Source organism: Pelobates fuscus, chromosome 5 (genome assembly GCF_036172605.1).
Source record: "Pelobates fuscus isolate aPelFus1 chromosome 5, aPelFus1.pri, whole genome shotgun sequence".
In the NCBI taxonomy this organism is placed as follows: domain Eukaryota; kingdom Metazoa; phylum Chordata; class Amphibia; order Anura; family Pelobatidae; genus Pelobates; species Pelobates fuscus.
This window is the reverse complement of record NC_086321.1, coordinates 316,010,223-316,298,580: the sequence shown is the minus strand read 5'-3', so window position 1 is coordinate 316,298,580 and position 288,358 is coordinate 316,010,223. Positions and strand designations below refer to the sequence as shown.

Sequence of the window (288,358 nt, the reverse complement as noted above, 5' to 3'; positions counted from 1 at the left end):
GCCCTGAGCTCAAACTCCTACTAATCTTGGGCAGCAGCAATGGCTTCAGTATGCATCAGCCCTAATACATATAATAGAACTAAAGTTTTTTTTAATCAAGTATTACACACTTATTAAATTAAATACAAGATTTTGCCTTTTAGTAAAAAGCAGCAAGGTGACTTAGGACTCACCTAAGATGTCTGCCTTGACAGGGCTTGACAGTGCTTGCACTTTAATGGCCACTAGAGTAGTACTGCAAACCTCCTGTTTTTTATATGTGCATAAGAATTTGGGATAGTGAACACTTATCATTTTTAATTTTTGCGTTTGTTTATTTGTATGTGTTTCGATTAATTTACACAGAGGCGATAATCACTTAACAGTTGTAACTTGATATCATGTTCTCATATTTTTATCTTTATCCAATTTTTGATGTTTCCACTATTCTTTTTGCATTGAGGGTTATAAACCATAAAATATGTTGGTTATATAAGTGAAATCAGGCTTATTCTGGTCAATTACAGTGCTACATTGTAATGGAAGCCTCCAAAATATAATCCTCAACCTTTTAACAAGACTGATTGGTTGAGCATTATGCTACGGATCAACTTGCGGCAGGCAACAATTTTGTGTGGCAGATTGATACAGCTAGCATGGCTGATTCCCTTGGGTAAATGTCAGAGCTCAGATTGCTACCTCCACTTTGGTGGTGGGGGTGGGATTCCATATGTGGTCAGTGAAAGTTAATGTCACTCAAACCTTATCACCTCAATTCGCCTTTGGGACCTTTTTAGTTCTTAGCCTGCAAAAAAAAAAAACAGCTCTTCAATAATCAATGTGTGCTTTCAGAGATCCTTTTAACAAACATTTAGATTGCTAACCGTAAGTGGCCTTGGGGTGCTAATAATTAGCAGATAACTCACAAACCCTTGAAACAAGTGACCATCAAGCATGGCAGCCAAGCCCAGTTTTCTTTTGTTTTATTTTGCAGTTATAGGTATATTCTTGCTTTCACCCTGAACTTTTCAATTATCTTTTCAACTCCTCCCATCTTCCTTTATGTCCCTCTTTTTTAATTTATTGAGTTATTCTCAAGGCTAGACCAAGATGCTACCTGGTCAAATGGCAAAATGTTGCCCCAGCACAGCTAAAACTAAAGCACTTAAACTGTTGGGTTGGGTTGGGTGGTGTGAGACTGAAGAGGGATATGGGGAGCTGAATGGACAATATGGCTATTGAATTTTCATATGGCTTGGTGATTTCCAGACAGATGTAGCGGAGCCCTAGTCTTAACAGTAAATAGCCCACCTCCTCCCCAGCAACTAGACGACACACAGTTCTGGGAGTACAACTGACTTTATTCTGCTACACACGGCTTTTATGCATTGCCCCTAGCATGGGGTTCCAGATCAAGAATACAAGGGTTTCTTTTCTAAAAGCCTTTGGGTTTGACAGATAATTGAGCTCAATTTAATATAATTCAATTATCTCTCAAATACAGAAACTTCCATAAATTTTAAAAATACCTAAAAAAATACATAAAATGAATTCAGGAACCCTACAAAAAATCACATTCCCGAATAGCCTTGATCTGAGTGCACAACATAGGTTCGGTAGAACCAAAGTTATGTTTGAATAAAGTTTTGACCGACCGGCCACGAGGATATAGCCCAAAAGAGTTCCAGAGGATTGGGCAGGATAGCTGGTCAGCTTTCAGGGGTTCCTGTGCAAACACCGACGAAAGCTCCCTCTGGCTGCTGTGGAGTGAATGCTCCCCCTGTTCGATAGATCATATCTCCCAAACGTCGTTCGTCGGTGGTCGGAAAGATGAACAGGCAGCGGTACGAACTCCGCTGGGGTTCACATAGACGTGTGGGCGAAAATAGTTCCAGGCGTTCGATGACCAGGTGCCGCTGCCTGCGTTTAGGAGACAAAATGTCCGCCATGCACTGGACCACGTGCGCTCGGTTATATGAATATCCACCGAGGGAAAGCACTCAAGCAGAGGTGTCAAGCTGTTAATTTGTGGTTCGGTCGGTGTTCGCTGGGGCCTAACAAAGGGACCACACACCTGTCATTTGGGAGACGAACAAGGGGGTACGGACAACCGAACATAAGGGAATGAAGTCTGCTACAATAGACTCTTAGGTTTTATAAATCTGTTCATATTAATCTTCGATTTTATTAATCTGTTCCTTTAAAATGTGCATATTTTACTTTGCATTTAAACCTCAAGATACATTTAAAGTTAATTAAATGGTTACTCAAATTATCTTGTCAGGAGTAACCTGACCAAGTTCCCCAGTAATGGGGCAAATCTTTTAGTAACTGTTTGCTCCAATGCTCCCTGGTGGTCCGGTGACTTTCTTCTGGCTTCTGCAGAGCCATAGTCATCGCCATTGATTAGAGAGTCAGCTAACCACTCTGATTCAATGGCTGCCAGAGTGTGCAATGGAAGTTGCGCAGAATTGACATTAGCCATCCAGGAACTCTAGTTCCAGGCTGGCTGATGACATCACAATTATGCTGCTGGAGGTGGAGTATAGGTATATGCAATGTTTCACAGTGATACATTGCACATACAGACTCCATGCTTAATAACCACTTTAAATCACTGAAGTGATCATAGTGCTTGAAATTTGCCTTTAAGTTTTATTTCCTTTTTTACGTGTTATTTCTGTGTAATATAACAATATGTCCTGAGCTCAATTTTTTACGTGTTATTTCTGTGTAATATAACAATATGTCCTGAGCTAAATTTTCCCCCCTTGTGTGTTGAAATAATTTCAATTGTATTTACTACATTCTTCATCGTTGCAAAACAAGCACTGTATTATCATTTGACATTGCTGTAAATGTATTCATCTGAATAATACAGAACTGGTGAATCATCATTTTTTATTGAAATATGTAACAACGATATGCAAGTATGTCACAGGTTAATCTTCTTCTTCAGGCAAGGTGGAACAGGTAATTGTCTAAAACAGGAAGTGATTGCACACATGATTTTCATGGAAACTTGGCACAGTACAAGGAGTGCATGCCCACAGGCAGGGCCGCCACCAGAAATTTACCTGACAAAGCACAAGGTCTGGGCCCCCCGACCCCATCCGCCCGGCCCGCCCACGAGTCCGCCCACAGGACTCTTACCTAGTCCGCAGACAATGATGCAGGACTGAATGTGGTGTGTATAGTGGAAGTGAATTAGAATGTGTGTAATGGATGTAGTGTTTGTGTGTATTAGATACTGTTTGTGCAGTGAATGCAGAGTGTGTGTTTGTGTAGCGGATGCAGTGTGTGTAGTGGATGTAGTGTTTTTGTGTGTACTAGATGCAATGTGTTTAGTGGATGTAGTGTGTGTTTTAGATGCAGTGTCTCTGTATAGTGAATGCAGAATGTTTAAATGTGTGGTGGATGTAGTGTGTGTACTTTGAATACAGGATGTTTGTGTAGTGGATGCTGTGTGTATAGTTAATGCAGAGTGTGTGTCAGTGTAGTGAATGCAGAGTGTGTGTCAGTGTAGTGAATGCAGAGTGTGTGTCAGTGTAGTGAATGCAGAGTGTGTGTCAGTGTAGCGAATGCAGAGTGTGTGTCAGTGTAGTGAATGCAGAGTGTGTGTCGGTGTAGTGAATGCAGAGTGTGTGTCGGTGTAGTGAATGCAGAGTGTGTGTCGGTGTAGTAAATGCAGAGTGTGTGTCGGTGTAGTGAATGCAGAGTGTGTGTCAGTGTAGTGAATGCAAAGTGTGTGTCAGTGTAGTGTGTGGCGAAACCAACCTCGCCACTGGGCCCTGGAGAAGCCTGTTTGCTAGCCTCTTACCTGCTGACTATGGCCCCTGGAAAATTGGTACAGTTAAAGATTTATATTTGGGCATATTGTACTGTATATTGCTGCTACTGGCCCTTTTAACAGCATCTATGGACACATTGGGACTTTTGGGACTACTGTCCCTTTAAGACTGTGAAGCATGTTCTAGTGTGCTGCCTGTAATATTGTATATGTATTCATGTGTTAAGTTTAACCTGGGTGATATGTATGCAGCATTCAACTGATTGTTCGGTAGAATCACTCCATTCATTATATTGAGTGAAACTACCGAACAACCAGACCACCCAGGAATAAGTGTGCCTCCAATTACAGTTTGCAACAATGTTGCAAACGGGTAATTGGCAATCAGTGTAATGTATTCTTTGTCCTCTCGGTGGCCGCCATTCCGGAAACAAACACGTGGCGGCCGTCATCTTAAACTACCGAACAGCGGTGTTTTGCCGTCGAGTGTCTGGAACTAAAATCGGACACTTGACTAGGCAAACACCGCTGAGACATCCATACTTCCAGGAATTCGTATGGAAACTACCGAATGACCTGCCGTTCGGTAGAAAGAACCCCACAAACAAGGGAATTAATTCAAACCCTCTCTAGGCTCTATAACACAGGCAATTCGTCTGTTTTCATTCCCTTGTTTGTGACCGACCGCAGGGCCAAAATGCATGGAACTGTTTTCGGATACTTTACCCATGCGGTCGGTCAAATCTTTGGAAACCCATATCTGCCGAACTGTTCATCCGAATGACTTGAATTTTGGATATGTTTCCCCCCTGAATAAGGGCTATCCAGCGATGCTGGATTTAAAGGTGTACCCCCTGTTTTTGGGGTACATCCAGAACTTGGCTGGAAAAGTGTACCGGATAATTGGGTTTAATGTTATCTGAGGGGAGGGGATGCGTGGGCTGAACCATGTATGTGATTGGTTATTTTATGCCTCCCCCTGGGTGTGGCCTGTATGTGGATTATTGTAATAAAAGCCAGGCTGGATGAGCCAGTCCAGAGTTCCTGTTTTACCCTCAAAGTGATGTGTCGTCTCATTATTGGGGGGAAGGATTTATTGCATGCTGTTCCAGTTGACTGCTAGGAGTACAAGCCTATTCGTATGGTTCCTATTCAATGGTCTACAGCATTCATATGCTTGGGAGAATTTTTAAAGGTTTCTCAGATTCGGTGATTGTGGTGTCTGCCAGAGTGCTTGGAGTCCTCAGGAAGCACTAGGAGCATCCATTAACGGAGGTACCAAGTCGGGGTGCCAGGTGATCTGTTACATAGTGAATGCAGAGTGTGTGTCAGTGTAGTGAATGCAGAGTGTGTGTGTTAGTGTAGTGAATACAGTGTGTTAGTGTAGTGAATACAGTGTGTTTAGTGGATACAGTGTGTGTGTTAGTGTAGTGAATGCAGTGCGTGTGTTAGTGTAGTGAATGCAGTGTGTGTGTTAGTGTAGTGAATGCAGTGTGTGTGTGTTAGTGTAGTGGATGCAGAGTGTGTGTCAGTGTAGTGAATACAGTGTGCGTGTCAGTGTAGTGAATACAGTGTGTGTCAGTGTAGTGAATGCAGAGTGTGTGTCAGTGTAGTGAATGCAGAGTGTGTGTGTTAGTGTAGTGGATGCAGTGTGTGTGTTAGTGTAGTGAATGCAGTGTGTGTGTTAGTGTAATGAATGCAGTGTGTGTGTGTCAGTGTAGTGAATGCAGTGTGTGTGTCAGTGTAGTGAATGCAGTGTGTGTGTCAGTGTAGTGAATACAGTGTGTTTAGTGGATGCAGTGTGTGTGTTAGTGTAATGAATGCAGTGTGTGTGTCAGTGTAGTGAATGCAGTGTGTGTGTTAGTGTAATGAATGCAGTGTGTGTGTTAGTGTAGTGAATGCAGTGCGTGTGTTAGTGTAATGAATGCAGTGTGTGTTAGTGTAATGAATGCAGAGTGTGTGTTAGTGTAATGAATGCAGAGTGTGTGTTAGTGTAATGAATGCACTGTGTGTGCTAGTGTAGTGGATGCAGAATGTGTGTCAGTGTAGTGAATACGGTGTGTTTAGTGGATGCAGTGTGTGTGTCAGTGTAGTGAATACAGTGTGTGTGTTAGTTTAATGAATGCAGTGTGTGTGTGTGTTAGTGTAATGAATGCAGTGTGTGTGTGTGTTAGTGTAATGAATGCAGTGTGTGTGTTAGTGTGTTTACTAGTGTAGGGATGTAATGTAATGAAAGTTATTCCCCCCTCCCTGTTTCTTACCTGGTTCAGGGAGTGGGGAAGATTCCCCAGATTTGATCCCTGGTGGTCCGGTCCGGTGCCATTGCGGGCCCCCCCGGCTCCCTGTATTTGCAGAGGGGGCCCAGCGGACTGCAGGAGCACTTTCCAGCATTTCCCTGTCTCTAACTCCCGCGAGATGGGGTGCGGGTGCGCGCGGAGCGTTGCCATGGTAACCCATGGCAACGCTCTACCGACCGCACATCTCGCGGGAGTTAGAGACAGGGAAATGCTGGAAAGTGCTCCTGCAGTCCGCTGGGCCCCCTCTGCAAATACAGGGAGCCGGGGGGGGTTCCGTGGCTGCACATATATATATAGCGATGATTGCTATATATATGTGCAGAGTGTAATTGTGGGGCCCTGGACTGCCAAAGCAATACAATAATTTGTATTGTCATTTTTTATCATCAATAAATATTATATTTGCCCTTACCCTATGTTCTGATGCCTGTAGACTTTTATTTTGAAGTTGTTCATGGTGGTCCCCTTGCACAAAGCTCCCACATCCAATCTACTTGTATGCAACCCTCCCTTGACTTTATGAACCTGTGTATAGTTTGGTGTAGTTACTTACAGTGGGGCTAAAGTTGGAGCTGTGACCTGTATGTATAAAAAATGTCATGTAAGATTTGGCCTAATGCACTAGTTTCACCTAGTTTAACCCCATAAGCAGGGCCGTCTTTAAGGAGGGGCAAACGGGGCAGCTGCCCTGGGCCCAGTTACTCATGGGGGGCCCAAAGCAGCTGCCCCGTGGGAACGCTGCCTGCAATAAAAAATTTTTTACAAAAAATATTTCCCTACCTAATGGGCCCGCGGTGCTAGTATTGCGGCTGCACCGGGACCGGCACACTAAGGGGGCCCACCGGTGCAGCCGCAATACTAGCAGTGCAGCAACACTAGTTAGAGTCACCCAGTTAGCATGTTCCAGCAGGGGTCCGGTCGGCGCTGTGGCCCTTTAACAGCGCGACTGAACCCTTGCTTAACGGCTGCATGGGAGGAAGTAATGTCCGCAAATCACTTCCTCCCACCTCACAGACATCGGGCCGCGCGGGAGGCTGCTGAGCCAGGATCCAGTGAGGAGGGGGAGCAAGCAGAGCCAGACTCCCAACTACCCCAGCCAGCACACTGGACCCCAGGGAAGGAAGCCTATTTCAAAGGTAGGAAACTGAAGAGTGTCTGTCTGTGTGTGTGTCTCAGTATGTTCATCTGTGTGTCAGTATGTCTGTCTGTGTGTGTCAGTATGTCTGTCTGTGTGTGCCAGTATGTCTGTGTGTGTGTGTGTGTGTGTGAGAGTATGTTTGTCTGTGTGTCAGTATGTATGTCTGTGTGTCAGTATGTATTGTTGGAGTTGCATGACAGATGGGGATCTACCTTTTGCCCCCTCTTGCCCAAAATAATTCATGCACCTGAGCCCTCTCTACTTTACGTCCGCCTCTGCGTTGGGGTGGGGGGCATGATTGCATGCCAGGGAGGGGACGACAGGGTTCAGGGGGCCCAAGCAAATGTTTGCCCAGGGTCCAATCCATATTAAAGACGGCCCGGCCCTGCCCAAGGACACAGCTTTAGTTTGCCTGATTTATACTTAAAAGGACTCTACAGGCACCCAGACTACTGCATCTCAATTAAGTGGTCTGTGTGCAATTCCCATGGCGTATTCAGTTTGAGCAACCTGATCTGTGCCCCACCGCCTCAGAATGAGGACTAGACTCTTGACTGAAATGACAGGTTAACAAACATCCATACTGTTGCACACTATAGCATCTACTACACATGCTGTTACCCACAGGGCCGGCCTTAGGGGTGTGCGAGCTGTGCGGCCGCACAGGGCGCCATGGAGCAGGGGGCGCCGTGGATTTAAAAAAAAAAAAAATTTTTTTTTTTTTTTTTTTTTTTTTTTTAATTTGCAGCGGGGGCGGAGCTTACCGTGCGGCGGGGGCGGAGCTAAAAGCGCCGGAAAACTGCTGCAGGGGAAGCAGGAAGGAGTCCCTGCTTCCCCACCAAACAGTCTCCAGGAGCTGCACTGCCTCCACAATGAACTACACAGGTAACTGTGTGATTGTCATGTGAGTGTGACTCTCTGCCTGTGTGTATGACTGTCTGCCTCTGTGTGTGTGTGTGTGTTACTGTCTGTGTGTGTGTGTGTATGACTGTCTGCCTCTGTGTGTCTGTGTGTATGACTGTCTGCCTCTGTGTGTATGACTATCTGCCTGTGTGTGTGTGTGTGTGTATGACTGTCTGCGTGTGTGTGTGTGTGTGTATATGACTGTCTGCCACTGTGTGTCTGTGTGTATTACTGTCTGCCTCTGTGTGTTTGTCTGTGTGTATTACTGTCTGCCTCTGTGTGTGTGACTATCTGCCTGTGTGTTTGTGTGTGTGTGTGTGTATGACTGTCTGCGTGTGTGTGTGTATGACTGTCTGCGTGTGTGTGTGTGTGTGTATATGACTGTCTGCCACTGTGTGTCTGTGTGTATTACTGTCTGCCTCTGTGTGTTTGTCTGTGTGTATTACTGTCTGCCTCTGTGTGTGTGACTGTGTATGACTGCCTCTGTGTGTATGACTGTCTGCCTCTGTGTGTATGACTGTCTGCCTCTGTGTGTATGACTGTCTGCCTCTGTGTGTATGACTGTCTGCCTCTGTGTGTCTGTGTGTATGACTGTCTGCCTGTGTGTGTCTGCGTGTGTGTGTGTGTATGACTGTGTGTGTGTGTCTGTGTGTATTACTGTCTGCCTCTGTGTGTGTCTGTGTGTATTACTGTCTGTGTGTGTCTGTGTGTATGACTGACTGTCTGCCTGTGTGTGTCTGTGTGTATGACTGTCTGCCTTTGTGTGTCTGTGTGTATGTGTGTATGACTGTCTGCCTGTGTGTGTGTGTATGACTGTCTGCTTGTGTGTGTGTGGATGTCTTCCTGTGTGTGTATGGCCGTCTGACTCTGTGTGTGTGTGTGTGTCACATACAACCAATACACGCATATCACACACTGTTAATATACCCATTACAAATATCACACATAGCATACATATCACACACAGTCATCACACGTACTATTACATACACAGACAACACAAACATAACAGCATGGATGACGGGGGGGGGGGGGCGCTGTTAAGATTTTTCGCACAGGGCGTCTAAATGCCTAAGGCCGGCCCTGGTTACCCACACAGACAAATATATGCTACCCACACCGTTAGAAACACACATTATTGCACACACTCTACACAAACACACATACACAGAAATACATGCACTTAGACATTTCCACACAGTGCTACTTATGTGTACATGCTACACACATATATACAAACACACATTCCCTCTAAATGTGTGCATAAACAACAGTTACCATATTTAAAATGGTAAAAATGTTTTATTAGTTTGGAAGTGATTGGGGAAGATGGAGGCACTTAAGAATTCAACATCTGAAGGCGCTCGTGATGTAAATCAGGCCCTGGCCCTGTGAAGGACAACATTTACACACATTCTTAAAAACCCCATTTGAGAATCTTTTACCACATAATTAACACTTACGCTTACTTTAAAAAAAAGTTTATAATGTTATGTAAAGGTGTTTAAAAAGTTAAAATGCTTAGGAAGTTCAGTGCCAAGAAGACTTACACAATTTTCACAGGTGATTCAGAGGCAACAGACAGTACCTCAGAAGTGATACAGGTGAATGTGGTTATTCACCTGATACTGCAGGGCAGAGGCGTACCTAGAGCATTTAGCACTTAGGGTGGATCCAGTATTTGGCACCCCCCAACTTTAAAATGTAAAAAAAAACCTGTATGTTAGTAACTATATGTTAGAAAGAGTCATCTCAATGCCTCATTAAAGACTACAATAGAGTCTAATGGGCCCTGGAGGGGTTCTCTTACACTCTGGCCCCCATTCACAATATAGTAATATAACATAACTCTCTGATACCCAGCCCGAGTTGGCTCTTCTCACCTTAATTACTGTTGTGGCAGGCTGGTTGGCTGAGGCCTCTTTCTTTTCCCAGCCCCTTTGTGCATCTGTTTCTCCCTCAACCACTTTGTGTGTCACTTTTTCCCCTTTATCTTTGTGTTTCTTTCTTCCCCCAGCCCCTTTGTGTATCTGTTTTTCCCCCAACCCCTTTGTGGATCTATTTTTCCCTTCTCTAGCCCCTCTGGGTGCCTCTTTGTCGCCCCCCCCCCCCCCCCCAGCACTTCTGTGTGGCTCCTTGTCCCCCTCCAGTCCCTCTGTGTGTATCTTTGTCTCCCCAAGCCTTCTGTGTGTCTCCTTGTGGCCCACATACCCTCTGTGTGTCTCTCTGTGCCCCCTGTGTATCTCTTTATGCACCTCTGTGTGTCTCTTTGTGCCCACAGCCTTTCTCTGTGTCTGTTTGTCCCACAAGCACCTCTGTGCATCTTTGTCCCACGTCTGCACCTCTGTGTGTCTCTTTGTTCCCCAGCCCTTTCTGTGTGTCTCTTTGTCCCATGTCAGCCCTCTGTGTTTCTTTTCGTCCCATGTCAGCCCCTCTGTGTGTCTATTTGTGCCCCCTTGCATCTTGTGTGTTTTTGTCCCCCCCCAGCCTGTCCTTGTGTCTCTTTGTGCCCTAAGCCCCGCTGTGTGTCTTTTTGTACTGCTCTCTGTGTTTTTTTCACCCTTCGTCCCCTCTGTGTGCCTCTTTGTCCCCCCAGCCCTACTATGTGCCTCGTAAACCCCTCAGCTGCGTGTTACTTTATGCCCCCCAGCTCCTGTTTCTTTGTCCATCATACCCTCTTGTGCTCTTCTTTTGCTCCCCTCCCTCCTATGCCCTACTTTTGTCAAGCCTCTTCGTGCCTTCTCAGCCTTACCTCTCTCCATGTAGCAGGGCTGAGGGGTCTCTGTTTCCTGAACTTGGTCTGACAGGAAACAGTTTTTTGCTCTCAGTGAGCACTTTCCGTCAGACAGCTACAGAAGCTATTCTATTACAGTCCGCCTGCTCGGCCAGGCTACATGCAGTGACCAGCAGGAGGGTAGCCCTGTGCAGTGCACACCTCTCCTGCCAGTCACATGGAGATTGTGCCCCAATCCGGGCCGTAGTGCCACTAGGCACTCCCCTGAATGGCACCTCCCTAATGAGTAGCACCTGGTGCAGACTGCCTCCCCACGCCCATACACACGTATCCACGAATTATGCACCTGTAGGCACAACATTTTAAAGTGCCCCCTGCTACCCAACCCAAGAAATGGCAAACAAATAGTGATGTAACGAACGGTTCGCTGGTGAATAGTTCCTGGCGAACATAGCGTGTTCGCGTTCGCCACGGCGGGCGAACATATGCGCGGTTCGATCCGCCCCCTATTCATCATCATTGAGTAAACTTTGACCCTGTGCCTCACAGTCAGCAGACACATTCCAGCCAATCAGCAGCAGACCCTCCCTTCCAGACCCTCCCACCTCATCCATTTTAGATTCATTCTGAAGCTGCATTCTTAGATAGAGGAGGGAAAGTGTAGCTGCTGCTCATTTGATAGGAAAATTGATAGCTAGGCTAGTGTATTCAGTGTCCACTACAGTCCTGAAGGACTCATCTGATCTCTGCTGTAGTGATGTACCGAACTGTTCGCTGGCGAATAGTTCCCGGCGAACATAGCGTGTTAGCGTTCGCCACCGCGGGCGAACACATGGGCGGTTCGATCCGCGCCCTATTCGTCATCATTGAGCAAACTTTGACCCTGTGCCTCACGGTCAGCAGACACATTCCAGCAAATCAGCAGCAGAACCTCCCTTCCACACCCTTCCACCTCCCTCCCAGCATCCATTTTAGATTCATTCTGAAGCTGCATGCTTACTGAGAGGAGGGAAAGTGTAGCTGCTGTTCATTAGATAGGGAAATTGATAGCTAGGCTAGGGTATTCAGTGTCCACTACAATCCTGAAGGACTCATCTGATCTCTGCTGTAAGAACAGCACCCCAAAAAGCCCTTTTTAGGGCTAGAACATCAGTCTGCTTTTTTTTTTCTGTGTAATGTAATTGCAGTTGCCTGCCTGCCAGCTTCTGTGTCAGGCTTTGTGGATACTGTGCCCATTTGCCCAGTGCCACCACTCATATCTGGTGTCACAATAGCTTAAGCATGCATTTAAAACCAAAAAAGTGTTTCACTGTAATAGATTGAAGAAGAGCAGTTAGTTGTCTACCAGCTTCTGTGTCAGGCTCAGTGGATACTGTGCCCATTTGCCCAGTGCCACCACTCATATCTGTTTTCACAATAGCTTATGCTTGACATTTAAAAAGAAAACATTTTTTTTTCACTGTAATAGATTGAATAGCAGTTAGTTGCCTGCCAGCTTCTGTGTCAGGCTCAGTGGATACTGTGCCCATTTGCCCAGTGCCACCACTCATATCTGGTGTGACTAGAGCGTGCCTTTAAAAACAAAAAAAGTGTTTCACTGTAAGCTAATAGCAGTTAGTTGTCTGCAAGCGTCTGGGTGTCAGGCCTTCAGCGTGTGCTCTGCCAACCTCAGCAAGTGTAATTTGCCACTCATATCTGGTGTCTCTGTAGCGTGCATTTAAAACCAAAAAAACTTTTTTCACTGTGATAGATTGAAGAGCAGTTAGTTGTCTGCCAGCTTCTGTGTCAGGCTCAGTGGATACTGTGCCCATTTGCCCAGTGCCACCACTCATATCTGGTGTGACTATAGCGTGCCTTTAAAAACAAAAAAAGGGTTTCACTGTAAGCTAATAGCAGTTAGTTGTCTGCAAGCGTCTGGGTGTCAGGCCTTCAGCGTGTGCTCTGCCAACCTCAGCAAGTGTAATTTGCCACTCATATCTGGTGTCTCTATAGCGTGCTTTTACAAAGAAAAAAAGATTTTCAGTGTAAGCTAATAGCAGTCAGTGTCCTTAAAGCGGGTGTCAGGCCTTCAGCGTGTGCTCTGCCAACCTCAGCAAGTGTAATTTGCCACTCATATCTGGTGTCTGTATAGCGTGCTTTTACAAAGAAAAAACGTTTTTCAGTGTAAGCTAATAGCAGTCAGTGTCCTTAAAGCGGGTGTCAGGCCTTCAGCGTGTGCCCTGCCAACTTCAGCAAGTGTAATTTGCCACTCATATCTGGTGTCTGTATAGCGTGCTTTTACAAAGAAAAAAGTTTTTGCAGTTTAAGCTAATAGCAGTCAGTGTCCTTAAAGCGGGTGTCAGGGCTTCAGCATGTGTTCTGCAGTCCTCTGCCAGTGTACTTTGCCACTCATATCTGGTGTCACAATAGCGTGCATTTAAAACCAAAAAACTTTTTTCACTGTTATAGATTGAATAGCAGTTAGTTGTCTTCAAGCGAGTGTGTCAGGTCTTCAGCGTGTGCTCTGCAGACCTCTGTTATGGTACTTTTATGGTACTTTTTCAGTAAACCAAAATGTTTAAGTGTCTATCTGTTCCTGTCCAAATTAAAGAGAATTGAATTGCGTATATACGCTGAAGTAATTCAGTCTGACACACGGAGTTCAGGTTAAAATAACTTCGAGGAAATTTATTGGCAAGTGCAGAATCAGAGGGCGCGCAGGCCCTTTTAAGAGACATTTTCGTCATCATTGATTATCAAGATATCAGTGAATAAACATCATTAATTGGATTAATTGTTAAGTGTCTGGGTTAGTGTCCACCTATCAATATAATTAATTGGATCAAAAGCTAAGTGGTTAGTTCCGTGTCCACCCACCAAGAGGTGGTACTTTTTCGGACACGGGTGGGGGACAAGGGGTCTTGAGCGTCATTTTACTCGGTCGGTGATGTCAAATCTCGTGGTTAGGTGCAAGGTCTCTTATGAATAGAACATTTCATTACTACTGTGTTCTCATGGCCTTTAAATTATACTATGTTGCGAGTTAGGGGAAATTCAACAGTTCCTGGGTTAGTCATATCCTTATGGAGAATACTGTCCTTGTCTATTGTATTAGATGTGCTGAGAAATACTGTCATGTAATGTAGTTTTCATATGAAGAAGTCAGGTTATGAGGACAAAATGGAGGATTTGTCACAGTATCAGGTTAATACAGAGTTAGAGCAGCAATTCAATATAAATACAATAAGATTTTTTGATAATTCTACATCAGTCCCCCCTATGAAATGTTAGATTCTAAGAGATAAAAAACTTTATTTGTTAATACCAGAAGACGTGTTAGCCCAAAGGCACAGAAACCCCGTGGCCGCTAGCTAGGTGTTAATGCAAAGTGCAAGTCTGTCCCTATTTTCTGACCCTACTAGGCTAGCTCATCTGTCAGTATGGCTCTCGAACACTTCACACCCAAGGGTATCCCATGGCAGCTAACCCACCACTTCTCCACATGGGGCCTTTACCATTCACTGACAGATGCTGTCCCTAAGGTGGTCCCTTCCTAGAACTCTCGCACTTTATCATCAAAAGGGATGGATTGCAGCGGCAAACAGGGTGAGTTGAGATCCTGGAAATCTTGGTCATCAACATCAAGTAGTGTGAAAGTGGGTGCCGCTTGGTCAATAGTCTTCGTGAGAGCTTTCCTCAGGCAGGGGAAGACACAACAAAAGAGAAGAGCAAAGATAAAAACAGAAATTAGTATTGCCATACCAATATGCATTAAAGCCTTTTTCCAACCCGTCATCCAACCAAACCATCTGTCCCAGGGATCTTTTATCCCGGAATTCCTTTTTAATTCTTCTGAGAGGTCATTTAACTTTGCTATGGCTAATGTAACTTTACCATTAGGACCTGTGTTTTCTGGGATGTAGGTACAACATGTCATGGTGTCGGGCAAAATTTTACATACCCCTCCTTTTTCGGCTAGGATCATATCCAGGGCTATTCTATTTTGGAAGGCCATTTGGGATGTTGCCTGCAATTGTTCGGCTAATCCCTGGAGGGCATCTCTGGTGTAATTAACGAAACGCTGTTGATTGTAATAAATGTAGTTTATCCAATTTAAGTTCTTATTTGCAGTAACTATGGTAAAAATTGATTCAAATCCTGCAGCAACTTCATCTCTTGCTTTAAATTCATTGGGTACCCCCCTAGGCACCCCAATGGCATCAATGTAAATGTGAGGGTCAAAACTTCCTTTTACTGGGGCTTCACGCTTAGCCTTAGTGTGGCTGGACTCATGGGTGTTGGTGTGTGTGTCAGAAATAATGTGTATAGGCATAATGGCCTTGGCCAATGTACACTCCCCCCACCACTCTGTGTCCATTCTGGATCTTAACTGTAAATCCCCACACAACCAGTAAATATCTCCCAGTGACCTAGTGTGCTGCTGCAGCAAACGTACAGGAACAGTTCTATATGTAGTACAATAACCTGCGGGAAAGTTACCCACAAATTTACCAATCCCATCATGTTTGACATAGCAAGTGTAATTACCTTTATATACGGTAACACCATGAGGAGGTCTTACATTTTTGGCTATAAGAGGATACTCCGCTGTCCATGCTTGACATTGAGACCTGTTGAAATTATATTGGTAGGCAAAAAGACTTAAAATGCATTTTTCTTCATCTACTGGCAGGGTTAAAGGTACAGTGCCCAGATGAGGCCGGGCACCACCACACACATAGCATGCGGTTCGGTTATGTTTGTTGGCATTATATTTCATCCATTCTAACCATAGGTTAACATCATTAAAACCTGTTTCAGCGGCCATAGTATCTTCAAAGGTGGGGTTAGCAATGGCCATCATGTCCTTAAAGGACTGGATGTGTGGTTTTAATGGGTTTGTGACCATATGAGTAGCTCCTTGCCACTCAGGGGAATTACACATATCTTTAAGGTAGAAATGCCCTAGCTTAGTATAGGAACCCTTTTTCCAGTACATTCCCAATACATACTGGTCTGCATCTGTTGGGCTTGGATGCTCAACATTAAGAATTAATTTCATTGGTGTGCCTCCTCCAGGCTTTCTCAGAGTCATTCTTTGAAGGAGGGACCTACCATGATCATCTACTTTAGATAAGGCACTTTTTGGCTTGTAGCCCCAGGAAGGTCCGGCATTCCATCCCGCCGCCCCCCAATGGCCACAATCATGCCCCCATTGTTTGTCAACTACACAAACATATGGATCTTTTACATGAGGGATATCTCTATAGATATTCTGGATTTGTGTTGTAGTGAATGGGCATTCTACGATGTCACAATAATCAAAGGTATAGGTAGCCACACGGGTACATGATGAATTATACCAGAAGGTGTACCCACTAGCATCTTTAGTGATGGCTACTTGCTGGGCCTTAATTAAACTAATTAAGGAGACAATGTACCAGAGGTACATGGTTGTGCGGTATCTGCTTCCTCTGGGGCAGGAGACTTCTTGCAGTGGGAAGCGTGGATCCAATGTGGCCTGCCGGCCAATTTGACGGAAGTTGCGGTGATCAGGAGAACTTGGAATGGCCCGTCAAATCTTGGTTCCAGGGTGCTTTTCCGCACGAACTTCTTAACCAGAACCCAATCTCCGGGAAGCAGGTTATGGGTACCTGTGTTCAGATCAGGATCTGGAATTGAAGAGAAAACTTGGGCATGTATTTTGTTCAAGGCACTTGCAAGTTCAGTTACATAGTCTACTAAAACATCTGATTGAAGCTGTAACTGCTGTGGATAATAACAACCTAGCCTGGGTGCTGTCCCAAATAGAATTTCATATGGGGATAACGAGTGTTTCCCTCTAGGTGTGTGCCTAACGCTGAACAAAGCTATTGACAGACTTTCTGGCCAGGGCATTTTTGTTTCTTGTGACATTTTTAACATTCTGGCTTTTAGAGTGCCATTCATGCGCTCTACTTTACCACTACTTTGTGGGTGGTAAGGGGTGTGGAAGGCTAGTGTCACTCCCAGAGCAGTCCAAATTTCTTTAGTCACTGTTGCTGTAAAGGCTGGGCCTTGATCACTTTCAATGACTTCTGGAAGTCCAAATCTACATACAATGTCTGTAAGTAGGCGTCTTGCGGTTGTTTTTGCAGTGATATTGGCTACAGGGTAGGCTTCTGGCCAGCCTGAGAACATATCCACCATTACTAGTGCATATTCATGAGACCCACTCTTGGGCATTTGGATATGATCAATTTGAATTCTCTGGAATGGGTACATGGGTTTTGCTAGGTGCTTTGCAGGCACCTTGATTGGTCTTCCTGGATTACATTTTGCACAAATGACACAGGCCCTGCAGAAGCTGTTGATCAGGGTTGTGATTCCAGGTGCTTCATAATATTTTTGAATGAGGGCGGCCATTAGGTCTTTTGACAGATGTGCAGGCCCATGGGCCCATTGGACAACTGCTGGGTATAAGTTTCTTGGAAGGCAAAATTTAGAATTGTTGTAGTAAATTCCGTCCTTTTGGACAGCTCCTTTATTTTTCCATTTTTGGGTTTCTTCAGGAGTGACTGCAGCTTGCTGTTCTCGCAGAATTCTTAGGTCAGTAGGAAGAGTTTGTAAGGCAAAGATAGGAACTTCTTCTTCTTGACCGGACACTTCTTCATCCACTTCCTGCAAATCTCTGGCTGCTTGCTTAGCAGCCTGGTCGGCCAAATGGTTGCCCTTTGCTTCATCTGAATCCAATTTCCCATGTGCCTTTACTTTCAAAACGGCCACTTCTTCAGGGAGTAGGAGGGCATCCATTAGTTCCTTGATTGCAGAGCTGTGTTTGACTGGTGTACCGGCAGTGGTAAGAAATCCTCTTGTCTTCCAAATGAGACCGAAGTCATGTGCCACACCCAGAGCATATCTTGAATCTGTATAGATGTTGGCACGCTTTCCCTTGGAAATTTTGCATGCTGAAGTCAGGGCTTGCAATTCAGCTTCTTGCGCAGACATTGCTGGCGGTAGAGGTGATGACTTGAGAACTTCCCCTGTTGTGGTTACGGCATATCCTGTATGGTATTTTCCTTCTTCATCAGCATACCTTGAACCGTCCACAAACAGAGTAAAATCCGGATCCGGTAATGGATTCTCATGCACAGTTGGTAAGTGTACTGTTTCCATTTTCATCTGTTCGAAACAGTCATGAGGAGTTTCTGGGTCATAGTCATTTGTTATAACTAGGTCTTTAAATTCTTTTTCTAGGAAGTGGCGTGGCCATGCTTCCAGAAGGTCAGTTGTTGGGTATTTGACAATACCATTTTCCTGTAGCTGTTCTTCATCCATGGTGGCCCATAACTTTGCCATGGGCCCAAGATCATTCCATGACTTTGTCTTCAATTTGGTAACAGGAATATGTGGGATAGCAGTATCCCAATGGCGGTAGAGGTAGTTAAGTTGTTGGGGTAGTTGGACCAAGACCATGCTATTGCCTTCAGAGTCACAATAGAAATCTTGAGCAGTGAGCTTAACATCAGTCCAATGGTAGAGCTCATCTTCATAGCAAGGCTCGGGAGTAATGTCTGGTTTGTACCACATGGTACAGAAGGCGTAATCTGGGCCTTCACAGAGAGGCTTTTCATCTTCATAAAATGTCAAATGTGGATGCATGACTTTCTTGATACATCCACAAAGCAGGTAAATGTAGGTTTCATCTGTGATAAATCCATAATAGATACCCCCCTCAGGGAGTGGAAGAAGAGTGGATGGGTTAAGAACTTGACATCTTTGGATGGAAATGTTGTCAGGTAGAAGAAGATGGCACTGGAGGCGTAGGTGTCTGGCTGGAGACACGTGCTTGAGCTGGACTTGGTTGATGATGGCAGAAATGTCATGAGGGGCCAAAACAACCAGGGGGTGGCCAAGGACCAGGTCTGAGGTTCTTTCTATGAGCTCTCTTGCAGCAAAAACAGCCCTGAGACAGGAAGGAGTCCCTCTGGCCACAATGTCCAATTGACATGAGAAATATCCAATAGGCCTCTGGCGGCCTCTTAAGTCATTAGTTTGGGTGAGAACTCCTGTTGCGTGGCCTTGTCTTTCAGAGACAAATAATTTGAAAGGTTTGGAGTAATCAGGTAGGCCCAAGGCAGGAGCAGAAGCAATGGCACGCTTAAGAGATTTGAAATTGTCCAGAGCTTCGTTGGTCAGGCCGAATGGATCTGACTTGAGTGCATCGTAGAGAGGTTGCATAAGCAGAGAGGCCTCTGGGATCCATGCTCTGCAGTAGGAAATGAGGCCTAAGAAGGCATGAAGAGATTTTGAAGTCCTTGGGGGTTGAATGTCCAGAATTGTTCTGACTCGGTCCCGAGTGAGATGTCTGGTACCTTGAGATAGGCAATGTCCAAGGAAAATCACAGAGGGTTGACAGAATTGCAGCTTGAGAAGCGAAGCTTTACATCCTTGTTCTGCCAAATAGCAAAGCAGACTAATTGAACATTTTTCAGTAGTGGGTATATCATCTCCACAGAGCAACAAATCATCCACATACTGGAGTAAAACAACTTCTGGGTGTTCAGCTTGCCATGGGTCAAGAATAGTACACATGGCTTTGGCAAATTGACTTGGAGAATTTTGTGCCCCTTGGGGCATGACAGTCCATGTATATTGTTGCATTTCATGGGTGAAAGCGAACAGGTATTGACAGGATGGATCTAGTGGAACACTGAAAAAGGCATTAGCTAGATCAATGACTGTGAAATACTTTGCAGAAGGTGGGACGCCAGAGAGCAGGGTATGGGGGTTTGGTACAAGAGGGGTGTCCAGGACAGTGGCTTCATTGACCGCACGGAGATCCTGAACCATCCTGTACTTTACTGGCTCACCTTTTAGAGTCTTCTTCTTCACAGGAAATAATGGAGTATTACATTCTGATTTACACTCCACTAAAGCACCCTTTTCCAGGAGCGCTTTGATGTGAATAGAAATGGCTGCAGCCTGTGCTGGTTTTAGAGGATATTGTGGTTTCCTTGGTAACTTAGCTCCTGGGATAAGCTTAACCACCACAGGTGGGACATTTAGATGACCTATATCCTCTGGGCCTGAGGACCATAACTTAGCAGGCACCTGAGTTTTTAACTCATCTGGGAAATTGGACCTAGGTTCTGCTGCTTGCTCATTGGGTATATCTAATTGCAGCATCAAAGGTAAGGAGCACAGGGCTGAAGTGTCAGAAACAGATAGAGGTGTAGACATTTCTACCTGTCCATCTGGAGTGAAGGTTATAGACGCCTGCAGGCGTGAAAGGACATCAGCGCCTAACAGGTTAATTGGGCATGTGGAGGAAACTACAAAACGAGCAAGTAAGCTTGTGCCAACCCGCAGAGGGGTTGTTAGAGGACTGTGTCTCGGTTGGCCATCCACTCCAACACAGGAGACATCAATACTTGACAAGAAAGATGGGTCTGGCAGGTCTTGTTCTCTGAGAACACTTCGGGCTGCGCCTGTGTCAATAAGAAATGTGGTAGGTTGGCCTTCAATGGGTAAAGTCACTGTGGCAAGTGGCCCCCCCCCCTTATCCCCTGTAAACACTGCCATGACAGGGGTTAATGACACAGGTTTGCCAATTTCCTAATCATCATCTGGTTCCTCAACAATTGGAACCGTTTTCATGGTCTTAGGGGCCGGGGCAGGCTTGGGAAACTTTTTGGGCTCCCCTGTAGGAAACTTTTTGGGCTCCCCCGGTTCCCTTTTGGGTTCTGGACAGTCACTTCTGTAGTGTCCCTTAGCCCCACAATTAAAACATGTTACGTCCTCTAACTTGACACCCTTGGTGCCAGGGGTGATGGGGGTGGCACGGGCCACCATGAGAGGAGCTGAATTGGGTCTTCTGGGGGTTTGGGCAGATTCCAAACCTCTAGCAACTAGGAGTAACGTATCTAGGGGAACAACCTTGTATTCAGGGCGTGCAGCAATGATTCCCTTGCGTATGGAATCTTTAACACCTTGGACAAACGCACCTGATAGCATTTGTGAATGAATTTTGTCAGTGAGATCAAATCCCAAATCTGTAAACATTTGATATAATCTTGCATGAAACCTTTCCACTGATTCTCCTTTGTCTTGCATAACATCAGTAAGGCCAGCAGCTTGATCTGCAAGTTTATCCTTAGCCCAATCTCTCAATTGATTGCAAAAGGTTACTCCGGAGGGATAATCAACATCACTTGTAAGCAGATCTGTACTGAGGTGGCGGGCCATGCTGGGCCAATATGCATCCCCTGCTTTAATAGCACAAATGCTCAGTAGGTCACGCCAGGCGGCGGAATAAGTCTTTTGTATCTGAACTATCCCTCGGTAAAAAGGCATAGGCTGTTTCTCTGGGTCAGGGAGAGATTTCATTAAAGCACTAGCTTGTGTGGGGTTAAAAGCGACATATTTAGGAGGGGCCTGTTCTCCCCGACCCTGATGGCCGAAGGGATCTTCAATAGAACGGTGGGCTCTCGTAGCCTCCATTGAACCCTGGGACAGTCTGTCATCCTCTTCCTCATCTAGCTCTATTATCTGGGACCTTCTGCGTGAGGGGAGCACCTGAGGAGACAGGGCCGGGGGATAGGAGGGAGCTCCGGAGGCGGGAGTTGCCATTGGGTCATAACCTTGGGACCGGTAATCACCGGGAAGCACCGGCATCAGGGGTGCTGAATGGCTGGGGGCCGCCATATTGGAGGTGGGGAAGGAAGTTGCATTGGGGTTAAGGGAAGACGTGGCGGCCATGTTGGATGTGGGCACATCCGGGGCAGACTGAACCGGACTGGGCATGACCGGAACCTGGGGAGTGACTTGGGGAAAGGGGTATGGCCAGTGAGGATAGGGGTATGGGAAGGGGTATGGCCAGGCCATTTGGGTGGGAGTTGGGGCGGAACCTGGAGTGGGCAGTGAGGTTGGGGAGGGATTAGCAGAGGGGGTGGGAAACTGGGCTGTGGTCGGGGCGGGCGAGGGAGAGGGTGGGGAAGAGTCAGTAAAGGTGCCTGAAGGAGGAGGAGCCGGAGTGGGATCAGCAAGATTGACAGTGGCAGGAGAGGAGGGGTTAGTGAACTGGGCAGATGCAGATGGGAGGGTAGGATTATCTACGGAGACAAAGTGTGAGGAAGGAATGGCAGATGAGATGTTAGCATTAGACTCAGAAGGTGGCTTGGGGATGGATGAGGATGATGGGAATGTTAGGGAGGGAGAAGGGGAAAAGTAGGATCCATCAGAATTTAGGACCGGGCAAACGGGAGAGGTGACGGGATGGGGATTGGGAGGATTAATCAGCTGGCAATCTCCCATTACTGACTGGATCTTTGGGATAGACATCCCCCGGGCGCCATTTTGGGGCGCTGGCTGAGGAAGAGCCCCAGCAACACAATTATTATGATACACAAACATTTTCACACCCTTGTGAATTATTTCTTCTTCAACCCAACCTTCTTGCTGAATAGCCTTTGCTACTCTGTACCATGCTTCAGCTGTTTTTAATAAATCATAATTTGCAAGCTTGCCTTTCTTTTCCATCAACAATCTACGCCAACTTTCTGGTTGTAATCTACCACATGTCGGCACAGCTATTTTACAAACTTTTGCAATCTTTTCAACACCTTTAACCATCTCCTCACCCTCTCTGTCATCAACTAAATCACACGCTAACCAGCCCTTACTGGGCTTATTTAAATCCTGCCCCATGATCCCTTCTCCCCTACACCAGCGTCCCAGATATAGGGAAAGATAAGGAAAATTGAACTGGAACGTCTACAATGCTCGACTGCCACCTGAGAATCGTGGGTCTTTCTCAAGTGCGTCTTCCCAAAACGTAGACTAGTCACTGAATCCGCCTACCCGGGGTGGTAGACACGGATTGGAGCGAGGTGAGAAGTGTGTGACCAATCACTTCTCTATTAAGAGGAATGGGAGTGGATAGTACAATAGTACAGGAAGTGTAGAAAAGGTAAAGAGTAAGGGAAGAAAAATCCTTAGAGACAGATACAGGAGTTTAAATGACTCCACATTAAACAAACAAGACAACAGTACAGTTGAAATACAGTGCATGCATCACAGTTCAAATGAAATCAACAGTAATCCCTTTCCTTCTACATGTGCTTACTCCAAAGTCACCTTTCTCAACCTCGTAGTGTCCCCGCTCGGAGAATGACTTCCTCAAGTCTCACTACCAGCGGCCAAGGATAACAGCTAACACCGGTCCGAAATCCTTTCTAGCCTCCCTCGTTACAGCAGTCCACTTAAAGTGGCCACGCCACCCTCACTCCCGTAGTGCCCTTATAAAACCCACTCTATAAGTCTCACTACCACGTGATGCGGAAAACAAGCAATGCCTGCCTGAATCCCCCCAGGAAACTGAGTCCCCTGCCACAAGGCTAAGTCTCCTACCACAGTTAAAAAAAATAATCAGTGGACCTTCAACTCAACTAGAGCCGAAAGGTCCGGGTCAGGACGTCCCCAACTCAACTAGAGCTGGATGGTCCGGGTCAGGACGTCCCCAACTCAACTAGAGCTGGATGGTCCGGGTCAGGACGTCCCCAACTCAACTAGAGCTGGATGGTCCGAAAGCGCACAGTGAAGCTAGCTAGGCTATCAAAGTGACACAAAATTGGATCACAGGAAACTATGATTCTACACAGATCCCACAATTCCACAAACTTCTTTTTCCTTACAGCCACAGCCACGAGGCTCCTAAAAGAAGTAAACAGGCAAAGAAGACCCCCAGGAACACATCCACAGGTCAACCCCCCTTTTTCCCTACAGCCACGAACACGTGGCTCCTAAAAGGAGTAAAACAGGCAACAGGACTCCAGGCAAATCCCCCGGGTCCACCCCCCCCTTTATCCCAAAAAGGGGAAAACAGACAAACACAGGACCCTCAAGCAAACTACCACGGGTCCACCCCCCCCCTTTATCCCAAAAAGGGGAAACAAATAAACATTCAGCCCGGGCAACCAAACTAGACACACCCAGGCAACAGATAGACTAAATGCAGGTAACAAATGGGTAATAAGACTCCGGGCAAGATATTACCTGTCTTTGATGTCCTCCCGGGAAGCAGTCACAGACACGTGGACGGGTCAATCAAAGGGGCCGGAACGTACCGGTGGCTCTGCAGAAGTCTCTACCGTGTATCTGGAGGTGATCAATCTCCCTTCCTTCCCCCTGGATTCCTCCGTCCACCCTTGTCTTCCTTAGGACGGCTCACCGGCCAGACATAGCCCGGAGTCCCTGTTCGGGCGCCAAAGTTGTTATGGTACTTTTTCAGTAAACCAAAATGTTTAAGTGTCTATCTGTTCCTGTCCAAATTAAAGAGAATTGAATTGCGTATATACGCTGAAGTAATTCAGTCTGACACACGGAGTTCAGGTTAAAATAACTTCGAGGAAATTTATTGGCAAGTGCAGAATCAGAGGGCGCGCAGGCCCTTTTAAGAGACATTTTCGTCATCATTGATTATCAAGATATCAGTGAATAAACATCATTAATTGGATTAATTGTTAAGTGTCTGGGTTAGTGTCCACCTATCAATATAATTAATTGGATCAAAAGCTAAGTGGTTAGTTCCGTGTCCACCCACCAAGAGGTGGTACTTTTTCGGACACGGGTGGGGGACAAGGGGTCTTGAGCGTCATTTTACTCGGTCGGTGATGTCAAATCTCGTGGTTAGGTGCAAGGTCTCTTATGAATAGAACATTTCATTACTACTGTGTTCTCATGGCCTTTAAATTATACTATGTTGCGAGTTAGGGGAAATTCAACAGTTCCTGGGTTAGTCATATCCTTATGGAGAATACTGTCCTTGTCTATTGTATTAGATGTGCTGAGAAATACTGTCATGTAATGTAGTTTTCATATGAAGAAGTCAGGTTATGAGGACAAAATGGAGGATTTGTCACAGTATCAGGTTAATACAGAGTTAGAGCAGCAATTCAATATAAATACAATAAGATTTTTTGATAATTCTACATCACCTCTGCCAGTGTACTTTGCCACTCATATCTGGTGTCACAATAGCGTGCATTTAAAACCAAAAAACGTTTTTCACTGTTATAGATTGAATAGCAGTTAGTTGTCTTCAAGCGGGTGTGTTCCCATACATACGTATCCACGAATTATGCACCTGTAGGCACAACATTTTAAAGTGCCCCCTGCTACCCAACCCAAGAAATGGCAAACAAATAGTGATGTACCGAACGGTTCGCTGGCGAATAGTACCTGGCGAACATAGCGTGTTCGCGTTCGCCACGGCGGGCGAACATATGCGCGGTTCGATCCGCCCCCTATTCATCATCATTGAGTAAACTTTGACCCTGTGCCTCACAGTCAGCAGACACATTCCAGCCAATCAGCAGCAGACCCTCCCTTCCAGACCCTCCCACCTCATCCATTTTAGATTCATTCTGAAGCTGCATTCTTAGATAGAGGAGGGAAAGTGTAGCTGCTGCTCATTTGATAGGAAAATGGATAGCTAGGCTAGTGTATTCAGTGTCCACTACAGTCCTGAAGGACTCATCTGATCTCTGCTGTAGTGATGTACCGAACTGTTCGCTGGCGAATAGTTCCCGGCGAACATAGCGTGTTAGCGTTCGCCACCGCGGGCGAACACATGGGCGGTTCGATCCGCCCCCTATTCGTCATCATTGAGCAAACTTTGACCCTGTGCCTCACGGTCAGCAGACACATTCCAGCAAATCAGCAGCAGACCCTCCCTTCCACACCCTCCCACCTCCCTCCCAGCATCCATTTTAGATTCATTCTGAAGCTGCATGCTTACTGAGAGGAGGGAAAGTGTAGCTGCTGTTCATTAGATAGGGAAATTGATAGCTAGGCTAGGGTATTCAGTGTCCACTACAATCCTGAAGGACTCATCTGATCTCTGCTGTAAGAACAGCACCCCAAAAAGCCCTTTTTAGGGCTAGAACATCAGTCTGCTTTTTTTTTTTCTGTGTAATGTAATTGCAGTTGCCTGCCTGCCAGCTTCTGTGTCAGGCTTTGTGGATACTGTGCCCATTTGCCCAGTGCCACCACTCATATCTGGTGTCTGTATAGCGTGCTTTTACAAAGTCAGGGCTTCAGCATGTGCTCTGCAGACCTCTGCCAGTGTACTTTGCCACTCATATCTGGTGTCACAATAGCGTGCATTTAAAACCAAAAAACGTTTTTCACTGTTATAGATTGAATAGCAGTTAGTTGTCTCCAAGCGTCTGTGTGTCAGGCCTGCTCATCTGCCCACAGTCAGGTGTCTGTCAAGGACATGTTTGAGCGTAAGAAGCCAATGTCAGAAAGTCACCCCCTTGCCCGGTGTCTGACAGCTGGCTTGTCTGTACTATTAGCCCGCCAGCTTTTACCATACAAGCTGCTGGAGTCTGAGGCGTTCAAAAAATTTGTAGCTATTGGGACACCGCAGTGGAAGGTACCCGGCCGAAATTTCTTTTCACAAAAGGCAATCCCCAACCTGTACTCGATTGTGCAAAAGGGAATAATGGGATGTCTGGCACACAGTGTTGGGGCAAGGGTCCATCTGACCACTGATACCTGGTCTGCAAAGCATGGTCAGGGCAGGTATATCACCTACACTGCGCATTGGGTAAACCTGCTGATGGCTGCCAAGTGTCTCAGTCTCACAGGTCACCCAGTGTCTCAGTGTCCCTATGTATCACAGTGTCAGTGTCCCCATGTCGCCCAGTACCCTAGTGTTTCAGCGTCCTCATTTCTCCCAGTGTCCCAATGTCTCAGTGTGTCCCCATGTCACTAGGATACTGGGGACACAGTGAGACATGGGGACACTGGGAGACATGGGGACACTGGGAGATATGGGGACACTGAGACATTTAGGGAAACTGGGAGAAATGGGGACACAGACACTAGGGACACATACACTGGGAGACATGGGGACACTAAAACATTTGGGGACACTAACACACTAGGGACACAGAGAAATGGGAACACAGATACTGGGAGACTAGGGGACACTGGGAGACTAGGGGACACTGGCTGGGAGACAGACACTTGGGGACACTGGGAGACATGGGGACAGTTGTGGCCATAGACATGGGGACACTGGGACATATAGGGACCCTGGGACACATGGAGACACTAGGCACACTGAGAGACATGGGACACAAACACTGGGAGACTTGGGGACACTGAGACACTTGGGACACTGGCTGGGGGACATGGGGACACTGGGGACATAGTGTCTCCTTGTCCCAATGTCTCCCAATGTCCCTATGTCTCACAGCGTCCCCATGTGTCTCAGCATCCCCATGTGTCCCAGTGTCCCCTAGTGTCTTAGTGTCCCCATGTTTTCCAGTGTCCCCAAGTGTCTCAGTGTTCCTAGGTCTCCCAGTGTCTGTGTCCCCATGTGGCCTAGTGTCTCAGTGTCCCCTAGTGTCTGTATGTCCCCATGTGTCCCCTAGTGTCTGTATGTCCCCATGTGTCCCCTAGTGTCTCAGGGACCCCATGGGTCCCCTAGTGTCTCAGGGTCCACATGTTTCCCCTAGTGTCTCAGGGTCCACATGTGTCCCTTAGTGTCTCAGTGTCTCCATGTGTCCCTGCTGCCTTTCCCCCCATCCCTCACTTACCTGAGCTGTAGAGCTGCTGTCTGGACTATGTGCTGTGTTGCTGCTCCCCCATGGATCAGTAGAGAGAGGCAGGGATATGCTGTAACTTCCTATCTTTGCCTCCACACACAGTGACCCCTACTGGCCGGTGCTGGTATTGCAGAGTAATCTCCATTTATTCTGAGAAAAATACCTGCATTTGTATTGCCAGTATTACTGCAATACCGTCACGGCAAGGCAAGGCAGCCCTTAAATACCGGATGTGCCAGTAAAATACCAGTCAGGTGGCAAACCTAAGAGTAGTGTGTAAAAAAACAAAAACAAAAAAACCCCCTTTTTTTTTTTTTTTTTTTTTTTTTTTAAATGGGCTTATTCCAGGGCCTGGGCCTGGGCCTGGAGCTGCAGCTCCATCAGCCCCTATGTTAATCCGGCCCCGACTGTTTGTACAGAACAAAACAATTATTTCTCATTAGATCCATTTGGACCTCCACTCACATTTAAGACATAAGATATTATTAAGACATTGATATTCAAATCTTTTTCCTTAAGCGCCTTCTATATACTTTAACATTAGCATTATAACAGTTTGACTGTTCACAGACGCCCATCCCATGTGTTCCCTATTAAGGGTTAATAATATATAGGGGTGTATATAAAAAATACCCCTTTCTGTCTTAGTAGAGATTTTTGCCAGAGGCTCAAGGATGCAAGGTGAATGGTTAGAGTTAGGACCCACCTAGGGGGGTCTGCCTTGACGTTGGCAGGTGGGCTCATCCTCTCATGACCATTGGAGGTAACTAAAAGACCTCAATTTGTTTAAAAATACATAGGGATTAAGGAGAGAGCGCAGGTAACTTGTTTTTCTTTGGTTTTGACTGTTCACTGTTGACTGACACAGAGGAGAGATTTTGGAGACAGAGACGCTGCTCCATTTTATCATGACTGAGAGGTTGACATGTTCAGGAGGGTATGTTATTCTACTTTACTGATATTGCAAGCATATACTATAATCTTATAAACTCTGCTATAAATTATTGTAATGTTTTGTCAACCATTTGCAAAATTAGACAATAGGGTATCATATATTGTGCCCGTATGTGCCACCAATTTTTTTTAGTGGTTTATGTTAGAATTTGTGGTAAAAATATATATGTTGCATCTTTTACATACACATTGCACTTTTTGTGTGTAATTCCAATTTGTGCCACTATAATTAAATCCAATATAATATGCTCACCAAACTTTTCTGAGTAAAATAATTCTACCAATGTATGCCTTTGCTACTATCTTGTGAAGTTACAGTGCCATTTAAGAGATCTGACTATATCAGTTGTTAATACAGTTAGAATGTTGATAGATGCATCTGATGGGTCAATGTCTCATTTTGAGGCATTGTAGCGGTTTTGCACAAAATAATCAAAATGCACTGATAAAGTAAGCAAACGATCAAAGGCCACCCAGCGCTCGTCAATTAAGCTGCGGTGAACCGCAGCTTCTGGGCGGTCAATTGACGGCACACTCCAGTTCCCAGGTGGTCCATAGTTCGGTACTTTGTTCAGTAGATTGAATCTACCGAACACCCCGGCAGAAAGGCATGAATAAACCTTTCAGAAGGGGAAATAACAGGTTTGAACTACAGGGCCATAGTCTAAAGGGAGCAGGCGAGCAACTAGGCTTCTCCAGTGCACAGTGGCGAGGTTGGTTCTGCCACAAAAACATTGGGAGGCTATTGTGCACGTGTGGCAAAAAGCTGCTCTGCCCATCAGCATCTCCATGCAAAGTGTTCAGCGCCAACATGCAGACCACTGCCCCTCCCCCATTCTAATACACTGCCCACAAATCCAATACATTGTCCCCAAATCCAATACACTGCCCCCCTCTCTCCACTTTAATACACTTCCCCCTCTACCCAATCTAATACACTGCCACCACTCTTTTTAATACACTGCCCCCCTAATTTAATAAACTACCATTCCTCCCCCCCCCCCCAATTTAGCACATTGCTCCTTCCTTCAATTTAACACCCAGGCCATATCCACCACTCTAATACACCCTACTTCCCCATCACCACTCAATACACTGTCGCTGATTCCCCATATTTAATACACTGCACCCCTAACTTAACACACTGTCCCTCTCCCACCAACTTAAAACACTGCCTCCCTGCCCAATTTGTGGTGGAATCTCGGTAAAAATAAATTTAGTAGGCCGAGATTACCACGTGGCATGTGTACGTGCATATGCTGACGTATCGATCAGTTGGTTGCACGAGGCAAGATACGATCAGTAGTGTACGGAGCATGTGCAAGAATACAGGATATAGTATTCCCCCTCCTCCATTGTGCTGGACAAGCCATGCGGTCAAACAGGAAGTTAATTCTTATTTGTGTTGATTGGTTAAGAGAATGTGCGGGTGGAGCTTAATATGGGAGGAGTTATATGCCTATATAAGGAGCCTGCACTATTGTCCGGGGCTCAGAACTTGCTGTATTTTGGTGACATTAGTCCCTCTGAGTCCCGATCGGTGATCCAATAAAGAATCTCTTCCTTCCTGAAGAAACCTGTGTCCATCTCTCTGTGCTTGGCTTCCGTCAGTTTCTCCGGTATCATTTGGTGCATTGGCCGGGAAGCTCATCGTTCAACGGTAGCTGAGAGGCAGAGGCGTGAGACGGTCTATCTTTGCCCACGTTCTCTACGGCTGCACCCCTGAACTTCTGCGTGGACCTCCCTTCGTCTCGGCGCCACTGGGCCGTTGTCCAGGAGATCATCGGCCTCTACGTGAGAAGTGCTGGGGTGTCCCCGTCGATGAGTGTGAACTCAGGTTCAGGAACGAGGAGGTAAGATAACTGCTGTTTTAGACGGCAGGACCCACTAGGGGTATACCGATTGTGCGGTAGGCCCAAAGGGGTTTTGAATCTGTGTATCTGCCCCCTCTGTCGGAGGGAAGGAGCGAAGGCGCACCGCTCGATCGAACGCTCTTTAGTCAGACCGTTTGATTTGGTTAGTCAGGCGGGGTTCTGGTGTAAATAGCCCTAGCCGGACACCGGTGTCTTGTCTAGACTAGCGTTCTAGGGTGTATCGCTAGGTCGGAGGGACCGGGAGACTAAGCGGCGCCTGTGTAAATTCGGTTCGCTAGTTCTCATCCTATCTGGGCTAAGTGGGAAGGCGTGTAAATTTGGAACCCACTAGACTTTTGATAGTGCGACTAAGAGGCGCCTGTGTAAATTCGGTTCTCTAGCTCGCTATATATGTGGTGATTGGGCAGTGTGGCTAACCAAAACGGGTGTATATAGTTTTAGGTAGTCCATTCAAGGTACTGGCCAATAGTTTAGTTGGGAATTGTAAATGTGTTAACGATTGTTTTAGTAAAGTGTATATCTTGTTAGATAGCGCGAGCTCAGCCGTCTAGCGAGAGTGTTAATAGTGTGTTGCTGTATTATAGTGCACGGTACCATAACCCTGTATATTTACTGACACTGTATATAAGTACTAATCATTGTCGTCCATTGCATGTTTAACACCATAACCACTAATAATTGTATTGTGACCTTAACTTGTGCTTTGACCTATGCTAACCGTACTGTAACCGCTATTTGTAAAAGACGATGTTACTGGGGTGTGTTATAGACGGGTAATTCGTATATAGAGAATTATAGCGTGGGTGACTGTATAGTTACGCCAAAGGGCATAATATTGATTATATAGTGACTGGTGTAACAGCTGTGTGTGTACGGGAATTCCCTGAGTGTTTATTGTTATTGTGTACGTTTCACTTGGTAACCGTACCACGTGGTGCTGTTGCCAGAGGAAACGGGTGTGACTGTTGAATAGTACGCGTGTATATTATTCGTTGTCGACGACGTTCCATTGTTAAGTATGGGTGCGTCGCAGTCAACGATTCCGGATCCCTTAGGTTGTATGGTGAAGAATTTTAAAAAGGGATTCAAAACTTGTGATTTTGGGGTTAAGATGTCTCCTGTACGTTTAGTTACTTTGTGCACTAGGGAGTGGCCTACTTTGGTTGCGGCATGGCCGCCACGTGGCAGTTTGGATCTAACTCTGGTACAGCGCTTACACGTGGCTGTATCAGGTAGGCCTGAACTTTACGGCCAGTTTCCTTATATTGACTGTTGGAGACAGGCCGTAAATGACTCGCCAAAATGGCTCCAGACATGCCACGAGGAGCAGTGTCGCCTCATGGTAGCTAGGACTTGTTCGTCCACTAGGACTGGTGTTAGGCCCATTTTGGACACGCCCCCTGAGTCCGAGATCCCTTTGCCGCCCCCTTACTTTCCGTTAAGAAGAAGTGACGCAAACGCAGGAAGCCCTGCACCCCTCCCCTCATTACCCTCATCCACTTCCGCTTCCTCCTCCAGTACAGGATCCACCCCCCCTCGTACTAAATCTCCCCTTCCGGAACCAGAACCCACCCCCATTAAAAACGAATATCCTGATTTGGCGCCACTTCAGACTTCCGGTCAAGCTTCATCTAGCTCGGCTCGAAGTGTTTTATTTACGACCTTTTCCCAAAACCAACCTCCCACATCCCCATACCCTACCTCTCCCCGACCGGAACCCATGACTGACGCCTCTCTACGTAGCCCCATCCAAACCCGACAGTTGACTGGTGCCCAACAATTAAAGCACTATCAGATGCCTCTTCGCCTAAATCCCGGGTCAGCTTATATCGATGCCGCAGGTCAAATGGCACACGCTGACCCAGTCTTCGTATATGTCCCATTTACCACTACCGACCTTTTAAACTGGAAGACCCATAATTCCTCGTATACTGAGAAACCACAAGCCATGACTGATCTGTTCACCTCAATAGTACAGACGCATAATCCGACATGGGCTGATTGCCAGCAGTTATTAATGACTTTATTTAACAATGAGGAAAGGACAAGAATAAATCAAGCAGCCATTAAAGCATTAGAAGATAGAGCCCGTGCTTTGAACCAAGCTAATCCAGCAGCATGGGCCGCAACACATTATCCCAACACTGATCCCGATTGGAACGTAAATGGTGCTGATATGGTTCAACTCAGAGCCTATAGAGACGCTATAATTGCTGGCATGAAAGCAGGAGGAAAGAAAGCCATTAACATGTCGAAGACAGTTGAGGTGATCCAGAAAAGCGATGAAGCGCCCAGTGTCTTTTATGACCGATTATTGGAGGCATACCGCTTGTATACCCCCTTTAATCCGGAAGACGCAGACAATTCCCGAATGGTTAACTCCGCCTTTGTCAGCCAAGCATACGGAGATATTAAGCGCAAGCTACAAAAGTTAGAAGGGTTTGCAGGTATGTCCATCACCCAACTAATGGAGGTAGCTAATAAGGTTTATATGAACAGGGATACAGAAAGTAAGAAAGAGGAAGAGCGCAAGATGCGTAAAAAGGCTGATATGCTAGCGGTAGCGATCGCAGGCGTAGATAAACGGGGCCCAGATAGAGGCAATAATAGATGGAGTAGGGAGCCTTTGAGTAGGGATCAGTGCGCGTATTGCAGGGAAGAAGGGCATTGGAGGAACGAATGTCCGCAAAGAGAGCAGTACGAGAGAGACCAACCCAGGGCAGGCTACGGAAACTTTAGAGGCAGAGCGAGAGGTAGAGGAGGCCCCGGAGGGAGTAATGGTTATAGAGGGAGTAATGGGAACAGAGGAAGTGTTAGGGAAGACAGGTATATTCCAGCAGCGCAAAGGTCCCGCGATAGAGAAGGTAGGGACTTCGTAGGATTGGCTGACACGGTCATGGAGGACTATTGATACCGACCGGGCTCCATCCCCCTTGGTCGAGCGGAGCCTATGGTCGATGTATCAATAGGGGGAAAAAGGAGTGCGTTCATGATCGACACTGGTGCTGAACATTCAGTGGTGACTAATCTAGTTGCTCCTCCATCTGGAAGGACTATTACTGTGATAGGAGCAACTGGAAGAAGTGCTGAAAGACCGGTTCTTAAAAGTCGACTCTGTACATTGGGAGGCCACGTAGTAAAACACCAATTCCTTTATATGCCTGAATGTCCAGTCCAATTGCTGGGACGTGATATGCTATCAAAATTACAAGCGCAGATTACGTTCCTACCAAATGGAACAACATCCTTAAAGTTTAATGGACCTTCAGGTATTATGACTTTATCCGTACCAAAGGAAGAAGAGTGGCGACTTTATACAGTGTTGACTAGCCAAAACCCTAGGAGTGATGAGACATTATTTAACATACCAGGAGTTTGGGCAGAGAACAACCCACCAGGACTGGCCCGCAATATTCCACCTATAAAAATTGAACTAAAACTTGGGGTTTATCCAGTGAGCCTAAGACAATACCACATCCCACAGAAGGCTAAGAAGAACATCCAATCCTATCTGGATAAGTTCATACGGTATGGTATCCTAAAATTCTGTACTTCCCCCTGGAACACCCCATTGCTGCCTGTTCAAAAGCCCGGTACAGATGAGTATCGACCTGTGCAGGACTTGAGAGCAGTCAATGATGCGGTTGTTAGTATACATCCAGTTGTACCCAATCCATATAACCTGCTTGCTTTAATTCCGGGCGGGGCTACTTACTTCACAGTCTTAGATCTCAAAGATGCCTTCTTTTGCCTCCGAATTGCCGCAGAAAGTCAATGTATTTTCGCTTTCCAATAGGAGAACGCTGTAACGGGCTCAAAACGCCAAATGACTTGGACAAGACTGCCCCAAGGGTTTAAAAATTCACCTACCCTATTTGGTTCAGCCCTAAGTCAAGATCTACTGGATTTCGAGTCTATCCCAGGAGAATGTGTATTGTTACAATATGTAGATGACTTGTTGATAGCAGCAGTTACAAAAGAAATCTGTCAGCAAGCAACGCACGATCTACTGCACATTCTCTGGAAGGCAGGGTACAAGGTGTCCAGGAAGAAGGCTCAGTTGTGTTTGCCAACTGTCAAGTATCTGGGATTCCATATCTCTGAAGGTCAAAGGATTATGGGGCCAGAGAGAAAAGAAGCTGTCTGCCAAATACCAATACCCAAGAATAGAAGACAAGTGCGAGAATTCTTGGGGGCAGCAGGCTTCTGTAGGATATGGATTCCCAGCTATGCGATACTAGCAAAACCTCTGTACGCAGCTATCAAAGGTACAGAGCACGACCCCTTCTTATGGACCCAAGAACAGCAAACGGCATTTGAAGATGTGAAGAAGGCTTTGATGAGTGCCCCAGCATTAGGTCTACCTGATCACACACGACCATTCTACTTATATGTACACGAGCAAAGAAGAATGGCTGTGGGAGTATTGACACAGTACTTGGGATCATGGCAAAGACCTGTTGCCTACATGTCTAAGCAACTGGATGCAGTGGCCAGCGGACTTCCACCTTGTCTAAGAGCCGTAGCTGCAGCCGCCCTGCTAGTAGCTGAAGCCGATAAACTCACTCTGGGTCAAGAACTTTATGTACGAGTCCCACATGCAGTACAGACGTTGTTGGATTACAAAGGAAATCATTGGTTTAGTAACAGCCGTATGACCAAGTATCAAGCAATGTTGTGTGAAAACCCAAGAGTGCATTTAGAGACTGTAAACACCTTAAATCCAGCTACCCTTTTGCCACAACCTACTGAAAGTCAACATGATTGTTTGGAAGTAATGGATGAAGTATTCTCAAGTAGACCAGATCTTCGTGATTTTCCCATCCAGAACCCCGATGTTCAATATTATACCGACGGCAGTAGTTATGTGAAAGAAGGGATCCGCTATGCAGGATATGCAGTAACAACAATAGACAAGGTGATAGAAGCTCGGCCACTGGCGAAAGGAACATCAGCACAAAAGGCAGAATTAATAGCACTAACACGAGCGTTACAATTGGCTGAAGGTTTAAGAGTGAATATCTATACGGACTCTAAGTATGCGTTTTTAACCACTCATGCCCACGGAGCTTTGTATAAAGAAAGAGGACTACTGAATTCAGAAGGCAAAGAAATCAAGTACGCAGCTGAAATCCTACAACTATTGGAAGCAGTGTGGGAGCCGAAAGAAGTCGGTATCATACATTGTCGAGCGCATCTGAGAGGAGATGGTGATGTAACCAAAGGAAATCGGATGGCAGATAGTGCAGCTAAGCGTGCTGCTGAATCAGGAAGACAGGAGTATGTGGGGCATATAGCTGCTCTAATACCAACCCCACTGTCTCAATGGACTCCAGTTTATACAACTCAAGAAGAGGAGTGGTTAAAGACTGAACCGGGAAAGTATTTGGAGAACAAGTGGTATCAGCTAGAAGATGGAAGAATAGTCATACCAGCATCACTAGCGGTAGAAATTGTCCAAAATTATCACAACGGGACACATTCTGGGAGAGACAGTACTGAAGAATCTCTCAGGAAACATTTCTACATACCAAGATTGTCCAACTTGACTCAGGCCATTGTACGCAGATGTGTAACGTGTGCTAAGAATAATGCAAGACAAGGACCAGTAAAGCCACCAGGAGTCCAGTTTATGGGGGGACTCCCCATGTCCGATCTACAAATAGACTTTACAGTGATGCCTAAATCGGGTGGACATCGTTACCTGCTGGTAATTGTGTGCACCTATTCAGGCTGGGTAGAAGCATGTCCTACTCGTACAGAGAAAGCAGGAGAAGTTGTGAGATTCCTGCTACGAGAAATAATACCCCGATATGGACTACCCTGTTCTATAGGATCGGACAATGGTCCAGCTTTTGTTCACCAGTGCCTACAACAACTGACTCATATGCTTGGTATAAAGTGGAGGCTTCATACTGCATATAGACCCCAGAGTTCTGGTAAGGTAGAGAGAATGAATAGAACTATTAAGAACCAGTTGGCTAAAATGTGTCAGGAAACCCAACTTAAGTGGAACGTTCTCTTACCTATAGCTCTATTGCGAATCCGCAGTACCCCTACCAGAAGGATGGGCCTCTCTCCTTTTTAAATTATGTATGGACGACCACCTCCCGTACTTGGTAACTTAAGGGGGGATTTGAGTCAGTTGGGAGAAGGAATTACTCGGCAGCAGGTTGTAGAGTTGGGTAAGACTATGGAGGAGGTACAGAAATGGGTACAAGATAGATTACCTGTGAATATTTATCCCCCTGTTCATAGTTATCATCCAGGAGACCAAGTGTGGATTAAAGAGTGGAATAATGTACCGTTAGGGCCCAAGTGGAGAGGTCCTTATGTTGTTCTTTTGTCTACCCCTACAGCGATAAAAGTAGCAGAAGTGACTCCGTGGATACATCACTCCAGGGTTAAACCAGCAGCAGTCGATTCTTGGCAAGTTACAGCAGATCCAGAGAATCCCTGCAAGATCCGGTTGAAACGCACTACTCAGTCGGAGTAACGAGGAATTATTGTGGATTACAAATTTTATTGTTACAGGTGTGAGTGAGAAGGCCATAATAAAGCCTGTCCGCTTACCAACACATAGTGTATAAGCCAGGAAAGTCTCGAAGGGACACCTGTGAAGACGAGCAGAACTCCATTCCCTGCAGCCCTCACATCCTGGAAGCTGAGGTTCCATCGCACGGACGAAGACTGAGGATGACGGCGAAAGATGTGCTTTTGATTGTGTTTATTTATATGTGTTTTTATATTCAGGAAGGTAGAGGTACCGACACTCCTAGCTGTGAGGTATGCATTAAGACTACGAGAACAGGTAACCATATTTCCCAAACCCTAATTTGGCATTCACAATACGAGTGTAAAGGAGATGTATCGAGATGTAGATACTTAAATATAGACTATAGTGTGTGCCATTTAGGAGTAGGAGAACCTAAGTGCTTCAGTCCGGAGTATCAACCTCGTACAATTTGGTTGACTCTCAGGAATGGAGATCCTCAGGGGACCCTAATTAATAAGACGGTGTTAGAATCCGTACATTCTTCGGGTGTTCTGCTATTTGATGCGTGTAAAGCGATATCGAGTGGTAGAAAGCCGTGGAATGTATGTGGGGATCTTAGATGGGAGAGGACGTATGGGTCTAATGATAAATATATTTGTCCCAGTAGTAAAAATAAATATGTAAGTCCTAGATGCCCAAATAAAGACTATAACTTTTGCCCATATTGGTCTTGTGTGGGGTGGGCGACTTGGGGACAGACAGTAGATAAAGACATGATAGTGACTAAGTTGCCGACTAGCCCTTATTGTAAGTCTATGGAATGCAACCCAGTCCATATACTTATTAATAACCCCGACAAGTTCCTAGATAAGTATGGCAATTTATTTGGGTTTCAGATATACGGGACGGGTTTAGATCCTGGGACATTATTGTTTATAGGAATAGAGACTGATACGGTATCCTCCCAGACTCATCAAGTATACCATTCCTTTTATGAAGAGATGAGTATAGATAATAAGATCCCCCATAACGCTAAAAACCTGTTCATTGACCTAGCTGAAAGTATTGCCGGTAGTCTTAATGTTACCAACTGCTATGTGTGTGGAGGTACTAACATGGGAGACCAATGGCCTTGGGAAGCAAAGGAGGTAATGTCCGGTTCTGAGGCAGTTGACCAACTAATATCTACACAAGCCGATTATCATTTGAGTGTTAGAGGTAAATCTGAGTGGAGATTAAAGACCTCCATCATAGGTTATGTTTGCATAGCAAGGAAAGGAATAATGTATAATACTTCTGTAGGAGAATTAACTTGTCTAGGGCAAAAAGCTTATGATGATGATACAAAGAATACAACTTGGTGGTCGGCTTCAAATGTCTCAGAACCATCTAACCCGTTTGCTAGATACGCCAATTTAAAGGATGTGTGGTTTGATCTATCCATCACATCTACCTGGAGAGCCCCAGCAAATTTGTACTGGATCTGTGGTAAGAAAGCCTATTCGGAGCTGCCACAGGACTGGGAAGGGGCATGTGTGTTGGGTATGCTCAAACCATCCTTCTTCTTGTTACCGATTGAAACAGGTGAGACTTTAGGTGTTAAAGTGTATGATGTGAATCATAGGAAGAAAAGGGGACCCATAGAGATAGGCACCTGGGAAGATAATGAATGGCCTCCCCAGCGTATCATAGATTATTATGGGCCAGCCACGTGGGCTGAGGATGGTACCTTTGGTTATAGAACCCCTATTTATATGCTCAACCGCATTATAAGATTACAGGCGGTGGTTGAGATTATCACTAACGAAACATCACAAGCGCTCAATCTTCTAGCGAAGCATAACACCAGGATGAGGACAGCAGTCTACCAAAATAGATTAGCCTTGGATTACCTTTTGGCAGTAGAGGGAGGTGTATGTGGGAAGTTTAACCTAAGCAATTGCTGTCTTCAAATAGACGACGAAGGGCAAGCAATAGCTGAGCTTACTAGCCATATGGTTAAACTAGCGCATGTGCCTACTCAGGTATGGAAAGGGTACAATCCAAGTAGTTGGTTTGGTAGCTGGTATGAGTGGTTTGGAGGGCTTAAGGCAGTGGTAGGTGGAGTCCTACTGATTTTACTGTTGTGTCTACTCCTACCGTGTCTTATACCCTTAGTAGTTAGGTCTGTGCAAAGCCTGATAGGAAGTATAGCAGAGAGGAAGGCTGCTGCACAGATAATGGCGATATATAAGTATAAGGCTCTAGATCAAGGAGAACCAATGCAGGAAGATGAGTGTTAAAAGATTCACATCATAAGATAAGTCTGGTCTGGTTCAAGGTAACTTGCGGTGTAAGCAAAACTAAGGTTATGTGATGCCTCAAGTAATTGTAAAATATCAAGAGGCATCAAAGGGGGGAATGTGGTGGAATCTCGGTAAAAATAAATTTAGTAGGCCGAGATTACCACGTGGCATGTGTACGTGCATATGCTGACGTATCGATCAGTTGGTTGCACGAGGCAAGATACGATCAGTAGTGTACGGAGCATGTGCAAGAATACAGGATATAGTATTCCCCCTCCTCCATTGTGCTGGACAAGCCATGCGGTCAAACAGGAAGTTAATTCTTATTTGTGTTGATTGGTTAAGAGAATGTGCGGGTGGAGCTTAATATGGGAGGAGTTATATGCCTATATAAGGAGCCTGCACTATTGTCCGGGGCTCAGAACTTGCTGTATTTTGGTGACATTAGTCCCTCTGAGTCCCGATCGGTGATCCAATAAAGAATCTCTTCCTTCCTGAAGAAACCTGTGTCCATCTCTCTGTGCTTGGCTTCCGTCAGTTTCTCCGGTATCAAATTTAATAGACTGGCCCTCTCCTTCCCTCAAATTCCCTCAAATTATTCCAGCCGAGTTCCAGCCCTGCTCTTCTCAAGCAGGCCAGACGCTCCTCTGGCACTGCGAGCAGTATGGCAGGAGGAGTGGCTGGCCTGCTCTGCAGAAAGCCAGACGCTCCGCGCACTGGCAGCCGCTGCATCAAGGATCGGACGTGGGAGGGAAGACAAGAATCGGACAGGAAATATCTTTCCTCTCTTGCGGCTGGTCATAGCCACAGCACAAAGCGGCCCCAGGGCAGGGGCCGCAAATATATTCATTGTGGGCTGCATCCAGCCCATGGGCCACAAGTTTGACATGCTTGATGTAGACAATGCGCTTGCAATCCCACCAAATTTTTACAGAGCTTTAATGTCAGGCTATAGATAAGCGTTTTGTTGCTCCTACAGGTGGCAACCTTCCCTTCTTCTTCATGCACAATATTCTTCAGTATGTGAAAAACATAATAAAAGCAATAAATCATAGCATAGTACTATTTGGCAGTGGGATTGAAACTGGGAGCTAGTGTTTGGTATGATAATTCACATTTTATATAAGTCTATAAATATTCACCTTGCCTGGTGCCAGAATCATTTTCACTCAACCTGAGAAAATAACATGCACAAAGTAAAAAAACATGCTTGAAGACAATCTGAAGTTATGAAGTAATTCGCTTCTGAAAGGAAAATAACATGCATATGAATAGAAAGCTAAAAGGCAACATTTAGGATTATTCAAATATATATAGTTCAATTTCTAGTATACTTTATTTCTACTCGATTAAGCTCTGCAGCGCTAGGAACATTAATAGTGTGAAGAAATTACATTTTGGGACTTCTTACTAGCAGAATAATTTAGAAATATGGGTGAAGAGTAGAAAACTGAAGGGATTTTGCAGAAACGAACAGTGCTACACAACAAGAGGACAGCAAGAATCAGAAATACAGAAACCTAGATAGTCAGTGGTACAATATAACATCATACATTATCAACTTACAACCATTCCTAATGTACCCCGAAACTGTTTTTTAGCCAAGGAAGAGAGGAAAATATAGTAAGAAAAGAAGAAATAAGAAAATGAGAAGGTAAAAAAATGAAAAAAAATAAATTGAAGGCCACTGGAGAGAAATCAGCAAAAAAATATCCCATCGTACTATCCCTGGGTGTTTTGATATGTCATGGCCGACATCAGTTTGTCCATTAAGTATATATCCTTAATTTCAGTATTACTGTTGCTATAGATGGGGTGTCTACTTGCATCCACAAATGAGCTAATGCTCTCCTAGCTGCAAGTGAGATTTTGTTTAATAGTTTCTGTTCTTTATTACCCAGCCCCACCAGGGACCTTGACAGCAGAAGACTCCACTGGTCTATATGTCATCTGTAATCTATGGTAAATGTGAGTGATCAGGCTGCCCACCCTCGCCCCAAAATGTTGTCACTTTAGGGTAACTCCACCACGTGTTTATAAAAGTGTCACGCTCTCCACACATTAACCAACAATAGTTACATAGTTACATAGCTGAAAAGAGACTTGCGTCCATCAAGTTCAGCCTTCCTCACATATGTTTTTTGCTGTTGATCCAAAAGAAGGCCAACAAAAACCCAGTTTGAAGCACTTCTAATTTTGCAACAAGCTAGGAAAATAATTCCTTCTTGACCCCAGAATGGCAGTCAGATTTATCCTTGGATCAAGCAGTTATTACCCTACATTGAAAGATTATATCCTTGAATATTCTGTTTTTGCAAGTATGCATTTAGTAGCTGTTTGAACATCTGTATGGACTCTGATAAAACCACTTCTTCAGGCAGAGAATTCCACATCCTGATTGTTCTTACAGTAAAAAAAACTTTTGTTTGCCTAATCATCCGTTAGAGATCTGCCCATGTGGTGCAATCTGACAGATGTGGTATACGATGTAAACACATTGTATAGGTCTGCTCCTGGAGTGTTACACAGATCAATACCTCTGAGCAAGCATCCCAGATGTCTTCCCATCCCCATTGTTCCCCATTCTCTAGATGCCGAGCAGAGTTGTTGGTACAGCATAGTGATCAGACCCATTTGGTTAGTATCTACATTACATAATCTTGCAAAAATGGTTAGGGGTTTTCCAGCTGCTTGCCTCACCTCTTGAACCTAAGCAAAATCCCTAATTTGGAGCATTCAAAAATAGGTTTGCAGCCATTTTAAAAGTAGCGGTTTTCCAGATTTTTTTCATAAAAATCTGATTACTGTTCCTCTGAATTCTTATATTGTTGAAAGTTATGTGTACTTGATAAGTCTTCTCTGGAATTGGTTTGAGGAATTTATCACTGAGATGAACTAATAGAAATATATCCTAACTGCTTATTTTCATCCAATAGGCATGGTCAAATATCTGATTCCAACATATTTCACAGTTCAATTATTATTATTATGTTATTATTTATATACCGCCAACAAATTCTGCAGCACTTTACAGTGGGTGGATGAACAAACATGTAGTTGTAACACACACCGGAACAGAGGGGTTGAGGGCCCTGCTCAATGAGCTTACATGCTAGAGGGAGTGCTGTAAAGTGAAACAAAAGGTAAGGGTAGTATTAGACTAATGACAGTTGCAAGAGAGGAATCAGTCAGGAGCTATTAACAGTTTAATTGATACGCTTTTATGAAGTGTTTTTTTTTTAATGATTTTTTGAAGGAGTGGAGACTGGGTGAGCATCTTACAGAGAAGGTAAGTGAGTTCCACAGGAATGGTGCAGCCCTCGAAGTCTTGAAGGCGAGCATCAGAGGTGGGAGTACGAACAGAAGATAGACGTAAGTCTTCAGCAGAGCGTAAGGGCCTAGACAGACATACTTGTGTATTAGGGAGGATAGATAGGTGGGAGCAGCATGATGTAGAGATTTGAAAGCAAGAACCAGAATTTTAAATTGAACCCTATATCTTACAGGAAGCCAAAGTAGGGACTGACAGAAGGGTGAGGCGTGGGAAGTGCAGGCGCACAGGAAGATGAGCCTTGCCGCCGCATTCATTATGGACTGTAACAGCACAAGTTGGGTGCGTGTAAGACCACTGAGAAGCAGATTAAAGTAGTCAAGACGAGAAAGGACAGTGGAATGGACCAGCACCTTAGTCGCATCTGGCGTTAAGTAGGGTCGGATGGGCGCAATGTTTTTGAGATGGAAGCAGCAAGATTTAGCGATAGACTGAGCATGAGGCATAAAGAAGAGGTCGGAGTCAAAGAGAAAACCTAGGCAGCGAGCCTGCGTGGTGGAGCTGATGGTAGCACCATTGACTTGGAGGGAGGGAGACACAGGAGTAGCAACACTTGGGGGAGGAAAGACCAGAATTTCAGTTTTGGTCAAGTTGAGTTTAAGAAAGTGTTCTTATTTAGGAGGGACAGTCCCTATTTTGGGCCCAAATCCCCCCTTCACTCTTTTATATCCCAATTACTCACTTTTCTAGGAGCTCCATATTGTTGGTCTGTAAAACAAAGCCCCACAGAAATGACACTCACAGAATGTGTCTTTAAAATACAATAAATGTGTTTATAAATCAATCTGTGCAAATAAGATACATTGTTCTTGTTCTAAATTACATTCTAGATGTATAAATTATTATTAGTAAGTTACCTAAAATTTCTCATAATAGTCCTGCCTCTGGCTACACTCCCACACACAACCCTAAATTTAAAGTCTCCCTCTTTGTCCATCTGAAATTTTGGTAGGTATTAACTAATTGCCTGTAATGTTCAATAAGGTTATATAAATATCTGATCATTTATCACCAGGAATTTACTCCTAAATTATTACAGAAATGCTTTATATTTGATTCCGCAGGTCTGGGCTGTTCTTGAGGAGTAGAATTAATTTAAAATAATATTAAAATCAAACTATTTGATCAAGAAAGGCACATTTAGTTTTCTCTAGGTCTCGGTACATCCTGGGACCTACATGATATTTTTACTCAGCTTATTTATTTAACCTTAAAAAATGAGTCATCTATGCCAAAAGTTGTACCTGTGAAACTGCAGCTAGAACTGTATAAAATGTGCTCCCTCATGGCTAATTGTTTCACTTTTCCAATCTGTCACCCTGTTTGCTCATGACTAGCCACCTTTCTCTTGTCCTTCTCCTCCCTGCCGTTGGTAATCTGAGCCCCTATGTCTCTATATTTTCTGTGTTCTCAGATCCATATTATATTTCTCACTTCTTTTGTTTTTTTTTTTTATTGTCTGTCTGCCAAATATTCTTGCCTGGCCCTAGCCCCTATTGTCCAAATCAGCCACTCCTTAACTTTTGTCTCTTTATCCTATCTTTCATATTTTTGTCCCATCTTGTTTCAGTCCTCCCTTATGTGTCAGTCAAGCCTCTTTCATGTCCCACTTAACCACACATTTCCATTGGTTGTCACGTGTCCTCTACAGCCATGCTCTTGCCCTTTTAAGCCCCCACACATGTCCCTCCTGCTTGTATCAACCTATTTCCCTCTTCTAACCTATTGCACCTTCTGTAAGTCGAATGCCTTTCTAATCCACGATTAAGCTTTGCTCTGCTGAAACTCCATCTTGTCCACCTCAGCCATCTTGTTATTCTCACTTTCTTTTTATGTTTCATTGTCTCCCATCTTATCCATCATATACCATTTTCTTGTTCTGCTCAGCCTTCTTGTACATTTAACGTTTTCGTGTCAGTTTTAATATAAAGCTGTAATTATATTTTAAGATTCAGGGGCCCATACTTTCAGCCAGTTTTGTCTAACTCGAGAGCCAATAATACACACTGATGAGTTAGGGTTCCTGCAATTGAGCTATCTTTGATGGTATGTGCATATAAATCTAATATCAAGATGACTTACACATTGTTCCTATGGTATGTAGCCATGGTATGATAAAGGTATACATGTAAACATTGTCAGGATTCCGGGAACTAGAATCAGACAGAATCCAAAACAAGAATAATTGTAATACCGGTCCTTAGAATGGCTGGGTTATACAAATAAGCAGAGTCAGAATACAAGCCGAGGTCAGAGGATTACAGAGGTAAGGAATAACGATTAAACAAGCCGAGCTCAAAGGATTAGAAAGAGCAGGATAAACGAGAGCCAAAAGCCAGTTAAGGTACCAAACATGGCAAGTATAAATAGGCATCACTTACTTCTGATTGGTCAAATTCTGCTTGGAATTGACCACTATTCGTGGAAGGTACTTGACCTTCTAAATCTGACCTTTGACGTAATTTTTATGTGCTGAATTCGGTCTACCGAATTCCACGCTTGGTTCGTGCAGCATCAGAAGGAACACCGGCGGGGATCGCGGCACCCGGAGCTCCGGCGGGAGGTAGGCAGGAAGCCTGACAAACACATACTGAAGTGTTTAAATTTGAACATATGTTTTTTTGGTTTTTTTTGGAGTTAAAGTTGTTTTAATATTCCATATTTAAATTATGAAAAGTTTTACATGTATATACTGTCACAATACCAAAACAATTCTGAAAAACAGGAGAATACAATATGAAACCTGTAGCATGGGCCACAAAAGCAGTTGTAAATAAACTGAAGTGATAAAAGATTTTTGTAGAAAACCAAAAGTTGGTCGGTGGTTACTAGTCCAAACAATCATATAAGCAATAAGACTTACTAGCCAGACTAGTATAAACTTCCAATCTTGTGGATACACTTTAAGGGAAAGTGTAAGGCACAGTTAACTATGCAAACTTTTCGGGCAGTGCCAGATTATATTTAGAGTTGCAAAATCTCTAACTGGTAGAGCGAGTCATTATTTATTTTATTTTATTTTAAGTTTGCATCTAGTGATTTTTTAATTTTTAATTTTTAATTGGTGCTGCTAAATAAAAGCAATACAACAAACCAGCTTTGTGTGCCAAGTAAACAGCAGCCTTCAGATACCGCAAGACAACCTGGCTGTGACTAGTTTACAGTAAAACCAACATGTTAGTTACAATCTTGTCAAGAACAGTCTTAAAAATGTAATACCGTTTTATTTTGCTTCAAAAACATTTCAGCATTCTAGACAAAAAATAAAACAGAACAAAAAAAACAATGCAAGTAAGGTAAATGTGCAGAATGTTTTTGAACTTCCAGATACTGTACTCAATCTTCACTTTATTCAGGGAAGACATGAATACAGTCTTATTTTAAAAACTACCGCACTGAACATGTGTTTTTCAAAGAAATTTATTTTTTATTTTTGGAGATTGGTATGCTTAACAGAAATGTTTCCTTTATGCACTATTTATACCACCTAACCCATAAATACAATAATAAAATATAAGTTTATGCTGTACACTACACAAGACCTTGAGGACAAATTGAGAGAAGCCAGAAGAAACGGCCTAGTAATCAAAGCAGCTTTGTCTCCATGACATACCATTATACATCTATGCCCTCCTGTGGTTTTAAGTGTGTATTGCAATGATTTTTTCAAACAAGAATATATCATTCTGATCACACCTGCCTCACAGAATTTGGGATTGCACATGTGGCTGATAAATGATCAAGTTGTTTAGAACTATAATAGAAACGTACATATACTTAATTCTGATATATGACGTATTTCGCCAACATGATGAACACTGGGTTTCCAGACTGAGACTCTTCATGTAGCTTAGTGACAAACAATGTTAAGTGGATAACTACACTTTAAAAATAAAACTATTAAAAAGCTGGTGTCTTGAAGTTTCAATAGTAGATTCCTAATAGTTGTGAATATATGCAATTCTATGGAGTAAAAGTTGAGTTTTGTCACCAGCAGGGCTGCCATCAGAAATTTTGGGGCCCCTGACAAAGCACAAGGTCTGGCCCCCCCCTCCCCGACCCCTCCCTCCCGGGCCCGTCCACGCCCTACCTAGTCCGCTGACAATGATGCGGGACTGAATGTGGTGTGTATAGTGTAAGTGAATTAGAATGTGTGTAATGGATGTAGTGTTTGTGTGTATTAGATACTGTTTGTGCAGTGAATGCAGAGTGTTAGTGTAGCGGATGCAGTGTGTATAGTGAACGCAGAGTGTGTTTGTGTAGTGGATGTAGTGTTTGTATGTACTAGATGAAATGTGTTTAGTGGATGCAGTGTCTGTAGTTGATGTAGTGTGTGTATTAGACGCAGTGTCTGTGTATAGTGAATGCAGAGTGTTTCAATTTGTGGTGGATGTAGTGTGTGTACTGTGAATACAGGATGTTTGTGTAGTGGATGCTGTGTGTACAGTTAATGCAGAGTGTGTGTCGTATAGTGAATCCAGAGTGTGTGCATAGTTTAGTGAATGCAGAGTGTGTGTTAGTGTGTAATGAATGCAGAGTGTGTGTTAGTGTGTAGTGAATGCAGAGTGTGTCAGTGTAATGAATGTAGTGTGTGTGTTAGTGCAGTGAAAGCAGAGTGTTTGTAAATGTGTAATGAATGCAGAGTGTGTGTTAGTGTGTAGTGAATGCAGAGTGTGTCAGTGTAATGAATGTAGTGTGTGTGTTAGTGCAGTGAAAGCAGAGTGTTTGTAAATGTGTAGTGAATGCAGAGGGTGTGTTAGTGTGTAGCGGATGCAGAGTGTGTGTTAGTGTAGTGAATGCAGAGAGTGTTTGAGTAGTGGATGTAGTGTGTGTACAGTGATGTAGTGTGTGTTTGTGTAGTGGATGTAGTGTTTGTATGTACTAGATGAAATGTGTTTAGTGGATGCAGTGTCTGTAGTGGATGTAGTGTGTGTATTAGACACAGTGTCTGTGTATAGTGAATGCAGAATGTTTCAATTTGTGGTGGATGTAATGTGTGTACTGTGAATACAGGATGTTTGTGTAGTGGATGCTGTGTGTACAGTTGGTGCAGAGTGTATGTTAGTGTAGTGAATCCAGAGTGTGTGTCAGTATAGTGAATCCAGAGTGTGTGCATAGTTTAGTGAATGCAGAGTGTGTGTTAGTGTGTAATAAATGCAGAGTGTGTGTTAGGGTGTAGTGAATGCAGAGTGTGTCAGTGTAATGAATGTAGTGTGTGTGTTAATGTGTAGTGAATGCAGAGAGTGTGTTAATTTGTAGTGAATGCAGAGAGTGTGTTAATGTGTAGTGAATGCAGAGAGTGTCTTAGTGTAGTGAATGCAGAGAGTGTGTTAGTGTAGTGAATGCAGAGAGTGTGTTAATGTGTAGTGAATGCAGAGAGTGTGTTAATGTGTAGTGAATGCAGAGAGTGTGTTAGTGTGTAGCGGATGCAGAGTCTGTGTTAGTGTAGTGAATGCAGAGAGTGTGTTAGTGTGTAGCGGATGCAGAGTGTGTGTTAGTGTAGTGAATGCAGAGTGTGGTAATGTGTAGCGAATGCAGAGTGTGTGTCAGTATAGTGGATGCAGTGAGTGTGTTACTGTGTAGTGTATGCAGAGTGCATGTTGTATTAGTGAATGCAGTGTGTATTGTATTAGTGTATGCACTGTGTGTGTTAGTGTATGCAGTGTGGGTTGTATTAGTGTATGCAGTGTGTGTGTTTGTGTATGCAGTGTGTGTTGTGTTAGTGTATGCACTGTGTTGTGTTAGTGTATGCAGTGTGTTGTGTCAGTGTATGCAGTGTGTGTGTGTTGCATTAGTGTATGCGGTGTGTGTGTTGTGTCAGTGTATGCGGTGTGTGTGTTGTGTTAGTGTATGCGGTGTGTGTGTTGTGTCAGTGCATGCAGAGTGTGTGTTGTGTTAGTGTATGCGGTGAGTGTGTTGTGTCAATGTATGCAAAGTGTGGGTTGTGTAAGTGTATGCAGTGTGTGTTGTGTCAGTGTATGCAGTGTGTGTTGTGTCAGTGTATGCAGAGTGTGTTGTGTCAGTGTATGCAGAGTGTGTTGTGTCAGTGTATGCAGAGTGTGTGTTGTGTTAGTGTATGCAGTGTGTGTTGTGTTGGTATATGCAGTGTGTGTGTTGTGTCAGTGTATGTAGTGTGTGTTGTGTTAGTGTATGTAGTGTGTGTGTGTGTTGTGTCAGTGTATGTAGTGTGTGTGTGTTGTGTCAGTGTATGCAGTGTGTGTGTTGTGTCAGTGTATGTAGTGTGTGTGTGTGTGTTGTGTCAGTGTATGCAGTGTGTGTTTTGTCAGTGTATGTAGTGTGTGTGTTGTGTTAGTGTATGTAGTGTGTGTGTGTGTTGTGTTAGTGTATGTAGTGTGTGTGTGTTGTGTCAGTGTATGCAGTGTGTGTGTTTTGTCAGTGTGTGTGTGTTGTGTCAGTGTATGCAGTGTGTGTGTTTTGTCAGTGTGTGTGTGTTGTGTTAGTGTATATAGTGTGTGTGTCGTGTCAGTGTATGTAGTGTGTGTGTGTTGTTGTGTCAGTGTATGTAGTGTGTGTGTGTGTGTTGTGTCAGTGTATGCAGTGTGTGTGTTTTGTCAGTGTATGTAGTGTGTGTGTGTTTTGTCAGTGTATGTAGTGTGTGTGTTTTGTCAGTGTATGTAGTGTGTGTGTTGTGTCAGTGTATGCAGTGTGTGTGTTTTGTCAGTGTATGTAGTGTGTGTGTGTGTGTGTTGTGTCAGTGTATGCAGTGTGTGTGTTTTGTCAGTGTATGTAGTGTGTGTGTTATGTCAGTGTATGTAGTGTGTGTGTTGTGTCAGTGTATGTAGTGTGTGTGTGTAAATTTGCAATGAGGAGGGGGAGGGGGGGTCATTTTAACATTATTTAAAAAAAATTAAAAAAAATTTAATTAATTAAATTGTTTCTCCCCCCTCCCTGCTTACCTGTGTCTAGGGAGGGGGGAGATTCCATCCCTGGTGGTCCGGTGGCATGGTGGGGCCCCCCGGCTCCCTGTTACCGCAGAGGGGGCCCAGGCCTCCAGCTTCTCCTCTTCTCTCCTCCAATAACTCTCGCGAGACCCGCGGAGCGTTGCCATGGCAACCGGGTCTCGCGAGAGTTATTAGCAGGGAGGAGAAGAGAAGAGGCTGGAGGCCTGGGCCCCCTCTGCGGTAACAGGGAGCCGGGGGCCCGCGGCTGCACACATAGATAGCGATATTCGCTATCTATGTGTGCAGAGAGGGAAAGTGGGGCCCGGGACTGCCAGAGCAGTCCGGGCCCCCCAGGGCCGCCGGGCCCGTGACAACAGTCACGGTTGTCACCCCCTGATGGCGGCCCTGGTCACCAGTGAAGTTAACCAATACTTCCAAAGATTCTGTGCACCATACACACTATAATGAGCAGTAATAATTATGGTGCTTAGAGTGCCGTTTAAAGGGACACTCAAGGCACCCAGACCACTTCTGCCCATTGGAGTGTTCTGGGTGCCAACTCAAACTACCCTTAACCCTGCAACTGTAAATATTGCAGTTTTCATTAACTGCAATATTTACATTGCAGGGTTAACTCCTCCTCTAGTGTCTGTCTACTACACAGTCACTAGAGGGCACTTCCTGTTTTTTAGGACAGATTTTCTGTGCTATAGCGTCGCTGGACGTCCTCACGCCATGTGAGGACCTCGAGCATCGCTAAATTCTCCATAGGAAAGCATTGAAAGCATCTTTCAATGCCCCTCCTGCTGTGGCAGCTCGGAAACTCTGAACAACCAGGGTGACAGGTTCTTTAGTCCCTCTAGTTCTCTGCAACGATCTAACCAGACCTAGTTTAAAAGTTACGCTCTATCTAGCCCTTACTCTACACAAAAAGCGATGTTATATACCTGCCATATGTATGTCAATGCCAGTTTAGACATGTGCTGATCAAGCCTGCTAACTTCACCAAGATAGGCATGTACTCTTCATATTAGCCTGCTGAACATCATATAAGACTATCTTTACTAGGATACCAGCCTGTTAATTCTAACATTAGGCTCTTGAGGCTCCTATGTCCCATCTCAAGCAAGCAACACATATATAGCCTCAAGCGCCACCAGCAAAACTATAAGCGACTCTACCCTGGCAGGCTATTCTGTATAAGCAAACTGTCAAGCACCCATCAGGCACAGACGCACTAACTAAAGGTTGTCACTAGCGTTTTAAAACTGCAGTACTTGCACTATTCTTTCACGACTAACCTAGCTCATGCACAAACTAATCCTGTTTGCATGTTATACTTACTTTTAAAATTGAAGCTCCAACGTTACACTACTTAAGCCTGATAGAATAAAAAGTGTGCCAGTTAATTAAATACCCTGCATGTTACGTGTGTGAAAAGCCAGAGGATTGCTTTCCAGGCACCTCTGGCCTGCCTGTATCAATTACGTGCACTGAAAAATAAAGAATTTATAAAAAATAAATAAAAAAAATATGCTTTAGTCAACTAAAAGCTCTTATATAAAACGTTTCAGTTACACTCCTAAGCCATGGTAATGGTGTTTGCGTGATTGTGTGGGATAAAACCATTTCCATGCCTCAGTAACTACAATGGAAGGTGGTGTTCTCACTAAACATACAGAAGTACTGTATTCAATGCTTTCGTTGTAGAAACATTCTATTGGTGGAGTGCGCTTTCCCCTTATTACCGCAATGCTTCTCTAGATTAAATTTCCCTAGTTACTAGGCATGTGCATGGGGAAAATATTCGGCTCGGTTCGGCATTCCGAAATTCGGGACTTCGGCAATTCGGCACTTCGTAACTTCGGCACATTTCGTAACTTCGTAACTCCGGCATTTCGGGACTTCTCTTGCAGCCGCCTGGTAGATAACTCCCTAATTCCCACGGTATTTCAGCCAAATTTACTAATACTAAGTAAAATTTACATGTCTATTAAACAGTGGGGGCTTATGACTCATAACTCTCTGATTGGTTACTCAGTCCACCAGAGTGTTATGAGTCAAATCACACAGCATGGGAAAATTCCAAATAACTTTCCTACGCTGTGTAAAATGACACAGAGCACTCTGATTGGTGGATTTCAAACCAACCAATCAGAGTGCTGTGACAGGTAAATGTAGAGACTTACCTGTCAGTCTCTTCATTTACCTGTCAGAGCATTCTGAATGGATAGCTTAAACTCACCAATCAGCCTACCCCCGCCCTGCACAGCTCAGTCTGCACGGAGCCCTCGCTGGGTGAAGATGGATTATTATTATTTTTTTTTTATTTTTTTTAATTGAGTCGGTTATTATGGATTTTTATTTACTTTTTTGGGGTTGAAAAAAGACGATTTTAGAAGAAAGAAAACATCGAATGGTAAGTGTATTTTTATTTTTAAAGGTACTTAGTTAAATGGTTCCCCCTCATTATTTTTAGGGTGAGGGGGGTAGGTAGGAGTTTATTTTTTGGGGATAGGGGGTGACTAGGGGTTTGAGGACCCCTAGCCACCTGGGGGGAGAGGTGTTACATTTTCATTTAGGGCCCCCACCCACCGCTCAGGGGTGGGGGCTAGGGGGGAGGACAAAAGGTCCCCCCATTTGTATTTAGGGCCCTCACCCACCGCTCAGGGGTGGGGGCCAGGGGGGAGGACAATAGGTCTCCCCCTTATTCTTGTTTAGGGCCCCCCCCGCCGCTCAGGGGTGGGGGCCAGGGGGGAGGACATTAGGTCCCCCCCATTTGTATTTAGGGCCCCCACCCGCCGCTCAAGGGTGGGGGCCAGGGGAGAGGACATTAGGTCCTCCCCATTTGTATTTAGGGCCCCCACCCGTCGCTCAGGAGTGGGGGCCAGGAGAGAGGACATTAGGTGTCCCCCCCTTATTCTTGTTAAGGGCCCCCACCCACCGCTCAGGGGTGGGGGCCAGGGGGGAGAACATTAGGTCCCCCCCCCCAATTTTTATTTAGGGCCCCCACCGCCACTCAGGGGTGGGGGCCGGTGAGGAGGACAATAGGTCCTCCCCCCTTTTTTTACTTTAGGGCCCCCACCCGCTCAGGGAGGGGGACCCTGTTTTATTTATTTTTTATTTATTTTTTTACAGTGAGCAGCCACAGGCTGCCCCTACTCGCGGTATTGCGAGTAGGGGCACAATTTACTAATACTAAGTAATTTTTACTTAGTATTAGTAAATTTGGCTGAAATACCAATTTAGGTCTTTCAGCCTTTTGGTAGATAACTCCCTAATACCGTGGGAATTAGGAGTTATCTACCAAGCGGCTGCAACAAAAGTCCCGAAAAGTCCGGAAATGCGGGAGGATAATGTATAATAAACACAGGTTACTAGCTATGGGAGGATAATGTATAATAAACACAGGTTACTGGCTATGGAGGGATAATGTATAATAAACACAGGTTACTGGCTATGGGAGGATAATGTATAATAAACACAGGTTACTGGCTATGGGAGGATAATGTATAATAAACACAGGTTACTGGCTATGGGGAGGATAATGTATAATAAACACAGGTTACTGGCTATGGGGAGGATAATGTATAATAAACACAGGTTACTGGCTATGGCGGGATAATGTATAATAAACACAGGTTACTGGTTGTGGGGGGATAATGTATAATAAACACAGGTTACTGGCTATGGGGGGATAATGTATAATAAACACAGGTTACTGGCTAAGGAGCATAATGTATAATAAACAAACAAAAAAAATAATAATAATACAAAAAGAAATGAATGCAGCTTCAGAATTAATCTAAATTGTATGCTGTCTAGGAGGTGGGAGGGTCTGCTGCTGATTGGCTGGAATGTGTCTGCTGACTGTGAGGTACAGGGTCAAAGTTTACTCAATGATGACAAATAGGGGGCGGACCGAACATCGCATATGTTCGCCGTCCGCGGAGAACGCGAACACGCTATGTTCGCCAGGAACTATTCGCCAGCGAACCGTTCAGGACATCACTACTGACAAACAATGACATACACACACTCACTGATTTGACACACTGATAGACACACATACACTTACTCGGACACACACACACACTCACTGACAGACACACGCACTGACTGACCGACACATACACACTGACTGACAGACGCATGCACTGACTGACCGACACATACACTTTGACTGACAGATGCACGCACTGACTGACCGACACATACACACTGACTGACAGACGCACTCACTGACTGACCGACACATACACACTGACTTACAGACGCACTCACTGACTGACCGATACATCCACACTGACTGACCGACGCACGCACTGACTGACCGCCAAATACACACTGACTGACAGACGCACGCACTGACTGACCGACACACACACATTCACTGACAGACACATACACTCACTCAAATTCGCTGACACACACATTTACTGAAACACACACACTCACTGACAGACACTCACACTCACTCACATTCACTGACAGACACACACACTCACATTCATTGACATACACATTTACTAACACACACATTCACTAACACACTCACAATTTTTATTTAATTTTTTTTATTATTGAAATCCACCCAGCCTCCCTACTTTTGGGATAGCTGGGTGGATTTCTCACCTGAGGTCCAGTGGGGCTGCTGGACAAAAGCTGGACAAAAGTGGTAACCCTTTAGGGTTCTGTTCTGGGATCACTTCTATTCAACACATTTAGAAATTATCTTGAAATAAGCATTGAAAGTCATGTTTCAGTGTTTGCAGATTACACAAAATTCTGTAATGTAATACAATGTGAGCAAGATATTACTTTTCTGCAGAGGGATTTAGATAGACTCAGGGACTGGGCACCCAAATGGCAGATGAAATTTAATGTAGAAAAATGCAAAGTTATGCATATCGAGGTAAAGAATGCACAAGCAACTTATACCCTAAATGGTAGTGAATTAAGGATAACAACACGCAAGAAGTATTTGGGAATTGTTATAGACAACAATGTGCTATGTCCATCAGGTAAACCAGTAAGGTATTGGCATGTATAAAAAGGGGCATTAATTCTAGGGAGGAGAATAGAGCTTTGCCTCTTTATATCTTTATACATTTTTGGTAAGGCCACAACTTGAATATACTGTGTAATTTTCAGCACCTGTTCTAAAGAAGGATATTATGGCTCTAGAAAAAGTGCATAGGCGGGCTACAAAATGAATAAAAGGAATGGAACATATTACCTATAAAGAAAGGTTAACAAATTTAAAGGTTAACAAATTTAAACCTAGTTGAGAAAAACAGCACCTCAGAGTGAATATTATAACATTATACAAATATATCAATACAAACCATTGTCTGGAAATCTATTCACACTGAAAGTCATGTTTCAGTGTTTGCAGATGACACAAAACTTTGTAAAATAATACAATGTGAGCAAGATATTACTTTGCTGCAGATGGATTTAGATAGACTGGAGGACTGGGCACTCAAATGGCAGATGAAATTTAATGTTGAAAAATGCAAAGTTATGCACTTCGGCGTAAAGAATACACAAGCAACGTATACCCTTAATGGAAGCGAATTAGAGATAACAACACACGAAAAGGACTTGGGAATTGTTATAGACAACAAACTATGCAACAATGTGCAATGTCAATCAGCAGTGGCCAAGGCCAGTAGGGTATTGTCATGCATGAAAAAGGGCATTCATTCTCGGGACGAGAATATCATTTTGCCTCTTTATAAATCACTGGTAAGACCATACATTGAATATGCTGTGCAATTTTGGGCACCTGTTCTAAAGAAGGATATTATGGCACTAGAAAAAGTGCAGAGGCGGGCTACAAAATTAATAAAAGGAATGGAATATATCAGCTATGAAGAACGGTTAACAAATTTAAACATATTTAGTTTAGAAAAACGTCACCTGAGAGGGGATATGATAACATTATACAAATATATTCGAGGCCAATACAAACCATTGTGTGGAAATCTATTCACAAACCGGACTTTACATAGGACACGAGGTCATGCGTTTAGACTAGAAGAAAGAAGATTTCGTCTAAGGCAAAGGAAAGGTTTTTTTACTGTAAGAACAATCAGGATGTGGAATTCTCTGCCTGAAGAAGTGGTTTTATCAGAGTCCATACAGATGTTCAAACAGCTACTAGATGCATACTTGCAAAAACAGAATATTCAAGGATATAATCTTTCAATGTAGGGTAATAACTGCTTGATCCAAGGATAAATCTGACTGCCATTCTGGGGTCAAGAAGGAATTTTTTTCCTAGCTTGTTGCAAAATGTCCATGCTTCAAACTGTTTTTTTTTTGCCTTCTTTTGGATCAACAGCAAAAAACAAATGTGAGGAAGGCTGAACTTGATGGACGCAAGTCTCTTTTCAGCTATGTAACTATGTAACAGTGATCTGGTTTGAAAAGGGACTTAAACATGATAGTGACAGGAATACAAACATGTTTTCCTGTTACTATAACTGTAATATCATTATTTTGGCCCCCAGGCTCCCTTTAACCCATGTAAAAGGTAAGTTTACTATTGCGTATGTGAGGCAATACGCCATGCTGGCCAATCAGCATCTTGTCATAGAGATGCAGTGAATCAATTCATTTCTATGAGAAACGTTTAGCAGAGACACTGAATGCCAGTGCTGCATGTTGTGCAGCACCGACCCAGGAAGCACATGTAGTGGCCATTGGTGTGACTGTCAATAGAAGTGCCCCTAGGCAGTAATGTAAACACTGAAAAAGCAGTGTTTACTTTAAAATGCCTGCAGGGACATGCTATAGAAACCAGAACAACTACAATACGCTGTAGTTCTATTGACATGGTCTAGCTGTAATTCTGCTAACTATAGTGTCCTTTTAAAAGAACCCTATAGTGTCAGAAATACAAACATGTATTTCTGACACTATAGTTTTGATGTGGCATTCTAGGTGACTAGCACCGCTTTAGTCATGCTGAAAAGGTGATTTTACTCGCTGTGCTGGTCTTGCCGTAGTTGGCTCTGCTTCCATGGCTGTCATCTGTTTTGATTATCTCAACTCATCAATGTTTTTTTTTATAAGAAAACATTGGGAGCCTATTGTGCATGCATGGCAAAACACCACACAGCCCCAATCGGCATCTCCTCATAGAATTGCATTGTATCAGTGCATCTCTTTGGGGATCATTCAACATTTTTATGCAGAGCATGGAGTGACTGCCACTGTCTGAGTGACTGTCACTAGAAGTGTTACTAGTCACCAATGTAAATACTACCTTTTCTCTCTCATTAAGCTGTAATGATTCTGGTAATCATAGTGTCCACCAAGTTCATCTTTGAGCACAGCTTTTTACTGTTGATATAGAAGACGGTGAACACCCCAAATTGAAGCTAGTATTTTGGAAAAATTAGATCGTTCCACCCCTCACTCTCTGATTCCAGTGCTTGAAAGATCTACACTCCATGAAAGATCTCACCTTCCAATCGAGTGGCATACTTCGATATCTGGACTTACTGGCTACTCACCACAGAGTTGCCCGATTTCCAATCGCTTATACAATAGACCACACACACACAAGCTAATAACCAAGACCAAGCTTGACCTTACGGGGGTATGTACAGACACTACACTTAGTAAAGTGCGGTTTGGACAGGGGGTGGTAGAGTTGGGGGGGAATGCCCCTTCTCCTTTTCCCCAACACCATTGTTTTTCCTTCCTCCTCTCTCCCCCTCTCTTTCATTTTTTTTCTTACTCCCTTAGTCTTTACCTCTGTATTCCTATCCCCTCCCCCTCTTTGCAATGGGAATGGGCAGGAGCACACACTCATTGGATATATAAAGACCAGTCATGTTGACATCTGGGCTCAGGGACACACCATGCATACCATTCCCTTAACCGTATCGACAAACTGAATACGTTAACACAGAAAATTTACTATATACCAATGTGTCTTGATAGAATGATTGCATTAGATCCTGGGATACACTTGATAATCTCAGTTACTAAAGTTACTTAATATGTGGTTTGAGACCTGCGAGTCTCCTGATTCTTTCTACTTTTACAGACCTGCGAGTCTACCGATGCAACTTCTAATACTACTTTTGCTGTTTGAAGTACATGAGAGACTTGCGAGTCTCAATATGATACCATATGTTCACATGCTACCTTTTAAAAAAAACAATAAAAATTATATTTACAAAAATAATTTTCATCTAATCCCTTGTAAAGTAACCTTTTGTATGGAGCCATTTGACGTCTTCATAGAATGCAACTTCATAGCATGCAGTTAGTTTGATGCACTCTGTATTTCATACAAGTATGCCGATCATTGCTTAAGACATTGTTGTTCAAAATTAACTAGCGAGTTTCTACATCTGATTATTCAATAAAATTCCTGTCTGTGCCCTAATAATATTTAATTTGATAAACATTTTTAAAAGGACTCCAGAGACACACAGTTGTCTTGGTGCCACGGTCACCCTGTGTAATGATATTGATGTTACAAAGTTTTGGAGTCCAGTAGCCAGATCAGCAATGTTTTCTGCCAGAGGTAGCCACTCGTTACCCAGGTGGTTGAGCCCCTGAGCCTTGAGTGGCCTTCTGGTCTTAAGCAGAGATGGGAGACTGGAACAGAGAGATGATAATCATAGTGAGGCAAGCCGAGGTCAGTGGGAAGGAGAAGCAGCAAAGTCAAAACGGTCCAAAATCAGCAACAGGTAGGAGAAACAGGAACAAGCTTGATTAGAGAGTACAGGAACCACAATAATCTGGCAAAGGTACAGAGACAGGAAGTGGCTTTTATAGGCCAAGAACCAGACACATGACCAGACACAGCTGAAGAGACTTGCCACTGATACCAATGCTTGTAGAGTCAAGGTTACCAGATCTCCGGTACATTTGCAAAAGGCAGGCTGGTGTACTGGTAAGGAAGAGGGTAAGGAACTGGTACTGGTAAGGAACCAGGGTTCGAAATCCAGCAGAGTCAGTTCCTCACACCTTGTTTTAGCCCTGCAGCTGAAAACATTGCTGTTCAGCAGAAAAAGCAATGTTTACATTGCAGGGTTAACATTCCACTCAAGGAGCTTCCGCCAAAAAAGCTGAGTGAAACTCAGAGGGACCATGTGACAACCCAATGCTTTCCTATGGGAAACCATTGGATTGCCTGAGATCATTAATATTCAGAGAGGAACACTGAAGACCAGCATTGCAAGGGAGAAGAGGTTAAGTATACCTACATTCTTTTAACTGTGGTAGTGAGGGCCCTATTACCTAAATTGTGACTAGGACACTATGGCATTAGGAATACACATTTGTGTATTCATCTCCCTATAACAAATCTATTTAGTCCATTTAACTCCACCATGAAACACCTCCTATTGCTTTGTGTAATCTCTCCTTATTCCAATGTCTCCTTCATAAACCATCTCCTGCTCTGTAAAATTAATTTTCTATAACAAATCTAATTGACTTATTTAACCTCATCTTAAATCGAATATTTGGAGGGGTGGTATCTGCATATGACCTTCCGGTGTAAATCTTATTTTTCATGCATGCAGTACAGGAGCAGTACAACTATAATGCGCATGTATACTTTTACAAAAAAGGAATCCATTAAAAAGATTCCTGGAGACTCTCTGAACCGAGATGAGCAAGCGGGCAGTATTTCCATTCTTTTTTTTTTTTCAAACATGCTAGCACTAGTATTGCTGATTAGTGATGATTAAACAACTCTGAATTGATGACACTGGTGGATCCAGAGCCTTATCTTGGGAGGGGCACTCATAGATTATTTAAAGAAACAATCCAGGCACAATAACCACTACAGGTCTCTGTAGTGGTTATGGTGCCAGGAGTGCCACGGCACCCTCCCAGATTAAATAGTCATATTACCTGGGGTCTGCCAGTAATATGTGTGTGTGTGTGTGTGTGTATGGGAGGCAGTGCATATGCGAGGGGTGCAGTGTGTGTATGTGGTACAGTGTGTTTGGGGGTACAGTGGGAGCACTGTGTGTAGGAGGAGAAGTGTGTCTTTGTGTGAGAGGTGTAGTGTGTGCATGGGAGTGCAGTGTGTATATGTGGGGTGCAGTGGGAGCACTGTGTGTATGGGGCCAGTGTGTGTATGAGGGTGTAGGGGGGGCAGTGTGTGTATGGGGGTGCAGTGTTTGTGTGGGGGAGCACTGTGTGTATGGGGGAGAAGTGTGTGTGTGTGGGGGAGAACTGTGTGGGGTGCAGTGTGCACGGGGGAGAAGTGTGTCTATGGGGGAGGGCTGTGGGGACAGTGTGTCTATGGGGGGAGGTGGGGAAGTCTGTATATGTGGGGGCAGTGTGTATATGTGGGGGCAGCAGGGATGTATTTACCACAAGGCAAACAAGGCATTTGCCTAGGGCGGCACTTTCGGGGGGGGGGGGGGAGCGCCAAATAAATACCACCCCAAGCTCCCAGACAAATGCCTTGCTTGCCTTGTGTTCTGGGGGTGTCCTTCTTACTGTGAGTGAGTATAGCTGTCAGTGTGTGTGTCTGTGAGTGAGTGAAAGTGTATGTGTCTTTCAGTGAGAATGGGTGTGCCTGTGAGTGTGTGTCAGTGTGTGTATGTCATTTTATGTGTATTTGAGAGTGTGTGCCGGTGTGTGTGTGTCAGTGAAAAATGTGTGTTGGTTAAACAGTGTGTGCTCATGACTGTATGTATGTGCCAATGACTGTATCTGTCAGTGAGTGTATATCAGTGCATGTATCAATGAGGGCATGGGTCAATGAGGGCATGAGTCAAAAAAGTGGCCTTGACACGAATTGGGGGGTCAAATTTAGATTTTGGGGGTGCCCGAATTTAGTCATGCCTAGGGCAGCAAAATTCCAATATACACCACTGGGGGGCAGTTTGCATATGGGGGACTGTGGGAGCAGTGTGTCTATGGGGGGGGGGGGGCTGTGTGTGTATAGTTGGGGGCAGATTAAAACAAATGTGGGGTTTATTTTAATTTAAAAAAATATTCTTTATATCCCCCCTCCCTTCTTACCTTTGCCCAGGGAGGGGGGATTTTACTTCCAATCCCTGGTGGTCCGGTGGAATCCCTGACGTTTCTAGGGGGGAGTGAACTCTAGCCTGCACCTCCTGAGGCTAGAGTTCACTCTCGCGAGAACCGAGTGTTGCCATGGTAACCGTGGCAACGCTCCGTGCTCGCGAGAGGAGACCTAGCGGTGCTGCAGGCTAGAGTTCCCAGGTCTCCTCTCCCTCCTGTGCCGGCTGCCCACCCAGCAATGTGCCTGCGGACCGGTGAGGGAGATCTATGATCTCCCCTCCGGTCCCGTGAAGGCTCTTAGCAGGGCAGGCACTTGGATAGCACTGGCCCTGCAGGAGAGAGCATCTGCTCTCGCCTCTCGGGGGGAGCATTTGCCCTGTTGTCCCCCCCTGGATCTGCCACTGATTGATGATAATAACTGTAGATGTTTGTGGATCATATATCTCTGTTGAAACAGGTTAACTGTGGACAGCTTGAACGATTAATGCAAACTTCGCTACCATTGAGCCCATGTTCCCTGTTGATCCTATGGTAAAGCCAAATATTTGTCATTCTGACACCTTCCAAGAAAAGACATTATGGTGCATCAAATACACCTGTAAACCCACCTTAGCTCCCCCTGTGTGCAAAAAGAAGTCATAGCCATTGTGCAAAGAGGTCATTTGCAATGACTGATTACATAGTTACACTGTCTGGAAAAAAAATGCATCCATCAAGTTCAGGATTTCTCACATCTGTTTTTGACCCTTTTTATACGTAACAATGCCTTACTGGCCTTAGCAACTGCTGATTGAAATTGCACATTGTTTGCCTAGTTTGTCATCTATAGCAATTCACAAATCCTTCTTGTGTGTTTTTATCCCTAATTCACTACCATTTAGGGTGTAAGTTGCTTGTGTGTTCTTTACCCCGACGTGCATAACTTTGCATTTTTCTACATTAAAGGGATAATAAAGCGCCAGCAATACATGGCTGTATTCCTGGCACTTTCACCTCCCCTTCCTCCCCTGCGTCCTCACCTACCGGGTTAATAAAGGGTTAAAAACTTTTATTTACTTACCTTTTCCCAGCGCCGAAGTCCCTCTGCACTGGGCTGATGCGCCGGCCCCTTTGACGTCCCATGACGAGCGGGCTCTAATGCGCATGTTCGTCAAATGCCACGCATGCGTGAGGACGTCCAGCATCAGATACTGGACCAAAGGTCCATTTCAATTCAGGAAGCCCTCTAGTGGCTTTCTGGTAGACAGCCACTAAGGACAGACTTAGAGCTGCAATGTAAACATTGCAGTTTCTCTGGAACTGCAATGTTTAACATTGCAGCACTAAGTGCAAAAGGGAAACTGCACCCAGACCACTGCAATGAGCTTAAGTGGTCTGGGTGCCTAGAGTGTCCCTTTAAATGTAAGCTTTCATTTGAGTGCCCAGTCCTCCAGTCTATCTAAATCCCTCTGCAGCAAAGCAATATCCTACTCACATTGTATTACTTTACAGAGTTTTGTGTCATCTGCAAACACTAAAACAAACAAATGTAGGAGGAAATTTTGTTAAAGAGAAATGGAACACAACATATTGTTGTGTTCCCTATCTGTTGAGCAGAATTTCCCCTACATTTTTGTGTATTTGCATTTAAAGTTCTGAGGAAATCTATCTTTCATGTGTGATTGATAGTCTATATTGGAGCTGTGATTGACATTTTATAAACACTGAAACATGACTTTCAATGGCTATTTCAAGATCATGCATAAATTAGTTAAATAGAAGTGGCCCCAGAGCAGAATCCTGTTCTGGGGCCAAGCTTTTGTCCAGCTTGAAAAAAATCATTTAATGACAACCCTCTGTTATCTATTTTTAAACCAATATTCTACCCATGAACAAGAATTTTCAATTTCTTTTAGTTTGTACACATAGAACACTTTGTCCTTCCTAGTTCATCATTTTAATAGATGTCCCACCATGGGGGCATGGGGTATATGTGCTAGGTCCCCATTTATTGGATTCAGGGTGGAGGTCTTTTTTTTTTTTACAACAGTAAGCAGCCACAGTATACATGCCCCTACTTGCAGCATAACAAGTAGTGGCATTCGGGAGATTTTATATTGACCCCCCATAGAATGACTGGGTACATGAAGGGGGCTTAGGAAGTAGCAGGGAGCCCGCCTCTTCTATTTTTACATATTGCATGGAGGAAGCCACCGAGTTGGTTGCTCCCTCCTTGTAATAAACTAAACGAACAAATAAAGACCGAAATTCTGTCTTTGTCTGTTCGTTTGACATTTCTATTTATTTATTTGTCTTTCTGACGAATGAACGAATAGCTGAAATTCCAGTCCGAATTTAGGACAACTGCAAAGGCCCAGGTGTTTAACTGGGCATGTGTGGAAATTTTACAGAGCTATCTAGTTTGGACAGATGATGTGTCCCACAGGTCTTTAGTCTGCCCACAGAAAGATGGTGCGCTAAGGACCTAGGTCCGGGCATGAAATAAACTGTTAAAAAAGGTAAAATGGGGGATCTACGGGCATTTAGGGGTGAAAATGGAGACAATAAAATGTGGTGGAGTCGGGAGTGGGGTTTAAAAAAAATGTATGTGGCCACGACAGTGCCGCCTTAAATGCTGTAAATGCTCTTTTCTTATTTTTAATTTCTCGATTTTCCTTCCCACTAAGCCACATTGGTTTCAGTTTGTTTCTTTTATACTTATTACCCGATGGTACACATTGAGAAATGTACCTTTCTAATATTTGTTTGAAGATATTACATTTATCCTCAGTGTTTTTTTCAGTAAAGAGTTTATGCCAGTCAATATGTTGTAAAGCTGCCTCATGTTATTGAAATGAGCCTTTTTTAATAATACATTTTAGTAAACCTTACGTGCATTTGCTTTTATGATTTCATTTCAAAAGACACTGTATTGTGATCACTATTCTATGACTGATATGGCATTTACCTTTTATTTGGTTGAATAAAATGAACCTCAAAGAAATTTTATCTTCCAAATTAACCCCTTAACCCCTTAAGGACCAAACTTCTGGAATAAAAGGGAATCATGACGTGTCACACACGTCGTGTGTCCTTAAGGGGTTAAGGACACATGACGTGTGTGACATATCATGATTCCATTTTATTCCAGAAGCTTGGTCCTTAAGGGGTTAAAGAGAATTGAAAAAAAAATAAAGTGATATATATATTACTGTAGTTATTATTATTATTTTTATCATTATCATTTATATAGCACCAAACTATTCTGCGGTTCTTTATAATTACTGGTAATTACACATTTAGTGAATAGTCTACACAATTTTTCATAAAAATCTATCTTTACAGAAAACTCCGTATTGACAGGTCCGTTTCAAAAGCCTCTATTTCTCTGTGTTCTTTTAACTTCCTCTGTTGTTGCATTTGATCTAGTCCTATAACTTCCCTATTGTTTCTCCGTCACACAAGTTATCTGTACACACAGACACATGAGCAGCATTGAGATGTGGGAGGGGACAGGATGCTGATGTACTTCCAGCACATAGAGGGTTAACGCCCTTTACCTTTTCCTGTCTGTGTGTGTCAGTTTTTGGACAGCTATCACCCAATAAGGTACTTGCTTAACATCACATGGCATATGACAGCGGCAGCTTTGGGCACCCAGAATCACCTTTTTTAGCACCCTTAAATTTTCACCCCTAGCAAGGTCCGAGCAAGGGGTAGCTTGGGTGGCTTGGACGGTAGAGGTGATAGTAACAGAGACATCAGAAACAAGGCAGAAACAAACTCAGGATGTTTTCAAAGAAGAAGCGGGAGCTCATGAAAACGCCATCCTTATCAAAGAAAAGCAGAGCAGGAAGTCCAGCACCACAAAACGTAAGTCAAACTGCACCCTACTCTGGCTTACAACGGGAGTTTCAATACATCACAAATTTCAGTGCATTTTGTATGACACATAATGCACCATGTCTCACACTACATTACATATGGTCTATTTTGTTATTTTATTTTTTTAAACGGACAATATAAGAGAATTGTGGAGAAGTGATGAAATTTAAGGCAAAATATCAAAACTGGAAATATGTTTCCTCTGTTATTTTGGTTGACATTTTACAATTCTCCACAATCTTCTCTTTGCTAAATAAACCAAAGTTGATCACAAGACACTTACCACCTTGCAGCGCAAATATTGCACAACCTCACATAAAGAATGGAAAGCGTTATCACAACAGAAAGACACCATTTTAAGCTATTTAGGCTTATTCATTAAACTCTGAATGCATGCAAACAAAATTTGAATGGCAAAACTGAGGAAACAATAGTTGATCTGGTAAGATTCTCCTAACTCAGTTGTAGATACAACTTGGCCATTTTTGCTACAATGTAGCCATTCAGCCATTTTATTTACAAAGATTTGGAGTTTATTGAATAACCATGTTGGTGATTTGTTTGATGACGGTGTAACAAGTATTTATAGAACAGTAGGGCCTCAATTTAATAATCGTTCCAAATTATTCAGAACTGTTAGATCAGCTTTCAAAATTATGTAGTGACAGAAGTCACCATTAAAGCCTGTGACATTTTTTGTTAATAAATAATTTGTAAAGCTTTTATAACAGTATTGAATCGTTTGGGAAGCTTATTAAATTGGGGCCTGTATAAGTACATATAAAAATTGCCTTTAACATTTTAAAATCCATGATTATGTGTATTCTGGGATTTCATTTACCTTGATATACTTATTTATTATGCAAATTATAAAACATTTGCATTGAAAATTTGCAAATAACATAAAAGGTATAGGAATTTAAACATTGATCATGCACAAAAGTGACCATGAATTTGGGCCTTCAGGGAGTCAGGCAAATGTTTTAGCTCACTTGCTTTTTGCAGTGGAATTTTACTTCATGGCCAATATGCAAACAATAAGTAAAAAGGAATCAGTTGTTTCCTGGACTAATACATTCAACGAGAGGTGATTTTCCCCAGTATGCATAATTTTTTTTCAGCAGCAATATGTGATAAATACAGTTCCTTCTTAACCCCTTAACCCCTTAAGGACCAAACTTCTGGAATAAAATGGAATTATGACGTGTCAGACATGTCATGTGTCCTTAAGGGGTTAAGGACCAAACTTCTGGAATAAAAGGGAATCATGACATGTCGTGTCCTTAAAGGGTTAAACCATTCAACCAGGAGAGAGCCTCAGGGTCGTGAATGGGTTGGCATATGTCCACTTTGTCCCTTATTCAGGGCCGGATTAACATAGGGGCTGATGGAGCTGCAGCTCCAGGCCCATGCCCATGAAATAGGCCCCTTTGATTTAAAAAAATAGATAGATATATTTCTTTTTTTTACATACTACTACATGATTTCACCTGGCTGGTATTTTACTGGCACAGCCAGTATTTGGGGATGCCTGGCCGGTGCCAATATTGCAGTCATACTGGCAATACAAATGCTGATATTTTTCTCAGTATAAACAGAGATTACGATACAATACCAGCACTGGCATATGTCCACTTTGTCCCTTATTCAGGGCCGGATTAACATAGGGGCTGATGGAGCTGCAGCTCCAGGCCCATGCCCATGAAATAGGCCCCTTTGATTTAAAAAAATAGATAGATATATTTCTTTTTTTGCATACTACTACATGATTTCACCTGGCTGGTATTTTACTGGCACAGCCAGTATTTGGGGATGCCTGGCCGGTGCCGATATTGCAGTCATACTGGCAATACAAATGCTGATATTTTTCTCAGTATAAACAGAGATTACGATACAATACCAGCACTGGCATATGTCCACTTTGTCCCTTATTCAGGGCCGGATTAACATAGGGGCTGATGGAGCTGCAGCTCCAGGCCCATGCCCATGAAATAGGCCCCTTTGATTTAAAAAAATAGATAGATATATTTCTTTTTTTTGCATACTACTACATGATTTCACCTGGCTGGTATTTTACTGGCACAGCCAGTATTTGGGGATGCCTGGCCGGTGCCGATATTGCAGTCATACTGGCAATACAAATGCTGATATTTTTCTCAGTATAAACAGAGATTACGATACAATACCAGCACTGGCAAGTAGGGGTCGCTGTGTGTAGAGAGGGGCAGGGATAGGAAATTCCAGCATATCCCTCTCTGCCTATCTCTACACACTGATCCGCAGGGGCAGCTACATAGAGTCCAGACAGCAACTCCCAGCCTGCAGACACAGTCTACAGCTCAGGCAAGTGAGGGATGGAGGGAAAGACTGTAAGGAGACATGTGGGCACTGGGAGATATGGGGACACTGAGACACTAAGGAACATTGGGAGACAGTATGACACAGACACTTGGGGACACAGAGACACTTGATGACACTTGGAGACATAGGGGAAACTGAGCCACTATGGGCACAGTGTCCCCATGTCTCCCAGCCTGTGTCCATATTGTCTCAGTGTCCCTGGTGTCTCAGTGTCCCCATGTCTTCAAGTGTCCCCTAGTTTCCCAGTGTCCTCTAGTCTCAGAGTGTCCCCATGTGTCCCAGCCAGTATCCCTAGTGTCTAAGTGTCCCTAGTGTATGTGTCCCCATGTCTCCCAGTGTCCCCATGTCTCCCAGTCAGTGTCTCTAGTGTCTCAGTGTCCCTGGTGTCTTGTCCCCATGTCTTCAAGTGTCCCCTAGTCTCCCAGTGTCCCCATGTGTCCCATCCAGTGTTCCCTAGTCTCCCAATGCCCCCTAGTCTCCCAGTGTCCCTGGTGTCTCAGTGTCCCCATGTCTCCCAGTGTCCCCAAGTGTCTCAGTGTCTCCATGTCTCCCAGTGCCCCTGGTGTCTCTGTGTCCCCATGTCTCCCAGTGCTCCAAGTGTCTCAATGTTCCCATGTCTCTCAGCATCCCCAGGTCTCCCAATGTCCCCTGTCTCAGTGTCCCCATGCCTCACAGTGTCCCCATGTCTCTCAGTGTTCCTAGTCACATGGGGTCCCTGAGAGACATGGGGACACAGACACAGGGGACACTGGGAGACATGGGGACATAGTCACTAGGGGACACAGAGACATGGGAATACTGGGGGAGACAGGGAGACATGGGGACACTGGGCGAAATGGAGACACAAGAGGACACTGGGAGACATGGGGCATTGAGACACTGTGATACATAGTATGACTGGGAGACCTGGGGACATGACACTAGGGGACACTGGTAGACTAGGGGACACTGGGAGACCTGGGGACAAGACACTAGGGGACACTGGGAGACTAGGGGACACTGGGAGACATGGGGCACTGAGACACTGGGATATATAGGAACACTGTGAGACCTGGGGTAATCGACACATGGGAACACTGAGTCCTGAGGGCACTGGGAGACTAGGGGACACTGAGACACTGGCGACACTGGGAGACATAAGGACACTGATATATAGGGACACTGAGACAGTGGGAGACTTGAGACACTGGGGGACAGGGAGACACTGGGAGCAATCCATCTATACAGCAGAATCAAACTGAGTATATTTTATAGTTATAGTTTATTTTATAGCATTTTCTCTTATGTCACTCCATGTGATTTACATCATGTGATGTCACCCATATACAATTAATTATGCAAATTAGTAAGGCGGTATGTTTTTCCAAGAACTGTGTCAACCCTTTTCCTATCCTAATGTTTCTAATACCCCACCTCCTATAGACTGTAAGCTCATTTGAGCAGGGTCCTCTTCAACCTATTATTCCTGTAAGTTTTCTTGTAATTGTCTTATTTATTGTTACATCCCCCCCTCTCAAAATATTGTAAAGCGCTACGGAATATGTTGGCGCTATATAAATGGCAATAATAATAATAATAACCCTAGCTACTTTTCACATACTCTTGCTTAAGTATGGAAATTTAAGAGGGATGTATGGGAACAAAACTTGTGTGGACTGGCTGACAATGAAATTAGTTAAGGTAATGCTGGCTTTGGTCTCTCTAACACTGTGGCATGTTCCCTTTCTTCTGCACTCACTACATACAGCTTTTCTCTGTCCCAGACTATATATACCAGGAGCTTCTGCCTCCTAGTAAGAAGGTTAGGAGACAAGTGGACCAGCGAGTGCTAGGGGACAGTCCTTAGAAAGCGCTGAGCGAGCGCATCATTAGACGCATTTATACCAAGCTCAGGGTGCTGTCTGCATAGTATGCCATTAGTTGTCCAGTTTGCATGATTGGCAGGCAGCCTGGCATGCCTTCATTCCAGGCTGGCCTTCCAATTCTTTGGGCAGACATGCCCCCTTTTTGGGCATGTTCGCCCCTTTTGGCAGGTTACGTGATTTGCGTCAGTGGCACACCCTTACCGCGTCCGTTGACTTCCTGCTTCAATGGACACTGTGGTTAGGGGTTATGGATTTACTTGAAATATGATAACATAAATTAGAGAGAGATTAGCATAGGGTATGTGTTTTCTTATAGCTGCTGTTTTCTTTCCCTCCAGCACCATCTCCATCAGATACATGACGCTTGGGAGTGTTTTAGTGTTTTTGGTCGATAAGATTCCGTAATTAGGCCCATCATAATTGTCAGCACCAGGCCCACTGGGCTGTTAATCTGGCCCTGCCCTTATTGTGTCAACTTCCTAATGTTCGTATAGTTTACCCACCCCTTTGGAATTAAAAGTGAACCCCTGCCACCACATAAAAAGTATAGCAGAAAGATTTTAAGCCCTAATCAGAAGTAAGCATCCTTAACATTCTGCTCAAGTTCATATAAACTTGCACCCTGTGTATAATAGCAACAATATAATTAATTTAAATGTCACTGTTAAAGAGCAAGGGTCAATACGGCGGTATTATATTGGCACCATAGTGGAAAAAAACAACAGAGCATTTGTAGCCCCATTAATAATAAAAAGACTTATTACAATCCTGCTGTACCTAGCATTGTAATAGTACAGGGTGCAAAGGTTTGCACTGTGCATTAATCTGATGTCATTACAGTACTTTTTTGAGGACTGTGAGGCAAGACTATAGGGGCTAGTACCATAGGTAATTCCATGTAGGTATTGCACATGTTACAAGGTAATCCCTTCTTTGTAAGGAAAAAGAAGGTGGGTGAGTGGGAAAGGAATTTCAATATAAACCAAGTGCAGGCTAGCCTCTGTAAATTGGACACTCCAAATCCAATAACAAGAAAAATGTATATATAGATTAACAGGGCGCCACAGTCACTAAATAGGTATAAGTGGGGGAAAGAACCATATAATAAATATACTGGTAAAAATAGTAATTTATTGGTACAGAAGTAGATAAAAATATAAATTAATAGCACAATCACAAGTGCTCAAAACATATAAGACAGGAACCCATAGGTATAGCAGCTCACTAATACATAATGCTGAACTGGGCAAATAAAGTGCAGATAGTAAAAGTGCAAAATGCAGTGCTAGTATAAGGTGCAAAACACTAGTACCAAAAATGCACCAAGTCCATAATCTGTAGCCCAAGAAAGAGAAAAAATCAGCATATATAAACAATAAAACCGCTGATACCACGATGCAGGGTCCCAAGGGGTCGTCAATGTTGCAATGCTCAACGCGTTTCGTCGTCAGACTTCCGTTTCGTCTGACGACGAAACGCGTTGAGCATTGCAACATTGACGACCCCTTGGGACCCTGCATCGTGGTATCAGCGGTTTTATTGTTTATATATGCTGATTTTTTCTCTTTCTTGGGCTACAGATTATGGACTTGGTGCATTTTTGGTACTAGTGTTTTGCACCTTATACTAGCACTGCATTTTGCACTTTTACTATCTGCACTTTATTTGCCCAGTTCAGCATTATGTATTAGTGAGCTGCTATACCTATGGGTTCCTGTCTTATATGTTTTGAGCACTTGTGATTGTGCTATTAATTTATATTTTTATCTACTTCTGTACCAATAAATTACTATTTTTACCAGTATATTTATTATATGGTTCTTTCCCCCACTTATACCTATTTAGTGACTGTGGCGCCCTGTTAATCTATATATACAATCCCTTCTTTGTCTCTTATATATCTTTTGACTGAGGTGAATTGTTAAAGGGACACTATAGTCACCTGAACAACTTTAGCTTATTGAAGCAGTTTTGGTGTATATAACATGCCCCTGCTGCCTCACTGCTCAATCCTCTGCCATTTAGGAGTTAAATCCCTTTGTTTATGAACCCTAGTCACACCTCCCTGCATGTGACTTACACAGCCTTCCATAAACACTTCATGTAAAGAGAGCCCTATTTAGGCTTTCTTTATTGCAAGTTCTGTTTAATTAAGATTTTCTTATCCCCTGCTATGTTAATAGCATGCTAGACCCTGCAAGAGCCTCCTGTATGTGATTAAAGTTCAGTTTAGAAATTGAGATACAATTATTTAAGGTAAATTACATCTGTTTGAAAGTGAAACCAGTTCTTTTTTTTCATGCAGGCTCTGTCAATCATAGCCAGGGGAGGTGTGGCTAGGGCTACATAAACAGAAACAAAGTGATTTAACTCCTAAATGACAGTGAATTGAGCAGTGAAATTGCAGGGGAATGATCTATACACTAAAACTGCTTTATTTAGCTAAAGTAATTTAGGTGACTATAGTGTTCCTTTAATGTAGGACACACCTAAGAGGTTTTGCCTTGGCGTGGTAGGTGAGCTCACGCTTGAATGGACATTGAGTGAGAGAAAAAAAAACTACACTTATTTAAATGTGCATAGTGTTAGCGTTTGGAATAGTGCGCAAGTAACCTTTTTCTTCGTTTTTATTGTAAATTGGGGCTGATGTGTACTGTAGTCATTGCTGTCTCCCATGAGTAGTGGGAGGTTGAGCACAGGGCTTAATTTTGTTTGTTTATATTTTATGAGTTGGAATTTCTGTGAAGTCATTATGAGATTTGTTTATGATAATAATGTATCTTTACGAACAACTCACAATTGACAGTACCACTTTAAGTACCCCAAAAGCTTAGTAACTTCTTATAGTTATGGCATTATTAACAGAGGAAGCATGCTAAATGGGTGACAGGCAGCAGGGAGATGCAAAGAGCACACACCTGCCACTAGAGGTGGATGCCATGCGGCAGATGTCTCCTCTGCCACTGTTCTCTCAGTCAGTACCTGCAGAGCAGGTGTTAAAGGGGCTGCTGGGATCTCTCTGCACTCATTTCCCTTTACTGAAACTGAACCTGAGACACGATATCACACCAGTCCCGACATTAATACAGAGTAGAAAGGATATGGGCAATTAGTATAGAGACTGATACCAACAGAAAACCATTTAACCTGCAGAATGGGGTTCAACTCCAGATCTCCTGTTTAAGGTAAGAAAAGGGAACAAGGGAGTCTGGGTGGACTTCACTGATAAAGGGTTATCCAACGACCATGGCCACTTCTGCTTTTTAGAAGCAGTCACGTTGTTAGGAATGTGTACGTGCAGCGTTTCTGCTTTAAACGTTGTACATACAGAGATATATGTACTTTTGTGCTGGTGGCTAATTACACCCAAGGCACACATGAATTAGTCAGCGTTCTGGGCTGCCTAATGTCAATTATGTGCAAAAATTAAGTCTGTTGGCAGGGTGCTGGTGACAAATATAATCATCTTCTCCCTTGTAGGGATTGCACTTGCAAGGGAAAACCTGCTCTCCCTTCCTTCCCGCCTCTTTCTAGTGCAGTTCATTTACTTACTTTGTTACAAATAAAAAAGTAAAAAAAAAAAAATCCCCCTCCCCAACTCAGAGAGCACACATGCATTGTGAACCATTAAAATGTCCAATCAAATGCTTCTCTACATGAAGCATTTGATTGGGCAGTGCAAGGCCTATCAAGGTTTACTGGATCGCAGCAAAGTCCCAATATAGCAAACAATTTTAGTGTATCACCCGAGTACCATCAGGTGCTCGATGTGCAGGAAGGGTCCAGGCCATCCAGAGAGGTCCACAATTCAAGTTGGGAGGCAGAATAAGGGTTCAGGTGGTCTCCATACCTCCTTTGCATGGTGATGATAAGACTGTGTTGTCCTTTCTGTCATGTGGTATTGGGGTTCTGTACTGCGTGTCATCTATCCTAGGTTTGCTTCTGTTGGGAACTGATTTGCTTCTTTCAAGCCCTTGTTAGGGAGCTAATAAGCTTCCTGTGTACATATTGCAATTTGGCAATTCCACATGAGCCAGTCAGCCTTATTAATTTGACCTTCGCAGCAATGGCAAATTAAGTCTCAATGTTCCTAAATACAACATTCACGAGACCATGTTCCTTTGACTAATTGTAAGAAAATCCACTACAATAAAACATCTTCTAATACCACTTTCCTTCTTCCAGAATTTCTCCCAGGTCCTGCTCCTACTGGGCTGAAAATGATGACCTAGTGGGCAACAGCTTATCAATTAGGTAGTTACAGAAAATAAAATGAAATATGCCACTTTTAGTTGACTAGAGGCACAGAAGTTCAAAGTGTGTTAAGATGTGTTGGGAGTTCTAAGGGTTTCTCTTTTTAGAGCTGCATATTTCATTGGAAATTTGAAAGGAAAACCCTGTAGTTTGACTACACTATTAAACTAACATATGTGTGTGTGTGTGTGTGTGTGTGTGTATAATTTTAGCAGAATTTTACTATATTTTTATTAAAGGGTTACCCCAAGTAACATGACCACTTCACTGATTTGAGGTGGTGCCATGGATTTCCCAATGAAACACGGCACATAAATCCACCTCTAGCAGCACCATTGGGACATCATTAGACAGCCGGAAACAAGAGTTCTGGGATATCTAATATAATTTATATGCGTCGGGACATTGATTGTTTAACATTAAATTTCATAATTGAAATCTGTCAGCTGAAGCACTCAGACAATAACTGGCGATGGCATTTGCAGCTCTGCAGTAGCCAGATTCACATTGTCGAACCTCCAAGGACCATCTATACCTGGCAGGACCCCAGGTAAGAGGGCCAACCATTGCAACTCAGTTTTCCCCATAAAAGGAAAATAGGGCGAGGATACTTCTCACATCATTACCACTACAGTCTGCTATAATGGTTATGGTGGTTGGAGTAGCTCTTTAAGACATAAGTGAAAGCAGTGATGATACATTGAGACACGTGAGACACAATTAAAAAATCAGCTGATATGCTCAGCCATTGAATGCCATTGATATAGCTATTGCAGAAGTTATATTCCAAAATTGCAATATCAATTTTAACAAATAACTGGGACATGGTCTCCCAAGGGACCTTTGATTTGTGTAAAGCTCTCGAAAATGATTTGAGACAGAACCAAGAAAATTGATCATGATGGCACAGTACACATTAATTGCAGGTATGCACACATGCTTTTGTTATATAATCTGCACACTAGGTTTTGGTATATGAGGGGTTCTGATGCTTCCTCTGTTATTATAGGTGATACAAGAGGAACCCTCTATGTTGGGGGGGAGGGGAATAAAAAACCATCCTGAGATGTTTTAGCGTGTAAAATAAAAACAAAGTAAGACAGACTCTTCACATATAAAGCACTGCAGCAAGCAGAAGTACTTTAGGCGTCTGGAGAGTCCCTTTTATAATAAGTCATTATAGGAGCTAAACCTTAGAGAAAATATTGACTTAGCAGTGAGATCCTTTAGTGTTTCATGGGTAAAACTGTTGTGAATGCTTTCTACAAATAAATAATTTGGACGCAAGATAACATGAATCTGTGACAAGTATGGTGTCCTAGCATTGATGAGTTATTTTGAGTGAATGAAGAATTTTCACATCTACAATCCACATTTTTCAATAAATATAATGGTCTTCTGTGCGGGAACCTAATAATCTATGTGTTTGTCATACGTTTCCAACAAAGCTGGATTTTTCTCATTAAAATATATTTTGAAGCTTATATTGTTAAAATGAGACCTTAAAGGAGCTCCTCCAACTGCAAAAAATATATATAACTGCTTAGTAGGTATACCCCCAATAAAAAAAAAAAAAAAAAAAAAATGCATTCCTTTAATTATGAATTTTATTTTCATTGGGGTATATCAAAAATATGCATGTTTTCCTTTTCACCAATAGGAACAGTTGTTAGGAATTCACATGGAACAGCAACTAGAATATAATTTGAAAACTGGCAAATATTTGCTATTTCTCTCTGAATTCAAAGTTTAGTGAAAAACCCTGGATGTGCAAAGGTTTTGTAGTTATTAATATTTATATATAATATAATAATTTTCCCATTTTAAAAAAGACAAAAAAATGTTTTATGATCAGTCCCAATACTTTAACATATATTTAACATAATCTAATTGTATCTAACAGGAGCTGCCTCGGAAAATTGCCGCTGACCCATACACTTCCAATGATCCAAATCCTAATCCTCCACTTAGTAGCAGTCCAGGTCACACTGGAACTCTCAAGAGACCGACCAGTTTGAGTCGCCATGCCAGTGCTGCTGGGATTCCTTTGTCCTCTCCAAGGGGCAAGACCAACAAATCAAATATTGTGCCAAGCCCTCCTGAAAGTGGAGAAGGAAACTTTATTGAGGTGGAAGATATCTCACAGCTCCTTGGTGACGTAGCAAGATTTGCAGAACGTCTGGAAAAACTGCGGGATGTGGTATTAGGAGAGGGTAAGTCACTAAAACTTCTGGGAAAGGGAGAAGAAATCATTGGTATTAGTAATTACATTGAGAAGGCGTTCATTAAAGAGAAAAAGTAGATAGATAGCATGCTTGACAATTTGATATATTTGCAAGAATCACTGTTTATTTGAGATGGTTATCCCTTATTCAGTTTATGCATAAACATGCACGTAGATGTCAAGATTCACTAATAATCAGGGGAATTTCCATTTAAATCTGCCAAGCGCAATCAAGTCCATCCACGTGGATGGAGCAGGATTAAAAACAACTTGACCGGGGGCGGGGCCTGACCGCCATGCTGACCGGTCGCATGGCCCTGAGGCTCCAACTAATTTTACCTCCAACCGATAAAAAGCATGGGCATGCCGCCGAAAACTGGAAGGAATAGCCCACATAAGCATGCAGGAGAGGGCTGGCACCACCGCAGACCCCGAGATCGGGAGTTTCGGGGCCCCAGAGGTACGAGACTTCGGAGCCTGCGGCCTACCTGGGGAAGACGCGGGGCAGACGGCCGCTGCCCTACTCAAAAGCCTGGTCGCCATGCCACAACCCTGCAGCGCGACTCACAGGCCCCGGTCCCCCCCCCCTTGGGCCGGGGGGGTCATCCTGGCCCCCACTGGAGGGAGCTCAGGCGGCACAGCAGGATGCCTGAGCGCGTGTACAAGGCCTGCAACACCGGGCGCAAGTACACACATCGCCGGCGTGCAAGAAGAGTACCCGAGTCCTGTCTCCTCACTACAAGGGAACACAGCAGCAGAGCCTTGCCACACACCACGGCAAACTCCCAGCCTACCTGACTCGCATACCCAGGATCTGGACCTGGTCTCCTGGTCTTGAGCCCTCTGAGGACGCTCCTCGAACCGCAGCCCCAGGCACACACCATCAGCCAGGCATCCCGTTACCGGCCAGAACTGGTACCGGAACTGGAGGCACGAGCGGTCGCTCAAGCAGAGACTGGGGCTGTCGGAGTGGAGCATACCAGACCAGCCCTCGAATCAAGCCTCCGTTCACAGCAACATCAGGCTGGAGAAGGGTGAGCCACGAGACACAGCAAGCCTACTGCATAAGCAGCTCAGCAACACCATGCAGAAGACAGCATGATCCCTCCGGTGAGAACTCAGTGGAGCCTAACACTTGGCATTTCTGATTACAGCCTATTACTCAGTCTGACTCATGAACGATTCCACACAGAATCAACAGCGACACCCCACCTGCATTTGCCGACACATACCTACACAAGCAAGCATTCATCACTCCAGCTAAGGACTGTCCTCCCCCTGCTCTCTCTTGGTCAGCTACATGGTCAGCCAGCATATAATATACCTTTTGCACGGAGAAGTGAGGGGACTATCACTTACAAGCAGTGTAATGGTACGGAGCGGTAACTCGGCGGACAATTGATCCTGTCTGTTTAGCATAAATAATACTATCTATGCAGCATACGCCTCCTGTCTTTACCTTCTATGACCTGCTATCACTCCTCTCATAAATAACACTGTCTTTCTTCAGTCTAGGTCTAGATTTTCGGCAGCGCTATACATTGCTTATCAGATCAATGCTAAGTAGGAATTCCATGTGTTATCTTTATTTTTATTTTATTTTTTCACACTATGTTTAGGCTTATCTGTCAGACCTCAGCGGCAATATCTCTGAATGCCATCTGCATAGTGTACCTAATGTTAACTAACTCTAGCTTCACTTAGCTTGTAATCTAATCTACCATGCTTAACAAAACTAAATGTGCAGAATACTCGAATGCCTTGTAACTTGGAAATGTCTAATTAACTGCCTGATTAGTGCTGTTGGGGCATTGAAAGATGCTATGTAAAACATGTGCACACAAAAATAAAGAATTATAAAAAAAAAAAAAAAAAAAAAAAAAAAAACTTGACCTTAAAGGAGCTCTCCACTGCTCCTCCAACTGCAAAAAATATATAACTGCTTAGTAGGTATACCCCCGATGAAAAAATGCATTAATTTAATTATGCTTTTTTTTTTCATTGGGGTATATCAAAACACAGATTGTAAAAGCGGCAGTTCACTTTTCTGAAGCCATTGCAGGCCCTCCCCTTCTTCCCCAGCCCAGACATTCTGTCGCTGTCCAATCACAGACTTTCCAATGCAGCTCAATGAGAAGTCTTTGCAAGGTAGGTGCTCTATGCAATTGCCTGCCTCTATAGTTTAGGAAGTAACAAAGACCAGCTGTCTAATTGACAGCCAAGGTTTATTGACAGCTGTCTAACTGAACAGCTGTCTAAACGACAGCCACGTGGTTAATTTATAAAAGTGCCACTTTCTATTGAAACCTGCTCTTTTTGTAAAATTTAAAAAGACATCACGCTCTTCACACATAAAGCACTTCAGCAAGCTGTAGTACTTTAGGGGTCTGGAGTGTCTCTTTAATCAGCCACCTAGGGCCCATATGATATAAAGTATGGCCCAGATCATGAATATGCCTGGTCTCATTCAACATTTCTATGGGAAGAATGCAGAGGGCCCCCAAACTGGTAACCTACTGAGAGCCCTGTAAGATCCTAATCTTCTGTCCACATGGGACTTGGGTTTTCAATAATAATCTATATGGTGGGCTTACTCAGAAGAGCAAGGCCATTAATGAATCCATTGTAGGCCAAAGCATTTACATAAGGTTTTTAACAAGTGACTATAACATAATGTGTTTCTATGGCAGATCCATCGGTTGAGCTTGTTGGTGACTCACGTTAAAGGGAAACCATCGCATATTAAACAATGTAATAAAATATTGACAATCACATGTGACTTGGGTAAACCTATTATGATGCTTCATATCCTTTAAAATTTAGATTAAAGATTTAGTAAATTACATCAAAATCCAGTTCAGTACATGTAAAACCAGGACAAACATTGCTAACAGGAAAAAGACACAGAAACATTGTTTCATTCATCTTCTTCTATATACTGAATGATTGACAAGGAGCTAAAACCGAGGACTGGATAAGGAGGTGTGGATTTCTACATTTAATTTTTGTTTTTCACACCTCACAAGTACATATTTGTTAATATAGGGAATAGGTAAATATAAAATTAATTGGTAGGATTCAGTAGCATTTATAGGCAAGATGCAGATTTGTGATGTTAAAGGAACACTATAGTCACCAGAACCACTGCAGCTTAATGTAGTTTATTCTGGTGGCTTTTTAATAAATAAAAAAAAAACACTGCCTTTTCTGAGGAAAGGCAGTGTTTACATTGCTGCCTAGTAACACCTCTAGGTGCCTAGTAACACCTCTAGTAACATTGCTGCCTAGTAACGCCACTAGAGATGCTTCCTATTTCTGTGCATCTGTGTATTCTGTGCATTTTGTGCAGCACTTGTGTTCTACGTCTCCACGCTCTGCATGGAGATGTTGATTGCTCCCCATAGATGTACACTGATCCAATGCATCTCTATGAAGAGATGCGGATTACTGCACATGCAAAATAGCCTCCCAGTGCTTTCCTTTGAGAAAGCATTGGACTGGCGGAGATCATCAAGATTGATGATCTCAGCCATGGTGGCCAGGCAGCAATGGTGAAAAGGTAAGTAAACTACCTTTCATCTCCAATCTGAGGAGGACGGTCACCTAAACTGGTACTCCAGCACTTGTTAGGAATACATGTTTAACAGATACATACAGCTAAATGCAGATATGAACAGATAAAATGCAGTATGCTAAAATGAAAGAAATATTAAACATGCTTTTTTTTGTATAAAGGAGATTTTCTTAGAGTCATATTTTGTTGATTTCCCACCAAAAGTCGCCACTGAGACACTGAGGGTTGGTGGCATAATGGGCTACGAGTGCAGTAAATCCTCTTTATGTGTTTATTTTGGCATATTCAAAGGGCAAATTAGCAATTCTGGCATAATATAATGCTTATGGTTCAACATATCTTAGGATGCATCATTGTTTTCTTTAAAACTTCCTATTGGATGGGTTGACAAAAAGCAGGTGTCTCTTTGGAACTCAGAGCCTAGAATCTCACCTGTTAACACTAAAATGTGTAAATCGCATTATCCATACAATATAATCCCACCTTTGACTGCAATGCTAAGCTCCCAGTGCTGTTGGTAGCTTAGATACTTTGACCCAATCTGCCTTCCAATAGGATTGGAGTTAATCATCTACCCTTTGTGGAGTCTAGGCGGTACCTATTCCTAAACTCAGTGTTTTCTACTCCCTTTTTATTTGTTATTATGATAACTTAATTTAATAACAAGATAAATTAATAAGTATCTATTTCTTGTTTATAGAAAATAGTAATATTTTTATGTCTGTATCTCCCTTTTCCATTTTCCACCACACAAAACACATCTGAATCTCTAACTGCCGATATCTGTTCATTTTTTACTTCACACTTTTTCGCTTTGCGAGCGAGCTCTGCCCACACGAATGACTCAGTTAATCATGAAACTCACGTAACATTATATGGCAGATCACAAGTTGCTACAGCTCCTATAAACCCCTGCTGTGAAATCTCTCTTGATATATAGAGATATATATATCTATATCTCACTAGGACATGTTTGAGTGAGAGGTCCTAAACTCAGTGTTTTCTACTCCCTTTTTATTTGTTATTATGATAACTTAATTTAATAACAAGATAAATTAATAAGTATCTATTTCTTGTTTATAGAAAATAGTAATATTTTTATGTCTGTATCTCCCTTTTCCATTTTCCACCACACAAAACACATCTGAATCTCTAACTGCCGATATCTGTTCATTTTTTACTTCACACTTTTTCGCTTTGCGAGCGAGCTCTGCCCACACGAATGACTCAGTTAATCATGAAACTCACGTAACATTATATGGCAGATCACAAGTTGCTACAGCTCCTATAAACCCCTGCTGTGAAATCTCTCTTGATATATAGAGATATATATATCTATATCTCACTAGGACATGTTTGAGTGAGAGGTCCTAGACTGCAGTACTTTGTTCACTTAGCACAATCAGTCCAAACTAAACATCTTCTTTCCCGAACTCACTGTTGCTTTTTTCACAAAGTAGAAAGTGGCCTATGTAGTTAAATAATAGCATAGCTTATCGGGTAATTCAACGGCAAGTCTTATCCTGTATGATGTGTGGAAATGTTGCCAGAGGCAGAACATCAAATTCCATAAACAAACAATGGACAGGAGTTTATGGAATAAGATCAAATCCAGATGGACAGAGCTTCTTCCTATTCTCATAGAGGCTATCTAGAGTTACAGCCTTTAAAAGGTGACCATCTTTTTAGAACCATATTGATATTTTTACTATACTTATCTGATAATAGAATGCATTAGTATTGCATTTCAAACTCATGACCATTACAGGGGACATCCCCTGCTGGAACATGAATTTAATATAAACTGAAAAAATGCACAGCTTGAGCTCTGTTGACATTTTTGTGTGTCAGCTGGGGTGGAAAGAGCAAAGAGCAATGTTATCAATAGATATATGGATTCCTAGAGAGTCAAAGTGAAACAGCCCTGCTGATGCTAAATAGGTATAATGATCCACACTGTCAGTAAAGGTACATTCCTGTTCATTCCATGACAACATGACATGTCATTCAGACTTAATAAGCTAATTACTTCAATAATGCTCTCTATTTGGAATTCCTATTAACAAAAAGTGACCTTCACCAGTAAAATGCAATATGTCTGTGTTTATCAGAGTTTCAATTCATTGCAGTGGTTATAGTGCTATGTGTTTATGGGTCCCACCACTGTTGTTTTGGGGTTGCCCATTGTTTGAGATGATTATAAACTAATGGCAAAAGTGCGTAGAATGCAGGATTTAAAAAAAAAAAAAAAGACAATTTGCCATGGTTTACTATATCTGAGCACTAATACTTGTCTTTATTCCTCTTTGTTGGAAACATTAACATCATTTAACATTATGTATAGAGTATCTTATGGCTCTCTGTACAAAATGTGTCAGTAAAATGCTTAAATTAAAAAAATTACATTTTCGAAAAAAACATGTTTCAAGGTTTTCAGTAATAATTTTCAACTTGTGTAAATAATATATAATAAACCCTATAAATTGTAATGTTGTTGTTTCTTTAGACAGGAGTATTTTATTGTCAGTGCCAGGGCATATTTCACCATTAAGTATGTATTTAAAGTGTGTATTTATGAGATGGTATGTCCCTAGTGTACAATTGTGGTAACACATTATATGTGTTGGACTGTTGGTTAAAGCAAGCAGACACAGTGTGAGATTCTCATAGATGTATCATTACATTGCTGACATAAGATGTATCTGGGTGGTGGTGGTGGTGGTGGTGGGGGGGGGGGGGGGGGTTATATCCATTTTTGTGATTGGGTGATGTCCAGTACCGTAGCTGGGTGAATGCTTGTCTTAGCACTAGTGTAAACCAGAGAGGAGAAAGCCAGGGTGATATTGCAGACTGATAGGGGTTGCTTTGTTATGGGTGCGGTGAGGGAGCATGTGGGGGGGGGGGGGGGGGGGGAGAGGGGGGTGATAGCTTCCTGAGGAAGACAGATTTTCATCTGACTTGTTTCCTGTTTACTCAATTTACAACTGACTTGGGTGGTGGTGGCGCTCTGTATGTTTCAGACAAGGGAGGGGGTTAAGTAACACATTACAAGTGTCTGGCAAGAGATTAGTTAAACTTAGTAACTTTTTTTTTTATTGCAAAATGTGTTTATTTGTAGTGTTTGTCATAGGTCTCACATGACAGCTACTGCAGGGTACTGAAATATAAACAGCCTGACCATGTGACCAACAACATAGACGGCTTGAGTTTCCGCCGCAGATGTTTTGATGCCCAAATAAATCACTATATGCATTTACATGTCTTATTTGACCTATACCCTAGACATATTGTAAATATGAATTAATTTATGAAATAGAGAATAATAATAGAGCGATAATAAATAACACCTTTTTTATCAAGACAAAAACAGGTGCTATTCTGAGTCAAAGAATAAAATAATCAGCAATCACCATGGAAACCAATAGAATGTATCTCAACATTTAGTACTTTGGACCTGAAATACCCCCAAAACAGGCTTAATAACCCCCCCCCCCCTCCCACTCACCCCATGGGTCATAAAGACATAAACAGGTGCTATTTTAGGAACATTACTAAATAAGGAACTAACACACTGAAGACTAGTGTAATATCTCTCAAGCTTCTATTTTGCCTTGACGAGTAGGGACCAAAGTTTTTTTAATGTGCGCTGATCATTTAACCTTTTAGTGACTGACTAATGTTTTTCTGAGATTCAGTGAGTTTGTGACCTAGGTGTCCCGAGGTTGTTACCCTAACTTACAGGAAATGGGGAATCCCACAAATAGAAGTTTTAATATAGACGTATTACCGGGCCTTAGAGTGCCAGACTTAATGTTAATAAAGATAGAGATAAAATCAGTAAAAACCAAGGTTAGGATAAAAGAAATATGAATATACTAATAAACAATTTGGCTCAGGATTCCAGAAATACTCAAAATGAATCAACAAGCAGGGTCAGGTTACCAGAAATACTCAAAGTCGAATACAAGCCAAGGCTAATATTAGAATATCAAGAGACTTACTTTAAGCACTAAACGTGTATCAAGACAGAAACCATGATAGGGCACTAAATAATGGCTTAAACAACTATTTTATAGGTTTATATATGTTATTATTTATCAACGAATTGCCTTGAGGCACAACCCTAGAGGAGGAGCAATTTGACTGCATTGAATCCGTAAGCATGTGTACATTGCTATTTTATGTTTCAGGCTGTGCGGGCCAAACGATCCACATGGCCTGCGCAACCTGAGGAGGGGATCGGCTCGTCATTGAGCAGGTCAGTAATGTTATGCTAAGCTGTTTTGATTACACAACTCTGCCCCAACTCTCCAATCATGTATTCAGATATTAGAATGTACTAAAATATATGAGGGTATGGCTAGACAAATTGGCAGGCCAAGACATTTTTGGTACTTAATACCCAAAAGAATGAACAAGATCTACTCGCTCTTTTCCCCATTATGCTGGTGCTGCAGTATTATTTGCACATATGATGGACATGTTAGAAAATAAGAACCTTCTGGAGTCTAGTAGATACAATCATAGAGAACTTAACGGGTAAGGCACTAGATGTTTCTCCTTTTTGCTGCATGTCACCATCTAAGATTATCTAACCATTCAACATAAGATACTTTAATAATCATACAAATACTCAGGGCCGGACTGGTCCACCGGGATACCGGGAAATTTACCGGTGGGCCATCGGCACCCGGGGCCGAGCAGACAGCTGTCTGTGTGGCGGCTGCAGGGGGAGCTCTGATGGCTGCCCCAGGGGGAGCTCTGATGGTTGCCGCAGGGGGAGATCTGATGGTTGCCGCAGGGGGAGATCTGATGGCGGCCGTAGGGGGAGCTCTGATGCACTCACCCTCATTGCAAATATATTACCCCCTTCCTTATCTTATTATTCACCCTTTTCTTTTCACTCACCATCTCTACTTTCTGTTCACAAAAATGTTCACCTTAGGATTAATATCATTGTTTGAGTCTCCAATGCATATGATTATTTGTATTATTATTTTTTTTTACAATGATTTCATTGTGACCATAAGATTGTATATTGGCTCTGAGTTTACATATTGTTCAAATGTGTCTTTTCTGATGTATCCGATGCTCCTTATTACAGTACTTATTACACACTAAAACTATTTATTCCACTTCACCTTTTGGACAGAATAGCGCGCCCCACAACAGTAAATTGCTCCATCTGGGTTTTTTTATATGGTCAATTTATTATGAATATAGAATATCTTATTCCTGTGTTTTTCACATATACATTACTCCTGTGTGGTAAATTTCACAGTCCTGATTTCACATGGGGTATTGGGAGTGTTTACATTAGCCCATTTAACAACCATTTTAAGCAATCTTCACACACATTGTATTTTCTGTATCTGTATAGTTTCATTACCGCTGACGTATACAAGAATGTTCCAAATTTTATTTAACTACAGAAAAGAAAATGTTACTTGCGCTTTCTCCTTAATCCCTATGTATATTTAGACAAATGGAGGTCATTTAGTTGCTCCAATGGCCATTGGAGGGATGCCCGCCTGCCAACGTCAAGGCAGACCTCCCTAAGCGGGTCCTAACACTGACCCTTCAGCCTGCTTCCTTGAGCTTCTGGCAAAGATATCTCTAATGAGACAGAAAGGGGTATTTTTTATATACACCCCTTTACTTATTAACCCTTAATAGGGAACACATGGGATGGGTAGCAGCATTGTAACCAGGCTGTGTGATACAAAGTAAATACAAATACAAAAAGAGAAGTCCTGCGCTTAAGCAGCAAGGACTACAACACACATCAGCCCCAATATATAGTAAAAACCAAAGAAAAGAAAATGTTACTTGCGCTTTCTCCTTAATCCCTATGTATATTTAGACAAATGGAGGTCATTTAGTTGCTCCAATGGCCATTGGAGGGATGCCCGCCTGCCAACGTCAAGGCAGACCCCCCCCCCAAGCGGGTCCTAACACTGACCCTTCAGCCTGCTTCCTTGAGCTTCTGGCAAAGATATCTCTAATGAGACAGAAAGGGGTATTTTTTATAAAATATAAAATATAAAAAATACCCCTTTCTGTCTCATTAGAGATATCTTTGCCAGAAGCTCAAGGAAGCAGGCTGAAGGGTCAGTGTTAGGACCCGCTTAGGGGGGTCTGCCTTGACGTTGGCAGGCGGGCATCCCTCCAATGGCCATTGGAGCAACTAAATGACCTCCATTTGTCTAAATATACATAGGGATTAAGGAGAAAGCGCAAGTAACATTTTCTTTTCTTTGGTTTTTACTATATATTGGGGCTGATGTGTGTTGTAGTCCTTGCTGCTTAAGTAGCAGCATTGTAACCAGCCTGGTTACAATGCTGCTACCCATCCCATGTGTTCCCTATTAAGGGTTAATAAGTAAAGGGGTGTATATAAAAAATACCCCTTTCTGTCTCATTAGAGATATCTTTGCCAGAAGCTCAAGGAAGCAGGCTGAAGGGTCAGTGTTAGGACCCGCTTAGGGGGGTCTGCCTCCAATGGCCATTGGAGCAACTAAATGACCTCCATTTGTCTAAATATACATAGGGATTAAGGAGAAAGCGCAAGTAACATTTTCTTTTCTTTGGTTTTTACTATATATTGGGGCTGATGTGTGTTGTAGTCCTTGCTGCTTAAGCGCAGGACTTCTCTTTTTATTTAACTACATCTCGATACTTTAGCTAAGCTTTTTCTGAAGTTGTGTAAAGTTGTTGAATAACATTAGAAACTTGTCCTTTCTTCACATTAATTCTGTATAATGAAGTGATGCTATTTGTGTCACCATATTGACAAGCATCAAATTTTGATTTAGTGTAATCAGCCTCATAACATTGCATAACGGATATTTCCGTATGTAGTGACACACTAGATACATTGTAAATGGAATTCAGAAATACATTCAAATTTTTTTTAAATTATATTATTTTCTTTTTATTTTTGCTAACACTGCGGTATGCACAGGATGCATGTAATGAAGAATGTAACTAACCTTAAATCAGCTATAAATACAATGAGTATATCAATGTATCACAGAAATATATTGATGTGTACAATGTAAATTACTTAATATACTTAATACGCCTTCATTTCAGTTCCCGCTAACTTCTGAGCTTTGTGGGTGTTACGTTTTATGTAACATTCACCTCCAGTCCATCCTCCGATTCTCTTCTGATATTGTATGATTTGCCCTTTGTGGGGATTCTTCCCTGGGCAGGGCTATCATCATGTGTGATACCAGCATGCTAACTTTGTTCCCAGCTTGCTGATGTCAGTAACTTCATTCCTATACTCCCTAGCCAGTGCTAGAGCATCAGCCAGTGGTTTCCATAGCAACCACGGTGCATGTGCTGTGGTTGCTATGCTTGGGAGAGGAGAAAGACCACGAGTAGATGGTCTTTCCTGCTCCCCTTTATTAGTCAAATCCATTTGACTTATAAAGTCAAATATTTGACTGATAGGTTGGAGAACGACCTATTTTTACATAGATTACACTCCCAATCTAGCAAATCTGGTCAAACTAACTTGATGGCATTGTACGAAGAAGTAAGTAGAAGTATAGATCAGGGTGTTGCAGTGGATGTGATCTATTTGGATTTTGCCAAGGCGTTTGATACAGTTTCACACAATAGATGTTCAAAGAAATAGGTCTAGATGAAAATGATCTTGAGTAGAACATTGGCTTAAAAATAGAGTACAGAGAGTTGTCATGTCCCCTTCTATTTAACATGTTTACAAATGATTTTGAAAAAAGCATTAAAAGTCATGTTTCAGTGTTTGCAGATGACACAAAACTCTGTAAAGTTATACAACGTGAGCAAGATATTACTTTGCTGCAGAGGGATTTAAATAGACTGGGGGACTGGGCACTCAAATGGCAGATGAAATTTAATTTAGAAAAATGCAAAGTTATGCACTTCGGCGTCAAGAATGCACAAGCAACTTATACCCTTAATGGAAGCGAATTAGAGATAACCACACACGAGAATGACTTGGGCATTGTTATAGACCACAAACTATGCAATAATGTGCAATGTCAATCAGCAGTGGCTAAAGCCAGTAAGGTATTGTCATGCATGAAAAAGGGCATTAATTCTTGGGATGAGAATATTATTTTGCCTCTTAATAAATCGCTGGTTAGACTACATCTTAAATATGCTGTGCAATTTTGGGCACCAGTTCGAAAGAAGGATATTATGGCACTAGAAAGAGTGCAGAGGCGGGTGTAACGGACCGTTTTGCTCACCAGAGGTTAAAAAAACGTTTAGGCGATATTCCCCTTTCCAGATGCACAGGCAGCAACTGTAAGCACCAATCTCCCGAACTGCAAACTACACGAATCCTGGAAACAGCTGAACAGGAAAAACCATACGAAAGGTTTACACTCCTGGCAGTCAGTATACAATCCAATTCCCCCAATAACGAGACGACACTTCGTTTTGAGGGTTAAGCAGAATCTGGCTGTACTGGCACATACAGTCTCTTTTATTCCCAATCCACAAACATAGTACAGCCCACAGGGTTTTACAGAATAACCAATCAATCCGTACAATACACACAGACACTCCCACACAAATTCCTCCCCTCTGCCTGTGATATGATTACTAAACACAATGGGTAATCTCATCATCACAGGCAGAGGAATACAGTTTTTACACATTATTCATAACTTTGAAAGTATGCATCACATTCACAAAAACTTACATTTTCCAAATCATCCAAATTGGTCCATTGGTTTAAAAGATAGATCGAAGTCCTTTGTGACCAAATGAAGCATGGCTTTTCTGCCCAAAACCAGTTCCACAGAGTGTTCTATCCTGGAGATAATTGAGAAGTAATCCAATTATCTCCAAGGACAGAGGCAAAACTCCATTAAGCACAAGGCTGTAAAAATACAATAAAATACACAAGGTTACATTTATTACATAAAATACAGACATTCTACCTATCCCTAGATAGCTTAGATCTGAGCGCACATTATTACCGGATGGCGCTCAGATCACATACATACAGTTCAATCGCCATGGAGTCAAAGTCTTTCATACAGTCTTTCAGTATATGGCTGGGCTCCATGGCATAGCTATCTGGGGTAGCATGGCTTTAACAGTCCGCAGAAAGGTACAAACCAGCCTTTCTGCAGGGAAAAAGAACAGGGGCCATAGTCTAAAGGCAAGAGGCGGGCAAGCAGCCCCCTCCAAGGACACGTGGCGAGGTCGGTTTTGCCACAGCGGGCTACAATTTTATTAAAAGGAATAGAAAATTTTAGCTGTGAAGAAAGGTTAACACATGTAAACCTCTTTAGTTTAGAAAAAACATTGCCTCAGAGGGGACATGATAGCATTATACAAATATGTTCGTGGCCAATACATACCATTGTGTAGGTCATGCATTTAGACTGGAAGAAAGAAGATTTAGTCTAAGGCAAAGGAAAGGGTTTTTTACCTTAATAACAATAAGGATATGGAATTATTTGCCTGAAGAAGTGGTTTTATCAGAGTCCATACTGATTTTTAAACAGCAACTAGATGCATACTTGCAAAAACAGAATATTCAAGAACATAATGTTTCAATTTAGGGTAAATGCTTCTTGATCCAAGAATGAATCGGACTGCCATTCTGGGGTCAAGAGGGAATTTGTTTCCTAGTTTGTTGCAAAATTGGAATTGCTTCAAACTGGGTTTTTTGTGCCTTCTTTAGGATCAACAGCAAAAAACAAATGTGAGGAAGGCTGAACTTGATGGACACGTCTCTTTTCGGCCTATGTAACTATGTAATCTGTGAGCACAATGTTTACATAAAATGTGATGCTCTTTCAAAGGAGCATACATAGTTTGGGGCATGACAGGTACCATTTTAAAGAATTTTCTTGGACAAATCATTGCCAATAATGGAGCACTGGGATCCTATGTACCATGCGCAGCAATAGCATTGCTGTGCCAATAGAATGCTTCTCATGGAAAAACATTCAATCCAATAATTCTTTAAGAGAAGCCATCACTTCTAGTTTCAGCATGCAAGAAGGAAAAGGGTGCAATGAAGAACGTTTATAAAAGTTAAATGAAGTGCTGTAGGGGTCATGAGTGCCACTTTAATAAATCACAAAAACAAAAATCTTACTTCCTAAATGAACTTTTTCTAGAACAAAGAAGAAGTAAGGTTTCAAAATATTATTTCCTGAAAAGGAAGAAGCTGAATAAGGTAACATTCAAACATCGAGTTTAATCCTTTTTTATAAAACCCTGTGCTTATTTATCAAGGTTTACTTGAGATCATACTGTAATTTGCCACATTCCACTTTTAGATACATGTTGCACCTTCCATTTATTAGCTGCAATGTACTCTTTTAAAATAAACAGCATACATTATTTTACTGACCCCTGACCTATTATTTTTATATGACTCCAGGAATTTGAACATCTCGTATTGAAACACAATTAAATTATATTAAAAAAACATACAATTAATCAACCCTAAGCATCTCTCTGAGAAGCATTGAATGTAGTGATTCTCTTAGAGAATCATTGAATTTACACTGCTTTAGTCTTAAGCCCCTAGTGTATTTTTGCAAACTGCTGTTTCTCAAAACAACACTGTTCACACTTGCAAAGCTGCAAGGGCTGCATCTATGTCCCAAAATCATTTCATGAAGATGGAGTGATTTCGCTGCTTAGACTGTCCCTTTAATTATATGATCGGTGCATGTATATTATAAATGTAAACAGTCCATCAGAGCAGGTCATAAGAAACTCTTTTAAAATATACTTCCAATGGATACATACATGTTTCTGTTGTGGTATATCTACTAAATAGTGATTTTCTTTTTGTTTTGCCCATTTTGTCCAACTATATATATGTGGCAATGCCACATTAATGCACCATATTTGTAGTCAGTCATACCACACCAGGTAGGGGTAATGCTGAGGGTGTAAGGACTAAAGGCACAGAGTGCCCCCTGAAGCACTGTAACTTGCTGAAATGCTTTATGTTACATATGAATAGTGTTGTAACGGATCACCTGGCACCCCGACTGGGTACCTCCGTTAATGGATGCTCCTAGTGCTTCCTGAGGACTCCAAGCACTCTGGCAGACACCATAATCACCGAATCCGAGAAACCTTTAAATTCTCCCAAGCGTATGAATGCTGTAGACCATTGAATAGGAACCATACGAATAGGCCTGTACTCCTAGCAGTCAACTGGAACAGCATACAATCAATCCTTCCCCCAATAATGAGACGACACATCACTTTGAGGTTAAAACAGGAACTCTGGACTGGCTCATCCAGCCTGGCTTTTATTTCCAACTCACACATACAGGCCACACCCAGGGGGAGGCATAAAAGAACCAATTACATATATGTTACCTCCCACACATCCCCTCCCCTTAGTGTGACACATAATCCCATTATGCATACAGTGTAAAATATACTTTTACACAACTTTCATAACTTTAAAACCATACATCACATTCACATAAAAATACATATCCACAATCAATCCATTCAGGGGAACAACATATTAAAAAATGGCATGAATCCGACCAGGGGTTAAAAAGTTACTAAAAGTATATTTTGTTCCTTTCTGGCTGGCAGAATAACATCCCCACAATGCACCCTGGTTTCCTCCCTTCTGCCCTGGAGTTAATTGGAGAAGTAATCCAATTACCCAGGACTAAAGGCAGACTCCATTAACCACATGGTTGCAAAACAACATAAAACACTTTAAAATACATAAAGTCACATTTACACATAACACACAGACATTTCACCTATCCCCAGATAGCTGGGATCTGCACGCACAAAACTACCGAATAGCGCGCAGATCCTACTCACACAGTACAATTGCCATGGAGCTAAAGTCTTTCCCATAGTCTTTCATTATATGAATAGGCTCCATGGTATGGCTATCTGGGGTATCACATTCCCATAAAGTCTGGTCCATAGTCCAAAGGCAAGAGGCGGGCAATCAGCCCCCTCCAAGGACACGTGGCGAGGTCGGTTTCGCCACACTTCTCCCCTTTACCCCCCAGACTAACAGGGTACTTGACCTCCTGCCGGTCAGTGCCCTTGTTAGTCCAGCAGCCCACCCACAAGACAGAAACAGCAGAGCAGCCCACCCACAATAAACAGTTACTACACCTGGGTGAGGGAGAATCTTGTCCAGGTTCAGGTGCCTCACCACGGCTGTGTGGGGGACTGGTAGGCTGCCTTGGTAGGTTGCTGAGGGGGCAGAGACCAGCGGTACTCTGTCCTGTTGCCAGCACTACCACGGGAGTAGTCTGGTTGGAGCCTGGTTGCTGGAGACCGACTGTCTCCCCTTTAAATACACCGCTCTGCTGCTGGAGACCGACTGTCTCCCCTTTGGATACATAGCTCCGCTGTTGGAGGGGGAGACCAACTGTCTCCCCTTTGGCTAAGCAGCCTTGTTGCTGGGGGACAGGACTGACTGTCCTTACCCCCTGTGCTGTAGGTGCAGAGACCACAGTCCCATCTGCACAGTTGTGGGGCTTACAGTCTCCCCCTGGTACATTAAGCTGCCGCTGGGGAGAGGTGGTAACCAGCTCCTCTCCCATTAGAACACTCTGCCGCTGGGGAGAGGTGGTAACAATCTCCTCTCCCATGCATACTTTCAGTCTTTGTGGAGGGAGACCGACTGTCTCTCCTCCCAATGCAGTGTCCTGCTGCTGGGGAAAGGAGACTGGGCTCTCTATTCCCTGCTGGACACTCTGCCGCTGGGGAAAGGAGACTGGGCTCCCAATTCCCAACAAATCACACTGCCGCTGGGGAGGGAGGACGGCCTCTTCAGCTCCCTTTAACTTGGGCGCAGAGACCACGGTCCCATCTGCGCTGGTGTGGGGCTTACTGTCTCCCCTTGGTGCGTTAAGCTGCCGCTGGGGAGAGGGGGTAACAAACTCCTCTCCCTTACACACTTTCAGCCGCTGGGGAGCAGGGCTGACCCTCTGTACTCCCTGTAGGCAGGGCGCAGAGACCACGGTCCCATCTGCGCTGGTGAGGGGCTTACTGTCTCCCCTTGGTGAGCTGCGCTGCCGCTGGGGAGAGGGAATAACAAACTCCTCTCCCTTACACACCTTCAGCCGCTGGGGAGAGGAGATAACAGGCTCCTCTCCCTGCACCGTAGACTGCCGCTGGGGAGCAAGAACGGCACCTTCAGCTCCCTGTAACGCACACTGCCGCTGGGGATCTGGGCCGACTGCCCAGCATCCCTGTAGGGCCGGTAGAGAGACCGCAGTCCCATCTCCACCTGCCATCTGTGGGTCTTCCCAGGACCAATCCGTGAGGCCCCTCAACATTTGTGAGTAAGGGCCACCTGCTTCCCCACCTGGCAACTCTGGCTGCTGCTGGGGATCTGGGCCGGCTGCCCAGCATCCCGGTGGGCCCGGTGGAGAGACCTGGGTCCCATCTCTACCTGCCTGTTGTGGTTCCTCACAGGACCAGTCTATGAGGACCCCCACTTCGGGTTCCTCCCGCCGCCTCAGGGAAAGATGGCTAACCTCCTCGGATGCAGCCTCTACTCGGCTGCTGTAACGCTCCTGCTGCTGAGCATACTTCCTCTCTTTTGCCAACCGGAATTCTCGGTCCAGCCTTGTGTTTCGCTCGGCCATGACCTGGTTCCAGATCACCCGGCGTGTCTCCATGGGTATATCATCCCCATACTCGGCCACTCGCTGCCTCACCTCGGCCAGCCAATCATCTCCAGAGCCAGAACCTTCCATACTTGTCTGCTCCCAGGGGCGCTGCACGACTGCTAGCGTTGCCCTCAATTTGTAAATCCAACCAGTGTCTCTGAGCTGCTTTACCTCACACTAGGACGCCATCCCACCGCTGCCACCAATGTAACGGATCACCTGGCACCCCGACTGGGTACCTCCGTTAATGGATGCTCCTAGTGCTTCCTGAGGACTCCAAGCACTCTGGCAGACACCATAATCACCGAATCCGAGAAACCTTTAAATTCTCCCAAGCGTATGAATGCTGTAGACCATTGAATAGGAACCATACGAATAGGCCTGTACTCCTAGCAGTCAACTGGAACAGCATACAATCAATCCTTCCCCCAATAATGAGACGACACATCACTTTGAGGTTAAAACAGGAACTCTGGACTGGCTCATCCAGCCTGGCTTTTATTTCCAACTCACACATACAGGCCACACCCAGGGGGAGGCATAAAAGAACCAATTACATATATGTTACCTCCCACACATCCCCTCCCCTTAGTGTGACACATAATCCCATTATGCATACAGTGTAAAATATACTTTTACACAACTTTCATAACTTTAAAACCATACATCACATTCACATAAAAATACATATCCACAATCAATCCATTCAGGGGAACAACATATTAAAATGGCATGAATCCGACCAGGGGTTAAAAAGTTACTAAAAGTATATTTTGTTCCTTTCTGGCTGGCAGAATAACATCCCCACAATGCACCCTGGTTTCCTCCCTTCTGCCCTGGAGTTAATTGGAGAAGTAATCCAATTACCCAGGACTAAAGGCAGACTCCATTAACCACATGGTTGCAAAACAACATAAAACACTTTAAAATACATAAAGTCACATTTACACATAACACACAGACATTTCACCTATCCCCAGATAGCTGGGATCTGCACGCACAAAACTACCGAATAGCGCGCAGATCCTACTCACACAGTACAATTGCCATGGAGCTAAAGTCTTTCCCATAGTCTTTCATTATATGAATAGGCTCCATGGTATGGCTATCTGGGGTATCACATTCCCATAAAGTCTGGTCCATAGTCCAAAGGCAAGAGGCGGGCAATCAGCCCCCTCCAAGGACACGTGGCGAGGTCGGTTTCGCCACAAGTGTGTCCTCTTTTCTTCCAGTTTTCAAAAAGTTCAAATTTTAGAAATTGACACTTATAAATTAACCTTGTTATGCCCCGTGGCTTTAAGCAGACCACAGGACGGTCATGGATTGCAGGATAAAACAACAAGGAAAGGTTAAAGGAACTTAGCATGTATAGCTTGGAGGAAAGACGGGACAGTGGGGATATGATAGAAACATTTAAATACATAAAGGGAATCACCAGAGCAAAATGTAATTTGCTAGTCTAGTGGCTAGCAAAATGTAAACTTATTGCGGTTCCACTCGAAGGCATCAATATCCCTTTTAGTTAGTGCTACCGTGGCCATCTGTGTGAAACATGTGGCAGGTATAACAAAAGTAACACTAGAAATAACAACAACATGAAAGCAAAGAATGCATCTGACCAGATCATGTGTCATCTGTAAATACATAATAAATTAAACAAATAAAACAGGGGTGAAAGAAGGGAGCTTTACATAGGGCGCATACACTGTCCTGAACCTTTGGGATCTGCTCACTAAAGGCTGGATTTTATTTTCCAATTTCAGCTGGCTTTATTTTTCAGTTCTAATGCTTTCCGCGGTTACAATTCCTTCTGTGGCTTACTAAATATACTAACTGAAAAAGTGACTGTTGGTGAGTAGCACAAAGAGTAAACATGTTTACTATTGTGCAGCGCTACGGAATCTGATGGCGCCTATATAAATAGTAAAATAATAATAATTATTGAACTACTGCTAGGTGTACCTTGGTGACATGTAAGTTTTGTGAAGTGGAAATGTTTAAAGGGTCACTATAGGTATCCAGGCTACTTAATTAATTAATCATTAGACATGCTCATGCTACACTAAGGGCACTAGAACCCTGCAAAAAGCATTGAGACAGGAATACCTACATGGACGGTCCTATATAAGATGTACTGTGTGATTAGTAGCCAAGCTGACCTGCCAGTTCTTCTGCTCAGATTGCTCTTGTTCCCTGCAGCGTCTTCTCATTTTATCTCTAACACTGTTGTCCTGATTCACAGAAACCGATCTTTGGGGGGCGTGGAATTCCAGACTGCCCCTTGAAACAAATATCCTCACAAGAGTACCGTATATTCATCAAAATGTCCTATAAATGGGTTTCCATGGCCAAAAAAAGCTGCACACAAGTTTGTTTGTTTGCTTCTTTAACATTGTTTAAAATGTTTTATTGGCCTTAAATTTGAAATTCACTCTGAACTCTCAATTTAGTAAATAACTCTATAGGATTTCATCTAAAACAATTGAATTAAAGATAATAAACAGGATTTAAAAATAAATAAATTAGCATACAATAAAAACAAAGTGAAAGGGAAGATTGATCAATAAGTAGAAAGAGAACAGCATTATAAATCACAGGAAGTGAAATCTGGTGAAGGTACAAAAAAAGTTCCAACAAAAATTAAACAATAGCCACAAAACATATCAACAAACAATACAATAAAAAAAATCCCTATCACACTACCTGGCTTAAGATGACATCAAAAGATTTCCTGTATGAATGCCAAATAAAGCTGTTAATTCATTTATATCAATTGAAAGAAACTCATGGGTTAGACAAATTAAGCAAATTTGGAAGGTGTTCTTTAATCCTTCACGCCTGCAATCGTGTATATGTGATTGCCAGCATCTGTACCCCACAATCATGTATAAACAATTATAACCATTGCAAAATTAAATGTTTGTTTGCAATGGCTGTGCTCATAGCAGAGATTAGCTATTATACAATTCAGTTTTGCTTCACACCCCTGCAGCCCTCCCACAGCAGCACGGCTAGTAGGAAGATCTGCAGATCTCTCTGCACTGCTCACTTTGCAGGCTGCCCCTCTGGCTCCAAGCAGCTCTCTGCACATGCTGGAGGGAAGATCAACCAAAAATATATAAAAAATAATAAAATAATAAATAATTAAAAAAAACATCATTAATGTGTGATGAGGCAGGACAGGGGAATACAGCCACCCCACACACAGTCACCATGTCACAATCAACCCCCACACACAGTCATCCCCCAACACTCAGTCACCAGGCCACAGTCTCTCCCCACACTAACTGCTCACACACAGTCATCACCCACACCAGTGGTGTATCTTGGTTTTGTGCTGAAACTCAGGACAAAACTCAGACACCCCCCCCCTGCGCTCGCCACCCCCACCCAACCCTTCCCCCCTGCCTTCTAAATACACACACATTCACTGACAGATACGCATACACTAGCTAACAGACACACACACACAGTCGGACACACACACAGACTAACAGACACACACAGTCAGACACACACACACTAACAGACATACACAGTCGGACACCCAGTCAGACAAACACACTAACAGACACACACAGTCGGACACACTAACAGACACACACACACACACTAACAGACACACACAGTCAGACACACACACTCACTCACATTAATACTCACTTCTCTTTATTTTTATTTAAACCCCCCCCCCCCCCCCAGCCTCCTTGCCTTTGGGAATGCTGGGGGGGGAGGATTCTCCCATTCCCTGGTGGTCCAGTGGCTGCAGGGCGGCACTGGCGGGCGGCGGCTGGCGAGGGAGCACTTCCCCTGAGCTCTCTGCTCAGCTCCCTTGCGCACCGCCCGCAGAGTGAGGCTGGGAGGCGGAGCCGGAATATGACGTCATATTCCGACTCCCAGCCTCACTCTGCAGGCGGCGCGCGAGGGAGCTGAGCAGAGAGCTCAGGGGAAGTGCTCCCTCGCCAGGCGCCAGTGCGCCCGCCCATCAGCCTGACCGGCATGTCGGTTAGCCGCAAGGCTAACAAGGCATTTGCCCTGGGCATTTGGGGGTGGCTTTTTTTTCGCCCCCTGGAAAATGCCGCCCAAGGCAAATGCCTTGTTTGCCTCACGGCTAATACGTCCCTGACCGGCTGACCCACACCCAGTCACCATGTCACGTCACCCCCCCCCACTAACTAATCATCCTCCACACTAACCTCTTGCACACTCACATTCCTCATTCAGTCACCATGCCACAGTCACTACCCACACTCATGCCTCACACACAGTCACTCCCCAAACTATATCTCACCACAGTCACCACATCACTGTTGGTTATGATGTCACTCCCCACCCTTATATAGTTAACATACACAGGCTAAAAGAGACACATGTCTATCAAGTTCAAGCTTTCTCACATCTGTTTTTGCTGTTGTTCCAAAATAAGGCAAAAAGTGCTTTACAATTTTGCAAACTTGGAAAAAAAATATTATAGACCCCAGAATGGCAGTTAGATCTCTACTTGGATCAAGAAGCTGTTACCTCACATACTGAAAATCATATCCCTGAGTAATATGTTTTTGCAAGATTACATCCAGTTGCGGTTTAAACATCTACACAGACTGATAAAACCACCTCTTCAGACAGAGAATTCCACATCCTTGTTGTTACTTACTGTAAATCATTTCCTTTCCCTTAGATTAAACCTAATTTCTTTCCAGTTTAAATGTGTAACCTTATGTCCTATGTATAGTCCTGTCTATGAGTATATTTACAGACAATGGCTTGTATTGGAAAAATAAAAAATGTTGATACAGCGCTAGTTCTAGTAAGCAGCAAACACTGAAACTTGGATACCCCAACAATCCAAGAGAGTATAGTAAAGGTAGATATAAATAAGAGGTTGCGCAAAATGTTGGTGTAAAGATGTTTAACCCCTTAAGGACTGAGACAAATGTACAAGTTGTGAACAAAACAAAACGTAAACAAAACCTGGCATTTGCGCTATATGTCTGTCCAACCGTAATTCACCTCTTTCATATTAAATGCACCCCCCCTTATTATAGATCATTTTATTCAGGGGAAACAGGGCTTTCATTTAATATCAAATATTTAGCTATTAAACATAATTTAATATGAAAAAATTGGAGAAAATATGAAATGTTGTTTTTTTTTCTTTTAGTTCTACATGGCATTTTAACTGTCAATGTCATAATACTGTTTGCTTTTACTGCAATAAAATACACATATTTGTATTCAGTCTCACGTGTAAAACAGTACCCCCTATGTACAGGTTTTATGGTGTTTTGGGAAGTTACAGGGTCAAATATAGCACGTTACATTTGAAATTGAAATTTGCCAGATTGGTTACGTTGCTTTTGAGACTGTATAATAGCCCAGGAATTAAATCTACACCCATAATGGCATACCATTTGCAATAGTAGACAACCCAAGGTATTGCAAATGGGGTATGTCCAGTCTTTTTTAGTAGCCATTTGGTCACAAACACTGGCCAAAGTTAGCGTTAGTATTTGTTTGTGTGTGAAAAATGCAAAAATTTTGGCCAGTGTTTGTTACTAAGTGGCTACTAAAAAAGACTGGACATATCCCATTTGCAATACCTTGGGTTGTCTACTATTGCAAATGGTATGCCATCATAGGGGTAATTTTCAATCTTGGGCTACCATAGGGTCACAACGGCAACGTAAGCAATCTGCCGAATTTTAATGTGAAAAAAATGAAACACAAGCCTTATATTTGACGCTGTAACTTTTGAAAACACCATAAAACCTGTACATGAGGGGTACTGTTGTACTCGGGAGACTTCGCTGAACACAAATATTTGTGTTTCAAAACAGTAAAAAGTATTGCAGCAATAATATCGTCCGTGTAAGTGCTGTTTGTGCGTGAAAAATGCAAAAAACATCACTTTTACTGGCGATATCATCGTTGTAATACATTTTACTGTTTTGAAACACTAATATTTGTGGTCAGCGAAGTCTCCCGAGTAAACCAGTACCCCCCATGTACAGGTTTTATGGTGTCTTGGAAAGTTATAGGGTTAAATATAGTGCTAGCAAATTAAATTCCCTATACTTTCGGCATGGGTTGTCAGGCAAGTCCCGCTAATTGTAATTAATTAGGATACCTAATTATGTAAAAATATTACATAAATATATGTGTAGAATTAATATATGTATATATATATATATACATATATATATTTTTATTTATATATAGGTATATATATAGTGATATATACGTATATATTTATGTATATAGATATATAATTTCGTTCTACGTGTATTTTGATATAAATATATATATATTAATATCACAATACAGTTAGAACGAAATAACACACAGCTATATATTTTTTAATTATTTATTTTTAATATTTTTAATTTTATTTTTTTACGTATTTACATATTTATTTTTTATATTATATATACAATAATTATATATATATATTTAATCAGTATCAGTCTACGTGTAATTTGATATTATAGATATATAATTCTATATATATTAATAGTAAAATACACCTAGACAATGTATGTGTATATATATATATATATATATATATATATACGTATGTGTGTGTATGTATATGTGTATATATATATATATATATATATACACTTAGATCATATATATAATATATATATATGATCTAAGTATATAATTTTTTTTTTACATTTATTTTATTTTATTTCCAGCCAGCAGGGGGACTTAGAGACGCTTAAAAAAGGACGTAATTGTACACCCTCCGGTCTTAAGGGGTTAACAACACCAATAATAATGTGTATGTATGCATGTGTATATACATATATACAGGTATATATACACATACTATATTTATATACACACATATTATATATATATATATATATATATATATATATATATATATATATATACACACACACATAGATATATACACACACATAGATACACATCTATTATATAGATAATATAAATTTAACAAAATAATAAGAGAGAGAGAGAGAAATAAATAAAAAAAACTATATTGACCCTGTAACTTTCCAAAACAACATAAAACCTGTACATGGGGGTATCGTTATACCCAGGAGACTTTGATGAAAATAAATATGAGTGTTTCAAAACAGTAAAACTTATCACTACAATGATATCACCAGTAAAAGTGCAGTTTTTGTGTAAAAAATGCAAAAAACAAACATGAACGCTAACTTTGGCCAGCGTTTGTGACTAAATGACTACTACAAAACACTGGACATACCCCATTTCGAATACCCAGGGTTGTCTATTTTTTCAAATGGCATGCCATGGTGGGATTAATAGCCAATCTGGCAAATTTCAATTTGCAAAAACAGAAATTGGCAAATCTTTTATTTAACTCTGTAACTTTCCAAAACACCATAAAACTTGTACTTGAGGGGTACTGTTCTACTTGTGAGATATTACTCTACACAAATATGCGTGTTTTAAAGCAGTAAAATGTATTATACTTATGATATCATCAGTGAAAGGGCAGTTTAATTGTGAAAATCCCCCCAAAAAGTATGAACGCTAACTTTGGCCAGTGTTTGTGACTAAAGTAGCTACTAAAAAAGACTGGGCATACCCCATTTTGAATACATTGGGTTGTCTACTTTTACAAATGGTATGCCTTGATGGGGTTACATTTCATTCCTGGGCTGCTATACGGTCTCAAAGGCAACATAGGCCTAGCAAATCAATCTGGCAAATTTCAATGTGCAAACATGGAAAAGAGGAAAGCCCTATATATAACCCCTGTAAGTTTCCAAAAACCCATAAAACCTGTACATGGGGGGTACTGTTGTACTCGTGAGACATTTCTGAATACAAATGTGTATTTTATTGCAGTAAAATCCAACAGCATTATGACATTCACAGTTAAAATGTCATGCAGAACTTAAAAAATAACATTTCTTAATTTCTCACACATTTTTAGATTCTATTCATATTAAATTTAATTCATATATAAATATTTGATATGAAATGAAAGTCCTTAATATGAAAGAGGTGAATTATGGTGGAACCACATATAGCGCAAATTCTAGGTTTTGTTTACGTTTTGTTTTGATCACAACTTGTACAATTGGCTCCGTCAATTAATTGGTTAATTGGTAAATAATTTTTTTCAAGTTTTTCTGTCCAGACAACATTTTCTCTTGTGCTTCCACATTTCTTTCCAGGACACCCAAAATACTTGGATGATGGTGGTCGTTTTTCTGCAAACCACTTGGTAGGGAAGCGATTAAATGAGAGCAGCAAGTCAGTCTCACAGCTGAAACATGTAGCTACAGGTGGGCTAGATTCTTTAAATCCATTGAGCCCAGGGGGCAATTGCCCTCTTGACCCTCCTCTCAGCCATTTATATGAAGAGGGAGGATGTATAGGGTAATCCTTGGGCCTCAAGATTGGATAAAATTTTACTAGATCATAACATAATTTCTATGCTATCAGAATACCATCTGCCAATCATTTTTTTTTTATATTTCTGCAAAATTACTAATTTGACACTTTTCTAATTTTACTCTGGTTGGGGTATTCTATCCCCCTTACTGCTTTTGACCTATAACTGACACTGTAATATGTAATAATATTTTTGCAATGGAGACCTGTGTGTCTTGCGATGCTCTTCTTTCTTTTTGTACTCTAGGACACTCTATCTCTTAAAAAATGTATATAGCTAATAAACATAAATTAAAAAAAAAAATTTACAATAAAATTCAGCTACAACACAGGTGATGTTAATAACCATCTTTTAATGGGCATTCTAGATACTGTTATGGTTTAACATAAATTAATTTATGAGTACATATCAATCCCATCTCCTCTATGCTTCTTAGACCGTGCAGCAATGGCAGCGGTGATTGGCTGAGTGTCAACTGAGTGCTTTCAGCCTATCACAGCTGTCCATTGTTGGCTTAGCCATACCTCCAGTAGATTCTCATTTGGTGTTAAGCTGTTTGAAAGTTGCTTAATACTGGGGGGGGGGGGGGGGGGGGGCACTATAACCAATTCAAAGAGATTAAATACTTGTAGTGCCTTCAATGTCCCTTTAAAGCTTAATATTTATTCTTTGTGAAGCATATTTTGTGCTCCTTATTTTTCTCTTTAGTGGGCAGGGGCACATACTAGGGACAACCCTTGTGACTCAGACAGGCAATAGTAGTACTTCCTGGTGCGGTTCTGCACTCTTTGCAGGACCAACATTTGGCATCTTCATGCTCTGTATGAAGACACCAAATGCTCCCTACAAAGATTTAATGAGTTGATGAATCTGTATGTGGAGATGCTGATTGGCACAAAACAGCAATTGCAGTACATGCGTAGTACCCCAATATCTCCCTGGGGTCGCTACAATCATCAATAATGATGATCCCAACTGGGTTGGAGCAGCTGTCAAAGGGAGACAGTTTGAGGAGAGAAGGAAGATAAGTAAATCTTCATTATTAAAACTTTTCGGAATGCCCAAGGCAGGGAAACACTCTAACATTAGAAATGCATGTTTGTATTTTTAACGTTAGACTAATCCTTTAAAGGCCAATGACATTATATTGCTTGTAGCATACCAGGTGTAATATCTGGAAAATACGGATTACAAACCTATCTAGAGTAATTAGGGTGACTGTGCCCATGGATATTAGAATTTTGTAGACTCAGTGGTTGTTGCCTATTATATGGTGATCAAAATTATATACAATTAGATCCTCCTCATAACCCTTAAACATGCCTGCCAAAAATGTCAAACAAGTCTCCTGTTTCATGTATTGTGACATACCCCTTGCTTTGGGGACAGTCCCTTATGTCCCCACTCCCCAGATGTTGGACTGTCAATGGTATGAAATGTATTGGAACATTGAGATTGTAATAGCTTTAATATTGTTAACAGCTCATCAACAGCTGTTTATGTGTCATTTAATGATGTATTGAGATCAACCCCAATGTTGGTATACTGTAAATTGATGTGTAGTGCATTGATTGTGTTGGATATTGCATTGCTATGCTCCCTCTCTTGATTAGTATGTCTATTACTCTGTGATGCTGTGCCCTCTGCTGATTAGTGTGTATTATACCATTCCACCTATTGGTTGCTGCCTGTATTACATTGCATTAATGAACTGCTACTTTAGTTACAATAGCAGGATGAAGGTGGATAACTGTGTCCGCAGTTAAAGTACAGGCAGTCCAAATATAAAAAATACATATAAACACCACAGGCTAATTTTAAAGAATAGTGATAATGTGAGTCTCCACCTTTATTTAAGCTCACAAATGTACATATCAAACAGACCCCACAAAGGGAACATAGTATTACCCTCAAAGTTAAATAAAACTGCAATACCTTTAGTTCTTCATTTTAAAAAATGCATAAACTGAGAATCAGTGGCGGATTCAGAGCCTGATCTTGGGAGAGGCACTTGTAGATTTTTTAAAGAAATAATCCAGGCACAATAACCACTACAGCTCAGTGTAGTAGTTATGGCGCCAGTAGTGCCAGGATCCCATCGCAGAGTAAGTAGTCAAACCGTTTAAGAACAGTTTGACAACTTACCTGGGGTCTGCTGGGATATAGGGCATAGGAGCAGTGGTATGTGTTAGGGGTGAAGTGTGTGTTAAAGGTGCAGTGTGTGTGCGAGTGCGTGAGGGCGGCAGTGTATGTCAGAGTTGCAGTGTGTGTGTTAGGGGGCAGTGTATGTGTATGGGTGTGCAGTGTGTGTATGGGGGGCAGTGTTTGTGGGGCTGTGTGTGTAATGTGTGTATGGGGGCAGTGTTTGTGGGGTAGTGTGTTTATGGGGGCAGTGTTTGTGGGGCAGTGTGTGTAGTGTCTGTATGGGTGTGCAGTGTGTATGGGGGGCAGTGTGTGTAGTGTGTGTATGGGGGCAGTGTTTGTGGGGCAGTGTGTGTAGTGTGTGTATGGGGGCAGTGTTTGTGGGGCAGTATGTGTAGTGTGTGTATGGGGGCAGTGTGTGTAGTGTGTGCATGGGGGCAGTGTTTGTGGGGCAGTGTGTGTAGTGTGTGTATGGGGGCAGTGTGTGTATGGCGGCAGTGTGTGTATGGAGGGCAGTGTTTGTGGGGCAGTGTGTGTATGGGGGCAGTGTGTGTAGTGTGTGTATGGGGCAGTGTGTGTAGTGTGTGTTTGGAGCATTGCTCGCGAGAGGAGGACCCGGAGGAGCTGCAGGCTGAGCTCCCGGGTCCTCTCTCACTCCCCTGCCAGGATAGTGCCTGCAGACCGGGGAGGGAGATCAATGATCTCCCTCCCCGGTCCGCAGGCACATTGCAGGGCTGGCACTTGGACAATGCCAGCCCTGCATTAGCCGGCAGGGGAGAATCTCTGGGGGGGGGGGGGGAATTGCCCCGTTGCCCCCCCTACCCCCCCGTGGATCTGCCACTGCTGGGAATAAAAGAGGGAGGCCACCACATCAGGAAACCAGGACCACTGTCAGGATCAGATCTCCCTCCCACCCCCCAATCCCCAGTTGCTGAAGGGGTGAAAACCCCTTCAGTGACTTACCAGAGGCAGCGACAGGTCCCACGTCGCTGCTTCCTCCTCCCCCGCCGCTCCTCCTTCTGCTTACGTCGGCCGGTGGGCGAGACTGATCTCGCCCGCCGGCCGAGGAGACCTAATGCGCATGCGCGGCAATGCCGCGCATTAGCGCACCCCATAGGAAAGCATTGAAAATGAATTTCAATGCTTCCCTATGGGGAATAGAGCGACGCTGGAGGTCCTCACACAGCGTGAGGACGTCCAGCGACGCTCTAGCACAGAAAACCTGTGCTATGAAGCAGGAAGTGTCCTCTAGTGGCTGTCTAATAGACAGTCACTAGGGGAGGACTTAACCCTGCAAGGTAATTATTGCAGTTTAAAAAAAACTGCAATAATTACACTTGCAGGGTTAAGGGTAGTGGGAGTTGGCACCCAGACCACTCCAATGAGCAGAAGTGGTCTGGGTGCCTGGAGTGTCCCTTTAACCAGCTATTTTTTCAGTTCAGCTACTGTGGTCTTAAATTTGAAATCACTTTGAAATCACATTGAATTCCCACTTCAGTAAATAGCCCTGAATGTGCATCTTGGAGTGTATCACTATGTGTCTCTACATACTTTCTTAACCTTATATTGGGGACAGGCTTGCAACTCATTTACTCTTAAATTACTGAGCATACATTTTCTAGATAACTACACCAGTGCTGCTTAAACAAAAAAGTTAAGTTTTTAGACAAAATCCTGACAATTATGCTAATACTTGCAACTAGGACTTATTTAAATCTTATCTGTAGGATAGATTTAGTTGTTCCGGCTCTACTAACACTTTGATCCAATTCTGACTACATCCGGTTTCCCTAAACTGGCTTGTTATAGGACCATTTACTGTCTACTTCTTTCCATTCTTAAAAGGTGTTCACCTTGGACCTTCTAAAGACCATCAATATACCTTGCTATTAATTTCTCCTTTCCTTTCATCTTCATTCATGGGAAAACATACACCTTGCAAGAAGGGTCATTGACAGTCATTGTATTTACCTTGCAGCCTTTCCAAGTCATTTGCAGAGATCTTTCTACAATGCTCCAGGAGCAATCAGGAATTTGATTAAAAGTGTTCATTTTTTCCAAAGTGCGTTGCATGGCATGTCAGCCACTTGCACTGTACCATGGGGGCTTAACTCATTTGTATTTGTGGAATGGTAGCCAAACAAAATATGTAATTGAAAACATTAAAAAAAAAAAAAAAACAATCTGAAAAATACCACATTTAGCTAACTTAAGTTAGCTACTGGGTTGCACAGAAATCACAGAAGTGATAATTACATTTTAATAGAAAACGGATTGTCTGGGTACAAAACGGCCCACCTATTTATCCACTTGTCCCATGCTGTAGGGTGTGATCTCATTAACTGAATAAATGGAACCTGTTAAACAAGAAGTCACAAGCTCCATTCTAACGCATCATTCTCAATAGGGTGGCTAAGAAATTAAGCATAAATATTGGGTGATTAATGTCAAAAACTGGAACGGAGCATTGCATTGCAAATCTTTATAATAGTGCTGCTAACCCAGTCAGATAGATTAATATGCTGCTATTTTGCAGTTCTGAGTCTTGACTTCCCATAAATCTCTGTGCAGCTCTGTGATCACTCTCAGTCCGTGATCTAAGCCAGGGGCTCCCAAACCAATCCTCTTGGCCCACCAACAATCCAGGATTTATGAATGTCTCTTTTTTATTCCAATGGAGATACTGAAAAAACCTGGACTGTTGGTGGGTCTTGAGGACTTATTTAGGAAACACTGATCTAAGCCATGCAGTGCTGGACTTTGCTAAAGCAGCAAACTGAGCTTTCTGACTGAGGTGGTGGAGGGAGTAGCGGACTCCAAGAAAGAAGTAAAACTGGTTTGACTACTAACAATAGGGGGCGCTAGGCCTGCATAAAACTGTCTGCACATGATGTCTTCAGTGTTGTTTTGTTACCCTAGGTCTAGCAAAGTTCATTCACCCTCCCTGCTATATACAATATGGGGTTTATACAATATACTATGAAATTTAGTGTACTGAAATGTAAATGGCCACTTTAAGGAAACAATAGTTTATTTGAAGAAATTCTCCAACTCAATTGTGGCTCAACTGCTTGGCTCATTTAGCATCAATTTTGTGATTTGGATTTCAATTTGCTACAATTGGGTAGTTATTTTATAACCCTGTATATCACACCCTGACATATATGTGTGTTATGAATTAATGGAACACAGAAGCATAACATTAATATGTGTCTCTCCAGCTCCCATTTTTCCAGCACTGAGCCTCTCACTGCTGGCTACTCGTATCAGAGCATTGGTGACTCGATGCACATGTACGAGGCACTGGACCACTGCACACAGGCCACTTCATTAAGATGACATGGCTTAGGTGACTTTACTGGTCCATTAACTTAGACAATTTGTGCCAAAACAGTTATGGTTGAAAAATTCTCCCAATTTGCTATTTTATACCTTTCCATTTAGGACAAAGATTTGAAATTCCAGAGTCGCTTTTCCAAAATTCCATGTTTGGTAAATAGTCAACTGTAACAGTATATCCCCCAATAACTTTGAAGTGTGTGTGTGTGTGTGTGTCAGCGAAAAAATGTTCCACTTTATATTGTGCAATAAACGTTAATGCAAATGTATTAATGAAATATGATTGCATTAGACATTTTGTGGTTTATTCACAAAACAGCACATTGAAGTGATCTGAAATCAAAATAGCATCCTTTAGGCTTATATCGTCAAGATTTCACTATAGCTAAATTGGGAAATGTCTCCAAATCTGCACATTTTACCTAAATTTAACTTGTATCTTCAATACACTACAATGCTGGGTTTATTAAAAATAAATAAATAAATACAGCTTCGAAGATACTTTTACAGTCTAGCAGGGGCAGTGGAGTCACTAGGGTTGGTGTCACCCGGTACGGTAACTCACGGTGTCACCCCAACGCCCTTAATAATGTTTTTTTTTCTTTTTTTTTTTTAACTAATGTAACTCATAAATCCTAACTCCCATCAGGGCCTGTGCAAGGATTTTTGCCACCCTAGGCAATAAAAATTTGCCGCCCCCTCATATGCTCTGCCCACCATGTGACATCACAATGCCCCACCCATATGATCTGCCATATGAGTTAATGCCAGTGCTGCGCACAGTGTCTTTTCTCTGAAAAAGCAGTGTGTTTACATTACAAAGCCTGCAGGAACAGGCTATTGACACCAGAACCACTACATCAAGCTGTAGTGGTTCTGGTGACTATAGTGTCCTTTTAATGTAAATAAGAGATGAGTGAGACTACTTACCACCAGATGAGGACAAGAGGTTGATGATGGGCTCAGGCTGCAATCTGGCTCCACTGGTCAGGTGTAGAACAGACTCTCTGGAGGCTGTTTGTAACTCTGCTCACAAAAATCAACAAACATGAAGCAGCTTAATTTTGGGGCCCCTTACACAGCTCAAGGTCTAGGCCCCCAAGGCCTGACCATGAGTATGCCTACCCAGCCCGCCCATAAGTCCACCTACATGGCCCACACCTGAGTTTGCTCACAGGGAGTATAGTGTATGTGTGTAGGGGATATGTTATGTGTTATTGTAGAGGATGTAATGTGTGTGTTCTTATGGAATGTAATGTATAGGAATACCAGTTTGTGTACGGGATGTAGCTTGTGTGTATAGGGGATGCAGTGTGTTTGTGTGTAGGGGATAGAAAGCAGTGTGTATTTGTCTATAAGGAATGCACTGTGTGTTTCTGTGTGTGTGTGTAAGGGATGCATTGTGTGAATCTGTGTTTGCATGTGTAAGGGATGGAAGGTGTGCTTCTGTGCATGTAAGATGCATTGTTTTTCTGTGTGTGCAAGAGAAGCGGTGTGTGTTTCTGTGTGTGCATAACTCTCTTACTGAGAGAGCACTTCCTGTAAGTCCGGCCGGGTACATGAAGCTCCTGTACCGCGGTCCGCGCCGCCCGGCCACGCTACTCAGAGTGACTGGCAGGAGGGAGCGCTGCTGCCGGGTCACTCATATTCTGCGCCCCCAGAGCACCCTTGTTTGAAAGATAGGCACAGAGAGGTAAAGTGTTGGATTCATCAAGATGAATATAATTTTTTTATTTTTTTATTATTCTTTATTTTTGTAGTGCATAAGCTTTGAAAAGTTGGTTGTGAGGTACCCCAAAGGCAATCCTCCAATGCATTATAAACAGCTGAACAGAGAGGTACATGAGATAGCTAGCACAAATTTTATATTTAAAGGTAATTGAGTATTAACATGGTAGGAAACAAGCTTAGGTAACATTATACTGAGTAACGCTGTGCAGACGTTTGAGTGCATATCTACTGAGTGTATGAGTAAGGCTAAACGATGTGCCATGCTGGGGCGCACAATGTGTAAACATGTTAGGTCTAAACAATATTCTGTAAAAGTAATTTAAGTTAAAAACAAAAACAATGAAGGGTCTGATAGCCAAGTCTTGCTCGTTACAGTGATTAGCCTCGTTGTGCTATCTAGCCATAAGTATTAAGTTGTGTAAAAGCTAACTAGGCATTGAGTTATGAACCACTTGGGGTTAATTTACGCTAGAGTAACTTGCCTTCATGTGCTGATATTAATAGGGGGATTTGCATGAGACAGGTTATTACAGGCTTAGGTTTATGGCAAGATGGGCTGAACTGCGCATTCTGCATGAGGGAGAAGCCATTGATAAATTAAATATGCCTGAAACTGCAAGGTATGCGTGGTTAAACAGGATGAACTTAAATGAGTAGCTGACTACATGTGTTTGTTTACTTAGGCTTGCGCAGCAGAATAACCAACGTTAGGTAATAGTCCCCAGAAGGTCCCCACAGGGTAATAAACTAATTTTGAGTGGATAGGAGATTTTTAAAGTTAACCTGCGGTTCTCTTCCTGAGATCGCTGTGTGCAGGAGAAGCTGGTGAGGGTAGGTTCCCCAGCGCTCAGTCCAAGAGTTCATTCAGCCGATGCCTTCCAAAGGGGCTCTACAATCCCGCAGCTCAGAGGGGCCCAGTGAGCCTCTGATTCCAACAGCCGACAGGTGGGGTCGATCTGCCGCTGGAGTGATAAGCAGGCGAATAGCTGGGTTTGTCAGTCCTCTGGGCGCAGGGTTCAGGAACCCGTAGCGGCCGCTGCAGGGCCTCAGGTGTCTTGAGCGTAAGTCCGTCACAGCCTGTATCGGGTCTAGAACTGTAGGGTTGTGTGTTCGGCTCCTGATAGCGTGCCCTCTGCATCGCAGCTGTGTCTTTCCACCACAGTAGGAAGTGAGGGGAGAGTGCATCATATCGTGTGGTCCGTCACCCGGTTTCCAGCAGTTGCGCCCCGGGGGGTGAGTCTCTGTTGTGGTTTCAAGCAACCCACCAGTGGGCGAGGATTGGTGTGCCGCTGCTTGCGCCGCGATCTTCGTTTTGCTGCATAGGGGCCCCCTCTGAGTGGCTCGTTTGTGATGCCTTGTCTGGGCCGTGTATGAGGGTGGCCCAATGGTGGGTTAGGTCTTAGCTTGGACTGCATTGTTTGCCGGTGTCGGGCCCTTGGTGTCTCTAGAGGTCTCTTTTTCCTCCACGGTGCCTGTCGGCTGTTTAATTGTAGCTTCTGCTCTGGGGGGGTTATCCCCTTGTAAGGGGGCTGATTGACGTAGTCTGCGTTTCAGCTCCTTCCAAAGCTTCACGAAGTGCCTATTTAGCCTTGCTTGGAAGTCATATACAGCCTCGTTGTGGTGCTCAGCTTCTGCAGCCTCGGCCATTTTGGATGAGATCTTGCGCTTTCTCTTTACCCCCGAGGCAGCCGGTACTGCATCAGCATGCCTGGGGTAGCCTCCACTGTGTGGACCGGGATTTCCCCCACCGGTCCAAAGGGGGGGGATAACGGGGCTCGCTCTCTTTGAGTGTGTCGTTCGTTTGCCTCCGGGTCGGGAGAGCGGCCTCCTCCCCCGCCCGTCGTGTGCTAGGCCACACTGTCGGTCCCGGTGTCTGCGGGTCTCCAGCAAGTCTCCCAGCCTCCCACTTCACGCCCTCTGTTGCGGGGTGTTTATGAGTATGTGGTGCCGCTGTTCGTCTCTTTAGATGCTGCCTAATGTCTCTTGTATTATCAGAGGTGAGCAGGAGCTCCTGAGACACACGTCTGGTAGCCATGATGGTTAGGCCCCGCCCTCAAGATGAATATAATTTTTAAAGGCCTAGATTTAATATTTTTAGATAAGGTTTTCAAATTAAAATTATTTAATTTTTGAATAAACTTTAAAATTATTTAATATTTTGAATTTTTTTTGAATTTTTTTCAAAATATGATGTATTTTTTGATATTTTAATATATAAAAAAAAATTTAAAAGCTTCTCCAAAAATATTAAATTGCCCATAATTGCATTATTTTGGTATATACAGGGTATATAGAACAGAAATACCATGGGCTGAATTAACTAGGACATTTCACATTTTATGCCAAAACAGCTCAAATTGAAAAATTCTCCTATTTTGCTATTTTCTACCTTTCCTATTTTAGACGAAGATTTAAAAATCCTGTGCAGCTTCTCCAAAATTCCAAGTATATTCACCAATCACGCTGAATATTGCTTGTATTTTGTATTCTGTGTCAAAGTCAAGTAGAGATTGGCCAAGACCTGAGCTGGATAATTTTGTAGGCTTGATCTATGACATCATAAAGATAGTGTGATAACACTGAAGTTATGTGTGGCTAATGGAACACCAATCATGCCATATACATCTCATATATAAATCAGATATAGCCAGTTAACATATAATGTGTTAAAGAGATAATTATTTTAGAATAAGGTAATGATTTGGCAAGAATTAACGTTCACCTTTATATTGAAAAAGACAACACAATGTGGTTACAATAAAACATAATCCTTAATAAACGTTAGTTTAAAAAGACAATAAATGCTTTAAATAAAAAGGTTAATGCTTCAATCAGACATGCACAAATAGTTAGACGGTCTTTGGGTAAACAATGCTTTTAGTGAGATTTACAAGAAATAAATAAGATGAGCAACCAGGGTAAGTATAAGCAATTAAACACAACCTATTTAAAAAGGTAGTTAAAAAAATTTATTTTCACAAAAGCGAATTATACCACTATATAATCATGAAAAATGGAAAAAGCAACTTGCCTAAATGAACAATAATCTCAATAGTACAATAGATAACCTGCCCATACAAACAATAATGTCATAGATAATAACCTTCCTAGTAATCTCTTAAGTTATACCTAAAGAAAAGGCTCTAAAAAAAACTCCTATGGTAAAGTTGTAATCAGCATAGGTTGTGTTTAAAGAGACAGATACACGTTTTGCTAACACAGAGAAATATGTCAAAGGAGTAAGTTTAAACTTCATTTGTACATTTTCAAGTAAATAGAGATTTAAATATATATATATATATATATTTATTTTGTTGCAACAAAAACTGCACCACGTGCCAAGGATCTACTGATCACTTTTGTACATTATTCTTCAAAATGTTATTCGAAATTGCTGGAAAATATTTTGTACATACAATTTAGGAGCTTAGTGGATAACTTCAAAAGAATTAGTGACAGGTAATTTGATTCTTCCAACTCAACATTACCAAGATTACATATTTAAGTAAACCTCCAGTGTGTTGTGTAATTAATGTCATTTTGATGGATGTGCCCTGCGAGAAGTTCAGACATTGTTGGATTCAGTTAAAACATGGTAACCAACAGATCAAATTCAGGCAGTGCTGGGTTCATCTCAAATGATGATCACCTGACTGAAAAGGCACTGCACACTTGAAAAAAATGCATTAGAATGAAATAGAAATATTTAAAAGGAACCTTAAAGTCATCAGCTTACTGCAGGTTTTCTGGTATCTACTGCCTGTCCATGCAGGAGTAAAGGCAGTGTTGATATAACTGCCTAGGAACACCTCTAGTGGCACAATGTCCAGCAACACCAATATTCAGTGTCTTCACCGTCTACATGAAAACGCTGAATGTTCCCCATAGAGGTGCATTGATTCAATGCATCTCTATGAGGAGATGCTGATTTGCGCAGCCCTGTGTTTTGCTACGCACGCACAAGTTTGATGATCCCAGCTTAGGACAAGGAGCGTGCCACGACCGTACCCGCACTGACCTGGGAAAAGGTAAGTTTTCTACCTATTAAACCGGAGTCTAGGGTGAGCCAGCCACCTAAACTGAGATTTCCAAGCTATAATGTCAGGAATACACTTTTGTATTTCTGACACTATTGTGCCCCTTTAAAATTAAAATAAACATAATTATTTTGTGTTTTCTGCCAGAACTAAAATCCTAGTCCTCACCAATGTTTTTAGTTGGGATGCTGCACTTCTGTTTTACAAACTGTCTCCTGCCCTCTCCTAAAGGGCCACACGCCACTCTCACCTCCAGTTCTGCTACTTTCCCACCTTGTTTGTTTGCCAACCCCCTTGATGCCCGTCCTATTGTGTTTTTATATCCCACCTCTTATAGACTATAAGCTCGTTTGCGCAGTGTCCTCTTCAACCTATTTTTTTGTAACATTTTGCAACTGTCTAATTTCTTGTTGAATTTCCCCCTTTTATAATATTGTAGAGCGCTGTGGAATAAGTTGGCGCTAAATAAATACCAATAATAATATATAACTCTGCAAAATGTTATGGGATATTTAGTTCATTAATGAAAGCACTATCATTCATGAAAAATAAATTAACTTATGCAGAAAACTAGTGACTTTGAAAATACTGCATAGTTTCATCCATAATTTACCATAAATTAAGCTACTTACAACTGTCCATGCATACACCCTGTTCCAAATGATTATGCAAATTCTATTTAAGTGTCACAAAGATTAAATATTTTGTTTTTCAGTTTAACTCATGGATGGCATTGTGTCTCAGGGCTCTTTTGATCACTGAAAACAATCTCGGACACCTATGATAATTAGATTGCCAGGTGAGCCCAATTTAAGGAAAAACTACTAAAGGAGGGTGTTCCACATTATTAAGCAGATCACCATTTTCGTGTAATATTGGGAAGAAAAAGGATCTCTCTGCTGCTGAAAAGAGTGAAATAGTTCAATGCCTTGGACAAGGTATGAAAACATAAGATATATTTTACGAAAACGTAAGCGTGATCATCGCACTATTAAGAGATTTGTGGCCGATATAGAGCACAGACGGGTTCGTGCAGATAAAGGCACATTGAGGAAGATTTCTGCCAGATCCATGCATCGAATCAAGAGAGCAGCTGTTAAAATACCATTACATAGCAGCAAACAGATATTTGAAGCTGCTGGTGCCTCTGGAGTCCCACGGACATCAAGGTGTAGAGTCCTCCAGAGTCTTGCAACTGTGCATAAACCTTCTATTCGGCCACCACTAACCAATGGCTGCAACGTCAACAAGGCGGTGGTTTGGGCCGGAATCATGGGAAGAGAGCTGGCCCCAAAGGTGTAAAGATGACCTCTGCAAAGTATGTGGAGTTTCTGACTGACCACTTTCTTCCCTGGTACAGAAGGAAGAACTATGCTTTCCGTAATAAAATCATCTTCATGCCTGAAGAATACCTCTGCATCAAAGGCTGCTATGGGGATAAAAGGAGAGAAAGTCATGGTGTGGCCTCCATCCTCCCCTGACCTCAATCCTATCGAGAACCTTTGGAGCATCCTCAAGCAAAAGATCTATGAGGGTGGGAGGCAGTTTACATCTAAACAGCAGCTCTGGGAGGCTATTCTGACATTTTGCAAAAAAAGTTGGAACAGTGCATTGTATGTTTTTTATGTTTAAAAAAATACTGTTACCATTAGGAGGTTTGTTCAATAAAATTTGAATTGTACTCTTAATAGTTGATAACATGAGAATTATGCTGACTGTTATTTATATCAATTATTTTGCTAAATGAGAAAAATATAATTTGCATAATAATTTGGAACAGGGTGTATAGTAATCAGGCTGAAAAACCCCACAGTAATTTCATGGCATTAACATGATGTCTAACATTCTGTACAATATATTATAAGGACAGAAAGAAGTTGTGCATAACCCTGTAATAGTACAGGTGAAGACTGCATATAGCGCTTAAAGGACCACTATAGGCACCCAGACCACTTCAGCTCAATGAAGTGGTGTGGATGCCAGGTCCCTCTAGTTTTAACCCTGCAGTTGAAAACATAGCAGTTTCAGAGAAACTGCTATGTTTCACTGAGGGTTAATCCAGCCTCTAGTGGCTGTCTCACTGACAGTCACTAGAGCCGCTTCCGCTTCCGCTGAACGTCCATAGGAGAGCATTGAGTATGCGCATTTGGAGCTGACGTCGGCAGAGGGAGGAAGCCCGGCGCTGGAGAAAGGTAAGTGGCTTTAGTGGTTTTAGCCCCTTCAGCCCAGCGGGAGGGGGGCCCTGACGGTGGGAGGGACCTAATGACCCTATAGTGCCAGGAAAACAAAATTGTTTTCCTGGCACTATAGTGGTCCTTTAAGCAATTTCAATATTACTGCTGCTTTAATTAATAGGATGCACAGAAACAGGGAATTCCCTGTACCATAACCAAGAAGCATAGGTGGGTCATGGGGTTATGCATAAAAACAAATGCATTTCCTTTCATGTTTGCTCCCGTTTTGCATGCATGCGCCATTTCTGATATGTAAAACCGCTACTCCATCTTTATACATTGGTGAAATTTTTATACCTTTTCTGTAATGCACCAGAATAATGCATCTTTCTGCCACTTTTTATTACTCTCATTTTTCTTTTTATTTTCCTTTTCATGTATTTACTATTGACTACATTCACAAAAAAGACAAATTAGTAATATTGCTAGACAAAAAATATCGCCTTCCAAAGTGTCCATCGGGTGGCCCATGCTGTCAGGGCCACCCGATGGATGCGGATTGTAAGGGGGGCCGGTCAGCGCTGGGCACTTTAACAGCGTGACCGGGCCCCCTGTGATGACATCACAGAGCTGGGAGGAAGTGATTCCCCGGTCACTCCTCCCAGCTAAAACTGAGAGCCGCGCGGGAGGAAGCAGAGGGAGTCAGAGTGGGAACTCTGACTCCCATCCACCTGAGCCACCACTGGACCCCAGGAAAAGTCACCCTCCTGCACCTTAAAGGTAGGAAACAGGAGGGTGACTTAAATATAATGTGTGTGTTTGTTTGTTTGTGTGTGTGTGTCTTTGTAGGTATGTCTTGTGTGTGTGTGTGTCTTTGTATGTCTTGTGTGTGTGTGTCTGTCTGTATGTGTCTTTGTATGTATGTCTTGTGTGTGTGTGTGTGTGTGTGTATGTGTCTGTCTGTATATATGTGTGTTTGTGTGTGTGTGTGTGTGTATCTGTCTGTATGTATGTGTGTCTTGTCTTTGTATGTATGTGTCATTGTATGTGTGTCGTGTGTGTGTCTTTGTATGTCTTATGTGTGTGTCTGCATGTGTGTGTGCATGTCTGTGTGTGTCTGTTTGTATGTGTACCTGTCTGTTTGTATGTGTCTTGTGTGTGTGTCTGTATGTATGTGTCTTGTGTGTGTGTGTGCCTGTCTGTGTGCCTGTCTGTGTCTTTGTGTGTGTCTTTATGTGTGTCTGTATGTGTGTATGTGTGCCTGTCTGTATGTGTGTCTTGTGTGTGTGTCTGTATTTGTGTCTGTATGTGTGTCGTGTGTGTGTGTGTATGTATGTGTGTCTTGTGTGTGTGTGTGTGTCTGTATGTGTCTTTGTGTGTGTATGTATGTGTGTCTGTATGTGTGCCTGTCTGTTATAGTGGACTATAGTAAGTGGGCTACCTAGCTCAGCCTTCCTACTGGGCATTGCTATAAGGAAGGTTAAAAAATAGAAAAAAGGGAAAAAAAGGTGGGGAGGGGAATTAAGGAGGGAGAGGAGATGAGCTGATGCACAAATGAGAAATCATATTATGCGCAAACAGAGAAGTCGTCTGAATATCACTGAAAGAGACCTTCGTTTGTTCCTTACGAAAATCGAACCAGATATAAAATATTTAGTCTCGCAGCATCAACCTCAAAGATCTCATTAATCACTAGTAAAGGTAATTTCAATTTACTTTATTGTTTTCTCATGAAACTTTATAAAGTTAAAAACCTTATAAACCTGCATTAAGTAGAAATAAAAAGATAAATGTACGTACATTTTTTATTTATTTTTTTAAAACACCCTCCTTTCTAAAAAATATTCTGCATTTGCGCGAAAACTGGTGGGCGGTAAGGAAATTTTTTTCAACCAAAAAGATGCATTAGTGGGCGGTAGGTAGAAAAAGGTTGACTACCACTGCCCTAGGCTATTCCACTTATGAGGCCCTTTCACCTCCCATTTTTAAATTTGTAAGTTACGAGAGACAATAAAATACACAATTACTGTGATATATATCAATATGTTAAATCAAACATGTTGTGATTGGTACTAACCTTTATAAAAAATGTGGCACGGATAATAAATTTAAAAAAAAGTCGAGATGAGGAGAGGGGGGTGATTGTGAGAGGGAGGGGGTGATGAGGAGAGGGGGGGGTGATTTGTGAGAGGGAGGGGGGTGATGAGGAGAGGGGGGTGACTAAAAAAAATTACCTTAACCCCTTAAGGACCAAACTTCTGGAATAAAAGGAAATCATGACGTGTCACACATGTCATGTGTCCTTAAGGGGTTAAATCCCTGGTGGTCCAGTGGGGTCCCTGGTGGTCCGGTGGCCCTCATTTCCGGTCTGCAACTCCGCAGAGCTGCAGACCATGGATCTCGTGAGACCCAATCAGAGCTTTGCCGTGGTAACCCGCGGCAACGCTCTGATTGGGCAGTGAACGCGAGATCCATGGTCTGCAGCTCTGCACATTGCGGAGCTGCAGACCGCCGGTCTCGGCGATCGCGGCAGGAGGGGCATTGCAGTCTGCCCCGGGCACCCCCCTAGTAAGTGGCATCCGGGGCAGACCGCCCTCCCCCTGCCCCCCCTTGGTACGCCACTGGTCATATCATATGTGTAGAATTTCTCCTTAATTTCGGTTCAGTGTTTTAGTGTTCACTGTTTTTAGAATAGTGTAATTTTAATTTTGCTAACAATTTGAATGTAGGCCCCTCTTGATCTTGAGGCCCTAGGCTGAAGCCTAGTTAGCCTATAGGAAAATCCGGCCCTGCACCCAGGCCATCTCACCTTAATGAAGTGGTGTGGGTTCAGTGGTCATGTCAATTTAACCCTTCTATGTAAAAACACTGCAGTTTTGTAGAAACTGCAATGTTTACATTTCAGGGTTAAATGTACCTTTAGTGGTTGTCTTACTGAGAGCCACTAGATGCGTTCTTTCTCCAGAGTTTAATTCGGCATTTGATTGGAGGAGTGCGGTGTTTGGCCGCGCATGCCTAGTCCAATCCAAAGCTAATCTATAAGAAGCATTAAATTGGAGAATATTAAGAAAAATGTGCCATACAAAGCATTGGGAGGCTATTATGCATGCGCGTGGCAAAACACCATGCTGCGCCTATCAGCATTTCCTCATAGAGATGCATTGAATTCATGCATCTCTTTGAGATGAGTTCAGCGCCTCCATGCAGAGCGTGACCCAGGAAGCACCTCTAGTGGCTGTCTGAATGACTGCCTCTGAAGGTGTCCCTAGGAAGCAATGCAAACACTGCCTTTTTCTGAAACCACAGTGTTTGCATTAAAAAAGTCTGCAGGGATAGGCAGTAGACACCAGAACAACTACATTAAGCTGTAGTTGTTCTGGTGATTATAGTGTCCCTTTAACTTTGATTTTTTTTTTTTTATTCAAAGAGGGGTGAACAGAAGGAATCCTGTAGTCCTGAAAAAAACTATTGTATTCAGACTACAGTCTCCTTTCAAAGGATTATTAAGTCACCAAAATGGAAGAATGTGACTGTCAGTAGTTGACAGATTTGTCCAAAAAAAGGTGCCTTTGTTTTTTCTTCTAAAGTGGAAGCATTTGTGGACTGAAAATAAATAAATAAAATGGAACAGGAATCCCACTTCACTGCAGTTCAAAATATTGTGATACAAATAATGGAATAAATAGGTGTAAATGAAAAGAAAAAAAGCACCAAAAAACAGCTTAAAATAAGATGGGCGCTTTTATAGATAATCCCCATGATGTTATCATTTTTTGGTAAGGCTGGCTACCTAAAGACAGTCCTGATTTTTTTTTTTTTTTAAACCTAGAAATCAATTGTTATACACGTGACTAATATGTTATGGTAATTTAACAGTAGTTCTTCACGGCTATGAGAACATACCTTGAAAATACCAAAGCGGCTTTAAATCTGCCCTTTAAAGAGAAGTCATTGTAGATTGAGACAGGATAAGACAGTGCTGTGAAGATTGCAGTTACAACACATGGCACTGTACAGGTCTATCCCAGAAGGGTCTTTGAGCCTCTAGGGATGGCTTCCCTGGCCTGGAATATTAGTTGAAATAATACCTTTAAAAGCTAAATTCATCAGACCCCCCTCCTTTTCCTCCACTGATTGTGTGATGTGTTTATACAGCTTGTTCAAGTTGCTTTGAATAGGTGGAATGAGGCATCGCCTCCTCCCCCATTCTAAAATCTACACAGCAGCCCCCAGGGTAAGGGAGGGGTGTGAGAAGTATATGAGAGTATGCATGGGGAGAGAGTGAGACATTGTGATGAGAGTATGAAAGAGGAGACATAATAGGGACGTTTAATAATAGAACATTCTGTTCACACAGTTACACACTGTCAAGGTTTATTGAGTACAGAGACTGAGCACAGCCATCACTGAGCAAGTGACCTGAAAGCACACATAGATCACAACAGAGGGATATTCACCGTACCTATCCTGTAGGTTTGGGGACCTTAGCAGCCCTAGAAGTTATGATCATTTGTACGTTCCTTTAGAAGTCTACCATGTGCTTATGTTCCAAAATACAGTCGTTTCTGGAGGAGCCCGGCGATGGGGATCCTCAAGTGCTACTTTCGCCGTTTGAAGGTACGTGTGCAATGTGGGGTTATTGAAAGTGGGTTAAATTGAATATTGGGGGGAGAGAATCTTGCTCTTAATAGACATTATGTGATTTGTGTCAACAGCTGCACTAACAAATGTGGCTGATAAATATTCAAGTATGTTTGTGGTAAAATCTGTTGTAAACTTCCAAACTACTTCAAAACTGTACCTAATGTAGTCCTGAGATATTATTATTATTATTATTATATAGGTGTATAGTATTGTTTTAAGCAACCCTGACAAAAGTGGAATTTTAGCAACCTTCGAAGACTGGGAGGTGGGTTGAGGGAATAAAATGGTAATAAATTATAAAATATAATAATTAAAAATCTAAATGTTTTGCTTTCACAAATCTACCCAGGTCCTTTGATCTGCGTCTCTTATGCTATTATTGTTGTTATTATTATTATTGACCTAATTTGCTGTTGCAGTGTGAATCTTTGCTCACATGCCCCTGCTCTATTCTGCAATTCCTATTCCCGATACTCTTTCTCTGATTTAAGAATAAAAAACCTGCAGGGGTCTTGTAATCAGATTTAAGTATGCTAATTAGCACTAATTAAATGTAATCACACATGTTTGGCAATGGACTTCCTTGTTGCAATAAACATTATATAGGCAGCATGGTACAAATGCTTCTTTATGTATGGGGGAATAAAACCTAATGAGACATGAAGTCTATGCTGACAGGGGTATTTAATAAAGCTAGAATTGTGGAGAACTGGTAAAGAAGCACATTTTAAGCCAAATAGTAAAATAACATTAGTCTCCACTAGTTTATTGAATTACCAATCTGAGAGTTCAAAAAGAATGTTAACTTGCAGTAAACTGATTTTTTAAAGTATTTTGCTTCACCTCATTTCAGAGGTTAATTATTTTAGTGTGCTCTAGTTAAATAATAAAATATTTGTTTTCTAAGTATAATTTGTCATTAACTTTGTATTCACACTTTGTAATCCTGTTATGTTGCGTGGCGTTAAACTCTAGATGAATCTTACATTTGTGATTTAATTTCCCTTTCTTTCACTGATTTACCTTTTTATTAAAAGACAAACAAATGTTCAAAGGTGCTCAATGTATAAAAATAAATTAAACTAAAAAAATATGGTAAAAACTTCCTTGAAATTGTAATTTCTCTAAACAGTTAGAAAAACATAAAAAAACTAAATACGGGTGCAGTACAGAAAAACACACTATATACTGCAAATCAAATTGGTTATCTATGTGTCAAACAAAAAATAAAAGGCATAGCCTTAATTATCTATACATATAAATCAAACAGGCACAGTTTCAAATAAAGAGAGGCTTTACTTTTAACGGATACTATAGTGCTAGGAATGCAAAGTTGTATTCTTAGCACTATAGTTCCCTCTAGTCGCTCCCCCAGCCCCACTCATAGCCCCCTTCCCTTCTGGTAGATAAAGGGTTAAGTGTTACAGGGACATTGTATGGTGACCACTTCAATGAGATGAAGTGGTCTGGGTGCCTATGTGTCCCTTAAACACAGCTCCTTGAGGCAATGTAAAGTAGCTGTATAATGTAAATAGCAAATATAATCAAAATAAATTGTGTGTGTGTATATATAAATCAAATAGAGTATATAATTGCAACCAGGGTGCTCTAGTACTAGTCACTTATGGGAAGTAGAGCCCAGACTCTGCTCTAAAATGCGCATGTACAACCGAGGTCATCCAGCTGCAAGACCCTTTATTTCCTCTGTGTTTCTACAGATGCCTTCATTGCTTGCTCTGTACGGGATAAAATAGAGTATCGTGCTGTGGCACCAAATACCAAGTTCGTGAGAAGATGCTGAATCCTCGTGGCTAATTTGCTTAAGCCAGGACTCCTCCTTTCTCCGTATATGCTGTACAACTGAGACGCATTTTGCAACCAGTGCTTCCTCCAGTGGATGCTTAAAGGACCACTCTAGGCACCCAGACCACTTCAGCTTAATGAAGTGGTCTGGGTGCCAGGTCCAGCTAGGGTTAACTAATTGTTTTATAAACATAGCAGTTTCAGAGAAACTGCTATGTTTATCAATTAGCTAAGCCTTCCCCCTAATTCTCTAGTGGCTGTCTCACTGACAGCCGCTAGAGGCGCTTGCGTGATTCTCACTGTGAAAATCACAGTGAGAGCACGCAAGCGTCCATAGGAAAGCATTATGAATGCTTTCCTATGTGACCGGCTGAATGCGCGCGCAGCTCTTGCCGCGCATGCGCATTCAGCCGACGGGGAGGAACGGAGGCGGAGAGGAGGAGGAGGAGAGCTCCCCGCCCAGCGCTGGAAAAAGGTAAGTTTTTACCCCTTTCCCCTTTCCAGAGCTGGGCGGGAGTGGGTCCCTGAGGGTGGGGGCACCCTCAGGGCACTCTAGTGCCAGGAAAACGAGTATGCTTTCCTGGCACTAGAGTGGTCCTTTAAGTGATATGGATAATAGAAAGACATATAAGAGAATACAAAAAAAAGCACATGAAAAGTTGTGCCATCTATATATACAAGTGCAGTGTGGTCATATATTTTCTCTGTATGTATATATGTGTGTAAAAAATACAAAAAATCATATATATTGGCACACCAAGCTGATTCGATACCTCCAAAAATCCTCCAAAACTGCTGAACGCTGCTGGAGAAAGTCTCACTCCGCATCTGACTTTCTCCACTATATATTTATGCTGTGCTCTTACGGCTTGGCTCTTTCCTCTGCAAAAGTAAATTACTTCAATATCCTCATAACCACAGACTACTCTGTCTCCTTCTCTTGCTTTGCCTCTCACTAAAATTCTCAATCTTTCCCTCTCTTCTGGCATATTTCCATTACCCTTCAAACATGCAACTGTAACCCCGATTCTAAAAGCCCAACCTTGACCCTAACTTGACCCGTCCAACTAGCGCCCTTTCTCGCTACTGCCTTTTGTGTCCAAGATCCTTGAAAGACTTGTGTATGTGAGATTGACAGACTTCTTCGAGTCCAATTCTCTGCTCGACCCACTTCAGTCTGGTTTCCGCGCTTAGCACTCTGTGGAAACGGCTCTGACCAGTATCAAACGATTTACTTGCTGCAAAATCTCATGGTCACTACTCTGTTCTAATTCTCCTTGACCTTTCCGCTGCTTTTGATGCTGTTGATCATCAATAGCTTCTTCTCATCCTCCGTAATCTCGGTCTACGAGATATTGCTCTGTCCTGGTGCTCCTCCTACCTCACCCAGCGCGCTTTTAATGTTTTTCTCTGTCTCTGCCCCTTCCTCTGCCTCCCAACCACTCTCTGTTCGTGTGCCCCAAGGTTCAGTCCTTGGTCCCCTACTGTTCTCGATCTATACTGCCTCCCTTGGTAAACTCATCAGCTCCCTTAGCTTCCAGTATCACTTCTATGCGGATGACATGCAAATCTATCTGTCCTCCCCTGATCTCTCCCCACCCCTCTTGACTGCCTCTCTGCTATTTCTAACTGGATGGCGGCCCACTTCCTTAAGCTCAACTTGTCCAAAACAGGACTTCTGGTCTTTCCTCCCTCAAGTGTTGCTACTCCCATTTCTGTCTCCCTCCATGTTAATGCAGGTACCATCTGCCCCACCACACAGGCTCGCTGCCTAGGTGTTCTCTTTGACTCCGACCTCTTCTTCACCTCTCATATCCAGTCAATCACAAAATCCTGCCGCTTCCATCTCAAAAACATTGCACTCATCCACCTTTACTTAACGCCAGATGCGGCTAAGGTGCTGGTCCATGCCACTGTCCTCTCTCGCCTTGACTACTGCAAACCACTTCTCAGTGGTCTTACATGTTTCCAACTTGCCCCATTGCAGTCTATAGTGAATGCGCCAGCGAGGCTCATCTTCCTGTCTCACCGCACCACCCACGCCTCACCCCTCTGTCAGTGCCTGCATTGGCTTCCCGTAAGATATAGGGCTTAATATAAAATTCTAAAATTCTGGTGCTTGCTTTCAAATCTCTACATAATGCTAATCCTACCTATCTAGCCTCCCTATTACACAAGTATGTCCCGTCTAGGCCCCTATGCTCTGCTGAAGACCTGCGTAGATCCTCTGTTCGTACTCCCATATCTGATGCTCGCCTCCAAGACTTCTCTAGAGCTGCACTGTTCCTATGGAACTCCCTTCCCTTTTCCGTTAGACGCTCACTCAGTCTCCACTCCTTCATAGTTACATAGTTACATAGTTAGATAGCTGAAAAGAGACTTGCGTCCATCAAGTTCAGCCTTCCTCACACCTTCAAAAAGACATTAAAAACTCACCTTTTCACAAAAGCATATAAATTAAACTGTTAATGGCTCCAAAACCCCCCCACACTAAGTCTTCATTAAATACTATTCTACCAATCTACTTCCTTAGTACACCCCTTACTTTTTGGCACTTTACCCAACTCCCTCTAGCATGTAAGCTCATGCAAGGCCCACAACTCCTCTGTTTCTTTCCGTCAAAGTTGTCTGGTTACAATTACATGTTTGTTAGTCCACCCATTGTAAAGCGCTATGGAATTTGTTGGCGCTATATAAATATTATTATAATAATAATAATAATAATAAAATATATATATACATACATACATACATAGCAGAAATGACTGCACTCCAAGGACTTTATAGAGATTTTCAAATAAAATGTAACTTTTATTCAATCCATTTAAAAAGTCAACATTTCAGCTCCCACATGGAGCTTTCACCAGGACAAAACAATATATGTAATTTTTTGTATCTTTCACATGCAAATATTGATTATTATGAAAGATATATGCTTTTTACCAAAGTTCATTTTGCTTTTTTACCCTTTGAAAAAAAAAAACACATTATGTAGTAGATCAGCCCTTATGACATAACAGTTTAGGGCAGGGATAGGCAACCTTCGGCACTCCAGATGTTGTGGACTACATCCCCCCATAATGCTCTTACACCCATAATGCTGGTAAAGCATCATGGGAGGTGTAGTCCAAAACATCTGGAGTGCCGTAGGTTGCCTATGCCTGGTTTAGGGTATAAAAGATAGCCTTATCCATATTGACTGGAGGAAGCACTGGTTGCGAAACATGTCTTGGTTATCATTATACCTATAATCGATTTATATATACACTATCTTTTTGGTTATATTTGCTATGTACATTGTTCAACTACATCATATTGCCTCATGGCAATAAAGATGCAGTCGGCCTTTATTTAAAACTGTACCTGTTTGATTTATATGTACAGACTATGATTATTAAGGTTATGTGTTTGATGTTTTGTTTGATAGTTACTCCATTTGATTTGCACTATATAGTGTGCTTTTAATTTTTTTTTTACATGTTGTTTCACTTGTTGTGAAACTCTGGATACTTGCTTCCCAACCTATCCGATTACGGTGGGACAGTCCCGATTTTGGGGTCCTGTCCTGCCTTCACAGGTTTTTTTCATTGGTGTCCTGCTTTTGAAAAAGTGATTTGCGTCATTTGCCCAGCCCCTGTAACCCTCACACACCCTTATCCCGATTTAGGGGCCCCTAATGTTTCTCTCCTCATTCTCATCATCTTGTTCGTTAACTTGGTCTTCAGCCAGTAGCTGCTTCACTAGTGTGTACTCTTGCACATGTTTAAGAGTACTAACGTCAGTCTATGGAAAACCTGCTTGGCTGCAGTTACCAGTTTAATGAATAACTCATGAATTTTCACATATAGACAAGTGTATTTGTACATGGGGGATTTATTCATTAAACACTAATTCATTGAGAATTCTACCTCTTTTTGCAAACATTCCCATTTCAGAACACTGTCAAATTCGAGTAGCAGAAGAAAAGACAAATTAAACAGAACAATTTTTAACACAAGAAAAACGATATTGGCACCAATTTTTTATATTTTGAATACACTTTTAAAATTATTTTAATATTTTAGATTTTTTTTTACATAAACTATATATATATATATATATATATATATCTTTTGAAAATATTATTTTAAAAGTTTATCCAAAAATATTAAATAATTTGAGCTTATCAGAAAATAGTACATGAAGGTCTAAATCGGGGGCATAACTTGAGCTAAGTGTTTTACTGGCTGCTTGACTGACAGCTCTAGTGGCCTGTCTTTAGAAGCCGTAATTGGGGGGAGAATGAGAGTGGGTTTGGGTGCTCTAAGCATTTTGCAATAATTGTGTTTAGACTGGCACTTTGAAATTGTAGCCCCGAGTATTACATTTTGAAAGCGTTTATATTTAGATCCCTGATTCACTCCTAAACGTGCATAAAAACAATGGACTTCTTGTGAATTTTAAGATTAGTATATAATCAGGACTAATAAATTAATCTAGCTTGAGGTGTTTTTTTTGGAACTGCACTAGTTCTGTACAAAATTACTGTAATCAAATCTTTTCTAATTTATCAGTCATAAATACACCGATTGTTGGAAAAATTTCAGTCATTAAGTTGTTAAACAAAATGTTGATGGCCATAACAATGGTTAAACTGCTATCAGAAATGTGAGGACATAGTTAGCCTTGGGCTGTTTTGCACTCACAAATTGAAATCCAGTCAGATAGACAATGTGTGAGAGAAAACACATGTACATATAATCCCCAGTATTCCCAGAAGGCCCCTCACCACAATGTCTTCATTCTTTCATCACGTTTGTGGGGGCTCTTGCCTTAATTATGTCTGCTTTTAGGTGTTTATTTTAAAACGTAGGCTAGAATGTTCAGATTCCCAGACAGATTAAATAGAAGAGAATTCTGCTCTATTACCATCATCTGTGTAGCATTGCTGGGTGTCCAACTTATGCAGCTAAACAAAGACTTACATACCAAGTAGTTAGCCATGCCGGAACCTGTCCACTGCAACTGCGCAAATGACTAGTTTTGACCAGACAAGATGTGGCAGTTTCAGGTTTACTTATGTTGAAGCACAAATTATATTAGACCTGATGTAAAATATTAGCTATTACAGGCAGGGCCGGTGCAAGGATTTTTGTGACAATGCCCCACTCATATAATCTGCCGTATGGGCCAACGTCAGGGCTGCACGCAGTGTCTTTTATCTAAAAAGGCAGTGTGTTTATATTAAAAAGCCTGCAGGGACAGGCTATAGACACCAGAACTACTACATTAAGCTGTAGTGGTTCTGGTGACTATAATGGCCCTTTAATGTGAGGTAAATTAGAGATTAGTGTCACTAATAATATCCTGTATTGTCTACTTACCACCAGATGAGGACAAGAGGATGATGATGGGCTCAGGAGACTGCAGTCTGGCTGCACTGATCAGGTGTAGAAGAGGCTGTTTGTAACAGTGCTCACAAAAAAAAGGAAGCATCTTCATTTTTTGGGGTCCCTTACACAGCTCAAGGTCTGGGCCCCCAGGCCCTGATCGGGAGTATGCCTACAAGACCCACCCATAAGTCCACCTACATGACCCACCCATGAGTTCGCTCACAGGGAGTGGAGTCTTCTGTGTGTAGGGGATGTGTTATTGTAGAGGATGTAGTGTGTGTGTTCTTATAGAATGTAGTGTATAGGGATACCAATTTGTATAAGGGATGTAGCGTGTGTATAGGGGATGCAGCGTGTGTTTGTGTGTAAGGAATGCATTGTGTGTTTCTGGGGGTGTAAAGGATGCATTGTGTGAATCTGTGTTTGTATGTGTAAGGAATGCATGTATGTAAAGCAATGCAGTGTGTGTCTGTAAAGGGTGCATTGAGTGTGTGTAAGAGATGCATTCTGTTTCTGTGTGTGTGTGCGTTAGGGATGCATTGTATGTTTGTGTGTGTGTGTGTGTGTGTAGGGATGCATTGTGTGTTTCTGTGTATGTGTGTGTGTAGGGATGCATTGTGTATGTGTGTAGTGTGAAAGAGAGGATATGACAGTCACTGAGGGCAGACTTAGAGCTGCAATGTAAACATTTCAGATCTCTGGAATTGCAATGTTTTACATTGCAGCACTAAGTGCAAAAGGGAACTTCAATTAGCTAAAGTGGCCTGGGTGCCCCTTTTTAAAAATGTTATTTTAATTATTATTACCTAATTGCATTTGCCAAGATCCCTTACTAAAGAAACAGTCTAATGAAAATTATAGTTTTAAAATTTGTTTTACATTTTTTAAAATCTTTGATCACTTTTAGATTTACCCTCCCCCTTTAAAAAAAAAATCCTTTGAATTTGCCCGTAAATTTATATGTAATCTGATGTCAAGACACTCACTGTAGCCCAATTTTCTTACTGTGTTTTGTTCAATGAAATGCTTCTCGTTTAGAATTGTTGTGGGCTTTTGCTGTGAACTGTAATTTAATGTTTCTCAATGAGAAGCACTGAATGCACACCCAGCATCAGGCGTCAACATACTTTGTAAGCTAAAGAAAAGAAAAAGTTACCTGCGCTCTCTCCTTAATCCCTATGTATATTTAGACAAATGGAGGTCATTTAGTTGCTCCAATGGCCATTGGAGGGAATGCCCGTCTGCCAACGTCAAGGCAGACGCCCCTAAGCGGGTACTAACACTGACCCTTCAGCCTGCTTCCTTGAGCTTCTGGCAAAGATATCTCTAATGAGACAGAGAGGGGTATTTTTTATATACACCCCTATATACTTATTAACCCTTAATAGGGAACACCAGCTATTGAATCTGTTTTGGCTCTAAGCCCCTAGTGGCTTTCTGTCTGACAGCCACTAGGAGCACTGTACCGTCAGTGACTGTAGCGGTTATAATGTCCAAAGTAATTCTTTAAGGAGAATCTTGTGCAGTGATCCCAATGTTCTGTTTCTTCAATTACTTCTAAAGACAGTGGAAAAAAAATATTATCAACTGCATTTAGAAATGGTTAAGTCATGGGAAACATAAGTGTCTCTTCGACGCCAGTATGTTACTTGTTCCACTGCTTGAAGAAGATCTGACACTGCTATACAAATTTCCATTAAATATAACATAACTTTTTAAATTCTGTTATAAAGTTTTATTTTTGATGCTTCATTTATTTATTTTTTTACATAAAATATATAGCAATGGGGTTATTAACTAAACACCAAATAATTTTTTCGATGGACAAAATTCAGTGAAAATGACAAAATTGGCAATTAGCAGATTTACTAAAACTAATTCCGAATGGAATTCAGTCACAAATTTGTCGCTGATTTGAAGCAATCGCCTGGATGTATTGTGTGTCTGCATTTTGCATACAAATCCTATGCAAAGTATTGGATTCAGGAAATTCACAAAGCACCTCTTTGTATTTGGAATTAAATGCATCTGGTAGGATGCACATTCACAAATTCATCATTCACTTGCAACTGAATCGATATTTTGAAGAACCATTTCCTCGCTGGAACCACTATATTTTCATCAATTCTTTCATGTGGTTTTTTTTTTCATTATTTTTTTTTTTTTTTTGTGTGTGCTATAAGTTAAATGTCTATGTGTGTCTCCGCACAAAGCATGCTGTTAATAAGCCCCCAATCTGGGTTACACATGTTTATACATTTATTTTTCTCTTTTCTGAGCTAATTTTTTTGTTTCTTGTTTTGTTTTTGAAACTTTGATATTTAATTGGTGAGTGCTCTGCATAGTGTGAACTCAGTACGTACTTGATGGGAACATTTACAAAGAATTACTGGATATATTGTTCAAGTCATATATGCAGTTTAAAGAGACACATGATAAGTTGTGATATATCCTTTTGGAAATGTGTGTTTACATAAAAGAACTTATGAGGGCATTTGGTACTGATTGGATAACTGTTTTTATAGTTTTGTTATTCTGAAACATTTTGCAGGTTTTTGTTCTACACTTTTAAAGCATACAGGTTCTTTTTCACCCTGTGCTAGGGTTGGTATTTTATTTTTTACTTTCTTTGGTGATTGTGCAAATCAAAATAAATAAGGATATTATTTGCTATATATTTCTACTTTTTTGCTTTATAGAGTGTGTAGTATTATTAGGATTTTTTTTTTGGTGACGTTTATGAGCAATATGAGGTTTTTACCCCAGTACCTGCTCTTCACAAATATTAAACTGAGTGCTGACAATATATGTATTTTTTTTAAGACCTAATGTCTTCTTCCTGCGCCCACCCACTGGCAGCAGGTGGAGAACCTAATAATACTGTACAGGGGTTAGGACCAAGTGTGTCCCACAGCTCCCACCCATGAAAATCCAAACTAACAGATGCAACGAATTGCAGTTGCACTTACTCGGAGAAAAAATAAAATAAAATAAAATGAAAATAGCGACAAATTAAAATGAATCCTTCTCTCTGCAAGGGCTTGATGCAAACTGAGCGGTCAAACCAGGGAAAGCCCCTATAAAGGCTTTCCCATGCTATTTAAACTTTTACATCACGTGGGAAATTTTTGATTGGATGGCTAGTAAGCCAACCAGTCAGAGAGCTCTGACATCCAAGTCTCAAGAAGTTATATATACATATATATATATTATCTCTTAAAAGGCAGTGTCACTTTAAACAAAACAAATGTTGGAAAATCTAAGTAAGCTTTGCTTCTGTAATTGCTACCTAGCGTGTGATAAAGTTTGCAGCATAGTTTCTCAGTTTGTTAGCAGACTGAGATTGGAATCTAACCACACACTGAGATATTTATATTTTAAGAACTGACTTTGGCCAGGTTATAGTTAGACTTTCTCACAATGCTTAACGGGGGATTACTTCGTTTAAACAATTTGGACTTTTTTCTTAATGCCATTACGACTGTTCTCCCAGTATTTAGGGAAAACATATACCTTTAATTCCTTCATCCTGCTCTTAGCAGTTTGTTTCCAAATTGTAGCCAGATGCTTAAGAAGCAGGTAGCGCAGGCTTGCCCATTAGCGTTAATTTGTTTTTAAGATCCTGGACAACTTTTAGCTGGACAGTAGCATCCTTAAGCTTCAATAATGTGCTGAAATAACTTTAAATTGTGATAATTACAATTATGGAGTAACTTTAAAAGTGCAGTTCTATCCATCATGTACTTTAAAAGAGTAATAAGAAAAATAATGATTTAATAATTAAAACAGAATTCACAAAAAAAAATCCTGTAAAAAATGAGCACCGCCATTAACTGAAAGTATTGATAAATATAAATAATAGTTTTGGTTGCCAAATGTGTGTGTTTATATATACATCACACGTCAATGTATATCTTTTCTGACTTTTCAGGGAATATATTTATATTTTTATGTCTATTTCATATCTAACAGCACATTTAAAACAGTACTCCAAGCACCACAATCATTACAGTGTGCTCTATTGGTTAATGATATCCTGTCTGGCAAATTTCTAATGTAAACCGACACTATAGTCAACAGAACCACTACAGCATAATGTAGTGTTTCTGGTGTATATAGCCTGTCCCTGCAGTCTTATCACTGTAGACAATGCCTTTGCAGAGAAGAAGCGGTGTTAACATTGCTGCCTAGTAACACCTCTAGTGACAAGTCAACCAGAAGGCCACTAGAGGTGCCTTCCTAGCTGAGTGCTGCATTGAATCAATTTGTTCCTTTGGGGTTTTAGCTGACTCTGGATGTCCTCATGCAGAGCGTGAGGACATCCAGCGTCATTTAGCGGACCAATAGATCACTAAGGACCCGGAAGTCCCTCTAGTTGCTGTCTGATAGACAGCTACTAGAGGTGGACTTAACCCTGCAAGGTAATTATTGCAGTTTCTCATTTCTAAATATAATTTCAGGATTAAAGGGACAGTGGCACTGCACCCAGACAACTTTAATGAGAGATGAAGTTGTCTAGGTGCCCATTGTAAAGCGCTGCGGAATTTGACGGCGCTCTATAAATATCATAATAATAGTGTCCCTTTAATTTTATTTGATGACATTTTACATTTTAAAAATGGTTTGCAAGGCTTCATTTGATTTAATGAAATCATATTTCTAGACAGGATTTGGGCTTTAAAAAAAATCTGTAACATGAACGGGATGCTTTTTCTTATGCTTTGTGCAGTTATAAAAATGCCCCATTCAGTGGAGTTAAGTAACACTTTTTTATAATTGTTGTAGTCTGTTAATAAATGGTAAGCTCACACAAACAAGACCCTAAACACTTTAAATTTCATATAGCATTTACTGTATTTGATGCTACTTTATTACAATGCATAGTGGCAAGCTGACTGCATACAAATAAATTAAAAATACATTTAGGAGTAAATTGCTAAAAACATTGGTTTTATTGCCCAAAACAGGCTAAAGAAACCAACAGAGACATATTTTATAATGAATAATCCTGCAGCAATAATGACAGAAATGGCAAGAATGCCTTATGGATAATTCAATGCAAATAGAGAAACAATCATCATTGGTAAACACCGTATGCACTAAAATGGGAATTGTCTGGAATTTAAAGTGCATTTTATTTTTTTAGGGCACTGTAGCAAATTAGAAACTTTCTCCAAATCAGCTATGTTTTTAGTTCAACTTGCTTGGACAAATATTTGAAATTCTTTGATTTCCTGACAATTCATACATTTGTAAATAATCCTGATAGTATCTCTGACATCAAATGCAGGACACAATTGGTCAATGTAATCCATTCTTCAAACAACTACTACATGCTCCATACCCCACAACATATTGGATGCCAGTCATTGGTGGGTATTGGGGGCAGGCAAGTAATGTGAGTGCATCACTAGCTATGCCCAAAAGGTGGATCCTCCCAGAAACTGGTTGGATTCACCCGGCATGGGGTCAGATCCACCTGAATTACTGGCGGGTCAGCTTGGTGTGAATATACACTAGGCTACCTGCCAATCAAGCAGACAGACCCACTGAGGGTACAATTTGCACGGGGTACTGTTTCAGTGCTCTCTGCAGGATCCTAGTTCCCTTGGTGCAGTGCGAGTGTGTCTAATGATGAATGTCCTGTTGAAATCAGGATGGTTGGGAGGTATAGTACTAGTATGCGTTCACCTGCATCAACAAGTGCACTGGCTAGCGGTGGTCATCCATCAGCTGCTCAACTCACCGTACAATAAACCGGAATGCTTGTCAAGAAGAAGGTCCTTATTTCTATAAATACAATTAGCTGATAAACTAGGAATTGCATTACATCCAAATTATAGAAAATTATTCTGATTGTTTACTTCTAGCAAATATTCCCCTATAATAAATGCAAAGGCTTGGCCTGCAGTTGTGGGAGGGGCAAGTTACCCTACTTAAACCCCATACTCACCTTCCTCCGTCCCGTAGGTGCTTTTAGCAATTCGCATGTCGCTATTCCCAGTCGCCATCTCCTCCTTGCCAGGTTCCTCGTGGTTCTCCTTGCCTGGCCTACTGTTACCCTGCTGTTTCGTTCGTCCACGGTCCTTTCTGGGCTCTGCTCTGGTCGGTTGTTTGTCCAGTCAACTCTTTGGATCTCTTGAGTTACTTACCCTACCGTTATGCCACAGTCGCAGTCCCATGGCGTCATAACGGTTTGGGTCTATTCTCCCTTTCGTGGGTCTTTTGTTTCCTCATGTCATTTTTTTTGTGCAAACTCCCGAATGTGTTGGGCTCACCGTTCAGGGTTTTTTCCTTCTCCGTGTTCCTGTTGCTCACATGGTTCGCGTTGGGGTTTGTGGCTATCTGGCGTTCACCTGTTTTTTCCCTGCAAACGTCCCACTGTTTTAATGACTGGTTTTCCCATTTACTTTTAGTCCGTTTGAATGCAGTCGATCTGGCAACCCTAGACGAACCATGTGCAGGCAGAAACTCCATATACACCATTAGTCTGATAGTGCAACTACCTACTGCTGTGCTCTCCTTTTTTTTCCCCATAAATAATGCTCACTGCCGGTATGTACTCGCCACCAGCTACCCAGGTGACATCAGACATGGCCTTATTTATATTCATGGCACTGACGGAAAAGTTAAATAAATTTAAATGACACAACTGCATAAAATCTCTACATACTTTTTTCAAAAATATCCACTCTCCTCACATGTGGCGACCTTCCCTGTCCGCTAAACAAACATGCAGCATTAAATATACAGTTTGCCAACCTACGTATAATTTTTGTGTACTCTACGATAGGAATAATTCTAACGCATGTTCCTATTGGTGTAAAAAAAAATAAAAAAAAAATAACTAAAGAGCTTGCTCTTGTGAGCTTACAGTAAGGGGCTAAAAGGAAGGGGGAATTAAGATTTGTATAGTAATTTTTCATGGCTAAATGAAGACGATTGGTATGTTCTAAAATCGGCATAGCAGGTTATTAAAGGTGTTTAGTTTTACATGAACAGTACAATTATAAAATGGACATTCTCTCACTTTTCACGTATATTAAACAATGAGGGAGAGCATGGCCGCCTATTATATGTGATGCCAGGGATATAGTGTGCACATGGCCATCTTACTGCATGTTACTCATACACCACATTTCAGTTTTTAATCATATTTCATCGCCATTGCTGGCTGAGGATAACGAGAATTGTAATTGTTCTGTTATGGCGCCACATGCTGGTCACTGCTAATAGTGCATGCTGAATGCTTGCAAGTTATAGTGTGAGAATGCCTGCCATAGTCCTTCATAGTTTCACAGTATGTCTGTTGTCCATATTCATGGTTGTATGACCTTTGTTTCTCATTACACAATTTCTGTTTTCATTATGTCATAATACAGCAAAAATAAATAAAAATGGGGGGGCAAGCACACATCTCAGGCTTTAGTTATTTTCACTCGGATTTTGCAATCAACCCAGTATGGTGGGATTACAAATTACGTTTCCCTGCTTGGCTGGGCCGCGTTTGCCCGCCATATTTCTCGGGCTACTTTATTTTCCTGCACACCCTTTCCCTCACCCCCTACCCTCCCCTCTTAGTTATCTGTGGATGGCTCTCAGGGTCCTAGGTGTCCACTAGTTGTAATTCCCCCTGGCTTCTTTGCCTTAGGTTAGTGGTCCCGCGAGGCCAACACCCATCCTCATACTCTGAGGTACTACGCTCCTCGGGCCAAATCATAGTTAGTCGCCTCGTATTGTGGCATAGAGAGGGCCTCACCTGTCACTCCATTCTATCTTATATTTACACCGAGAGGCCACCACCCCACCACAACGTTCAGTGGCCACGTTATCCCCTCGCGCCAACGCATAGATAGAGCCTCTAATCCACTTGGCATCTAGCAGGGCCTCACCTGTCACCAAACCTAGTTTTAATTGTTTTGCCTTTTCGGCATTAGCTAGTTGGCCAGCTCACCATGGGTCATTTATGCGCTATTTATTAGTTTTTCTTTTTCTAGCATGTCTCCACTACCAGGCGGTGGCGTAATACTTCTCCTGCCCGGCTCTCCGGCTAGGTCTGGTACCCCATCACACTGTACAGATTCGGCTACCCCTACCTCCTTTTCGTATCTTGGTCTCTTCCTCGCTTCGCTGCGGTGCTCAGGAGTCGACTTATTCCCTCCCCGGCAGCCTTTCAGACGTCTGAACTCTCCGTGTCACTGTCTGCCTTCACGAATACCGCTGTTGCTGGAGGGGGCCTGAGTCGTTCTTTCTTCTCCGTTTTTCGCCCCCTGTTTGTCTTCGCTACTGTCGTCTATGGGGCAGTTCGATTAGCAGTTTGGGGTCAGCCGTTCGGGCTAAGTCCCAGCCGGGTTTCCTGCGCCTTCTCATACGCTCTCTCCTGTGGCCCCGCTGGGCATTCCACATGGATCTGCCTACGGCCCCTCCCATAGCCACTGCCGTTCCCCTGCGTTTCGGAGTCTGTCCACGGGCTTCCCCGTCTTGTTTACTCCTGGTCGTCATCTTGCACGTCTGGCTCTTTTCTACTTCCGCTCGCGGTTCATGTGTTGGAGCCTTCTTATCCTTTGGGGGCTCCTTTTTGTGTGTAATGTTCCTGTCTTTTTGTTATGTTGTCTGTGATTGGTTTTTTGCTTTTTTTTTTTTGCAGGGAATAACTTGCATTATCCCATAATACCATCAACTATACCTATCCGGTTTACAGCTTGTACAGGTTTACCAATCATACGCAGCTTCATGTCCTCATACCAGTTTACCTTACAAAAGGCATTCAGGTTCCCGGACTAATTCAATCTTACAGATTTCCATCAGCATCCAATATTTCAATCATTATCAGACCTATTAGATGCCTGTCCTTACGTACCAGGCACCAACCTAGTAGCTAAAGCCGCTATATACCTTAGGCCCTGCATATTTACCACATCTACCACGTCCATCTCGCAAAATTGTCTCAGGAAGTCTCACCTATCCATCAAAGAGACTATTATTTACTTTCTCTACCCCACACTTAGTCTACCCAAGATGGTTAACAAGTTAATATACCTTACTTCCCCTCGCTTAATTAAGAGAGCCGGTTAAAGTTCCCGGCACCTATTTACTCTCTCTTTGAAACCAAGCCTCACTACAGGGGCCAGTCCTCACAATTACGATATACATGCTATTCTTTAGTTCATTGATCTTGAGGCTAGGTTCAATCCGTCCAACTAATCTGGCCACCCCTCTAGGATAGGGTGGCATCCATGGCTTCAAACCAGTTCATATTGGCCCATATATTAAATCTCTAGGTCAATGGAAGTTCTCAGCATATTCTCAGCATATATTCATATATATTCTCCGCATACCACGTTCCGTACAAGATTTTCAACCAGCATTTACCATATGGCTATGCAATTAAGTTCTTACTTATCAGTTGTTGATTGTTTTTCGTTCTTGCATGTATCTATTTTTGCCCTCTTTTATTACAGGCCACGGCAACGTTGGTTCCGGCACACATCAACCGACTTATCTCTCCCTATACTATGCTACTCTTCATACACTTCATATATGGCCTTATTTGCCCCTCACAGAACTCATATTTTTTTTGCAAAACTGCCAATGTAAGAAACTGACTAAAAATATGGCATAAACATTTTGAAAAACCAAGAAATCTAAATTAGAAAGCGCAACAAGTAATATATATCTACAATATACAGTAGTGACATAAAATAAACTAAAATAAATGCAGCTATACATAATATGAACTATCCCACAATTCTCACAAACACTGTGTATATAGAATGTAAGCGCTTAAAAATAAGCCCCCAAGTGCTTTGGGATCATGTTACATTCCTTAGTCCACTTTCTCAGAGGTGGGTTTAATCAGAAACGGGTATTAAGTATCCACTTTACAATGGATCAAGTTAAACAATGTATCCTCTGATTCAAGGGTGTTTAAAATGATCCAAATGCCTTAAAAGATACAAAGGAAAAAAATGTATATGTATATTTATCATCCCAAAACCCTTCCCCTTACTGGAACTCACAGGATATATATGTGGTTGTTGTCTCCAATAACCACACAAGCATGTAATAGCACACGGCAGCAGTGTAGCGTTTAAAGCTCTTTGTTACTGCTCCGTTGACCTCCTAGGTACACCCAGTCTGCTTGTACAAGCCAGAAAAGATGGACTGCTGATCGATGGGACACCCTGCAGCACACAGCTGCACCTGTTCTGTCACTATAATTCCTCTCTATTTGCCATACTTCTCCTCCCATCTGATTTCCCTTTCCTAACACAGCTTTATTTTTCTCTGCAAACTCTGCCCAGCCTTAGTTATCACCCAAATTTAAAGGAACACTCCTGGTGCCATAACATCATTATTGGAATTAATTTGTTATGGTGCCAGAAGGTCCCTGGCACCGGCCAACCTTCATGAATGGTTTAACCCCAAAGTTATGTATCCAGCACCTGATTGCTCTCTGCCTCTTATCCTTCCGCTGTTGAGAATCTTGATAGAGTAAGCCTTGGCCAGGGGCATCTCTGATTGGCTGAGAGCATCAACTGATGCTCTAAGGCCAACAGTAGCTTCACATTTACAAAATGGCTTGAAAAAAGTATGTACATTTATCAAGCCGTTTTGTGACTGTAGAGCTACCAATTGGATTAGAGTTTCAGCTGACACTCTCGGCCAATGATCGTCCCCCATGGCCAAGGCATCATCTTTCAAGACTCTCGGCAGTGTTAGAACAGGTAGCAGAGCAATCGGGCGCTGGATATATAACTTTGGGGTAACCCCTATATGTAAACCGAGGTCCTGGCACCTTAACAACTTCATTCTGTGTTCCTTTAAAAACTCAGACTGGGTTACAATAAAAACAGAATATGGCTTCAGGTTGGCTTGACAACCTTAAGATTCTTTAAACTGAAAGGCTAAAATCTGGTCATGCACTAATTCTAACTAGACAGGTTGCCTCACCTTATCTAAAGTAAGAAATCTGTGAATGAATTTGCATTAGGAGCTGCCCTTGCCTTCACTGGGTAAAGAACAAAGATTAGCATCTTCAGGTTGATGGTGCTATATGTAATCCATTCTGGTGCAAGAAGCGTCTAGAAAGCTTTTTTTTAAATTAATATTATTATTGCTTTATTTTTAGATGTGTTAATGTCTGCAATTACGTTTAAAAGGCATCCAGATAATTTTGCGAGGATCAGACAACATATATGCTGACTTCCTTTGAAATGGCAAGCTCATGAAAGAATTGGCAGTGACTATAGTAGATTCCGGTTTCTTATCTCCTTGGGGGGGGGGAAATCTTTGTGCCAGACAAGTAGGGTCATTAAAGAGAGACTTGCTGCCTTATTGTTAAATAGGGAAGCACACTAATAAACAAAAGCAAAATAAAACCAATTGGTTTCGAAATTGCTCCGTGCAGTGTTTCTGTCTGCATAAACACTGGGGAATACTGTCCTCACAGTTCAGCAGAATGAAAATGGAACTAACCACTCACTGGGAGTCTGATCCATCTTTCAATACACAACTGTGACTAGAAGTTGTATGAGTGGTTATTATGTTGATTTTTATTTTATTGGACTGTTTTGAGTGAGTTTTTATGTCTGTTTTAAAGGACCATTTCTTTGTCTGTTTTGAAGGACCATTTCAGCACCCAATAACAACTTTACCTTAAAGGAATTCCTAATGCGAATCCTACAGCCTCTACTTGCAGGGAATAAAAATGTTCTTTTAATTACCTTTTCTCCCTCTCAGGGTTGGTCGCTGCGTTGCCATCCTGCCTCCTTGGCTGACATCTCGGCCAATTCAATGCTTTCCCTTAGGAAAGCATTAAGAGGCTAATGTGCAAGCTCAGCAAAGTTTTACTCTGCCATTTCGTCAGAACCGCCTCTAATGGCTGTCTGAGGCTCCAGCACTACTAAGGAAGAAGTTCCTTTGGCACTGGTGAGATGTCATCTGACACTTTTGCCTATACTGCCCATCTATGTACCAGGACCTCCAGAACCTATTATGACTTTAATGAATATATATTTTTGACAATTATTATAGTTGTCAGTATTTTGATTTATTTTGTGAATTGCTTTATTATCTTAGAGAATCGACATATCATAATGTTGGCATCTGTGTTTCTATGGGGTGATGTGCATCTGGAGCATCGTAAAGGACCCTCATTTGCTTGATACAAGTTAACTAAAGCAATATATGGGCTCCACAGAGTAGGTAAAACAGAACAAATTAATTGAAACAAAGACACACAAAAATAACATATGATGTTTTGGCCCTGTTATATTAATCATGTATTATAAGAGCCCATGCATTGCTTTGGTTGAGTTTCTGGGTGTATACAAATGATCTGTTTTCATTATTATCTGTATTTCTGTTATTAATATTATTGTAGAAGGAAATTTCTTTCCAATGTATGTAATTTATGCATAGTAATAATTTACATCAGTTACAGCAAGTGTTTGCTGCATTGCTACAATCGTAATTATTTGAATATTTTTATTTTGTTATTTCTACTAAGATTTCTCTGGCCACCTGTTACTAACAGCAGGGTTGTTTTTTTTGTTTGTTTGTTTTACCAGCTTTGTATTTTTGTTTTAAAATGGGCCATATATCAGAATTGGTGGGAGATGTTTTGGGCTTTGAAAACTATTGCAAAACAAATAAGTTTTCTGTTAGACTGCAGCTGTTTTAAAATTAGAAAAAGTCAAAATTATGTATAGCACCAGGTTATTTTTCGATTCTAGAATCATTATTTAAATTAGGACGCATCTAGCTGTTTCGTAAAACGATAAAACAATCTTTTATGCAGATAACGCAGCCAAACAGATTGTATTCCTTCTGTACGGTTGTGTGTTTTGGGCACAGTACCAGTCAATCAGCCAGCTGTGTAATCACTAAAGTGGTGATTCTGCTTATAACACTCACTATAAGCCTATGTGCCAAGTATGTAGTAGAGTCCCTGTGATATATTTTTGAGATATTGTATAGTGTAGCTTATTGATTGCGGTTATTTTTTGGTATATTATAGTACTCCCCATGTTTATGAGTTTTCTGATTTTCACATAAGGTTAGTATCACATTATTTAGTATAATGCTGTAGAGACTGATAGCATAACAGGTATAACTATAAGGTTGACTACCCAATTTGTAAATAAGTACAAAGTGCCACGTAATTTGAAATCATGTTGACACATCTCTAAAAAGCACAGAATGATTGCAGGCAGATGGGAAATGCTAAATAAAATCATCTGTTTCAGCATTCTAAAACTGTACGTCAACCAACTTACCCATGATCGAAACTAAAGAATGAAAGATGTAAAAATGAGATACACGTGCATACAGACAAGCAAAATCTCCTTTATAATCACCGCTGTGGTTTTTTCTACACGTTCTTTCTATTTTTTTCATTTTGAAAAAACACCTTTTTGGCATTATTCACTAATAGCTAAAAGTTGCTCAGCCATGTTACTTTTGTAATAAAATGTGAGCATTTTGTTTTGTGTGGGGGAGTTGTCGGTGTGGTTTATTTTCTGAGTGAGCGCCTATTGTTATGCTACAGAGCAGAAAATCAGGATATTCAGGGTATTGTTTGACAAAGATGGACTGGCAAGTGATTGATTGGTTTTGTCCTCTACAGCTTGACTTTACCATATGGTATACCACTAGTTGTAGTTGGACTACAGCCCCTGTGATCCTCCGGCAGCCAATTAAAAAAAAAAAAAAAACACCCATAATGTGCAATGGAGGGAGGTGGAAGGGAGAACATCGCAATAGCAGACCGCCTCAAAGTGAAGATTATCATGACTGTCAGTAGACATAGTTCTGGTCTGCCAATGTCACATGTGCTGAGGGTAGAACTACAATTACAAATATATCAGTATGTGCTGTGTTTCAAGCAGAAACACTGCATGTGCTGTCTCCTACCACCATGACCAATTCAAATCACTGAAGTGGTCATGTTGAGTTGAGTAACCCTTTAAGCGTAGCAGTAGTGCATGTATAAACTACACAACAGATGTTCACAAATGAGTCTGTTTAACGAAAATAGTTTATTCTTGCTTTGCAAAATACAGCCAATATTCAGAGCAACAAAATTGAAATGTGCCAAAACACATTAAAGGATAACTATAGTGTCAGGAAAACTAAGTGGTTTTCCTGACACTATAGTGCCCTAAGGGTGCCCCCACCCTCAGGGCCCCCCTCCCTTGGCGCTGAAGGGGTTAAAACCCCTTCAGCAGCTTGCCTTAATCCAGCGCTGGGCTCCCTCGGCGCTGGTGACCTCTCCTCCCCCGCCGCCGTTGGCTCCCGAGTGGAGCGGAATGCGCATGCGCAGCAAGTGCCGTGCGCGCATTCAAACAGTCCATAGGAAAGCATTTCTCAATGCTTTCCTATAGACGTTCTGCACGCTGGCTGTGAATTTCACATCCAACGTCGCAGAAGCGCCTCTAGCGGCTGTCAGGAACACAGCCAGTACAGGTTGGATTAACCCTGCTATGTAAACATAGCAGTTTTTTTCTGAAACTGCTATGTTTACATCTGAAGGGTTAAAACCTGAGGGACCTGGCACCCAGACCACTTCATTGAGCTGAAGTGGTCTGGGTGACTATAGTGTCCCTTTAACTTTCTTTTGTTTGCCCCCACCATTAACATTTACCATGTGTCATGATAATAATGGTTTGATATATTTTCACACAGATTTAGAATCTAATTGATAAGATAGAAAAAAATAAATAGGTCTATTATTTTATTATACCAGATTCAGTGGAGCGCTTAAATATCTGCATAAAACTTAATAGTACACCTAGTGCAAACAAGGAATAAATGTATACCGTATTTTTACATATCCTTGAACATGTTCAAGGATATGTAAAGCTATTGTGTATATATATATTTTTCTTGTTTGCACTAGGTGTACTATTAAGTATTCTGTGCATATTCAAGCGCTCCACTGAATCTGGAACACAAAATATGTCTTTGATGTGATTTTTGGAAAATTGCACATTACAATGTGGTAGCAGCTAAGAGATTATTTTTTTTTAGCACATTCAACCGATATAACACTTGCACTTTAATAAGCGCTCCTATATATCAACTGTGTTTTCTATTATTTTATTAGTCTAAAGTGAAAATTCGCATAAAGGTCTAATGTTCATGTTTCAAAATTTGATGTGCTGCCTTGGCTTGAATCCCAAAATGTATCCAACATTATCCAAATAACTTTATGCCATAAATAGATATAGAGACGCTACCAGCATTCTCCTACACAGGTATTCATTCCACTGAAGGTGCAAATGGACCGTGGCTCCATAATCAGTAAACAAATAATCCAAAGAAAATTGTCGAACACACAACACATTAATTTTGTTCCTCCCACTGACTTCGCATTAGGTTTAAATATTGTTCATTTTGCTGTGAGGCCCTTAATAACATTGCAGTACATTTGCCTACTGTTGTGTGATGTCGGAACTAGATGGAATGATCTGTAGATATCATCAGTGTTAACCTACAAGTAGAAATCACAGACAGATATAAACAGCTGCAGACTTTAGTTATGGGGATGTGGAACCTCTCATAGACAATGGAGATACATGGTACCACAATGCAACTTCCTACAAATGATTGTTTGTTTCTTTGTTTTTCCGATCTACAAACTAGTAATGCCCCATTGCATAAAAGTGTCCCTTATTAACCATTTGAAATGATAGGACGTATAAATGAAACCTGACAGGATGCTCATTATATTGCTTGTTAAATAAGCTGCCAGTTAGTGGAGAACATCCATACCCATCTCATGTGCAATTCTTTCTTTTATACATGTATTTGATATTACCATGTGTATGTTTTATGTTCTGTCTTGTTATTTACAGAGGTGAAGGAGACACGGCGTCCACAGGCTCATGAGTGCCTTGGAGAGGCATTAAGACTTCTCCGCCAGGTGATCAGCAAGTATCCGCTTCTTAACACTGTGGAAACTTTGACTGCAGCTGGTACCCTGATCTCAAAGGTCAAGGGTAAGCATGGATGAATGAAACATAAAATACCAAATATTGTTCAAAGTTTTTAATTGCCTTGCTTTGTGGCACTAAATTTTTTTTTTCTTTCTATTTCTTCTTCTCTTTCTTGCACAGGTTTTCACTATGAAGCAAATATTGAGAATGAGAAGAGAGAGTTTGAGAAGGCACTGGAGAGCATGGCTGTTTGCTTCAGCAGCACGTAAGAGAAGGGATCTTGGTGGGGATGGATCTGAAGCAAGATAGAATGTGAGGGGTTCTGTGGTGATGTAGGAAATGGTTGACGAAACACTATATACGAATTCCTAATGCTATGGTGCCCTAGTTACAGTTTAGGTGACCAGGCCCCGCTGGCACGGTTAAAAAGGTGATTTTACTTACCTTTACTCCCTAACAGCTCTGGTCTCCGATGTGCAGCTCCACCTCTTTAGCTGAGATTATCGAAATCAATGATTTCAGCCAAATCCAATGCTTTCTCATAGGAGAGCACTGTGAGGCTAGTGGCATCGTAAAAAGCGTTGTGCCAATCGGATGTTGTTTCTGACACCATATGGTTGAAATAGTGGAATTTTACAACATTATTACGTGGAAGTACCTCTAGTGGCTGGCAGAGGGTCAAAACACAGTCTGGGGAAGGGGAGGACAACATGGCACCCAGACCACTTCATTGAGAAATGGTCTTGGTCTTCATTGAGAAATGTGAAAGAAAGTACATGTAGTGGAGCGCTGATTAAAAATAAAAATAGATGAAAATAGGGTACAAAAATAGGAAACCTAACTACCTATCAAATACAAGACAAACTAATTAATAAACTCTTATTTTCTAATAGGTCATAAGTCTATGACCATACTGACACACTAAAAATTGATATTAAAAATCCATTTATTTATTAGTAAATTAAAAACATATATAAAAAAAAAATATGTAAAAACGTTCATATATAACAAATAATATGTCTATTGATAATCCCAAATCAAGCCATAAAAAAGTCCAGACCTTATTGAAATACTCGGCGTCCCGAGTGTCAGGATCCCGCGGGCGGCTGCGAGGGGAGGCTGCAGTCCGCTCGCGGCACTCACCCTCCAGCCGTCCGCGGTCCCCTTCTCCTCGTGCGCTCGTCGAGCGGCATCCTTCCAGCCTCAGATGCCGCCCGCGTCTTGCTCTTCGTCCCCCAGCGGCAGCATGCATGACGCTGCATGCTGGGAGACCGCCCAGTTTTGTAAACGCCGGGGTCAGCCACCTGACCCGGCGTTAAAGGCACAGTGCCTCAATCACAGTGGGAGGTATAAATATCCCCCACGTGTGATTGTTAACTCTGATTGGAAATTATCCAATCAGAGTTAAGCAATGGGTTTAAATACTTACCTTTCCTGTCTCTCTCTGCCCTGTTGTGGTCTTTGCTTTCTAGTATTGCTGTTCTACTTGTGGTTCTCTCTGGTTTACGTACTTTCTGGCTTGTTTATCCAACCTTGTGACTTTCTCCTACCCTTTGACCTCGGCTTGTCTCCTGACTATTCTTTGTGTGCTTAGCCCGGCCACTCTAAGGTCCGGTGCTGCACCTTTTCTGTGTGTATGTTAGCGTGTTTTGGTTCCCAGAATCGTGACACCAAGTCAGCAAAATATAGTGCTGAAAAACCTCAAATAAACGTCCTCTTTGTAGCATAGATGATGGCTGATATCAATGGGACTCGGACCCCTCCAGACGCGTTTCTCCGCTTCGGCGGCTTTTTCAATGGATCCTTCATTGAAAAATGGTCTGGGTGTCTACAGAGTACCCTTAGACAGACTATGGTCCGAATTTAGGGCTAGCTGGGGTTGTAGAATGCATCCTACTAACCATATTATGTCTTCTTTCATTGCAGGATTTCAGAGTTCCTTATGGGAGAGGTGGATAGTAGCACTTTGTTATCCTTACCTCCTGGGGACCAGAGTCAGGTAAGAAATCTATCTTCCATATGAAAGCTAATGCATGTACTAAAGCGCTGTATCAGTCCCCAAACATATGGGTATCTGATATATCCTGCCTTATTATGTAATTTAGTTTTACCCTAATATTTGTCTCACTGTTTACATGGTTTCTAACAGTCCATGGAAAGTCTGTGTGGAGGTCTTTCTGGAGGTGAAGGATCTCTCTCCAGCTCAGAGTATGTGGATTCAGGTGAGTCTGATTAGATAGGAAGAAGACAGCCAAAGCCTTTATGGTTGAATTGTTCATAAAATAGACTGGTCATGAATATTTATTATTGTGTTTTTACAGGAAGCCCATTTGGAGAGGACGTGGATGTGATTTTACAACGCAGTGAGGGCGGTGTCCGAGCAGCTCTTCTGTATGCAAAAAACATTTCCAAATACATGAAGGACCTTAGCAACTATATAGAAAAGAGAACTTTCCTGGGTGAGTGTATCGGAAGGGGGAATGTTCACAGATGGAACATTGGACAGTTTTCTCCATCTCTGTGGTCATGCGGTCTCATTACTCAATCTTTGCCCTTTTTTTCAGAGATGGAATATGCAAAAGGACTCCAGAAGCTAGTAAACACATACAGAGGACCGCTGACTCAGGAGGTAAATGCTATGCAGAAGGGAAGGTTGCGGGAGGATGAGGTGTTGAGAAGAATAGTTATTATCAATAGAGGGTCATATCAAACTTAAAACTACTTGGGAATATTTAGGCAACGAGACACAAATAAAGTGGTAACTGAAAATTATTTGTGCATTGAGAACAGAACCTTCTATTGCAATGACTTCATTGATATATTTGCTCCCTCAGCAACATATGCCGTTCCAGTCCATCTACTCTGTAGCTCTGGAACAAGATCTGGACTATTCACATGGAGTACTTCATACAGCCGGAACTCTTCAGCACCAGACTTTCCTTCAGGTAAAGTAAAACTTACAAAACTAATCAAATTGTGAATAACACAAACACATAGCCGGGTCCAGCAGTGAATTCCATGCTTTCATAATGCCCACAGTCTTAAATTGGGCCATAATGGCAGTGCAGTCCTTCCAGTGTGGCATTGTTATAATGATAATTGCTAGACTTGTGCAAATATTTATTTTTGTCCAAATAAATAAGTCACCAGAGGTAAATCCCAGGCGAATCAATTCGTTCAGGTGTGGATTTTGGTTCAGACGAAACGGACAAAACAAATTTTTGCACAAGTTTAATAACTGCTTCTTAAGTGTGAAATTGATAAAAGCTGATATGTAATTGATTTCTACAGTGAGAAAATGTGCAGATACAATATGTTCACAACTTATTTCCCTCTCTACAGCCTATGAACATGAGGCGACTGGAACACGAGAGACGCAGGAAAGAGGTGAAGGAGCAGTGGCAAAGAGCTCAGAGAAAGCTGGTAAGAATAGCTTAATCTATATCTTGTTCTCCCCTCTGTCTGTGGAGTTATACAAGTGCTCCTTATTATTTGTAAATAGCCATAGCCCAGCACGCTGCTTTTTTCAAATAATTCTATTTTTTTTGTATATAGCTTGAGGCTGAGACGAACCTTCGGAAAGCACGCCAGACATATATGCAACGCAGTGAGGAACATGAACGAGCACAGTATACAACAGCACGAGCTGAAGATGAGCTAAGCCACAGCGGAGCCAAATCACTCGACAAAAAAAGAAGAGCTGAAGAGGAGGCCAAGAATCGTGTATGCACTCTAAGCAATCAAATCTTGAAAGAGGAAACTTAGGAGATTTAAAAAACAAAAAAACAGGAGTATGGGTCAGATTGGGACGCTTTTAGTTGACTAAACAAACAGACCTTCACAAACAGACATGTCCTCTAAGTGCCTTAAGCACTTCCTAGAGCTCAGGTGTAAATGCAGGCAAACAGAGCAGTAAGATCACAACACAGCCTGTTACAGCATTCTGTGACGTATCCCATTAAGTACACCATTGCACTAACAAATAAAGTAGCTGTATAATAAGCGGATAGTGAACACATGAAAAGATCTAAGTATAGAAATAAGGGCTTTCAGGGTTCTAGATGATATGATGTTCAATATGTTAAATACTTGGCTACATATTCTCCCGGAGGCACTTTATGAATGATCAGATAAGAGAATGGCCTGTGAAACTGAATTAATTTAATTACAATAGACAACGGCATAACTGATCTCATCCAGTGATCACTCTTTAAAAGCACAGTCATCCTTTACTCGTCACTCGTACTGCTTCTCCACCTTTGTGACTAAATCCACCTTTGTTCCTGCAGGCAGATGAAGCCATGGCCACTTACAGGACCTGCATTGCAGATGCCAAGACTCAGAAACAAGAGTTGGAAGATGTGAAAGTGAATGTCTTGCGTCAGCTACAGGAGCTGATTAAACAGAGTGACCAGATCCTGCGCTCGGTACATTGACTTTACCTTATATCCAACCCTCTCATATTCTTTATTCCTAACCAGTCATTTTACTTTCTCCATTGAGTATTTGTATTTTTAGTCCCATGTGTAGTTTTTTGCTCTTTCTTAACCTTGTGTTTGTTTATTTCCCTATTTTGTGCCCAGTTTCTCTTTATTATGTCTACTATCATCTAACTTCCTTGAATTTTCACCCTGTACTCTACCAGCATATCTGCTCTTTAGGACCAGTGGCAGGATCCTGTCCAAAGTGTGATGTCGGCTCTCTGTCCTTATACACCTGCATCCAATTTCTTATACTTCAGCTGTACAGTTTTGAGTATTCCTGAATTTTAAGGCCATGGAGGCATTTGTGTAATTGAATTGAGCTTTCAAATAGAACAACTGTAGAATGGCCTTTAGCACCTCCACTTTCTACCTCCTCTCACCCCTCACATCTATTTTCTTTGTCCCTCCCTGTCCCCTATTTAAACTACCCCCTTCTTAAGATGTTACTGACTCCTAGGTAATGTCATTCTCCAGGCTACCATCTCCTACTATCAGAGCATGCACATGCAAACGGCGCCCCTTCCAGTGGGATTTCAGACTCTATGTGAGAGCAGCAAACTGTATGATCTAGGTCAGCAGTACGCATCCTATGTCCGACAACTTAGTGCTGGAACAGAGACCGAGATTTCTTATGACTTCCAACCTTACACACCACAATTAGCATGGTATGGGAACCAACATTCATCTTTCTTTATTATTTCTCACACAGCGAAGTACAATATCTCATAGAGAACTGTCCTCACTATCCAAACAATTAAGAGGGAATCTTTTGACCTTTATTTTAATTTTTTTAAATACATTTTTCAAATGATTTAATTTTTTTTTTATAAACTTTTAACCCCTTAATGACCAAACTTCTGGAATAAAAGGGAATCATGACATGTCACACATGGCATGTGTCCTTAAGGGGTTAAAATGATTTATTAGTTTGAAAAATATTTTTAAATGGTTATATTTTTTATATATTGATGTAGATTTTTATATATATTTTTGATAAAATAATTTTAAAAGTTCATCCAAAAATATTAAACAATTTAAAAAGCTTGTCCAAAAATATTTAATTGAGGCCTTTATTTAATATTTAGATTATTTTTCATTTCTGCATAAACATATTTATTAATCATTCCTTTTCAGGTCTCCTTGTGTCCGGACACGTAAGTCCAGTTTAACCTCTCAAGACTTTGCGTCTTCAGAAAGCAAAGAGACAAGTGGAGAAGAGCGAGTTGTTGAGAGGAGAGGTAAGGGAAAGGTGAAAGTGAGAAGAGATCAAGTAGATAAATAAATAAATGGCTTTGGGGAGGGTGAATGTGCAGTCACTGTGTTGACTTTTTTAATTTGTTTTTATTTTGTTAGGAGGCAGAGGTCATCAGGTGCACAAATCATGGCCAACTGCTTTTAGTGAAGGAGATCCATCTGGAGGCCTTGATACTCCAGGTACTTTGGAATTGAGAGGGTTTAATGAAAATGAGTAAATGTGATTTCCATAAGTTCTCAACTCTACACAAATACATACAGTCTGTCTCTTGAGCATTTTCTTTTCAAGATGGCAAGCCTAGTTGTACATAAGCATTCATATTATTGCCTAGTGTAGTTAGTTTGTAGTCAAGAATTTCACGTTGTATTGTCCACAGATTCATGGTAATGTAAATTCATGGTCCAAAGATGAAAGATGTGTCAACCTTTATAAGTAAATAGTTATTTCCCTGTCTCGCCTTTCTTCCTTCAAAGATATAAAAAGAAGGGTATGAGAGGCAGAGGCAAGGAAAGTATGGTCAGGTGGTGGTGCCAGCTCCACCAGGGGCTTGTACCCACTAATGAATTTATAGAGAGAACATCTCTCTATGTGTCAACCTTTAGCTAGGCAAAGATTTGTTCGTCTGTGTTTGCTGTATACAATAGCTTTGAAACACAACTTAGGAAAAGATGCAAAGCCAGCAAACCACTCATGGACAGCTATTTCATTGTTAATGCCAATCATCAGCATGAGGTTGGTTACTGGTTTGCTTATTGAGGCTTGGTAGTGCTTGGGAAGCAAAAACCAAAAAGGTTATGGTGAGGAAAAAATGTGTTTGAAAACCCCTTCCACCTGAAATCTGTGGATAGTTAATACAATGTTAAACAAAAATCTGCACACCAGTCAAGCCACCCAGAATCCTTTGCGGTAGTAACATCACTGCAGATTTGTAATTTCTGTGGGAAAAGCAAGTCTTATGGCTTGACTGGTGTGCAGATTTTTGTTTAACATTGTAAAACAATGTTCTTGATAGCCCAGAACACTTGGGCAGACGCCCTGACCTAACACGCAGATCACCTACAGGGCATAGCTTTGCACCTCAATGACTTGGAAAATTGTGGTCGGCTTTGCAACTTAAGACTTCATGACTTAAGTGAAGATGATGGATCTCCTTTATATATCCACACAATTTTGATGAAGATATTCAATTGCCTCCTGCACAGAGACTCAAACACCATTATTGAATATGTCTGGGCCCACAGAACCCTTTGAACTAAGGCCAGCCTTAAGATGCCCCACAAGATTTGGTTTGCTGCCTGGCCCTTAAAGGAAAAAAAAACTGCATGGGAACTGTGGGACATCTCCTACCACCAACATAAAGTACAGCTCTTCCAAGACCTCTCCCGTTACCCTGTGTTATCGCCGAGCTCTCAGGCCACTTTCCCGTGTACTGCAATCCCAAAAGATGCCTACATGTGCCCTTGTTTTTACACCAGAGGGGCCATTTAGTGTCCACAGCCACTTGTACTTTGCCAAGCTTGGGAACCTCCTGCAACTACAGCCAATTAAGATGTGGGCGGCTTTCACACTGTTTGGCTAGTTCCTGACAATGCTACAGTGGGGTCTGGCGAATTTCCCTAGCATTACATCAGTCCGCTCCACAACCATGAATATAACATTCCCATTAATTGTCCTATTTTCTTTTTTTGGGAAAGTTTTGTTTAGATTTCCAGCACACTGGGGTCATGAGGATGATGGACGGTTATTTTGCTCCAACTTACAGCTGGGCAGACCATGGCCCCATGCTGCAAGGATCGAGTGTCAGTCTTACAAGGCTCTCCTTGTCTGGCAAATCTCTGTTTGGATGCCTTCATGCTTCTCTGACATTCTTGCATCTTTATACCTTATTATCAAAATTGCATATGCTTTATTTGGTGTAATTCTTTTTTTCTTTTCTTTCATTCTCTGGATCTCTCCCTAACTATACACTGAAACACTGAGCAACAAGGCATCTACTACAACACGCATTCAATTGCTCTTGACTGATGCCAGGACCCTGAACACCCTGGAGAAGAGATCCTATGCTTTTAGAGAGTTTAGGGAACAGTGGGCACACAAGATATAGATAGTTGTGCTCAAAAGTTTGCATACCCGTAGAGATTTTTAAAGAAAACACGAGTGAGCAGGCAAAACACATTTCTTTTATTTCTTATGGGATTAATATTTAACTATATGTTATAACAGAATGGCACAATCATAAAGCAAAACATGGCAACAAAGAAGAAAATGAAATTACCCCTGTTCAAAAGTCTGCATACCCTTAGTTCTTAACACTGTGTATTGCCCCCTTTAGCATCAATGACTGTGTGCAGTCTTTTGTAATAGTTGTCTATGAGGCCCCTAATTCTTGCAAATGGTATATTTGCCCGTTCGTCTTGTCAAAATGCCTTCAGGTCATGCAAAGTCTTTAGTCGTCTTGCATGAACCGCAAGTTTGAGACCTCCCCGGAGTAGCTTGATGATATTAAGGTCAGGAGACTGTAATGGCCACTCCAGAACGTTAACCTTTTTCTGCTGTAACCACTGGAGGGTCAACTTGGCCTAGTGCTTAGGATCATTGTCATGCTGGAAAGTCCAAGAGCGTCCCATGCGCAGATTTCGAGCAGAAGAATGCAAATTGTTTGTGAGTATTTTCTGATAACATGCTGCATTCATCTTGCCATCAGTTTTCACAAGATTCCCCGTGCCCTTAGAGCTCACACAACCCCAAAACATCAGTGAGTTACCACCATGCTTCACAGTGGGGATGGTATTCTATTACTATAGGCCTTGTTGACCCCTCTCCAAACATAGCGCTTATGGTTGTGACCATAAAGCTCTATTTTGGTCTCGTCACTCCAAATTACAGTGTGCCAGAAGCTATGAGGCGTGGCAAGGTGTTGTCAGGCATACTGTAACTGAGCTTTTTTGTGGCATTGGCGCAGTAAAGGCTTCTTTCTTGCAACTTGACCATGCAGCTCATTTGTGTTCAAGTATCATTGTATTGTGCTCCTTGAAACAACCACACAATCTTTTTCCAGAGCATGTATTTCTCCTGAGGTTACCTGTGGGTTTTTTCTTTGTATCCTGAACAATTCTTCTGGCAGTTGTGGCTAAAATATTTCTTGGTCCACCTGACCTTCGCTTGGTATCAATAGATTCACAAATTTTCCACTTCTTAATAAGTGATTGAACAGTACTTACTGGCATTTTTCAAGGCGTTGGATATCTTTTTATATCCTTTTCCATCTTTATAAAGTCCCATTACCTTGTTATGCAGGTCTTTTGACAGTTCTTTTCTGCTCCCTATGGCTCAGTATCTAGTCTGCTCAGTGCATCCACGTGAGAGCTAACAAACTCATTGACAATTTATACACAGACACTAACAGGTGTGGGTAATTAACCTTTAATTGCCATTTTAACTTATGTGTGCCATCTTGTGTATCTGCAACAAGGCTAAACATTGAAGGGTATGTAAACATTTAATCAGGGTCATTTGGGTGATTTCTGTTATCAATATGATTTAAAAAGGAGTCAAATAACTATGTAATGATAAATGGCTTCATATGATCACTATCCTTCAATAAAATCCTTTTTTTTTTTTTTTTTACATGATCAGTCATATTTTCAAAATCAATGCCAACATTTCACAATTTCTGTCAGGGTAAGCAAACTTTTGAGCACAACTGTAGATAGATAGTCATTTTAAGGAGGATCACTCTCCTTGGCTTACAACCCCATTTATGCCCAGGGCTATTTCAGTAACAATCCTGCAGCAAAGTCTAAACGTACCACGATTCTGTTTCTTAAAATCCTACCCCTTATTCTTGTAGCTACTCTGATGGATCGGTAAAGCAGGTGCATCCACACTAGCAGGAAGGTTCTTGAATAGACTTATACTTTGGCAAACAACATGGGCACTTCTTGCAAGCTGCCTTCAGGGCTTTTACTCTCTTTCTTGAGTCCTGAAGGGGAGATTTGAATGTATTCCTGGACCCTATAGTAGATAACTGTATTTGCAATACTACCACGCCACAACAAATTAGGCTCAGTGATTAAAAAAAGTTCATGCAGTCCAAATTCAGATCCTTATTGACAAAATCCACACAAAGCAAACTCATGACCATGTCCATGCTCTTACTCTTTAATGCTGGGATTTATCCCACAGCATATCATAGGGTCTACCTTTGCTCTTAAAATTTTTTTTATGCCCTTCCCAATAATTACTGCTCACTTTTGGCTCATATGATTTAACAAAACGATATCGGTCACATGTATAGCTAGGATGAAGGACAAACAGCATGCACTACCTCTCAAACAAAATTGCAGAAGTGGTATGTCAATATTATTCTGACCTATATAACATTCCCCCACCAACATACTCAACCTCTTTCTCAACTCTTAATGCACTTATCAATTATTATCTATCTGCCCTCAAACATTATAAGATTCAATTAAACACATTCACCTAAAATTCATACTAACCGAAACGCCATATAGATTAATCCGGAATCGACAAACTATTTAATTTTTTATTTTTAACTTAATCGATGCAGCTGAATCGATTCAGCTGTAATCTAGCCCAGGTAACTATCAAACCATCATGCTAGCAGACTTGATCATCTGATAAAACCTTATGCATGAGGGATGGAGTAGTTCCCTGTTTCCCATTTATTTAAATGGTCTTGTGTCTGTTTAAGGATGATTATTGGTGCAATTATATTGTGATGATTATTATTTTACTATGCTGAATTTAGACATGGGTAGCTTAAAGGAACACTCTCGCTTTTTAGCTTGTATTCATTATCTTATGGAAGTGAGTATTAGAGACATGGTTACATAGAACATAGTAATGCAGTGAAGAGTATGCCACAGCTATGTATGGTGACATTGACTACACAGCTCACTCTGCCTATCTATACCTTACCATGCCAATATGGCAGTCATGGAACTGGGGATGTACAGTTGTAGCGGAAGATCCAAAATAGGATACCTACAAGAATTCGTTTATGTATAAAGCAGGACAAGGTGGCTGACCTATAGCTCTATGTTCACAGGTTTCCCAGAGAAGCTCATTCAACCTTTGTCGCCTGCTTCAGACACAGAAAACAAGAGACTGAGCTCGCACCTTGAACAAAGTAAGTGTACTAATCAGCCATTTCTTAACCTTCTGCCCATGTACTGTAATCTGGTAATATTCTAACATTACAGTTTATTGTGATACATGTAGACCAGAACAGAATGATGCATAGAGCATCATGCTGAGTTCATTCCACCTGATACATTCAGATTTTGGGGGGATAAACAGGCCTGCCACCTTTTAGGCTATGACAATTAGTTTCTGAATCTGCACAGGGGATGATAAAAAACAAACAGTGTAGCCTATAATTAAACTCATTGGGAATTTATTCTGTAAACAATCAATTATGGCGAATTGAAAACGCAATTGCAACATTTAGTCTAGAATAGCCAAACTGTGATTATAGCTAAACTGGAAACAAACCAGGAACTGCATTCTTCCATAAGCACACACTTGGGTGCAACTGGACCTGGGGTCAGCACCCAACCCCTCAAAGTAATATGTAGCAAAAGAGAAAAAAATCCAGGCAAGTGTCCAATAAAATTGCCTTTACTTAACCCTGCCTGGATTATTTTCTACTTTGACTACATATAGCTAAACTGGAGACTTTTTCCAAATTGGCTTATGTTGCCTAGATTTTTCAATTAGATTTTGGATTCACTACAATTCTGTGGATATGTGGACCTTTTCAAAGCAGATCTTTGACCTCACAGCAGAAATTTTCATTATAAATATATGCAATAAATAATGTAAATTTACAGCAACAATTAGATTTTCAAGGTGTATATTTTGGGGGAATGGAGTGTTTAACCCCTTAAGGACACATGACATGTGTGACATGTCACGATTCCCTTTTATTCCAGAAGTTTGGTCCTTAAGGGGTTAAAGGGACACCATAGTCACCAGAACAACTACAGCTTATTGCGTTTGTTCTGCTGAGTAGAATCATTCCCTTCAGGCTTTTTGCTGTAAACACTGTAATTTTCAGTGTTTAAACAGTTTTTAAAAAGATGTTGAGTTTACATTACAGCCTAGTGATAACTCCACAGGCCACTCCTCACAAAATGTGCTTCCTGGGGCAGTGCTGCACACTTTCCATTCAGTGTCTCCACCCTATGCATGCAGACACTGAACTTTCCTCATAGAGATGCACTGATTCAATTCATCTCTACGAGGAGTTGCTGATTGCCCAGGGCTGTGTTTGAATTGTGCTGGCTCTGTCCCTGATCTGCCTCCTTGACAGCCTCAGCCAATCCTATTGGAAAGCATTGTGATTGGCTCAGACCACCACTTCTAATGATATCAGCAGACAGAGGCAGTTCACAGACATACAGGGGCAGAGGTAGCAGCTGCAGATTTTACTATATTTAGGGAAGCAAGAGAGAGCCAGGGGAGCTAGATGGTTGCTTTAACACTATAGGGTCAGGAATACAGGTTTGTGTTTTTAACCCTATAGTGCTCCTTTAATGCACGTCATCTACAGGTAACGGGAGGCAGGGGATTGAATAGAGGAACCTTTCATCTTTTTCTGAAAAACTGTTGTTAAAGTAAGTGTATTGTACTATCTGCACTTTTTCACCATGTATTCTTTACTACCTGGCTTGTGAAATAGGAAAAAAAAGACATGCGTCCAAGTTCAACCTTTCTCACATCTGGTTTTGCTGTTGATCCAAAAGAAGGCAAATTACTGGATTAACAGGAAGCACAAGTCTAATTGACTCAATCTCTGGCTTGTGCTTGTCCTTTAAACTTACCTTTTGCATCTTTCTGTATTTTATTGTTTAGACTCTGATCAATAGCATGTGTTTCTAAATTTAAAATGGGTATTTATTGTTTATTTCCTATTTTTGATATGCAGATTTTCTTTCAAAATGTATCTGTACAACAAAAATAAAGAATGACCTCCGTCTTGAGACTCCATTTAAAAATATATATATCTGCTTTGAGGATGTTATTTTGTTTATTTATTGAAAATAGTCATCAAATACAGATTGTGTTTTGTAAGACAAGAATATGCAGAAAAACATATGCAAAAAAGTCTTAAATTAGACAAAAGCTGTAAGTCTAATTTAAGCTTTTGTCTAATGCAAGACTTTTTTGCATATTTTTTCTGCAAAAGGAAGGTGTAAAAAAGGTCATATCCTTGGTTAATGTTCTTAAAATGAATTCATAAAGAAGTTATCTTGATCATCTTGTAGGGAACATTGAAAACCCAATTTGAGTACCTGCATTTGACACAACATGTGGGAAGAGAATATAATCAGAGCATGATATTGCTTCGCAGCATGGGAATGTGGACACATTGGGGAACTGAGCAAGAAATGGCAAGTGGGACTAAATATAGACACATTTTGGACATACATGGGAGTAGTTGTTGGGTAGTGCGTGTTGGTGGAGACTTTACTCGAATTTATCTAAATTCACAGGGTGAGCCCGTGGATTAAATGTGTAAAATACTTATCTTGATAAAGTTTAGGTTGTTACTATGTTACACAGACATTTCACTGTTCTGTGGATATCTGAATGAAAATGAATTCCACATTTCAAAGTTAACACATTACCTGTTCTCTCCTTGCTAGGTATTAATGGACTCCCTAAAAACATAGAGGTGCCCATTTCTAGTGGTCCGTTCCGTAATGTTGGCTTATCACGGGCAGCTCGGACTCACCGCTTACGCAAACTGCGGACCCCAAGCAAATGTCGCGAATGTAACAGTTATGTGTACTTCCAAGGTGCAGAGTGTGAAGAGGTAAGGGAAGATGAAGAGTTTTGTGAGGGTTTGGCTCATGCACTGTAAATGTAATACAATAAAAGAGAAAGATGCAAATAGTGGTAAAATATCCAGAAGAAAAGTAATGTATGTCGGTACTGGCTGAGCAAGGGAGATGAAATTCAATCAATGTTACTTACAATTAATGTTTAGGACTTCTCGCTTAACCCCTTAATGACCAAACTTCTGGAATAAAAGGGAATCATGACGTGTCACACACATCCTGTGTCCTTAAGGGGTTAAAGGACCACTATAGGCACCCAGACCACTTCAGCTCAATGAAGTGGTCTGGGTGTCAGGTCCCTTTAGTTTTAACCCTGCAGCTGAAAACATAGCAGTTTCAGAGAAACTATGTTCCACTGAGGGTTAATCCAGCCTCTAGTGGCTGTCTCTCTGACGGTCGATAGAGGCGCTTCCCCGATTCCCAGTGTGAAAATCACAGTGAGAAGACACTGGACGTCCATAGGAAAGCATTGAGTAATGCTTTCATATTGGTTGTTTGAATGCGCATGCGGGTCTAGCCGCGCATGCGCATTTGGATCTGACATCGGCAGGGGGTGGAGAGTTCCACAGCACAGAGGGAGCCTGGCACTGGAGAAAGGTAAGTAACTGAAGGGGTTTTAACCCTTTCAGCCCAGCGGGAGGTGGGCCCTGAGGGTGGGGGGTACATAATGACCCTATAGTGCCAGGAAAACCTTTATAGTGCACCTTTAATTATGCCTTTTTACACTTTGTTCTTTTTTACTGACGTTGCTAAATTGTTGTCTTTGACTTTACTCCAGACTTTAATTCTCCAACATCCCGCAATATTTCTCACATACTACTCTCTGCAGGGTGCATAATAATTTGCCCTTTCTCTCCGTAGTGTTCCCTTGCCTGTCACAAAAAATGTCTGGAGACATTAGCTATCCAATGTGGTCATAAGAAGTTACAGGGCAAATTGCTGCTATTTGGCAGAGACTTTGCAGAAGCAGCTCTTCGGTCACCAGATCATATCCCTTTCCTCGTCCAAAAATGTGTATCTGAGATAGAAGGACGCGCATTGACTATGAAGGTGACATGCTAGCAGTAATTTCTTTTGTGTGTTGTTTACATGTAACCATGGATTTCCAGCTTTCTTTGTGTGGATTACGTATTAATGTAATTAGTTTTGAGTTTTGTTTCTGCTTTTTTTTTTATATATAAAATAAATAAGAGACCGATCCGTTATCATTTTAGCTTAGAAGTAGAATATTGAATGTCTTGTGCTTGTCTACACTTGACATATCACGTGAATTACTTAGACATCTGCACTTACCTTTCATGATATTTGTCAACCTAGACAACTATGTAATATATCTCTACTTTTCAGGGTATCTATCGAGTGAACGGTGTGAAGACCCGTGTTGAGAAGCTGTGTCAAGCATTCGAGAATGGGAAGGAGTTAGTTGAACTTTCCCAGGCATCTCCACATGATCTGAGCAACGTCCTTAAGCTTTACCTGCGACAGGTGCTAATAAAATATATATCAGTATATGTATATTATTTTGTTATTTTATGTCTGCATACTTTGTGCTTTTGCTATACTGTAAGAGCTAGGTCCACTCATGCATACCTCGCTGAACATATGCATTATTATTTTTTATTTGTATCTCATACTTTACAGGAGGCAGTTGATCTAAATTATTGTTTTGTATTTGGGTTTTTTGGTTTGGGGTGCATATTATAATGATGATTTGCAAATTGTCATATAGGCTTGTAGGCAAATATTCAGAATTTAGTCCTACTTAGACTGTCATTTCTTTGCTAATATGGTGAAAGTGTGTTACGATTATTAGAATCTTCCCATCTGGATATGGAGATCATATTCATAAATCTTTCCCCCCTCCTACCTTGACTCTACCCTCACAGCCAGTTCAAGCTCTGCCTCCATACTCCGTGGGTGAACATTGTTGAAGCTCCTTGTTTGCATTTGAGTAGTGGGTATAGCACTTTAGCAAGATCACCTTGCCAGGCTGGAAACATTGGTTTAAATGTATTAGTGCATTACAAATAACTACATTTTCTGCATTTAGCCTTAGTAGTGATTCTCTCTCTCTCTCTCTCTCTCTCTCTCTCTCTCTCTCTCACATGTATAAATAGGGTGCTGCTGGGGGGCAATTTATACAATACACAAGATCCAGTGCACTCACCTATCCACTAAACAGCAACTTAAATTTTGACAGATTTAAAAAAAAAAAAAAAAAAAAAAATGTAAACACCTGATCTAGGCAAAAATAATGGGGGTTTAGTTTCATTATTTGTAATGTACCCCAAATTAGAGACGATATTCAGCATTTTACGGATTATCAGTATTGCCTTGTAATTTACCAAAATTACCGATAACTTACTCACCTCTCCCAGTCACCACACACTGTCTTCTGGACCCAGAAACTCTAGCCGACAGCCAATGAAGAGCAATTTTGTGACCTCACGTCACCCCTTTCTGTGATTTTCTGCTTGAGGAGTTCAGCTGAAGGTTGGGGGGTGAGACAGTGAATAATCTACTGTAATGTACCTGGCAGGCTCACAGAGTGATAGTAGTTTGATTGCTGTCATTAAATACTTAAACCCCTATCAGTAACAACACTTTACATCCTGGGATCTCACGGATCCCAGCATGTGCTGACTGCCTGACAGTAATAGGACTGTGATTGCTGTCAGCATGTTCAGTTAATGCCCAGAAAAAGAAACATTTTTCCTTTATAACCCCAGCCTATTTCCTTCTCAGGTTTATTTCTCTCCACAGCCTCTGCTCTCTCCTCAAATTATGTGCTAGCTTCAACTCCTTCTCATTTCTTCCACTTCATCTGTTCATGATCCCATAACTATTCTGTATCTCTCGTGCCCCCTAATAATGTCTCCTCTATATCCAATACACTTATGTTTACCCTATGTCCTCACCACCCACACCTGTGGCCCTGCCTTGATCTGTGGTTCTGTGTGAAGCAAGGATAAATGGGGAGAAGCTAAAGTCTTGCGGGTATGTTTTGTCTCTCCAGATGGGAAGATGCTGATGTCCCTATAGTAAAAACAGTCTTTGTGTACTTGTACCATAAAGAAACAAAAATATATATTAAGGACAGATATTTTTTTCCGATTGATATCTTTAAGGCATTCTGTTTAAATATAAACTTGGGCACTAGTGTATTCCTCAAGTATGTAAAAGTTCCTTTGCAGTCTTTTATTTTCTGCATTTCATTGACCGATCTTAACAATTCATCTTCAGTGTGACTTTATAAATGTTGCATATACATATAAATGGCATGTGTTCTTCTCAGCTGCCGGAGCCCTTGATGCCATTCCGTATGTATAACGGTCTAATGGGACTGGCAAAGGAGAGTTTGCGTGGAACTGATGGTGGAAAAGGGCCAAAACTGGAGGACAAAGGACCAGACACTGAGCCAGAAGTTTTGGCCTTAGTGATGCGACTTAAAGAGTTGCTGCAAGACCTGCCCACAGAGAACAGGACCACTCTACAGTACTTAATGCAGCATTTGTGCAGGTGAATATGAGGGCAAGTGGGAAAAGTGACCAACAATAAAGAGTAGGAAGAATAACTAAAATCAGAAGAGACTAATGAGAATGGACTGTTTGAAAAATAAGAATATGGGCCAGGACAAATGTGCCTTTAAATATATAGAAACATATTGGGATATCTTGTCTCCGTTATTTGGTACCAATGTGCCTTCTATTTTATTACAGTCATTACACTTTTTTTTTTTTTTTAATTCTTTATTTTTTCACTCGGCAGGAAAGGGAGTGCAATTAACAACTTTTAGGCTTACGCAGAAGCCCACTTCACATAAAAACTGTGTCAGTTATTACAGTACATAAGTAAGAAGAGTAATGAAAGAGTGACATATTAGGATATGCATATACAATGGTTTGTATCCCTGAATTCCAGCAAGGTTTTTGTAATTGTGAGGTTCCCTTGTACAGCAAGGGGAAAGAGAGGGAAGTGGGAACGGAGGTAAGAGGGAGCGGGGGACAGAGATGAAAAGGGAAAAGGGGGGGAGGGGGATAGGGGAGATAGGGACTAATAATGCTGCAGTCCTCCACCGCTATACTGTGTCCCGGTTTTGGTTGTCTAGTTCCCTTCTCTGTGTAGGTGCTACCTGCGTCATGAGGTTACCAACCAGGTAAGGGTTCGGACGGTGGGATCATGGAAGTTGGCTTGGCATCTCGGGCGCCCTGTGTCTTTATTCTAGTCAAGAAGAGTTGTTGCCTATGACATGACAGTGACCACAAAGGCTCTATTTTATAGGTAGTGCGTAGATGTAAAAGGGGAGTTCCCCCAGCGGGCGGGATAGAATACATCTTAGGTCCGCAAGCAAGGATGTGGATTGTGTGTTACCTGTATGCCCTTGGTTTGGGGCCGTCCCTGGGGCTCATATGGGGATGCGGGGGGGGGGGACAATTTATAGAGGTAGTCCTAACGTGAAGGAGAGCGGAGGAGTTAAGGGAGGGGAGGGATGGGGATGTACGTGGTGCTGAGGCCCTGCTAGGCTATCCTTATCTGGAGGTCAACACAGAGTGGGGGGGGGGGAGTGGGGGAAGCGGTTCAGCCAAATTCGCTGTCATCCCAGAGGTCCCATATCTTGTGAAAAGTTTTAGTGGACCCCCTGAGTCTAGCTGTTAGGTCGTCCATTAGCCTTATCTCTTTAATTCTGGCCACTATTTCGTGCTCGGTAGGGGTGGAGGGCTTTAACCATGAGGCTGCTGCAGCCTTCCTGGCCGCTAGTGTAATTTTATGTATGAGTTTCTGCTCAGCCCTAGTCCAGCCCTCTATATGTCTGTTGAGCAGATATACCCATGGATCTAGCTCTAAAGTCCTGGAGAAAACCCGGCTCAGGAGGGTCTGGACTCCCCTCCAGAACCTGACCATACTGGGGCATTCCCACCACATGTGGAGATACGACCCCTTTAGTCCGCAACCCCTCCAGCATTCGTCGTTTATAGTTTTGCGCATCCGCAGTAGTTTTACTGGGGTGGTGTACCACCGGAACAATGTCTTAAATGATTGCTCCTGGAGGGTCACGCATACAGAGGCGGTGGCGTTGGCCTCCCAAATCTCTTGCCACTCCGTTCCCTCCAGGACCTCTCCGAGCTCCTGTTCCCATTGGTCAGCGTAAGTTAGTCGGCCCCACTCTTTCGTCTTAGCGCAAAGATGGGCATACAGCATTGTGATCGTTCCCCGGGGCAAGTTTTCTGATATACACCAGTGTTCAAAGAATGTAAGCGGTTTCAACGCTGCGCTTTTGATATGTGGTTGTTTGACGAAGTCTTGTAATTGGAGGTATCTGAAGAAATCGCTAGGTGTAAGGTGTCTCCCCTGCGAGAGGTCGTTGAACCCTACTATGTCGGGGCCGTTATAGAGGTGGCAAATCCTCTGTATCCCGTGTTCCAGGTTCCTGAAATCCCTGGCAGTCATGCCTGGGGTAAAGGCTCTGTTGCGGAGGTAGGGCATTAGGGGGGAGGGTGAGGATGCCAGGCTGTATTTCGTGTGGGTGTGGTCCCATAATCTAAGTGAGTTTAGAATCGCCGGGCATGTAACTCGGAGTATAGGTCTTTGTTCTCTCGGAACCCACATGGCAAATTGTGGTAGGTCCGCCCCTATCATAAGGGATTCAATATCTACCCATTTCCTTTTGCCTGGGGGAGTGTGCCACATCGCCACCTGAGCTAGTTGGGCAGCTAGGTAATAATAATATAGGCACGGCAGCCCCAGTCCCCCCCTTGTTTTGTGTCTATAAAGGATCTGTCTTGAAATCCGGGGGCGTTTATTTTGCCAGATAAATGTGCCTATGGTTCGTTGCAGTGGTTGTAATTGGGCTTTTGACAGTTGCAGTGGTAATGCCTGGAATAGGAACAGGATACGTGGGAGGATATTCATTTTAACAGTGTGAATCCGTCCCACCCACGATATCGGCTTGTCAAGCCACCTGTCCAGGTCTTTTGTTAGGGTTTTGAAAATGGGAGAGTAGTTGTATTGGAATAGTTTACTGGGGTCTGCGGTTAAGTGGACTCCTAAATATTTAATGGAGGTGTGCTTGATGCGTATCTTGTGTTCGTGTCCTATCTTTGTAGCGTCATGTGCCGACATGCCCACAGGAAGCGCGCTGGACTTGTCTATATTCACTACATAGCCCGGGATTTCCCCGTATCTCAGGAGGACCTCTTGCAGGGCCGCCATGGATTGGGATGGGTTAGTGAGGGTTAGCAATACGTCATCGGCGTAGGCCGAGACCAGGAACTCGCTGCCCCCACTGTGATTCCAGGGTCTGCAGCAGGGGTTCAAGGGCTAGAACAAACAGGAGTGGGGATAGCGGGCATCCCTGCCTGGTACCATTGTGAAGACTGAAGGGGTGGAGGGGAGCCCCCGAGATCTGGACCTGGGCTCGGACATTGCTATACATCGCTCTGATGGGTGCAATGAATTCCCCTGGCAGCCCTAGGTGCTCTAGCACTGTGAACAGGTAAGTCCAGGTCACCCTGTCAAAGGCCTTTTCGGCGTCTAGTGATACAATTAGTGACGGGGTATTCAGGGTGGCCTGTCTCCATATTAGATCTATGTTGCGCCTAGTATTTTCGAAAAGTTGCCGTTCGGGGACAAAACCGACCTGATCTGGGTCTATAAGTGACGTCAGGAGAGGGTTTAGGCGGGACGCTAGGACCTTGGCTAGTATCTTCATGTCGTGGTTTATCAAGGAGATTGGCCTATAGCTAGCCGGGAGCATGGGGTCTTTCTCAGGTTTGGCTAGCAGCACTATGGTGGCCAAGGACATGTCCTGATCTGGGACACCACCGTTCCTGAGTTCTGTAAACTCTGTCGGAGGAGGTGGGGTGTTAGCTCTTCCCTGAACGCCTTATAGTATCCGCCGTCAAAACCGTCAGGACCTGGTGATTTATTACCCTTTAGGGCTGTTATGGCCTTATCTATTTCTTCTTCAGTAATTTCAGAGGCTAGGACTGCCCGGGCCTCGGGAGGGAGCGTGGGCAGTCGTAGGTCAGCGAGGAAGTTGTTAATGTCAGTGAGTTCGGTCGCACTACTGCCTGCCTGTCAGGATCGGGACAGGGATCCAACACGCAGAGTACAAACAGGTACAGGATACGTATACCGGACCTTAGAATGGCCGGACTAACGTACGGAGAGTATAGAGAATGGTCAGAGACAAGCCAAGGTCGAGGGAACGAGAGGACAGGTAAGCGAGGAACAAGCCGGGTCAAGGATAACAGAGGTAAACAGAGTAAGTCAAACAAGCCGGGTCGGAACCAAAGGGATAACAGAAAATACCAGAGCACTGTGTGACTAGACAGGCTAGAACCACGACAGGGCAATGAGCAAATGGGAGAAGCAAGTTTAAATACCCTGGCTCGGAGGGAGAGACACGCCTCCGACGAGATCTGATTAGTCTCTACAGGATTGAGTGACAGGTTGTTCCGGGCTGGCGTCATGACGTCGGTTTCCGGACGTCCTGCTACAAAAGGAAGTGACTCCCTCGCGGCCGGCGTTTACGTGACCGGGTGGACCGCGAGGAACAGGGGAAACAGCCCGTCCGGACGGATAGACGTCTAAGTCTCTACCTCTCTCGGAGGTAGAGACTTCAGGTACCCTGACAGTACCCCCCCTCTCAGATACGTCCACCGGGCGGAAGGAACCGGGACGAGATGGGAAGCGGGAGTGAAACGCCCTGCGGAGACGAGGAGCATGAACATCCTCTTGAGGTACCCAACTCCTCTCCTCAGGACCATATCCCTTCCAATCGACCAGATATTGTACTCTCCCCCGGGAGATTCGAGAATCGATAATAGAGTTAACCTCATACTCCTCCTGACCCTCCACCTGAACAGAGCGAGGAGAGGACGTTGTGGAGGAAAATCTGTTGCAGACTAGTGGTTTCAGCAATGAAACATGAAATGAGTTAGGGATGCGTAAGGCAGCGGGAAGAGCTAGACGATACGCGACTGGGTTAATCCGAGTCAGCACCCTGTAAGGTCCAATATAACGAGGAGCGAACTTCATGGAAGGTACTTTTAAACGGATGTTTCTTGTACTCAACCAAACTCTATCACCTGGAACAAACACCGGAGCCGCCCTTCTACGTGTTTCTTAACCAGCATAGAATTGTGCAGAAGAATATGTCGAGTCTGATCCCACAACTTCCTCAAATTGGCAACATGAACATCAACCGACGGTATCCCTTGGGAAGGGGAGGCCGAGGGAAGAATAGATGGATGAAAGCCATAATTCATGAAGAAGGGGCTTGAATGAGTAGAATCACAAACGAGATTGTTGTGTGCAAACTCCGCCCAAGGAATCAAACCAACCCAATCGTCCTGGTGTTCAGAAACAAAACAACGTAAATATTGTTCAATTTTTTGGTTGGTGCGTTCAGCAGCTCCGTTAGACTGAGGATGATAGGCAGAAGAGAAATTCAATTTGATACCCAGTTGAGAGCAGAAGGACCTCCAAAAACGGGAAACAAATTGGGAACCTCTGTCAGACACAATTTGGGAGGGTATCCCATGTAAACGAAAAATCTCCCTTGCGAATATCTCTGCCAATTCGGGTGAAGACGGGAGTTTAGGCAGAGGAACGAAGTGAGCCATCTTGGTGAATCTGTCAACCACGGTGAGGATGACAGTCTGTTTTTTAGAGATAGGCAAATCGACAATGAAGTCCATAGCTAAACAGGACCATGGTTTCTCTGGAACCTCTAAGGGATGCAGAAATCCACATGGAAGCGTATGAGGTTGCTTAGTCTTAGTACAGACCTCACAAGTATCGATGAAATCTTTAATATCCTTACGCAAAGCAGGCCACCAGAAATCTTTGGAGATTAAAGCATACGTCTTGCGAATGCCAGGATGCCCAGCTACCTTGCTGTTGTGGAAACACCGTAACACTTCCAGTTGGAGAGCAGGAGGAACGAAGTGTCTATCCCCAGGAGTCTGTTTAGGAGCTAGATGTTGTAACTCCATGATCTCGGTAAGCAACGGAGAATGAATCCTGAGATTCGTGTTAGCGATGATATTACATTTAGGAACTATCGAGGAAAGAACTGGCTCAACTATAGTGGACGGTTCATATTGGCGAGATAAAGCATCGGCTTTGGATATCTTAAAACCAGGTCTATAAGTAAGCACATAGTTGAAGTGAGTCAGGAATAGGGACCAACGAGCTTGCCTGGAGGATAGGCGTTTAGCCTCCCCAATATAGGACAAGTTCTTGTGGTCCGTTAAAATAGTAACAGGATGTAAGGTCCCCTCTAATAAATGCCTCCACTCCTTAAGAGCCATAATGACCGCTAACAGTTCCCTGTCACCGATGTCATATCTGCTTTCAGGACCAGATAGTTTCTTAGAGAAAAACCCACAAGGGTGTAACGGTTTGTCCACCCCTAACCTTTGTGACAGAACCGCCCCTACTCCCGTCTCAGAGGCATCGACCTCGAGTAGGAACGGCAGAGTCGTATCAGGATGAACCAAAATTGGGGCAGAAGCAAAAAGTTCCTTGAGCGTCTTGAAAGCAACAAGAGCCTCAGTAGACCAGGTCTTAGTATTAGCCCCTTGTTTGGTCATATTGGTAATAGGCGCAATAATAGAAGAGTATCCCTTAATAAAGCGCCTATAATAATTAGAGAAACCAATAAACCTCTGGATAGCCTTGAGTCTCATAGGCAATGGCCAATCCAAAATAGATTGGAGTTTGTCAGGATCCATCTTAAAGCCTTCCCCAGAAATCACGTACCCAAGAAAGTCTATCTGAGACTGGTCAAAACTGCATTTCTCCAATTTACAGTATAGGCCATGTTGCAGAAGTTTGAGCAATACCTTTCTGACTTGTCTGTGGTGGGTCTCAATCTCCCTAGAGTGTATAAGTATGTCATCCAGGTATACAATGACACAATCATGTTGAAACTCCCTAAGAACTTAATTAATCAAATCCTGAAAGACTGCCGGAGCATTACAAAGACCGAATGGCATAACCGTGTATTCATAGTGACCATAACGGGTATTGAACGCTGTCATCCACTCGTGTCCATCCTGGATTCTCACCAAGTTATACGCCCCTCTGAGATCCAACTTGGTGAAAATTTTAGAGCCCTTTAACCCCTTAAGGACCAAACTTCTGGAATAAAAGGGAATCATGACGTGTCACACACGTCATGTGTCCTTAAGGGGTTAAACGATCAAACAGCTCGGTAATCAAAGGAATGGGATAGGCATTTCTGATGGTTATCTTATTCAAACCCCGGTAATCAATACAAGGTCTCAAAGTACCATCCTTCTTTTTAACGAAAAAAAAACCAGCCCCGGCGGGGGAAGAGGATCTCCTAATGAATCCTTTTTCTAGATTCTCACAAATATATTCCTCTAGAACTGAGTTCTCTTGAGTGGATAGAGGATATACATTGCCCCTCGGAGGCATAGTACCAGGTAAAAGCTTAATTTTACAATCAAATGACCTGTGTGGAGGTAAGGTATCGGCATTCTTCTTGTCGAATACTGCTTTTAAGTCCTGGTAGATGAACGGTATCTGTCCCTCTGTAGACTGAGTGGTACTACCCGGTGTGTTTATTACAGCCAATGGGGAAACCCTGCGTAAACACTTCTCCTGGCAGCCCTGACCCCATGAGAGTATCTCCCCTAACTCCCAATCGATAATAGGGTTATGTCTTTTTAACCATGGGTACCCCAGGACTATGGGGACCGAAGGGGACGAAATGAGCATAAGTGATAAGTTCTCCTCGTGCAAGATACCAACAGTTAAGTTAACGGGTATAGTCTTACGGGAGATAACAGGCTCAAGTAAAGGTCTACCATCTATGGCCTCAACGGCCAAGGGCGTATCCCTTAACTGGGATGGGACAGTGTGTTTGGTAGCAAAGGCTTGGTCGATAAAATTCTCAGCAGCTCCGGAATCTATCAAAGCCATAGTCTTTAGTACTCCCTTCTCCCAAGTTAAAGAAACTGGTAGCAGAAGCCTGTGATCTTTATAATTATGAGTAGAGGACAAAATAGAAACACCCAAGGCCTGTCCTCTAGAGAAACTTAGGTGCGAGCGTTTCCCGAACGATTAGGACAATTCAGGCGTAAGTGACCTCTGACTCCACAATACATGCATAATCCCTCTCTTCTCCTGTACTGTCTCTCCTCTTCTGAGAGGCGAGTATTGCCTATCTGCATAGGTTCAGGAAACAGTGAGGTAGTGGGATCAGGACTTTGAAATGCGGGAGCTAATTTAAAGGAAGGTCTAAGGTTCCTCTCTCGAGTGTTTTGTCTCTCTCTTAAACGCTCATCAATACGAGAAATGAACGAAATTAAATCCTCCAAATTTTCAGGGAGTTCTCTAGTAGCAACCTCATCAAGGATTACGTCTGATAACCCGTTCAAAAATACATCTATATAAGCCTGCTCATTCCACTTAACTTCTGACGCCAGAGACCTGAACTCTAGTGCATAATCCACGAGAGTTCGGTTCTCCTGTCTCAGGCGCAACAGTAATCTGGCTGCATTGACCTTTCTACCAGGAGGGTCAAAAGTTCTTCTAAAGGCAGCTACAAAGGCATTATAGTTATATACTAACGGGTTATCGTTCTCCCATAGTGGGTTGGCCCATCTCAGAGCTTTCTCAATGAGTAAGGTGATAATAAATCCAACCTTTGCCCTATCTGTAGGATAGGAGCGAGGTTGTAGTTCAAAGTGGATACTGATCTGGTTAAGGAAACCACGACACTTCTCAGGTGAGCCACCATAACGCACTGGTGGTGTAATACGGGAAGAGGCACCTACAGTGGCTACCTCTAGGCCTGAGCTCACAGGAGAAATAGAAGTAGTACGCGTCTCCTCTGGCGGGTTATTAGCACGAGACAATAATGCCTGTAGTGCTAGCGCCATCTGATCCATTCTATGCTCCATGGCTTCGAACCTAGGATCAGAAGGACCAAGCTGACTGTTTATACTTGCAGGATCCATTGGCCCTGTCGTAATGTCAGGATCGGGACAGGGATCCAACACGCAGAGTACAAACAGGTACAGGATACGTATACCGGACCTTAGAATGGCCGGACTAACGTACGGAGAGTATAGAGAATGGTCAGAGACAAGCCGAGGTCGAGGGAACGAGAGGACAGGTAAGCGAGGAACAAGCCGGGTCAAGGATAACAGAGGTAAACAGAGTAAGTCAAACAAGCCGGGTCGGAACCAAAGGGATAACAGAAAATACCAGAGCACTGTGTGACTAGACAGGCTAGAACCACGACAGGGCAATGAGCAAATGGGAGAAGCAAGTTTAAATACCCTGGCTCGGAGGGAGAGACACGCCTCCGACGAGATCTGATAAGTCTCTACAGGATTGAGTGACAGGTCGTTCCGGGCTGGCGTCATGACGTCGGTTTCCGGACGTCCTGCTACAAAAGGAAGTGACTCCCTCGCGGCCGGCGTTTACGTGACCGGGTGGACCGCGAGGAACAGGGGAAACAGCCCGTCCGGACGGATAGACGTCTAAGTCTCTACCTCTCTCGGAGGTAGAGACTTCAGGTACCCTGACACTGCCGTACTTGGGGTATGGTTGTATATATGTTTGTAGTATTGTGTGAAGATTGCCGCTATCTCTGTCGGGGAGGTTTTGGTCGTTCCGTCCGGGTGCCTGATCGCGGTGATGTGTTTCCGTCTCTGTCGGGGGTTTAGGGTCCTAGCTAACAGTGTGTCCATTTTATTTGTTTTTTCATATAATGTGCGTCTCGAGTAGGTCAGGGATTTGGCTGTGTCGTCCAGTAATAGCGTCTTAATTTCATGCCTCTTGGCGTCGAGTCTCTGAAAAGTCGATCTGTCTGGGTGAGTTTGGTGGGCCTGCTCTAAGGCGCGCATCTCCAAGAGTAGCTGGTCGAGGGTCTGGAATTTCAGTTTTTTCATTCTAGTGGCTAGGCGAATGAGTGAGCCCCTGATCACCGCTTTGTGTGCGGCCCAAATCGTAGTAGCTTTTAGGTCTGGGGTGTCGTTCGTGGTGAAGTATTCCAGGAGTTCCTGCCTAATCTGTGTGGTGACAGCTTCATCCCTGAGTAAGGATGTATTAATCCTCCAGTTCCACGGGGTGGCCCTGCTAAGATTGCCCAGTGTCAGGGTCACGTCCGCATGATCGGACCACGTGATGGACCCGATGGAAGCGTCCGCGACCCGGGCCATGCAATGGTCATTGACCAGGAACAGGTCTATCCTGGAATATGTGTCGTGAGGGGCCGAGTAGAAAGTAAAGTCCGAAGTGTCTGGATGATGCGCTCTCCACGCATCCACAAGGCCAGTCTCTGTCATGAACTTGTGGAGCAATTTGTCTTGGCCGCCCCGGTTGTGTGATCTGGGTATTCCCCGGCGTGCACTTCTGTCGACTGCAGGGCAGGGCGCGGCGTTAAGGTCTCCGCCAACCACGATCATTCCGTGGGGGAGGGCCTGCACTAGGCATTGCATTTGTTCCCAGAACTGCCGTTCGGGTTGATTGGGTGCATAAATATTGACGAGGTGAATAGTGTGCGAGAGCAGGGTGCCAGTTACGATGAGGTAGCGTCCCTCAGGGTCTCTCGGTTTTAGTGGCTTGGAACGGGCAGCTGTTTCTAATTAATATCGCTACTCCGTTGCGCTTCCTGTGGGCGCGGGCCTCGAATGTGGTGTGGTATGTGTGGGTCCTTTTATTTTATTTATTATTTTGTTCACTTAGCACTATGGGAACACTAGGTGTTTAATTAACTTTATTTGGGTCACCTAAGTTTTCTGTCCAGACAGCACCGCTTATATTAAGAATTGGAACGCCATAAGCATTTGGAGTAGCTATGTCCCTGCCTTCTTGGAGCTCCTAGGGTCAGCATAGAACACCCTTGAAGGTGTTTCCTTAGGAGTTATAGGGATACATATTATTGCTCCTTTGCTTTTACTCCCCTGTTATAGTTGGTACTGTTTGATGCTAATCGGAGGTGGGATTACCTAAGGTAACTGGTATAGTACTATCTCTCCTTCTTTCCGCTTTCAGGGAAAGTATAGAACACCCTTGAAGGTGTTTTTTAGGAGTTGCAGGGATAACTGCTCTTTTGACCACTTTTTAGTTGGATTTCTACCTCTAGAACTTCTCAGATTTACCAGTGATTAGCCTCATATACTTTGGAGGCGCATTATCTAGGAATCTAGGATTATGCTTCCGTTGGCATCATGTGCAGTATACCAATCTGACTTTGGGCGATTCTCTATTATGTTCATTGTTTAAAGAATCTACCACTATTTTCATAGCCTGTGCATTCCATTTCTAAGTATATCGTATCTTTCCCTGTTGGTACTCCCCAGTGGCATTATGTGTTCTTATGGATTTCTGTTCTGTCAAAGAACATTATAAAGTATTTTTATTAGAATCTATGCCCTTTATCTGGAGTTACACATCAGGATAATATAGATACTATACAGTGCGTCTGGTTAAGTCATTTATATATATGTTAAACTATTCAGTATCTATTGTATTAAAACCAGCTCATGAGCCTCACTTCGGTGAGTCTCTACATTATCTATTTACTTTTTGTTTAAAAAGAGATAAGTGAATGAAACGCCTCCATATGGAGGCGGCTCGGGTCTGGTCTTACTAGTTGCCAGACGTACTCTGGGTACCATGGATCGGTCCTCCACTGCGACCTGCACAAGTGAGAGAATCGAGCCCGATAGCCATGACCGTGATGCGCTGCATAGCTGATTATCAGTAACAATTGTCCCTCCTCATCGGGCAGGCGTTGGAAAGGAACGCTCCAACCCGAGGTGAGGGAGAAGCTGTAGCAAACAACCCAAATCAATAACAACGTGTTAGCAATTACACAACAAATTAACTATTAAGAACATGTACCCCCTAAATCATGAAACAGTGAAACATTCCTGGTATGCTAAAATAGGCAGGCTCAGTCCGCTTCCTCTGGTCACCTGCTGGGGCTTCAGTGAGGTGCTGGATGGGGAAACTGAGATGGGGGGACTCTCCCCTGAGGGGGAGGGGGGGATCCGGGCGGGTGCCGCTCGGCCGTTTGTGCTGGGGCTCTGAGGGGGAGGGATAGGGTGATCTGATAGCCAGGGGCTGGGTCCATGCCCTGGGCACACGTCCTAACGGGGCAGCGTTGCTGGGGCCAGAGCTCGCCCCGCGCCTGAGCGTGCGGTGAGCCCGCATACAGTGTGGTAGCACGGGGCGGGCCCAAAGCCCGGGAGGGAGAAGGGGGCGTGCGCACCCAGGGCATTCAGCATTATCTCATACAATACATTACAATATGATTAAGCGAAGATGTATCCCATTGCAAAGCGTTGGTGTGGTCGGGTGGGCTAACAAAACACTATTGGCACCTGCCTCTTGCCCTGCCCTCTGAGCAGGGCACCCACTCCCTAAGAGGAGTCTTATTGGGGTGATGGGGACCCCAGACGCAGAACACGCGTCTCGGGCCCGCGTCCAGCCCCCCATCCGCATGTTACGGTGGTAGGAGTCGCTGTGGATAGGGGGTGTATGATGTGCCACGGGTTCTATGGTACTCATGAAGGTTGAGTGGGTGCAAAGGCCCAAGCAGAGTGGCGGTTGAGCTGGTAGGGGGGGGGAGGGAGGGGGGGGAAGCATAAACTGGCAGGGCCAGTCTGGTAGGGGGTCGGTTTAACAGAGGCCATCGCCAGCTATAGCCACAGCGCCCGGAGGCGGTTTAGTGACGTGTGACATGAATTAGACAAGTTAATGACTGAGTCTCTAAGAGTCCATGGGGACCATAGTCCGGCATTGTTCTCGCCCCAAGGCGCAGGATGTCCCAGGCGGGGACGGTGCTGCAGTCTGCGGTGTCTTGTGGGCCCCCTACATGACTCTGTGGTGCATTGTGCACCCCCGGGGTGGGAATGGCCAGCCCCCACTCCCCACCCAAAGGAAAACTGCAAAGCTCTGCAAGTCCCGCCAGTGCCCCTGCCCAGTGTCCAAAGACCCGATAAAGGGCCCGCTGCCTGCGGGTCCAGGCCGCCATAAAGAGTGGCTTGCGGTCAGAGTAAGTCCCGGTCCCCCGCCCAAGGAGTCCCCCACTGTCCCCGATGGTGAATCAATAGATTAGTGGTAGTCCCCAATATGAGAGAGACAGTCTGAGACCTGCTTATACGATACCCTTACAGCCGCTAACGTCCATTTCCTCCGGCCTCCTGCCATTCAGTCGGTAAGCTGCTCAAGTCCTCAGGCGTGGTGGGCACCGTGGGCAAGTTGAGTGGCGGTTGTAGCCCCAGGCTGCGAAATAGATTATTTGGGTCTCCGTTCTGCTGAAGGACGTGTGTTCAGCCCTCTTTGAACGCCAGGAGCTTGAAGGGGAATCCCCAGGCATATTTGATTCCGGCCCACCTGAGGGCTTCAGTTATAGGCTTCCACTCACGTCGGCGCTGTAAGGTGCTCGGTGCTAAATCTTGAAACAGGGTGATATCTGCCCCCCTGAATTTTATGGGGCCTTCACGGCTCTTGCGTAGCAGGGATTCCTTTGTCGGGTAGTGTAGGAATCGAATGACCACATCTCTGGGGTATGCTGTGTCCGTCCTCCTGGGGCGCAAGGCCTTGTGTGCCCTTTCTATGGTCCAGTGATCTCGTGGGATATCAGGTAGTAGGGGTTGAAGCACCTCCAGCACGAGGTCTCTAACCGGCCCTTCTTCCTCACCCTCAGGCAGACCCCTCAGCCTGAGGTTATTGCGCCTTGATCTGTTCGCCATATCTTCGATCATAAGTTCAGCGTCAGATAGGCGGTGTGTGAGATTGTTCACTTGGGTCACAACAGCATTATGGGCCTTAGTGGTAGATTCCAGGCGAGTCTCAAGGCGATGTGTCCTAGCTCCAAGAGCCTGGATCTCGGTTTGCAGCAGGGCGGTCGACCTTACAATCTCCCCGGCCAGGTAGGTACGCACCTCGGATAATTTGGCGAGTATCTGGGAGGTGTCGCCAGGGATCGTGTGTTCGCCAGGTGCTCCACGTGGCGACGGCGGCTGGGATGCCGCGCCATCTTCGGCGCCATCTTGCGGGTCCTGTTGGCTGTTTCTGTGGGCGGCAAACAGGCCCGCGACAGTGTTGTTGCCCTCTGGGCCTCTCTTGGTTGCCTTCTTGGATTGTCGCTTCTCCATTTGGGAGGTTGTGGGTAAGTCTGTGAGGCTGTTAGCTGTAGGCAGCGCGGTCGGAGCGGAGCTCTAGTCGGACACGTCCAGCACCCTTGACGGTCAGGCCACGCCCCTCAGTCATTACACTTTTGACAGTGAGGAGGGATATGCTGCAAGAGAGTAAATAAAATGAAGGAAGTCATAGAAATATGATAGTGAAATTAGTGGAGAGTAGTTCAAGAAAAATTGAGATGAGCTGCTGATGATACAAAGTTTATTAATTTGACATTTTAAGTGGCAAATATGAACAGCAACCCATATAATACCTCCTTACATGTTTTTTAATCCATTGTTTTATATGCTTCTCTGTGTTATTGCTAATTGTCCTGAAATCCGTGTCCTACCATTCAAATGTCCTGAGTTGTGGTACCACCATATTTAAACTAACTTTTTTCCTCTGTAGAGTTTCTGAACAAGAGCATTTGAACAAGATGAGTCCCAGTAACCTAGGCATTGTTTTTGGTCCCGCACTGATGAGGCCACGGCCGACAGATGCCACTGTATCTCTGTCCTCTCTCGTGGATTATCCTCACCAAGCTCGCATTGTGGAGGCCCTTGTAATTTTCTATGATACTATTTTCCAGAATCCCACCACAGGATTGGAGAAGTCACAGTCAGTCAGTGATGTAAGGATGAGAGTTTGCAATACAAATTTGTTCGTCTTAATGGGAATGTCCTGAGCATTACCTCACTTTGTTCACTAATTGTTTTCTGCAGGAAAACATCAGCGTTCCTGGACTTCAGGTTACAGCTGAAGAAGAGTCATCGGAGCTGGCAGCGGATTACCAGATAACGGCATTCAGAGGTAAACAGAAAAACCCTAAGTGTCATGTGGGTTGCATCGGGAAATAACTTAAGAAAAAGCTGCAAATCAGTGAATAAAGGTTGGGGATTTATTTGGTGGTTATATTGCAGATTGGGGCTCTGTCCCCTTACACTTAGCCAAAAAGGGTTGGAGCAGGCTTCCAAAGATAGCACCCATCAGAGACACATTAAGTCCCATCACCCAGAGTTGTCAAAAATAAGTAACATCTCTGTATACATGGTAGGAAATGTGCATTTGCATTTTGATAGTTATGAAAGAAAAAAATCTTAAAAACTTTTCAAAGAAATTCCCATGTAAAATATACGTAATTGCTGTGATACTGGTGAAATAGGAGTTGACCGTTAAGGGACACATGGATGAAAGAACTTTGCATCAAGGCAGTCAGCATGTGTACAGTTGTATATCCCTGCTTTACAACAAAGTATCACTGATCTGTACGTTTTATGTTCTCTTTATGTGGCACTGTCATGCCAAACTTACCTTTCTCCAATCGCTTCCTCTTCTCTACCTCTCTCATGATCTATTCTTCATTTCTTTCTATCTAATCTTGTTTTCTTTAAAACATAAGACAAAGTAGGGACTATATGCACCACACACAGCTCTTTGGTCAGTATCAGGCTACCAATTGTGACCCCATGAAGCAAAACTTGACAAAGGGCCGAAACGTCACTACTTACCCTGCAGTTCCTAACAAAGGCTGCATAAAAAAGGTTTGAGAGCCCAGATCTTCTATTTTGCTACTGTTAGCGACCCTATTCTTGTTCTTGGGTAGAACATTGGCTTAAGGATAGATCACAACGAGTTGTCATTAATGGTAAATTCTCAAGCTGGACAAAAGTGGTGTCCCTCAGATTTCTGTTCTGTTTTGGGACAGCTTCTATTTAACATATTTATAAATGATCTTGAAATAGGCATTGAACGCCACATGTTAGTGTTTTCAGATGACACAAAACTTTGTAGAGCAATCAAATGTGAGCAGGATATTGCTTTGCTGCAGAGTGATTTGGGTAGATTGAGGGACTGGGCACTAAAATGGCAAATTAAATTTAATTTAGACAAATACAAAGTTATGCACTTCAGGGTCAAGAATGCACGAGCAACTTACACGCTAAATGGTAGTGAATTAGGGATAAGAACACACGAGAAGGATTTGGGAAATGTTATAGACAACAAATTAGGCAGCAATATGCAATGTCAATCTGCAGTTGCTAAGGCCAGTAAGGTTTTGTCATGTATAAATAGGGGCATAAATTCTCGGGATGAAAATATAATTTTGCCTCTTTATAAATCGCTGGTAAGACCACACCTTGAATATGCTGTGCAATTTTGGGCACCTGTTCTAAAGGATATCATGGCACCATTATCTGGAAATATACTCATAAACAGTCCATACAGATGTTTAAACAGCAATTGGATATACACTTGCAAAAACATAACATACAGGGATATAATTTCTAATGAGTGGGGTAATAGCTGCTTGATCCAAGGAGACATCTGACTGCTATTTTGGGTTCAAGAAGGAATTTTTCCCTAGTTTGTTGCAAAATTGGAAGAGTTTCATACTGAGTTTTTTTTTGCCTTCAAATGACACTGGAGTTCCCCAGTAACCAGAAGGGAAACGTTTCCAGCTGGTAAAAAGCTGCATGACGGCATTATTCTATTTTGGGTCATTATAATTTTATTATACTAGAGATTGTTTTAACTTTGATTTAAGACAAGACCACCGTTTGCATTTGTATTCAGGGGGCACATTTTTATAAAACCACACGTCTCCTTTGGTTTAGCAAGGTCATACACTATGCTGGTTTAGTAAGGTCACAAACTATGCTTTCCAATGTATGCAATGACCAGGGTTGCAGTTTGCCCTCACCATTGTTACTCCTTCCACGATAGAATCCAATGTCACTCACATTAAGTACAATTTGTCTTGCCAATAAGGGTTCTTTTAAAGTATCGGATAGTATAAACTTACTGCATAGTTTGTTTTCAGTAACCATGTTTCTTTTGCATTTGTAGATCAGACTGCATCTTCTCAGGACTCTGACTCTGAATCAGATGGTGGAGAGGATCTCACAGAGCCATGGGAACCAACACACACCAGGGGACATCTCACAAAGCAAGCAAGTGAAACAAGTGCTGATGACATTCCTTATATTGGGACAGACGGCCATTCAGAATCTGAAGAAGATGGTCAAAGTCGAGGAAGCCTAGCAGAGAATAACACCAACCAGTCCAACAATGTCCTCTTGACCAAACAATGCCAGATACCTCCAGTACGCTGCCACCGGCCTCTGCCCATCATCCGTATGCTGCAAACAAGAATTGCAATGAGCTCTGCTGATCGCTGCCCTCAGTTTGTTTAATAAACTTATATAAACACGACCAATTCCTGCAGCTTCTGCGAACACCTTAAAGTGGCTCAGTCACTTTGCTGATTTTCACTTAATGAATCCTTTCTCCTTTTTTGTTTGTAAATCCACCTTTTCTTCCCAGTTGTACCGAAAATAAAGTAGAGATTACTTTTCCTTATGGGGAGAGTGATCTTTGTCAATGGGCAGCGCTTAAACAAAGATCAATTGCAGTTGCTAAATTAATTTAGCAACAATCCATCAGTCAAAAGAATCCCAAGGAAGAGCAAACTGCAGAGCTCATGGACAGAGGAGAACGAGGCGCCCAGGTATTATGATAAGGCGCAAGGAAGAAAAGATAAGAAATAAATGCAAGTAGCAGTGAGGGGAGTATAATCATTAAGATTCAAGGGGCATAAGGAAAGGAAAACCGAAAGGAAAAAAAGCCAAAACACATGACAGAGCTGCTTTGATAGTCCCTTCCTGTTCATTTTCCCTATCCTCATTTGCAGGATTGCATGATTATTCCTGATGAATGAAAAACCAACAGCACTTTGTTTTCATTGTGGAGGAGTAGGAAGGCTGTCTTCACATCCCCCTTTCGTAAATGTGGCAGAATAGAATGTGAGATGAGATTGAGTGGAATGTTCTAAGACATGAGCTTTTAAGTGTGATGTGTATCTGCTTTTTAAATAAAACAAATTTTCTAAGAAAAAAATGCATTGCCGTTTTTAAACCAAGCGCAGCTTTATTTATTAATTTAGAACAGGTAATCAAAATCACTTTATAAAAGCGAATACATACGGCTAGTTCTTGAAAGTAACCACATATTTAAGAGAAAACATGCACTTGCTTCAATGTAGAAAAGGGGGAGGAGCCGATAACAAAACAGAGCATTATGTTCCTCATCTTCTAAATTGTCCTCTTTGTTGAAAACAGTGAGTCACAAAATGTGACATTTCACCATTAAAGTTAAAAAAAAAAAAAAAAAGCACATTGCTTCCAGTCTCTAATCATAGGATGGTTGTACTTCACTGTACCAAGCGATATGTGATATAACGGCCAGCGGTTTCACTAGGACGAATAATCTTTACCACCTGATGAAAACAGAAGAAAAGGAGATTCTATAAACACACAGACAATAAAATAGGATTTAAGGCCAGTATTTCACACACCAGTATATAGAAAAAGGGGTAAAGTGACATGTACTCTGTTCAGTCCATCTCTGGATGGATTATATTTTAAACACCACAAAGAAATTCATATACTTTATTATTACCATGCTCTGTATAAAGAACTATCATTTCCCAAGAATTCTCTGTTTACTTATACCGGATATAAATGTATAATATATTTATATATTACAAAAAATGGGTTTAGAAAGTTGATGATTATGACTGTTTTTTTCAGAGAGTTCCTTTATAAAGGAGCGATAGTGCCAGGTATACAGCTTTGTTTTCCTACCACTATAGAATCCCTTTAAATAAATATTACGTACTTTAGCATGCAAAGGAAGTGTGTTGTGAGTAGAGATTCCTTTAAATGGAGACATGGACTGATTCACTAAGCAATGAAGTGTTTAAAAAGGACAAATCTAGCAACCATAAGTCCAGCTTTTACTCAACAGCAATGCACTTTTTCAGCTGCACTAAATACTGAACACACATCCTTCAATCTTACCAAAAGAATGATTACAAAAACATGAAAAACAAACAAAACACTAATTTGTCATTTACTACTTACTTGACCTCGCTTTAATCCAAAATATCTTGCCACTGGGTCTCCAGCCTGGATACGAGGAAGTTGGGACTCTCTCAGTTTACTAAACAAATTGTTAAGGAATTTAATAAAGAAAATATATATGCAGTTTTATTTTACAGGTCTAACTGGCTCTTTTAATGCCTTTAGTCAAACGTAATTGAAATTTGTCCTACACTAGTATTTACCAATTCTTTACAACCTCTATTTTTTTCTGTGGGGCAAGTTGTGTGGCAGGAATAGATACAAGTGGACAGACCCAATTCATATTCTGCCTCTGTGACAAACTCCCCTGTCCTCGTGAGTTTGCCACAAGCTCCTGGAGGAGCCTGCTTGCCAGCCTCCTGCCCACAGACTATGGGCCAGGTCAGCGACTGTAAAGACCCATATTTTATTCCCCCTGGTTCGGCACTTTCCATTCGTGCACATAGAACCGAACGCTAGCTCCCTGGCGGCAGTTTGCATGGACCAAAACCGCAAATAGACTTCAGGGGAACTTAGCTGCAAAATCCCTGGAACTATTTTTGTCATGAAGACTTTGGGGTTCCTGGTCGGTCCACAGCGGCACTTAGCTGCGATTCTATGGAACTACTAGGGGACCACGCGTGCGTTCGGTCAAATTATGACTTCCAGGAAATTTCTGAACCCCTGAACCGATCTGGGTGATTTTTGGATATGTTGGCCACCCAGAACGTGACGATCAGGGGAATGTAACTTTTGTGTGGTTTTATGAATTTGTAATGTACTTTTGGGGTGTTTAGGAAATGTCTTTTTTGTGCTTGGAGATAATGAAGTTTAATACAGTGCTTGACTCAATTATCTCCCAGGTACAGGGGAGAGATTATCTTGTTTTGTATGGGAGTGTCCTGGACCTGAGAGCCAAATATAGTTTGTATGTTTTTACTGTAGTCTACTCTCAGGTCCAGGGGGAGTGACACTTGCATGGGGACCTGCATATAAGGCCAGTTGTGGCTACCATTAAACGCATTCCAGCTTGTACTCCCAGAACTGTGTGTCGTCTCGTTATTGGGAGGGGAAAGGGCTATTCTTTAATCAATGTTCCAGTGTGGAGGATTCAACGGAAAAAGTCTTTGTAAGGACTAGAGCTCCCAGGACTGAGTGTCGTCCAGTGCCTGGGGGGTGCTAGAGCGAGTTCCCCATTCGGCTCCAGGAGAGAGCGGTTTCGGGGACCTGATCAAGCCACGGCAACTGTGGGCGGAAGTACTGCGGTTTGTCCCCTGTTCCAGCTAGTAAGCGGTCCTTGGTGGAGGTACCGAACAAGCAGTAGAGGGAGCTCCGTTATGTTGGTTGGCAGCAATGGGATGGCTTCCTAGCCTTGGGAAAACCTGCACTACTTCAGAGATGCGATGCAAGTACCGTCGGGCAGTATGCAGCAGTTACAGGAAGCTCGGCGCAGTTTGGATTACCCGCTCTCAGCTGAAAGAGTTGTAATGGAGGGTGACGCTCCAAACTGAACTCTGGGTGGGGGTCCTAGGAGAAATGTTCCCAGATTCCAACCAACGCCTATGGGACCAATTCGACCTACGAATGCAGTTTTGGGAAGAACAGCCCCTAGAGGAGTGTGTAAGAGAACTGGAGCGGTTGGTTGAAATTGAGTTATGGTTGTATGAATGAAGGACTACGTTAGGCCTGGGCCGTTGTGGGAGGCTTTTGAGGATTCCCTGGGGTTTGAGAACCTGGACAGTACCCACAACGGATGTATCTGCGACAAATCAGCTTGGGGCTTACATTGGTGGCAGAATTAAGACAGGATTTGTCCTACCTGGTTAACCTGCAGAGCGAGCTCGGTCAGGACTATGCTCGCTTGCTCCAAAGTGTAACACCACCTGTCTCCAACATGATGGGGCTTATGGACTGTAATACCACCGGGAGTGTTGAGTTTCGTCCCTCCTCCCCAGCAACTAAGCCGGTCATCAGGAGACCCGGGTACTATACCATCTACGTCCCAACCTGCCCCAGAGATAAGAGACCTTATCGACTGGTCCTGGGAAGACCCCCAGTTGGCAGGTGGAGATGGGACTGAGGTCTCTCCACCGGCCCTACAGGGATACTGGGCAGCCTGCCCAGATCTCCAACCCCAGATGGAGATGTAAGGTGGGTTATTGGGAGAAGAGACTGTCGGTCTCTCTCCCCAGCGGCAGACAGAGTTGCAGGGAAAGAAGTGTGTCGTCCTTCCTCCCCAGCAGCAGAGTATGTTACAGGGAGTTGAGACGGTCAGTCTCACTGCCCAGCGGCAGTATGCATTACAGGGAGAGAGTGCCGTCCTTCCTCCCCAGTCGCAGAGTGTGTTATTGGGAGAAGAGACGGTCGGTCTCTTTCCCCAGCGACAGCCAGAGACACCTTGGGAGAGGACAGTCGGTCCCGCTCCCCAACCATATGAAAAGATACAGGGAGCATCCCAAGTCTACAACGTCTTATATACAGTAATTTTTTGAATAAAGGACACCAATTTTTTTCAAATTTGGTGTAAGAAACGGCCTGCCTTCGTGCTATATGCTAAATGCAGCCTATATTTTGTGTTCATTTGTGAGTATTTCTACATATAGACGATGATCAGGCACAGTGAGGGAGATCAAACGTATCCCTTACCGTGCCATTTTAGACTTTTGTTGAAGAGAGAGCCTGGCAGACCCTCTGTCTGCACTTCTGCTATTTCCCCTCTCTTGTGCAAGTACATTCTAATCAGTACATTACCAGGGCAAACTTTTACCCTTCCCAATGCCGAATTACGCAATAAGTGCTTGTACCCGGCAGAGGTGCAAGCTAGGTCCTCACAATACCACTGGACAACCAGGGATTTGTAAGGCAAATTTTAACCACAGGTGAATTCCGTGACATCCTTCCTGACCAGGAGTAAAAGTCAGGGAGGCGAAATGAACATACGAAATAAGATATAAAACATCTCTTCTGTACCCTGTAAATAACCACACAGACACTGCATCCCTTACCCATACACAATTCCTCCTTTACACACACACATACAATGAATTCTTTACACACACTACTACACCCCTATACACACATACCTATGTTTACTGTAATTATGGTACAGGTTTGTTTTATATTTTTGTTTATCCTAAATTTCTAGTGTGTCTTATATTCCAAAAAAATATGGTACATAAACTAAATCCTCTAACAGCACTTCTAAAATCTGGGCCATATATGGTGCTTATGGATTGGTTTGAGAAATATTTCCGGCTCTCTCGAAATGGTACACAACTATATCCTGGGAAGTTGGTGTTGGTCAATATTAGGCTACGTACTACATGTCCTAGAATGCTCCGAAACAAAAAACTTTTTACTCACTGTAAATTCTTTATCCTTAATATGGTGGCAGTACACAGATGGGTTGTGCTTCCATATGCTGGGACAAGTAGCCTGAAAGATATTAATTTAAATTGTTCCTCCCTTTCACACTTTATAATCATCACCAATGTTTCCTTTACCAACTAGTTAATACCAAGAACAACGGACTCCATTTCATGCCAAAAAATATAGAGCAGGGAAGGATATTGTACTGCCACCATATTAAGGAAAAAAGATTTCTGTTTTTCCTAGCATACGGTGGCAGTACACAGAAGGGATATAGCAAGATCCCAAAGAAAACTAAGTGAGGCCAGTCAGGACACAACTGCTTGGAGCACCTCATGCCCGAAAGCAGCTGAGGATGAGAAGAGGTCTACCCTGTAGTGTTTTATAAATGTGGGAAGCGAAGATCAAGTCGCAGCTCGGCCAATGTCATCTCGAGAAGCGTTAACACATTCTGCCCATTAAGTAGACATGGCTCTGGTGTAATGAGCTTTGATAGAGATTAGAGATTGAAGACCGGAACGTAAATATGAGAGCATGATAGTTTCAGTAAGCCACCTAGCAATGGTAGTTCTGGAGACTAATTTGCTCCGAGACTTTCCTTGGAATCCAATGAATAAGTGATCTGATATCCTGAAAGGAGCAGATATCTGAAGAAAAATCCGTAAAGCACGTTGAGCATCCAATGTGTGAAATTTGAGTTCTTGAGGAGAAGTGGCAGCACTACAAAACGAAGGGAGAATAAGAGGCTAATTGATATCATAGAGATAATTGATCTCATAGAGATGACCTTTGACAAAAAAGAAGGTTTAAGATATAAAATAACCCTATCCTGATGAAAAATTGTAAATTTGTCTCATGAAGAGAGCTTGAATTTCCCCAATTTTCTTTGCCGAAGTAATAGCCACAAGGAATGCCGTCTTGAGAAAAATACATTTTAAAGGAACATCTTCTAGTGGTTCAAAGGATTATTCAAATAGAGCCGTCAGAACTAAGGACAAATGACTTATGAGGAGGTCTTGGAAGCAGGATTTCTTTGAAGAAATGCCTAATCAATAACTCAAAGGCGAATTCTTTCACTAAGAAATGGCAAGGCAGACAAAGAAGGTCTGAATGTTACAACCATCATCTGTAACTCCAAAAAATTACTTCTGTTGGGCAGTTAAGGGATAATTGCCAGCACAAGGGGCCGTTCCGACCTGATCTTTTGGAGGATTCCTGGAATTAAAGCTACTGGAGGGAATATGTAAGCCAGTCTGAAATTCCAACTGATGGACATTCCATCTACACAGTGAGGTTGATCTTGTTTGTGCAGAGAAGCAAACATCTAGACTTGCGATTTATCCTACTTGCCATAAGATCCACATCTGGAGTTCCGAATTTTCTGGAGAGAACTAAAAACAGGTCTGGATTGAGAGACCATCTTGACTTGCTCAATTTGTCTGCCACTACATTGTCTTTCCCCTTTATGTGTGTGGCGGCCAAATCTTCTATTTCCTTTTGTGCCCAAAGAAAAAAGTTTGAACAGAGAAGATTACGTTTTTTTATGCTCGTTCCCCCTTGTCTGTTCAAATAAGCAACTGTTGTTCTGTTGTCTGACTGAATTCTCACTGCTTTGCCCTTGATCCATGGTTTGAAATGAAGGAGAGCATTGAGGACGACTTAATTCCCTGAAATTGGATGATTGGTGAGCAGACCAGATGCCTTGGCACATATGGGACTGGAAAGGAGACCCTCAACCTAGTTGAGAGGCGTCTGTCGTCACGATTAGCCATTCTTTTTGTTTGAATTACAGACCTTTTGAGAGGAAACTTGATTCTTTCCACCAAATGAGTTGACTTCTGACAGGGAGGAAAGAACTATTTCCAAATCTACATAGTCTTCCTTTTTGACGACTTTTCCAGTTTCCCATTGCAGATGCCCTTGACCATTTCACTGCTGGAATTGATGATGTTAACACACATGGCCCTCCAGATTGAACAACTCTGTTCTCTTTGCATAAAAGCTACTCTTTCTTTCTGGAGTAAGGTACAAAGAGATGTTTTTTTAAATTCATAATTAACCCTAGAAATAGAGTTTCTGTTGAAGAGTAAAGATGAGATTTTTTTCGATTGATAACCCAACTGTGATGTCTTTGATAGTTGAGCCACCTGAATGTCTACTTTAGGAAGTTCTTCCCACTTATCACTTTGTTTTGTTAAAAGGCTCTTTAACCCCTTAAGGACCAAGCTTCTGGAATAAAAGGGAATCATGACATGTCACACATGTCATGTGTCCTTAAGGGGTTAACCCCTTAAGGACACATGACATTTGTGACATGTCATGATTCCCTTTTATTCCAGAAGTTTGGTCCTTAAGGGGTTAAGTATATTGAAATGAAAGTCTTCCTTTCTGGATTTTCCACTCTCTGTACATTAAGCAGCTTTTTCTGAACAGGAAAACCGTTTTCCCTTAGATTTTGAGGGAAAATCTTTACTCACAAAAAAAAAAAAAAAAAAAAAAAAACACTTCCTTAGCTCGTCTGGTGGGAACCCCACCTCCACACTAGATGACGTACTAGGAGTTTCAGAAAAAAAAAAAAAAATTCTCCGTATGGGAGGGTCTAGCACAGCTTAAATAGCGCTAGAGTTCAAGTTCTGCGTGTTTGGAACTTCAGTGGAACGCAAGGCCATCTGCATGCGTTCCACTGCTGTGCACAGGCGCACCACCTTGACCTCTAAATTAGGATTGTCGTTGCCATCCTCAGCATAAAAGAGCCTACCCTCCCCTTGCTCCGTAACATTTGGAGGCAACGAACCCAGGTCACTCAGCGTACCACCCTGGCAGCTATGGGACAGACTTCCCCCTAATCACATCATGTGTGCCTCACCAAGACTTGAGAGACTACCTATCCGTTCCGTGCTGGGACAAGAAGAACTGGTTAGTAAAGGTAATGTGGAGATTATAAAGGGGAGGAGCAATTTAAATCTTATTATTTTTCAGGCTACTTGTGCCAGCATATGGAAGCACAACCCATCTGTGTACTGCCACCATATGCTAGGAAAATGTCATTAAATATGCCTTCTTTAGACATCAAAAGGATACTATCGGGCCAGCAACTCTGTCACTTCATCCTTCGTCATCACCACATGTTCAGGAACCAGCTGAAAACAATAAGGTAGAGATAATAAAGCACACCACACAAAATACTATAATGGAAAGAAACAAACCAGATTCATAACATAGTTGGAGGATGATTTTGTAATTTAAAGAAACACAACAGTGTTAGAAATACAAAACTTGAGTGTCAATTCCACCTCCCTCCCCCACCTATGCTTTCCTATGGAGATTTTCAAGACACTTAACATCCTCATTCAAAAAGGCCAGGATGTGCCTCTGGTGGCAGTCTGGGAGAGAGCCACTAGAGGCAGTCTTAAGCCTGCAATGTAAACTGCAATGTTTTCACTTGTAGGGTTAAGGGGACAGAGACACTGCACCCAGACTACTTCAATTGGATGTCTAGTGTCCTTTCATTAAGCCAAAAAATAGACAAAATACTGTGAGGCAAAATTCAGGGGAAAGTGATTAATGGAATAAATAATACAAGCAATACATTTAAAAAAATGTTTTAACAAATTAACAAGTGAGGCACCTTGGGTGGGGGAAGACTGCAATTGTGTCTCAAAAATGACATACAAGTCAATTATTAAACATGTGAAATTATTTTGGGCCTATAACTCAAGATTCTGGAAAACACCTATGTAGGAACATTGCTATATTCATGGTCAGTAGCAGAATGCAAATCTAGGGGCTTTACAGTATTGGGACACTAATGAAACGGTCTAAACAAATATTAAATATATGTGAAAAACAAGAGATTGGTGATAATTGTTTACTGAAGAATGGCAACACAAAACATGGAATCCTCTGGAAGTGTACAGAGGAACCTCTTGAGGGACCTATTAGCTGAAAATAGTTCCACGCGCAAGACCATTCTTTCTTCCTTACCTGACACCTATTTCGGTTTGCTTTATTATTTATTTTTTATATACAGGCTATTTAAAGGGACACTCCAGGCACCCAGACCACTTCTGCCCATTGGAGTGGTCTGGGTGCCAACTCCCACTACTCCTAACCCTGTAAGTGTAATTATTGGAGTTTTTTTTAAACTGCAATAATTACACATTGCAGGGTTAACTCCACCTCTAGTGGCTGTCTACTAGACAGCCACTAGAGGTCACTTCCTGATTTCTAGCAAAGATTTTCTTTGATAGAGCGTCGCTGGACGTCCTCACGCTGTATGAGGACCTCTAGCGTCGCTCATTTCCCCATAGGAAAGCGTTAAAAATCGTTTTCAATGCTTTCCTACGGGAAGCGCTAATGTGCATGCGCGGCATTGCCGCGCATGCGCATTAGGTCTCCCCGGCCGGTGGAGAAGCGGCGCGGAGGAGGAGACAGCGACGAGGGACATCGTCGCTGCCTCAGGTAAGTGACTGAAGGGGTTTTCACCCCTTCAGTAACCGGGGATTGGGGGGTGGGAGGGAGAGGGTACCTCCAGTGCCAGGAAAACGGATTGTTTTCCTGGCACTGGAGTTTCCCTTTAAGGCACATAAGCATTTATTTAAATTTACAGAAAACCAGACTTATTTTAATAATTTATCAAAATCCTAAAGAAAACTAAAAAGATTTTTCTAAATAGTAATTAAATGCCTTTAAATACTTTGTGGTCTCTGCCTTCTGAAACTATATAGTGGTTTTGGATGCTGTAATTGCTATTAAAGTTGCAGTGTCAGCATACCAGTTTTAGCTTTAAAGCCATCGTATACTCCTTTTAATATGTGTCTTATAATTTCCTAAAACAAATTGAAGGCCAGACAGGAGGTATTTAACAATCATGATTAATTAGTGTTTTATATAGTTGCATAGAAATTATAAGCAAAATAAGTGATGTTTTTATATTTTACAAAATACTTTTTCCATACATAAGGGTGTGTGCGGGGGTGCACTGAATGAGAAAGAATTACATTATAGCAGAATAGAACCTTCGGAAAGAAAACGATCATTCTATATTATAATTCATATTCAATTCGGTATCAATATAAAGGAAGACTTGAAACTATAACGAGGCAAATTAGAAGTACCTGTAGCCTGTATGCAGTGCATTCCAAACAAAAGTGTTTTTGAATGTACAACAGCTACTAACAGACCAGATTAGATTAGTACTAACAAACCAGATTAGAATAATTTGCCACATTTGAACAAATTTGTCCCTTTATAGTTTCAAGTCCGCCTTTATACTACATTTTAATCTTCAGCTAATGTGGAAATACACTGAATATTTTATCTATACTCTGTTCACACACACACAATTTTTTTTTCATCTGCATAGGATTACCCTTTCTCCGTGACGCTTTTTTGTTCTTTTGACTCTATGTCCAATTTAGAGTTTACTTACAATATTAACTTTCCTTCTACAATATCTATTTAAGATAGTATACTTTGTAACAAAACTAAGTTCAAGCTACATAGTAGCATATATCTAATGTGAGTGCAAAGAATCTAAGATTTTCTGTTTTCCCCTTTATTTTAATTACACTATTTACTTTCCTCACATTTTTTCACGATTTATTTTCTTCACTTCGTGTTTGTTTTTGCTGTTTTTATGTGGCGTTGTGTAATTAAGTCAAAATAAAAATATTTTTTTTCTTTTAAACTGTCTTCTAGTACTACCATCAGGAATGAGAATATCTTTGGTGGTAATTGTCTAAGATTTAATTTCTGTTTGGGATTATTTATCTTTTTGATACTTAATTATTCTTGTCTAGCATCTGACGCCTTCTTTTCAATCTATTATAGCAGAATATACACATAGTAAAAGTGTCAAAGGCAAACAGTCTTGGTCACAAGTGGGACTTTGTGATAGCATACAGAGCATAAACAAACGGCTGATTAGCAGAGAAAAAAAAATGAGAAGTTACCTCATGTTCTGTAATATTGATCAGGAGCTCTTGCTGCAGAAATTGCTCTAGAATGTATTTTGGTGCCATGTCAACCAAAGACTGAAAAGAGATGGAAAGATGTAGCATGTTAACATATCATGGTATAATTGCAGGGGGGCAAATAGCCACATTTAAAGTGGCTATTTAGAAAATAAATGTTTCATTAGTTTCTCTCTCATTACCTGTTTAGCCGATGGAGTCATTCCTTGTTGCACCACAATGATAGCTCTGGTGATATTTTCTTCCTGCATTCTCTGGCAGTACATCTTAATGGTTTTAATACCAACCTTGGGTTCCTCTATATATATAAAAAAAAAAAAAAATTATTTAAAAACAAACAATAAAAAAAAAACCACAAAATATGTTTTTCTAACTTTGCTTGTTGTTCTATTGATGGTCAGGATTCTTCTGACATGTGGTGACAACTTACCTGGGAAGAATACAAACATCTGGTCAGTTGGGTCATCATTATGAGCTACTAGCACTGTAAGGTCTGTACGGCGGGGACGTCCCTCACTTGGTTTGTCACCAAATTGTCCCTTGAACTCTTCCAAAGTCTGATCCAACTCATCTTGGGTCACCAAGTAACCTCGATCATGACAGAGCTAAAAAAAAAAAAAAAAAGGCATTAACAGGTTAGTTTTAAAAGACAACCGATTAGCTTCAGGAGTTGCTGCACATGCTACATTTTTTTTTTCCCCCACGCACATTTACTAATTCTCCTGTTTGCTAATCAAGACCTGATCTTGCTGAGAATTCACCAGCTTTGAGTTCTCCCCTAAGGTCTTTCATTGTGGGACACCTAAAACAAGGACAGCCAAAGAAACATCACTGTGATTTGCCCTCACAGAGACCAGTCTTTCTTATACTCCAGGCACCCAGACCACTTCTGCCTCTTGGAGTGGTCTGGGTGCCAACTCCCACTACCCTTAACCCTGCAACTGTAATTATTGCAGTTTTCATAAACTGCAATAGTTACTTTGCAGGGTTAAGTCCTCCCCTAGTGGCTGTCTACTAGACAGCCACTAGAGGGCACTTCCTGGTCCATAGCACAGGTTTTCTGTGCTATAGTGTCGCTGGACGTCCTCACGCTGTGTGAGGACCTCCAACGTGCTAAAAACAGTAATTTTACTTACCGTAAATTCCTTTTTTCTTAGTATAGTGGCAGTACTTACAAGTGGGATGTTCCTTAGGATTCTGGACAAGAAGCTCCCCCTTCTTTAGAATTTAAATGCTGTGCTCCGCCTGCTGCCTCCATATAAGCTGTAACTCAGAGACACTCACCAGTAATACAAAAGAACCAAAACGGAGACCGAATGATGCATAGAATTTAATCTATTTGAAAGCGGAGGGAAAGCCAGTACTGCCACTATACTAAGAAAAAAGGAATTTACGGTAAGTAAAATTACAGTTTTTCCCTTCGTATAGTGGCAGTACTTACAAGTGGGATATAGCAAGACCCCTGCAAACAACAAAGGGTGGGAACTCAGCAGGCCACAGCTTGTAGCACCTTACGCCCAAAGCAGCTTCAGATGATGAGAATACGTCCAGCCTACAATGCTTGATAAAATATGTAAGGAAGACCAAGCAGCAGCTTTGCAGATGTCTGCAGGTGAGGCGGCTGCTCTTTCAGCCCAGGAGGTCGTCATAGCTCTAGAGGCACGAGCCTTTAAAGGGAAACTAAGGGGAATCCCTTTGGATTGATAAGCCAACCTGATTGTATACGTTAGCCATCAGGCCAAAGAGGGCCCTGAGACAGCACAACCCCTGTTAGCGCCATGAAAGAATACACATAGATCTAAGGATCTAATCCCTGAGTCATCTGAAGACAGATTTTCAGGGATCTTCTAACATCTAGGAGATGTCACATTCTTTCCAGATCCGACGTAGGAAAATGATAAAACCCCGGTAGGACAATAGGTTGGTAATCGCAGCACCAGAAAAAACCTTAGGCAAAAAAGAAGGCTTGGTGTGCAGGACCACCCAGTCGCGATGAAAAAGGTGAATTCCGGAGAGAAAGAGAGAGCTCGGATCACACCTACTCAACTAGCAGAGGCGATAGGCACCCGGAAAACCATCTTGAAAGTAAGAAACTTGATAGGAACCTCCAGTAAATGTTCAAATGGTGGTTCACAAAGGGCTCGAAGCACCAGACAGATCCCAAGTAGGGAAAGGTACTACTTAGGAGGCCTCTTAAGCCTTATGGACTTAAGAAATCTTAGAAAAAGCAGGTTTGAGGCAAAGCCCCGAACCAGGAAGTGATTTAGAGCTGAAATCTGGCCTCTGAGCGTAAAACTCCCAGGCCGGCTTCAAACCCATCTTGCAAAAAAGAAAGACTTTCCGGGATAGAGGCTTTGGCCGGATCCAACCTCGAAGTGAACACCAGGTTCTGAACTTCATCCAAACTCTGAAATAGATTTACGAAGTGGACCAGCGGACAGAAGACAGCAACACATCACATAAAGGTCAGAGAGACCATGGCCTTGAAGGATCACCCTTGCAGCAACCATGCAGTCAGGTGAAAAATATCCAGAGTTTCCACGGGGAGAGTCACATTCTCCAATATTTGAGAAGAGACTGGAGATGCCAACGTGAGATTGTCAAGTTTTCCACTTCCGAAAACCAACTCCTGTTCGGCCAGAAGGGCAGGACTGCCAATTACTTGCCTTCTTCATCTTACTTATGAACAATCCGTGGTATAAGAGCGACAGGAGGGAAAACAGAAGCCATGTCGAAGGTCCAAGGTATCGATAGACCGTCTAGGACAACTGGGTACTCTCCTGAATGGAGAGAAGCCAAACATAGAACTTTCCTGTATCTCCTTGTGGCAAACAGGTCTATCTCCGGCCTGCCGAAGCGTGAACCCAGCGCCAAAAAATGTAGCTTGACAGTGCCCAGTCTGCCTGGGACCAAAGTCTACGGCTGAGGCCGTCTGAACTAATTTTAGAGACCCTCTGACCTGGGTAGCTGATATAGCGAGAAGATTCGCTTGAGCCCAAGACATATGAGGTAGCAGAGCTTTTGAAGAGCTTTTACCTTCGTGCCACCCTGGCGAAAAAAACCACTGTAGTGGCGTCGTCCGACTGAATCCTCATTGCCTGATTTGTGATGGCTGAACGGAAGGAAACCAGTGCCTTCCAAACCGCATTAATCCCTGAAACTTCAGGAAGCGCCTGACTCCACTCTGTTCCAAGACCCTGACGGAACTGAGAAGCTAGATGGGCGCCCCAACCCATCTGGGAGGCATATGTGGATATCATAAACCATTGTTTCTGAGCAAACGATAGGCCCTTTGGGATTTTGCTTCTGTTTTTCCACCAGTTCAGGAGTCCTTTCACCCTTTTGGATAGGTGGAAGGGAGAGTCTAGATCTCCCTGTTTTCGTGTCCATTGGGAAAGGATGTCCCATTGCAATGGTATTGCTTCTGCCTTTGCCCAAGCCACTGCTGGGATTGCAGAAGCGAGGAGGCCTAGAACCTCATAGCATCTCTGATTGAACTTAGGTTTTTATGCAGCTTTGATACGGCTTTTAAAATCCTCAATTGTTTCACTAATGGTAGAAAAAGAGAGAGGGACTGTGAATTTCCTCTAAGACCCAAGAACTCTAGACTTCGTGACGCCGTCAGCTTGGATTTTTCCAGGTTCAGGATCCAACCGTGATCTCTTAAAACCTTCATTGTAATCGTGAGATGAAGATTTAGCAGTTGTCTTTATTGGGCCTTCAGGAACCAAACGTCCAGGTATGGAACAATCGAGATACCTTTCAGACGTAAAACCACTGCTATGGATGCCAGGATTTCCGTAAAAGCTCGAAGAGCTGAGGACAGGCCAAAGGGAAGAGTTTAAATGTAAATGGAGAATCCTTCGCTTTCTTGAAACAAGAATGCTTGGGCACTTCCGGATTTGAACCCGGGACCTCTCGCACCTGAAGCGAGAATCATACCACTAGACCAATAAGCCAGTGTTGCTAGAACCGCAAACCTGAGAAACTTCCGGGAAGATTCTAAAACCGGTACATGGAGATAAGCATATTTAAACCAACTCTGCCATGTAATCTCCCTTTGTAAAATGTGTGTCAAAAGACAAAAAACGTTCCATACGGAACTTCTGTCATGGTAAGCAGGTGTTTACCAGTTTCCATCTGGTTTTTGAACCAGAAAAAAAAGGCGTGAGTAAACTCCCTGAAATACCCAACGTTTGGGTACCTCTCTACCACATTTCTTAAAGAAAAAGAGAATTTGTTTACTCTTGATGGATAGCTTGACAGTAGGAAGGATGGACGTGGTTTCGATGAAACTTTATTCTGTAACCTTCTGAAATGGTTCTTGTAATCCACCTATGAAGCACTCTTTCCTAGTCTTGGGTGAAGAACCGAAGGCGTCCTCCCATTCTTATGGCGTCAAACTTCCTCTTTTGTCATGCCTGTTGGATTCCTGTCAAGACCACTGGCTGTTTATTTGAGGTACATAGTTGGTCTCCCATACAAGTACTAACCAGGCCCGAGTCTGGATGGCTTCTGAGATCTGACGAGATCAGGGATTTTCAGGCTGGTATGGCCAAAGGCCATCATGCTTTTGAAACCTGCAAAACCGCCCTGGTAACGAAAGGACCTCTGACCCTTGTACTGAAAACTTTAATATCCCTGGGTTCTTGAATCCAGAGGCAGGGCTTTCTTCGTATCAGACATCTGTCTAACAATGTCTTCCAAAGGAGTGCCAAAAAAAAATAAAAAAAATTTTTGTTCCTTTCAAAGGGTAATTCACATAAGGATGCCTTAGACGCAGAGTCAGCTGTCCATGTTCGTAGCCAAAGAGCTCTTCTGGCTACTGACGACAAACCCATAATCCTCGCTGATAAACAAAGAAAACTCATCTTTCAGTAGGAACAAGAGATGGGAAGGATCTGTATCAGATTTCCCATAATGGAATCTTCCAGGGCTAGTAGCCAAACGCTCTGAGCTCTGAGGACCGCTGAACCTGCAAATTCAGCTCTGCACTGATATCCTGCGGCCTGGAATATTCTACTACACGAAGTTTCGGCCCGTTCGTCCATTGGGTCTTTAAGCCCTGAGACTTCGCCAATGGGTATAGTGGTTTTCTTTGATAGCTGGTCAATCTGAACATCCACTTAGGAAGATCTTCCCATTTTTCTCCAGACTGTAGCTTGACTTGAACGTACGTCTTTCAAGATTCTTTCATTCTCTATGATGGAGATCCAAGATTTAAGGAGACATTGGGAAACCTTTAACCTTACCCTTGGTAGGTTCAGTTTCTTGTACCGCCGTCGTCACTTCTTTAATACATTTCTTCAGCTCTTCTGGTGGAAACCCCTCCTCCACACTTGAAGCCAGGCTGGAAATATCCGAAGGCGAAGAGACGTCAGACACAGAAGGAGATCTATTCCTCCTACGCTGTGTGGGCAGTTTCTCCCGAATAGCTTCAAATGTCTGGGACAAATTTTCCTGAAACCAGCCCAGGAAGGATGCCATATCAGTCTGCTCGGCTTTTACTAGCCGATCCGTTGCGCACTGATTGCATGTATTTTTGCGACATCCGTCAGGTAGAGGTAACGCACATTCCAGACAACATAAGTGCTTAGATTTACTTGTGGTGTTTGGAACAGAAGTTGACATCTTGTCTATATCTGTCTTATCTGGAGACATAGGACTTATTCTAGAAGCATGCATAAAAACAAAAGGTGAAAAAAAAGGAGAGTTCAATAGTTAAACCTCACCTTAAATCACCTAAGATCCGTGTAGGAGGGCAGGTGACACGGAGAACCAGAACTGTACACCCACCCTTGGGGTCAGGAAGGTCCTGCACAGCCATGTATTCCGTCCCGTTGCCGGGACAAGAAGAACTGGTGAGTGTCTCTGAGTTACAGCTTATATGGAGGCAGCAGGCGGAGCACAGCATTTAAATTCTAAAGAAGGGGGAGCTTCTTGTCCAGAATCCTAAGGAACATCCCACTTGTAAGTACTGCCACTATACGAAGGGAAAATCCCGATAGGAAAGCATTGAAAAGAATTATCCTATGGAGAGGTTTAATGCGCGTGGTCTCCCCAGCTGGCGGGATCAGTCTCCCCCGCCGGCTGACGTGATTAAGGGGAGAAGCGGCGGCGGATGGAAAAAGTTTTCACCCCTTCAGCAACCGGGGATGGGAGGTGGGAGGGGACCTGCAGTGCCAGGAATAGGATTGTTTGCCTGGCATTAGAGAGTCCCTTTAACCCCTTAAAGGACCACTCTAGGCACCCAGACGACTTCAGCTTAATGAAGTGGTCTGGGTGCCAGGTACCTCTAGGATTAACCCTTTTTTTTTATAAACATAGCAGTTTCAGAGAAACTGCTATGTTTATAATGAGGGTTAATCCAGCCTCCAAATCCTCTAGTGGCTGTCTCATTGACAGCCGCTAGAGGCGCTTGCGTGCTTCTCACTGTGAAAATCACAGTGAGAGCACGCAAGCGTCCATAGGAAAGCATTGTAAATGCTTTCCTATGCGACCGGCTGAATGCGAGCGCGGCTCCTGCCGCACATGCGCATTCAGCCGATGACGTCGCGATCAAGATGGAGAGGAGGAGGAAAGCTCCCCGCCCGGCGCTGGAAAAAGAGGTAAGTTTAACCCCTTCCTCTCTCCAGAGCCCGGCGGGAGGGGGTCCCTGAGGGTGGGGGCACCCTCAGGGTACTCTAGTGCCAGGAAAACGAGTATGTTTTCCTGGCACTAGAGTGGTCCTTTAAGGACTGAGCCAAATGTACACGTTGTGATCAAAACAAAAACTTGAATTTGCGCTATATGTCTGTTCAGGCGTAATTCGCCTCTTTCATATTATGTGCACCCACACTTATTATATATCATTTGATTCAGGGGAAACAGGGCTTTCATTTAACATCAAATATTTAGGTATAAAACAATTTAATATGAATAAAATATTTTAAAAATGGGAGAAAATAAGAATTGTAAAAAGTTTTTTTAGTTCTACGTGACATTCTAACTGTGAATGTCATAATACTGTTTTTCTTTTACTGCAATAAAATACACATATAGTGAACCACTCATGAACAGCTGTTTCGTTGTTAATGCAACTTGGCAGCATGAAGTTGGTTACTGGTTTGCTTATTGAGGCTTGGTTTTGCTTCCCAAGCACTTCCATTTGACTAATAAGTTGAATGCAATGTGTGTGTGTATGAATGAATGCAGTGTGCGTGTGTGATGCAGAGTGTGTACACCTTGGTGGGGGGTGGGCATTTTTATTATTATTTTTTTTAATTATGGCCCAAGGGGGGCCAAAGAGGAAAGAGGGGGACTCCCTGGTAAGTCCCCATACCGCCGGCGTTTAGAGCCAGGTCCCCAAGGACAGCAAAGCACGTCCCCCGTCCTTAAGGGGTTAAGACTCCTAGGGTAGAGGTTGGAATCATGGCAAGAATTAGGTTTATACTTCTTTAGCTATTTTGACATGCCCTTGAGGGTAAACTGTCAAGGAGGTTCTGGGTTTATTGGAGATTAAAATGCACTATATTTTTAAGGAACACAAACATATAGTGGTAAAAAAAAGTTTCACTGTGCTGCTGCTGGCTCTTCCCCTGTGGTGATGTTCTGTGCCAATCACAATGTTTTCACATAGGAAAGCATTGGATTGGCTAAGCTTGTCAATAAGTCAGATCAGGAGGAGAGGCAACACAAGCCAAACACAGGCTTGGGCAATCAGCATCTCCTCATACATAATGCATCTCTATCAGGAAAGTTCAGTGTCTCCATGCAGAGGGTGGAGACACTGTGCAGCACTGCCCCAGGAAGCACTTCTAGTAGCCATATGTAGAGTGGCCAGTGGAGGTATCCCTAAGCTGTAATGTAAACACTACATTTTCTCTGAAAAGGCAGTGTTTAATGCAAAATGCCTGAAGGGAATGATTATACTCTACAGAACAAATAATACATCTCTCCATTGGTGCTGCCCAAGAAGGTGGGTCATCCATAAACATTGTCACGTCACTCTGCCTGCCCACCGAGAAGAGCCAACCAAGAGCAGACCATGCAGAAAGCACGGTTTCAGTGCTTTGATGACATGTAAATTCCAGTGAGGCCAGCCATGACATTTCCCTGAAAAAGTTCCCAGCCCATACAAGCACATGCATAAATGGACACAAGTTTAAAAATTTCCCACACAATTACAATATGCTAAGGAAAAAGTTGCCCCATTCCGTTTCAGCATTGATTTTCTCAAACATTGGCTGGAATAGTGTACAGCACTACGGAATTTGCTTGCGCTATATAAAGAACTAAATAATAATAATTCCAAAAGAGGGTGAACCAAGGGCAAGTGTCAAATCTTGCGAAAAAAGTTGCAGGTGGTAGTGATTACAAAGAATTACCTGCTCCTTTTTTGTATTTTCTCCCCGTGGTCTCTTAGTAACAATTAACACAGGGCTCCACAAATTCCAGGTCGCCATGGCTACTAGGAATTTTGTCCTGGCATCTTGGATTTCTTAGCCATTTCAGTGGAGGCCGGCAGGCTAATGTGATGTGGAGGCAGCCGTACGGAACAGAGGCACGAGGGAACTGTGATCTTCCTGCAGTGATGCCGGTAGCCGGAAAATGACGTCACTCCAGCCCCGGCATCAGTAAGTAGGACCACTAAACCCCGGGGAAAAGATCCACTCCAGCTCTCCCAAAAGTAGAGTGTGCATGTCTGTAAATAAGGTGACCTCCCCTCTGATCCATGAGAAAGGGGATTTTATTTACCTTTTTTCACACACCATGCCGGTCTTGCTGTGGCTAGCCCCGCCACCATGGCTGAGAATTAATTCATCTTGATGATCTCAGCCAACCCTCTGGTGACAGAGGGAGTGGGCGACAGTGACTGAGGGAATGGGGTGACTGGTGACAGTGACTGAGGGAGGGTGTTAGAAATACCTTTCCCCCCCCGTGATCCGGTGTCCTGGCTCCCTGGTGGTCCGGAGTCTTTCCAGTATGCAGCTCCGCCCGGTGTGAGCTGCAGACTGTGCTGTATCTCGCGATATCCAGAAGTCAGAGTGTTGCCGTGGTAACCCACAGCAACGCTCTGATTGGAAAGAGATCGCGAGATACAGCACAGTGTGCATCTCACACCGGGCAGAGCTGCAAACTGTACTGGCTCTCTCCCCAGGCACATGGGAGGGGCCTCGCACACGGCAGCACACAGTGTAAGCCACGGGGCCCCCTCCCAATGTCGGGTACCCTGACAAGTCACTCTGCCCTTTTTGGCAGATTTGACCCATTTTTGGCCTAAATGGGATAGTCTTATTTTCGGACAAAAATTTTGGTGATTTCATAAGCAATGTAAACACTACCTTTTCTTGAAATGTCAGTCTTTATATTTTAGAGCCTGAAAGAACAGGCTACAGGGACCAGAACCACTACTACATTAAGCTGTAGTGGTTCTGGTGAATATATTGTCCCTCTATGAATTGCATTTTTGTTGTTGAAAGTGAAGCTTTGCTAGTAGATATAAATATCGAAAACCTGGCTCCTAACTTTTTGAGCGGACTCCTAGATTCCAAGCAAATTTGTCAAGCCCCTAACAGTAGAAGAAAGGGTTAAAGATGTGGAATTGTCGGTCTTAAAAGATTCTATTTAGATTTGTAGACTTCTTGATGTTTTTGCTTTTACAAAAGAGAATATTCAAGGATCTAATAGTCAATGTGAGGTATCAGCTTGCTGGTTTAAGCAAAACTTGATTCAGGAATGAACTTTCCCACCCCCTTCTGATAATTAAAACGCTTTCAATTTGTTTTCCCACCTTCGTTTGGATCAACAGCAGAAAGTTAATTTGTCCAACCTTTATTACTATACAGTGATATCCCTCGACCCCTCCCAGCATGATTCCTAGCACCCCATGTCTCTCCTTTTAAACATCACCTGCATAATGGTCTTTCGGATCTTCCATAGTCGGTAAGTCTCTTCCTCGTCATCCATGTTAACAGCACGATCCTAGCACGCCGCTCTCCAGCGAGCTTCCCTCACCAATGCCTGACTGCTGCGAGGACCCCAAACACAGGCTGTCCGTTGCATTGCCTAATCACACAGCGAAGGACCTCTGGATGGCATGTTTGTTGTGCGCATGCGCTCTGAGCTGATACGGCGATCCTGGTGGAGGGAGCAGTTCAGTACACTGTGTGTGTAGGCGCTGACGTAAAACGCCAAGGCAACAGACCAGTTAGGCAGGATCACCACAAGGACCTGAAGCACAGAGGCTGCCCTCAGCATTGCCTGATCACACTGACTATAGTGGAGACGGGCTGCCCGGAGATTGCCTGATTAAGCAGTTGGCGACTGGCAGCCCCAGGACTGCCTAAGAGAGCGAAGACCCTGAGTTTGATGTGAGTTATAGTGCCTAACGTGCGTCTTCCTCAGCCCGCCGCCAGGGTGAGTACCTCCCCCATGGTGACCCTAGTAAGAAGTGTTGTCGGCAGTGGTGTGCTTCTGCCATTTTGCTGGTGGTAGGAGACAGACACTCCTACCTAGAGCACAGGGTTTCATCCAGTGTGCTATGGCAATGTTGCTGTGCCATGAGCACACTGTGGGCTATTTATCACAGTATTGCTCAGTAATACTTTGTGGATAATAACCATTTGTGGATTCATTTATTTCTGTACAGTGAGTTATCTATTCATACTGTCTGAACCACTATTATTTACTCATGCATCTACCGTTTTTTTTTTTTTTGCATTAGTTTCTGTGAATATTGCATTTAATTTAATTTTTAATACCTTTTTTATTTTGCTCCTCATCAATTTGTGTTCCAAAATATATTGATAGGGTATCTTTTTTTTTTTTTCTATTACTGATACCGGAGAAACTGACGGAAGCCAAGCACAGAGAGATGGACACAGGTTTCTTCAGGAAGGAAGAGATTCTTTATTGGATCACCGATCGGGACTCAGAGGGACTAGCGTCACCAAAATACAGCAAAGTCTGAGTACTGAATACATAGAGTACATTCCTTATATAGCACTGTAGCTCCTCCCACAATTAACTACACCCACACATACCCTTAACCTATTTAATAAATAGAGTCTAAACTCATCCATCCGGTCTAACCACGTGGCTCATCTGATACAAAGGAGAGGGACGCGTAATTCCAGTTCTTACATTCCTGCACCTGGTCAGTACAGTGATGACAGTATCTTAGCTACGTGTTATTAACTAACTGATACTACAAACACATATACATACATATGCCTTGTGGCAATCTTAGCCTGCTAAACTTGTATTTTACTGGAATTACATCACATTCCCCCCTTTGATGCCTCTGATATTTCACAATTACTTGAGGCATCACTTAACCTTGGTTTGCATATACCTCAGGTTACCATGAACCAGACCAGACTTATCTTATGATGTGAATCTTTTAACACTCATCTTCCTGCATTGGTTCTCCTTGATCTAGAGCCTTATACTTATATATCGCCATTATCTGTGCAGCAGCCTTCCTCTCTGCTATACTTCCTATCAGGCTTTGCACAGACCTAACTACTAAGGGTATAAGACACGGTAGGAGTAGACACAACAGTAAAATCAGTAGGACTCCACCTACCACTGCCTTAAGCCCTCCAAACCACTCATACCAGCTACCAAACCAACTACTTGGATTGTACCCTTTCCATACCTGAGTAGGCACATGCACTAGTTTAACCATATGGCTAGTAAGCTCAGCTATTGCTTGCCCTTCGTCATCTATTTGAAGACAGCAATTGCTCAGGTTAAACTTCCCACATACACCTCCCTCTACTGCCAAAAGGTAATCCAAGGCTAATCTATTTTGGTACACTGCTGTCCTCATCCTGGTATTATGCTTCGCTAGAAGATTGAGTGCTTGTGAGGTCTCATTAGTAATAATCTCAACCACCGCCTGTAATCTTATAATACGGTTGAGCATATAAATTGGGGTTCTATAACCAAAGGTACCATCTTCTGCCCACGTGGCTGGCCCATAATAATCTATGATACGCTGGGGAGGCCATTCATTATCTTCCCAGGTGCCTATCTCTAAGGGTCCCCTTTTCTTCCTATGATTCACATCATACACTTTAACACCTAAAGTCTCACCTGTTTCAATCGGTAACAAGAAGAAGGATGGTTTGAGCATACCCAACACACATGCCCCTTCCCAGTCCTGTGGCAACTCCGAATAGGCTTTCTTACCACAGATCCAGTACAAATTTGCTGGGGCTCTCCAGGTAGATGTGATGGATAGATCAAACCACACATCCTTTAAACTGGCATATCTAGCAAACGGGTTAGATGGTTCTGAGACATTTGAAGCCGACCACCAAGTTGTATTTTTAGTATCATCATCATAAGCTTTTTGCCCTAGACAAGTTAATTCTCCTACAGAAGTATTATACATTATTCCTTTCCTTGCTATGCAAACATAACCTATGATGGAGGTCTTTAATCTCCACTCAGATTTACCTCTAACACTCAAATGATAATCGGCTTGTGTAGATATTAGTTGGTCAACTGCCTCAGAACCGGACATTACTTCCTTTGCTTCCCAAGGCCATTGGTCTCCCATGTTAGTACCTCCACACACATAGCAGTTGGTAACATTAAGACTACCGGCAATACTTTCAGCTAGGTCAATGAACAGGTTTTTAGCGTTATGGGGGATCTTATTATCTATACTCATCTCTTCATAAAAGGAATGGTATACTTGATGAGTCTGGGAGGATACCGTATCAGTCTCTATTCCTATAAACAATAATGTCCCAGGATCTAAACCCGTCCCGTATATCTGAAACCCAAATAAATTTCCATACTTATCTAGGAACTTGTCGGGGTTATTAATAAGTATATGGACTGGGTTGCATTCCATAGACTTACAATAAGGGCTAGTCGGCAACTTAGTCACTATCATGTCTTTATCTACTGTCTGTCCCCAAGTCGCCCACCCCACACAAGACCAATATGGACAAAAGTTATAGTCTTTATTTGGGCATCTAGGACTCACATATTTATTTTTACTACTGGGACAAATATATTTATCATTAGACCCATACGTCCTCTCCCATCTAAGATCCCCACATACATTCCACGGTTTTCTACCACTTGATATCGCCTTACATGCATCAAATAGCAGAACACCCGAAGAATGTACGGATTCTAACACCGTCTTATTAATTAGGGTCCCCTGAGGATCTCCATTCCTGAGAGTCAACCAAATTGTACGAGGTTGATACTCTGGACTGAAGCACTTAGGTTCTCCTACTCCTAAATGGCACACACTATAGTCTATATTTAGGTATCTACATCTTGATACCTCTCCTTTACATTCGTATTGTGAATGCCAAATTAGGGTTTGGGAAATATGGTTACCTGTTCTCGTAGTCTTAATGCATACCTCACAGCTAGGAGTGTCGGTACCTCTACCTTCCTGAATATAAAAACACATAAATAAACACAATCAAAAGCACATCTTTCGCCGTCATCCTCAGTCTTCGTCCGTGCGATGGAACCTCAGCTTCCAGGATGTGAGGGCTGCAGGGAATGGAGTTCTGCTCGTCTTCACAGGTGTCCCTTCGAGACTTTCCTGGCTTATACACTATGTGTTGGTAAGCGGACAGGCTTTATTATGGCCTTCTCACTCACACCTGTAACAATAAAATTTGTAATCCACAATAATTCCTCGTTACTCCGACTGAGTAGTGCGTTTCAACCGGATCTTGCAGGGATTCTCTGGATCTGCTGTAATTTGCCAAGAATCGACTGCTGCTGGTTTAACCCTGGAGTGATGTATCCACGGAGTTACTTCGGCTACTTTTATCGCTGTAGGGGTAGACAAAAGAACAACATAAGGACCTCTCCACTTGGGCCCTAACGGTACATTATTCCACTCTTTAATCCACACTTGATCTCCTGGATGATAACTATGAACAGGGGGATAAATATTCACAGGTAATCTATCTTGTACCCATTTCTGTACCTCCTCCATAGTCTTACCCAACTCTACAACCTGCTGCCGGGTAATTCCTTCTCCCAACTGACTCAAGTCCCCCCTTAAGTTACCAAGTACGGGAGGTGGTCGCCCATACATGATTTCAAAAGGAGAGAGGCCCATCCTTCTGGTAGGGGTACTGCGGATTCGCAATAAAGCTATGGGTAAGAGAACGTTCCACTTAAGTTGGGTTTCCTGACACATTTTAGCCAACTGGTTCTTTATAGTTCTATTCATTCTCTCTACCTTACCAGAACTCTGGGGTCTATATGCAGTATGAAGCCTCCACTTTATACCAAGCATATGAGTCAGTTGTTGTAGGCACTGATGAACAAAAGCTGGACCATTGTCCGATCCTATAGAACAGGGTAGTCCATATCGGGGTATTATTTCTCGTAGCAGGAATCTTACAACTTCTCCTGCTTTCTCTGTACGAGTAGGACATGCTTCTACCCAGCCTGAATAGGTGCACACAATTACCAACAGGTAACGATGTCCACCCGATTTAGGCATTACTGTAAAGTCTATTTGTAGATCGGACATGGGGAGTCCCCCCATAAACTGGACTCCTGGTGGCTTTACTGGTCCTTGTCTTGCATTATTCTTAGCACACGTTACACATCTGCGTACAATGGCCTGAGTCAAGTTGGACAATCTTGGTATGTAGAAATGTTTCCTGAGAGATTCTTCAGTACTGTCTCTCCCAGAATGTGTCCCGTTGTGATAATTTTGGACAATTTCTACCGCTAGTGATGCTGGTATGACTATTCTTCCATCTTCTAGCTGATACCACTTGTTCTCCAAATACTTTCCCGGTTCAGTCTTTAACCACTCCTCTTCTTGAGCTGTATAAACTGGAGTCCATTGGGACAGTGGAGTTGGTATAAGAGCAGCTATATGCCCCACATACTCCTGTCTTCCTGATTCAGCAGCACGCTTAGCTGCACTATCTGCCATCCGATTTCCCTTGGTTACATCACCATCTCCTCTCAGATGCGCTCGACAATGTATGATACCGACTTCTTTCGGCTCCCACACTGCTTCCAATAGTTGTAGGATTTCAGCTGCGTACTTGATTTCTTTGCCTTCTGAATTCAGTAGTCCTCTTTCTTTATACAAAGCTCCGTGGGCATGAGTGGTTAAAAACGCATACTTAGAGTCCGTATAGATATTTACTCTTAAACCTTCAGCCAATTGTAACGCTCGTGTTAGTGCTATTAATTCTGCCTTTTGTGCTGATGTTCCTTTCGCCAGTGGCCGAGCTTCTATCACCTTGTCTATTGTTGTCACTGCATATCCTGCATAGCGGATCCCTTCTTTCACATAACTACTGCCGTCGGTGTAATATTGAACATCGGGGTTCTGGATGGGAAAATCACGAAGATCTGGTCTACTTGAGAATACTTCATCCATTACTTCCAAACAATCATGTTGACTTTCAGTAGGTTGTGGCAAAAGGGTAGCTGGATTTAAGGTGTTTACAGTCTCTAAATGCACTCTTGGGTTTTCACACAACATTGCTTGATACTTGGTCATACGGCTGTTACTAAACCAATGATTTCCTTTGTAATCCAACAACGTCTGTACTGCATGTGGGACTCGTACATAAAGTTCTTGACCCAGAGTGAGTTTATCGGCTTCAGCTACTAGCAGGGCGGCTGCAGCTACGGCTCTTAGACAAGGTGGAAGTCCGCTGGCCACTGCATCCAGTTGCTTAGACATGTAGGCAACAGGTCTTTGCCATGATCCCAAGTACTGTGTCAATACTCCCACAGCCATTCTTCTTTGCTCGTGTACATATAAGTAGAATGGTCGTGTGTGATCAGGTAGACCTAATGCTGGGGCACTCATCAAAGCCTTCTTCACATCTTCAAATGCCGTTTGCTGTTCTTGGGTCCATAAGAAGGGGTCGTGCTCTGTACCTTTGATAGCTGCGTACAGAGGTTTTGCCAGTATCGCATAGCTGGGAATCCATATCCTACAGAAGCCTGCTGCCCCCAAGAATTCTCGCACTTGTCTTCTATTCTTGGGTATTGGTATTTGGCAGACAGCTTCTTTTCTCTCTGGCCCCATAATTCTTTGACCTTCAGAGATATGGAATCCTAGATACTTGACAGTTGGCAAACACAACTGAGCCTTCTTTCTAGACACCTTGTATCCTGCCTTCCAGAGAATGTGTAGTAGATCGTGCGTTGCTTGCTGACATTTTTCTTTTGTAACTGCTGCTATCAACAAGTCATCTACATATTGTAACAATACACATTCTCCTGGGATAGACTCGAAATCCAGTAGATCTTGACTTAGAGCTGAACCAAATAGGGTAGGTGAATTTTTAAACCCTTGGGGAAGTCTTGTCCAAGTCATTTGGCGTTTTGAGCCCGTTACAGCGTTCTCCCACTGGAAAGCGAAAATACATTGGCTTTCTGCGGCAATTCGGAGGCAAAAGAAGGCATCTTTGAGATCTAAGACTGTGAAGTAAGTAGCCCCGCCCGGAATTAAAGCAAGCAGGTTATATGGATTGGGTACAACTGGATGTATGCTAACAACCGCATCATTGACTGCTCTTAAGTCCTGTACAGGTCGATACTCATCTGTACCGGGCTTTTGAACAGGCAGCAATGGGGTGTTCCAGGGGGAAGTACAGAATTTTAGGATACCATACCGTATGAACTTATCCAGATAGGATTGGATGTTCTTCTTAGCCTTCTGCGGAATGTGATATTGTCTTAGGCTCACTGGATAAACCCCATGTTTCAGTTCAATTTTTATTGGTGGAATATTGCGGGCCAGTCCTGGTGGGTTGTTCTCTGCCCAAACTCCTGGTATGTTAAACAATGTCTCATCACTCCTAGGGTTTTGGCTAGTCAACACTGTATAAAGTCGCCACTCTTCTTCCTTTGGTACGGATAAAGTCATAATACCTGAAGGTCCATTAAACTTTAAAGATGTTGTTCCATCTGGTAGGAACGTAATCTGCGCTTGTAATTTGGATAGCATATCACGTCCCAGCAATTGGACTGGACATTCAGGCATATAAAGGAATTGGTGTTTTACTACGTGGCCTCCCAATGTACAGAGTCGACTTTTAAGAACCGGTTTTTCAGCACTTCTTCCAGTTGCTCCTATCACAGTAATAGTCCTTCCAGATGGAGGAGCAACTAGATTAGTCACCACTGAATGTTCAGCACCAGTGTCGATCATGAACGCACTCCTTTTCCCCCCTATTGATACATCGACCATAGGCTCCGCTCGACCAAGGGGGATGGAGCCCGGTCGGTATCAATAGTCCTCCATGACAGTGTCAGCCAATCCTACAAAGTCCCTACCTTCTCTATCGCGGGACCTTTGCGCTGCTGGAATATACCTGTCTTCCCTAACACTTCCTCTGTTCCCATTACTCCCTCTATAACCATTACTCCCTCCGGGGCCTCCTCTACCTCTCGCTCTACCTCTAAAGTTTCCGTAGCCTGCCCTGGGTTGGTCTCTCTCGTACTGCTCTCTTTGCGGACATTTGTTCCTCCAATGCCCTTCTTCCTTGCAATACGCGCATTGATCCCTACTCAAAGGCTCCCTACTCCATCTATTATTGCCTCTATCTGGGCCCCGTTTATCTACGCCTGCGATCGCTACCGCTAGCATATCAGCCTTTTTACGCATCTTGCGCTCTTCCTCTTTCTTACTTTCTGTATCCCTGTTCATATAGACCTTATTTGCTACCTCCATTAGTTGGGTGATGGACATACCTGCAAACCCTTCTAACTTTTGTAGCTTGCGCTTAATATCTCCGTATGCTTGGCTGACAAAGGCGGAGTTAACCATTCGGGAATTGTCTGCGTCTTCCGGATTAAAGGGGGTATACAAGCGGTATGCCTCCAATAATCGGTCATAAAAGACACTGGGCGCTTCATCGCTTTTCTGGATCACCTCAACTGTCTTCGACATGTTAATGGCTTTCTTTCCTCCGGCTTTCATGCCAGCAATTATAGCGTCTCTATAGGCTCTGAGTTGAACCATATCAGCACCATTTACGTTCCAATCGGGATCGGTGTTGGGATAGTGTGTCGCGGCCCATGCTGCTGGATTGGCTTGGTTCAAAGCACGGGCTCTATCCTCTAATGCTTTAATGGCTGCTTGATTTATTCTTGTCCTTTCCTCATTGTTAAATAAAGTCATTAGTAACTGCTGGCAATCAGCCCATGTCGGATTATGCGTCTGTACTATTGAGGTGAACAGATCAGTCATAGCTTGTGGTTTCTCAGTATACGAGGAATTATGGGTCTTCCAGTTTAAAAGATCGGTTGTGGTAAATGGGACATATACGAAGACTGGGTCAGCGTGTGCCATTTGACCTGCGGCATCGATATAAGCTGACCCGGGATTCAGACGAAGAGGCATCTGATAGTGCTTTAATTGTTGGGCACCAGTCAACTGTCGGGTTTGGATGGGGCTACGTAGAGAGGCGTCAGTCATGGGTTCCGGTCGGGGAGAGATAGGGTATGGGGATGTGGGAGGTCGGTTTTGGGAAAAGGTCGTAAATAGAACACTTCGGGCCGAGCTAGATGAAGCTTGACCGGAAGTCTGAAGTGGCGCCAAATCAGGATATTCGTTTCTAATGGAGGTTGGTCTATCTGGTTCCGGAAGGGGGGATTTAGTACGAGGGGGGGTGGATCCTGCACTGGAGGAGGAAGCGGAAGTGGATGAGGGTAATGAGGGAAGGGTTACAGGACTTCCTGTATTTGCGTCACTTCCTCTTACCGGAAAGTAAGGGGGCGGCAAAGGGATCTCGGACTCAGGGGGCGTGTCCAAAATGGGCCTAACACCAGTCCTAGTGGACGAGCAAGTCCTAGCTACCATGAGGCGACACTGCTCCTCGTGGCATGTCTGGAGCCATTTTGGCGAGTCATTTACGGCCTGTCTCCAACAGTCAATATAAGGAAACTGGCCGTAAAGTTCAGGCCTACCCGATACAGCCACGTGTAAGCGCTGTACCAGAGTTGGATCCAAACTGCCACGTGGCGGCCATGCCGCAACCAAAGTAGGCCACTCCCTAGTACACAAAGTGACCAAACGTACAGGAGACATCTTTACCCCAAAATCACAAACTTTGAATCCCTTTTTAAAATTCTTAACCATACATCCTAAGGGATCCGGAATCGTTGACTGCGACGCACCCATACTTAACAATGGAACGTCGTCGACAACGAATACTATACACGCGTACTATTCAACAGTCACACCCGTTTCCTCTGGCAACAGCACCACGTGGTACGGTTACCAAGTGAAACGTACACAATAACAATAAACACTCAGGGAATTCCCGTACACACACAGCTGCTACACCAGTCACTATATAATCAATATTATGCCCTTTGGCGTAACTACACAGTCACCCACGCTATAATTCTCTATATACGAATTACCCGTCTATAACACACCCCAGTAACATCGTCTTTTACAAATAGCGGTTACAGTACGGTTAGCATAGGTCAAAGCACAAGTTAAGGTCACAATACAATTATTAGTGGTTATGGTGTTAAACATGCAATGGACGACAATGATTAGTACTTATTATATAATGTCAGTAAATATACAGGGTTATGGTACCGTGCACTATAATACAGCAACACACTATTAACACTCTCGCTAGACGGCTGAGCTCGCGCTATCTAACAAGATATACACTTTACTAAAACAATCGTTAACACATTTACAATTCCCAACTAAACTATTGGCCAGTACCTTGAATGGACTACCTAAAACTATATACACCCGTTTTGGTTAGCCACACTGCCCAATCACCACATATACATAGCGAGCTAGAGAACCGAATTTACACAGGCGCCTCTTAGTCGCACTATACAACGAGCTAGAGATCCGAATTTACACAGGCGCCTCTTAGTCGTACTATCAAAAGTCTAGTGGGTTCCAAATTTACACGCCTTCCCACTTAGCCCAGATAGGATGAGAACTAGCGAACCGAATTTACACAGGCGCCGCTTAGTCTCCCGGTCCCTCCGACCTAGCGAACGTAATATACACCCTAGAACGCTAGTCTAGACAAGACACCGGTGTCCGGCTAGGGCTATCTTACACCAGGACCCCGCCTGACTAACCAAATCAAACGGTCTGACTAAAGAGCGTTCGATCGAGCGGTGCGCCTTCGCTCCTTCCCTCCGACAGAGGGGGCAGATACAGATTCAAAAACCCCTTTGGGCCTACCGCACAATCGGTATACCCCTAGCGGGTCCTGCCGTCTAAAACAGCAGTTATCTTACCTCCTCGTTCCTGAACCTGAGTTCACACTCATCGACGGGGACACCCCAGCACTTCTCACGTAGAGGCCGATGATCTCCTGGACAACAGACCAGTGGCGCCGAGACGAAGGGAGGTCCACGCAGAAGTTCAGGGGTGCAGCCGTAGAGAACGTGGGCAAAGATAGACCGTCTCACGCCTCTGCCTCTCAGCTACCGTTGAACGATGAGCTTCCCGGCCAATGCACCAAATGATACCGGAGAAACTGACGGAAGCCAAGCACAGAGAGATGGACACAGGTTTCTTCAGGAAGGAAGAGATTCTTTATTGGATCACCGATCGGGACTCAGAGGGACTAGCGTCACCAAAATACAGCAAAGTCTGAGTACTGAATACATAGAGTACATTCCTTATATAGCACTGTAGCTCCTCCCACAATTAACTACACCCACACATACCCTTAACCTATTTAATAAATAGAGTCTAAACTCATCCATCCGGTCTAACCACGTGGCTCATCTGATACAAAGGAGAGGGACGCGTAATTCCAGTTCTTACATTCCTGCACCTGGTCAGTACAGTGATGACAGTATCTTAGCTACGTGTTATTAACTAACTGATACTACAAACACATATACATACATATGCCTTGTGGCAATCTTAGCCTGCTAAACTTGTATTTTACTGGAATTACATCACATTACCAGATGTTGGGCATCTAAAACACAAGTATTGTATATTTTGAAATAACAGTAAATAATAACAAGTGTTTCTGGTTATGTTATTAAACGCAATATCCCCCGAACATTTAGCCCTAAGTTTCAAAGTGGATCTGTCACAAGGTGGCCTCTTCGGTTATAATCTGGTGGCAATTGGGCACAGGGAGAAGTAGGTTTAGATTGTAAGCTCACGGGCTATCTAGCTAAGTACTCTGTATAAAATCGCTTCAATGGCTAGATCTCAGTTTACAGGCAGGGCCCTATCTGCCTTTTGTATTTGTCTATGTATAGTGTACGTGCTCCACTAATTGTACAGCTGCAGATTTTGTTGGCACTTTATAAATACCAGTAATAAATGAAAAAAAATAATTGTTTACTTACCTGAAGCTGTGTTTCCTGGATGGCACCATCTTCTTCCTGTAGACCTTCTTCGGCTCCTGGCCCTTCAACTGCCAGGAGCCCCATCAGTCTGCATAGATCACGTCTTGCAGTGAGTCACGGCTGTCACTTGTGATAGCTACTGGGTTTGGGCAAATGTTGATAGCGGAGCTCTGCCATTTGTCAACCTCAAAGTAGTCCCTAATTTTTCTTTTGTTGTCCTTACGTTGAAATTCCAAAGTCATCATGAGCATTTAAGACTATAAAGACTATATTATTAATATTATTGCCATTTATATAGCGCCAACAGATTCCATAGCACTTTACAATATTCAAAGAGGGGGGGAATGTAACTATAAATAGGACAATTGAAAGAAAACTTACAGAAACAATAGGTTGAAGAGGACCCTGCTCAAACAAGCTTACAGTCTGAACAGGATCCATATGAAATACTCAGAAGTAACAGAGCCACTTTAGTTCTAACCATATATGTAAACCTAATAAATCAAACTTTAACCCAAAATCTCCCAACTTAAGTAACCGTCCCAACTGAGTGCATCCGTGTTCTCTGTTTTGTTCTGTTTGTGTGTTCCATTCCATGGCTACTGAAATAACAGAGAACAGTGTCTGGCATGCTAGTAGTTGTAAAACTATGTTTAAAACTGGGATCAGAATTTCCACTTACCAAGGATGTTTCATTAAGAAGGAAGTCTAGATTACCTGTTGCCCTTAGGTAAGAAGGCAGGCGCATACTTGCCACAAGAAAAAAAGCCCCTGTGTCAGTACGAAGTGCTATTACATGTCACTGGGCTTCTCCTACACAGCAGTGATTACTACAAAAGTTGTGCAGTGATCAATAAGGAAAAAAGCAAATCTCTTGGCAGCAGCGATATTAAACACCAGGAAAGTCGTCCCCCCACACAAAGGTAACAGGGAGAAAAAAGGAGATGGTCATGAAACTGTCACCAGCTGTCCACATTTAGTAGATGTGCAGAGAAGTTCCACCAGAAGGTGCTGCAAAGGAGTTGCCACCACTGATAGCCAACAATGGAAAATGAGACTCCACAGTCCTTAATACATTTTAGTTGGTCTTTATTGCAGCTGCCACAAGTCACCTGGCAACATTTTATCTCTAACAAATTCCGGAGAGGTTTGACGTATTACCAGGTTCTTTTACTACCTCTCCACATGTCACAATCTCTTTCATTGCCATTTGTCAGGTGCAGGAAAATTGCACGTATTATAGAGAATAAGGAATCGACTGATCGGAGTTGGGGGTTCAAATACACAGCTGCATTCACACACACATGCATTCCTCATTTCCAACACACACATCACTTATCAGACACCAACCCGCTATATATAAACTAGCCTACATAAACACACTCAATGATATTGCACATGCATACTCCCTTGAATTTGCATACCTACTGAAGTTCCATGCTACAGACAACATTTAAATTTAAAACAAAATTACTTTTATTGTAGGAAGCTACTTTTAGGCCTAGGTCAGAAATTTTCAGCCCTGTTCCTGGAGACATAGAAGATATCATTTTTAAGACAGAACCCCTATAGATTGACAGTATATACAAAGAAAAAAAGTAGGGACTATGTTATCTTATAGCGTGAACACAAGTCTGTGCAGTGAAAACGTTTTGTGTGGATACTGTGTATCAAATCGTTATTATAAATCGAGCTGCTATCACACTGAATGTGTAATTCTCCCCAAACACACAAATCCGTGAAATACAAAGTTTAAAACAGTGGAGCGCTTATGTGGTAACCCAGTATTATATTGTGCATACACAAAAAAATGATATTCAAGCACTTAACTGGGATTTTTTCTAGTGATATATTGGTGTCTTCTGTGCCTTTAAAATATAAAATTGCATATAGTGTAATAATGTTATTTTTGTAAGCACAGGAAAAAAGGAAGAAAATGGAAAAACTCACATATTCCAGAGCTAATATAACCTAGCTCTGGTATGGATTGCTTTTAGGTCCGTTCCTGGGCGACCTCCCCCTCTTTATTTCAGTACTGGCGTAGATCCAATGTTACCTCTCAAATAGAAACAGTATATAGTGAAGGTCCACCAGACCTGGATTATAATTCTTATATAGGTGAAAATATACTCACAAATGTAGAGCCTGTAACCTGGCTCAGTAAATCAGCTTAGTGTAGTTTGGGACTACACACCCATCTGTATAGATGCCGGAGACTTAAATTCGGTAAAAAAGTATTATTTTTATTTTTTCCAGATGGAAATAAAATTAAGTATATAAAAAATACAATACCAAATCTATTTAAAAAGTCTATTCAAATAAAGAAACGCGTTTCACCGTTCAGTTTCGGCTTCCTCAGTCTTCTAATTCTGACTTCCTTGGTCTCCGTCTTTAAATGCTTCCTCCTCTTGTTCTCTATCAGCTGTTTCTCGTTCAATCTTCTTTTCGCGCTGTTTTTGCGGTTCACGCCTCGGTTTCGATATGTGTGCGTGGACCGCATGATGTCATTACGTCAACATAAGAGTTCGTTTGCGGAAGGGCGTGTTACAACGTTCCTCTCTCCCTTCTTCTTGTCTGCATTTCATTTTGCGTTTCACCAATTGGGGATTCATTTCGCAGATAAAGAAGGAAATTGTATTGAATCAATTTATTGCATTAAACATCTCTTTAGTGTATGGGAATATGTTTCTTATAGAGTATGTATAAGGTAGGAAGATAAATCCTATTACCTCTATTATATATATACCGCATTATCTTTTAAATGATCTTTTACATAAATTCAACATATTTTCTAAATTATTCAAATACATTAAATATCCTGATACATATATTGATCTAAAAAATGGTAAATCTAAAATAAATATTAAATATAAATTTCTAGTCTCCTAAAAAGTTTTAGCCAGTTTCTAAAATTAATAGATCTTCTTTAAAAGAAAAGTGTTCCTTGATTTTAATAGTATAGATATTATTGTCTTCACTTTAGAAAGTGGCAAATCTCGAAATCACTGTTAAGTCCATATGGGGTCATTGTATTTAGCATAAAAATTAATTCCATCTCTGCCTTTCCTATAATCTTATTAAAGTCCCCTCCTCTCCAGTCGTTTCGGATTTTCTTTATACCCATAAATTTCATGCCTATAGGGTTTTTTTGGTGGCAGATTCCAAAGTGAGCTGAAACACTATGGTTTTCATAGCCCTTTAAAATATTTCTTGAGTGTTCCTCTATACGTGTATGTAGTGCTCTTGTTGTTCTCCCTACATATCTCAGCCCACATGGGCATTCTAATAGATATATTATGTTTTTAGTATGGCATGTAATAAATTCCTTAATTTTATGAGTTTTCTTTTCTGAATGAAATTCTTTAATTATTCTTCTGTGATTGCCTGTTCTCTTACACGCCGTACACTGTCCGCAGCCATAAAATCCAATGTTGTTATCTAGCCTAGATGGGATTTTTATTTCTCTTAAGTGACTTCTTACCAGACTACTTTTAATATTTCTAACACCCCTATGGACTATTTTTGGTTTTTCTGTCAAGATTTCTTTTAATGTTGGGTCTTGCAACAAGATATGCCAATTTTTTTGTATTATATTTCTTACTTTTCTATTTTGATTGCTGAAATTGCATATGAAGGGAATACTACTTGGATGTGTGTTTTTCTTATTAATTTTATATTTCAATATATCTTCTCTATTTCTTGCTTTTATTTCTATTCTTGCTTGTTCTAATTTTTCTTCTTCATATCCTTTTTGTAGGAAATCATTCTTTATCTTCAGGGATTGTTCTTCATATAGTTTCTGGTCTGTACAATTTCGTCTTATGCGGAGAAATTGTCCCTTAGGGGCATTCTCTAACCACGGAGAATAGTGGCAGCTATCTCTTTCAATGAAGCTATTAGTGTCTACTAGTTTGAAATGGTTTTTTGTTTTAATTTCTCCTTCTTCGATGTAGATAACTAAATCTAGAAAAATTACTTCTGTTTTACTCCAGACACTATTAAGTTCTATGCCCCATGCATTATTGTTCAAAAAAGTTAAAAAGGTTGTCAACTTTTCCTCTGTACCTCTCCAAATGAAAAAAATGTCGTCTATATAACGGCCATATGACACCAAGTCTGCCCCCCAGTCATGCTGTCCATATATGAAGGAATCTTCCCAATGGGCCATGAACAGATTTGCATAACTGGGTGCAAACTTGGTCCCCATGGCCGTTCCCTTTTCTTGAATGAAGAATTCGTTCCCATACCAAAAATAGTTATTAAATAATATTAATTCTATCCCTTCAATTACAAATTCAATTTGATCCGGTAAAAGGTCTCCATTATCTTCCAAAAATGTCCTTACTGCCTCACAACCTCTAGAATGGGGGATGTTACTATATAGTTGTGTAACATCGCTAGTTACTAAAAAGAAATTACTTTGCCAGCTACAATCTTTAATTAAATTCAGAACAACTGTAGTGTCTCTAATATAGGATTTTGTTTTCTGTACTATCGGTTGGAGTTGAACATCTATATATTCTGATATTCTACTTGATATAGCGTCTATGCCTGCAATTATGGGTCTTCCTGGTGGATTTTGTAGGTTTTTATGAATCTTCGGTAGGAAGTAAAAAACCGGAATCTTCGGATGTTTCACATTTAGGTATTCATATTCCTTTTTATTTAGGATTCCTCTAGAGCTACCTTTTTCTAGAAAAGTTGTAAATTTCTCTTTTATTGTATTTGTAGGATCTCCTGTTATTTTCCTATATGTGCTACTATCACCTAGGATTCTTCCCGCTTCACTCTCATAATTTGCTTTTGACATGACGACAATCCCTCCCCCCTTGTCCGCCGGTTTAATCACTATATTAGGATCTTCTTTAAGGTTTTTTAGGGCCTGTCTCTCCTTAAAGTTTAAATTGTCTTTAAATTTGTTTTTATCTTTAATTTCATTGATTTCTGACATGACCACAGTTTCAAATGCTGTCATCTGATCTGAAATCATCTGTCTCGGGAAAAATGCAGATTTCTCCTTTAGCTCTGTGTGTTTAAATGTTGTGGCATTTATAGTCCTCTCTATGGGGTTTTTTTGGAAGTATTTTTTAAGGCACAGATTTCTCTTGAACTTATTAAGATCTATATACATTTGGAATTTATTTAAATTTTCACTTGGTGCAAATTTTAATCCTTTCTTAAGAATTCTTATTTCTTCTGTTTTAAGTTCCCTTTGGCTTAAATTGAAAATCCCACTAGTATCTACAGGTTCTACCTTCGTTCTCTCTTTTCCCTGTTGAGTTCTCTGTCCTCCTCTATTTCCTCTCCCTCTGTTGATCTCCTTCTTTTTGTGTATGTGGGTAAACTCCAATCTGTCTCTAATTTGTTCCTGGTTCTCAGTCTCCCCATCTGAAAAACCTGTTCATCATTTTCTAGTGGTTGGTATCTATTGGATGTTGTTATTTCTCTACTATTCACAATCTTATATTTATTCTTCGGTGATCTGTAGGGGGTATAATTTCTCTCTCTTTGTCTATAGGTATCTTTTCTAGTATTTTCATAGGTCTTTCTGTATCTCTGTTCTTCATACTGTTTAGCATTATGATATGAGGAGTATAATTTTTTTCTATGGTAAAGTTTGTTCGAATTTTCTTGTCTAACCCAATTATCCCTTCTTTGTCCTCTAGGGGGTGTGAGTTCTCGTTCTCTTCCTCTTTTTTCTATGATCTCCCTCTTTTCCTGATTGTTTCTTCCATATTGTCTAGGGGTTTTTATTGTTGTATAAATTTCTTTATTTTGTTTATTAAAGGATCTCACTTGATGTGTTTTATAGTCTTTAACATCTCTAAAGTATTTCTTCTTTTTGATGTCAATCACATCTTTTTCTAGTTTGTCCAAATTAGCTTGAATTCTATGGGTCTCTTCATCGAACTCCTTTTGATTTAAATCATTTAAGATTTTCTCTTGATGTTTGCTAATTTCTATATCTAATTCCTTTAGATTTTCTTTTCTTCTCTTAATGATGAGGTTCATGGTGGAAAAGGAGAAGCCTTCCAACATTTCCTCCCATTCCCTCATGAATTTTTCCTCATCTCTATCGAATGTAGGTACTTTAAAGTACCTTAGACCTCTAGGTGTTATTTTTTCTTTCACATATTTTTCCAATGTTGCAATTTCCCATTTTATTTTTAATTCTCTATTGAGCATTTTCTCTAGGTCATTACATATTTTTTGAGCATTTTCTGTTCTATTATATTCTGGTCTTTCTGTCCAGTTAGAAAATTCAACTTCCATATCTTTGTAGAAGTTATTACGTCTATCAAACAAAGCCATGATTCTAGAAACAATTTCACTACACAATGGAGAATTTCAAACAATATAGCGTGAACACAAGTCTGTGCAGTGAAAACGTTTTGTGTGGATACTGTGTATCAAATCGTTATTATAAATCGAGCTGCTATCACACTGAATGTGTAATTCTCCCCAAACACACAAATCCGTGAAATACAAAGTTTAAAACAGTGGAGCGCTTATGTGGTAACCCAGTATTATATTGTGCATACACAAAAAAATGATATTCAAGCACTTAACTGGGATTTTTTCTAGTGATATATTGGTGTCTTCTGTGCCTTTAAAATATAAAATTGCATATAGTGTAATAATGTTATTTTTGTAAGCACAGGAAAAAAGGAAGAAAATGGAAAAACTCACATATTCCAGAGCTAATATAACCTAGCTCTGGTATGGATTGCTTTTAGGTCCGTTCCTGGGCGACCTCCCCCTCTTTATTTCAGTACTGGCGTAGATCCAATGTTACCTCTCAAATAGAAACAGTATATAGTGAAGGTCCACCAGACCTGGATTATAATTCTTATATAGGTGAAAATATACTCACAAATGTAGAGCCTGTAACCTGGCTCAGTAAATCAGCTTAGTGTAGTTTGGGACTACACACCCATCTGTATAGATGCCGGAGACTTAAATTCGGTAAAAAAGTATTATTTTTATTTTTTCCAGATGGAAATAAAATTAAGTATATAAAAAATACAATACCAAATCTATTTAAAAAGTCTATTCAAATAAAGAAACGCGTTTCACCGTTCAGTTTCGGCTTCCTCAGTCTTCTAATTCTGACTTCCTTGGTCTCCGTCTTTAAATGCTTCCTCCTCTTGTTCTCTATCAGCTGTTTCTCGTTCAATCTTCTTTTCGCGCTGTTTTTGCGGTTCACGCCTCGGTTTCGATATGTGTGCGTGGACCGCATGATGTCATTACGTCAACATAAGAGTTCGTTTGCGGAAGGGCGTGTTACAACGTTCCTCTCTCCCTTCTTCTTGTCTGCATTTCATTTTGCGTTTCACCAATTGGGGATTCATTTCGCAGATAAAGAAGGAAATTGTATTGAATCAATTTATTGCATTAAACATCTCTTTAGTGTATGGGAATATGTTTCTTATAGAGTATGTATAAGGTAGGAAGATAAATCCTATTACCTCTATTATATATATACCGCATTATCTTTTAAATGATCTTTTACATAAATTCAACATATTTTCTAAATTATTCAAATACATTAAATATCCTGATACATATATTGATCTAAAAAATGGTAAATCTAATTTTATATTTTAAAGGCACAGAAGACACCAATATATCACTAGAAAAAATCCCAGTTAAGTGCTTGAATATCATTTTTTTGTGTATGCACAATATAATACTGGGTTACCACATAAGCGCTCCACTGTTTTAAACTATGTTATCTTATGTGTATGTTGAAAAGGGAAGAACAGTGCAAAGGATGTAGCTTTAAAGAACTTATCCTGCCTTGTCGTATTCTGCACAATAAAGGATTATGGAAGCTTATTGTCGGTGTGCAAGAAAATATGTGGAGGGTCTAATTTGATCTTCTATAAAAAAAAGTCTCGAAAAAAATTATTTTTGTACTTTTGAGACAAATGCATCTCAGAGAGGATATGATAGTCCCATATAAATACATACAGTACAAGTGGTACTCTGCTAACCGAATATTAAGTTTATAGAACATGTTGTCACCCATTTACAATTAAAAGATGTTACGTATAACAGGTGAAATTGCTCTTTACAATAAAACAATAACGATGGGGAATATTCTCTAACTGCATAATCATTAATCATATTCTGTATATATGTAAAAAGTATTCCAGGATATAATAGTTAAAATGCTTGTTCCGTACTTTTTGTTCCATGGAGATATTTTTGCTTTTTTTGGTGATGTGTTTTCGTTTTATTTATTTTTTTAATCAACAAAACTAATCACAGCTATCGGATAGCCCATACAAGATATTCAAACAGCATTTCTGCTCCAGAAATTGAATATGATTTGCAACATTGATCCCAGATAGCATTTCTTTACTATTGAAACTCATGAGATATACAGAGAGAGACAGACATGTTATCTCCGGCTAGGATATTATAGTGCCCCATATGCAATTTCAAAGCTCAACATCTGTGATATGTGAAAATTACACTCCCCCCTTTGAGTTATAAACCTTCATCTACATTTATATGACTGGCAGAGTTAATTTAATAACTGGAAGGAAATCAATGCAAAGCTTTTGGGATTACTACTAGACGCAACCACTGGCCTTTGTTGAGTGGTTACCAAGTCTGGAGACATTTAAGGAGGGCACTCAATCCCTGGAAAGTGATAAGCTGCAAACACAAGAAGTTTATTCATTTGGAGAGCATTATTGCTTCCGTGGTTAATACAAAGCTTTTGTTAGCAGCCCTCAGTCTTTTTGCCCATATTCAGGGAGGAACTTGCCAGACTTGACCAAGTAGCTTGTACTAACTTTGATGTGGATGATGAAGATTAGAAGGGCCTATACAGTGCACATGGTAAGAAGGTCAGGAAGACCTGGAGATCAGCTTTCACAGAAGGTCTTCCTGTAGTCGTCATTTATTCACTGTGAAGACACTGTCCTATAGTTTTCCTTTGTTCACTGTAAAACACTGCACTGTTCTTAGCCACAAAAATCTATTTTTCTAGACACCGAAAACTATGAATCTAGTTTTTACACTAGATGTGAAGTCTCTTATGTGATATAATTTTGTCTTTTCTCTTTTGCTACATTTTCTTCCTTTTCTTATCACTTTTCTATTTTACATCCCTTTATTTTATTTATTTGAAAATCACTTAAGTCAAAGTGGTGTAGTCTGTACCCTGTTTTTCATTGGCAAATACAATTTGAAATAAATGTTGACACAGCAAACAAACATGAACATGTTCTACTAAGTAATGTTTGATTTTCTTTTAGGTGATACTCTCTTTTACTCTATTTGAATCTATCAACAACGAGAAGGACATGCCAATGACCTGCTCTGCCCACAGTTGCAATAATCATTTTTCCAAAGGATGTGGGAAACAATTTTTCAGGTATGACATTTAACTTTAAAGTGAAACTGTCACTTCCTATAATTTTTCTTTTGTCAATTTTTATTGACGGCATACAGAGAGTCAGAAAACAAAGCCATATATGCTTTAGATATATACGTGATCATACAACAAAAAATCATGCACAATTAACTTTATACTTAGCATTAAAGGGACACTATAGTCACCAGAACAACTTTAGCTCAATGAAGTGGGTTTGGTGTATAGATCATGCCTCTGAACTCTCACTGCCCAATTCTCTGCCATTTAGGGGTTAAATTACTTTTGCTTCTGTCCAAGCAGCCCTAACCACACCTCCTCTGGCTGCGACAGCCTGCATGAAAAATAATGGTTTAATTTTCCCTCAGATGTAACTTACTTTATAAGTTTTTATCTCCTGCTCTGTAAATTGAAATTGAGTGCCAGGTCCCCCTAGTTTTAACCCTGCAGCTGAAAACATAGCAGTTTCAGAGAAACTGCTATGTTTACATTGCAGGGTTAATTCAGCCTCAAGTTGCTGTCTCCCTGACAGCCACTAGAGACTGCTTCCGCGATTTTCAGTGAGAAAATCGCACTGAAATGATGCTGGACGTCCTCACGGAGTCCAGCGTAAATTCAGATCCCCATAGGAAAGCATTGAGTGATGCTTTCCTATGGGTGGGTTTGAATGCGCGCGCGCCTCTGACCGGCAGGGAGAGGAGAGGTCACCAATGCCGGAGCCCGGCGCTGCATTAAGGTAAGTGACTGAAGGGGTTTTAAACTCCTTCAGCACAGCGGGAGGGGAACCCTTCTTAGAACACGAAATGTGTTTTAAACTATGCTGGACGTCTTCACGCATGCATGAGGACCTCCAGCGTCGCCGGAATCCCCCTACGGGGAGGTCCAATGTGCACGCGGCCATTGCCGAGCATGCGCATTACGTCTCCCCTGCCGGCTGACGTTGGCGGGAGGAGCTGGATTCATGTAAGACACTGAAGCGTTTTTAACCCCTTCAGCAACATGGGATGGGGGTGGGAGGGAGAGGGGCACTGCAGGAACCTGCAGTGCTGGGAAAACGGATATGTTTGCCTGGCACTGGAAAGTCCCTTTAATAACCATGCAGTTGTAATCAGAATTATTCAACCCCCATTGAAAATGTGGTTTATTGCCAAAATGTACAGACTTTCAGCTATTTGCAATGAACAAATCAAACAAAGCAATTGAAATAACACAAAGAAAGCTTCAAGTGGTTTCCCCAAATTCAACTGAAAATGCAACTTGTAATGACTTCTCCAGTCTCAAAATTATTCAACCCTTTCATGGCAAGCATGTTTAGTACTTAGTAGAGCACCCTTTTGCTGTTATGATGTGCTGAGGCATAGCCAGACATCGTCTTCTGGCAGCATTCCTGAGGACCATTATTTATGAGCAATGACTTCAGTTCATTAATATTCTTGGGTTTGCATGCTACAACCGCCTTCAAATCCCACCAGAGTTTTTCTATGAGGTTCAAATCAGGCGACTGTAATGGTCACTGTCGAATTTTCCAGGACTTCTTCTGCAACCAAGCCTTGGTGGAATTTGAGGTATGCCCAAGATTCAGCTTACTCGCAGATGGCATGACGATTTCTCCTAGGATTTTCTGATACTTAATCCATCTTGCTTACTACATGTTGCAGGTTTCCAGTGGTAGAGGATGCAAAGCAGCCTCTGAGCATCACTGAGCCACCAAAATGCTTAAAGGACCACTATAGTGCCAGGAAAACAAACTGTTTAATATTTCAGAGACATACTATGCATCAAAATGTAGGTCTGGGTCTTGTGATTCTCACAATATAAAGCTCTTCGCTGTAGGATTTATAGTTTTTAAAACTATGATTGTTTGAAGATGGCAACTGCCAGTGGAGTGAGCAATTTGGAGCAGTTTGTTTTTAACCGCTCTTCTCTGCCCTTGCTGTAGAGTGAGTTGCCATAGGAACCCAGGTGTATGAGCCAGCAGAGTGTTCCGGAACACAGAGGCTGCTAGATGAAACACATTCTCTAAACTGCTGTCATTCCCAAAGTTTTGATAACACATTTAATAAATATATTTCCATGTTAATCAATTCGTTATACCTGTAACAGAAAAACAGTAACATACAATGTTACAACAATACAGCTAATCAATGTTTCATAAAGTTACTCTGCTCAGTCCAACCTTTCCACAGTTACTCCAACCACACAACAGTTACTCAAGCCACTCCGCCCAGTTACTCCTCCCACTCCGGTTGTAGACTTCTGGTGGAGGCAAGAACACTTCACACAATTTCCCCAGAAATTGTAGCTTTTCTAGTTTTACTTACTCTAACATAAAGAGAGGCTTGTGCAATCTTGTGACAACGAGCAACATGTTTATCTAGCATCATATATTTTCATATGTAGACCTAGCCTGTTTATTATATTGAAAAAATGTGCAGTTGTATCAAATGTCTTAACATTGTCTAATTCGAAATGCTTACATAAGCTACCGTGGCATTGTGAGATTGTTGTAATGTTTTACACTACAAAAATAAAGAATTGTAAAAAAAGATATTAAGTTGCATTTTCAGCTGAATTTGGGGAAACCACTTGAAGCATTCATTGTGTTGAGGTATTTAAATTACTTTTGTTTTATTGGTACATTCCAAAAAGCAGAAAGTATGTCAATTTTGACAATAAACCTGATTTTTCAATGTTAAATAATTTTGATTACAACTGTATTTGTGAAGTGTGAGAAGTAGAAATCATCACCTCTTCCTACTGAAACTCCATCTTGCTTCTCTGTCATTGGTTATTTTACGATCTGCCTTTTGCACCTGGAATTCATATTATTATTTTATTATTTATATAGCGCCAACAAATTCCGTAGCGCTGTACAATGGGTGGACTAACAGACACATAATTGAGATCAGACCACTGGACGTACAGGAACAGAGGGGGTTGAGGGCCCTGCTCGATGAGCTTACATGCATATAGATATAGAGGAAAGTTGAGATTAAATGTGTTTCTATTCATTAACTAATTTGTAATGTGTGCCCTCCCTGTCTGTACCTGGGCTAAGTTGCATTTTGATCTTGTTCGCTAAATCTATAATGTAAAATTAATAGCAATCCGAACATCACATTAAAGGGACACTCATTGCAGTCAATTCAGTCTGTGCTGATTGTCACAGAAATAATAAGGCTATGCTGTGCATGTATGTTATTAGGAAAAACCCTCCTCTGGGACATTATCCTGATTGTTCTCAGCCTAAGGGAAAGCAATCAGACAAATTAACCTCTAAAAGAGGAAGTGTGACAACAATAAGCTCTTAAGGTGGGGGCGTGGCCAGCAGAGTAAACGACTAGACGTGTCTGTGCTGAGCTCCTGCCGCATAGACCCGGAAAATAGCCAAAAAGCCACGAAAACAAGCAGAAATAGTGTTGATTCGCAACCCATACCTCCAATATAAAGATGGGGCGCAAACACCGCAAATTAGCCTACGCAGAGGACCTCCATCAGACCGATATCCGCAGGTCTTTTTTTTTTTTTTTTTGTAATTCTTTATTTTCAATGACAGAAAAGGAAACAGGTATATGAGCAGTGCATAGGCTTACGCAGAAGCTATGATTTGTATTTTACAGTGGTTTCACATTAATACAGAAAAGCAGAGAGTATGTTGTTAGGTGTAGATACCACTGTGTAAGCTTTCAACTTGTACTGTTTCTTTCTGACAGGTTTTTTGTTTTTAAGACATAGTACAATCGAGAAAACAAGAAAAATAAAACATAGATTTAACTTTGTAAACATAGAAGGTGATCGTGGGCCGGGGTACCGGTAAACCCGGACCAGTGGTGGGTGGAGGGGAGGGGGGGGGGGGGGAAGCATCCTGGTTGTCCGTTCTTGTATAGGAGTACGTCTGGTCTGGTTATAGGACTCAACTGTTAATGTAATTTTCCCAGGGTTCCCAAGTCTTAGTAAAGGCTTTGGTGGAGCCACGAACTCTGGCCGTAAGTTCGTCCATGAGGTGACAGTCCTTAATCTTGTTAATAACTGCGGACACCGGGGGGACGTCTGGCCTTAACCACGTTTGGGCTAAGGCCCTTCTGGCTGCTAGGGTGAGTTTGTTAAACAGGCGTAGGTCTGAAATGGGCCAGTCCTCTACCGGTCTGGCCAGGAGGAACGTCCATGGGTCTATCGTGATGTGTCTATCCATAACTTGGGAGATTAATGATTGGATTGCCTTCCAGTAAGGTTTAATTTTGGGGCAACTCCACCACATGTGAATATAAGTCCCTTTTTCTCCGCAGTTGCGCCAGCAGAGATCATTGGGTATCTTGTTCATGTGGTACAGTTGCACCGGGGTGGTGTACCACCGGAACATTGTTTTATAGGACTGTTCCTGCATCGTAACGCATATTGAAGTTTTAGTGTTTGCCTCCCATATGTCCTGCCAGTCGGTGCCTTCTAGGGTTTCCCCTAAATCTGATTCCCATTTGTCAGTGTAGTGGAGGGGTCCCCATTCTTGGGTAGAGGAGCAGAGGTGGGAGTATAACTGAGAGATCATACCCCGTTGGTATCGTTCTGCGTGGCAGATTCTTTCAAAGAAGGTCTGCTTGGTTTTGGCGGCTGTTTTCACGGTCCTTAGGTTGGCGTAGTTCCTCAGTTGAATGTACCTAAAAAAGTCTGCTGGGGTTAGGGTAGTTCTGGTTTGTAGGTCCGCAAAGGGGATTATTGTATCTCCAACGTACAGTTGGTGGACCCTTTGTAGGCCCGCTCTTTCAAGGCCTTTAAAGTCCCAGGGTCGCATACCCGGGGCAAAGGCCCTGTTTCTTAGTATGGGGGTGAGGGGGGAGGTGGCGGAAGTGAATCCGTATTTTATGGCTATTTTGTCCCACAATTGGATAGAGTTAGTGATGGCTGGGCATGATGTTCGTGGAAGTGCCCTGAGTTCCCTGGGTGTCCAAATGTAGAATTGAGGGAGATCTGACTGCATGAGTAACGATTCCAGGTCTACCCATCTTCTAGTGTCTGGGGGGGTATGCCACATCGCTATTTGTGTCATTTGGGCTGCTAAATAGTAAAAGTAGAGGTGGGGGAGGCCTAGGCCTCCTCTCGTTTTGGGGCGATAGAGTATGTTGCGGGCTACTCTGTGCCTCCTGTTTTGCCATATGAAGCGGTCTATTGTCCGCTGGAGTGGTATTAGGTCTCGTTTCGTGACTGGTGTGGGCAGAGCTTGGAATAGAAATAGGATACGGGGTAGGACATTCATCTTGATCGAGTGTATCCTCCCGATCCACGATATTGTTTTTTCCGTCCAGGTCTCTATATCTGCTATGAGTTTGGCTATAAGCGGAGTATAGTTTAGGCTGTAGAGCGCTGTGGGGTCCGCCGGTAGTTTTATACCGAGGTACGTGAGTGAGGTGGGTGAAATGCGGATGTGGTGTTCTACCGTAATTTGATGAATGGCCGATTGTGTAAGGTGTAACGGGAGAGCGCTGGATTTTTCCATGTTAACTTTATATCCTGATAACTCGCCGTATGTCCGGAGGAGGGGTAGCAGCGCTTGCATGGAGGGAATGGGGTCAGTCATGGTGAGGAGTACATCGTCGGCGTACCCCGAGACCAGGAATTCTTGGTTCCCAATCATAGCTCCTGTTATTTCTGGGTGTTCCCTAATTGCCTGGAGGAGGGGTTCTAATGTGAGCACAAACAGTAGTGGAGAGAGCGGGCATCCTTGACGAGTGCCATTGCGTATATCGAAGTGTGGACTGTGGGCTCCTGTTATCTTTATTTGTGCGGTGACATTTGTGTATAGAGCGCGCACTGCCGTAATGTATGAGAGGGGTATGTTTATGTGTTCCAATAGCGTGAACATGTAAGGCCAACTCACCCGGTCAAACGCTTTTTCAGCGTCTAGGGAAAGAATTAAGGACGGTGTTTTGGCTGTGGTAAGAGTCCAGATTGTGTCTATGTTTCGTCTGGTATTTTCGAATAGTTGTCTGTTGGGGATGAACCCTACCTGGTCTGCGTGGACCAATTGTGTCAGGTACGGGTTGAGTCGAGTTGCCAATATCTTGGCCAGTATTTTGCTGTCATGATTGATGAGCGATATTGGTCTATAGGCCTCCGGTTGGGTGTGATCTTTGTCTGGTTTGGGCAGGAGTATAATGTGTGCCTGTGTCATGTCTTTAGTGGGGGCTGCTCCATGCATTAGGTCCTGAAATAGGGTTTCCATGTGCGGGAGCAGTTCTTCTCGGAAGGTTTTATAGTAGCTCCCCTCATATCCGTCTGGGCCTGGGGCTTTGTTACTTTTTAGGGAGGATATGGCTAGGTTGATTTCGTCCGTGGTGATTGGTGTTGAGAGTTCCGCAGTAGCAGTTGTGTGGAGCTTGGGTAGGTTTAGTCGGGTTAGGAAGTCAGAGGTACCACGATGGGGTCCTGTGCCAGCAGCGTCCCCTGTTGTGGTCCGCAGGTCTTTTTCGACGGGCCGCAGCCTCAGGCCCAGACCAAGATGGCCCCCAGCAGATCACGAGGCTCAAGTACCTCAGACGGCTCAGAGGGGGAGGAAGACGCGGTGGCCCCGCAGACAAACAGCAGCATACACCAGAAAGCAGACTCAGACACTGACACATCCCCATCCACCAAAGGGGACATTAAACGTCTGCTTCTGGACCTGCGGACCGTGTGGAAAGCCGACCTTGCAGGGATACAAATGGAGATCGGCACCCTGACACACCGCTTGGATGAGGCTGAATCCCGAGAAGGTGAACGAGATGGCCGACTAGCTGAGACTCAAACACAAGTGACCAATATGTCTCTACAGATTGAGAGACTCTCGAAAACGGTCGCCTCCTTGGAAGCCAGGCACCGTAGGATGAATATCAGATTCCGAGGAATACCGGAGTCAGTGAATCAAGCTGCCCTGATGGATTTTGCCACTAAAGTGGCGGGAACACTAGGGGTACGGGCAGAAAAGGGAGAGCAGCCTTTGTTGTCGGTGTTTCGGGTCCGAAAGGCCCCCACTGCCCCTGCGGACGCCCCACGAGACGCCATTGTGGTTACACGGGACATCTCCGTCAAAACAGCCCTCCTATCTCGCTCCAGAAACCAGGCCGCTGTGACCGTGGAGAATCACCACATAAAATTATTTGATGACTTACCTTTTACGGTTCTGGTAGAACGGCGCAGATTCCAACCGATCACCAGGGCCCTGAGAGATCACAACATCCGGTACAGATGGGGAGCGTCTGGCACACTGGTGGTGCCCCACGGAGATTCAGTACTGGCCCTTTCGGTGGGAGAGGCTCCTCAACGCGCTGGGGCTGCCTGCAAACACACTGCACCCCGGGAATACAACGGATCCCAGCCAGACCGGAGCACCATCAAGCAGGACCCTCCATAGACAGACAGCTGAGGACTGTTCAGGCCACCCACTATGTGGTATTAAAACCATTTACCAAAAGCTAGAACTGCATTGACACTAGAGAATACATGTCCACAGTGCATTGATGCAAAGACGACGTAAATGTATATAGTCAGCTATGTATTTATGGCAATGTTGTTGTGATATTGGTTGTAATGTTTATTTTTTCACCAGTTATTGGGTACCTCATCAGAGACGTTGCGACCCACTATCGCCATGTCTCTGAATCGGTGGCCGTAGTCAATGCAATCAATGTACAATCCAACCACCCCTTTACCCTCACACGCCAAAATGTAACAGCTAAGCATTGGGAAGCCCTTTACATAGGTTGAACTGCTCACAATGAGCTATACTGCATGTTTAGGGGGGCGTAAAAGTAAAAGTATCCTATTAACTATGTCCCTGCAAATTTGGTCCCTAAGCAAAGCGCTGACGCTAGCAGAGACAATGGCCCCTGCCTTTCTTGGTCTCCTAATCAGACAACTAAAACTTCATGCTGCGTCCTGTTGACCATCAACCACCCAATTACACTTAGAGCCTCGCTAACTCAGCTTACAGCGCTCGACAAACACATCCCAGGGGTACCTAGATAAACGTTATTCCCAAGGGGCACAGCCAACAACCACAATATGTTGCCCTAGCGCATACAAACTGTACGTACCCACTTGCGCTGATACAAAAAATTGAGCTTCACTACTCACAACCGCACTCACTAAGTGTTATTAGACACAAAATGGCGCTAATCCTTACTATACAGAGCCACCCTGTTTAATTGCAGAGTTATCTTACCGTACAATTTTGTTTGCTATATCTTCGATGTTAACGAAATGTCAGTACAAGCAAAGCTGTATCACCTACTACGCCTTACTCGCGCGCAGACTGTGCTAGTAAACCACAAGCCATGCCACTAGCCTGAGGAGCCAAAGTCGGCCCGCCTAGGAGTACTTACACGACAATGTCAGCCAGGCTGGCACTTTGCAGCCAACACAGACGAAATCAGACATCAGGACACCTGAGCTGAATAGCAAAATACCCAAAGTCTCTAAAATAGCCTACATGTGTACCCCTTGCGACCGTCTCTCCTGTTTATACTGTGTTATTAAGCACCTGCAGAGTTCTAATGGCAGAGCTAATGTTTTGTTTTTGTCTCTGTTTTTATTTTTCCTTTTCTTATTTAATCTAATATTATTGTCCACTAGTATACATTGTGTTCGCAAAAATGTGCAACCATATCTTGTCATAATGATGTTGGAATTAATCCGCCTGTATCTGCTATCGTGGCACTACAGGTCTGTTTGTAAGCCTTATTGCACAAAAATAAAGAATTAAAAAAAAAAAAAAAACCATAAGCTCTTAAAATATATTCTAACAAACAGCAGCTCTAAAACACTCATGCAGAGATACCTTCTTTGCCACAACAATAAAATATACAAATTTATGAAAATATGATAAGTGAAAAACGTATGTAAAATAGTAGATCTCTTAAAAACATGCAAATATTCTTACCCTTGCCAATATTTGTGTAAGTAGAGATATTGTCATGCTGGTGAATATCTCTCCTTACCCAAATATTGGCAAATGTAAGAATATTTTATTTGCGTGTTTCTAAATGCTCCACTATTTTACATAGGTTGTCACTTATAGTATTTTAAAAACATTTGTAAGGGAAAGCAATGCCTGCAAAGAGAAGGAGGTAAGAGGATGTGAGAGCAGCAGCAGCAGAAGAGAAAGAGCCAGAATGATTTATTGCAGGAGGTTTGGGCAGGCAATCTAAGAAAAGAGAGAGATCAGATAAGTTTTATTTACATAAACATAAAGCCAGCATTTAGTGTTGGGGGCTTTTAACCTCTTCTGGAAATCACGTCTTTTCTTCCCAAATAAGGGTATGCAGGAGATGTGTGCGCGAGTAATACCCATTGAAAACATGATTGGTGCTCTCAGCAGGGAACAGGGGTAATAGAAAGAAATGAAAATATGAGCTTTTAACAGTATTTAAGGAAGAGATACTTATTTGTATAACATGAGTCAATACAGATGGTTAGAAAACTGAAAACCTGTATATGTCATGACAGGTTCAATTGAAGGTAATAACATTACATATATGGCGACAAGAGCTTTCAGGTAGTATGGAATATGAATCATAATTTTTTATGTCAACAGGCATATTTTATAAACAGAAATCAAATTCAACAAACTTACCCTTCAGTTAGTCCCTGCTTAAGACTTTAGCACATTAGCTCAAATGTGCCGTTACTGAGAGAGCCTATACTATTTGCAAACCACTCAGACCCCAGTCACAGTTGCAGTCCACAACAACAATGCAATGCAAGTCCCAGAAAGGGGTAAAAGCAGGGTGCAGAGTGTAGATAGTGTGGGGATATTTATGGGATAATAATAGTAAACAGTTGAGAATTGCCCACTATTTCAATTCTCAGATCCCAAAGATCGTTATCATGTAAGTGAAATGTATTCCATATAAATAAAATCACAATTTGTTATAAAAATAGGTACAATTTATTGTGACAAATTAAATAATAATAATAAGTAACATGCATGACAATAATCAATGAATATTCAGTATAACATGAGTATGCAATACAATGGCAATACACATTCCAATGGTTAACATAGCAATTGTCAAGACGAGATTTATGATGGGCTTCACAGAGACAAAGAAAAGCTTTCTTTCACACAGCTTGCAGCGTAAGGCCATAAAACTTTAGCTAACAGTTAACCCTTTCAATGCTGGCTAGACCTCTGTGGCGAAACCGACCTCGCCACGTGTCCTTGGAGGGGGCTGATTGCCCGCCTCTTGCCTTTGGACTATGGACCAGACTTTATGGGAATGTGATACCCCAGATAGCCATACCATGGAGCCTATTCATATAATGAAAGACTATGGGAAAGACTTTAGCTCCATGGCAATTGTACTGTGTGAGTAGGATCTGCGCGCTATTCGGTAGTTTTGTGCGTGCAGATCCCAGCTATCTGTGGATAGGTGAAATGTCTGTGTGTTATGTGTAAATGTGACTTTATGTATTTTAAAGTGTTTTATGTTGTTTTGCAACCATGTGGTTAATGGAGTCTGCCTTTAGTCCTGGGTAATTGGATTACTTCTCCAATTAACTCCAGGGCAGAAGGGAGGAAACCAGGGTGCATTGTGGGGATGTTTTTCTGCCAGCCAGAAAGGAACAAAAGATACTTTTAGTAACTTTTGAACCCCTGGTCGGATTCATGCCATTTTTTAATATGTTGTTCCCCTGAATGGATTGATTGTGGATATGTATTTGTATGTGAATGTGATGTATGGTTTTAAAGTTATGAAAGTTGTGTAAAAGTATATTTTACACTGTATGCATAATGGGATTATGTGTCACACTAAGGGGAGGGGATGTGAGGGAGGTAACATCTATGTCATTGGTTCTTTTATGCCTCCCCCTGGGTGTGGCCTGTATGTGTGAGTTGGAAATAAAAGCCAGGCTGGATGAGCCAGTCCAGAGTTCCTGTTTTACCCTCAAAGTGATGTGTCGTCTCATTATTGGGGGAAGGATTTATTGCATGCTGTTCCAGTTGACTGCTAGGAGTACAAGCCTATTCGTATGGTTCCTATTCAATGGTCTACAGCATTCATATGCTTGGGAGAATTTAAAGGTTTCTCGGATTCGGTGATTGTGGTGTCTGCCAGAGTGCTTGGAGTCCTCAGGAAGCACTAGGAGCATCCATTAACGGAGGTACCAAGTCGGGGTGCCAGGTGATCCGTTACATTGGTGGCAAGCGGTGGGATGGCGTCCTAGTGCGAGGTAAAGCAGCTCGGAGACACAGTTCGTTTGGATTATAAAGGGAGGGCGACACTAGTGTTCATACAGCGTCCCTGTTTACACAAAGATTTGGGAAAATGGGGTTCGTAGACCCCTGGGCAACACACACACCTGAGGAAGAGAGTGAATTAGAATGGAGAGATAATGCCCGGAAAGAATTATGGTACGATGCCCTGGAGGAAGTCCAGTATCAACGGCAGCAGCGCCTTCCTGGTGTCGCATACCAGTTGGAGGAACAAATGGCCTGGCGGATGCCGCTTCTGGGAGACCAACCCGGAGGGCAGCGGGTAAGACAACTTGAATACCTGGTGGAAAGGGAACTGAGCCTGGACGCCTCATACCGGGCACTGTGGTGGTGCACTGTCCAGCCAGAGACGTGGAGGGCAGAGGGCATCCAGCCAGAGGGGGAGAACTACACAAGCCCTGGCCTGTTGTGGAAAGCCTTAGTGGAGGATGTCGACTTCGGCAGTCCAGCAGAGTCACGGTACTGGGCTATCTTTCATTACCGAGGTGAGATGATACAGGGCCCGAGATCTATTGGACTGGGAGAAGACCTCCGCCGTTTCGCTGCCATGGAACGAGAGCTGGAGATGGACTATGTAGAACTATTAAATTCCTGCCAGCCGCAGAGCAGGGACGCAGACCGGGAAAACTGGGTGGCAGACCTGCTAGCCTATAGCTGGGAAAACGCGGCAGAGGTACCCCCTGCTTCACTACCAGTTGCAGAAGTAGGGGACCTCATAGACTGGTCCTGGAGAGACCCACAGATGGCAGGTGGAGATGGGATCGAGGTCTCTCTACCGGCCCTACAGGGATGCTGGGCAGTCGGCCCAGATCCCCAGTGGCAGGTTACAGTTCAGAGAGAGGAGCTTGTTACACCCTCTCTCCAGCGGCAGCCTAACCCACCAAGGGGAGACCGTAAGCCCCACACCAGCGCAGATGGGACCGTGGTCTCTGCGCCCAAGTTACAGGGAGCTGAAGGAGCCGTCCTCCCTCCCCAGCGGCAGTGTGATTTGTTGGGAATTGGGAGCCCGGTCTCCATTCCCCAGTGGCAGAGTATCCAGCAGGGAATAGAGAGCCCAGCCCCCTTTCCCCCACAGCAGGACTCTGTGCTGGGAGGAGAGACAGTCGGTCTCCCTCCGCAGAGACGGGAAGTATGCATGGGAGAGGAGATTGTTACCACCTCTCCCCAGCGGCGGATCATTAATGTACAGGGAATAGAGAGCCCAGTCTCCATTCCCCAGCGGCAGAGTGTTCTAATGGGAGAGGAGCTGGTTACCACCTCTCCCCAGCGGCACCTTAATGTACCAGGGGGAGACTGTAAGCCCCACACCTGTGCAGATGGGACCGTGGTCTCTGCACTTCCAGCACAGGGGGTAGGGACGGTCGGTCCTGCCCCCCCACAACAGGGCTGTTTAGCCAAAGGGGAGACAGTCTGTCTCCAGCAGCAGAGCTGTGTAACTAAAGGGGAGACAGTCGGTCTCCAGCAGCAGAGTTGTGTAACTCAAGGGGAGACAGTCGGTCTCCACCAGCAGAGCGGTGTAACTCAAGGGGAGACAGTCGGTCTCCAGCAGCAGAGCGGTGTATTTAAAGGGGAGACAGTCTGTCTCCAGCAGCAGAGCTGTGTAACTCAAGGGGAGACAGTCGGTCTCCAGCAGCAGAGAGGTGTAACTCAAGGGGAGACAGTCGGTCTCCAGCAGCAGAGCGGTGTATTTAAAGGGGAGACAGTCGGTCTCCAGCAACCAGGCTCCAACCAGACTACTCCCGTGGTAGTGCTGGCAACAGGACAGAGTACCGCTGGTCTCTGCCCCCTCAGCAACCTACCAAGGCAGCCTACCAGTCCCCCACACAGCCGTGGTGAGGCACCTGAACCTGGACAAGATTCTCCCTCACCCAGGTGTAGTAACTGTTTATTGTGGGTGGGCTGCTCTGCTGTTTCTGTCTTGTGGGTGGGCTGCTGGACTAACAAGGGCACTGACCGGCAGGAGGTCAAGTACCCTGTTAGTCTGGGGGGTAAAGGGGAGAAGTGTGGCGAAACCGACCTCGCCACGTGTCCTTGGAGGGGGCTGATTGCCCGCCTCTTGCCTTTGGACTATGGACCAGACTTTATGGGAATGTGATACCCCAGATAGCCATACCATGGAGCCTATTCATATAATGAAAGACTATGGGAAAGACTTTAGCTCCATGGCAATTGTACTGTGTGAGTAGGATCTGCGCGCTATTCGGTAGTTTTGTGCGTGCAGATCCCAGCTATCTGGGGATAGGTGAAATGTCTGTGTGTTATGTGTAAATGTGACTTTATGTATTTTAAAGTGTTTTATGTTGTTTTGCAACCATGTGGTTAATGGAGTCTGCCTTTAGTCCTGGGTAATTGGATTACTTCTCCAATTAACTCCAGGGCAGAAGGGAGGAAACCAGGGTGCATTGTGGGGATGTTTTTCTGCCAGCCAGAAAGGATACTTTTAGTAACTTTTGAACCCCTGGTCGGATTCATGCCATTTTTTAATATGTTGTTCCCCTGAATGGATTGATTGTGGATATGTATTTTTATGTGAATGTGATGTATGGTTTTAAAGTTATGAAAGTTGTGTAAAAGTATATTTTACACTGTATGCATAATGGGATTATGTGTCACACTAAGGGGAGGGGATGTGTGGGAGGTAACATCTATGTCATTGGTTCTTTTATGCCTCCCCCTGGGTGTGGCCTGTATGTGTGAGTTGGAAATAAAAGCCAGGCTGGATAAGCCAGTCCAGAATTCCTGTTTTACCCTCAAAGTGATGTGTCGTCTCATTATTGGGGGAAGGATTTATTGCATGCTGTTCCAGTTGACTGCTAGGAGTACAAGCCTATTCGTATGGTTCCTATTCAATGGTCTACAGCATTCATATGCTTGGGAGAATTTAAAGGTTTCTCGGATTCGGTGATTGTGGTGTCTTTTATCTTCTTTTAGAGCAAATCAATACACCTGGATAAATATCACGATATGCTAACATGTGATGTAATCACACTAATATATAATTACTATTTTCCATCTGCAGAATGGAATGCTTAACTATTTATTCCTTGGTTAACTAAGATTTCTAAATATCGAAATCTGACCGTGATTTATCCAGTCATATATCATGCTATTAGAAAAAATGTAATTAATTTAGATTAATTAAATGAAACCAGTATATTTACCAGTTAAAGAGATGTTCTCATCAGATGTTCTCAGGTAGCTAAGTGTCAAGGAATGTTTCTTTCTCGCTCTGACTCACTTGCTTCTTACTTCTTGTCTTTCTTCTCCCCTTGCTTACTTCGTTGCTCACTTTGACTTAGCCTGCTTCCGACTGCCTTGCCCCCGACTGCTCACTCTCTTGCTTATCCTGCCCCTTTCTTCCCTTTGTCTTAACTTTTTAAAGGGAAAAATTCTCTGTTCGTCACTAGGTGATAGACCAATAGAAAACTGGAGGTGTGGTTACCTTCCAGATAGCAATTTAAGTATTTGGTCTATAGAGGGCAGTCTCGTCCCACTAAACATTCCTATCCAGGAAAGAGTTAACTTTTCCTGGTGGCTATTTTGACGTCATTTAGCTTATCTTTATGGTTATCTATAACTTAAGTTTTCTGTCAGTTCAAAGAGTTTGCCTCAGTCTTAGTGTCTGCAATTTCTGTCATAATTTCTAAAATGACAGTTTAAACTTAAATTGACCCCTAACTTACAATGGGATCTTGTAATATTTAGAAAGTAAAATTAAATTATTTAATCTTCTCTGTCACAAATGTCTGGGTTTAGAATTATTTCTATTCCATTAGCATCTAGACAGAGAATCCATCCCCCATTCTCATTTCTCATCACTTGGTTTGTATGTACAATGCATTCTTTAGCTCCGGCTAGGTTAGTCACAGAAAGGATATAAATTTGTGTCTTTGTTAGCTTGAAATCCAAAATGGAGTCTGCTCTATTCAGAGTGATTCTGACAATATACATTTTAATTTCTATCATAGCACAAAATGTCTGCCGATATAAATATCCTGACAATAGGAAATGTGTGGATTGATGTGATTGCCAAAGGCTGTAAATTGAAAAAGGGGGTTTCTATTTTGCTAAATGTCTACAAAAAGCATGGAGTAACTCTGGTAGTTAGCTAGCAAGATAGCAAGTGAACGTTGTTCTAACTGAATCCATTGGTTTTGTCCAGAAACTTGACCAAGTAATAATTTGCGAGAGGTATGTGGAGATGATATTTTTATATAATGTAAAATGTATGTATTTTACATTACAATCTGAGTTTCTAAATATTCTGCAGGTTTCCAATGAAAGATCCTGAGCGCTTGGCAGAATGGGTTGCAGCAATCAAACGTAAAAACTGGAAACCATCAGATTCAAGCCGAATCTGCAGTGATCACTTTACAGACAAAGATTACATGCTACGCCCAGGAGCTATGATCCCCCGACTGCGGCTTGATGCAGTGCCTTCCGTTTTTGAGAAGCCTACCAAACATTTAAAAGAGCGAGTTAAAAGGAAAAAGAGTGTTGAGACAGACAAAATACAAGTACCAATAAAATGTAATGAAACGGAGGCTCAAAAGAGTGATCAGGTAACAAAAAGTGGTTTTGAAGTGTGAATGCTAGTTTAAAGAAAATAGGGTGTGGGACCTGGGTTGTCCATATGGACCTTGATGCTATGTCATCACTCCTGAGCCGCAAGCCAGGAACTACTCAACTGACGCACACAGACATACTGTTAATAAAGTGGTGTGTGTCCATACTCAAAGCATCTGAGTGAAAGGGAAGATTAGAGATAAGTTCAGAACTTCTCCTCCCACCCAATTCTCATTGGTAACTGAGTTATACGGTAACCAAGTAGGCTTCAAGTCATATATATGTATTTTTACTTTTCTCTTTGGCCAGCTTGCTATTCATACTCATTGAGCGATGATCTTTTACCAAAGATTAAAAATTAAGGGCCGTTTTCCTTTAACCTCCACCCACTGCACATGAGCTGGAAAAAAGGGTTGTTGGCTAGTTTAGTGCTCCTATCTAGTATAATTACTGTCCAACGCTCTGTACATAGGGTGGATTTAGACGGATAGGGCACTCATCAGGCTTGGGCTCTAGGTGACTACTAGGGAGTACAAATGGCCACAAGTTTTTTTTTTTTTTTTTTGTTCATTGTGCTAATAATCCTGGGTCCCCACAAATCCTGCGAGCTTTCAAAAGTTTTTCTTTTCTTTTTTTTCTGGTTGTGCATAGAAACGAGGGAGGGGTTTAATGGCTACTATGGACCAATATCAGTTTTGATAACTTTTTCGGTGTGAGTCAGCCTTATATTTATGGCAGAAACAAGCACCAACAAACACCAATTTTTGTTTTGCATTTGTATTGCCACCTCCTAATAATTATCCCGCAAGTTGCAGGTGAACGCAAATAAAAACGTAGTCCTGCTTCTAGCCAGAGACTGTAAGTGTAGTATTAATGCTGAGTGGCGTCACTGTGCAAACTGTTATGTGTTTTGAGTGCTTCATAAAACCATTAATTGACCCAGCAACCGTATCTATTTCAGTATATCCTTCTAGGAAGAGATGTGGGATAAGGATTAAAAACAAATATCTTTAACAGGAACAAACATCCCTCCCACCATTCTTGACTCCTTTCCCCACCTCACCACCCATATCACTCTTATCTTGCTCACCATTCCCTGTTATAGATTTCCATTTGCCTATTATTGGAACATTTCACATATTGGATAATTTGTCACCTTTTTGTCATGCCGAGGCCATGAACTTCTGCATTTTCTATCTTTAATGTTCCCTTTAATGGCCACAAATAAAGGACATTGTGAAAAAAAATGCAAATACATAGAACAAAACCTAAATGTAGGCTAGAACTTACTGTAATTAGTATTCAAGTGGCCTTAGTACATATCAAACTATGCACCTATCTAAAACGTCAACATAATTGTGCAGAGCTTGCTTTTCATGTATTTCTAAATAACTGTTGTCGGTGCTGCAACAAGCTTTGAATAATTTTTAAAAAATCAGATTAGATTTTTTTTATTTTTTTTTACTGCTTGTCTTCCATATGAAAAACATCCGTTAACACCAGATTTCAGGGAAATCAAATAAAGTAATTAGTAGAAAACTGCATTTTTTTTTTTGGTTTTTTTTAATTCTTTATTTTTGCAGTGCATATATCAATCACAGGCATACATATGGTACCCCAACGGCAATCCATATGCAGGTTTCAGGACATTAGTTACAGTGGGGAATAGATAAACAATGCACACTTTTTTTTTATATATACGTATGGTTTGACATCAGGTTGGATATAAACATAGCTTAGGAGTAACTTGCTCATTCTTGCAATATGGCTCGCTAAAATAATTATGCATTTAACTTCGATAATCATAGATTGAGCGCACTGTTGCTCATAGTGAAGATTGTAGGTCTCTTGTAATACATAATAGGAAAATAGCATAATAGTCAAACTTTGTACGTTTGTGACAGATTAAACAAGTGAATACAGGTAATGCTTGACACTGCAGGGTTTGCTATGTTAGGTGACTAGATTCATATCGTTGGTTGTAGCAGGTACATAAAAGTATAAGGGAGATATCAAATGAAAAACCACAGGAAAAACAATAAAAACTATAGCATTTGCAGATAGGAACCATATGAGGCATCTGCAGCATGCTGCGGCCAGCCTTTCGGTCATGGACCCAGGTATGCAGAGCTCGTCTTTAAGTTCTTCAGCCGATGCCTCGTTGGGGCTGTGCTGGTCCCTGCCACGGTTGCCCCTGCTGTCGCAGTTTAATGCGGTGGGTCATTGGACGTGAGGGATGTCGCTTGGGTGAGTCAGGAAGCTGGGGTAGAGTTGCCCTTACGGTAGAGGAAGCCTGAGGTGTGCCCATGCTGCGTCTTGTTCGTGTTCTCCGTTTCGCCGCCCTGTGTGGGTAAGCGGTTTGTTTGTCTCTCCGTTGTTTTCTCGCTGGTTTGGGCCTCCCCTGGGGTGCCGTGTGACGCTGTGGGTCGGGCGGTGAGCGGCTTGGCGGGTGTCTGGAGGTGGGCGTTAGCAGAGCCCCCTGTCTCAGTCTGAGCTCAAGCTTAAGCCAGAAGTTAGTGAATATTAGTTCAAGGCTGGACACAGGGGCTTGTTGTACCCCATGTCCGCTCGTAAACCGCGTGGTCGCCGCCATCTTGGGCGGGTCTCTCTGAGCTCCGATTTGTTCCATACATGTTTCTGCCATAGCCGGTAGTGCTCCCAGTGGTGGACCGGGATCACCCCCACCGGTCCGGGGGGGGGGTTACGGGGTACCCGTTTGTAGCACTCGGCTCGCGGGTCGCTCCAGGCTGAGAGCTCGGCCGCCGCTCCCGTCCCTTGCACACCCGGCCGGATGCCTCCACGAGTGTAGCCTGCCATCTGTCGTCCATTCCCGGGCCGCATCACCGGTTTCCCGTATGGACTAAGGGTCAGTGCGTTGCTTGGGATCATTTTTGTCTCTTTTCGTGGGTCAGGAGTGACCATTTAGTAATTGTAGCGTAGATCAGGAGGGAGCCTCAAGCAGGCACGTCTTCCCTCCATGACAGTCCGGCCCCGCCCCGTTAGAAAACTGCAGTTTTGTGTACTTTTAAAAACAGTTTAATTTCACTCCTCTGTTATTCTACACGAAGCAGTGCTTGAGGCTTTATTAGACACAAAGGTTAAAGAAAAAACAAATATTGTGTGCACTTCAAAATGTATATCATTATTATTCTCCGTGATTCATATGTTGCCCCAGTCAACTGCAGTTACATTGAGAACTGAACAGATTCTTATTAAACTTTAGACTCTCTCACTGCAGGTGGCAGTAAGGGAAAGTCGACCATATATGGAAAATCTTCATATATCCTATAAGAAAAATGCAGATTGTTTATATGTCATTACATATAAACCCTAAAGCACATCTCAAAGTATATTATTAATCAATAAAAATAAAGCAAAAGGTTGTAGGTTGTAGCTGAAAAATATATGAATCTTTCTGTTAGTAAAAATTCACATAACATAAATTAGCCTCACAAGTTAAAGGGACACTATCGGCACCCAGGTCACTTGATCTCATTGAAGTGGTCTAGGTGCAATGTCCCTATTCCCCTTAGTCCTGCAATGTAAATCATTGCACATTTTAAGAAACTGCAATAAATACATTGCACGACTAAACTGCCACTAGTGGCTGTAAACCAGACAGCCACTAGAGGCACTTCCTGGTTGCTAGATGCCTTCACTTACTTCCCTGTGTAACGGAGCTCCCTGTACCCCTGGCTAGGTACCTCCACCAAGGACTGCTTCTTAGCTAGAACAGGGGACAAACCATAGCACTTCTGCCCACAGTGGCCGTGGCTTGACTGGTGTCCTGGAACCTCTCCCTCCTGGAGCCAAATGGTGAACTCACTCTATCCACCCCCAAGCACTGGACGACACTCAGTCCTGAGAGCTCTAGTCCTTACAAGGACTTTCCCTGTTGAATCATCCACACTGGAACAGTGATTAAAGAATAGCCCTTTCCCCTTCCAGTAACCACTTCACTGGTTCCCGAACCATATAGTCCAAATACACAAACGGAGACTTTTACAGTGGATATTACAGGGCCTATAGTCTGTGGGCATTAGACACACTCGCGCTATGTTTATAGCACTAGGATCCTGTAAAGAGTACTGTGGCGAAAGTAACCTTGTCACTGGTTCTTGGAGGGGCCTGTTTAACAGCCTCTGGCCCCTTTTTAGACTTTCTTTAAAAACACTGTTTATGCCCTTTTGAACTTATAAAAGGAACACTTATAACTTTTGAAGCTGGAATTTGAACTCACGAACGGTGGAAGTGGTTCAAAGCAGCATTTGAACACGTGGCAGCGGCCATCTTAAGCCGCAAGTACAATGAGCGGTGTTTGGTCGTTGAGTTCATGGAACACTCGACGGCATGAACACCGCTCAGTACTTACCTTCCATGGATGTTCGGCTATTCGAACGGCTTTCAGTAAGAACAAATTCTCGAAGGAGAGACATAGACTAAGTGCCATATGAACTCTCTACGTTCTGTATTTTTATTGTTACTTTGAATCCCAGAAGTAGACCGACCACACAGCCTAATACTCTGGAACTGTTTTGGGCATGGAACCACGTGTGCGGTCGGTCAAAATGTGACTTCCATAAAATTCCTGAACCCCTGAACTGATCTTGGTGATTTTTGGATATGTTGGTCACCCAGATCAGGGATATCAGTGGATGTAACAATTGTGAGGATTTTATGTGTTTTGGGGGTTTTATAAAAATATGTTTTTTCTTCCTGGGGATATTTGAGTTAATACAGTATCTGAATCCATTATCTCCCAGGCAGACGGAATGGATTGTATGTTTGTTATGGGAGTGTCATGATTGGTCTGTGACTTTGTGTTGGAGTCCCCAACAAGGTCCATGTGGGCGTAACCCTTGCATGGGGATTGTCATATAAGGCCAAGTGTGGCACCATTAAAATCTGTTCCAGTTTACCCTCAACACAGAGCCTTGTCTCGTGCTTATAGAGGAAAACTATACCTGCTATAATCCCTGCTCTTGGGATTGTTCTTTGGAGTGCTATAATTACTAGCTCTTTTAAGAGCTGTTCCTGCTACGCTCTCTGGAGTAGGAGAGGTCTGCCCACTGGAATCTGGATCCTAGTCTTGGGTCCAGGGTGGTTGTAGGAGGCGAGACCCCAGCCAAGCTGTAACACTGGAAGTGGGGACTACGGTGCTGATGGTGTCTGGTGGAGTACTGGAAGTCCTCAGTGAGCACTAGGAGCATCGATTGATGGAGGCACCCGGCCTTGGTGCCAGGCGGTCCGTCACAAGCACTGAAACAGTGCTCCCTGCAAGGTCTGCTCTGAATGGGCTGAGCTTGCAAGATTGTCAGTCAGTTTTTGGTGTATTCACACCAGACTGACCTGCCAGTAATGTAGGCAAACCTTCCCTCCTTTCCAGGTGGGTCTGTCACCTTATTGGTTGGAGCCAGTGACATAATCACCGCACTAGCCCGCCTCCTTTACACCCCTCCCACCGCCGTCCCAGTTCGTAGACTGTCGAAGTTGAGAGGTATGTAATAGGCAGTTCATAGGTCTAGCAACTCCAAATTAAATTTAAAGGAACACTCCAAACACCATAGCCATTGTTGTGCCAGGAGTGGCCTGGTGCTCTTCACCACTTTCACTGTAAGTAGTCAAACTGTTTTAGAATGGTTTGACTTCTTACTTGGTGTCTGCTGTGTGACGCTCACTGTCTCCCCTAGAGCCCTCAGAGAGCTGGAAGGTCCTGCTTAATGGCCTTAAACATTATAGACTGCTTAAATCGTTGTTGCCTATTACAAATGTTTGTCTCCTTTCTTAGGATGATCGTATCCCTGAGATGAAAACCTCATTCACCTGCTCAGTGCCAAATTGCAATAACTATATTTTCAAGGGAAAAGACAAACACTTTTTCAGGTAAACAGTATATCAGTTGTTGTAATAGTACATGTTGCTAAAATTCTTCATATTAAATAGTCTCTGGGTGCATTGGGTATGCATTTAATTGGATAAGGGAGGACATTTAATATGTTATGTAATAAAACAAAATGAGGAGGGGTATAGACAGTTCAGAGCAGCATAATACAATATTAAAAACAAGTGCAGAACATTTACTTATAAGACAGGATTGTGACAAAAATAATATCTAGTAATAACCAATCCTTGCCAGAAATGGGCACATATTGCAATCGGTCTGAAACATACGATCAAAACCAGGTTAGCGGATGATCACCAATAAACACAATGTCTGAACACTACTTCAGACAACAGGGCGCCACAGCCACTATAAATATATCTTACAGAAAATAGGAGATTCCCATAAATGAGAAACAATCGGTAAAAATACAAAGTCCACTTTATTACATATAAAGAACATTAGTACACAATAGTGCAACATGCACAGTGTATATAAAATAATTAAAATAAATACACAGCCAAATTGGCCAAGAGCCCCTAAGGATAGCAGCTATAAACATACAAGTAACTAAACTGATAGTAAAGGTGCAAAGTGCTAAAGTGTAAGGGTGCAGGGTACTGATAATACTGCTCCACAAACCAAAAACAGCACAGTGCATACAATTACTATATAGGATGGAATACAAATAGAGTACATGTAGAGAAAGACTTCTATACCGAAAATACAGGGCTCTTGTGAATGCTCTACGCGTTTCGTCGGTGTCGACTTGCAAGCTCCTGAGGAAGTCGACACCGACGAAACGCGTAGAGCATTCACAAGAGCCCTGTATTTTTGGTATAGCAGTCTTTCTCTACATGTACTCTATTTGTATTCCATCCTTTATAGTAATTGTATGCACTGTGCTGTTTTTGGTTTGTGGAGCAGTATTATCAGTACCCCGCACCCTTGCACTTTAGCACTTTGCACCTTTACTATCAGTTTAGTTACTTGTATGTTTATAGCAAGAACTCGCACTGATAAAATGCAATTGCATAGTCTAGATCTGGTATTAGACCAAACCCTAATCCATAACCACTATTCTCATTGCCTTAACCGAAGTTCCTGATTCCTGACCCTAATGTTTCCAACTCTATTCCCAATCAAGTAGAGCAGTCATATGAAATAAACCAGGGGGTCCCCAATTCATTTTTTACCGTGGAACCCTTTGACATAGTATACCAAAATGGTGGAACCCCCCTGAAATATTTTGTGCCGTAGCACCTTTTAATTAACAGTGCACAATGTTTTCTTTTTTGGCATATGTTGGTTTTTTTATTGGTATATATACACTCATTTTTATAGATAGTAAACAGATTGTAGTGCTTAGGATCAGGTGTGCTTCTGTGTGTAGAGTTGATGTTTGTATATAATTTTAGCATTTTAATACATAGGTGTGTTTGTATGTAATGTTTGCATTTGCGTGCAGTGGTGTGTTTGGATGTTGTGTTGGATTTTAAATGTGGATGTACATTTGTGTGTAGTATTGGTGTTTGAGTGAAGGTTGTGTTTGAGTGTTTGTATACAATTTTGGAGTTGGAGTTCAGGGGTGTCTATGTATGTCATGTTTGTATTTGCAGGGTTGTGTTTACATGTTGTGTTGTTGTTTGATTGCTGGGATGTCTGCACATACGTACTTACACAGATATACATACACATTAACAAACAGAAACACACTGACACATACACACTGTCATATACACACTGACACACACACAGATACACACACTTGCACATACACATGCTCAAATACACACACACTGGCACACAGATATATACATTGGCACTTACACACTGGCAGACACACACTGGCAGATGGCAGATACATACACACTGACACATAAACACTCAGATACACACACTGACAGATACAATGAAACACAGATACACACTGGCACATAAACACCCACTCAGATACACATACTGATATATACACTGACACAGAGATAGACACACTGGCACATACACACACACACACACACAAATACACAATGGCAGATATACACATACACAGATGCACACACTGGCATATACACACACAGGTCATAATGTTTATATTTTGCAGTCACCCCCTTACGTTGTTTCGGCAGGATGGTGGTCTGCTTGGAGTGCTGGTGTGTGGAATCTGCAGCAGCTCCACCAGCGCTCTCTAAGTCTAGGAGGAAGTGACAGGCTGTCACTTCCTCCCAGCCTCCGATACTACAGGCCAGCACTTAGGCCCCCCGATGGGTATCGATTAACTTTTAATAATGAACACAGATATTAAACACATCCAAGCAACTGCCAGCATAATAGTTAAAAGAGAAATCAGTCAATTTCCAATTATCTAAAAGCTAATCAATTAATAAAAATATGTCAAACATAAGTTTTTAACTGTAGAGTGGGCAATCAAGTAACAGCAAGAGGGGGGCAGTTAGAAGGAGACCTGACCACAGATAGTGGCAGAGGAAGGGTAGTGTAGGTATTGGCTTGTGCAAATCATAAAAACAAAGCAAAAACGTTTTACATATATACAAATCCATCTTTTTGTGTACAAGATTCCCACGATTCTCTGCGTTTGCCTTTGATTTCCTGGAGAGCCCTAAGGGACTGCACCCAAAGACTCCTTACATCATAACCACGACAATAAGATATAGTGATTATATTGCTGAGTGTAGCCCATAATCTGCTTTGCCTACAGCTATCCACCCTGTCACCTCATTCAAATAATATGTGTAACTTCTCTTGCATGTTTTGTTCACACAGACTGTTGTGTAGCTTGTGAGATTGCTTGTGCAGCAGCCACATGCTTAATTCATGTAAAAATGAATGAAACTGTTTAATAGAAGCCACTGTGTGAGTGCAAAGTAGGTTCTGAAATGAATAGGTTCTCACAATCTGTACGAGAAACCTTACACAATAACACATTCTAATATTTATTTTCTCTCAATGTTGCATAGCTAACTTAGTATTTACTTCATATTTCCTATTCGTGAAATGTATTCCTACTTCACATAAATTAGCAAAATCCATTCTAGGATATTGACTATATTTGTAACCATTGTGGTTATTAATTACTTCTTCAGATTTCCCATAAAAGATCCTGAGCTCCTATCTAAGTGGCTTGCAGCAATCGATGGTAAAAACTGGAAACCTTCAGATTCCTGTCGAATTTGCAGTGATCATTTTACAGATAAGGATTACATGCATCCTGGTGCTGAAATCCCTCACCTACAGCTCGATGCAGTTCCCTCTATTTTTGACAGATCATCTGATCATTTACAAGAAGAGATTGGAAGGAAATATGACATAAAGGAGGAATCATGCAAACAGCCAGAAGTAACAAATGAAGACACACAGACTAATCTTAAGGAGCAGGTAACCTATACACAACACAAACCCACCTTCACCTTCTAGGTTCAACCACACAGGTGCCTTGTTCAACCACACAAGTGGTTGAACAAGGCACTTTTTGTATGATCCTTCAAGTGGAGATTGTGTCTCTCTAGTGTATTTCACTTAGAAAAGTGAAGAGGGGTTTTATACAAACAGAAACTACTAAATGGAGTCAGGATAACTCCTCACAAATATGTGGGGAGTCCCTCCTCCATAAACGAGAACCTCTAAACGAATTAAGTATCTATAAATATGGTATAAGCCTTTGGTATAGACGAAAAATAAAGCAGGCTGGGACGACAGCCCACTTAAAGTTTGCGGACTCCCACTCCACCAAAAGAAGTTTCTTTAAAAGTAAAAATTCGTATAGGTGGTATAAACCTTTATTAAAGCCGAATATTAGGATATTAAAATATAAAGAGCCTAACTTATACACAGTTTACAAAGTATAGGTATTCTTGTCCATCCCTTAATTAGACCATATTAAACAAAGGGTTCACTATGGCGTGGACACGATGTACCCAGCTCCGAACAAAGTAGAGGAGGGGATGGTTGAAAAGAAAAAAGGGGGGGAGGGGGCTTGTCTTAAAACAATGCATTTAGGGGCAGTACCGCCAAAACGGGCAGAAGTGTTAGAATCACTACACACAAGTGACTATCCAGCTTGTTGTATATTGTAGCTGTTACGTAAGCATCGAATGCTTCAAAGTACTAACTGCCAAATCGTTAAATTACAGTTATAGGAGTTTGTTAAATACCAATATCCGGTCACACAGTCGCTGGCTGTCACTAACCCATTGGTGATTCCAAAAACCCCTATCTCCTGATGCTACTGTAAGGCAGCCTGCTAGGTCGATGCCCAAAGCCCCTATCTCCTGTAGCTGCTTCGAGGCAGCCTGCCTAGTAAACCCCACTTCCACATCAAATAAAACAACCTCTTGCAGACTAACTCTCCCAGAACCTAAAATCAAATGTAGAACATCGGCACCAAAAGCGCTTGACGGGCGTTTCGGCGTAAGGATACGCCTTTGTCAAATGTAGAACATTGGCACCAAAAGCGCTTGACGTGCATTTCGACATAAGGATATGCCTTTGTCAAGACAGTGTATATCACTGTTTATTGTTTATTTGTCTGTCTGACCATATTCAGTTTATTCCTTAGTTTTGGTTCAATTTTTTTACAACCTCTTCACACTACAGCCACTAATACTTGTACCTTGATACTCTGGAGTTATCAATTTACTGAACTATTAAATTACTCAAATTTGAGAATACTTATAATAGCTATTAAAATCCTCTCACTACTTGAAGTGGCCTTTGAGACTACTTTACCCTTAATTTTAAAGGTATATTATCACTCTGTTTATTCACAATGTCACATTTGTTTGGGTTTTGTTTTTTCACATAGAACTTACTGTTCTAGTTAGGCTCTTTATATTTTAATATCCTAATATTTGGCTTTAATAAAGGTTTATACCACCTATACAAATTTTTACTTTTAAAGGAACTTCTTTTGGTGGAGTGGGAGTCTTCAAACTTTAAGTGGGCAGTCATCCCATCCTGCTTTATTTTTCATCTATACCAAAGGCTTATGCCATATTTATGGATACTTAATTCGTTTAGAGGTTCTCGTTTATGGAGGGGGGACTCCCCATATATTTGTGAGGAGTTATCCTGATTCCATTTAGTAGTTTCTGTTCAATTTACTTTGGGTGATGCCCTTGAGTTCCTCTGTAACTGATTAGGAGGCACCAGTGCTGACTAGTGTAGCCCTGTTGCCTCTTCTTGTGGGTTTTTATACAAAAATGGTACAGCAGGTTTGTTGTTTCCAAAAGCTATGTTTCTAAAAAGTGTTGTGTTTTCAATGAGATGATAAGTGAAAGTGACCGTTGGCCAACAGTAAATTGCAACATTGCATAAATGCAAGGTCTTGAATAAGATTTAAAAGAAATGTCGAAAGACGTTCTGCTGTTTTCCTGTGATTTCATGACTAAATTGTTATGGCTATATTAATACTGCTATACACTGATACCATATGTAGAAACAGCCTTACTGTGGTCCCCTTACAGTCACTTCCTGACCAGACTAAGCAAAGAGAGGTTAGCTCTGCGGGAGATCAGGCTTCAAGCTCCTTTGTGACAAGTCTACCTTGTGGGTCAGAGCTGCAAGAAAAGGAGCAAACAGAAACAAGCAATACACAGGTAGTGTGTGTTATTTTTTTACATAGATACATATATATTCTCATCATCATATATATCTATACACCCCATATTTTAAGGGTCACTCTAAGCACCATAACCATTACAACATATTGTAGTCAAAGGAAGCTACGGGGTTGTGAAAACTTCAATTTTCTGTCAAACTTTCAGAACGTTTGACTGACATAAACAAATGATTCCATCCCCTTAGTTGGTGACGAAATAGTCAGGAAGTTTCCATCCAAATATTTGTACCATGAGTGTTTAGATTGTGCAAACAGAAGCTGCTAATTATGAAGTATTGTTGTGGCCAATACCCTATTAGCCTTTTCATTGGGAGCAATCTGACACAAGCGCTTTATGGTGCTTGACAGAAACGAGAGCGCTGCACCAAGTCTCTCTGCATCATTATGCTGTAGGTGCATTGAATGTACCTTCAAATACTATACACGTTTCATCCGAATTACAGAAACAGACTGCTTCAATAAACAGTGTATTTTTGAGGGTTTAGTGCAAAGTTGTCAAACTGTACCCTCCCAGATATTTTGAACTAAAATTACCATCGTCCTTAATAGGAGTTCTATTTTTAAAGTATCTATGGGGCTCAACACTCGTGTTTTGCGTAAACGATCAATCTCAAACTTCAGTGTACTAAGAGAGCAGATGAAAAGGTTATATGTAAACTATAAAGCATTGTAGTTTTTTCTACGATTTCTTACATAAACTCTAGTTAGAGACTTAATATGGCAGTTGTATTCAGTGTTGGTTGACATAATGCATCCAAAATGACTATTCCTATATTTTTAATCAGAATATTGTCATATAATGTATTCATTACAAATTGCACAACTCTTAAATCTCTGTTTAAAATCCTAAATTCCTGGCACCATAACCACTAAAAAGCTTGATGTTGTGGTTATGGTGCCATGAATTCCCTAGCCCCATCCCACAGTGAGAAGTCAAACCAAATTTGAAAGATGTCACACTTACCTGGGTTTTAGACATCGCTAAAGTGGAAGTTCCCTTTTCACTTTGGCAATATCAGTTTTGTCCAACTTCATAGATTATTCATTGGCTCCTCCTTCATTGATTTTTCCAAAGTTGGACACAACTGATATAACTGATGCTGAATGCAAAGTTCTGCATTAATGATATCAGAAGTCTAAGGATCATGGGTGTGGGAGGTAACCAGGTAAGTGTCAAACCATTAAAAAAAAAAAGATTCAAAAATACTTCTGGACAGCATCAGGGAACTTATGGTGTTAAGAGTGCCCATTTGTCAGGGAACAATTTTGTGAATGCTCTGACCTGTTTGGTGATCAGTGAAGTTGCGGAATACTCAGACCAAAGTTGGGTCTACATCATAGCAGCATGTGCCAGTTTAAACTACCTATATAATTAAGAAAACCTCTGTGTTTAATTAAATAACCCACATAATGATGATTGATGAATATATTTGACCATGCTTATATACAAATATATTGTTATCAGCTTGTGGGTATTAAATTAGAACATAACTCAGGAATCCTGCTGTAAATACTGCACAAATAAAAATTAATGACTAGCAAGATTAAGAGCCCCTGGTGATTAAGCACTCTTATTTATTTGGTCCTGCGGAAGCAGAAAATTTATATTTCATGGCAGCCATGTAAATTGTATTCCTTGGGATCATCAGCAATACCCTCTGGTTCGCAGTTTGGAAATACTTGTAAGAAACTCTGTACCGCACTATTGTTTATTGATCATTCTTTCTCTTTGTCTTTACTTTACTAGATTGCATGTTTTCTTAAGAACAGACGAATGTCAAATATATGTGCTGTGAAGGGCTGCAAAAATGCTTATATTAAAGGAAGTGGCAAACATTTTTTCAGGTAATCAGTTTTTCGTTAAGTATCATAGTACAACTATTAATCTAGCAATAATTAACCAAAGACACTTTGCCAAACTTTGCCAACCTGTATAGTTTAGTACTATAATTTGATAAAAGTGATTTTGAATGAATGAACATGGACATTTTAATTTAATCTGTTTGTTAAAAGCCACATATAATACCACAGTGTGAAAACGTAATCATCCCTTTAGACTGAAAAAGTCCCATAGTCTGTTAATCTTATGTTATAGCATGGTTCCTGCTGTATATGGATATCACAGGGTTTGCCAATTTCATATTATATACCGTATATATATATATATATATAAAATGTGCTTTCTGATCTGCCACAATTTGAAATGTTATAAATATGCTTGCTACAGCTATTGTGGCCATGCAAGATTGCTGTTATTCTGAGTGTGGCAAACCTAGCCACTTCAGACTATGGAACTGGGTCTCTAAGGGTTGTCCTACACACTGCTACCATATTGTGTTGGAATGTAATTTGCTTTCTGTATAGAAATGTCTGTGTGCCTGTATTCCAATAGCATTCGTATGCTAGCAGCCGAAGCTGCTGGCATTTACATGGTCGTTTCACGAACAGCAACTTTACCAGCTGTTCGTGAAACGAATTAGATACCGAACATAAGCCCACACACTGAGGGTCGTGTGGCACCAATTACTGGATTGCAACATTGTTGCAATCGGTAATTATAGGTATTCCTAGGTGGCTGTCGTTCGACTACCGACCACGCGGCGGTCGGCCATCTTGGATCCTTTGTCTTCCCAGCGGTGTTTTGTCGTTCTGTACTCGATGACACGAACTCCGCTGTACTTCCAGGCCGTTCGGGACCTCCGGTCTTCTCCTATTATGGTTCCCCATCGGTGTTCGGTACTTTGAAACAAATTGAATAAATAAATTTATTTCGTATGGCGTTCGGTTGTTTCAGCTGGGATCTGAGCGGTATTCACACGAAATATACACTCAGACCCCAGCTATCTACCGAACGTACAGTTCGTCTGAATAGCATGAATATTGGGAAAGTTGTGAATTTAAATGTAAAATGCCGGTTCTGCTGCACGGAGGGATAATCCACTTAACGGTGTATTTCAGTGGGAGTGTCCCTCTCGTGCAGCAGTGCCTGATGGGAGAAAAGCTCCAAATGTTAAGTCCCCCATGTAGTCCCTTACTGTATTACCCCTGCTATGTCAGTAAGGAAACCCCTTGCATGGGGACTTGCATAAATACAGGAAGCTCTGAATAAAGACTTCAGTTGACTCCCAGACTGTGTTTCGTCCGGTTATTGGGAGTATTGGGATATTGCCTTACTTTTCAGCGCTGACTGTGGATTTACCTGTAATACCAGCGGAGATCGTGGATTATAATACTGCACTCCGCTACACTGAGCACAAATAAAATAAAGAATTAGCTCTTCCTCACCGGGTCTGCAGCCGATTTCCAAGGTGTCCCATCGTTAAACATCTACTAATCCACAATGGGAAAGGAAAAGACTCATATCAACATCGTTGTCATTGGACACGTAGATTCTGGAAAATCCACAACAACTGGACATCTCATCTACAAATGTGGTGGTATCGATAAGAGAACCATCGAGAAATTCGAGAAGGAAGCTGCTGAGATGGGAAAAGGTTCCTTCAAGTATGCCTGGGTTCTGGATAAGCTGAAGGCTGAGCGTGAGCGTGGTATTACCATTGACATTTCCCTGTGGAAATTCGAGACCAGCAAATACTATGTTACCATCATTGATGCTCCTGGTCACAGAGATTTCATCAAAAACATGATCACTGGTACCTCTCAGGCTGACTGTGCAATCTTGATCGTTGCTGCTGGTGTAGGAGAGTTTGAAGCTGGTATCTCAAAGAATGGACAAATCCGTGAGCATGCTCTATTGGCTTACACTCTTGGTGTAAAGCAGCTCATTGTTGGTGTCAACAAAATGGATTCCACTGAGCCACCATACAGCCAAAAGAGATACGAGGAAATTTGCAAGGAAGTCAGCACATACATCAAGAAGATTGGTAACAACCCAGACACCGTTGCCTTTGTACCCATTTCTGGCTGGAATGGTGACAATATGCTTGAGCCCAGCTCCAATATGCCTTGGTTCAAGGGATGGAAGATCACCAGGAAGGAAGGAAATAGCAGTGGAACTACTCTGCTTGAAGCTCTTGATAGCATTTTGCCACCAAGCCGTCCCACAGACAAACCCCTCCATCTGCCACTTCAGGATGTGTACAAGATAGGTGGTATTGGCACAGTACCTGTTGGTTGTGTGGAAACTGGAGTTCTTAAACCAGGCATGGTGGTTACTTTTGCCCCAGTCAATGTAACAACTGAAGTGAAGTCTGTGGAAATGCATCATGAGACTCTGACTGAGGCTTTTCCCGGTGACAACGTTGGTTTCAACGTAAAGAACGTCTCCGTCAAGGACATCCGTTGTGGCAATGTTGCTGGTGACAGCAAAAACGACCCTCCTCTTGAAGCTGGTGGATTTACTGCACAGGTAATCATCCTTAACCACCCAGGTCAAATTGGTGCTGGATATGCCCCTGTGTTGGATTGTCACACAGCCCACATTGCCTGCAAGTTCGCTGAGTTGAAGGAAAAGATTGATCGTCGTTCTGGTAAGAATTTGGAAGACTTACCCAAGTTCCTCAAGTCTGGTGATGCAGCCATCATTGAAATGGTTCCAGGCAAACCCATGTGCATTGAGAGCTTCTCTGACTATCCTCCACTTGGTCGTTTTGCTGTGCGTGACATGAGACAGACTGTTGCTGTTGGTGTCATCAAGGCCGTTGAGAAGAAAGCAGCTGGATCTGGCAAAGTCACAAAATCAGCCCAGAAAGCACAGAAAACCAAACGAATCTTGCACAAATCACAAACGAAATGCTTTCTATGTGCTTTGATTATAGTACCGGAAAACATTACTGCTGAATAGGGGCCCATATGGGTGCCGCGGTCCTCTAAGACCGCGACCAGGCCTCTGTAATGTCGGCCGGCTGGGAGGAAGTGACAGTCTGGGGAACACTCCAGAGCTGTTCCAGACCCCTCACTCCCACCAGCAGCAGCAGGACCAGGACTTCAAGCCACCCTCCTGGACACATAAGGTAAGCTAACAGGAGGGTGGCTGGAGATATTAAAAATATCATTTGAGTGTGTGTCATGGTGTGCATCTGTGTGTGCATGTGTCAGGGTGTGCATCTCCTGTGTTTGTGTGTGTATATATGTCAGTGTGCTTCTGTGTCAGTGTGTGTGTGTGTGTGTCTGTGTGTGCACACATCTGTGTGTTAAGATATGCTTGTGTATGTGCATCTGTGTGTCAGAATGTATGTTTTCTTGTTAAAGGACTACTATAGGCACTCAGACCACTTCAGCTTAATGAAGTGGTCTGGGTGCCAGGTCCAGCTAGGATTAACCCTTTCTTCTATAAACATAGCAGTTTCAGAGAAACTGCTATGTTTATAATAGGGTTAATCCAGCCTCTAGTGGCTGTCTCATTGACAGCCGCTAGAGGCGCTTCCGCGCTTCTCACTGTGATTTTCGCAGTGAGAAGATGCCAGCGTCCATAGGAAAGCATTGTGAATGCTTTCCTGTGGACTGGCTGAATGCACGCGTGACTCGTGCCGCGCATGCGCATTCAGTCGATGACGACAAGAAGGTGAAGGAGAGTCCCCCGCCCGGCGCTGGAAAAAGAGGTAACTTTAACCCCTTCCACCCCCTAGAGCCCGGCAGGAGGGGGGCCCTGAGGGTGGGGGCACCCTCAGGGCACTATAGTGCCAGGAAAATTAGTATGTTTTCCTGGCACTATAGTGGTCCTTTAAGTGTTCTTGCATGGCAAGACCACTTACTATTATCTCACATATATATTATTCTTATTATTATAGCCAAATTTACCACCCTAACTTCTCCCACAGTTTTTACACTACATAGACAGTAATATACTGAAACGTCCGGATTGTTCTTGATCGGTGTGCTATTACTTTGTGGAACGTTTCACCGAATGGTTCACGAAATATCGTCGTTTTTGTGGCGAAATTGGTCCCATAGGAATGAATGGAGTGGGAGCTGACAAAAGCTAGAGTGTGAGCTGACAAAATTAGGACATGATTTCTAAACTGCCACCACTCCCTCATTTTCAAGCCCACCTACACAAAATCTTATATCAAAACGTCAGCTATCCCTGCTGCCACTAAAAATGTCCATGGCTAAGCCATAGTCCTGATAGTTTTCACAATATGACCATTTGTTTGCAACTCACGCCGTCCATTGACATTCATTGAAACTCCACTCTAGCCACCTCAAATTTGAAGGGCAATTTCTAAACTGCGACTGTGCCTTTATATTTCAGAGACATACTATGCATCAAAATGTAGGTCTGGGTCTTGTGATTCTCACAATATAAAGCTCTTCACTATAGGATTTATAGTTTTTAAAACTACGACTGTTTGAAGATGGCAACCGCCAGTGAAGTGAGCAATTTGGAGCAGTTTGTTTTTAACTGCTCTTATCTGCCCTTGCTGTAGAGTGAGTTGCCATAGGAACCCAGGTGTATGAGCCAGCAGAGTGTTCCGGAACATAGAGGCTGCTAGATGAAACACATTCTCTAAACTGCTGTCATTCCTACAGTTCTGATAACACAAAAGTGAGCACTATCACATTTAATAAATATATTTCGAGCCACTCCAAATAGTTACTTTACTCACTCCACACAGTTACTCTGCCCACTCCATAAAGTTACTCTGCCCAGTCCAACCTTTCCACAGTTACTCCAGCCACTCCAACCACACAACAGTTACTCAAGCCACTCCACCCAGTTACTCCGCCCACTCCAGTTGTAGACTACTGGTGGAGGCAAGAACACTTCACACAATTTCCCCAGAAATTGTAGCTTTTCTAGTTAGTGTGTGTATCTGTATCAATGTTTGTCTGTGTGTGTGTGTGTGTGTGTGTGTGTATAGGTAAGTGTATGCGTATGTTAAGGTGTGTGTAAATGTCAGTGTATGTGTGTGTATGTGTCGGTGTGTGTATGTATCGGTGTGAATATATATTTGTGTATGTATGTATGTACATGTGGTAGTGTATGTGCATACATACAAGTTGTCATACACCAGCACAACATACAAACACACTCCTGCAATCTAACACAAATATTACATACAAACACACCCCTGCATTTAAACGCCAAAAGGATATACAAACACAAATACTTCACACAAATGTACATCCGCGTTTCATTCCCATGAAACTACCGAACCCACATACGAAAGCATGCAGAAATACATGAATACAATAAACGAATATAGTCAAATATGCAGGTTATAGGACAGGCTTAATACATTCCGCTACACTATGGGTGTGGGCTTATGCATGTATTTGACTATGTGTGTGTGTATCTATATATGTATGAATGAGTTTGTATGTTAAAGTGTTTGTGATTGCGTACCTATGTGTGTTTGTCTATGCAGGTATGTGACAGTATATGTGTATGTTTGTTATTCTGTTTATTTTTATATATGTACTTAAGTATGTGACTGTGTGATTTTATCAACAGTAATTAGCTGACCTTTAATCTATGAAATGTGCTTACAATCATATTTTAATTCTAATGAAGGCAATCTGCTTTTCAATATTTTTCAGGTTTCCAATGAAAAACTCTGAACAGCTTTCCAAATGGCTTATAGCAATTCAACGGGGACACTGGAAACCTTCAGTTAGAAGTAGAGTCTGTGGAGATCACTTTTCTAACAAGGATTATGTGCGTCGTCCTGGAGACATAATTCCGCGACTGCGACCCCATGCAGTGCCTTCCATTTTTAACATGAAAAAGAAGAGGAAAGGGAAAAATGGCGAAGACGGGATGATGGAAAAAGCAGTATCATGCATTGACATGGAGGTGCAGGATGACATACCAGACAAAGAAACACATAGATTTGTAGACCATACATACTCTGCAATACAAAACATAATTGACAGACATAGCTCATGCTTCAATCCTTCTACAATGAACCTTAGAAGAAGAGTAAAAACTTTACAAAGGCGAGTACAAAGACAAAGGCACACAATAACAAAACTTTGCTCGATAATTACACAATTAGAGAGGAAAAATGGAACTGATCATGACAACTGCAAGTTGACACCACCCAATAGGCAGTGAAAACAAGGACTCCTTTGGAAGGCTTGAGTTCTCCTGGCTTTATTACAAAATATAGACAGATATAAATACAGTTGCGTGATTTTATCTTTTTCAATTGACAGTAATTAAAAAGTGCAACCAAATCATCTCAGAAGGAAAGTGCTTCAATCCCAGATAAAGGCTGTTCAAGTATTGTAACTGTTCTGAATCAACTTGTTCATAATTGAATCCAGGATTATCACATCAGATATGTATAATGTACATAAAAATTTAACATCATGTATTATTTCTATTTTGTTGTGTCCATTCTATAATGCTTCACAATGAAAGCACTTCTAGACACCTCCTTTCCATTCAGTGATTTTTTTTTTTAACATAATGAAGTATGACCTATAGATTTTCTTTTTTTTTTTTTTTTTATAATTCTTTATTTTTGCTGTGCATGCAGTAACAACAGGCTAGCAGAGCCACAACAGCAACTGCAGGCTTTTTCATAGCATTTTACAGTGTGGCGGATTAAACAGCACAAATTTTTTTTTTGGGAACAAGAATGTAGGTGACATTTGAACATCTGTAGATTATTTTATACATGCTAAACTAAACAGGCTTATACGTATTTCGTTATGGTTAGATTATGTGACACATATGGCATTGCATTCTTGTGGAGTACAAATAGTTAAATATATGCCAGGATTATAATTGTGTGAATTCTTGCTTTAGTGCAAAAACAAAATATGCTTGTCAGATAGAAGAAGGAGGGACACAGTGGGAAAACATTGCATGGTAGACATCTCAGCATTGGTTGCAAGGAGTAGTGCATACTAAGAGGTTATAGTGGAACACAGATATGTTTGAACTATTATGCCTAGTAATTATTTTGTTGTAGAAAAACAAAAAGATAAATGTACGTCCCGTACTGTCCCTCAGGGTGAAGGCTGGCAGGATAGACAGGTGGCTGCCGATTGTCCCCATTGCGGCGTGCTCGCTCATGAGGCACCGAGGGTTTCCATTTAGCCTATGCCCATTGCAGTGACTGGTTTCTTGCCTGCAGTGTTCGTCTCAGGGGCACCTCTGGGCCGGGAGTCCGCTCTTGTTGCCGTAAGTGGAGTGTGTAGCTTTGCGGCTTCCCGCTTTGCAGCAGCGGCGTGGAGGGGATGATAGAGGCTGTGCCATGCTCTGGTTCCCAGATCGGGTGAGTGGCTTGTGTGGAGACCAGGTTGTGTGGTTTTGCTCACATGTATGCGTGGGCCGTTGTGTTTGCCCATGTCGCCGGGTGTCGCTTCCCGCCCAAGGGGTCGCCGGTCTTTGCGTATCATGGCGGCCTGTTTAGGTGCTCGCGGGGGGTGCCTGTAGTGAAGGCGGCGTGTTTTAGGTCGGATCCACGTGGCCACCAGCTTGACTGCCGGTCTATGAGCCATTCCGCGGTCCCACAACACTGCCCAGAGGCTCGCGCAGAGCCGATCGAATTCCTGTAGAGGGTTCGCTGCATTTTGGGCGTGCGTGTTCCGTTGCTTGGGTTTACGATGGGCGGCCATCTTAGCTGTGTCCCTGCGGTCCGGTGCTTCTCAGTGGGGTATTCTCGCTTGTGCGGGTGCCGTGATGTCCCTCAACGGCAGGGGGGGGGGGAAACCGGGGTCCCTTTCACCTCTATGTGCCACAGCAGTGTACACAACCGGGAGACCGGCCGTATCTTCTCAGCTGCGCCCGCGGGTAGGCCCAAAGATGCTTCAGGGTACGACCTCCGAAATATTAGTGGTATGTCTTAACAAGTTGTGTCCCGTGCTTGTAGGGGTGCTCCAGTAGAGTCTTTGCTTGGTTTCTCAGGTGGGGAATCGTTAATTTTTCGGTTTTAGTGCGTTTTTCCAGGAGCTCTCTCTATGTGCGACTTGTCTGCATGGCGGTCAGGCCCCGCCCCCCGACCTATAGATTTTCTTAACAAGCAAAACTACATATGTTACAGCAGGCAAGCCACAGTGCATCGTCTGTGCTTGAGGTGACAGAGCCACGTTAGGCCAGCCTTTGCCCACCAGTCTCCACCCAGGTTCCTTATGTTTCTTACAGTTCTATAGCCTATCTTTCATGGCTCACTTTCTCCACCTTCGCTCAAAAATACTTCTCTCCTACACACCACATACCTTTCTTGATGATATTGCATCCAGTTGGATATAAAGGCCCATTCAGAAACAATTCAGTTTAATTTTAACAAATGTTACTAGTAAAGGGACACTATAGCCACCAGCCAAGCACAGCCCTGGCCAATCATCATCTCCTAATAGAGATACTTTGAATTACTGCATCTCTATGAGGAAAGTTCAGTGTCTCCATGCAGAGGGTAGATACACTGAATGGCAGTGGAAGCACCTCTAGCAGCCTGAGAAGTGGCCAGTGGAGGTACCCCTAGGCTGTAATCTAAACATTGCATTTTCTCTTAAAATACAGTGTTTACTGCAAGGACGCCTGAATGGAAGGATTATACTTAGTGTTTACTGCAAGGACGCCTGAATGGAAGGATTATACTTACCAGAACAAATACAATAAGCTATAGTTGTTCTGGTGACTATAGTGTCCCTTTAATGTAGTGGTTCTGGTGAGTATAGTCAGTCCCTGCAGGTTTTTCATGTAAACACTGCCTTTTCATAGAAAAGGCAGTGTTTACATTTCTGCTTAGAGTCACCTCCAGTGGCAGTCACTCAGATGGCCACTAGAGATGCTTTCTGGGTTAGTGATGCACAACATGCAGCACTGACATTCAGTGTCTCCACGCTCTACATGGAGATGCTAAACATTCCCCGTATCCTTGCCTGAGACAATCTGAGCCAACCCAATGCTTTCTCATAGGAATCGTTAATTCTCATGATCTTGGCCAACAAGATGGATTAGGGGTGGAGCCAGCGCTGGATTAATGGTAAGATTTAACCCTAATTAATGGGGGGGGTTAAGGGAGCCAGTCACCTAAATAGTGTTTTATAACACAAAAGGGTTGAGTTCCTTTAAAATTACGTAAAGTTGTAATTTTATTAATGACACAGAAGAGACCCCAGCACTCAGGCTTATGAGAAAGCATAAGCCTGAGCAGCGGTGGTGACGGGCTGAGAGCTTTAGCTGACTGCTTTCAGCCTATCACAGACTCAAATTGCTGGTATGAATTGGTATGAATGACAAAGGTTGTAGCCCAGGACTTGAAAAAATTGCTTGTAACATTGCTGTCTGACTGTGCCACTAGCTCCTTGCGACGACCTCCCCCTGCTTCCAACTCGTCTCCTCCTCCTCTCTGTCTCCCCATCTGAACTTTCGCCCTGTTCTTCTTCTTGCCGAGCGGGCACCCACGTGATAACCATGGACGCATCGTCATCATCAACCGCTTCACTTGTATCTGACAACTCAGCAAAGGAAGCAGCAGCGGGTACAACATCATCATCATCACACCATATGTCCATGTGTGTAATGCTGCCTGACTGAGACATATCCCTGTTATCTACATCCTCTGCCAATAATGGTTGCGCATCACTCATTTCTTCAAACGGATGTGTAAATAACTCCTCTGACAGATAAAGTGAAGCGGCTGTGGTGCTAGTGTTGGTGGTGGCGGCAGGCGGGTGAGTGGTATCTTGAGAGGTGCCCGAAGCTAAGCTGGAGGAGGATGGTGCGTCAAGGTTCCGAGCGGAAGCTGTAGAAGATTGGGTGTCCTGTGTTAGCCAGTCAACTATGTCCTCAGAACTTTTCAAGTTCAGGGTACGTGGCCTCTGAAAATTGGGCATTATTCTAGGGCAAAAGGGAATCACAGCACCACGACCACGATGGCCCCTGCGGGGTGGCCTGCCTCTGCCTGTCATTTTTTTTGCATTAGTGGTACTATGCGTGCAAGCTACTGTGAGACCAGATATGAGTGGCACTGTGCAGTGGCAGAGGTTGGCAGAGTACACGCTGTAGGCCTGACACCCGCTTGAAGACAACTAACTGCTATTCAATCTATAACAGTGAAAAAAGTTTTTGGGTTTTTAAATGCAATCTATTGCGACACCAGATCTGAGTGGCAATGTGCACTGGCAGAGGTTGGCAGAGTACACGCTGTAGGCCTGACACACCCGCTTGAAGACAACTAACTGCTATTCAATCTATAACAGTGAAAAATGTTTTTTGGTTTTTAAATGCAATCTATTGTGACACCAGATATGAGTGGCAATGTGCACTGGCAGAGGTTGGCAGAGTACACGCTGTAGGCCTGACACCCACTTGCAGACAACAAACTGCTATTCAATCTATAACAGTGAAAAAAGTTTTTGGGTTTTTAAATGCAATCTATTGCAACACCAGATAAGAGTGGCAATGTGCACTGGCAGAGGTTGGCAGAGTACACGCTGTAGGCCTGACACTCCCGCTTGAAGACAACTAACTGCTATTCAATCTATAACAGTGAAAAAAGTTTTTGGGTTTTTAAATGCAATCTATTGCGACACCAGATTTGAGTGGCAATGTGCACTGGCAGAGGTTGGTAGAGTACACGCTGTTGGCCTGACACATAGACGCTTGCAGACAACTAACTGCTATTCAATCTATTACAGTGAAAAAAAGTTTTGGGGTTTTTAAATGCACGCTATTGTGACACCAGATATGAGTGGCACTGTGCACTGGCAGCGGTTTGCAGAATACACGCTGTTGGCCTGACACACAGACGCTTGCAGACCACTAACTGCTATTCAATCTATAACAGTGAAAAAAATATTTTTGTTTTTAAATGCAAGCTATTGTGACACCAGATATGAGTGGTGGCACTGGGCAAGTGGGCACAGTATCCACTGTGAGCCTGACACAGAAGCTGGCAGGCAGGCAACTGCAATTCGATTACACAGGGAAAAAAGCAGACTGATGTTCTAGCCCTCAAAAGGGCTTTTTGGGTGCTGTCCTTACAGCAGAGATCAGATGAGTCCTTCAGGACTGTAGTGGACACTGAATACACTAGCCTAGCTATACATTTCCCTATCAAATGAGCAGCAGCTACACTTTCCCTCCTCTATCTAAGTATGCTGCTTCAGAATGAATCTAAAATGGATGCTGTACAGGAGGTGGGAGGGTCTGCTGCTGATTGGCTGGAATGTGTCTGCTAACTGTGAGGCACAGGGTCAAAGTTTACTCAATGATGACGAATAGGGGGCGGATCGAACTGCGCATGTGTTCGCACGAACGCGAACACGCTATGTTCGCCAGGAACTATTCGCTGGCGAACAGTTCGGTACATCACTAATGACAGGTTGTTCCTCCAATATTGGAACCTATACTAATTATTTCCTGGTCAGTATTGCAGGCATCTTGAAAAGAAAGGAACTAGTGTATTCTGCTACTTTCCTAAAACATTAGTCAAGATGTTCACTAAACAATATCCATCCCCTGGAAGGGTAGTGCACATTGGTGGTTTTGGATGTGGTGTCAGCCCCCAGCCTTTCAAACATAGTGCACATCTAGTGGCTACTGAAAGAATCTTAGATTTGGAGGATGCACTCACCAAAACCACAGACGCTCCCTACTGCCTGTATTTACAAGCCTAGCTAAGACCAATAATTAATGGTAAATGGCCTTAAAGGCATACTATGTTTGGGCAATGGCTACCTTATGATCATGGCAATGTAATCCCTGATCTCTAATGGGGGAATCTGTGGGAGGTTGTCCTAGTTGTACACCACATCTTCCAGGGTGGAGAGACAGGAACTCAACTGGGACTAGAAGCTAAGAAAAGGTCACAATGAAACAAAACAAAAAGAGAACTATATTTGAAATAAAGGCCTTGATTTAATATTGTAGGATAAGCTTTCCAAATATTTTTATATTCTTGGGTAAACTTTTCAAACTATTTAATATTATGAAAAATATTTTAGTTTTGTGACATTTTGTTGATATTGACATATTTTTGATAGCTGATTTTCTAAAAAATATTTCAATGTATTGAAAAAATAATTTTAAACTTTTATTCAAAAATATTAACTTGTTTGTCCAACAATATTATCCAACAATATTAAATCAAGGCCAAAGTCAGAAAGTGTAGACAGGAAAAAAAACAGTAAGGGAACTAAAGGAAAGAAGCAACCTTTTATAATTTGAGGGTTTTAACCTATCCATTGGGGTAAGTGCTCCCAAGGATTTGGCCCTAAAACATTCATATAGTCCAACCCTGATGGCGAAAATTAGTTAAGTGCAGAAGAGGCTCAAAAAATAAAACTTTTGCGCGACTGCTATGTTTTTTATGTATAAAATAGTTACTCCACTTTTGTACATTTGGGATGTTTATTTCCACATTGACTTTCACTCCACTTTTGTGCGAATGCTATGTTTTTTTATATGTAAAATAGTTACTCCATTTTTATACATTTGGGGTGTTTATTTCCACCTTTTCTGTAGTGTGCCAAAATAATTTGTTTCCACCTCTTTTTATTCCTCTTTGCTGATATGTATTTGTCCATTCCCCCCTCCCACCCCCCCCCCCCCTCTGATGATTTTACCATTGATTACATTCACAAAATAAGACAAATAGTTATTATCACTAAGAAAGAGTTTATTTTATCCTTAAACAAAAACGAAGATAGTGAAATCTGCATACCTGTCCCAGAAAAGTGTGTGTGTGGGAAAGGGAGCACTTTTTTGTATCTTTTTATACATTGAGTGCCTATATATATATATATATATATATTTATTTTTTTTTTTTTTAAGGCTCAGGAAAAAACCCTGCCCAAGAAAAATAGGGACGGATTCAGAAAGTGTGACAAAAATGGCGTGAAAAAAAACCGCACCACTTTTTATAAATCACTGTCATTGTATTCTATGTACTGCTGGTTTTGAAATATGTATGTAATCAAATGTTCCACTAATAGCTGTATTCATTTTTATGATTAGAACTATGTTTAAAAAATTACATGGAATTTTGCTAAAGTTGCACCAAGGAAAAAGTCCCATAGAAGGACTGTCACTCCACAACAAGAAAAAACGTACTTAAAAAGAGCATTCATCCGTCTAGATTTTTCTACCGTGGGATTTAGCCTAAATATTTTATTCTGCGTGTTGTGGAGGTGTTCATGAAAATGTCCATGTACTATTTTTCCATTGACAATAAACTAGGTGCAGACGCCAACCCCACTATACGGCAGTTACGCGAACGGATACATTGTGTTGGTTGTGGATGCAAAGGAATCAGGTACGTTGAGGCGTAATTTAGAACGTTCAACGAATCATGGAACGTTATAGCGTTGAGTTACCAGGAGCTAGCCCCGCCCCCTCTCATAAACGCAGGGCTTTCATTGGCTGAGCTGCTGTTCGGGAAGGCGGGGCCAAGTATGGCCATGTTTAGAGTCACGCGCTGCAGTGCTGCGAGGTCAGTGTTGCTCGGGGCCGTCTTCACGGGAGTGTTCGGCGTCAGAACTATGGTGAGAACGCAGCACGCGAGGCGTGCCTCTAAACATGGTTAGAGGGTGGTTGGGTGATTGGCCATGGCTGGGGGAGCTGAGCTCCAGGCTGTCACTTGGGTGACATGGCGTGTGTCGGTACAAAGTCTGTGTGTGGCGTCAGATATGGGCTAGTCGGTTTATGAGGGGGACCTCTATCAAGTCTAAACAAGCTTTATTTCGTTAGTGATTCCTTGCAGACTTCTTATTTGGCACTTCCCCCTAGAATACCACGCGTTTTACATTTAGTAAATGGCCACTATATATTGTATTTCTAGACTAAGTTTCTGTTTCCCGTTATGTTCCTCTATCTATATAATATCCCATTGGCATCATGATGTGACTTTCTGTGATGTAATTCCAGTAAAATACAAGTTTAGCAGGCTAAGATTGCCACAAGGCATATGTATGTATATGTGTTTGTAGTACACGTAGCTAAGATACTGTTATCACTGTACTGACCAGGTGTAAGAACTGGAATTACGCGTCCCTCTCCTTTGTATCAGATGAGCCACGTGGTTAGACCGGATGGATGAGTTTAGACTCTATTTATTAAATAGGTTAAGGGTATGTGTGGGTGTAGTTAATTGTGGGAGGAGCTACAGTGCTATATAAGGAATGTACTCTATGTATTCAGTACTCAGACTTTGCTGTATTTTGGTGACGCTAGTCCCTCTGAGTCCCGATCGGTGATCCAATAAAGAATCTCTTCCTTCCTGAAGAAACCTGTGTCCATCTCTCTGTGCTTGGCTTCCGTCAGTTTCTCCGGTATCATTTGGTGCATTGGCCGGGAAGCTCATCGTTCAACGGTAGCTGAGAGGCAGAGGCGTGAGACGGTCTATCTTTGCCCACGTTCTCTACGGCTGCACCCCTGAACTTCTGCGTGGACCTCCCTTCGTCTCGGCGCCACTGGTCTGTTGTCCAGGAGATCATCGGCCTCTACGTGAGAAGTGCTGGGGTGTCCCCGTCGATGAGTGTGAACTCAGGTTCAGGAACGAGGAGGTAAGACAACTGCTGTTTTAGACGGCAGGACCCACTAGGGGTATACCGATTGTGCGGTAGGCCCAAAGGGGTTTTGAATCTGTGTATCTGCCCCCTCTGTCGGAGGGAAGGAGCGAAGGCGCACCGCTCGATCGAACGCTCTTTAGTCAGACCGTTTGATTTGGTTAGTCAGGCGGGGTCCTGGTGTAAATAGCCCTAGCCGGACACCGGTGTCTTGTCTAGACTAGCGTTCTAGGGTGTATATTACGTTCGCTAGGTCGGAGGGACCGGGAGACTAAGCGGCGCCTGTGTAAATTCGGTTCTCTAGCTCGCTATATATGTGGTGATTGGGCAGTGTGGCTAACCAAAACGGGTGTATATAGTTTTAGGTAGTCCATTCAAGGTACTGGCCAATAGTTTAGTTGGGAATTGTAAATGTGTTAACGATTGTTTTAGTAAAGTGTATATCTTGTTAGATAGCGCGAGCTCAGCCGTCTAGCGAGAGTGTTAATAGTGTGTTGCTGTATTATAGTGCACGGTACCATAACCCTGTATATTTACTGACATTATATAATAAGTACTAATCATTGTCGTCCATTGCATGTTTAACACCATAACCACTAATAATTGTATTGTGACCTTAACTTATGCTTTGACCTATGCTAACCGTACTGTAACCGCTATTTGTAAAAGACGATGTTACTGGGGTGTGTTATAGACGGGTAATTCGTATATAGAGAATTATAGCGTGGGTGACTGTATAGTTACGCCAAAGGGCATAATATTGATTATATAGTGACTGGTGTAACAGCTGTGTGTGTACGGGAATTCCCTGAGTGTTTATTGTTATTGTGTACGTTTCACTTGGTAACCGTACCACGTGGTGCTGTTGCCAGAGGAAACGGGTGTGACTGTTGAATAGTACGCGTGTATAGTATTCGTTGTCGACGACGTTCCATTGTTAAGTATGGGTGCGTCGCAGTCAACGATTCCGGATCCCTTAGGATGTATGGTTAAGAATTTTAAAAAGGGATTCAAAGTTTGTGATTTTGGGGTAAAGATGTCTCCTGTACGTTTGGTCACTTTGTGTACTAGGGAGTGGCCTACTTTGGTTGCGGCATGGCCGCCACGTGGCAGTTTGGATCCAACTCTGGTACAGCGCTTACACGTGGCTGTATCGGGTAGGCCTGAACTTTACGGCCAGTTTCCTTATATTGACTGTTGGAGACAGGCCGTAAATGACTCGCCAAAATGGCTCCAGACATGCCACGAGGAGCAGTGTCGCCTCATGGTAGCTAGGACTTGCTCGTCCACTAGGACTGGTGTTAGGCCCATTTTGGACACGCCCCCTGAGTCCGAGATCCCTTTGCCGCCCCCTTACTTTCCGTTAAGAAGAAGTGACGCAAACGCAGGAAGTCCTGCACCCCTCCCCTCATTACCCTCATCCACTTCCGCTTCCTCCTCCAGTACAGGATCCACCCCCCCTCGTACTAAATCTCCCCTTCCGGAACCAGAATCCACCCCCATTAGAAACGAATATCCTGATTTGGCGCCACTTCAGACTTCCGGTCAAGCTTCATCTAGCTCGGCTCGAAGTGTTTTATTTACGACCTTTTCCCAAAACCGACCTCCCACATCCCCATACCCTATCTCTCCCCGACCGGAACCCATGACTGACGCCTCTCTACGTAGCCCCATCCAAACCCGACAGTTGACTGATGCCCAACAATTAAAGCACTATCAGATGCCTCTTCGTCTGAATCCCGGGTCAGCTTATATCGATGCCGCAGGTCAAATGGCACACGCTGACCCAGTCTTCGTATATGTCCCATTTACCACAACCGATCTTTTAAACTGGAAGAAGTGCTGAAAAACCGGTTCTTAAAAGTCGACTCTGTACATTGGGAGGCCACGTAGTAAAACACCAATTCCTTTATATGCCTGAATGTCCAGTCCAATTGCTGGGACGTGATATGCTATCAAAATTACAAGCGCAGATTACGTTCCTACCAAATGGAACAACATCCTTAAAGTTTAATGGACCTTCAGGTATTATGACTTTATCCGTACCAAAGGAAGAAGAGTGGCGACTTTATACAGTGTTGACTAGCCAAAACCCTAGGAGTGATGAGACATTGTTTAACATACCAGGAGTTTGGGCAGAGAACAACCCACCAGGACTGGCCCGCAATATTCCACCAATAAAAATTGAACTGAAACATGGGGTTTATCCAGTGAGCCTAAGACAATATCACATTCCGCAGAAGGCTAAGAAGAACATCCAATCCTATCTGGATAAGTTCATACGGTATGGTATCCTAAAATTCTGTACTTCCCCCTGGAACACCCCATTGCTGCCTGTTCAAAAGCCCGGTACAGATGAGTATCGACCTGTACAGGACTTAAGAGCAGTCAATGATGCGGTTGTTAGCATACATCCAGTTGTACCCAATCCATATAACCTGCTTGCTTTAATTCCGGGCGGGGCTACTTACTTCACAGTCTTAGATCTCAAAGATGCCTTCTTTTGCCTCCGAATTGCCGCAGAAAGCCAATGTATTTTCGCTTTCCAATGGGAGAACGCTGTAACGGGCTCAAAACGCCAAATGACTTGGACAAGACTGCCCCAAGGGTTTAAAAATTCACCTACCCTATTTGGTTCAGCTCTAAGTCAAGATCTACTGGATTTCGAGTCTATCCCAGGAGAATGTGTATTGTTACAATATGTAGATGACTTGTTGATAGCAGCAGTTACAAAAGAAAAATGTCAGCAAGCAACGCACGATCTACTACATATTCTCTGGAAGGCAGGATACAAGGCGTCCAGGAAGAAGGCTCAGTTGTGTTTGCCAACTGTCAAGTATCTGGGATTCCATATCTCTGAAGGTCAAAGGATTATGGGGCCAGAGAGAAAAGAAGCTGTCTGCCAAATACCAATACCCAAGAATAGAAGACAAGTGCGAGAATTCTTGGGGGCAGCAGGCTTCTGTAGGATATGGATTCCCAGCTATGCGATACTGGCAAAACCTCTGTACGCAGCCATCAAAGGTACAGAGCACGACCCCTTCTTATGGACCCAAGAACAGCAAACGGCATTTGAAGATGTGAAGAAGGCTTTGATGAGTGCCCCAGCATTAGGTCTACCTGATCACACACGACCATTCTACTTATATGTACACGAGCAAAGAAGAATGGCTGTGGGAGTATTGACACAGTACTTGGGATCATGGCAAAGACCTGTTGCCTACATGTCTAAGCAACTGGATGCAGTGGCCAGCGGACTTCCACCTTGTCTAAGAGCCGTAGCTGCAGCTGCCCTGCTAGTAGCTGAAGCCGATAAACTCACTCTGGGTCAAGAACTTTATGTACGAGTCCCACATGCAGTACAGACGTTGTTGGATTACAAAGGAAATCATTGGTTTAGTAACAGCCGTATGACCAAGTATCAAGCAATGTTGTGTGAAAACCCAAGAGTGCATTTAGAGACTGTAAACACCTTAAATCCAGCTACCCTTTTGCCGCAACCTACTGAAAGTCAACATGATTGTTTGGAAGTAATGGATGAAGTATTTTCAAGTAGACCAGATCTTCGTGATTTTCCCATCCAGAACCCCGATGTTCAATATTACACCGACGGCAGTAGTTATGTGAAAGAAGGGATCCGCTATGCAGGATATGCAGTGACAACAATAGACAAGGTGATAGAAGCTCGGCCACTGGCGAAAGGAACATCAGCACAAAAGGCAGAATTAATAGCACTAACACGAGCGTTACAATTGGCTGAAGGTTTAAGAGTAAATATCTATACGGACTCTAAGTATGCGTTTTTAACCACTCATGCCCACGGAGCTTTGTATAAAGAAAGAGGACTACTGAATTCAGAAAGCAAAGAAATCAAGTACGCAGCTGAAATCCTACAACTATTGGAAGCAGTGTGGGAGCCGAAAGAAGTCGGTATCATACATTGTCGAGCGCATCTGAGAGGAGATGGTGATGTAACCAAGGGAAATCGGATGGCAGATAGTGCAGCTAAGCGTGCTGCTGAATCAGGAAGACAGGAGTATGTGGGGCATATAGCTGCTCTTATACCAACTCCACTGTCCCAATGGACTCCAGTTTATACAGCTCAAGAAGAGGAGTGGTTAAAGACTGAACCGGGAAAGTATTTGGAGAACAAGTGGTATCAGCTAGAAGATGGAAGAATAGTCATACCAGCATCACTAGCGGTAGAAATTGTCCAAAATTATCACAACGGGACACATTCTGGGAGAGACAGTACTGAAGAATCTCTCAGGAAACATTTCTACATACCAAGATTGTCCAACTTGACTCAGGCCATTGTACGCAGATGTGTAACGTGTGCTAAGAATAATGCAAGACAAGGACCAGTAAAGCCACCAGGAGTCCAGTTTATGGGGGGACTCCCCATGTCCGATCTACAAATAGACTTTACAGTAATGCCTAAATCGGGTGGACATCGTTACCTGTTGGTAATTGTGTGCACCTATTCAGGCTGGGTAGAAGCATGTCCTACTCGTACAGAGAAAGCAGGAGAAGTTGTAAGATTCCTGCTACGAGAAATAATACCCCGATATGGACTACCCTGTTCTATAGGATCGGACAATGGTCCAGCTTTTGTTCATCAGTGCCTACAACAACTGACTCATATGCTTGGTATAAAGTGGAGGCTTCATACTGCATATAGACCCCAGAGTTCTGGTAAGGTAGAGAGAATGAATAGAACTATAAAGAACCAGTTGGCTAAAATGTGTCAGGAAACCCAACTTAAGTGGAACGTTCTCTTACCCATAGCTTTATTGCGAATCCGCAGTACCCCTACCAGAAGGATGGGCCTCTCTCCTTTTGAAATCATGTATGGGCGACCACCTCCCGTACTTGGTAACTTAAGGGGGGACTTGAGTCAGTTGGGAGAAGGAATTACCCGGCAGCAGGTTGTAGAGTTGGGTAAGACTATGGAGGAGGTACAGAAATGGGTACAAGATAGATTACCTGTGAATATTTATCCCCCTGTTCATAGTTATCATCCAGGAGACCAAGTGTGGATTAAAGAGTGGAATAATGTACCGTTAGGGCCCAAGTGGAGAGGTCCTTATGTTGTTCTTTTGTCTACCCCTACAGCGATAAAAGTAGCCGAAGTAACTCCGTGGATACATCACTCCAGGGTTAAACCAGCAGCAGTCGATTCTTGGCAAATTACAGCAGATCCAGAGAATCCCTGCAAGATCCGGTTGAAACGCACTACTCAGTCGGAGTAACGAGGAATTATTGTGGATTACAAATTTTATTGTTACAGGTGTGAGTGAGAAGGCCATAATAAAGCCTGTCCGCTTACCAACACATAGTGTATAAGCCAGGAAAGTCTCGAAGGGACACCTGTGAAGACGAGCAGAACTCCATTCCCTGCAGCCCTCACATCCTGGAAGCTGAGGTTCCATCGCACGGACGAAGACTGAGGATGACGGCGAAAGATGTGCTTTTGATTGTGTTTATTTATATGTGTTTTTATATTCAGGAAGGTAGAGGTACCGACACTCCTAGCTGTGAGGTATGCATTAAGACTACGAGAACAGGTAACCATATTTCCCAAACCCTAATTTGGCATTCACAATACGAATGTAAAGGAGAGGTATCAAGATGTAGATACCTAAATATAGACTATAGTGTGTGCCATTTAGGAGTAGGAGAACCTAAGTGCTTCAGTCCAGAGTATCAACCTCGTACAATTTGGTTGACTCTCAGGAATGGAGATCCTCAGGGGACCCTAATTAATAAGACGGTGTTAGAATCCGTACATTCTTCGGGTGTTCTGCTATTTGATGCATGTAAGGCGATATCAAGTGGTAGAAAACCGTGGAATGTATGTGGGGATCTTAGATGGGAGAGGACGTATGGGTCTAATGATAAATATATTTGTCCCAGTAGTAAAAATAAATATGTGAGTCCTAGATGCCCAAATAAAGACTATAACTTTTGTCCATATTGGTCTTGTGTGGGGTGGGCGACTTGGGGACAGACAGTAGATAAAGACATGATAGTGACTAAGTTGCCGACTAGCCCTTATTGTAAGTCTATGGAATGCAACCCAGTCCATATACTTATTAATAACCCCGACAAGTTCCTAGATAAGTATGGAAATTTATTTGGGTTTCAGATATACGGGACGGGTTTAGATCCTGGGACATTATTGTTTATAGGAATAGAGACTGATACGGTATCCTCCCAGACTCAAGTATACCATTCCTTTTATGAAGAGATGAGTATAGATAATAAGATCCCCCATAACGCTAAAAACCTGTTCATTGACCTAGCTGAAAGTATTGCCGGTAGTCTTAATGTTACCAACTGCTATGTGTGTGGAGGTACTAACATGGGAGACCAATGGCCTTGGGAAGCAAAGGAGGTAATGTCCGGTTCTGAGGCAGTTGACCAACTAATATCTACACAAGCCGATTATCATTTGAGTGTTAGAGGTAAATCTGAGTGGAGATTAAAGACCTCCATCATAGGTTATGTTTGCATAGCAAGGAAAGGAATAATGTATAATACTTTTGTAGGAGAATTAACTTGTCTAGGGCAAAAAGCTTATGATGATGATACTAAAAATACAACTTGGTGGTCGGCTTCAAATGTCTCAGAACCATCTAACCCGTTTGCTAGATATGCCAGTTTAAAGGATGTGTGGTTTGATTTATCCATCACATCTACCTGGAGAGCCCCAGCAAATTTGTACTGGATCTGTGGTAAGAAAGCCTATTCGGAGTTGCCACAGGACTGGGAAGGGGCATGTGTGTTGGGTATGCTCAAACCATCCTTCTTCTTGTTACCGATTGAAACAGGTGAGACTTTAGGTGTTAAAGTGTATGATGTGAATCATAGGAAGAAAAGGGGACCCTTAGAGATAGGCACCTGGGAAGATAATGAATGGCCTCCCCAGCGTATCATAGATTATTATGGGCCAGCCACGTGGGCAGAAGATGGTACCTTTGGTTATAGAACCCCAATTTATATGCTCAACCGTATTATAAGATTACAGGCGGTGGTTGAGATTATTACTAATGAGACCTCACAAGCACTCAATCTTCTAGCGAAGCATAATACCAGGATGAGGACAGCAGTGTACCAAAATAGATTAGCCTTGGATTACCTTTTGGCAGTAGAGGGAGGTGTATGTGGGAAGTTTAACCTGAGCAATTGCTGTCTTCAAATAGATGACGAAGGGCAAGCAATAGCTGAGCTTACTAGCCATATGGTTAAACTAGTGCATGTGCCTACTCAGGTATGGAAAGGGTACAATCCAAGTAGTTGGTTTGGTAGCTGGTATGAGTGGTTTGGAGGGCTTAAGGCAGTGGTAGGTGGAGTCCTACTGATTTTACTGTTGTGTCTACTCCTACCGTGTCTTATACCCTTAGTAGTTAGGTCTGTGCAAAGCCTGATAGGAAGTATAGCAGAGAGGAAGGCTGCTGCACAGATAATGGCGATATATAAGTATAAGGCTCTAGATCAAGGAGAACCAATGCAGGAAGATGAGTGTTAAAAGATTCACATCATAAGATAAGTCTGGTCTGGTTCATGGTAACCTGAGGTATATGCAAACCAAGGTTAAGTGATGCCTCAAGTAATTGTGAAATATCAGAGGCATCAAAGGGGGGAATGTGATGTAATTCCAGTAAAATACAAGTTTAGCAGGCTAAGATTGCCACAAGGCATATGTATGTATATGTGTTTGTAGTACACGTAGCTAAGATACTGTTATCACTGTACTGACCAGGTGTAAGAACTGGAATTACGCGTCCCTCTCCTTTGTATCAGATGAGCCACGTGGTTAGACCGGATGGATGAGTTTAGACTCTATTTATTAAATAGGTTAAGGGTATGTGTGGGTGTAGTTAATTGTGGGAGGAGCTACAGTGCTATATAAGGAATGTACTCTATGTATTCAGTACTCAGACTTTGCTGTATTTTGGTGACGCTAGTCCCTCTGAGTCCCGATCGGTGATCCAATAAAGAATCTCTTCCTTCCTGAAGAAACCTGTGTCCATCTCTCTGTGCTTGGCTTCCGTCAGTTTCTCCGGTATCATTTCCCCATCAGCCTGTAGCTGTATCAATACGTGTGACTGATGGATTAATGTCCCCTGTCTGACCTCCTACATGTGCTCCTGCTTCCTTCCCTGGATGGAGTGCAGGGTCGTGAACAAGCAGTTTCATTAAAGGGGTTAACTTATCCCCCCCATTTGACACCTGGTGCTGAGTTGTCAAATGGTTACTGAACGTAGAACACAGAATTGGACCAGAATTGTAAGATTGACAGGGAAAACAAAGGGTTAAACTACATGTATAGCTAGTCAATACAGTGTCAATGTGGTATGATGCCACGCCCCTAATGTGCCCTCCTATTGTCCCTTTGGCCATCTACATGCCAGGCGGATTTGGCATTGCATCAGCCACCCATCTGCCAGTTAATGTGTTAATCAGGTAGCTGGATTCAGAGCTGAGAAGCTGTTAACGCTGTGTCATGATTCTAATCTCTGTTGTACAGCCTGAGAGAATTGCTGACACCCCTGTTCTAGAGCTGTAATTTGTATGATGCTGTGAAAAACATTGATAATGGACGTCTCCAAGCAGTTTGACAGTAATGGCCAGCTCTGGCATCCTAGATGTTTTTGACCTGTATTTACTTCCATGCTAAGCAAACCCGAAGGAGCCCCATTGAAAATTGGGTGGGAAACAAATTTAAAGGGACACTATTGTCACCTAAATGGCCAGTGGAGATTTCCCTAGGCTGTAATATAAACACTGTCTTTTCTGCTCAATTCACTGTCATTTAGGAGTTAAATCACTTTGTTTCTGTTTATGCATCCTAGCCACACCTCCTCTGGCTATGATTGAGGGAGCCTGCATGAAAAAAAAACTGGTTTCACTTTCAAACAGATGTAATTTACCTTAAATAATTGTATCTCAATCTCTAAACTGAACTTTAATCACATACAGGAGGCTCTTGCAGGGTCTAGCAAGCTATTAACATAGCAGGGGATAAGAAAATCTTAATTAAACAGAACTTGCAATAAAGAGAGCCTAAATAGGGCTCTCTTTACAGGAAGTGTTTATGGAAGGCTGTGCAAGTCACATGCAGGGAGGTGTGACTAGGGTTCTTAAACAAAGGGATTTAACTCCTAAATGGCAGAGGATTGAGCAGTGAGGCTGCAGGGGCATGTTCTATACACCAAAACTGCTTCATTAAGCTAACGTTGTTCAGGTGACTAGTGTCCCTTCAATAACGTGTTTGTTTATAGGCATTGCTTGGGTTGATACATAATTGGGTTGTGTTATTGATCACCACAATAAACACATCTTACTTATTAAGTGTATTGTTATTGTGTGTAACTTTTTGAAGTGAAGCTGTTTGATGTGGGTGTCACTTCTTCCCCTTGTACAATAAATGCTAGTAATGCAAGCCATTGTGAAACAGATCATTGTACCTCCTTGCAGAATCCAGTACTTGACCTCTCACACACTTACTGTGTGACATCTCTGTATATGTTGTGTGAAGTGGTAGAATCTTGTGTGTACAATCAGAGGCAGTTATGAGGCTGTTGCCCACCTACAGGAAACTTCAACTACCCAAACTGGCATTTAAATGAGCCTGTTGGTCTGACTTCTACACCATGTTTTCACGAGATGCATTTTCCTTTTTTTTTTTTATATTAATGATTTAGCTAATGACCTCATCAAGTTCAGAAGAGACAAAGCAAGGGCAAACATTGCAAATCAGTAGGAAATTAGAAAGACTGCTTTGTTTCTCTTCTCTGTAAGCTTTTTCTAGTCAGACTGCAAAGGACAAAGCCTTTATCAATTATTGACGGGGAGCAAGATGGAGGTGTCCTTGTGGGGATGTTGATTACTACAAGGAACTTCGTAGTTTTAGGAATACAAACCTATATATTTAGATTCAGCTCTTTAATATAATTTTTTGATAGCAGTGATTCCGAATCCTGTTCTCAGGGCATACAAGCAGTCCAGGAGATGGCAGTTTTCCATTTGTTTCATTGGGGATATTGACAAATCCTGGACTGCTCTACACTATTCCCTTTAAAGGACCACTCTAGGCACCCAGACCACTTCAGCTTAATGAAGTGGTCTGGATGCCAGGTCCAGCTAGGGTTAACCCAGAGAGAAACTGCTATGTTTATAAATGGGTTAATCCAGCCCTCAAAGCCTCTAGTGGCTGTCTCACTGACAGCCGCTAGAGGCGCTTGCGTGATTCTCACTGTGAAAATCACAGTGAGCGCACGCAAGCGTCCATAGGAAAGCATTGATAATGCTTTCCTATGAGACCGGCTTAATGCGCGCGCAGCTCTTGCCGCGCGTGTATTCAGCCGAATGGGAGGAGAGGAGGAGGATCGGAAGAGAAGAGCTCCCTGTCCGGTGCTGGAGAAAGGTAAGTTTTAACCCCTTTCCTCTCCCCAGAGCCCGGCAGGAGGGGGTCCCTGAGGGTGGGGGCACCCTCAGGGCACTATAGTGCCAGGAAAACAAGTGTTTTCTTGGCACTATAGTGGTCCTTTAACTTGTGCTTGTGAGGCAGTATTGCCCAAAGTGATAATATGGATTAAAAATGGTCTTTCTGAGTAAATGGCACAACAGATCTGTCACTTTGATCCTGCCTCCTAGATAAGCATAAAATGCTCTTACAAAGCACAGAAACTCGCTGCTTAGCAAATTGACTTAGTAGGAAGACTGGAGAAACATGATACCATTACAAAGAGCCATTGGCATCACTCGTGGTCTGAAAATGCAAGCTAGGGACTTGGGATTTGACTAATTGCTACTCACTCCCAGTTTCTCTTCTCCTTATTCCTCATTCTTGTTGGTAAACGTATGTTGTAAAAAGTGACTTTTTCTCTGATCTTTTAAAATGTTACTCTGGAAAAAATAAAGCTTACAAGAAAGGATTACAATTCTCTCTTCTGGAGAGAGCTATCCTTCATGTGGCTTTTTAAAGTTGTTTGTTCATACCAAACCCTCTGCTCATAAGGACTTGACAATACCTAAACCTGTTCAGTTGGCATTCCTCTTCCCTTCTGAATTCATGAAAGAAAACTGCTCACACAGCAATATAATTTTACATTTTTCTTTCTGGGCTTATTCTTTATGATGTTGTTCAGAGTCTCTATATTTGGAAGCTGGTTACATTTTCCTCCGTATTACTGGAAAACTGTAATTGGTGGTTTATGTCAGATCTGTAATTTGTATGATGGGACAACAGCTTCATAAGAAGTGTCTGATTTTTTTTTTTTTTTTTAAATTCATCTTTTTTTATTTTTTTATGTATCAAAATTGTGCCCTGCAGATGTAGAACCCTATAATCTTGCACTAATTTTTTATTTTTTTTTTACCCTCCCTTGCACCATCAGAGTGCTCACGTAGACTGGAAGACCGCTAAGACGATATATGAGTTTTCTGCTAAAGACATTGATGGCAACGATGTATCCCTCGAGAAATACAGGTAACTGATCTTGTTTATCATATTGATGTAATCTTTTCAACATGCCTAACATTAACATATTAAGAGTTAAAAACCTCTAAATCAAACAGATGTTATTAGTTACATTTCCTATTCATCTACAACATCTAATTGTAGTTTTGTCTGATTAATAATCAAGGTTGGAATGTCCTCTGAAGTATCTTTCTAGATTTATCCAAAAATTTACTGCGCTGCAAAAAATAAAGTTCTGGAGTCTGGTGGAAATGTTTACATTTATTTTAATCCATTCTCTCTTCACAGGGGCTATGTCTGTGTTATTGTCAACGTAGCCTCTAAATGAGGCAAAACCCCTGTAAACTACACTCAGCTTGTCAATCTTCACGCCAACTATGCTGAGAAAGGTTTACGCATCCTTGGGTTTCCCTGCAACCAGTTTGGAAAACAGGTATTTTTCGGGCATGTATGAATGGTTGGCTCTTCAATGGCACTAAATATGGAATTGGAATGTACTCAAGGTGTTGGTTCCTTATCAGTCCTCATTGCTTATCCTTCAGGAACCTGGAGATGAAGCTCAAATAAAAGACTTTGCTGCATCCTACAAAGTTGAATTTGATATGTTTAGTAAGATTGAAGTAAACGGAGATGGTGCCCACCCTCTGTGGAAGTGGTTGAAGGACCAACCGAAAGGGAGAGGTACTCTTGGGAAGTATGTACCATATCCTTATAAGGAATTTATAAAACCGCAGTATTTAATCTTAAGCATTTTTTTTTTCTCTTGTGATATAAGCTTTCATGAAAGAGACCCTGTAGCGTAAGGAATATAAATGTGTATTCCAAACACTATCGTGCACTAGTCACCGATTGGGTAACCAGGCTCCCGCTATCGCCAATATTAAAAAGGTAGCCCTTCTTGCCTTTTCTTCTTCGATGAGCTGTGTTCTCCAGCTTGTAGGTCTGCCTCTATTCCTGAAATCGATGAACTCAGCCAATCCAATTCTTTCCCATAGGAAAGCTTTGGGAGGCTAGTACCCTGTGCCAGTCAGTCTTTATAATAGTGGCACAGTTAACCCTTATGGCACCAAGACTACTTCATTGAGATAAAGTTGTCTAACTACCTATGGGGTTCTCCATAATCTGTCTCTCAAGATGTTGCTGAACTACAGATGCATGATTCTTTGATTGAAATAGCCACATAATCATGGGAGTTCATTTTAACTATGAAAAGCTGCAGTTTAAGAGACCCAGCCAATGGCTGCATGCCAATCCTGATATCTGTACCCCAGCTATGGTAGTGACATCCACAGAGGTGGAACTTCTGCACTGAAAAATCCGAGATAATTTCTATTGTATAGGCTTGGTATGTCATCCATCCAAGCACATGAGTTAAAAGATTATACGTTGCAATAAATCTTACAGAAGTCTTCCTGCTTTAAGTATACCACATAATGTGTGTTGCTTAAAATAGTCATACTGGCAAATAGATTAAACAGAAAAATTCACTTGCCAAATAAAGTTCAGTCTTAACAGGGCAGATAAACAAGGATTGTATCTCAAAATTATGAATCCTGTGCTCACAATTTGATTTGATTAAAGCTGTCCACAGTTTGTTCTGGCAAGTCTCAACATTCAACAAAAACAGACATCACGTAGCTCAAGCTTAAAGGGACCCTCAATTGCCCAAACAAAATAAAATTACCGTTTAGTTGATATTTTAAATAAATATAAAAAAAATTCTAGCTAGAAAACTCTTTAAACAATAGTTTATCTACTGGGTCTGTGTTTTTTTTATTTTATTATAATTTATTTGTTTTGCCCCCTGGTTTGCGATATGTGCATATTAATCATTTAAGTCTGCCTTGATGTGTAGTTGATACACATAAGTAAATCGCTAGAAAGTTTTATCATGTCTTACTGTCAAAACACTTTTTGGTATACCGCATGAATTCAAAGGCAACGTTTTTTTTTTTTTTTTCCTAGTGCCATCAAATGGAACTTCACCAAGGTAAATCGGTTCTACTGCCATTGTTTTGTCCATATGTTTCAAAGCCAGAAAATGTTTTAATTTTTATATATTCTTTTTCATACTCAGTTTCTCATTAATCGTGAGGGTCTTGTGGTGAAGAGATTCAGCCCTATGGATGATCCAGTTGTAAGTTGGCCTTCGCTTTTCTTTCTTAAAAATAAATGTTCTGTGTGTCTAGATTAATTTTGAAAAAGAAAAGTATAGAAAAGAATGACAAGCCTGCACAAAGAATTCCATAGTTTCCTTGACTGTCTGTTCCCTCAACTGTCTGTTCCCTCAGTTTATTGGTTTCCAAGTTGAAATAGAGGTGATTAAAGTCCTGAAGACTTTTATTGTGAGATAGTATCTAGATGGATGGTGGTCTGCTGTAGGGGAATAACAGTTTGTGAGATGCTGTCTTGGTAATTGATCATAGCATTTGTTGTGACCTTGAGTGCATAGTGTCCCATTAAATGAGCTGGTGCATATTTGCTTTTATTTGGTGTAGCACATAAAAAGGGCTGGTGTTGGTAAATCGCATAATAAAAAAAAAATATTTTTATAGCAATTTGAAAGTAGGTTTATCTTTTGAACAACGATGGTCAAGTCATTTTTAAATGACCCACTGCTTCATGACCATGGGGAAAGAACTAAAGATTGAAACTGTATTTGAGTATCTACTTGGCCTAGATGACAAAGTAAAGATAAATCCATGAAGCTGAGTGGTAAAAGGAAGTGACTATGAAAAGTGTTTGGATGTCCACTGGGGATTGCTTCTTCTTGTTACTGGTGACATGCAGAAAACTATGCTTGTGTCATCTGGAATGGTCAGGGCTGAATTCTCTGTTCTGGTCCAGGCCTGGTTTTCTTATACAAAAAGCAAGCCCTGCGGTTACTCCCATCACGGCAGCAACGACCACAGTACACATCAGCCCCAATACATACAGTGAAAACCATACTGTGTGTATATACACCCCTATATACTTATTAACCCTTAATAGGGAACACATGGGATGGGCAGCAGGATGTGGGGCTGATGTGTACTGTGGTTGCTGCTGCTGCCCAGGAGTGATGGGAGTGAGCGCATTTTTTTTTTTTTTTAAATTTGTATTCACTTTTTGTATCACACAGCTTTGTTACAATGCAGCCGCCCATCCCATGTATTCCCTATTAAGTGTGTGTGTGTGTGTGTCCTCTCATTAGAGATATCTTTGCCAGAAGCTCAAGGAGGCGGGCATTCCCTCCAATGGTCATTGGAGTAACTAAATGACCTCAATTTGTTTAAATATATATAGGGATGTAAAAAAGTGAGTGCAGGTGACTTATTTTTTTTAATTTTTTTTTTATTATTATTCTCTCTCTGATTTTCTTATAGTAAAATCAGATATTGACCAGACTAATTCTTGCTGGTTGTTTTAATCTTAAATATTTGCAACCAGATCGAGATATTGAAATTTTTATATACAATTGGTTATTTTGCAATAATTATCTCCAGGTTAATCCTGCTGGTAATTCACTGGCTGAGAGTGTCGACTAAGTGCTCTCAGCCAATGAATGACCATTTTGTGCAAAGAATATACACAGAATTGACACTAGTTAGCCTAGACATCTTGTTCAGGCTGGCTAATGACATGCTATTTACAGTACTAGAGGTGGCATTACATTTCTGAAAGCAATATAAAATATCTTGGCATGTGCAGAGTTTCATATTGTAAAGCTGCACCTGCTGACTTAACACACAGACCACTTCAAGCCACTGGAGTAGTCATGATACTGAACTGTTATGGGAAAATGCCATTGATGGGTTCTGGAGACCTTTTTATAATGAACCATGAGACCAAGTTAAAAGGAAACTATTGTGGCAGCAACACCATGCTTTCCTATGGGGTTTCAGGTGACGCTGGAGGTCCTCATGCATCAGGCGACCAAACGTTGTAAACAGTTAAGTAGACAGCCGCTAGAGGTGGAGTTACCCCACTAAGCTAATTATTGCAGTTTTTTTTTTTTAAACTCCAATAATTAATTACCTTTGCAGGGTTAAGGGGCATTGGACAGTGCACACACTCGCCTTCAGTGAGCTGAATTGGTCTGGGTGCCTATAGTGTCCCTTTTTTATGCGGCTTATAAAGATCTTACAAAGGTCTCAAGATTTATTTCTCCCACAATACTGTTTTTTTCCCCCTGACTTAATAGAGGGGATTCATTGCCTTCTGTGAGTTAGTCTGCTTTACATATTGTTTACAAAGATGGGATGTTTCTTGCTTCAAATATAGATTTACTCTGGGTTGAATTTTATTCTTTTTCCAGGTCATCGAGAAGGATCTTCCCGACTACCTTTAGGATGGATCCTTGTACCCAGTGTCTGACAGAAAGATCTTTGGTTTCCAGTCCAGATAATGATGGTATGCCTCAAAACCGTCAGGGGGAGGCAGACCAGATGGTGTATTGGCGTGCACCCCTGGATGGGAAACTTGTGCTCCACTGTACAGAAACTGTTCTACAGACAAAAGCATCAATAATAAAGTTCTATTTAAACCTATTATCTGCTTGTGTTCTTTGTTAAGTTAAACCTGGTATGTAAAGTCCTCACAGCTAGTACAGTGTGCTAGTCACATCTTCTGGACCCAATGAACTTAGATGAGCTAATCGTTGTACTGTCATGCTTTGATCACTGCAGGCAGCTTCCAGCCAGTTAGGATGTTGAAACAGGCTTTCAGGTAAGTTGTCAAAGCAATCAATATTTCGATCACTTACTATGGGAGGGTGCCAGTGCTAGTTGTTAAAGGAACACTGTAGGCACCCAGACCACCACTTCAGCTCTTTTTGGCACTGGGAAAGTCGGCTCACATGGATTTTTTTTTTTTTTTTTTGCTCAAATTTGTTGCTTCCTTCTCTTTAGCATGGCTCAAATACCAAATGGTGGCAAAGACTTGTTCCTGCACTCCGGCTAGGTCTAGTACTCCTTCACGCAGGGGAGATTCGTCTACACCTACCTCATTCAGATCCTGGTCTATTCCTTGACTCACAGAGGAACTTCAGAGATGTCAAATTTCATTTCCAGGAAAGGGCCCGAGTTGGTCTAACCACTCTGATGTTCACTCTATGTTGTCTTCTCTCATGACATCTATGGGGCAGATCAATCAAACTGCCACTCAAGATGAGTCGCCGGCCAGTCTTAAGGGATTCTCCAGTGCCAGGCACTGCAGGACCCTATGGTGCCCCTTTCCCTCCCATCCCAAGTTGCTGAAGGGGTTAAAACCCCTTCAGTGACTTACCGGAGTCCAGCGCCGATATCCCTCAGCGCTGGTCAGGCTCAGCCGGCGGGGGAGACCTAATCCGCACATACACACACACTAGACCTCCCAATGGGAAAGCATTATTTAATGCTTTCCTATAGGGATTTCGGCGACGCTGGAGGTCCTCACATAGTTTGAGGACGTCCAGCGTTGCTTAAGACACTTTTCGTGTTCTAAGAACACGGAAGTCTCTCTAGTGGCTGTCTGATTACTGATAGACAGCCACTAGAGGAGGACTTAACCCTGCAAGGTAAATATTGCAGTTTATGAAAATTGCAATAATTACCCTTGCAGGGTTAAGGGAGTTGGCGCCCAGACCACTCCAATGGGCAGACGTGGTCCTGTGGCTGGCTGGGGTAACTTGTTGTCTAGCATAGATACTCCACTGGATGTCGATCCAGTACATATGGTCCCGGCTAATATTAGGAAGGATATCTTGGATGGTAAAGACGTGAACCTGATTTTGCTATTCATTGCATCTCAAGATATTGTAGACTTATGCCTATGGTGATTTGTTGGTTGTGATCAAGGCCCAGGCTTAACAGGAAACTCTCTATCCCGGAGTTTCTCCTGGCATTTGTGTTATTTAGGGATGTTTTGTGCTCGGTCTACCCTGCTAGGAGGCAGGAGTTGGACCTTTACATGCACAAGCTGGTGGACTTGGGTCACAAATATGGCGGTACATCTTTTTACGATTACCACAGGTCCTTCTCTGCTAAGGTGTCTGCGGCATTCACTCAGTTTGGTGTCAGATTGAATTGGAGTAAACTGGACATGGAACTGTTCTGCAGGCACGTTGAGGGTTGTCAGGATATTTATATCGGCAGACATTTTGTGCTAAGATAGAAATTAAAAGTATATATTGCCAGTCACTCAGAACAGAGCGGACTCCATTTTGGATCTTCAGGCTAACAAAGGCACAATTTATTTTTGCTTTCTGTAACACTAGCCTGAGCTAAGGAATGTATTATATAAACAAGCCAAGTGATAAGCAATGAAGCAGGGGGATGGAATGCTCTGTTTAAATGTTAATGGAATAGAAATAATTTTAAACACAGACCCTAGTGACAGAGGACAAGTAATTTTACTTTCTAAATTTTACAAGGTCCCATTGTAAGTAAGGGGTGAAATTCAGTTTAGACATGTCAATCCTAGAAATTACGATCAAAGACTGAGGCAAGCGCTTTGAACTGACAGCAAATTTAAGTTATGGTCATTTTAGATAAGCCAAATGATAAAATAGTCATCAGGAAAAGTTTAACTAGGCAATTGCACCCTCTATGGACGAATAATCTAAAATGCCATTTGCAGGTTGACCACACCTTCAGAATCCTATTGGCCTTAAGTACTAATGACGTACAGAGAGTCTGGGCCCCTTAAAAGTTAGCACAAAGGGAAGAGAGAGGTGAGTTGGGCTTTCAGATTCGGACATTCAGAGAAATCCAGGACAGTTATTCACTCTGGGACTAACACTCAAACTCTCCTGGACACAACTCAAGAAACACTCCTTGACACTTAGAATTTTACTCTTACTTTCTAACCAACATCACTTTTCTCTATTACTTACACACCTCCATACAACCAATAATACTCACATTCAAGTTCCTGTGACTACCTAAGAGCATCTGATGAGAACATCTACATATATGGTAATTATGCTGGTTTTATGTAATCTAAATTAATTAAAATCTAATAGCATGATAAATGACTGATAAATCACGGTCAGATTTCAATATTTAGAAATCTTAGTTAACTAAAGAATATATAGTTATAAACATTCCATTCTGCAGGTGGAATTAAGAATAATTATTATTATATTAATGTGATATTATCACGTGTTGGCATACCGCTGTTTTTATCCAGGTGTATTGATTTGCTCTAAAATAAGATCTTTTTAGGCAAATTAAAATTAGGCTTTTGTAAAAATCGGGTAGATTATTCTTATTGGATGGTTCTAGGAAACGATTAATGAGCTGGTTTAAATGTTATTTTAATTGAAAATTACATGATAATAGGATATTATATGCCTAGGAGGATCTAGCCAGCATTGAAAGGGTTACTCCATTGATCTGTTAGCCAAGGTTTTACGACTTTTCACTGGAAGTTTAGCTTTCTGTATCCCCCCCATAAATCTTGTCTTGACAGTTGATGCTGTAGCTTTGTACTGTGTTTAGCCATTGTATTACATACTTATGTTATACTAAATATTCACTTATTATCATGCATGCTGCCTAATTTATTTGTCACAATAAATTATATCTAGTTTTATAACATTGTGATTTTATTTGTTTGGTGTCAAAACGTCCTCTGTTGGATTCTTGTCTAGACCACTGGCTGCTGTTTCCACCCTGTTTTTGAAACCTTTGAAACTGCCCTTGGTAACTGAAATCTTTTATATCCCTGTGTTCTTGATTCCAGAGGTAGGGCTTTCTTTGTGTCCGACATCTGTCTAATAATGTCTTCCAAAGGCGTTCCAAAAAATGTGTTCCTCTCAAAGGGTAATTCACACAAGGCTGCCTTAGACGCTGAATCAGCTGTCCATGTTCGTAGCCAAAGAGCTCTTCTAGCCACTGACAACCCCATAATTCTTGCTGCTAAACAGAGACTCATCAGAGGCATCCGAAAGGAATTCATTGGATAATTTCAGTAGGAACATAAGATGGGAAGGATCTGTATCTGATTTTCCCATAAGGGACTCTTCCAGGGCTTGTAACCAAACGTTCTGAGCCCTGAGAACTGCTGAACCTGCAATTTCGGCTCTGCATTGGTATCCTGCGGCTTGAAAGATTCTTCTACATGAAGTTTCGGCTCGTTTGTCCATTGGGTCTTTAAGTCCTGAGACTTCGCCAATGGGTATAGTGGTTTTCTTTGACAGCTGGGCAATCTGAATATCTACTTTATGAAGATCTTCCCATTTTTCTTTCGACTGTAGCTTGAACAGCAGTTTAAAATGTTTTGAAATAAATGCACGTCTTTCAGGATTCTTCCATTCTCTATGAAGGAGATCCAAGATTTTAGGTGACATCGGGAAACCTTTAACCTTACCCTTGGTAGGTTCAGTTTCTTGTACAGCTGTTGTCACTTTAATAAATTTCTTCAGCTCTTCTGGTGGGAAGCCCTCCTCCACACTGGAAGCTAGGCTTGAAATATCAAAAGGTGAAGAAAAAGAGCATTCTCCTGAAGAGACGTCAGACAGAAGGAGATCTATTCCTCCTATGTTTCTTAGGCAGCTTCTCTTGAATAGCCGGTTCTTTCTTCACAGCATCTTTAAAAGACAAACGTCTGGGACAAATTTTCCTGAAACCAGCCCAGGAAGGATGCCATATCAGTCTGCTTTGCTTTCTTTAGCAATTCCGTAGAGCACTGAATACACGTCTTTTTGCGACATCCGTCAGGTAGAGGTACAGCACATTCCAGACAACATAAGTGCTTAGATTTGCTTGTGGCTTTTTTGGGGACAGATGTTGACATCTTGCCTTTATCAGCTTTATCCGGAGATATAGGACTGGACATATCTGTGGAATCAGAAAAAAATAAAATAAATAGAAACATGCATAATTATAGGTGAATAAAAGGAGAGTTTAAAGAGTTAAATCACCTAATGTCTGTGTAGGAGGGTTGGTGACAGAGAACCAGAACTGTACACTCACCCTTGAGGTCAAAGGTTCTGCACGGTTATATAAATTTTTTACATTTGGCGCCAAAAACCCGGTTTCTCGCATGCGCAGTAGCACGATAACATGTTTGGTGGAACGCAACGCCTCCCGGGCGTGCGTTCCACCGCTGTGCGCATGCGTAATGCCATTGAGGAGGACCGCCCAGGAACTCACCGTAGACGCCACAAAAAGGAAGTACCCGGTCGCGTTCCGTAACTCGAGACCCGAAGTACTGTGCCACTCGGTTCCCGCCCGGGGAGCTATCGGGCACTCACCTCCCCGATCAGCAGCCTGTGCTGATCGCACCTTTCTCCACCATAACTGGGGAACCTGTCCGTCCCATTGCCGGGACAAGAAAAACTGGCGGGTGATTCGGTCTTGCAGGTTTTATGGAGGACAGCTATAAGATTCAAAGAAGGGGGAGCTTCTTGTCCAACAACGTAAGGAACATCCCACTTGTGAGTACTGCCGCTATACGAAGGGGGAAAAAAAAAACCTCTATCTTATAATCAATGGAAAGAAGTCACAAGAGCCTGCAGCAGTCACAGTAATTCAGGACACAAGTACAGAAATAAATGCTTACCTTTCCACATAGAGAAACACTTTGAATTAGTTTAGCTATTTTAAACAATATTGTAATTTATGTGTAGATTCTCAACCATATCTACCAAGATACACCTGTAGAGAAGCTTGGTGAGTGTGTAATTTGTTTAGGAGTAATTGCTGGAGGGGAATTAGTTGAGCATTAATGTATGTACAGTGTACATTTTTATGTTACATTGATTATAATACACTATTGTGCAAAAGTTTTAGGCGCGTGTTAAAAATGCTGTAAAGGGGGCGGAGCCTGACCTCTGAGCCAACAAGACGTGGAAAGCCAGAGCTCCTGAAACAAAGCTTGATTTTGGGGCTTTCACGAACAGCAACCCACATACCAAAGGTCAGGGGACCCGGGCTTGCAAAACTCTAACACAAGCCAGCACTCACCCGCCCGGTGAGCCCGGGAGCTCTGTTGCGGCTTACCTGGGATGAGGCAGTGTGGGAAGCGGCCGATCCACCCGCGCTACAGGGTCATCCCAGTCCTCTTAAAGCCTACCAGAACGACTGAACTTACACTTTACTACTCTGACAAGATCGCTGAGCAAAAACAAAGCCACTGCAAAATGGCGGATGCCGCTCCCTCGCAATTACACGCAGTGAGTCCAAAGCAGGTGACCACCAACGACCACATGGCAGACTCCCTGAGGAGGCTGGATGCCATCTTCCATCGTTTCTAGCTCCGATTAAAGCACCGTGCCCAAGCTCCTGAGGCAAGCAAGCGCAAAGGAAGCAGGAGTCCTGTGCGACTGCCTGGGAGGGGACCTACTCATGGCGGCACTCCGGCGAGGAAACTCACGAGACCTACAGCTCGCCTTACCGGGCTGAGAGCCACAAGGGGCATACATACCCCGCATCATCCACAAGGTGGAAGATCACCCGCATCACGTGGCGAATACTACCTCGACCCTCCGATCAATCCCTGCAGGGAATAGACTTGGACTGTTGCAGAAACCAGGTCTGTGGTACACAGATGCCGGCCCTCGAACAAGCCTGGGGCTGGAGAGGACCCCGAACAGGTGAAGAACGCCCAATGGATGATATAGCCATTCTACTAAGGACCGGAGTTGGTTGACCCAGAGGGGGGGGGGGGGGGGACGGGGACTGTCACATGAGCCTGCTGCCATAAGAGTAAAGCAGCTGAGTTAAACAAACCCTCTGCATCAGTCATTCGCAAGTTTTGTCCTATACTTTCCATGTCTCCACTATGCTTTTCTCTGTCTATGGCTTCTCACTAGCTACTTCCTTTCTCTTTAAACTGACATCAACCCACTGCTCAGGGCAATGTTGATAAGCTATATGTTCAGCTCACTTGTTTGAGCCAATTATCCTGCTATTAAGCTGTTAGTTACCTGTTAATTGCTATTACACAAAAATTGTGCCGATTCATAAGTATTATGTTTTGGTTAGGCCTGATGCCCACTTAAGTTACATTAATTTAAGCACTCCTATGATATTCTGCCTATTTGATATGCAATCCAAGATTGATCCTGTTTGATGTGCCCTTTGGAAAAGCTCAAGTAATTAAAGGGACACTCCAGGCACCCAGACCACTTCTGCTCATTGGAGTGGTCTGGGTGCCAACTCCCACTACCCTTAACCCTGCAAGTGTAATTATTGCAGTTTTTTTTATAAATTGCAATAATTACCTTGCAGGGTTAAGTCCTCCCTTAGTGGCTGTCTACTAGACAGCCACTAGAGGGAACTTCCTGGTCCCTAGCACAGATTATCTGTGCTAGAGCGTCGCTGGACGTCCTCACGCTGTATGAGGACCTCCAGCGTCGCTCTAGTCCCCATAGAGCCGGTGGGTGGGATCAGTCTTGCCCACCGGCTGATGGAGGAAGGAGGAGGAGCGGCGGGGGAGGAACAGGCAGCGACGTGGGACATGTCGCTGCCTGAGGTAAGTGACTGAAGGGGTTTTCACCCCTTCAGTAACCGGGGATTGGGATCGTTTTCCTGGCACTGGAGTTTCCCTTTAATCTTAAAGCAAGCCTATGCATCGACTGACCTACCCACTTGCCCTTGCATGTTTTATTAAGAGCAGTATGGGCCAGGAGAATCTCAGTGGATTATGTATAGCAGACGCTGGCTACTGGGTTTCAGCCTGTCTACTGTCACTCTCATGAACCACAGCTTAGTTTGTATTCCAGTGGCCAGCTATCGACAACTCGCATTGCCGTAGCTTGAAATAACAACCTGTAAAGTGCATCTATACTACTCATGCGTGATATTATTTTATCGGCAACGCATATAATCTGTATCTTAGACACGTGTTACTAATCTGTCCCACAATTGCCGATAGTTATTTTACTTGCAACGTTTACTCGCAATGCACTCTCTGTTACATAACAAAAAATGTGCAATTGTATATTGTCATGACTGTGTATGCATTATCTCGCCTGTCTGCTGTCGTGGCACCACAGGTCTGCTTGTCAACTCTAATGCACCACAAATAAAGAATAAAAATGCTGTAAAGTAGGAATGCTTTCAAAAATGGAACTGTTAACATTTATTATTTAACAATTAAAATGCACAAGTAAACAAAATTAAAGATATGAACAAGCACATATGAAGAGATGAACAACATTGAGAACCTCAGGTACAGTGGTCAGCCAAAGTAACTTTTGCAGCAGACAAAAGATATAACATGCTTACTTCCCTTCGTAGCTGGAAGATGTCCAGCCTGCCATCAGCTTAGAATTGGCAGAAACCAGTGAGACGCATAGGACACCCATATATTGTTGGGAGCAGTGGTTTCCATGGAAGACTTGCTGCTAAAAAGCCATAACTCTGACATGGAAACAAGGCCAAGTGACTCAATTATGCATGATGATACAGGAACTGGGGTGCAAGAAATATATAAAAGTTGCACTAGACTAGAGTAAAATTTTTAAGTATTTGTTGCAGTTGTGCCACCAATTCCCTTTTTCTGTGAATATTTGGAATCCAGACAAGATTCCCATTGGATTGCGCACAACACCCATCCACTATAGGTGCGCCTTTAGAGGTGACTACAGGAAAGTATACATTTCAGGAAAGATTCTGTAGATGGTTTAAGCAGCAAGTATTGCAGTTAGCAGGTTTATCTTCCATATTAAAATGAGTGTAGGATCCACCGATATTGCGGCGTTGTAAGGTAGTGCGCTTAATACAATATGGCCATATGGTGTAACAGAAGTATCTTTACAGAGATAAGTGATTTTAAGTAGCCTTAAAATGTAAATCTGTCTGCCATACATGTCTGGTGGCTGTGCCCACTGATACAGCCACTCTGGAGGGCGATACAAGGAGTGTTCAAGGAACTTATGATCACTGAACCACCATATGACCCAAGCACATACCTTCTGCTGGTGCTGCCTCCAATGACCCCACACCACATGAAGAAGCTGGCATACCACATCCTGCTCACAGCCCAACGAGTAATAGCAAGGGCATGGAAATCCAGCAACACACCCTCAATAGGAACAGTCCTAGCGGAGGTGGACAAACAACGAATATATGAAAAACACTTCACTAGCATATGCCCCCCTAACACCACTACGACATTAGCTACGTGGGAACACTGGGATAAATGGAGACACGGAGACACACATACACACACCCCTCCAGACAGCTAGCCGGGTGCCCCATTGCACAGGGGACAACTTAGAATGATTCAAGGGATACCTAGAGGGATAAGGTGATAGCGCAGCAGAGTTGAACAGAGATCTTGACAAGCCTAATCAGCATAGAGAGGTAACCGAAGTACCGAGCTTGTATTTCAAGGAGGTCTCCCCATAGGGAAAACAAATGCATATAAATCCAAATGTAAATGTCCACAAACTGAATTGATGCTCCCTCCCCTCCCTACCCCTCCTCTTTCCTTCTGTACCCCTCCGCCTCTTCCCCATGTGTTGATAACCAAATGAAAACAATAAAAATTGTCAAATTTAAAAAAAAAAAATGTAAATCTGTGATCACACTAGGGAGCCCCAAGTATCAATTTTTACCTGGGGCTCCCATCTGTCAGCTGGGGCCATATTTAGCTGACTCAGACTGACAGATAAGAGGTTTGCAGCACTCAAAGTGAGCATTGTATTAAGCCCTTTAAATCATGGAGGCTGAGCGCAATCGTGCTCAGCCGCGGTGATTCCGTGTCTGTAGCCAGCCAGACGAAAGGAGACTCTGAAAAGATCGACAGGTTCTCCCTACATGTCTTCTGTTGATTGTGATCAGCCATGGGCTTTGCCAGCTGCCCAGCACTGATCACATCGCAAGAGAAAGCATGCCGGACAACAGCTCTACAGGGAGATCTCCCTGTTATGCTGTAAATGGCCACTAGCGGGTGGTCACAGATTAGTCTTTTAGTTTTATTATTCAGTTGGGATATCTTGTTTATATCAGCAGAGAGTATCCTTTAGTGCAAGCATGTCAAACTAAAAGTGTGGCACGGGCCACATAAACAAGGTTTAAATTTATGTGGGCCGCCCGCACACACACGCACTCACTGACAGACACATACATATACACACATACTCACAGACACACCCACACACACTCACTGAGAGAGAGACACACACACTCACTGTCAGACAGACACACTCACACACTTACTTTTCTTTATTGCTCCTTACCTTATGGAGCATCTCCCTGGGGTCCTTCCTGCTCCTCACTGCTCCCGGTATATGACGTCATATTCCGGCGCCCGGCTTCAGCAGAGACCTCCCCGGCCGGGTAAATGTTAGGAGAGTAGGCACCTGCAATATGGGGGAAGCAGGTGCCTACTCTGCTTGGAACATTAGGCATGTATTCGCAGCTCGCCGGGCCGCAAAGATGGTCCTTGTGGGCCGCAAGTTTGACATGCTTGCCTTAGTGGTAGGTTTGAGGTTGAATGTAGGGTTAGTGTTAGGTACGACTTAATGCTGTTTTAGGGATAGGGATAGTGTAGGTTTAAAGGGACATGCTGGGCACCAATACTATTTTAATGCATTTGATGTTTTTACCTCAAACTATGCTGCTTATTTTGCATGTTCAAATATTTATAGTTTTTGCATAAAATAAACATGTTTTGCAGAATGCTGCACCAGAAGCCTGCCTCTTCAGCTATGCCCCCTTACTCTAGAATAAGACTTCCTTAGCAAAAGAATGAACACAGCTCAGCCATTGACATTACGAAATTATCTGAACAATAAAGCAACCTGCATTACAAAGAGAGGAAACCCGTGGCGACATAGCAAGAATATCACTACCTGTTTGTAGTTCATCTGTCTGCAGCCAGGTAGTGATTTTAAGAGCAACTCACTCAATGCTGTTGGGGCTGAGATTATTTAGCACACTTTTGATAAAGAAGTCTTTCTGGCATGAGGGGCATGGCTAAGGAGGCAGGTTTATGGTGCAGCATATTCATGAGGCCAAAATCTATCAAATGCATCATATCAAAGGGTTACTCCAACCCACACACAGCCTAACCGGTTTTCAATTTACTACGCCCTATGGTCCCCTCCACCCATTAAACCTGTAAAAACAAGTTTTTACTCACTTGCAATCCATTGCTGGGTGAAGATTCCAGTGTTGATCTGCCATGTCCCATCCAACGTCACAGGGGCCTTGTGTGATCCAATCACAAGCTTCTCATAGAAAAGTCTGTGATTGGACTGTTTCGCCAGCTCAAAGTGTATGTGTGCAATCTGAGCTGGCATGGGTTCCCTACCCATACCAGCAGTGTTCTAGTAAGAAAAAAACCCTATTCGGTTGGCTAAAGGGAGTGACCACTGAGGGAGAAGAGAGTTATGTCAATGCAAAGATTTTTAAGTGCACTGCGTGCGGACTACAGACACAAAATATGCACAGAATTGTCATTAGTAAGCCCGGAACAGTCTCATTCATGTTGTTCCGGGATAAGTCACATGGGGTGTAACTGGCCCCCAGCACACAATAACAATACCTCTGGATGTGCAGTGTTTCAATCTGAAACTGCACATCCAGACTCCTACCATCATAACCACTTCAAATCACTGCTTGGTCACAGTGGTTGTAGTAACCCTTTAAGATTAGGGTGTGTAGAGTTTCTGTAAACATGGGGTAAGGTTGGTGGTATAGAGTTATGGTGTTGCTATAGGGTAACGTTAACTACTAAAAATGTATTTAAATCTTAGACATATCAGGCATTTAACAATCAGAACTAATAAGTGAATC

At 42.5% G+C, this 288,358-nt stretch overlaps 5 protein-coding genes across 7 annotated transcripts; 4 read left to right on the top strand and 1 right to left on the bottom strand.

Annotated features, from left to right (window-relative positions):
- Window positions 1–63,824: 63,824 nt before the first annotated feature.
- On the top strand, window positions 63,825–176,301 carry ARHGAP45 (Rho GTPase activating protein 45). Of its 2 annotated transcripts, XM_063455560.1 has the most exons (23): window positions 63,825–64,131; window positions 74,527–74,836; window positions 141,571–141,714; window positions 141,832–141,916; window positions 143,578–143,650; window positions 143,801–143,873; window positions 143,973–144,110; window positions 144,216–144,280; window positions 144,486–144,596; window positions 144,994–145,074; window positions 145,207–145,374; window positions 145,941–146,078; window positions 146,610–146,800; window positions 147,270–147,373; window positions 147,489–147,569; window positions 152,465–152,545; window positions 155,067–155,236; window positions 156,123–156,311; window positions 156,609–156,746; window positions 158,557–158,780; window positions 172,851–173,073; window positions 173,165–173,252; window positions 175,290–176,301. In XM_063455560.1, exons 1-23 carry the CDS (start codon window positions 64,048–64,050, stop codon window positions 175,634–175,636), a joined length of 3,306 nt encoding a protein of 1,101 aa, XP_063311630.1. In that variant the 5' UTR covers window positions 63,825–64,047; the 3' UTR covers window positions 175,637–176,301. The 2 variants fall into 2 exon arrangements, with proteins under 2 accessions (XP_063311630.1, XP_063311631.1); XM_063455561.1 differs by lacking the exon at window positions 147,489–147,569.
- A 42-nt stretch (window positions 176,302–176,343) lies between these two features.
- Window positions 176,344–196,724, bottom strand: POLR2E (RNA polymerase II, I and III subunit E). Its single transcript, XM_063457366.1, has 7 exons — window positions 196,579–196,724; window positions 187,118–187,292; window positions 186,870–186,985; window positions 186,667–186,747; window positions 183,794–183,852; window positions 177,365–177,443; window positions 176,344–176,718 (listed from the first exon to the last, which is right to left on the bottom strand). Exons 1-7 carry the CDS (start codon window positions 196,633–196,635, stop codon window positions 176,653–176,655), a joined length of 633 nt encoding a protein of 210 aa, XP_063313436.1. The 5' UTR covers window positions 196,636–196,724; the 3' UTR covers window positions 176,344–176,652.
- A 167-nt stretch (window positions 196,725–196,891) lies between these two features.
- LOC134611565 (THAP domain-containing protein 5-like) lies at window positions 196,892–253,011 on the top strand. Of its 2 annotated transcripts, XM_063455558.1 has the most exons (8): window positions 196,892–197,085; window positions 217,281–217,399; window positions 232,912–233,203; window positions 238,996–239,090; window positions 242,193–242,484; window positions 244,572–244,703; window positions 246,474–246,571; window positions 252,230–253,011. In XM_063455558.1, the coding sequence occupies exons 2-8, from the start codon at window positions 217,329–217,331 to the stop codon at window positions 252,744–252,746; spliced, it is 1,497 nt and encodes a 498-aa protein (XP_063311628.1). In that variant the 5' UTR covers window positions 196,892–197,085; window positions 217,281–217,328; the 3' UTR covers window positions 252,747–253,011. The 2 variants fall into 2 exon arrangements, with proteins under 2 accessions (XP_063311628.1, XP_063311629.1); XM_063455559.1 differs by lacking the exon at window positions 244,572–244,703.
- LOC134610502 (elongation factor 1-alpha, somatic form-like) lies at window positions 248,006–249,530 on the top strand. The gene has a single exon (XM_063453470.1). It carries the CDS (start codon window positions 248,067–248,069, stop codon window positions 249,528–249,530), a length of 1,464 nt encoding a protein of 487 aa, XP_063309540.1. The 5' UTR covers window positions 248,006–248,066.
- A 6,999-nt stretch (window positions 253,012–260,010) lies between the features above and the next one.
- GPX4 (glutathione peroxidase 4) lies at window positions 260,011–277,174 on the top strand. The gene is made up of 7 exons (XM_063457365.1): window positions 260,011–260,134; window positions 272,563–272,654; window positions 272,934–273,078; window positions 273,188–273,339; window positions 274,611–274,635; window positions 274,723–274,782; window positions 276,943–277,174. Exons 1-7 carry the CDS (start codon window positions 260,045–260,047, stop codon window positions 276,973–276,975), a joined length of 597 nt encoding a protein of 198 aa, XP_063313435.1. The 5' UTR covers window positions 260,011–260,044; the 3' UTR covers window positions 276,976–277,174.
- Window positions 277,175–288,358: the final 11,184 nt, after the last annotated feature.

Bases quoted from the DNA above. Each gene is read 5' to 3' on its own strand.
- ARHGAP45 (XM_063455560.1), top strand. From the start codon at position 64,048: ATGTTTTCAAAGAAGAAGCGGGAGCTCATGAAAACGCCATCCTTATCA. The intron at 141,715-141,831 runs GTAAGCATGGAT...TTTCTTGCACAG, and splicing joins CCTGATCTCAAAGGTCAAGG to GTTTTCACTATGAAGCAAAT. The intron at 144,281-144,485 runs GTAAATGCTATG...TTGCTCCCTCAG, and splicing joins GAGGACCGCTGACTCAGGAG to CAACATATGCCGTTCCAGTC.
- POLR2E (XM_063457366.1), bottom strand. From the start codon at position 196,635: ATGGATGACGAGGAAGAGACTTACCGACTATGGAAGATCCGAAAGACC. The intron at 187,293-196,578 runs GTGATGTTTAAA...TTTTTTTTTTAG, and splicing joins TCCGAAAGACCATTATGCAG to CTCTGTCATGATCGAGGTTA. The intron at 177,444-183,793 runs GTATCCTTTTGA...CAATTTGTTTAG, and splicing joins ACAGAGTTGCTGGCCCGATA to TAAACTGAGAGAGTCCCAAC.
- LOC134611565 (XM_063455558.1), top strand. From the start codon at position 217,329: ATGCCAATGACCTGCTCTGCCCACAGTTGCAATAATCATTTTTCCAAA. The intron at 242,485-244,571 runs GTAACCTATACA...GTCCCCTTACAG, and splicing joins AGACTAATCTTAAGGAGCAG to TCACTTCCTGACCAGACTAA. The intron at 246,572-252,229 runs GTAATCAGTTTT...AATATTTTTCAG, and splicing joins AGTGGCAAACATTTTTTCAG to GTTTCCAATGAAAAACTCTG.
- LOC134610502 (XM_063453470.1), top strand. From the start codon at position 248,067: ATGGGAAAGGAAAAGACTCATATCAACATCGTTGTCATTGGACACGTA.